The 225,704-nt window shown below is 41.2% G+C and overlaps 16 protein-coding genes across 33 annotated transcripts; 8 read left to right on the top strand and 8 right to left on the bottom strand.

Annotated features, from left to right (window-relative positions):
• Positions 1 to 18,688: 18,688 nt before the first annotated feature.
• On the bottom strand, positions 18,689 to 72,463 carry LOC125765313 (5-hydroxytryptamine receptor 1-like). Of its 4 annotated transcripts, none has more exons than XM_049430316.1 (4): positions 72,103 to 72,463; positions 70,834 to 70,951; positions 51,630 to 51,656; positions 18,689 to 23,784 (listed from the first exon to the last, which is right to left on the bottom strand). In XM_049430316.1, the coding sequence occupies exon 4, from the start codon at positions 22,812 to 22,814 to the stop codon at positions 21,189 to 21,191; it is 1,626 nt and encodes a 541-aa protein (XP_049286273.1). In that variant the 5' UTR covers positions 22,815 to 23,784; positions 51,630 to 51,656; positions 70,834 to 70,951; positions 72,103 to 72,463; the 3' UTR covers positions 18,689 to 21,188. The 4 variants fall into 4 exon arrangements, with proteins under 4 accessions (XP_049286273.1, XP_049286274.1, XP_049286271.1 ...); XM_049430317.1 differs by having other exon boundaries at positions 72,140 to 72,463; XM_049430314.1 differs by having other exon boundaries at positions 70,834 to 71,087; positions 72,103 to 72,462.
• LOC125765312 (uncharacterized) lies at positions 26,772 to 30,741 on the bottom strand. Its single transcript, XM_049430313.1, has 2 exons — positions 27,641 to 30,741; positions 26,772 to 27,583 (listed from the first exon to the last, which is right to left on the bottom strand). The coding sequence occupies exons 1-2, from the start codon at positions 28,879 to 28,881 to the stop codon at positions 27,190 to 27,192; spliced, it is 1,635 nt and encodes a 544-aa protein (XP_049286270.1). The 5' UTR covers positions 28,882 to 30,741; the 3' UTR covers positions 26,772 to 27,189.
• A 13,099-nt stretch (positions 72,464 to 85,562) lies between the features above and the next one.
• Positions 85,563 to 90,014, bottom strand: LOC125765316 (sodium channel and clathrin linker 1-like). 3 transcript variants are annotated; one of them, XM_049430325.1, is made up of 5 exons: positions 89,628 to 90,014; positions 89,214 to 89,484; positions 88,328 to 88,863; positions 87,934 to 87,998; positions 85,563 to 86,488 (listed from the first exon to the last, which is right to left on the bottom strand). In XM_049430325.1, the coding sequence occupies exons 1-5, from the start codon at positions 89,898 to 89,900 to the stop codon at positions 86,209 to 86,211; spliced, it is 1,425 nt and encodes a 474-aa protein (XP_049286282.1). In that variant the 5' UTR covers positions 89,901 to 90,014; the 3' UTR covers positions 85,563 to 86,208. The 3 variants fall into 3 exon arrangements, with proteins under 3 accessions (XP_049286282.1, XP_049286283.1, XP_049286284.1); XM_049430326.1 differs by having other exon boundaries at positions 88,451 to 88,863; XM_049430327.1 differs by lacking the exon at positions 85,563 to 86,488 and adding an exon at positions 87,501 to 87,764.
• Positions 90,015 to 90,173: 159 nt separating this feature from the next.
• On the top strand, positions 90,174 to 90,758 carry LOC125765352 (protein chibby homolog 1). The gene is made up of 2 exons (XM_049430376.1): positions 90,174 to 90,276; positions 90,337 to 90,758. Exon 2 carries the CDS (start codon positions 90,391 to 90,393, stop codon positions 90,739 to 90,741), a length of 351 nt encoding a protein of 116 aa, XP_049286333.1. The 5' UTR covers positions 90,174 to 90,276; positions 90,337 to 90,390; the 3' UTR covers positions 90,742 to 90,758.
• Positions 90,759 to 96,619: 5,861 nt separating this feature from the next.
• Positions 96,620 to 108,508, top strand: LOC125765330 (fibroblast growth factor receptor-like 1). Its single transcript, XM_049430349.1, has 6 exons — positions 96,620 to 96,762; positions 96,862 to 97,396; positions 106,976 to 107,209; positions 107,287 to 107,396; positions 107,474 to 107,705; positions 107,786 to 108,508. The coding sequence occupies exons 3-6, from the start codon at positions 107,086 to 107,088 to the stop codon at positions 108,421 to 108,423; spliced, it is 1,104 nt and encodes a 367-aa protein (XP_049286306.1). The 5' UTR covers positions 96,620 to 96,762; positions 96,862 to 97,396; positions 106,976 to 107,085; the 3' UTR covers positions 108,424 to 108,508.
• A 240-nt stretch (positions 108,509 to 108,748) lies between these two features.
• On the top strand, positions 108,749 to 113,238 carry LOC125765288 (uncharacterized). The gene is made up of 4 exons (XM_049430243.1): positions 108,749 to 109,349; positions 109,417 to 112,577; positions 112,676 to 112,891; positions 112,977 to 113,238. Exons 1-4 carry the CDS (start codon positions 109,094 to 109,096, stop codon positions 113,055 to 113,057), a joined length of 3,714 nt encoding a protein of 1,237 aa, XP_049286200.1. The 5' UTR covers positions 108,749 to 109,093; the 3' UTR covers positions 113,058 to 113,238.
• A 241-nt stretch (positions 113,239 to 113,479) lies between these two features.
• Positions 113,480 to 131,097, bottom strand: LOC125765282 (ankyrin repeat domain-containing protein 50). Of its 2 annotated transcripts, none has more exons than XM_049430230.1 (8): positions 130,282 to 131,097; positions 119,345 to 123,961; positions 117,912 to 119,265; positions 117,533 to 117,838; positions 117,139 to 117,446; positions 116,846 to 117,047; positions 116,460 to 116,775; positions 113,480 to 116,398 (listed from the first exon to the last, which is right to left on the bottom strand). In XM_049430230.1, the coding sequence occupies exons 2-8, from the start codon at positions 123,368 to 123,370 to the stop codon at positions 116,209 to 116,211; spliced, it is 6,702 nt and encodes a 2,233-aa protein (XP_049286187.1). In that variant the 5' UTR covers positions 123,371 to 123,961; positions 130,282 to 131,097; the 3' UTR covers positions 113,480 to 116,208. The 2 variants fall into 2 exon arrangements, with proteins under 2 accessions (XP_049286187.1, XP_049286188.1); XM_049430231.1 differs by lacking the exon at positions 130,282 to 131,097 and adding an exon at positions 128,575 to 128,844.
• A 942-nt stretch (positions 131,098 to 132,039) lies between these two features.
• LOC125765359 (nucleolin) lies at positions 132,040 to 136,502 on the top strand. The gene is made up of 4 exons (XM_049430378.1): positions 132,040 to 132,249; positions 132,851 to 133,195; positions 135,693 to 135,773; positions 135,852 to 136,502. Exons 1-4 carry the CDS (start codon positions 132,211 to 132,213, stop codon positions 136,188 to 136,190), a joined length of 804 nt encoding a protein of 267 aa, XP_049286335.1. The 5' UTR covers positions 132,040 to 132,210; the 3' UTR covers positions 136,191 to 136,502.
• Positions 136,503 to 137,240: 738 nt separating this feature from the next.
• On the top strand, positions 137,241 to 146,673 carry LOC125765286 (protein RRP5 homolog). Of its 5 annotated transcripts, none has more exons than XM_049430242.1 (5): positions 137,241 to 137,455; positions 137,522 to 139,758; positions 139,835 to 140,822; positions 145,190 to 146,072; positions 146,168 to 146,673. In XM_049430242.1, exons 1-5 carry the CDS (start codon positions 137,363 to 137,365, stop codon positions 146,506 to 146,508), a joined length of 4,542 nt encoding a protein of 1,513 aa, XP_049286199.1. In that variant the 5' UTR covers positions 137,241 to 137,362; the 3' UTR covers positions 146,509 to 146,673. The 5 variants fall into 5 exon arrangements, with proteins under 5 accessions (XP_049286199.1, XP_049286198.1, XP_049286197.1 ...); XM_049430241.1 differs by lacking the exon at positions 139,835 to 140,822 and adding an exon at positions 142,678 to 144,116 and having other exon boundaries at positions 137,242 to 137,455; positions 137,522 to 138,319; positions 144,193 to 146,072; XM_049430240.1 differs by lacking the exons at positions 137,522 to 139,758; positions 139,835 to 140,822 and adding an exon at positions 141,880 to 144,116 and having other exon boundaries at positions 137,242 to 137,455; positions 144,193 to 146,072.
• Positions 146,674 to 147,507: 834 nt separating this feature from the next.
• On the top strand, positions 147,508 to 156,627 carry LOC125765304 (uncharacterized). 7 transcript variants are annotated; one of them, XM_049430286.1, is made up of 5 exons: positions 147,508 to 147,690; positions 153,310 to 153,558; positions 153,648 to 153,801; positions 153,881 to 154,973; positions 155,059 to 156,627. In XM_049430286.1, exons 2-5 carry the CDS (start codon positions 153,437 to 153,439, stop codon positions 155,625 to 155,627), a joined length of 1,938 nt encoding a protein of 645 aa, XP_049286243.1. In that variant the 5' UTR covers positions 147,508 to 147,690; positions 153,310 to 153,436; the 3' UTR covers positions 155,628 to 156,627. The 7 variants fall into 7 exon arrangements, with proteins under 7 accessions (XP_049286243.1, XP_049286239.1, XP_049286242.1 ...); XM_049430282.1 differs by lacking the exon at positions 147,508 to 147,690 and adding an exon at positions 149,703 to 150,016; XM_049430285.1 differs by lacking the exon at positions 147,508 to 147,690 and adding an exon at positions 149,703 to 150,055.
• A 93-nt stretch (positions 156,628 to 156,720) lies between these two features.
• LOC125765296 (eukaryotic translation initiation factor 2 subunit 3-like) lies at positions 156,721 to 163,475 on the bottom strand. 2 transcript variants are annotated; one of them, XM_049430265.1, is made up of 4 exons: positions 163,259 to 163,460; positions 162,662 to 162,836; positions 157,339 to 158,449; positions 156,721 to 157,259 (listed from the first exon to the last, which is right to left on the bottom strand). In XM_049430265.1, exons 1-4 carry the CDS (start codon positions 163,334 to 163,336, stop codon positions 157,199 to 157,201), a joined length of 1,425 nt encoding a protein of 474 aa, XP_049286222.1. In that variant the 5' UTR covers positions 163,337 to 163,460; the 3' UTR covers positions 156,721 to 157,198. The 2 variants fall into 2 exon arrangements, with proteins under 2 accessions (XP_049286222.1, XP_049286221.1); XM_049430264.1 differs by lacking the exons at positions 156,721 to 157,259; positions 157,339 to 158,449 and adding an exon at positions 158,794 to 161,688 and having other exon boundaries at positions 163,259 to 163,475.
• Positions 163,476 to 163,605: 130 nt separating this feature from the next.
• LOC125765345 (protein SET) lies at positions 163,606 to 165,389 on the top strand. Its single transcript, XM_049430368.1, has 2 exons — positions 163,606 to 164,522; positions 164,596 to 165,389. Exons 1-2 carry the CDS (start codon positions 164,105 to 164,107, stop codon positions 164,928 to 164,930), a joined length of 753 nt encoding a protein of 250 aa, XP_049286325.1. The 5' UTR covers positions 163,606 to 164,104; the 3' UTR covers positions 164,931 to 165,389.
• Positions 165,390 to 165,669: 280 nt separating this feature from the next.
• LOC125765341 (ATP synthase subunit O, mitochondrial) lies at positions 165,670 to 166,851 on the bottom strand. The gene is made up of 3 exons (XM_049430364.1): positions 166,717 to 166,851; positions 166,086 to 166,532; positions 165,670 to 166,019 (listed from the first exon to the last, which is right to left on the bottom strand). Exons 1-3 carry the CDS (start codon positions 166,744 to 166,746, stop codon positions 165,864 to 165,866), a joined length of 633 nt encoding a protein of 210 aa, XP_049286321.1. The 5' UTR covers positions 166,747 to 166,851; the 3' UTR covers positions 165,670 to 165,863.
• A 775-nt stretch (positions 166,852 to 167,626) lies between these two features.
• Positions 167,627 to 188,821, bottom strand: LOC125765332 (elongation of very long chain fatty acids protein). Its single transcript, XM_049430353.1, has 8 exons — positions 188,157 to 188,821; positions 174,538 to 174,709; positions 170,977 to 171,084; positions 170,741 to 170,821; positions 170,484 to 170,646; positions 169,341 to 169,477; positions 168,798 to 168,956; positions 167,627 to 168,715 (listed from the first exon to the last, which is right to left on the bottom strand). Exons 2-8 carry the CDS (start codon positions 174,676 to 174,678, stop codon positions 168,518 to 168,520), a joined length of 987 nt encoding a protein of 328 aa, XP_049286310.1. The 5' UTR covers positions 174,679 to 174,709; positions 188,157 to 188,821; the 3' UTR covers positions 167,627 to 168,517.
• Positions 188,822 to 195,923: 7,102 nt separating this feature from the next.
• On the top strand, positions 195,924 to 199,582 carry LOC125765291 (integrator complex subunit 5). Its single transcript, XM_049430252.1, has 5 exons — positions 195,924 to 196,082; positions 196,238 to 196,449; positions 196,514 to 197,126; positions 197,191 to 199,022; positions 199,100 to 199,582. Exons 2-5 carry the CDS (start codon positions 196,240 to 196,242, stop codon positions 199,460 to 199,462), a joined length of 3,018 nt encoding a protein of 1,005 aa, XP_049286209.1. The 5' UTR covers positions 195,924 to 196,082; positions 196,238 to 196,239; the 3' UTR covers positions 199,463 to 199,582.
• A 1,504-nt stretch (positions 199,583 to 201,086) lies between these two features.
• LOC125765308 (serine/threonine-protein kinase stk11) lies at positions 201,087 to 205,769 on the bottom strand. The gene is made up of 6 exons (XM_049430302.1): positions 204,369 to 205,769; positions 203,814 to 204,176; positions 203,588 to 203,724; positions 203,330 to 203,515; positions 203,098 to 203,255; positions 201,087 to 203,006 (listed from the first exon to the last, which is right to left on the bottom strand). Exons 1-6 carry the CDS (start codon positions 204,852 to 204,854, stop codon positions 202,660 to 202,662), a joined length of 1,677 nt encoding a protein of 558 aa, XP_049286259.1. The 5' UTR covers positions 204,855 to 205,769; the 3' UTR covers positions 201,087 to 202,659.
• Positions 205,770 to 225,704: the final 19,935 nt, after the last annotated feature.

The raw sequence follows: 225,704 nt of genomic DNA, 5'->3' as shown, positions 1-225,704 counted from the left end.
GTTTTGTCTATAACTCGGTCGGTATCCAACGGATCGCCAATCTTTGCCTGTGGTCGATAGATGGCATCAATGGCTACATTTTCTTCTTGGACGGCCATGCCTTCAGATGTCTCTGGCAGGAGTTATTCGAGGAACCAAGTTCCATACCCTGTTTGAGAAAATGTAAAATTTTCCTCATTTTTGCACCAATTTTTGTCTGTAACTCGGTCCCTATCCAACGGATCACCAATCTTTAAACTGTAGTCGATAGATGGCATCAATGGCTACATTTTCTTCTTGGACGCCCATGTCCTCAGATGTCTGTGCCAGAAGTTATTCGTGGACCCAAGTTCCTTATCCTGTTTGAGAGAATGTCAACTTTTCCTCATTTTTGCACCAAGTTTTGTCTATAACTCGGTCCCTATCCAACGGATCGCCAATCTTTGCCTGTGGTCGATAGATGGCATCAATGGCTACATTTTCTTCTTGGACGGCCATGCCCTCAGATGTCTGTGCCAGAAGTTATTCGAGGAACCAAATTCCATGCCATTTTTTGAGTAATTTAGCAAAATGTAAAAAATTGATATATTTTAATGCGAATTAGTTGCAATAAGTTTCTTTTCACTCAAATAATGTTTTAAAAGAAGAAAAGAAAAAAAATTAACAAAAAAATAAAAACAATATTTTCAACTCGAAAATTTCATAAGGGGTACCCCTTGCCATTTTTTTGAGCAAATTAGCAAAATTTAAAAAATTGTTTTATTTTCATGCGAAATTGTTACAATAAGTTTCTTTTCACTCAAATAATGCTTTAAATTAAAAAAAGCATACAAAAAATTAACAAAATAAAAAAAATCTATAAATTTACCAATCTCCAAGGCTCATTTTTGCACCAAGTTTTGTCTATAACTCGGTCGGTATCCAACGGATCGCCAATCTTTGCCTGTGGTCGATAGATGGCATCAATGGCTACATTTTCTTCTTGGACGCCCATGCCCTCAGATGTCTGTGCCAGAAGTTATTCGAGGAACCAAATTCCATGCCATTTTTTGAGTAATTTAGCAAAATGTAAAAAATTGATATATTTTAATGCGAATTAGTTGCAATAAGTTTCTTTTCACTCAAATAATGTTTTAAAAGAAGAAAAGAAAAAAAATTAACAAAAAAATAAAAACAATATTTTCAACTCGAAAATTTCATAAGGGGTACCCCTTGCCATTTTTTTGAGCAAATTAGCAAAATTTAAAAAATTGTTTTATTTTCATGCGAAATTGTTACAATAAGTTTCTTTTCACTCAAATAATGCTTTAAATTAAAAAAAGCATACAAAAAATTAACAAAATAAAAAAAATCTATAAATTTACCAATCTCCAAGGCTCATTTTTGCACCAAGTTTTGTCTATAACTCGGTCGGTATCCAACGGATCGCCAATCTTTGCCTGTGGTCGATAGATGGCATCAATGGCTACATTTTCTTCTTGGACGGCCATGCCTTCAGATGTCTCTGGCAGGAGTTATTCGAGGAACCAAGTTCCATACCCTGTTTGAGAGAATGTCAACTTTTCCTCATTTTTCACCAATGTAGCAAAATTTATAAATGTGATATATTTTAATGCGAATTTGTTGCAATAAGTTTCTTTTCACTCAAATAATACTTTAAATAAAAAAAGAATAAAAAATCAGAAAAAAAATTTAAAACAAATTTCCACTCGAAAATTTCATAAGGCTTACCCCTTACGTTTTTTTGGGAAATTATGCAAAAAAATTAAATTGATTTATTTAAATGCCAATTGGTTGCAATAAGTTTCTTTTCACTCAAATAATGCTTTAAATAAAAAACAGAATAAAAAATTATGAAAAAAATTAAAAAATTATAAAAATTTAAAAATTTCATAAGGCTCATTTTTGCACCAAGTTTTGCCTATAACTCGGCCGGTATCCAACGGATCGCCAACCTTTAACCTGTGGTCGATAGATGGCATCAATGGCTACATTTTCTTCTTGGACGGCCATGCCCTCAGATGTCTCTGGCAGGAGTTATTCGAGGAACCAAGTTCCATACCCTGTTTGTGAAAATGTAAAATTTTCCTCATTTTTGCACCAATTTTTGTCTGTAACTCGGTCCCTATCCAACGGATCACCAATCTTTAACCTGTGGTCAATAGATGGCACCAATGACTACATTTTCTTCTTGGACGGCCATGTCCTCAGATGTCTGTGCCAGAAGTTATTCGTGGACCCAAGTTCCTTATCCTGTTTGAGAGAATGTCAACTTTTCCTCATTTTTGCACCAAGTTTTGTCTATAACTCGGTCGGTATCCAACGGATCGCCAATCTTTGCCTGTGGTCGATAGATGGCATCAATGGCTACATTTTCTTCTTGGACGCCCATGCCCTCAGATGTCTGTGCCAGAAGTTATTCGAGGAACCAAATTCCATGCCATTTTTTGAGTAATTTAGCAAAATGTAAAAAATTGATATATTTTAATGCGAATTAGTTGCAATAAGTTTCTTTTCACTCAAATAATGTTTTAAAAGAAGAAAAGAATAAAAATTAACAAAAAAATAAAAACAATATTTTCAACTCGAAAATTTCATAAGGGGTACCCCTTGCCATTTTTTTGAGCAAATTAGCAAAATTTAAAAAATTGTTTTATTTTCATGCGAAATTGTTACAATAAGTTTCTTTTCACTCAAATAATGCTTTAAATTAAAAAAAGCATACAAAAAATTAACAAAATAAAAAAAAATCTATAAATTTACCAATCTCCAAGGCTCATTTTTGCACCAAGTTTTGTCTATAACTCGGTCGGTATCCAACGGATCGCCAATCTTTGCCTGTGGTCGATAGATGGCATCAATGGCTACATTTTCTTCTTGGACGGCCATGCCTTCAGATGTCTCTGGCAGGAGTTATTCGAGGAACCAAGTTCCATACCCTGTTTGAGAAAATGTAAAATTTTCCTCATTTTTGCACCAATTTTTGTCTGTAACTCGGTCCCTATCCAACGGATCACCAATCTTTAAACTGTAGTCGATAGATGGCATCAATGGCTACATTTTCTTCTTGGACGCCCATGTCCTCAGATGTCTGTGCCAGAAGTTATTCGTGGACCCAAGTTCCTTATCCTGTTTGAGAGAATGTCAACTTTTCCTCATTTTTGCACCAAGTTTTGTCTATAACTCGGTCCCTATCCAACGGATCGCCAATCTTTGCCTGTGGTCGATAGATGGCATCAATGGCTACATTTTCTTCTTGGACGGCCATGCCCTCAGATGTCTGTGCCAGAAGTTATTCGAGGAACCAAATTCCATGCCATTTTTTGAGTAATTTAGCAAAATGTAAAAAATTGATATATTTTAATGCGAATTAGTTGCAATAAGTTTCTTTTCACTCAAATAATGTTTTAAAAGAAGAAAAGAAAAAAAATTAACAAAAAAATAAAAACAATATTTTCAACTCGAAAATTTCATAAGGGGTACCCCTTGCCATTTTTTTGAGCAAATTAGCAAAATTTAAAAAATTGTTTTATTTTCATGCGAAATTGTTACAATAAGTTTCTTTTCACTCAAATAATGCTTTAAATTAAAAAAAGCATACAAAAAATTAACAAAATAAAAAAAATCTATAAATTTACCAATCTCCAAGGCTCATTTTTGCACCAAGTTTTGTCTATAACTCGGTCGGTATCCAACGGATCGCCAATCTTTGCCTGTGGTCGATAGATGGCATCAATGGCTACATTTTCTTCTTGGACGGCCATGCCTTCAGATGTCTCTGGCAGGAGTTATTCGAGGAACCAAGTTCCATACCCTGTTTGAGAAAATGTAAAATTTTCCTCATTTTTGCACCAATTTTTGTCTGTAACTCGGTCCCTATCCAACGGATCACCAATCTTTAAACTGTAGTCGATAGATGGCATCAATGGCTACATTTTCTTCTTGGACGCCCATGCCCTCAGATGTCTGTGCCAGAAGTTATTCGAGGAACCAAATTCCATGCCATTTTTTGAGTAATTTAGCAAAATGTAAAAAATTGATATATTTTAATGCGAATTAGTTGCAATAAGTTTCTTTTCACTCAAATAATGCTTTAAAAGAAGAAAAGAATAAAAATTAACAAAAAAATACAAACAATATTTTCAACTCGAAAATTTCATAAGGGGTACCCCTTGCCATTTTTTTGAGCAAATTAGCAAAATTTAAAAAATTGTTTTATTTTCATGCGAAATTGTTACAATAAGTTTCTTTTTACTCAAATAATGCTTTAAATTAAAAAAAGCATACAAAAAATTAAAAAAATCAAAAAAATCTATAAATTTACCAATCTCCAAGGCTCATTTATGCACCAAGTTTTGTCTATAACTCGGTCGGTATCCAACGGATCGCCAATCTTTAAACTGTGGTCGATAGACGGCACCAATGGCTACATTTTCTTCTTGGACGGCCATGCCCTCAGATGTCTGTGCCAGAAGTTATTCGAGGACCCAAGTTCCTTATCCTGTTTGAGAGAATGTCAACTTTTCCTCATTTTTCACCAATGTAGCAAAATTTATAAATGTGATATTTTTTTTTTTTTTTTAATGCGAATTTGTTGTTATAAGATTCTTTTCACTCAAATAATACTTTAAATAAAAAAAGAATAAAAAATCAGAAAAAATTTTTAAAACAAATTTCCACTCGAAAATTTCATAAGGCTCACCCCTTACGTTTTTTTGAGAAATTTTGCAAAAAAAAATTAAATTGATTTATTTTAATGCCAATTGGTTGCAATAAGTTTCTTTTCACTCAAATATCGCTTTAAATGAAAAAAAGAATAAAAAGTTATAAAAATTATAAAAAATTTAAAATTTTCTAAGGTTATAGCCTTAGCTTTTTTTGAGTAATTTAGCAAAATTTAAAAATTAATGTATTTTAATGCGAATTTGTTAAAATAAGTTTCTTTTCACTCAAATAATGCTTTTTATAAAAAAGAATAAAAAATAATTTAAAAAAATTAAAAAAGCCAATAAATTTGAAAGTTATCTAAGGCTATTACCTTAGCTTTTTTCAGGAAATTTTTAACGAGAAATGTTAACAACGAGAAACGTCGCTTCAGAATCGCAACATTATTTTGGAAAATTAAGCTATTTTTGTCGCGTTCGCAAACGCGACAATTGATAAGCATGGAGGGACTGGCTTCAACAATTGATAGTATTAACAATACTTCAAGTATTTAATTATCTATTTTTATTTAAATTTATTCTTTTTAAGTAAAAATGTACCAATGCATACCAGCAAAAGTATTAGCAAAGAAAACAAATCTAAAGTAATATTGAAAGCTTTACTGTGCTCGTAATATAAAACTAGTTTCTATTTCCAACCTCCTTCTGTATATTGCGTGCTGGTGCTTTGTCCAAGCGAATTGATTAAATCTTACGGTTACGGTGAAAAAGAAAAACTTTTCCCCCGTATTAAACGCCAACGACCTTGACAAATCTGCTGTGTGATTAATGTATACAAGAAACGGCAATGAATTTATTACCTAACAAAAAAAACACACACACACATACTCGCTTCTACATACAAGCCTTCGATACCATTAAGATGTTCTATACATCGGAACGTTTTTCTATGTCAATGGGAAATTTCATCCTGCTTTACCGAACGCTATTGAAACGAACCGGTACGCATGGAACGACGCGGAAATAACGCATGAAAGCATGCATTGTGCTTGTTACGCTGAAATTTTCTACACACTTTTTACGATCGCACAACACACAAACTTCTTCCAGTTCTTCGTCTTTTCCATACACGCCACAGATAATAACGTGCCGGCTGATGCTTGTAATATCATAAGTAAATGGGAAAATAATCGATACCGAGCATACTTTAAGGACGTTCCCGTACGATGTTTTGCAACCCGTTTCCCACCATTAGTACGCTATTACTTGAATCCTCACACTCTCGGCGGTTCAACGACGAGGCCGTCTTCTTATCATAGATTTATCCCGCAAAGTTTTGAACGATGCGTTCTTACGGTATGATTTATGGGTTTCAATTTTCCTACATTACCCATACGCGGAATGCCACTCATATCGGCACGTTCGCCCATTAGACACGCGCCGAGGTGATTGGAAAGGTGCCAAATTTTCCACCCGTTTTCGAAATGACCCGACTTTTCCACGAACACTTTTGCACGCGAACACCCGGGAATGTTTTGCCAGCCCGGACCCCCGGTACGGGGATGAATTGAATTGGACTTCTTAAAGCTTTCCGGCTTCTCCAAACTTTTGACATTAATCTTTCTCACCCAACGGAACCCAAATTTGGAACCGTGTAACTGGATGCCATGCGAAGTGACGCGATACGAAACGCCGACAATAACAAAAAAAAATGGGTTGAACGAAAGGCGTCGAGTTTTAGTGGCGGAGGGAGTTGCGCCGCATGGATAAAGTGGGACGCCCCAAAATACCGAGATTCCTAGCCGAAAAACTCTAAAAACGACGTGTTGTGATTAATGATCAGTGAACCGGAACGAGTCGTACGTGGGCTGGAAGTGGCAATTCGGTTGCGGGAGCTTTCCCTCTTTATGGATTTCCTTTAGCAAACACCGCAGCATTATGCCACATTCGGCATTCGCGTAAGCCCAATGGGGCAGTAAAAATAAAGTTTTCTTGGTTTGTATTTTTTTTCTGGTCGCTGTTTTGCTGCAAATGTGTCGCCATGTGTCGTAAAAGGTTCAATACATCAAGGGAAATGATGGCGTTACATGACAATAGCGTTTACGAACTGTGGAAATGAGTATGGGTACGTGATGGTATCGTTATTAAACACTAACCAGGGAATTTATGCGATTCTTTGATAAATCAACAAATGGACACAAAATAAGAAAACGAATGCACAAAAGATACGCTGATTATCCATAGCCATTTCGCGGTGGCCATTTCGACCGGCTGTCAGATTATCCATGTAACACAGGAAAATCGACAACTCCAAAGGCGATTAGTAAAACCGACGGCGTCAAATAATAATGGCTTCAATTGTGAATGAAAATTTTACTCAAATTCCTTTAATAAAGCCTTTAATAAAGAATAATTATTTTATTCTAAACCTTGTACATGACGTATTGAAAAATCCTCTTCACCCAGGACAAGCAAAACATCCCCAAAAACAAAGCACAAATACAAAAGTTCACCTAAAGAAGCACCTCAACAGTATGCTTGACAACAATCCTCTTAACACTCTTCATCCCAAAAAAAAACCCTTTTTGTGATCTTATAGAAAAGCCTTTTCAAGCACCAAAAAAAAAAAACGACATAAACTTTGTGGTTGTCATGCATTGCAGACAGTGAATTCTTAACCACCTTAAACTCGTACCACAAAAACGTAACCACTCATATTGATGTTTACATGGCCACAGTCAAGTGGTAAAAATTAACGCACATGTTGTGCCGGTAACGCACCCTAAACATAGTGTCTGCCCCGTGTGTCTAACTCACCAAATTGTGTAAGGATAATGTTTACCAGGCACCAGTCGTAAAACAAACAATCACCATGTCCGAAGCATAAGGAAGCGACGCTGTTATTGTTTCTCTCCGGTTCTTACGGGTCTTACGGTGCTTTGAGAGTGGCAAACCGTTCCCGGTTTCGTGCTATTTTATGTTTTAACGAGCTTAACAACAAATCGAAGAGTCCTTCGGTGTTGGTTTGGAGTGGATTTTGAGAACTTGGAAAGGTTCTTACCGTGTCTTTGGAAACGATCAAACGATGCGCACAGAAACGCAATAAGTCGAGATGTGATGTGTATATAGGATTCAATGTTTGAATTCTATTAACTTGTTTTTATTGCATTATTTTGTTTATCTCTCTGTATGTGTTTTACAATGGACTTACGAGCTATGTACATACATTTTACTAGGTAAAAAACAACATAATATTTTTCTTATCAAGCTTGTATTGATTGATTTAAATTTACACATAATTCAATCAACACAAGTCATTAAAGATTATATGGCAGATTTTATGGTTGAGATTTGATAATGCACTGGGACGATAGTTGAGTCGTTCAATCGTCCAGTAAGATGATCGTTGCGATATATCTTGCCAGCTTATTTCGCATATCGCATCCCAACTGATTGCTAATCAACCTTACCAGGAAGCTGCTCGTTATCACTTATCCGCATATAAAGCGAGATCATAATATTGCACGGATGTGGTCTTCTGCCATCTTCCAGGGATGTGGCCACTGCATGCCACCCATCCAAAACGGAGATCTTTACCGCGTTTCCCCATGGAAAGTCTTGGAAATTCATTTGATTGCAACTACATCTTACATCCGCCCGGCTGGACATAATAGACCAACCGAACCACAAACGCCTAACAGTGAGCCCTAAGAAGGGCCGTGGCAGCCGTGGCTTACATTTTGCTTACAAAGTGCAAAGTGTAGCGTCCTACACACAGACAACATTTGCGCAAGAAGCTTAACCAACAATGTGCTGCCGGTCCAAGCGTTCGGGTGTCAGGAAACGGATACAAAACTGGTAACACTTCCGACCGGCAAAGCTATAACAAAGGCCCCAAAAAGGTTGTGGAGGATGTTGCTGATCGAGAAGGGTGAGATAAATTATTTGTACGTGCGGGGAATTACTATTTGTCAAACCATCATCCTAAACGTACTAAGCGGTTGAACGAGCAAACTATAGCATAAGCAATATTTCTACGGGCCAAAATTTGCCCACACAAGCACACACATATACACACACACACCAGTACCATTATCGGCCGGAGGTAGATTAGCGGCGCTATTGTTATTCAGTGCATCCCCGATAGCATAATGGGTTGCCGGGGGGGAAAACGCCCGATATGAAACCTATCATTTTCGCTCTTTCCGGTCAGCATCGTTTAGGAGTGCCGCGCTTTTCCCTCCTCTCCTCTCCCCTCAAGGTAGCGGTGAAATGGTTCCCAGGGAACAGTGAAATGGTTCTTGATAGCGTTATCAATTTGTACTCTAGCGAGAAAAGTGTACCAAAACTACACGTCACGCACGATCAACCTTCCGGTGGATGATGGTGCAATATTTAGCTTCCGGTTGGAACGGTCTTTCGATATAAATGTATTTTTTCTCTCATTCTCTCGCTCTCACTCTCTCAAAACGTGACGAAAAGTAGAGAAAATAAAACCATGAAGGCAATTATGGTAATGATATGGTGGTGAAGTGATTGCCAACATTCGCCAGCAGATGGTATTAGGTTAGCGTTTAGGTGGCCATCGGGTTAGGTATGATGATAAGTCGAACGATAACAAATACGTTTACAAAATTGATTTTAAGTAGATAATTGCAAACAATCAGTGCTAATCGTTTTGTTATCACATTTAAAGTGTTTTGTTTTGTTTTGTTGCTTGTGTTGCAACTTTTAAAGTGTTTTCGTTCTCAACTTCTTCACAGGCACTTAAGTACTCGAACGTTGCAGTAAACTTTCAAGCCTTAAAAACCCCTTGAAGTGTAAAAGGGAATGTCGAGCACACTTGCAGCAGTGTATTGGATAGTTCAAGGGATACGATCTGGTAGTGTCCTTTACGAACCGAAATGACCCATGTACACCCTGCCTGTCAACGAACGTTTCACCAGGCTTATCAGCTTCAGTCAACCGATGTTGCGTTAACATCGATAACGGGTAGGCTTAGGTCCATGTGCATGTATCACCAGTGAGGAGACATAAAGTTTATCCAATACCCTCTACCGCCAGTACAGACATGGGGCCCCATATTGGCTTGTTCGTCCTGATGGTACACATCGGCCACAACCCCCATCCTTGGGGGACTTTTTGCTAAGCCACCTCAGGAATGCAAGACATCGTAATGCTCTTTTGCGCCAGTACGGGAAATGATAGTGCTGTGTGTATGTTTGTGCTGCGTTATACATACTCGACGGAATGGAGTTTTCGCCACACATACGTAGTCTGTTTACATCCTCACACTTCGTAACCGGATCGGTACGTGCGCAAGTGCCGGTAAACATTATCAGAAACACTGCAATTAGGTTGTCCAACCAGTGTCAGCGTCCCCCAAAAACCGGCACGATTATCTTCGAGCGTACGAGTGCAAGGCAATACAAACACCATCATCAAACCACCACGGACAGATTGGCTGACCTTTTTGGCCCAGAGTGGGAAAGTGGGCACTAACGTTTTGTGCGATGAGCACCGGTGAAGTGTTGAAGGTAAATTTGAGAAGTGTTGATGGAGTGGAAATTTCGTCCAAAAACCGTACCATCAACCTCTGTTGCGTGGTGCAAGCAAGACTACTGCGAATTGCTGGTCGATTGGTGTGGTGTTTTGTGGAGAAAAGCTCAGAAACCTTTTGCCAGAAGAAGAAGCTACGTGCAGGAAGGTAAGGAGTAGAAGTGCTATTGATTCCTTTCTGGAAATGATGACCTCATGATGGTGATGCAGTACATGCTAACCAATATACAGATCAAAAGATATTTCATTATTGGATGATTGGTTCGATGAACTTTACACAAAATGCAACAACAAAATAATCATTTTTGGGTAATTATTTGAACATGAAAATCGATATGTTTATTTTTTGCAAGGGTTGTTAATGATCATTCACATCATTCAGACAACTTTTCCGAACCAACTCAATCTTCATCAGTCATCGTTCAAGTGCCTGTAGTTTTAGCAGAAATTATTATGCACAAAGACCTTTTCTTTTATAGATGGAATTTTATTTAAGTTTTTTTGTCTTCTCGTTTAGGAGAGATTGAATCTGATTAGTTCTAAAGAAGTACTAATGCCATCAGAGAACAATGAACTCTGTCGTACAATGGAAGTCTTTTTTTATTAATTCTTATTCAATGCATATCGTTTACTAACAACTGTATGAAGTCTCCTTTATGGTTCTTTTGTTATCAATCAATTTTGTAGATAATCAGAAAAGTTATTTATCGAGTATGCGCGAGATAAAGCAAAAATATAATAGGGAAATTACTTGTGATTGTTCAAAATATCGTTTCATGACAAAATTTAAAATATATTTAAAAGTATATAAAATATCATTTACAAATTTTATCCATATATGAATGCAATGCCACACGCGCTTTTTATATCAAACTTCAAAAGCAAATCACTCACTTTTCATCTGATTTTTTTTTACTGTTGCTATATAGTCGAAATAATCTTATTCGCCCGATACACTTACAGCATTCACTTTTATTCAATATGTTTGTTTCAATCAAAAGAACATCATCGTTTCAAACCAAAGCCCTTTCCATAAAGGGAGTAAACATAAATTCCTCTATTGCCACCGAATCAAATCTAGCTTTCAACTTTTTTTATCGCATCGTGGCACACCAATAAATATACGATCGAACGTTTGTAACGCTGTGCGTTACTGGGTTTTATTCCTCTCCACAATGAATATTTTATTATTCCGTTTCCCGCGAATGTAACTCTATCCGAGTGTATGAACCAACGTTCCCATCAACGGATTCGTTGTTTGCATGCGAAATATAACGCTCACGATGTTTGAGAAAGAAACAAAAACAAAACACAACTTCGCTTGACATCCAGGGTTAAGAGGGTTTAGTGCGTGTAGGAAGCTTTCAAACGAAGTCAAAAGCTTTGATACATTTATTGGTGTTGAAACATAAATCGAACTACCTACCTAAATCTATTTCGCACCTCGCTGAAACATAAAATCATAAGCCATAATAGAAATCATACTTGCTTTTAGTTTAGAAATCAAAATTAAATTCTACACAATCACTCCAATCAACCAGATTGCTAATTATTTAAATTTTCCAACCTAAAACACGGATGCACACTATCGGCCTTACGCCCAAATGTAATCAATGATCGTTTGTTTTCCATAACCCAAAAACCAAAACGCCGGTCGCGCTTACACTCAAAACACAAACAAAAACCCATACTCGCCGTGCGGCCGGTTCGTTCGTTTGCTGAATTCATAACAATTAGCGGATGGATTAGAATGAGCAGCAAAAGCTGCGCCAATTAAACGCTCCTACGCGAAAAGCGGACACTGATTATTCCCCAAACGCCACGCTAACTGTGGCATATTCAATTTACATACAATTGGGATCGTGTGTGCGTGAGTGTGTGTATACTGTTGGGTTCTTGCATCGAATGCACCATCCCCAGTCAGCAAACGGATACGTTCTGTAATTAGCCATTTATATCTGATAATCATTATAATCAATATCAGCTTTCGCCGCTGGCCGTGGCTGTGCTCTGTTACGAGCTGCTGTTGTTTGTTCTCACAAAATCAATCGACTTCCGGTGTACGGGAATCAGTTAGCCAGAAGTGATCGATAATGGTCACACATCATTAGTGCTGGCCGTTCATTCGACCAATCAATTCATCGTGACACCGTGACGTGTGCATCCCACGATGTGTCCATTAAGCGTTATCGCAACGATAGGTTACAGGGCACCCGAGTGGGGGGATTTAGTGCATAATTTTATGAAAGCTGAATATTCCAATGACTCTCCAAAGGCCGGCTTTCTTCGATGCGCAGGAGTTGCTTCTAGTAGGGTGAAGTATTAACTTCCGAAACCTAACTGCACCGAAACGGGAAGGAATTATTTCTCTTCAAAATCAAACATATCGCAGCAACTCGGATGCAACCGAGAATCGATTGATCGATCGCAATAGGCTCACGAGATGAGCTCGGTTAGGCTCGAGTTTTGTACAAAACCACCATGGTTTGCCATTTCCATTAAAATTCATTTACTAGCATTAGCTTTCACTCACGTACCTTTACCCACCATCAACATGGTGGTGGGCGTGCATTATCCCATCACTAACGGTGAGTGCAGTGTTGCACTGGGAAACGTGTGTTTGTGTATCGTCTATTTGCCAGTCACAGCCTGGCAGAAGTGTTAGACCAACAAACGACAAATCGAACGTACGTTATTTGCTAAACATCCCAACCGGGTATCGGAGCACACCCGTGGCGAATGCAAGTGTGGTGCAGCTACCGTACCATGGAGATGTTATCCCGGTTGGGCGATGTTTTATGCATAAGTCGATGTACGCCCAGCACTTATTGTCAGCCCGTTATTTCAGGGCGAGCACTTGACAAATGCTGCGAGTAACGCTGGTTTTTGGCTTCATTGCTCGCCTGAAACGGTGGCACAACTGGGAACAAAATGGATGCAGCCGCGCGTGTGTGTATGTGTGTGTCTATTGGGGAAATAAATGAATGTTTTCCACTAATTCTCACGCCAGGCATCGTAAGCCTGGTCGTTGTGATCCGATTATGCCTATTAAGATTACAAACGCCGTTATTACCAGAAGGCACGTATTTCCGTATGGTTGCAAATCAGCTGAAAAAGGTTTGAACAAGAATATGGGTTATCATTGTTATTGCATTATACATATATTCGAATGTAATTAAGAATTTTCGTTTTCCTTTACTTGAATTTAAAGTTTCAAACGAGAATAAAAAAATAACTTGAATAGAAAAATATTTTTCTGGTTTACTTCAACCCAAAACAACCAACCCAAAACATAAAAACTCATTAGTTGTACTAGACTCGTATTCAAATTCCTTTTCTAGTTATCTTTAATCCCACAGTCCAACAGTAAAATCCACGAAAATATTTTCCTACTAGCAATGTAGGAGAAAATTCCATTCTAGCTGGATTCTTTTCGACCGAAAGGTGCATCACTAAACCAACTCGCTTGGCCACAAACGAACGTGCTGGTAAACATAGTTAAACTAGACAATAGGACTAGCAGTACTGCACATTACCGGGTGGCATAGTAAGAGAAACGCAAACAAATTTTGTGTCAGATTCTTGCAGAACATTCCCTTGTCATTCTGCAATGTACATAACATAACATGTATAATATTTTGTTTTTTTCCTAAAAGAGGAAACTTCAACTTGTTTCGTGGTGAACTTTTCTATCCACAACTTTTTATTAAAACTCTAAAAAGCTTCAATTAATCTTCTTATAACTTGCGTTGAAAAAGACTACACAAAAATTTCGCAAAAATAATAGGGAAAATAAATATAAATGAATGCATTATGACAAAAACAAACAATTTCTAAGCTACTCTATGCTACCGGGTACCTTAACATTGAATCCTCCATTTTTGTCAAAAAGGAATTAGATTTCTTATTAATATGAAGATCATTTCAATTATTGAAAATCAAGAATTAATTATTGTTATTTTCAGTTCAAAAAGCTAATGGACATTATTATGCTCTGTAACCTATCAGGATTCCGATGAAATATATAGTTTATTAAACAATTTGAAAAATGTTTAAGCAGATTAATTTAAATTGAATACCAGCTTACACTGCATAACTATTTTTAAAGAGGTGTTACCCTTACAAAATCAGTCAATTTAACATCAAATTCATATAAACTTATTTTAAAAAATAATGTCAATAAACATACCCATTACACAACCATCAAACACTTTAAATCCTTTTGCTCGAGAAAAGCGGTCTCTCTGATCTTTACATACCTTTCCGTACTAACTGAGTCTCAACCAAACGGTTTCAAGAAAACATCGAAAGTACTCTGTAATATGTCGCCCTTTTCTCGCCCTTTACCATTACGAACCCGCTTCACATAATGCAACGGGCCACGGTAATCCAATTACGGGCACAAAGCAAAATTATCACCATGCATTAACCGTCTGCTCTACGGCATCGCCACTTTGAAGCAGGTAGTCTGAATTGTACATATACCCTCATCGGAAGGACTACGGATAAGGTAACTCCGATAACAAAGGGAAAGGATTCTGTTCGGTTCAATATTCTTGAACATTGAGCTGTGCCCCGTACAGAAGGTAGGGAAACTACTCGCCAACATCGTCACCTTTTGCGCCAAATGTCATTTTCTGCAGTAAAGCAATGAAGGCTCAAAAATCTATTTAATCCATTTCGTTTCAAGCTTTTCACCATTACGCTTTTTACGCCAGGTATTGCTCACACACACAAACAATATCGTTTACGATCGATTCCTTGTTCGGTGGCGTTTCAATCGATAGCTTTCACCGCTGTCCAGTTTAATTGTTCTCGCTTTAAGTATGCTCCCATTTTACGAGTTTCTACCAACGTCACCGGCTGGGTGAAATGTCGATTTGTTGTTCTCGCCCATTGTATAATGCCTGTGTGTCTCACCTCTAGAAGCAAAAAGGAAAAACAGCATTAACAAACGAGCCCAAAATTTTGACGAAGGAAAAACAATCCATCTATTCATTGGATCTTTTGTTGCTGAGACTTCATTACCAAAAAAGGTCCCCAACTGGTTACACACCGGCTACACGTTGCCTTTGCAGCCCATTGCAAAAGGGCACGGTACCCTTTCTGGCACAGCCTTGTACTGTCATTATTTTTGCTACGTAGCGTGTTATCACCCATTGTTTGTTGATAATGCTGGCAGTAAGGCTGGAAATAAAATGACTCGTCTAATCATGCTCAAGACCAACCTACGGCATTTGATAAAAAAAAAATCGCTCGGTAAAAACAAGGCAAATGACGACTTCAAAGTTCATCGCCTAAAACACCGAAAAAGGGAATGTGAGTTAGAAAGTGATGGTAGAAAGAAAACAAACTTCTTACCAAACAAAAAAAACTTCATTAAAAACGGTCCATTTTCATTTTAAAGTCCACCTCTCGTCTATGGCCATAGTCTTGCGAAGTGTTCACTTTCACTTTCTGGTTTGTTTAGGTGCCGTCATATGCTTTTGTTCTTTGTACCACTTTTTTGCCCCTTTTCTGTGGTTCTACTAAATCCCCCCAGTGTATAAAAGATTGTGGTGTCATTCGCTATTGTTTCGAATTTCAACCTTCGTAGAAGAAAAGGTCCGAACAAAATGTCATCCAAAACTGACAATAACAAAAACCCCAAACAGTGCATTTGGATATTGAAGTTATTTTACTAAGTTTTTCCAGAAAACAAGCTCGTTTAGGTTCAAGCCAAATTTATAAGTTTTGTATAAAAAAATAAAAATAAAGACAACTCTTTAAAAAATCTCAAAGCTGAGAATATACTTAACCTAGCTTAAGAAGAACCACACAATTTAATATGCATATGCAAGCTCACTTGTTCTGAGGATTTCTTGAAAAACTCATGTTGTTACTTGCTTCGTGTTTTTTCGGGCATAACTTGGCTCGAGCCTTATTTTCTTTATGGCAAATGGTGATGAATACCTAGAACACACCTAAACCATCTCTCCCTGTTATGATGTGGAAACGGACACATGCAAACAAAAACCTCCAAGGACGCAAACAAAGCTTACAGTTTGTCCCCTGTTGGGCTGTACGATGTAATTGCTTACACAAGCTTACGAAGTGGACGTCATCTTCAGGTGTATAATCTTTCCACGGATGAGAATCATACCGGCGTACATTACACGTGAACCGGGACCGGCAGTAGACAGCTTGCGGGTGTAAATCATGCCCCAACGCATCACCCAAAAACGACACCCAGAAGACCATCAATTCTCCGTCAACGGTACACGGCCGGATTTTGGCGGACTTCAACGAAATCCATCATCAGCCCGAACCTAGCAGGGCATAATCTTGATGAGCAGCCCAAGATGACCCTTGAGCGGGGACAAAATTTATGCGTCCCTTTCCGGCGTACTGTACCGGCCCGGACCGGTCCATTTCCCACTTACGGTTGACGGTCCGTTACAGTTGAACCTGCACCGAATGGTTCTCCATTCATCATAAACGTACGCTTTGGATAGTTAAAAAAGGAACGGTAGCGAATGTTGTATCACCGGTGATTGAGGCAGATTAAAAGCATCTGCGTACAGCCTACAGCATACACTGTCCATACAGTTCCAAAGAGGGAAGAAAAACATTAAATAAGGTTATGAGGTATCAAAAGAGATAAATGTTGCGAGATAATTATCATTGCGAAAAAAATGTTTTTTTATATTCCCACTACAAAGCTGGCACAAGGAAACATAATTACATCATTAAGCTAAATTCAATGCATGGGCAATTTCTCATTTTACTCATTTTCTATTGGATTGTAATACAGGTTTTTTAACGAAAGTGAAGAATGGAACATTGAAACTCATTCATAGGGATTCCAACACAAACATACAATAAATTAAAACATATTTAATTCTTTAGGCAATCAGCAAGAATTAAAACCTTTATAAAAATATTCCAAAATGCATCAAAATAAAAATGTCTACTTCCTTATCAAAAACACCAGGCGTCTCCTTTGTTGAAAATAATTTTTCTATATAACATTATAAATTCATTTAATTACTTTACCAATTAGTTACAATTACCAATAAACAATCAGTTACAATTAATAAGAAGGTTTATATAAGTATTCAAAAAAGAATAAAAACCACCACTTCCGTATCAAAAACACCAGGCGTCCCCTTTGAACAATCAGCTACCATGCGTCGCCTTTCAAGAACAAAGCACCATGCGTCTCCATCGAAATCGAAATTTGTATTACTTAGCGAATTTTAGGTACAAACTCGCTGTTTTCGTAATTTTGTTTTATTATTTAAAAAATGCAATTATCATTCTTATGTTTTATTTGTATTTTAATAAGATGAAAAATGTTTTACATTATCATTGTTTTGCAAATGGTTCCCCAATACGATATAATGTTTTAGTTCTTTTGTATTATAAAATATTTACCACAGCATTAACTTGAGTTTTATGTTACAAAACACCTCAAAACGTAAAATATTGATCCGAGACCGTGTTTGTGCAACGTTCATTAGGTATAATGTGAACTGGATAATCATGGCCATGATTTATGGTGACTCAGTTGACTTTGCACGGTCTTCCTTGCGGTTGAACATCCATAATGGCATGGATCGTCTAACATTACTGTATGCCTGATTCTTTTAGCAAGTAGCACGACCAGCACGACCAGAACCATTTCTTCCGGTAGTGATGATTGATTAGTTGAACCGCGCACCACCTACCTAGTGGTGCTCCTTCCAGTTTTGAAGCTGCCGTAAGAAATAGCACCTGATGCCATACTCGCATTAAAACACGAACCGTGGCTCAACAGTAACGTCTATCGAACCATAATCTATCTCTTTCTTTCTCTATCTCTCTCCCACTTTGTTATGTTTCAAAACGACCACAAAATATACCTACCGATAACGATCACAATCGATGGTTTGGTTGCTTGCCAGGCAAATAGACTACAATTTTTCCCACGCACATGTCTTCCAACGAACTAGCACAAACAGCTTTTTTAAACAACTTTCACTTATCGACCAATACCACTCGAGATCTCAAAATGGCTGGCCGGAACCTAGTATGATATATTAATTTCCATTTAAGCATCCAATTTCATACCATTCTCAAGGGTCGCCCGGTAAGTGTGTATGATGCTGTCTGCACGGAGAGTGCAGCGTATGAAACATTCATACTAGAAGTTCATGCAATATGGATTAGAGTGCTCGGTTTTGTCAGACCGTGTCATCACACTACACTACCAGGTGTGACAAAAATGTGCCTGAAAACGATGAAATGCTAGAAATATCTTACCCACATCCACATACGATTCATTCTTTCATCACCAAAAAACACCAACAACTGAATCTGTTTTTTCAGCTACAATTCTTTTTTTTTTCTTTATTTTAAGCTCCTTCCAGCCGTGCCCATTCGGACAGGAGCATTTTAGCAGTTTGTGTGAAGAATCCATATTTCTTTCTACCTTGCTGTATTTGCTTTAAAGGTAACCATTTAGATATTCCTCTAGTTGATATTTATTTACCACTGCACGTACGCCACATCTTAGCAATAGGAGCAATTATAGATTTCAGTATAAAATCAACCAGACTTTTGTTTCAAATGTACGCGATCTCGGTGATGCGGCATTTCAGAAATAGTGTTTCTATTAGCCCTTTCTTTATCTGCCAAGTCAGTGCACCACGGCCAGATTATATGGTTTTTCTGCTATACGCTTAACACCGCCTAACATCATTCATCCCTACTGAAGCATACATCTATCGAGAGAATTTGATGACATTTGGAGAATGGTTCAGTTATTTCTTTTTTCTGCTTCTTCGTCTTCTTTTGAGCCTCTGGTTTATTTCCCTTCGTAAAAATAGTTTTCCGGTAACATATTCCAAAAAAGCTCAGTTAAAGGTATACGAGTAGCGTTCGAAACGGTTCGCACCACGCATTTTAGTGTAAGTCTACGTCAGATGTTTTGCTATAAATACGTTCTGTAGAAGAGATATTTAATTTATCGATAGAAAACAATAAAAACAGTCGAAAACAACGCAACAACTCATGCCCGCCATGCTTGTAAATAATCGATTTTGCGTGCGTACGCTTACATGCGCGGGGTGTTTTTTTGCCCGCCCAATGCCTTAAAGTGGTAATAGGTAGTAGAGAGCAAAATTTGTAAATAGTACATGCATCGAATGTTTTCCATCATCTTACACAGCTGGTGCAGCATTTGACTTAGTTTCGGGGTTTGTTTTTTTTGTTTTGCTTTCCTTTCCATTGATACACCTGCTTGTTGTTCCTGTAGCTTTACGAGTGTGCTTTACTGCCCATCATTTTACTCTAGTATACACGTTCAAAAACCGAAACAAAAAACACCTACTCCTTTCGGTCTTTCTACACACGGACATCTGCGGCCGAATGCCGCATTCGGTTTTCCTTCTTTCTTTCTTTAGAGCCTACGGAAAATATATGCCTAGCAGTGTAACACTAGACACCTTGCCCTTCTAACACCCTTTCCCAAACATACACGCACACACACACATACAGTTCGATCGTATATCACTTACAACATTACATTTACATACTAAAAGAGTTTTCGTTTTTTTCGTTTTACGAGTAAATTCTTCAAATATGCATCTCACCTTCTCCATTACGGCTCCAGAGCGCTTACGATATTAGTAATTGTTCGCGTTTAAAGTCTTATGTTCTGTTCACTGGTAGTAATACACTTTTGTCTCATAGTGGAACAAGGATACCTAACGTATATTGCTCCGTTTTTTTACGTGATTAGCAAATGAAGAAATATGCCATCATTTCCAGTAGTTTTAAATCGTGATATCTCACGATTAAACGAAGTGTTCTGGATTTATCATGGTGAACTTAGGCGGTAAACAGTTTAATCAATTCTGGACATCTATTGTTACACAACGAAACAAACGAATTCTACTCATTCGATAGAGTCTGAGATCTAGAACAAACTATCCCACTGCTTGGACAGTATCTGTTCCACCTTCATTCTGTAGATAGTCGGCCGAATACGTACATTTGCTACCTTGGAAAAAAAACTAGTCCAATAGTTTACTACGTGCGCTAGTATATGTATACTACTAAACTAAATTTGTGTCTTGCTTTATCTTCAAATGTTTTTGCCTTACAATGAAACGTTCTATCTTTTTTGTGTGTATGTGTGTTTAGTTTTACTTTTTTTTTTTGGTAATGACCAAGCTCACTACTGCTTGTGCCAAACGGTTATATAAATGGATTGGATTGTTGGGTTTACCATACCTTCTAATTAGACAGCGTGATTGTATCGGCTTTTGTTGTGTTTTCTTTTCTCTTCTCTTCGTTTTGTTGTGCATTGTGTTATGTTTGCATTATTTGTAATCATTCTTCCATTTGCTACCATTATGCCTTCCTTTAGACGACCTACATATGTGTGGTGGTGAATAATTATTAATTTAATAATTACTATACAGTTCCACCAATAATTGTCTCATGGAAACCTAACGACATCTGACCCTCTGCCTGACTGACAGGGGCCATCGTTTGATTTGTAAAGTACTACGCTACGCTTACACTGTTTAGCCTTATCTTTTTAAACGTATCGAGTTTTTCGCTTCTCTTACGTACAGCAGCAGCTACAGTTAGGTGCTTGAAAACATTTAATACTACTATGGCTGCTAGAAGCATCCGTACTAAACCAACGCACACACACACCCGCATAATCCACAGCTGCTCAGGAATGGCCCAATGGCGGGATTAGGACAGATACATACACACACACGAAAAAAAAACATACCAAAACTACAACCAGCAAAGGGTGATCCGTACGCAACAGGGGGAAAGCATCTTCAGTTCGTGTGAAAGCACTTTTTGCGAGGAACAATCCTACGTCCTTCGAATGGACAAAACCACAAAACGGGCCGTGCAAAGCTGTTTTTTTTCCTCTCTTCCCATCACGCACCAAACCATTACCGGCCGGTCTGTTGACGTCACCATCCACATACACACGAGTTAGAGAAAGCTTTCCCGTGCCGTGTGCTGGCCTTCATTTTCCAGCACGAACCGCTGCGAACCGGGCTCACCGTACTGGCTGTGGTAGAAATCCTCCCGCATCAGGATGTTTAGGTTCGAGCAGCGGAAGTACAGGATCTCCTGGAACGGTTTCCGGAAGTCACGATTCAGCGTCGCATAAATGATGGGATTGAGCAGCGAGTTGGCGTACCCGAGCCACAGGAAGAACGACGACAGCGTCGGATAATCATCGTCCATGAGCGGTCGCACCAGCGCCAGTATGAAGAACGGCAACCAGCAGATCGTAAACGCGGACATGATGATCCCGAGCGTGGTCGATGCTTTCCGTTCCTTCGCGAGCTGAAAGCGAAGCTTCTTCTGGTGCGGTGATCCACCGCCCACACCTAAGGCCGCACCGGCACCCATCGCCGGTACGATCGAATCGGGCGGCTTCAAGCTCATGGCCGTCGTCGTGGTTGCATTGGTGGTGGCGCTCAGTTTATCCACCGCCAAGCTATTCTCCAACCGTGTCTGGGCACGCTTTTCATCCTTCACTATTCGCCGGGCGGCACGAAAGATTTGATAGTACACGAACAGCATTACGGCGAGCGGAATGTAGAACGAACCGAGCGTCGCATAGATCTGATAACCGACGTCTTCGCACACCGCACAGAACGGTCGCTGATCGGATCCTTCACCGATCGTGTGCTTGTTGCCGAGAATGAGTAACGGCGGCAGAGAGATGCATGCGGCCGCTAACCACACGAGTGCGACACACAGCATCATACGGCGCGGTGTTCGCTTCACACCGTACTCGAGCGGCTTCGTTATCGCCCAGTACCGATCCACGGAGATGGCGCACAGATTGAGGATGGAAGCGGTACACGACAGCACATCGAACGACACCCAGATATCACAGAACACGCGACCAAAGTTCCACTCGCCCAGCACCTCGTACATCAGGGCGGGTGGCATTACCAGGCAGGCAACGCACAGGTCCGACACGGCAAGTGACACCAGCAGATAGTTGCAGGGTCGGCGCAGCTTCCGCACTAGACACACGGCCACACACACCAGTATGTTGCCGACGATCGTGCCGAATATCACAGCTAACAGTACGATGCAGATGATCACCTTGCGGATCGTGTCCAGGTCCAGCTCGTGCTCGGACAGGGTGGCGTTCGCCAGGGTGGAGGACACGATCGTGGCTACCGTCGTACCACCGGTAACGGATACACCGAGCGCACCACCAAACCCGATCGAAGCGGCCGGACCAACGATGGTTTCGCCGCTTCCACTACCGCCTGCTTCACCCACCTCGGTACCACCGCTTCCGGTGTAACCGTGGCCGAAGCCATGGTCACCGGTAGTCTGATTGTGCGCCAGCAACACTGCGAACGGGGTCGGTATGCTGCCCGGCCCAAGACTCGTACCGCCGCTTACCACCGTGGCCAAGAGCGTTGAAGGTGTTGTATACGAAGCCCGACCGTTGGAAGATCGTTCCGTTACGATCGTAGCTGGCAACACTGCCGTGGATGAGTGATCCTCTAGATGCGGTGAGTTGTGCGCTTGCTGTCGAGATACTCCGATATCGTCTACTAGCATGGAAAGAATTAGCCCATCCATACACCTACCAGGAACAGCAGTGTCCGGAATGATGGAATGGTCCGACTTCCGACCGGTTTACATTCACTCACACATATGGCGACAGCATTAAATTCCAACAAGTAGTTACACTTCCGCCTGTCGATTTGACAGTACGATGTAAATGTTCATCTTTCATTCGTTTCATCATTTCCGCTGGTAACAGTTCATGCATGCACACGTTTAACATCGTTAGGGCACGTGCACACAAATGACCTTCGTTTTCAACTTCTTCCCCTTTCTCTTTACCACTCCCTGATATGTATGTTGACTTTTCTTTTGCCTTCTTCAATGCTTGCTTCCCACTCGTTTTCCCTCTTGCGCACTTTTATTTCTCCTCCAAATTCTTGTACACTAAATCTCTAAGCTAATTACTGTCCCAGCCACAAACCACCGGGTACGGGACGATACGGAAAAACCACTCCACCGACCACGGTCACCACTATAGCCACAACTTTGACGCAGGTTCTGTCACCGACAGGCATGGCTGGACATTTATTGCCACCAATCGTTTCAGCTTCAAATCGTGCAAGTCAACCGCTGTGACATGCCCTCCATGTAGCAAGTAGCTTTTTGTGAGCAGCAAATGGCAGGATTTTTTTACGACTTCTGTTTATAAAACTTGATTACCAACAACAAAAAAGGGACGATCTTACATCGGCTCACACACGAACGTTCGCAAGCACACACACACAGTAATGATTTAATCCGTTGCGCTACATACTCGAAACTTCGAATCTGCCGGATTCGGGTACGATGTTCCGGTCACAGGTTTTAAAATGATTGATTGCCACATCAGCTGTAGGTACCGGTGTGGTGTTGGGGTTTTTTGGGTACAGCCCGGACGATGCGTGACCTGACAACTTCAGATTGAAATGGGTCGTTGCGTCCTTGTCGTCCGTGTCCGTCCGATGGTGCTGCTGAGACGTTGCGTTAGATTGATTGGTGCCATCTGAAATGAAATGGAGGAAAAAGCAAAGAAAGAAGAAAAAAAACATGTGTAAGTGAAAGAACTTGGTAAATGCTGACACCTCCTAGACAACGATTACATTCGAACAGGATAAACGTTACCAAAAACATTCAAGCAACACTTTGCTCGTGCATTTTTTTTTTGTACCAAAATCAAACAAAACGGCCTGATAATGTTAAACTATCGATGAATTAACCATTTTACCTTCGGCTTTCAACACATGGCACAACTCGAGAAACTCTAAGTACCCTTCAGTAACGATCGAGCATACTTAAGCACGGAAGGAAAACTTTTACACACCCTCTTTCCACAACCGGCTGAACCGGACACACCCACGTAACAGCGGTAACATACTTAAAAAACTTCACCGGGATCGGATCGGAAGGGTAAACAGCAAAGTTGCCCATCGATACAGGTAATCCGATTCCCATTTATTTCCCACCCCCCCTGGGGTCGCACTTACGGTCAGTCATGGTAACACGGTTAAAGTACGCGTCGAAGTTGCGTGTAAAGATCCTTATTTTCAATCAAAACTCCACATGAAAGTGGAGTCATCTCACACCGGTACACATTAAAGTTTTCGCTTGTTTACCTTTTAATGGCTGTACGGTGTGCAGTAAACATCAAGTTTCTTCAACTTCAATTGCTTCAGTGCAGTGTTTAGATGGTGAAGCGGCAATTGGAAAGCCTTCTCTTTTGAGCCACTCAAACGTCAAGTAATTGAAAGTCGTTTTATCGTGTGGGAAGTAAGTGGAGTTTGAGATAAATCAACTCTCGTACTATTTTTTTACCAATTTGTTTAACAATTGAGGAAAAGATATAGGGTAAGTGCGCCAGTTTTCGGCAGTGTACCTATTTTCGGCAGGTGTGTAATAAAAGCTAAATTATACACAAATGCGTTATAGAATGCGGTCAAACATTATTTTAAAACGTAAATACCAATAGATATTCTCCAAATACGAAGTTTCACTGCATTTAGCCCAGTATTTACCGAGATATCGCAATTTTCATAAAGTGTTAACAAAATTTCGTCCAATTTGCTGTCAGTCGATAACTCGGCAGATACTGGAAATAAGAAACCACTGCATAAAAAAAATGAATGAAGCACTTTTCTGACAGATAAAATGGTTCTAAAATTTATGCAATTTTTTAAAAAATTTTAAAAATTTGATAAATGATTTATTTTTCACTTTAAAGGCTGCCGAAAATGGGTACATGCCGAAAGATGATGTTTGACAGCACAAAACTGTGTGATTTTGTATGCAATGACAGCGTGGTCTACTAGATTAAGCATGAAAACTGCAATATCTGACAGCAAAATTATCGAAACGGGCAGCATAAAATTACATTTTTAACCACTTTGCGGCCACAAAATTAGCAAAATAAGAGTAGAAAATTGTTTAAAATTCAATTTTCTAATGATTTCAATCGTTTAAAACGTTTAACGGTTCTTATTTACGCTGCCGAAAATAGGAACACAGCCTGCCGAAAATAGGAACATTGCTGCCGAAAACAGGAACAAAACCAATGTTTACACTTTCATAAATATTGCACATAAAACGGATTAGAATCACAAAAATGAAAATGCAGAAAGATACTACGAAAGTTTATCAACCGAAATAACATCACTTTCAATCACAAATATTGCAAATAATAGGTGTTTTTTCGTTTTTTGCAAAACAGCTGCACTAACCTGCCGAAAACTGGTGCACTTACCCTAGAACTTTTCTAATAATAAATACAGCCTAAATACTACATTAGATGTTCTAACAGTCTTAGCATTAGCATCACCGAACGGATACAGCTATTAGCAATTTAATTCTACCATTTTGAACCATTTGCTCATACCCGCTGACATGCTAATGATCATAACGGACGCTTTTATCAATATATTTCCACTTGCCTGCCACCAATAGTCATAAATCAGTGGTGGGACCGTTTGCGAAAGCAACCCTTCGCAGCGCATAAATCATCACCGGAATCGGAATGTTAGCTCATTACACTAACGCCTCGCAATCCACGCAATCTTTCACGCACCGATTGATGAGAAGTTGGGTTCCTGTTCGGTTGTCTACGGTTGTAGCTATTACCATAATCGCCAATCAACCGCCCATGAACTGATAACCTACCCGTTTAAAAACGGTTCCAATTTCGACCCACCGAAGTGTCATCAATCAAAATGTTCTGCATTAAAATATGTTAAACAAACAAGAAAGGTGTTTTATTGATGTAGAATAATATCGTTTACAATTATTACAATTTATGCAATTCTACAGAACAATAGTTGTGAGAACAAAAAGAATGAAACGCTGTTATATATCATGCACAGCTTCCAAGCAGAATAATTCTCATAGCCTCACCGGAACTCAGCTACTGCGGAACTCATGCTACAAAAACAAAATGTCCATTGTCTCTCTAGCGCATAAAGCATGGTTTTGGGTTTGTTTTATTTCCACCTTTTTTTGTTATTTCCTTTAGTAATGCTATGAATTTCCTCCAGTTTCGCACCAATCTTTACACTTCCTTCCAACCAACCAACCCCATGAAACTTTCTTCTGGAACATTGCTTTTCCTGTGTCCGGAAACGGAGCAAAAATCCAAAAAGCCCAAACAAACCAGGAAAACAACAAAACTGCTCACCTGGTTCCATTTCCTGCTGGTTTCGTACAAAAATTATTTTTAGCTTCCTTTCGTTCGGTGTTTTGTTTCGCTTGCCCTGTTCCCCGCTGCTAATCATCGAGTTCCTGTTTTTTCGCCGTTGTTTAATTTTCTCACCTTTTCCCAACACGGAAACACTGTGTCTCTGTCGCTCTATCGCTCAGCTGACCGATGGGTAGAGCAAAACTTTTTACCGTACAAAAATGTTTCGCCTTGTAATGCGGAACGATTTTAATTTTTTTTGCCACCCACCATAGCGCTTATTAACAAACCCCTTTTGAATTGATAGCACTCAAGGTAGGGCAGGTGGAAAAAAGGGGAGCAAACAAGTAATGAAATTTATTCACCGATAAAGCTGAATTTTGTAGCAAAACAGAGGGATACTATGAGGCACGCGAACGTGCGAGAAATAAAAGTTGAATTTAACTATGATAAATGGCCGCAACCGAACTATTCCGTAACAGTTCATTTTTGCACACACATCACAATGGTGTAATGTCCGCGCGTGTGTGTGTGTGTATGGGGTACTTTTTTCTCAGTTTCTCTTCAACCCATTACAGCCAGGCATTGGAGCATTGAAAGCAATAAAAACGGTATCCTAAAATCCCTTTGCACTCTGTCTCTGCATGCACCCAGCTGGGTCAAAGTTTTTTGCACCAAAGTACCAAACTTCACCGTTCTACTAGTTCCACTTGAAACTGCACACAACATCAGAAAAAACTGCTGCTACTAAACCAGCAGCGTACGTTCCAGCTCCACCGATTGGCCCAGCTTTTTCATTAGCAAATCCTGGTTTAGCTTCTGCGATACTTCGATGAAAAAAGCAATCCGCTCGTCGGGCAGCCGGCTTTGCACGAGTTTCGCCGCCGACCGTAACAGCACGGCCAGCTGCTCGAGATTATGCTGGGCACATAAGGCTTTGGCGATGGTGAGCTGCCCGATGAGTTGCCACAAGTGGCTACCGCAACCGATCGCTTCGTCGATCATCCGATTACCCATCACCTTCACATCGTCCAGCCAACCGTTCAGCAGATGCTGCCTTGCCATCTGGTAGTCGAGCAGGCAACGCTCGATGGGATACTGTACCCGTTGATAGCGGCGCTCCAGTTCCGCAATCTTGCCCCTGTGGATGGGAAAAGCATGTCAGCCGTCGGCTAGGATCGAAATGTGGAGTACCTACTTGTAGCGTAAGTACTCGTGATCCGGTTCGGTAGGATCGCGGTAAGTGGAAATGTCACCAAACACGGGTACTACAATCTTCGCTTCCTTGGCCGGCGGTACGGCGAACAGCAGCAGCAACCGATGCTCTGGCCGTACATCCATTAGACCCGGTGGAATACGCAACCGATCCAGCACGGTCAAACCGATCAAATTGCACAGTTCGCGCACCAGTTTACCCTTCTCGGGAAGTACCCGGACGGTGGTGGTTTTGTAGAATTCGTGCAAAATATCACCACCGTACCGGAGTAGTTCAGCTGTCTTGCCCTGCGCACGTAACGCGTACATACGATCAAACTGATTGTACACGGCACGGTACGCACGGTAACGGAATTTGAAAAGCTCATCCATTTCGCAAACCTCACGCCGGTGGTTCGATTGTGGTCCGAAGCGACCATGCCGCTGGCTGTACATCGGGAAGCAGGCCTGCGACTGGTGTACCCTTGCCGATACTTTCGTGTAGCATTCGTTCACCAGCCGGTCCATTGCCTGGGAGGTTGGCTTTGTTTGTGGCAATCGAACGACCGAACCGTACCGTCCCGTGGGTAACAAATCTTCGATAAACATCCAATCTTCCCAACCACGTCCGAGATGGATTTGGCCAAGAATTTGCTTGTTTTTCTTGCGCCGCACTTGCTCCCGTAACGGTGGTTCCTTGCGAACCGTCTCCAGCACACTGATCACATCGCACTCGTTTGCCTCGGCCAGCACCTTCCACCGGGGACGATCAGCAGAACGTTTGCGTAGTTCCTGCTGCTCGGCGGCAATTTCCGGAAAGCGATGTCGATACTCGAGCAGTGATGCTCCAGCACGTTCACCCAACGTACAGTCGAATGTGGATAAGCCGAGATCGAGTTCGGTGGTAAAGTCCTGCTGCCGATGTCCGGCTGCGGGCCGTTGACGACGCTGCCCGTTTGCCGATGCGAGCAGATGCCCCTCGAGATCACCGGTTTCGTACAGCGACCGGCAGTGCAGCAAATTTCCGGCATATTTTCGTGCCTTTCGTATCGTTTCCAGTGCTGCATTTGGTACGAGATACTCGAGCTGTGCGTTTGCCTTCAACACCAGCACCGATTCATCGTCTTCACTGAGTCTGGGGGCTGCTTCGGTGAAATTGTCAATAGCGCCGCCCACCTGACCGAACCGTAACCGGTGCACTCCAATGTCCCGGACCACTTGCCACGATAGTTCCGGTGCGGACATTTTTGATCAAATTTACCCTTCACGTCCTGCGCTCACGTTGGGCTTGGCTCGTGCAACGAGTGTACTTGAAACGTAAACGCATGAGTGACATTTCGTGAGCAAAGCCTACTGCTTAACACAATCCAGCGAGTTGATGTCGTACGTACGGTACTATTCCATCCAAGTGCCGACAGTATCGACGGCGGTAAACTTTTCGTTAGTACGACCCACTTTACGAATGGTGCGCCGTGCGGATGCTGAATTTATTCTCCATTTCACCAACCTTTATTCACTTTAAATTCCACCCACACCAAACTAAGGGTAGCTTTAAATTCCTGCCAACGATGTTTTTAACCCGGAAAGCCCAAAGTCAATGGAATGGAAAGCAGCATTCCTTTAGCTGGAACAAACAAAAAAAAGCGATAAACCCGCAAATTGCATTCTCATTCCATTCTTTATGCTACCACTCACAACCTAAGGGCACACAGTTCAACGCATTTCTAGCCCATGTTGCCGACTTCCTCCAGCAAATGGCGTACTGGTTAATGCGTGCCATAAGAAACCAAAAACTTCACATCCCACGTTCACAAAGCGTACCGTCACCGAAAGAGGCGAACGATGCAACTTGTGGTAGTGGAAATTTTTCACCCACCCATTGGCCTTACCTTAAAACAAAACTTTTCCCTCATTTTTCTAAAAAAAAATGAAACAAAGGAACTAAAAATAAAACACTCTTTACCTAAAACAATGCACAAAAGAAAACTTTGGAAGCACATTTCAACGGTCCTGCCGGGTGGGGTAGATTGATTGTTGCTGAATGCAACCGTATCTAACTCGCGGTACGCAAACCGATACAGAAGCATCAGCGTAAAGCAGCATGGAAAATTGCGCTTTCGCGTGCTGCGCTTACTAGCTTGATCAGCGATGATGCCATTAAAATGCGATTGCCAATGATTCGATGATGATCGAACACGTGCATCGCCATATGTCCATGTCTACTAAGGCTAATGGATTGTTTCGATGGGAAAACCATTCAAATAGATTAATGTTTTCCTGCAAAAGTAAGGCAAAAAACACACACAAAATACGCACCGAACAAATTCTGGGAAATGCTTTAAGGGAAGTCAATTCAACCAGTAGGTGGATATACGTTATTAATGATGTTAAAGCTGACTATGATGAGGGGAGAAGAATTATCGATTAACTCCAAATAATATCACTACACCACATCAACCGTACGCTGGGAAGGTTTCAGTTCCATTCGATCCAAAGCCCACCAGCGCCTTCCAATTCAGCTGTGGCACGCACGAGCCTACGCACCGTACGCACTGTGGCAATTAAAAACGAATTACCTGCGGCTGAAACACACCACGCCCAAAACATGTTCTCACCACGGTTTCCTCCCTAGCAACTCACCACAAGCCGGGTAGTAAAAATACATACGACCGAGAAATTAAGTATTTCGATACTATCGCCCACCGGTAGATAATGTGATTATCGACGCCAGGCTTTACCTTTCGGGATAATGGGCCTGCGGGTAGGAGGCAAAACGAATGCTGCTGGTAAGACCTATTCACGTAGCGCATAATGAGCTGATAATCATTTCCCGACAACTCTCGACAATCTTCACGAAGTAATCAATTCTTCGATCAGCCGCAAGAAAACTGAAACCTGAGTCTGCCACTCAGAAAGATTCGTTCGTGCAATGGTGAACTTGGTGGCAATTCGGATGATGAGTGTTACTTAAGGGCTGTACATTGAAACGTTTCTTTTTACGAACAATTTAACAGAAGAGTAATGTAGCTAAAACTACTTGGTAGGATATATTCTTCGCCTTACAAGAAATAATTGTAAATTTACATTGATTTTAGGCAGTTACATCCCTCACATCTTTTGGATTTTTAGAATTTAAGAAGAATAAATTATAAAAAAAATTGTCTCAAAATTATGAGTAATTTAGTGTATTGTACTCTGCTACGAATTTATTATACTACATTTATAATAATGTACAGAAAAAATTGAAGAATAAGTTACCTCAAAGTCATATACAATCCACCATATTGTCTCCTGTTACCAAAATATTCAAATTGAAAGAATCTTCAGCATTTTATAATCTAAAATTGAAGTAATAAATTGGATAAGTATCTTATAAATCTCTCATCTAAAAAGTTGGTAATTTACTCTCACATAAAACAGTTAAATCTTATTTCCTTTCTAAGAAGGAATGTAAAGAGTTTCCTTTTGTTTGTATGAACAAAAAAATTGGGAAAATATTTTGCAAAAGGAAAATATTGCACCGAGTAAAATAATAGAACTGAATAATCAACTAGTTTTGGTGAAAGGTAAGTACATTTTTTATTGCACTGCTTTTACAATCAATCGATTTTTCATAATTCTCCTACAGAAAGCACTCGATCATTTCACAGCACAGCATTTCGTACGTGCAATCAACGTGTCGTGGCCGTTGTTCTTGATTTTTTTTGCACATCTTACCATTTCTTTTCATTTGTAACCTTCTTTACAGTGTGCTGAAAATAGCGTATGATTAGTTTGGTAGCGGCATTATTTTCTTCTGGGTTTTGTTTTTGTTTCATTCAGCGCCATAAAGGTTGTGTTGAAAAACACTCCACTCCACAAATATAAAATATATCGCATGCCTTTGTTATATGCCTGTCGACAACGTCGAGACATGAGTTATTTTGCACCAGGCACGGGCGATTCGAAAATCTCATTCCACACTGGTCGGTTTCGTGGGTTTTTTGGTGTTTTCTTTTTCCTTCTATACCACTTTCCATCGAAATACCTTTCAATACCCGCGTATCTTCACATACATTCTGGAGATTGTTAAAGAAGGGGTAGAAGAGCGACCCAAGCATATAAAAAATCAAAAAACACCAATCGTAAAAGTTTTTGGCACGGATTCTGTTTTCTGCCAAACGGGATCGATACGAAAGAAAAAAAAACCAAAGTGCCTTCCTTCGGTAACGATCGATTCTGGAGTGCAGCAGCAGCAGCAGCAAAAAACAAACCACCTAATCTAGGTCAAGAGCTTTAGTGTGCTTTCTTTCTCTGCTTGCGAATGTAGTCAATTCATTTCCTGTGCTGCGAAATGCCAAGGTTCTCGCGGTCCTTGAAAAGTTGTATGATTATATTCGGCTAAAATAACGGGCATTTTGACGTTGCACCATTTTTCTGCAAGGTCAAACAACTTCACCACGGTGAGGTACAACGAAAGTTTACGATTTAATTTACAGTCCGGTAAGGTATATACTTGTGGAACAAGGAAACTTTCTCCCTGGTGAGATAGTCGGCATGTGATGGTAGTATAAAGTCATTTTATCGTTATTAAATTTAACAATTTTTTTTCACTTTCCCCGGAACAACATCATCACGGCTTAAAACGTTGTTGAAAATATATTAAAAAAATCCACTTCTTCAATGTTGTGGAATAAAAAAAACACGCAGCAAAACAGAAGAAAACTCTGTTTCTCATTATTCTCATGATCCAATCCATCACTCGGCTGATGCTATTATGCGACAATCTTATGCTTCGATTGAAGCCGAAATAAAACTGTCAACTAGGAAAAGCTCACTGAAATGGCATTAATGTTGGCCCCGGTTGGTCATCAATTTAAAGACGAAGCTGAACGAGCTCGTTAGTTTTTTTTGCTCTCTCTCTCTCGTTTGCCTCCTCTAGATAGGAATGTCGGCTGGCCGTTGGTTCAGCTTCGAGAATGAAATTTTACTTAAGCGTTAAGTTTCCTATGTTTTTTTGTCAATAGTAATGCTTTCTCTCTTTTACCCTAGCACAGAACGTGTATGTGGTTTTATATATTTTTTCTTATGCCAGAAACGAAGAAACGATTTTACGCCTGGCAGACATTTCCGTTCATTTCTTCCGGATAATCGGTACCGTTCGGAACCAATTTTTTTTTGTTTTGCTCTCATTTTGTTCAATTCTATTTGAACGAAATTTTGCTTTTGCTCTGTTTCGCATAAACATGCTGCCGGCAGGAAACCCCGGACGAAAGATTTGCTAGTGCGGATGGACAGAAACATTCGACAGAAGTAAATCGTTCCACAGAAGGATACTTGCCTTACTTGCGCAAGAACACAAACAGACAGATGCTTTGATATTGCTACCCTTTCGGTAACAAGAAAAAGGTAAACGAAATTGAATCACGCAAAGAAACAAGACACAGTCGAAATGCATCGAAACGATAACTCTATTTCTTCGGTTTGTTTCCGTGTATTTGTTTTTTTATCTCTCTCTTTTGCACTCCCTTTAGTGAATCGTTAGTGTAGCGATGAAGGGATGTTGCAACGATTTACAATCACCAGAACTTACTACAACTAGCACACATACTATGGTGCTCCATAATGGGACATCAGCAACATCAGTTGTGTAAGAGAAATATATTTCTTTTCTCGTTTTTTTTTTGCACCACCAAAGTGTGGTTCCGGGTATCTTTCGGGTAACATCAATTTGCTATCGTTTGAAGTGCAATCGTTCGTACTTGAGAAATAAACGAGCACTCTTGAAAGGCTATTATATTAGCATAAAACGTTAAGACTCTTTTTTCCGGCTTTGGCATGAAATATAAAAATAATTGTTTAAAGTTGTTTTAAACCCCTGATACAACGAAACATTTGCATCCATTTAAAATTTTATTCAATTTTTTTTATCTTGACGTTTATCCTACCACACATAAAATTTGGTTCGATTTTGAAAGATAACCGAAACAAAATGGTAACTTCGCCCTAAACCGATTGTTCTGGTCCGTTTCGCTGCTACTCTCCCCCTCCGTGTGCGCGAAGGTGAAACGCTTTCATCCCCGTGGCCAAGAAAGGTAATCGACAAAACCGAAAATTGACATGTTGGCTAAGACGACTTTTCCGCTTGACGACCGACCAAACGACGACCGAAATTCTGTTCCGTAACGTTTTTTTTTCTCTCTCTCCGAGTTTCCGTTTCTAGTCAACCTGCGCTACCTGACTCCAACCTGGGCACATTCCCCCGCCCACAGTCGCTCACGTCGAAAGTGGCCAGATTGGCTGGAAAATCTCCAGACCGAACATGGGTTCTACAGCGAGCAGAATACACGACGGTGTTTTGATCGAAGCAGATGGATTGTGAGCGGTACGAAAGAAAATACAATTATCTTCGCTGACGTACGGGCTCCGGCGAAGCGGCATCGAAAATCAATTGATTTTCTATTTTTACTTCCAATCTTTGGCCTCTTGCATTGCTGCCGCCCTTTTTGTCCCATTGCCTAACGATGGTTTTAGCCCGTAACGCACCGCCCCGACCGATGATTGGAAAGCGGTGAAGCGCCGTGGTTCTGTGAGAAGCGAGAGTCAAAATGCGCATTATCCACTTACACCGGACCCACTGTGGACCAGTTTTATTGGCCGAGTTATATATACGGTTGACGGTTGTGGCTTTGGTTTTCCGTGTTGAACCAGAATGATTTGATATCGGGGTGGAAATAAGTAGAAAAGAACACACACACACTTGCTTTCTAACGCATCGGGACCATCAACGGGGCTTTTTCTATGGAAGCAAATCGCTCTATTTTCTTTATTATAGCGGTTTTCCGGTACATCACTTTCTACTGGGGACGGGGGTAGAGAAATATCAAACCTACACTTTATTGTCTGCACTGGACATATACCTTCCTCTCAGTGCACGTCACACAACGTTTAAATGCTTCCGGTATATCGTGCTGACAGTTGAAAGGTAACAGGATGGACGAACAATGGCTCAACGACGAACTTTTATGTGGACGATTTTGAACGTTTATATGCTTCGATCGATGTACACGACAAAATCAATTAATCGTTCGTGTATGAAAAAAAACACTTCCAAAACCGAATTCAAAACTTATTGTAAAAGTTTATGTATGTAACAATTGCCACAAAATGCAATAGAATAAAATTAATTTTAAGTAACACTTGGATTTCGCTCGCCGATATCATCGATCACCAGGCAGATCATGCAGATTCAATCCAGAAAATGTCGTTATGATTATTATCCTTATCATCCATCTACCACACATCACAATCATCGACCATCTCGATTGGCCATTTGATCAACAGCAACCGGCAACGATAAGGCGACGAATCTTTTGTCCCGCACTATTGACATGTTGTCGCATGATACAGCGATGACCAACAAACCGGACCGTCCAGTATATGTCGTCCATGTCGTCCAGGGTAACCAGATGAACGAGACGCATTTTTGACGTCCATTCAACCATTGAAAGGTTCTTTCCCGGTAAGTTCATTACGAAGCCTGCTGATGTGTGAAATTCGTCCATTGTGAAGAATGTGTAGTATATGTCCGAAGCGACAAAACCACTTTCTCTCCCGGGACCGCCCCTCTTAAGGCAAGGACACTTTGCACACACATTCACCCACAGTTACGCTTAGTTGCCATAGACATCGTAAGCTGAACCACCATGCACTCCTTTAAAGACACTCTGAAGTTATCCGTAGAACTTTTACGGCTTTGCAAAGGCACTTTTCCGAGTGTGGAATCGTGAAAAACCCCAAATCTCCTGCCAACTTGTTTAGGAAGAACTTTCTTTTGCCCTTTTTCGGTACAAGAACCGTACCTTTGACGTTGAATAAAAACTGCAAGCTTCACACATCGTGAAGCGTACGTGAGTGTTGACCCGAATACAGCACACAGTTCTTTTTATTCCAGTTGGGAATCTCTTTTCCCAATTAACTAATCGGAATGCTCATTCCTTTTTGGGGTTAAGCAAAGGCGCTGGTGTACACATTTGTATTAGGAGAGAAATTAAGTTTAAGGATATTTAAAATTCTGCAAGTAAAGTAGTTCCTTGTACTTTATTTTCCGAATTCTCGAGCTTCAAAATGTTAAACTCTGCATATTTCAAACATTCCTTTTGTTGGAAGTATTCAAGTCTTAGCTTTAAAGTCGGTGTATGGAGAGTCGACATTCCGTCGTTAATCCCACGATTTGTGTGGGTCCAAGTCTCCAAGGATTTCAGCAATTGTGGTATACACTTGCGTTATTGGGCATTGGCAATATCATTTCTTTTGTATTATTCGTTGATCTAGTATCTCTCGTCTAAGATCCGTATTGATCACATCATGCGATCAGGGTTATCCAAGAGAATAGAAGATCCTTGTACTTCCTTGTTATGAGGTTAGATATCACATATATCAGTTCCAAAGTTTTTGCTTGATCGCTCTCATTCTTTTTGATTTTGAAGATGTCCCTTCAATTCTGATACGTTAGATTTAAACAAAAGTTATATCCGTTGAGAATAATTTAATCTACTCTTGTCTCATTTCCGTAACCTTCTCCAGAATTCCGAAATTTGGCTTCCCCTCCTTTGTTGTGTTAGGATTATCAAAATCAAACTTAAGTTATGTTGGATTTTCAACATCATTTCGTAAATACAACAAGTGGTATAGTTTGTAAAAATAATCATAATGATAAAATCGGCCAAAAATCAATTATCAAATGCAATAGTCCAGAAAATTGAAACATAAAAATATTGTCACCCCACTAACCATCCCGCCAAATCAATATTTTGCATGCTTTTGCCAAAAATGACATCATCATTATCATTGTCATTAGCATCATCGACGAGTACGTCGATTGCGCCCGACGATTAGCAAACCTTGCACCGGAGCCAAAACAGTCTGGAGCCTGAAGCCCTTCCTTCAGCTGACTGGCGCTGATTAATTACGCGCAACGACCTCCCAAAACGATGGGTCATTAATTTTTCACTTTGCACAAACCAACCAAAATGACAGTGTTTCGCTAGCGAACGGAACCGTCAACCCAGTGGCTGTGGAGAAAACTACTACCGCCACTACAGGCGTAACGTGAAAAATGCCCTTCGGATTTTACCGAAATTCATCGTAGCGTGAAATATGTCTTAACTTGTAAACATGAGCTGCCGGCAGCTGCCATAAGATACATCATGGGAGAGAAACCATGCTTACACTGCAAGCAAATAGCCGCGCCAAATTCTGCACCGAGACGTGTGCAGTCCAGTCCTTCTTGCCGGTGTAATTCTCACGGACAAACACACAGCTACACATGTGAACAGAGACATATGAATGAGGACATGTGTAGGTTTACAAATATATCGTCACCTTTCCCGTCTGTACCCACAGGGTACCGTGCAACAGGAAAATTCATTTCGGTTCGACCAATTAAACTGACATAATTTAATTAAAAGAGATTATGAATAAATTAAAATAAATTCCATCCGTCGTCAAGGCATCCGGCAACCCGTCGTGTACCGGTGAACAGCAGCATGGCAAGGAATGCGTAACATCTTGGAAGGACGTACCCGGTTTGCGTGTCAATCTTCAATCGTTAGCAGAAATTCAACTCGCCGACACATAAACAGGAGCGTGCACGCACACAACACTTGTCCTCCGTCTAGGTACAGTGTCTGATTAATGCAAATGCTCATTACTTGCGTGCTGAAAATGAATGCTAGCTGGGTATGATTTTGGTAAAAGATTTGTTTTCCCTTTCCTTCATCCCCTATCTTACTTTTAAATCGCACTTGGCACATTAGCATGCCAAATAAGCGTCATCGGATTTACGGTGACATTAATCAGCCTGATAGTAGTAGAAGTAGTAGTGTACTAACACAGCCCAACTGACTGATATACACTAGAGTGTATTTAAATTAGTACGAAATTAATCAGCAGCAAAATGACGCGATGCAAAAAGCTAAACTTATACGATTTGTTATGTTTTCGTCCGAAACCATCCAAATATATTTCCCCCAGCCCAGTGAAGGTTATGTTACACACCATAGTAAAAACATGGTATAAAAATATTCATCAAAATGTTTATATGAATAGAAAACGTAACACTCAACCATTGGTGTCCACCTGCTCGGTATCGGTGCTAGTTTGCATAAAGTTGACGTAAAATAGCAATCGATCATAATAAACAAAAAAAAGACGCGCGCACACACACAGTATTCATCTCTCTTTCTCTCTCCCTACCGTCCACAGGGAAGATATCATTTGACAGCATCAGGACAGCATGATGGCGGCGAAATATTGATGCTTCTGAGACTGAGGGAAATTTTTGTCTGGTTTCCCTTGAGATATGACCCTCGCTCGCACGGCAACCATCCGAAAGCCCATGTCCCTATCCGGCGACGGCGACGACGACAACGGGTGCCATTGAAATATTAATGCACTTCTAAAAATACTCCAACGTCACTATTCTCTGGGTTTGCTTTCGTTCTCGCTGCAAACGGGGGTGAAAAAAAATCCAAACGCGAAAGAAAACACTAAACTGCAGTTGGCAGTTTGCAACGCATCATGCACCCGTCACGCGGGACTTGAAGATTGATAAGTCTGGGTAATAGGAAATCCCAATTCTCTATGATTTTTGGCATGGGACCGGGTAGGATGAACGTCTCACTTTTATAATGGATGCATCAATTAAAAAAAAGTTATACCGTCCTGTTGGATTATACTTCGCATCGGTGTTCTCTTTCGCCTGATGATGATTGATCATCCAAAGTTGCTAACTAACAAGAGAAAAAAAAATCCATTTTATATTAAAGTGAATATTTTAAAAATAAACTTATAAACCATTACATCTACCACACTTCAACGGATTGCAAGATCGACTCTTTGAAAATAAACTTCCGCTTTATTACCTTTACCCGCCGGGGGTCCCCAGGTCGGATCGCACCAACAGGAAATAGACATGATGCTACTGCACACAAAATAAACAGGAACTACAAGAAATCGAACAACGTCCGCAAAATCTGTTTATGAGAAACAGCTGCCCAACGTAATGCAAATGCCAACTGTTACTGTTACATTTTAATTAAATTGTACCACAAAATCCACGTTCAACGCAATGCAAAATTCCATAAGTCATCGTGAACGGGTTCATGCAGTTCTTCATTTTGCATTCAGTTGGGCCACTTGTCTTTAAATAGCTGGTTCTATTTAATGAATGCACGCTAAATAAATAGCTACTTTTCCCCGCCCCGAACAAACGGCTGCGAAATCCTACGTCCTGCATATGAAAAAGGCCACCAAGATCGTAGATGTTTGCATCCGCAAGTGCTCTAATTTTAACACACGCAAGCTAAACATACCGAGTGGCCTTTAACATTACTTTTTTTCGCTCATGTTCTTGATGGTGCAACAAAAAAATCGATAGAACGATACACACCGCTACAGCATCCATCTTGTTGCTTACTATTTTCACCGTTCACACAAAATTGTAATGAACTTGTTTCGTCACTTGGTGTGACGATGTGTTAGGGGAAAAAAATGCAGGAACAACTTGCATTGGGGTGCATTTTGATGCTTCGGTGCAATGACCTTTGACGTACCATTTATATGATAAACGTACCGACCGCTTAACTGCTGGAAGCTACTCAACTGCGCTTCGTTGACGATACAAATAAATCTTTGCAAAATCCTAAGTGCATCGTACCTTCGTTTGCTAGTTCACTATTTGTGCACCCATGGTACCGTGTTCAGCAGAAACGGCAACCGATGCATTCAGGTGTGCAAATTTAATTAGTCACAAATTGGTACTTTCAGCAAATCCAAGCCATCCGCCGGGTGGGTTGTAATGGATGAAAGTCCTGTACATTGCGGGTACATCGTCCCTGTGTGCTAAAGCATTTCCCACACACCGACACAAGTCACCTATTTTAATGGACTGCAAATGGACTGTAAACTTATTAATCGTCACCACAAAATTTACCCACCGCGTGTATATGAAACCATTACGTTATTTCACGCCTGTGGAATGGTATACTTTCTTACTGAGATGGCATATGTACAAGAGTTTACTCTCAGCAGGACAAACCATGAAAATAGAAAAATCATTTAATTTGTAATTATTGGAAATCCTCAAAAAGCGCAGTCATCTACAAACATTGATTTTTTGCTTTTTGAAGTACAGTCCTTTTATTTTTTCTTATAATTTCTTTTGGTATACAAATTCATACAATTATCTACTCCCATAATTTCTTAAATCCTCAGTTTTTAGAGTAACTAATTACGTGGGTATACAGTCATAATAACTTTTGTTTTATTCTCATGGGAAATGTGTCCTTAATATATCTCTACATTTCATTTTACATAGAAATTAAATTTATTTATGATTTTAAAACATATGAAATGGAGAAATGGTTTTCTCCAAGTTTCCTCAAGAAGAATTTCTTAACAACGCTCTTATTTCATAAGAAAAATATTTAATAATTAGATGTATCTCGGTAACGTTAATATATAAAAAGAAAGAAGTTTGAACAAAATTATTAATATTTTTCAGATTAAAAATAGTTAAATCTGCTAGTTTAAGCTCATCAATACAATGACCTTATCTTTCACTAACGTAGACTTGTCATACAATGATACTTCGGTTTTTTTCCACTTCCTACAGAGTAGGGCAATTGAATTTTTCATTTTTAATTCATTTCTTTTTAAACATTTGTTTTCATCATACTATTAACTAGAAAATTTCCTTTCTTTTAATCGGAAAAAATATGAGGCCAATTTTACATATCTTCTTTTGTGTCTTCTTTATGGCCGTAATAGACGGATTTAATTATTTCTCATTATTTCTTATCATGCTTAGAGAATGATGGAAATTATTCATTCCATACTTTGTATCCTTTTCCGAATTGGAAATGGTATTAAAATGTCACAGATTGATTATACTGTTTTGTTTAAATTTGGAGCACTCTACAACAGCTTCAAAACGTATACATATTCATAGCTCTAAAAAAATACTCTACAGACGAGGAAGACGTTCAAGAAAAACACACAAACAACTTTTGTGGAAGGAAATAATATGCCCAATAAGCCGACACACCTGGACCGACTTTTAACGGAAAAACAAAGCATAATGTAATTTGTACCGGTAGCTTCCGTTTCCAAACGCGAAATCAAAGCACCTTTTTACTAACCTTTTTGCAAATGGTGTGAGTTTTCGTGTATTTTTTTGCATGTTTTTGTTTGCGCTTTTCACTGTTTTCCACCATCAGCTGTAAAAGTCATTATCAAAAAGCAATCCATCGTTCGGATCCCATTCATTGCCGGCCGCAGGTAATTTAGGAAAAGTTAAGTAATGAACCAAATTGGCAATAACAAAAAGCACCTAGACACGACCGACGGTGATAACGGTGCGATTCGAGCGGGATCCAAAGCAAAAAGAGAGAAAAGGAAAAACAGACAAGTGGTTCGTGGTCGTCTTTTCGGAAGGAAAACTTTTCGTCACGCATTTACAAACACGCTTCGGCTATAGTTTTATTTCGTGTTTTGAAAGTCATCAAACCGTGTTTTTCAGCCCGGAAATGGAGCCGGGAATGCGTTTCGTACACCAGGGAAAGCCACACCGAAACCGATCCCGCCAACATTCCGCGGCCTGGCCAGTGCAATTGTCCAGCAGGTCCAAATGGTTTCGAAATGAAGCGAAGAACGACCGGTCTCTGTTGGTGAAAATGTAATTTATCGCTCGGGAAAACGATTTCGAGCGAAATTGTAAATTTACGAAGCGGATCGATAAGACAGTCCTTTTGCTGATGATTTGATTTCTTTTTTGTCAAGAAAGGTGTACTGATTAATGATATCTTATCGGACTATTTTCGGTCTATCCTGTTTGAATATAACCGTAACCATAAACGAAGCAGTAACTAAAAATATCTTTATGCGATTAGGAAGAATTTCATCAATTGAGAATTTTTAATCAATTTTGTTTATTTTATGTTTTATGAATGTATATACATATGTAAATACATTATATTATAAATGAGAGGAATACACAAATTTTGTCGTGTAAACAAGCAAACAATTCTAAAATCCATTTTAGCTTTGTAGTAAATTGTTCAGTATGTACATTATTCCGAATATTAAATCTCATTTTCAACCAATTTGCTCCCTATATCAACACAATCTTGTCTGTTGAAAGTACTTGGCACAACAATGATTGATGTCTGTATTACTTTTGTGATGCGGCCATTATTATGGCATTTATTTTCTCCATTGCATCATCGCTCATCGTACTTCAAGCAATTTTTCCAATGACTTGTATGAACATCAAAATTGAGTTTAAATACCAATTTATAATGCTTCTTCTTATCATGTCCACAAAGTCGTTCAAAACAGGAGAATGCTTACAGGGGTTTTTTTTTGTCAAAATTTTTATCCATCCCTGTTAGGTCAAGTGGCGGAAGCAATTTAAACATCTAGACGGAAAAGTAGCAACCCGAACGAACCGTTCGTGGGACACCGAAACAAAAATCAATCATTTTCAATTTTCATTTCAATAAATTCTCTACCATAATGTGCGGTATCGAAAGCCACCTTGAGGCCTGTTCTTCGTAACGATGCTTGTTTAATGTGTTCGTACAGCTTCAGTGTATGTACGTGGGATGTCGTGAAATGCGGTTTATCATTGCACTCACTCTCTTTGTATGCCGTGTGGGTTTCTGTGACATCAGGTCGATCGGGTTTTCGGTTATCAAATGGAATGCATCAAAGACAACACCTTCAGGGTAGCAAAACTCTGCCCAACATCGATACTGGTGAAATTAAATATTCAACCCTCGAGCGCAGGTTTTTGGTCAGTTTTGGTCAAAATCAAAGTAAAACTATAGCCCTTACAATGGAAGACATTCGTCGATGTTTTGTGCTCCATTTTCAGTGGAACATAAATTGCTCTTCAAATTCTATCAGAGGATGAAAATAGACTGTAGTTAAAAAATTCAAAAATACCACCTAGATTTTTTACCATCCTTACCACTTTCATTGTTAATGTCAGCATATGTTCCTTTCACATGAGAAGTTCGAGCAAATTCATTCCATCATGGTTACGATACAATCGTAGATTTTTAATCAAAATACATAAGCGATAATCCTTATTTCTTTATCAAAAAAAATTCTAGCAAAACAAAAAATAAAAGAAGATGTAAAAAAAGGCATTTTTCGCAAGCGATTTCTCATTTAATATCCTCAACAAAAAACATATGATAACCATTTGTATGCTAATCTTTGCTTCAAATGCATTCTTAGCCATAAATCTTTCCATCTAACTGTTATTGGGTGTGGAAAAATAAACCAACCAGTTATCAGGTTTAGCAAAACCAAAGCATCGCTAGCGTTCATTTACTAACCACCACAACAGAAAAGTTCCATTTTTCCCAGAAAACTTTCTCGTTAAAGATAACCATCACGAAGAAAAAAAACCTCCCATCCTTTGCCGTCCGCCATCACTTTTGCCCATCAACAAATGCTCCGCTGGCAGCAAACAGCAATCAGTGAATGAAATTCTCTGAACATAATTATGCTAGGCAACCGGCAAAAAATCCAAATACTATTGCCGCCCGTTACGTACACACCTACCATCGTAGTACACACTAATGGAATAATCAACAGTGGATTAAGCGAGTTTTCTGTACACTCGCCATATTCGCACTCGTCGCAATGAGAAACGAGTTCCCGTGTCCGTTAAAGAAGCTAACCGACACTAGCGTTATACTTCAACCACCCGCCACGTCCACGGATAGTCCAACACCGACCGGGTAAAATGAAGAATACAACCGTTAGCAATTGCGTTTAACCTAGGGAATTTAACGATAATCTTTGTGCAGGACATCACGCCGTCGGTTTGATAAGCAACGGCAAAAAGTGGGTAGCGTGTAGCTTTTTGCCCAGACCTCTTGGACAGTCGTTAATAACTTGTAATGAATTTTCTTACGAAATTAATTAAGAGCGCAAAACGAAGAAACCTGGCCCAGCCTGTCGATGGCATCGGCAAGCGAAACCAATCTAAGCTACCTCGGCTGTGTGTGTGTGTGTGCTGAAGTAAAAGCTGGAAAATCTCAGTGACCACCAGTTCATCATACTCTAAACGATCCGCACTCTCCGTTGCTTTTCCATCTTGAGCGATAATGAAGCAATTGCTCCATGCCTTTGGAAGAAATTCTAACCCGCATTGGACTGGGAAAGAACTAAGCAAACGCCATTTAACCATTCATAAGGGACTACTTAATTGGGTGTGGTTTTAAATGGTATTCAAATATTGAGAACGTTATCGTGAAGCAACTATCGCTTCGCTTTACTTTAAGCAGAGTTTCTCATGCCAAGGGACTATGGTAGCTTTGTTTTTTCTTATGTTAGTCCTTTTTGTTCCTTGCAATTACCGTATTAAGCACTCTCTTAGTGAGATAGTTTCTTCTTTCTGAAAAAAATCAATTCTATATCTTTAGTGTGCTGACGATATGGACCAGTCAGTACATCGTTTGCTACAGATAGCACAGATATTCCACCAGCTGATCAAGTAGATAAGGTTCAACCCAACAATTTAAGAAGCAAAAAAACAAGAACTTGGCCTTACAAAAAAAAACAATAGTAATAACAATTTCAAGCACTAAAAACAATCTTTTACAAAAGCCAATCCATTTGTAAAAGAGCTTTCACATGTTTACGTACATCTTCACATGCATTAAGAATCTTTATTTTTTAGACATTTTTTTTACCACTCTCGAATAGCTTTTAACATCTTAAAATAATGGACACCACTTACGAAAAACACCATTTTCCCACGCCAACCATCCGTAGCTATCTACGCTGTGGCAAATGCTGCTAAACTGGCGATTATGCGATCAGCTCCAAACGCGATGTTGTGCCGGAATGGGCGAATTGCAAACAAACCCGGCCCGTGCCTAGAATTCTTTGTTAATTACTTCGCACTTCAAAAACGAAACGTTGACCATCCCATTCAAACCGGAATGGCGTGCTGACCTTTCGTTGTTTTGCTGCCAACTACCCTTTAACCGTTTTCGGGGCCGCGTTTAGCCGTTGATATGCTTTTGCGCTAAATTGAACCGGTGCTGACCTTTATAGAGGAAAATGGAATGAGGAAGAGAGAAAAAAACCGTAACCCTTCACCCCGCTATTAGCATTAATTATGCCGGTCGAGTAATATGGGTTTTTCAATAACAATTTCTACGCCCAATTTTATCGTTCCAGTAAATGGGGTAGAGGTTTTTTTTATCAATTTTTCCATACTTTTTCCTAGAATAACGTGTGTGATTTTAAAACTCTTTTTTGCCATTATTTATTTATTTTTTAAACAGTGTAATTTTATCACCGTAAACGTGTGTAGATGATGGAATGAAAATCAAACATCAACATTACATTCAAAACAGAACACAGAAGCTAATGTGTCTTGCCACAAATTAAGCTCCATTTATACTGCGTCCCATTCCTCTCCATCCCCTTAGGCCCCTCGCCCAGGAGAAGCACTAAAATAATATATCCACAATTAGACTACCCATAAGTTTGGCAGTAACTGCCCAGTAAGGTTCGACCTCCACGGATTCCCGCCACGCGAATCGCAACCATTTACGTAATACCGGCCCAACGTATTCAACGGTAGGGGACGAAACCTGACCTAACCACCCCGACCACAACACGCGATTCGGTGAACTAGCGAACCGTGTTGACCGGACCGGGCGAGTGGTTGACCCGATTTGGCCAGGAGATGGAAAGTTACTACATCTAATCTAATTCACCCTACCGCTCGATCACATCGTCCAACCTTCCGCCCGCTGTGTATCGTTGCACCGACCGGCTTTCCAATTCAATCGTCCGGACGGTTGCAAAATGCAATTGTAAATTTGCTAGCATGCAACGTGCATTGGGCTAACGATTTGCATACACTTCACCCCGTTGCAATCGGAACGGTTCTAACACGCCGCCGCGAATGAAAGCGAACGCCAACACACGCGAAGGTTGCCCGGCCTCCAGGCATCGCGGGTTTTGTAGTTGAGGTTGAGTCATTTCGCCGGTTCGTTCCGGTGCACTGATTTCATTAACCGACGGCGAACAGCACTGCATCTTAATTTGCCACGGGCCAATTTATAGGTGAATAATTAGTTTTCTTCCACTTTTCCATTTCCTTTCCTGTGTTCTATTCTGCTTTTTTTCTTCCCCGTCCCCGTTTTTTTATTGCGTTTCATCCACATTTCTAAAGTGGCCTAGTTACCGGCGCTGGTTTGGTTTTTTTATTTCTTTTGTGTGTAAAACTTTAAAGATAGAACGCACCATTCTTTAGTACGAATGTTATGCACTGTTTAATCGATAATGGATCCACTGAACAGGTATACGAAGACACATCCCGAAACGAAGGCAGTTGGTGTCTTTTTTTTTCTTTATCTCTCTCTCTCTCTCTCTCTCTCTCTCTCTCTATCTTTTCTTTACTTTCCGGTAAGCAAATTCTTACTCGTGTGTTGAGTTGTTACGATCGTTGCGTGTGATAATGCAAGTTCTTTGTACTGTTTTGCTTCAGTCACACGCGCTGGCTAGAGGGAACGCACGGAATGGAAAGCGGAACCCATCGCATGCCATGTTTTGCATTCCTTTAAGGAAACATTGTCCCGAAGCTTGGATGAGATTGAAAAACGACAAGGCATTGCGATGCTTGAACGAACGCTTGCCAGCATGTCATACTGATGGGAGCTGAAGAAATCAGATGAATTGTACACATTTTTAACATTGTTGAGATATGCGATGGTAATACGTAGTAGACCAATCTGAACAAAGTTAGGTGACTTTAAATGATTCCTTAAATTTCATAATCTTATCTCCAGTTGAATCTTACAAGAAATATCCTTAGAATTCATTGAATTGAATTAAACCATCCTTTTACAACGTAATAGCAAAATTTGAATTGGCCATCTAATCACACCACATATAACTAATTTCACTCAGTCGTACTGGAAAACTCCTTCCTGTTTGGTTTTCTTTACTTTGCTGCCTGAGTTTATTTAACGCTGTGCTATAAAAAAATAGCCTCACAAAAATTTTCATCGTATGACAAAAATAGAAAAAATTGCTTTTTTAATCAATAAGTTATCGAGGGTTGTGAGGAACAATTTGGACTTAGATTAAAAGAAACGAGAATGTGGCAGTAATTTTGTAATGGAAACTGTTTAAAGTTCTAACTGTTAAACAATATTAAAAAATAATAAAAATAATAAAAGTCTGTGGAAGCGATTTTGATTCGAAAGTTATTAAATCGAAGAACGGATTTAAACAGGTTTTTATCATATAACTAAGTACACTAAATAAATGATTTCTAAATAAAATATGTTAACTATGAAAGCCAAATATTGTACAGATTATCAAATAGAACCGTATATTAAAAGGTTTAGAGTGATGAAAAACTACAAGATGAAAGTCCTAAAGAATAAAAAAATTATACTCAATACTGACGAGATAATTAAGCGAATGTTTGTTTAAACTTTGAATGAAATTTGCAATAATACACCTTAACAAATATTTCAACTAATTGATCTACATATTACTACATCTATTTCAGCTTATTCATCGATTTGGATCTCTTTTTAGGAAGTATTCAAGCAACACCCTTATAATTTTGGTTCTTTCGAATAATTATTTAAACCGTTTTCATGGAATGCAAACAATTATAAAAATATTTACAAAAATCCTTACCCTTAACAGAGACCCAGGTAAGAAAAACCTAGATGAAGCTATTGTTTTGTATCACAGTGTAGTAGCAGCTAAAATTAGACCATCGTTCTCAACGACGGACTAACATATCGCACAACTCGACTGGCACATATCCTTTCGTTTTTCTCCACCTACCTCACATTGACCCAATTCCCTCATGCTCGACCGATTACCTGCTCTCCAATGCGCTAGGGTTGTTTTATCAAACTTTCATCACCCGCTGCAATGTACGGAGCGGTAAGCAATTTCACCACAAATCTACTCAACTTTTTCGTTTTTTTTACTTTCCACTTTCAAACTGCTTCCCTAGTCCCGAATGCCATTGCCTGCAGCGGACCCGCAGCACGAAAGTGCCACCAAACGAAAGCATCGGAAACAGAATTAAATAAATAATCTGACACACGAAATCACACTACACCGCGCACCATCGCGCACACGTCCGTCGCGTTAAAGCACAGGTCGCGGGATATGTACTCGTGCTCTCGTGTTTATTTATCGATTTTATTGCTCCCTTCGGCGGGAATTGTACAGCGTCCCTGCACCACCACCACTTGCAGTGACAGCTTACATGCGAAATCCGGATCCGATCCGACTATATTGAGCGGTCGGTTTGACTAATGTTTTCATTGGCCAGCGATTATTGGCGGATTCCAGTGCACGAATGGAAAAAAGAAGAGGAGAAAAATTCAACAAAGCCCAGCTACAATCTCTTCTAGTGCAATGATTTCGTAGCTATGATCCCATACCTACCGCATCGCAACAATATGTCACGTGGGTTGAGAGCGTTGGCGATAGGCAGGCGGCCCCCAATACTGGTGCGAAGTTTACATTACTGATGTTTGTTTACAATGGAGTGAATGTGCTCGGATACGAAGCATCACTGACTAAAACAATGAACTAAAGGTATATAGCGAAACATGAGGAATGGTTTGTAGCAATGCTTGGTGTTGAGTTATTTTGGTTTCATTGATTTAGTATGTAGTTTGCTGATGCTGAAAGCCGTCTTTTTGTGAGTTATTTAGTTGCTGATGTTGGATCCAAAGCAGGGAAAAATAGTAAAACGATTTTTTACAAGAATAAATTATGTTTAGCTGAAGACCTTAAGGCTTAATGGGGAAAAATTACCCGGAAAAAATAGACATCGTGATGTCAAAAGTGTCATTCTACGCAGACCATATGTGAGCTTTCATCGCCACCTAGAAAATGAGACTGAAGGCTAAGGTTAATGCATGATGAGACTTCCTTCACAGTAAGTCTGGAGGCCGACAGATCTGGAGGCCGAATACTTCACCTGATTTGGTACCAAGGCGTCTTTCACACCATGCTGCTGGAAAAGTCTGTTCAGTTTTTATCGAAAAGCAAATGTGTTTACGTTCAGAACTAACGAAGTTTATGACCGCTGGTACTTCAAAACCGATGGCTGCCTTTGATTTTAGTATTACTCGAAGAAGTACATAATCGTTGAGGTTGACTTCAACTCCCCCCTTAAACTAAGAGATCATTGCAGATGTTGCGTTGGTTAAAGACAACATCATTAAATTTAAAACACAAGTTAAAGGTTAAAGACAAGTTCTGCCAATATCCCTCAACAAGAACTTTTTACACACACCCCAAAGTGACGGGCTTCTTCAAATGTTTAGAATCTTAAATTAAATAGGCTGATTCCCAACAATTCTTCGTAAAAACGGCATCAGATGCTAAAATAAGAGTGTTTATTGGCCTTTGCTAACTGTCCAAAATGTTGACGCAAAACTGGGCCACAGGGAATGGATGTATGTTTCAGGCAGACTTAATAATTGAGGGATGTAAAGAAATTTCGTTTCATTCAATTATCTTTCACTTAGTTTTGTTTTCATCGCCATCCAAAATTGGTTCTTTTTTTTCGATACAAATGCTTGTAAAATCCTTTCTACCCTCTTAACGAGATGATGTTTTTTTATAGCATAGGGTTCCGAATAATAAATGTAATAGAAGTTCAATCAAATTTTTACACAAAAAACACAGACAAAACTTCCCCCCGGTCACGCAATAGCGAAAGAACAAAATGCTCGATTGCTACCGACAGATTTGCCGATCATCATAATTCATCAATCCATCATCGATGCCCGATCGGCAAACATCATAAGCCGTTTATCTCAATTACTTCCTCATCACCGTCCCAACATTGGAACCCAACGTACCCAATCATAATGATCACGTTCGACGATCAACCCGTAGGCTGCGTCCACGCGGCAACCGATACTAATTGAATTTATCACCAGTCTGTTTCATCTGTTTGATGATAAAAACAAAATACACTCGTGCGCACTGTTCATCATTCATGTTACGCTTCCGTGCCCCAAATGGTGGATTATCGCGCATCGTGCAGTTTGTTTTCGTGCTTTCACCTTTTTCCCACTCCAGCACGCATTTATTCTATTGCGTCCCAGGATCCTCCCAATCCGTTGGAAAATCGGTGCGCATGTTTGGGACATAATTTATGCGAATTCAATTACTGACACAGCGACACATCCGAACGCTGCACCCGTTTCAATGTTTCCGGTGGAAAGAAGACACTTTTGCAAACGGTTCGAACGATAGATGAACGATGTTTTCAATCGATAAGTACGTTATTACCATCCGAAAGAACCGATTTGTCACTTAACTCCCGACATTTTCGATTTGGCACTGCAAAACGGACAGCAAACGAAACCGGGTAAGGGAAATGTTTTTCACCGATCCATCATCGATCAATCATCAGTTGCGGATGAGCTGTAAGAAATACGGAAAACCATGGTCCAATTGTTCACGATCGTTCCATCCTTTCCTGGAAGAACCAAACCATTTTTCTTTCGCGCTGTTGAGCGAGCTTTCCTTTCATCACAGTAATTCTTTACATGTTGATGGATGCGGCAAGCAAGGTCGGTGAGAACGATGTACGAATACAACCCGAAATCGTAACTCGAACTCGAATCACGACAGCATGAAAAGTATGCCGCTTTTGTTTGGGAGGCCGCCACAAAAGAAAAATTCAATTATGAACTTGTTTTCATGATGTTTTCAGAATACTTTTGCCATGTTTTTTTTTCGTTTTGCATCCTCAAACCAAACACACTCACAATGAGGAAGCGACCATGTTTGGTCGCTCAACCGTTTCACCAAAACGCCCAGGCCCCGTAAGCCCTTAAATGTGGGACGCCATAAACGCGTTATGCAAATGTACATCGTTCAATGCCTGGTCGTAGAAAGCGAATGGAACGGTACATAACTTAAGCTGCTGAGGAGTGGTACAGTGCCCCATCAACGAGTTGCACAATTCGAGCGGAAGAATTTTGTTATAATTAAAGTAATTCAAATGTTCATTTATGTTTGTAAATAAGAGTGAAAAGTATTTTTGGGAATTTTGAAAGCATCCTTTTCCAATTTTTCCATAAATATTTGAAACTTTTTTTAATAAATACTCAAAAACTCCAAATTGTGCTAAACTTCACGCAGTACAACTTTTGCTAACCTCGTTAAAAACATACTTTTTCGACTAATTTCTCACCCAATTTGTACGGCACTGTTCTCGAGATGTCTTTTTGTTGCGAAATACGCCTAGTAGCGGTGCGTGTACCAGATACAGAGCAGTCGATGAATAGGCAATTTGTTGGTTTATGAGAATTTTACCACCTTGTAATGTCATGCAAATCAGAGTTTGAATACATTAGCCGGTGCCAATGGCAATAGGCACACCCCCCCCGGTCGGTGCTATTTTATTCCACGGAGCTGTTTGGAAAATATGAACACGACTCCAAAACTCTGGCCGGGACCGTCCCAGGTGGCGTGATATTTTCTAACGTACACGGCAACACTGATTGTGATCGGGTTGCCAACGCTGGCAGACGGAACCCTTTTGCCGCTGATTCGATGATGTATGCGACCGCATCGGTACGAAAGGCTTTTATGAGGCTCAACAGTGAAGTTATGTTTTCCACCAGTACGACCCGTTCCGTTTCAAGCTTTTTTCCTTAAAGTTCAATACATCCTGTGAACGGAACGTACCGGAATACGGTGGCAAGAAAGCAGACAGGTAGCTGCATATATTTTACTGGTGGAGACATTCGAACTGAAGGTGATAGAAGTTGTTGATGTTTTGCCTCTAACAATCCTTTTCCGTTGTGTAAGGTTACGACATGCTACCGAGCATTTGAATTGATCGGAAAATCATATTTCTCTTCATGGAACTGGTAAAAAACTCTTTTAAAATTTAAACAAACACTTACATGGAATGGAGTAATTTGAAGAATATTCTGCAAAAATAGAAAAAATAACTATTAAATTGATTAAATAGTAGATAATATTTAACAAGACATATTATATTACATTTCAAAAATGCTAATAATGCGAATTAATAAAAAATATATGAGAAAAACCGTTTGCAAGCTTCTTTATAGTTTATAAAGGAATCGATCATAAATGTCTTCCTTGCGGTTATTGCTTGTAGTTCATCACTTTCTACCCTCTATAATGTTCCGTTGAGGGCTCATAAACTATCACTAGTTCATTGGACATCACCTACACATCTTTCCATTTCATTTACCACCTCTGTCTTAGCACCTCGTTATAACCGGCCATCGTAAGCGCTACGAAACCTCACCCAACATTGTACATTTTTATTGCTCATAATGTCTCACCCTGCCAACCGTAATGCATCGTAAAACTTTTCACAACAAATTTACAGCATCGTTCACTTTCAATCGGTCTCATTAAAATTAAATCAAAGCCAATCCGTTTCGAGCCAGATTAATAACCGACGTAATAAGGAAAAATTGCAGCTTCTCCACCATCCCTACGGAACTCCGCACACGAAAAGGGACTGGAGATATTAATACTGTAAAACTGCCCGTTAGAGTGTTATTAAAAGCGGGAGAGTTTTTAAATACCTACAAAAACGAAAGAGAGAAAAAATTCTTACCATACCGCAGTCATAAAGTTATGCTTGGTATTGCCTACTGTCTGAGCCCTGGACTTTATTTTTTCCCCCTTTGGAAAATGGCTAGAAAATGTGTCAACAGTGAATTCATCACCATATCATCGGCATCCCTACCAGTCTGTGTGCAATTTCGTCCCCCACAAAAAAAAACACACGTAACTTACTGACATCGAAACAGCCGAAAGAAAATGGGGAAACGGTACAGACTTTGCAGCGAACCTGCGATAGCAAAAAAAGAAATAATGTACTTCAACCCACGCCAATACCACAATACCTTCCAGCCGGTGTTGATGTTGAGCACGATTATAAAAATTAATAATCGGAGTAAGCTCACAAGCGATAACAAAACAAAAAATGTGAGAAAAAAATGTAAACCAGAAAGCTTCGTTAGGAACTCGATCCAGTGTCATAAGAATGAGAACATCGTAAAAGTATGAAATAGACACGAGTTAACGATGGTGCAAAAAAAATCAAACGAACCACGACACAAAAAAACGAAACATCCAAACGGTGGTACTGTAAAGAATGGGATGGGAGACAAACACGAAAAGCTCAAGGTATGCCTTCCGGTAATAAATTGAAAAACTTTGTCCCCCACCGTAGCGACTTCCTGCGGTAAGAGCAAGTACGTGCAGTGAAAGCTAATCTCTTTTTTTCTCTCTTCCCACCCGTTGGTGGCATTCCAGCACTAGAGCGTTGAAAAGTAAAATGGAGGCCTATACACCTGGTCAGTCAAGGCCAAAGTAGAACCACACCGTGAAAGAACGACCCCGTCAAAAGCGTGCTCTCCAATGTGGTATCGTTGCGCGTTCGGTGAATGACCACTTTTGCTTCCTCCGGTCTTACAAACACCCAAAGGGTTATATATGTATATCGAATGGCATCCTTGTACCGGGGACTAAAGAAATTGACAACGGCACCAGTGTCTTCATAAATACGCTACATAGGTGATGAATATTTATGACACTCGTCTGAAGACTACATGCACATCTAGTTAGGAGGATGTTCTTTCGTGTTGATTGATCTATGTTTATACAGTTTTAATTATTTTTTATCAAACAAAATACTTTTATGCGAAGTATGAGATTCTTGTAAAAAATTTAAATTAAATATTAAAATTTAAAAAAAATTACCAGCGCCTGACGCGAGGTATGGTAAAGTATAAGAAAAAATATATTTTAAAAATGAAAATAGATTATTAATTAAAAGCTCAATAAACACCTGTGTGGATACTCAAATATAGGTATGTAAAAGAAAAAAAAAACCTGCTTAAATATATATCTAGAATCCATAGCAAATCCTCGCCAGTTGTTATCATCAAAATAAATAACATGATGAAGATGAATAACAATTGAATTCCATTTATCAGCATTGATATGCATAATCAATCAAATTTTATTAAAACATTTTATCCTTAGTAGTTTTAGAGTTCAGTAAGTTTTGTAGCCGATTGTTTAAGTATACACGTTATAAGAAATATATGGCTTACACTAAAGTCATTTCTAGGCATACGTCCTTGTTAAAAAGTTCCGTCAGGATAAGAATATAAATATTATAAAATATTATACAACAACTCAATATAAAGGATGAATACATTTGCTTAATTTGTTCATTGCATTTTTTCATTTATAATCAAACACGGTGTTTAGATTAAATATCTAAAAACGTCCTTCTGCTGATGATGAACAGCTTACGTGAGACCGTTTATAGTTGGCCTTACATTTTGCTTCGACTCCTTGTATTAATGTGCCTCTGTCATTTGTCAAAATATCCATCATCGTTAATTCAAATTTACACTCCTAACAACCCAGTTGAGCAAAAAAACCGCTCGATTATGGAAGAAATAAAATTTTATTCGCTCTTCGCTACTTCACAATCAAGCTCTTCGCACTCGTCAATCAAATGTGCGGCCACATGAATTCTGCGGACGGGGCTTTTACCACGCTTGTAAAATTGTGCAAATGAGTATACCGAAGATACGATGACAGCTGCACCGGATACTCCTTCCCCTTCCGGATCCAAACGCAAACCCAGTAAAGATATACAAACATTAAAAAGTTTTTTTTTCTTTTTTCTTTTAGGGTCGAAAATACCAACCCATCCGAAAGGATAATCCACAACCGAAAGCAGTCAACTGAGACGATATCATAAACCCGTCGGTGGCTTATGATGGAAGGTATGGCAGACGAATGACAAACAAAAAGGATTCAAAACGAACGCAACACGCAAGTTCAACCTGTTTTTCTTTTCGTACACACGAAATTTATTCGTCAGTTTAAATCTAAACGCGAAAGTAAGGCGAAAAAAAACATAAAAAAATGATGAATAACAAAACAAGGAACCAGGCAGAACGCATACTTAGCAGAAATGCCGAAAGTGAATAAACGGAACAAAGGATAATGCAATAATTTTTAATCATTCACCGAATATGGATAATGGAAAATAAAGCCCTAGCCATGGCGACCCATTTTTGTGCTAAAGTACACGAAATAGCACAACGAAAAATGCCAAATCCGACAGGGCAACGGGGCTGTCATAATGCACAAAATAAATGACATCCGTGTGTTAGCGCTGGATGGAAACTGGGGGGGTGGGGGGGTGCGAAAAACGTTTACCGTAAAAGTTCACCGGCGACCGAACGAAATTCACCGGCGAAACCGGACATTGCTCGAATTAATCGTGAAAGCTATTAATTTCGCCATGTGGCTCGTTTTGCTTCTGGACGAAATTTATTCTTTATATTGTTTATAGACAGAAGAAAACAACAATTTATTTTATCCCTTTTCCCTTTTGGAAGAACACAAATCGGGGGGTTAAAAAAAGTTTAATGTCTGGAAGGAAAAGAAAAGATAAATGGATAGAACTGAAAACTGGAAAACGAATATTTAAATGAAGTTGATGAAAACCGTCTCATTTATAATTAATAACAATAGTGACCTATTTATAAAAAGGACAGGTTTTTTGTGAACTAAAAAAGGATGTTTTTGTTTTCATTTAGCTTACTTCAAATACAAATTTTAAATTATTTTCCACCAGTTCTAACAATCTGAGAAAAGTTTGTATATTTAATTAATTTCAGGATTTGTTCTTCAAAAAGTATTCAATCGGCCTAATGTAACATTCCACATTTTTCATGATGAACCAGGACAAGATTATAATTTTCTTTCAATGGAGACGTAATAGAATGCAAAAAAGAAGAAATTCTTCTTATCTTCGTCGACGAGTTTTCATGAATGGCATTTTGTTACTCCTGTTGACAAATTGTGTGCCGTCCTTTATCGGTACGAAACTGGAAAGCACATCCACCTTTCTTCCCCTTTCTATTTCTTCCTTTTTTGTGAAATTCCAATTTCATTCCATCGCTATCCTTCCAATAGTCATTATAAGTAGCAAAGCATTTCACCTTCAAAGCAATCATTTGCAAAGAGCTTCAGTGTGTCTGGAAGAAAATTATACTACCATGGTACCACGCACACTACCTTTTTGCTAGCCTACCGAAGCCCTTTTTTTTTCGCCCAGTCCAGCCTTCATCGAAATGACAAAGAGACAAGAAAAAACGATAACCCGGCAAGCAAAAGTCTACTTTATTCACTTTCGATCCCTTCTTTTTCGCTTATCGACCTCAATACTACGGCACCGCTTCAATTGGCCGCCGTAAGCTCGGATGGAGACGAATAAAAAAAAACAAACCCATCCCAGCTTACGACTCCAACACAGAAAGCGATTGATGGTGGCAACTTCCACTTTTCATATTTTCACTAACAAATGCCCCGAATACCATCGATCCCTGTCACCGAATCCCTCGATGCAGTGAGGAGATAAAAATTGAAAAACGAAAACTTTCGTACGCCTCGGGTCGCAAAACCGTTACATGATCGTTTCCCCGCTTTCCGGTATCCGGACGAATTGTAACATAAGAAAGGAGGAGTTTTAAAAAAACAGGGTAAAGGATTTTAGACTTTTATTCGATGGAATTCCGTTCTGTTAGGTTCAATTCGCTAGAGTATTTCCGTATAGAAGAGTTTTTTTTCTACTTTCTTGTGGCACATTTTGCTTCATTGAGCATCACTTTGGTTATCCCTTTTTTTCTTCTTCTTCGGGTCTTCGTTACAAGTTCAGCTGGAAGAGATAACGAAAAATGAAGTAACATTGGTGAGGAAAAAAATATCTTCCCTTATCATCACATGCTTCACCGAGTATCATAAACAACGAAATTATTTTTTTTATTTTTTTATTTTATTACATGATTACGGCTTTTGCCGTATTGTCAGCCACACACGGCTGAGGTAATTACAATTTTCGCAAGGCATTTCCTCCTTGTAATTTGCCTTATCCCGGGCATACTCGGTTAAACAACGAAATTAAATATCACGAGCTTGGAGTAGCTAAAGCTTCTCCAAAATATTGATAAAAAGTGCGGTCTAGCACGGCTTCCTAAATTAATACCAATAAACACAGATGTAGACAAATTTAAAACTATAAAAGTTCAGTATATTATGGACATTTCGATCCAAACAGCAATGAAAAAATAGATCTTACTTGGAGATCCGGAGCTTTTGAAAGTGCCTGTACTAAATAGAAGAAACATCAGTTAAAATCACAGACAGTCATTCAAATCTTTGCCAGCGGTGAAAATATCTGTTTTTTTTCATCATTATAAAAAAAAACGTACTAAAAATTCTAAAGTAAAGAACATTTCCCAGATAAATCAAAAGTCTCGCTTTCAAGAATATTATTTAAAGACGTCACAACTTTATCCCACATAAAAAAGTTTAATCATTAAATTCACTTCAGGTTTCATGCAAACTTTTTCCTTTAAAAAAATCTTAAAGAATCATCAATCGAATTCATTCCACTGTTTGCCTCATCCACATCCAACGAACAACACTAACTAGTTCCTTCCCTGCAACTCTTTTCACTCAGCCCCGATACGAGTTGATGAGTTTACTAAAGTGCAGCATATCGTTATTGAAAACTTTTCCCTACCATCATAAGAACTCTATCCATCCGGTCCGATACTAATTGCAATTTTTCGAAACGCTCGATCATAATCATGCACATCCGTACGCTTCTTCTCTCCATACATTAAGTGCCGTTTGGACGATGGTACTGGAGTGAACATTTCCAAGCTAACGCCACTGGAAAGTAATAGCCGAAAACTACGCCTAGGAAACGTGATAATGCACATCCTACCACACTTAACAAACGGTGATCCGATAGTGTACCGAACGTTACGAGCAAACGCACACACCACTGGTGCCGTCCATGTTTGCCAGGTAAGGTCCCCCTTGATACTAACGATAGATAAAAACTTTTCAAACCATCGGACGCATACGATGGCACTTTAATGCATCCTTAATTGCATCGTGCACCAACCTGCACTCCAACGTGGAACGCGTACGTGGATGATGCCAATCCACCTCGAATCCTCCTTCCAGGGTATTTTTGCCTACCCGGAAAACACTCAGCGCGTGACCCAATTCGGTGGAAAGTTTGCGGTTCCTGCAAATTACCGAATATGTGTGTTGGCTAGTATTTCAAACAACCATCAAACACTGCATCATTTCGGCTTGGTCGTTGAACCTTCTGCGCTAGTGGGCCTGGGTACGGTATGGTTTCCCGGATCTTTACACCGGAAAGGATGCACCCTACGGAAGATTATACGGCCGTACGCTTCCCAATGGTAACAATGGCCCAACGAAACGGTGTGTTTTCAAACAATAACACCCTAACCATAGCCACACTAGCCATGAGACTATCAACAACAACAAAAACACCAATGACCAGCATGTGGGACAAAATGGAAACATTTTACCTTCGGTCGAAAGCTAACAATGGTGGTGTGACAGCCTGATCGGCACCACATCGACATAACGACACAAGAGCGATACACGGTACCATGTTCAACAGAACAACAACCCGAGATCGAGACCAAAATTACACATTCCCCTTTTGCGTGAGAAGTTTCAATAAAACGTAACGAAAACGGCGGTACCTCGGCTGCATAGCCAGACGTGCAGTTTAGTGCAGTTACATGCACTAGGAAAACAACAGCACATCGAGCAGTTGACCAATAGTGTGGTGCAATTCGTAGGCATGATCACCCATCCCAACGGAACGAGCAGGCCGGTTCGGGAAAATGATGGAGCTAAATTGAAAGTAAATTGTAGCTTCATGAGAAGGAAACACATTTCACTTCGTGTGTTTTTTTTCTTTTCTAATGATTCGATATGAACCTCAACGTAACCAGAAGCTCATTACGGTTGATTTCTATTAGTTTTGTTGAATGACTTTAAAAAGATTTTTTTTTGTTATATGATGATAATAATGATGATAATTTTAACTATTTATCATAGTTTAGATTTGAAAAAGACGATTAAATAATCTATAAAATATGAATTAAAAAAAAGTTAACAAGACTCCAATTGACTGCTACTAGAGTCCTCTAAACCTCTTTCAGTTGAGCATCGCCGTCTGTCGGCCTTTCTAGCGCATCAACTCCATTACACGGTCTCCATTCGATACCCCTTCTGTCCATGTGGAGAGCCTAATAGAACTTAACATGCCGGGACGTCCGGTGTCATACGAATGACAACATACATCCCACCATAGTAGACCTCCTCCATAGACCATCTACACATATAAAACCAAATATCCTTCTGAACATCTTACTCCCGAATGTGGCCAACGGGGTTTCGTCAGTCTTAGGAAAAGCCCATGTCGCAGAGGCTTCTATGAGTACTGACACTATGTAGGTCATATATATTCTCAGTTTCGATCGTCGCGACAGGTATTTTCAGTGGAGAAGTTATCTCAGATTGTAGAAGGAAGTGGCAGCCAGCACCCTAGCGCGTATCTCAACATCATTGCTGTTAACAGAGCTAACCTTTGACCCAAAATAAGTGATGTTTTTAACGACTTCAAAAATGCGGTTACCTTTCTGAACGCAAACTAGTGACTTGTACAGTTTCTCTTGGCATCTTGTTATGGGATTGAATTTCCCAGAAAAAAAGAATCTCTACTACCGTCTGCATGTAATGTGAAATGATTGACTCTTTACTCAACATTCGAGTTAGATATCGATGTATAATTGAGCTTCGTACTATATTTCTCTCTAGAATAATTGCTAGGAATCCCAATAAAATTTCTCTTTATTCTTTTCTCTTTTCTCATTTTTTCGTTTCTTCAAACCAAAGAGTCTCCTTACCTTGACCTGTGAAGAATCTCCGTCTTATTCCTCTTATAAAAATAGAAAGTTCACTAAGAAATTCAGATCTATATTTAACTTGTTTTTTAATATCTACACTTTTACTCCTTTCTATGAGATTATTTTTACGATTTTTCCAATTTTACCAAATAATATCTTCTTTGCCATTTATACTGAAATATTACTTCTAAGAAACCGCTTTCAATTTTATGTTGATTATGGTTCAGTTGGATATACTTTTGTTGCATAGATTGAATGTTGAGATTGAACAAAATTGAATATTTTCTATCAGTTTTAGCCATTAGTCATTGCAATAACAAAGCAATTTTATTACCTCTAATGTCTATTTTACAATGTCCACCAATCAAACAGAAACTAACCTACCCCATTAAACGTGTTTAACTTTAAATTTCAACAATACTACAGTCCGGGTTTTCGAAAGCGATTCCATGATAAAGCAATAAAAACCACCCAAGGTTCGCATGGAATGTCCAATGCAATTGGCGTGCAGGTGTCGTGTGCAATCGCTATGCAATTAAACCTTCCAACCTTGCCCATGAATGGCATCTCGGTAGACTATTTACTCAACGAGTTGGGTCCCACATACATGGCTAGCAGTGAAAATAACTAGTTTAAAGTGAGAAAAGCAAAACAAACGAAACAGCTCGTTGTTGCTCTCTGCTTTTCTTATCAAAACGCATCCGTTCGGGGATTCCGGTTACAGCTAATCGCTTTAAACATGATTGCTTTTGATCTGGCTGCAGTGTTGCCACTTCCTGCAATGTCATCGTTCACGTGATCAGTTCGCTTCATTCTGGGTGTAGTGCATTAAGTTGCATGATCGAGTAATTGGTGGTTTTTGCAAGGTTTCATAGATCGTAATCGTTTAATCATACAGGCGAAACAGTTCGTGATCATGTTCTAAACAGCCCACTGCAATTGTGACGATGATGGACAGGGTGATGTACATCATTCTGAACTATTATCTGTTTACCTCATCATCCAATTGCTATCCAATATCTATTGCATCTGGAATGGATAAACCAAAGAACTTTATGTAATTGTTCTATCGGTTTGTTTTAAGCTTTCGGATTGAAGCAATTCTCTTTAGATTTATTTCTTTCTTAATTTTGATTTACATTACTATTTCGCTTTTTTGTTGCGGCAGATTTTAGGTAAATATACAATTTTCCATTTCTGTTTTTATCCGTTCTTTTTAAGTATAAGATGAAAACATTTTCTTACATAATTCTGTTTGGTATAAGAGCTATAAGAAAAATGTTTTACTGATGAGTTTTTTTTATGAAAATATAGTTAAAAATAATGAAAACTACAATAGTAAAAAAAAACAAAAGAAATGTAATCATCATGCATTAACAAGAAACATAAACAAACTCAACCTAATCAATGCATTCGTAGTGAATAACGAATCACGTTAAACAGAACGGTCTTACGTCTATAATATAACAAAAAACAGTTGTAAAATGTGAAATACCACAGCAGAACCCACCACACTGGAAAGATTATTTGCATTTATAAACCAATAAAGCTAAGAAAATCACTAGCAGTAAGAGAATAAATCGTTTCCTTCTCGGCTGTTTACCCAACCGTGTCACTACTTTGATTGATCCACTTCCCATCCGCTGCAGTGCTGCCCGCATCCATCAAACGCCGTGCGCAAAACCTTCACACACAATGGCACATTAATTCAATGGAAATCAAACCGTACGGTTGCATTCGGATGCATTTTGTTTGCCGTTTTGCATACCTGGCACCGAATGGCAATCCCATCTTCCTTCCCATGCACCGCTCTATTGTTCCGAGTGTGTTTCCTCCCCGAGATGACCGAGGCACAGTGGCACACTAGCACAGTTCCATCAGCCCCATGAAAATACCATTTCACCTATCATCATGGTTGTGTTAGTTGAAAGCTAGTGATGGCCATACGTGCATACGCGCATTCTCGTGGTGCTCTTGAAGTGCCATTCTATTTTTTTGCTCATCGCCATTTCACAACTGGCCCCGACGAAACATATAGAACCCACCCGTAGCAGATACCGGAAAAGGTTCGAACCGTTGTACGTACGCTTTGCTAGTGTCAGCCCAATTGTCCTACTTTTCCAATTCAATTATTATCTGTCGGTTAACGTTGTGGAAACAGTTTTTTTTTGCGTATCAACAACCGCATAGGCAGCAGTACATTCAGCTTGGTTTCCGAAAAATTTTATTCAACATTCCCCTGTAGACTGTTTGCGGGAATTATAAGTGCGAAGTGGACTATTTGGATGGGAAATTTTGTATGGAAAAATGAACATACCAAACCATAAATGGATGCCGCAGCAGAATGTGATGATTGGAATGTTTTAGTTTTTTAATGTATGAATGATTAGTTTATTGAAGTGATATCTTTAAACAATTTTATTCGTGCTTCTTATGCATCACTTTTTTATTCCGTGGAAAACCGTCAGGGCCGTATGTCTAACTCTCCTTTAGCATTTCATTGTATTTCGCATTTCTGCCCATCAAGACTACTCCATTGCGCAAGAATTAGTACTTGGAACAGTCTTAAGTTCTGGCCATACTGTTGGCCACACATGATCAAATAATAAATGAAAATAAATAAATCTCTTATATGCACCAATGTTTTTTTACCAATAAAAATAAATTCAAATGAATGAATTTTTTTATGAAATTTGACTACAGTTGAATAACACATTTTAATATGAATTTATATTTTTTATTTTTTCTTCGGAAGAATCAACAAAAAAAATCATATTTAAATATGTATTCAACTATGATCAAATTTAAATATCAAATCAAATAAAAAAGATACAAATTCTTTCCATTTTATATCAAATGGCAGGGAAAGCGATTGTACTATTTATTTTAAAACAAAATGAACAAAAAAGATTATATATTAAAACTTAAATATAAAAAAGATGTATCACTTTGCATTCCAGCATTCACACAACATTTGACGTACGTATTGTTTTGTTTCCACATAAAAATACTATATTTTGAGTTTGATTTTTTGTTTAAAAAGCATGAACCAACAAGCACCACTGCAAAGCATAAATTAATACGTTCCACAAAAAACAATTATTATGAATTTTGAGCAGATGTCGTTCGGAGAACTAACAATTTTCGCTCTCATCGTTTTTTTTGTATTTTAATCAACATAAAATCAATATTCCCATAAGCAACAAATGTACCACAGTACACCAAACAACACGACAGTGCAATGATTCATATCAGCCGTTTAAAAGCAAACAAAACAAAAAACAAGGTAAAGAATTAATATACACGAACACGCACTTCTATTAGTGGCTTTATTCCGCTTCAATCCCGGTTTGCTGCTGAGCAAAACGACACGTACCGGGCTGCAATTAAGTGTTTGCAAGTGTAAATCCGTACACCGAAGCAGTGCAAATAATGTATAACCTCCATCGAGTGAAGTGCAAAATATTGGACCATTTGCAAGGGGGATTCATATTTTCAAATAAACCGATATCGATAAATCTCTCCGTACCGGGAGAGTGATTATGAAAGGTTTTCTATTTTTTTATTTATATTTATGCGACACGTTGTGTACATTCCATCAAAAGCATCGTTGCCAGATTGTATCATAATAAAAAGAAAAGTGATACATATTAATGCAGTACGGCATTCGATATAATGTTGATAACTATTCATCCGTTCTTTCCAATATTGTTTGTCGTAAAAAATATTTCCCTTTTGCGGATATGAAAAACATTTATCACGATTGATGTAAATTTACACCTTCTTGTTGCTGTTTAACAATTCTTCCATTAAGACTTTAAATGTATCCAAATGCGTCCCAGCGTTCTAATATTTTTTGCTGGAGCCAAACAAATGAACAGCTTACTGGCAGCGAGTTTTCAATCAATAAAGTGTAGCACGTTAAGCACTACAGTCGCACGGTGCGAGTAACACCCCCCCGTGGGTGGGGACCGCAAATCAATTTCCAATCAACCGAAGGTTCCCTGCTAGGATGTGGCCACCACCCTGTGACGGCAACCATCAACCACTTCGCTAGCCACTAGCCAGCAGTGAAAGTGACACCTGCCTGACAAAAGGCAAATTATTCTCGTACCACCTATCGAGTCTTTGGGCTAAAGCCCACATTAAGTGGATGAGTGGTCGGACGTACTAGTAGTAGTTACAAAAAGGTGATGCGAAACCGAACGCTGCTGCGTGGGCAGCAATCGAACCAATCGAAGACACAAAGCTAGGCGCATAAGCAATATTGCTGGACGAAACAAACAAACAAACAAAAAGGAAAACCACCCAACAAAAGTATCCTTGCCACTCAAGCTGTGCGTAACGGCAGCGATATGAAATCGGTCTCGGTACACCCAATTCCAATTTCATCGATTCCGGGAACATTCAATTCATCGTTAATTCAATTTAAGGATCTGCGGCTGCGTCGAAACAGAGTTTTTGACTGCCAGCGAACGCTGTTTGTTGTTAGTCGTTTGCCGTCGAGTGTTTCTTTCTTTGCCACAGCCCTGTATCGCTTAGAGTTATTATTTTTTCCTTGTTTTGTTTTAGGCCTTTTTTCTGTTGCCAATTCGTTGAAATCTATTCGTAGACCCTATTTGTAAGGATTATTTTTAATTTCTAAACATCACGCAGTCCGTTGACCGAGACGGGGATCAAATTTATTGCATGAATATTCCTTCTCTTTTTTTGCACAGCATGTAATCGATACGTGTTTGTACCTTTCTATGGTAATGTCAATCATATTTTTTGTAACCAAAAGCATGACAGGAATGTATAATACTGTTTCACTTAGCTTGCACGTTGTTCACGTTGTTTTCGGATTGAATGATTCCAGAAAATCTCCCTCACCTCATGGCTTTACGACCTCTAAGGTCATGCCATCCATTTATGGCTTAAAAGACTTATTTTTACCACGTAGCCGGATAGTACGGGGAGGACACTTCGGACGAGAAGTTGCTCAATCCAGAAAGTATTTTATTTGAATTTATTTGAATGCGAATTACAAATTATTTTCTAATATCGAATTTTCCCCCCCAAAAAAAACAAAGAAGCCGATATAGATAAGATTTAAGATTTTGATAACTGATAAATGCTAAAGAATTTACTCATCATTCAACTCCATTCCCTTAATAAAGCTATAAAATGTGATTGCGCATCAATGTACTTCGCTACGCAGGGGTTCCTTCCACGAACGGTCCCGTACCGTACTACAGCTTCCATGGAAAAGCACAAGTTTGTCTAGCGAAACCAAAGCAGCCGGTTATCGTTCGATGGAGATTTGATAATTCCATCTCGGAGGAAGATTAATTATTTAAATCCGCATCCATTCCACCGAAAAACGTGAAAGTGCTGAATGCTGATGAGGTTAAATCGATTATCACCGGCAACCGGTGCGGAACGGAATAAGCCCATGCGTCCAGGGAAACGGAATATGAAATGATAATGAAGTCGGATCTAAATATAGACAGGTTTTTGCCGAGATAATGGATTGAAATAATATGTAACAATGGTGTGTATTAAGGCGACCAGCAATAACGGTACCTTTAAATGTATATCCGAAGCAAGGAAATTTGCATCTTGCTTTACTTTCCGTTGAGCTTTTATTGGATGTTCTTTTTTCTTCTTTGGAAAACATTGGAATAGGCAGTGAGGATGAACAGATTTCTCAACACTGCTTAAACTTTTGAGATGGCAACATTCAATTGATTTAAAGAAAAAAGTATCTTCACCGAAAGATTCAAACTAGCTTTCTTTTGTGAACAGTCATCCTTAACAATCCTCAGTATGGAGTCATTCAAATTGAGAGACAACTCTCGACAGATTCGTTAATCTGTGAAGATAATTTAGGTAAAAATTCATGTTTTTTCTTAGCGTAATTTAATTTGCAGATTGATATGAATTGAAAAAGGAAATACTAAAAAAACTTATCAGTATTTCCGATTTATGCTATGTTTTAAAAAGGTGCAGAGATTGCTGAATTTTGAATTGCTAGAATTTGATGATTCTCGAATGTTCATACCTGTGACACAGAGCCATCAACACAAATTGTTTCACACAGACTAATGAAGCTCTATCAACTTTATCCAACACTAATACAATCCATTATTTATAGAATAGTGACCATTATTCGTGACAATAGCTCTAGCATCATGTGTGGACATTTCAGCGAACCGCAAATGGTGTCATTATATGGCTGCTGTTGATTTTTACCACTGATAGTACATAACGCATCTTAACCAGCGTTACCCATTAACCGCATGATCGTCACTTACGGCTGTTAGCCACAAAATCACTGTCCCGTGCAGGCTAGATAGTGAAACAAAACCAAAAAAGAAATCCACCACAAGATTATCGTTTTCACAGTTCATTTGGAAACAATTTGTAATCTTAGTATCTGATTGTCACCAAAACGTCAGAAAGTGTGTTTAATCACCCGGCATTGCTGTACAAAAAAAAACACACAGAACATCATTCGCAAAGGCAAAACTTTCGGCCAAGACAAAATTTATCATCCACACCGAATGCTCGAAAGGACATTTATTTTACTTATTCATTTCATTACTTTTCCGATCCGTAGAACAGCGAGAAAACGAAAAGAAAAAAATGTGAGCTACACTCCTTAGTCAATCCGGCAAAACCATTAGCACTGCATTCTCTGTCGCTTTGTTTCAGATTTTCGAGTTGCTCCACGGTAAGAAAGACACTTCCGGAGGCATGGGACACACTCGGCCCATCAGGGGTCAGCCAGTTAATGGACAGTAACGCGACGATAATTACACCCATTAGCGAAAGCTCGCGCAATTTTCCGCCAACAAAAAAAAGGAAGCGAGCTTTTCGAATGAGTTTCAAGCAAAACCCGGATTTCCTCCAGTTCGTAAAACTAGTCACAAAGAACATGCACCGACCAAAAACCAAACCGAGTCCCTGTTTGCCATTTATCAACCACGACCGATCTGCTGCCCCAAAAACTGGTGAGATCTACTTCACTGCTTCACCCAATGCTGCGGCGGTGACAAATCACGTCCGGCGATAAAATGGCTCCGAACTGTGGCCACGGTTTTGTAAAGTGTTGCTCCATTTTTGCATTTATACTACCCTGCTTACCGCTGCTTTAACATTCCAGGCAAACACCATTTGGTGTGTGGCGTTTAGTGTGGCTCGGTGGAAAAATATGATTCTTTCCGTTTTGTGCGACCGAGTGATTATTCACTTGCCGGTTCACTTCGATCAAACCTGGCCCCGAAAACTGTCAACGGTCGGACGGGGAAAATCCCAAACACTGACGGCAGATGATGAAGCGCTGAGACTTCAAAAACCCACATCATGACAGCTGCCGTAGTAGCCGGTTGGACGTTTCGAGCAATCACCATTATCCCAACACCCGACGCCTCTCCCATTGCTTACACGCCCATGGTTAATGGGTTCGTTCGCTTATCATAATCCGTGCTTTCATCATCATTATCTTTGTGCTGAAATCTCTTCCAGCGCCAGGCTCTTTGCTATTTCTAATCTCTACACCCTTTGCTCTACACCTTATTATGCGCCACGGTCATGTAGAATGAGTCCAGTTCCTTTATATGATTTTAATATCAATTTATTTTGCGATTTTTATTTTGCAGTTGTTGCGAAATTCTTATTTTACAATAAATAAGATTAGAATATTTCAAAAATCACACAACTTCAACAATAAAATGTTTTAATAATATTTTAATATTAAAATATAAAAATAATCCATAATAAAAAGAAATCCATATTTTTGATACACATCAATACCTTAGCTATGTTTATCTAAAGAAATTAACATTGAAAAATAAAGTATCCTGAAAATTAACTCTAGAACTATCGGACCAGTCATTTTAAATGGAACGCTTAATTTTCATCACATTATTTTTTGGGGTTAAATAATCCTAAGGTAAGTGAAACATGAGTTTTACATACTTATAGTACGATCTCCAACCCTTCCAACTCTTCGAAATTGTTTAAAAATTAACCACGAACGTAAAGCGCATAAAGCGCTTGATAGTTCTAGTGTTAATGTGAAAAAAATATGTAAAAACATTTTTATAAAAATATTTATCTCATTTGGTAAGCTTTAGTTATCAACATATTTATGACGCAACACCGGATAGACATTTCAAATTTTCACAGAATTCAAATTTAATACACAACTCAGGACATGATGTTAATTTAAATTACCATCCTCCAAATTCTACATAACTATAATCTGGTCAACAAAAAACGGCCTGTTGGTTATGGTTGAAATTGAAAAATAAAATATCCCAAAGAGAAATCAAAATCTATCATCCATTATTCATGAAATTTAGCAAAAACAGAAATCATTGACCTACGCACACATTTATAATTAGCCGAATCATAACTGTGCGTCGCATCCATGCCCACATTGCACGTGGATGACACGCTTCCGCATTATGGTGATATGCATTTCCAATTCCACAACAAGAAAAAAAACCATATGCACAAACCGCACCCATGTCCACACGTTCCGGGCCGAACATACCTATTAACAACTTCATTATTAATCCACATGAATCGTGGCATTCAGCGTGGAAGTGCATCTATCCCAGGCTCGGCTGCAAACTGGCCAGTGTGACAACATAATTACAGACTCCCCTCCTGTGCAATCATCGTACGGACGGTCAACGGACGGACTTTTCCACACCACTGCCCGTTGGAATGATGTGACTGTGTATGTGTGAGTGTTGGAAAATCGATCATGCGGGCAGGCATACTGTCTGTCGGGTCGATTGGAAAAGTATGTCACACCCGAAATGCGGAACTTATTCCCCGATAGCCCGCTCGTCGCTTTTCCAACCAATATTCAGTCGCTTAATCAACGCACCCGACTTCATCCCGGTGTGCAACCACACATGTGTGTGTGCGTTCGGTGAATATTAATTATAATGAAATTCGATCATTTATTTATCAACCATTTCACAAAACGGGCTTTGCTGGCCGGTTCCCGGGGATGATCTAGAATCCCGGCAAACACCGGCAGAACACATGCGCACTTGTAGGAAAATCGATTCGCCTGTACTCCAGGCCGTTTGTCATGTGCACGGAATCCGGAAAAGCTTCCGGAAAGCTGAGCTCCCGAAAATCATTCCTTTGCCGGAAGTGCGACCAACCTGTTCCATGCCAACGGTACATGTGGTGGTGGTAGTTGCAGTTCCAACATGAAACGATAACACGCGACAGTACGCAAATGTTTTTGTTTTCTTTCCCTTCAATCCGGCATGCCTGGTCGCATTTAATTATCGTTCCACATCTGGAGTCCTATGGTCCTAGGTGAAAAGAATTAACACCGCTTTAATAATCACCATGTAATCATGATATTTCCTTCCTTTTGATCAGTGATTAAACATAACTTACCGAAACATAACTGTTACGTGATTTTTTTGGTATGGTAAAAAAAAAATTTAATTAAAAATATTTTAAAGCTATCGCTTTAACTTAAAATTCTCATAGCCCCGTCCACATACAATCACATTTTTGTTGAAACAAACAACTTTTCTTGCACATTTTTTCCTGTGCTGAATGCAATAAACTGGCACTGGGAAGGAATGGAAAAGTTTTCCTTTCCTTGAGTGTGTTCCGAACATGTTCGAGAACAATCAAGAGTACGCCTCAAAGTCGACAATCAACGTTTGGTACGTTGCATTCGTACAACTTTCCAATGCATGTTCTTCGTAGTGCTGACAGTATCACGAGTACTGACGCATCTTAACTTAAGTGTAGTGTAAAATTTTTGCTAAAACTTCCATTAGAGAACATTCGAAAGTTTACGAGCCCAGACGTCGACACAGTTTTTGGGGTTCGGAATGGAATGGTTTCCGAAACGTCATTGCTGTGATGCACAATTTCGCTAACTATGCTGTATCTGAATACTTGTCTATTTCTTGTACACTTTCTGATACTGGAAAACAAATAAGTTCCAAATATTATTCGGGATTGTATATTTTTTCTCTCTTAACTTTTGATGAGTTATTTCCATCCATGAATTTATCCTTTAAAATATTATTATCTTAAGCATCTTCAATTTATCTATTAAAAAATAGATTAATTGCATTAATTATCTTTAAAGTATTAAAGAGGTGCAAACCACTTATAAGGTTATGTGTGTGTTCTTAAAAGTGTTCATTCTTGTGTGTTTGAGAGGCTACAGTTGAAATACTGAAGTGGCAATAAAATATTCATCTGGCAAGATAAAAAGAACACACAAATATTCCAAACAGTGGAGAAAAATCTGTTCTTACGGCAGTCTACAAGCTTTAAGGCTGCATATACAGCTTCAAGACTGAACGGAAATCGAAAAGGAAGTCGAAATCGATTTGGATAATTTAAGTGAGCATTTAGATGGATCGATTCGATCCGAATCGTATATTAATATAATTATATTATTATTAAGCTATATTAATTTAGTTCAATCGATTCGATCAATTGTATATTAATGTCCCTAATTCCTAATCAACGTTACAAGTAAAAAAATAACACAACTACATTCACTTCCCAGTCGTAACGAGCAGCCATGCTGGGTAAACAATCTCAAGTAATTTATATGATTTATGGGTTTTACCTCAGCAAACAAGAAAGATCTCTAGAATTTCCGAGAATTCCCCGTGCCAACATAAATAACTTACCGAACTGCACATGCTTCCACCAGTACGCTTCACAATTATTTGTGCTACAACACCCCGCCGTGGGTTAGCGTGCAATGTCATTTCAGGATGATGTATTATTTTTTGTACTCGCTTTTGTGCCTGGGGCCCGGGTCTTACACCAAGCCTTGTGTCGTTCAAATCACCGACCTGCATCTGCCGCACAAACATGCTGAATAATGTCTGCACGTATCGGTCGTTCGGTTCGGTTGAACATGGATACGAAAATGGATGCAATTTATAAGCGGCGATCGTGACACAAACTATTATCCCGCCTACCAACAGAAGGGTTTTTGGGAAACCGTGCCGCTAAGCATGAGAACTAACGGGTGTTTAGTATGGTAAAAGTGGCGTACACGTTGTAGTAATACGCGTGGTACTACCTCCGTCCATCTATAACCCTATGATTACGAAATGTCGCAAGGTTACAGTCGCACCGGGAGACCATTATCTGGACATTAGTGGGTAGAAAAAGTAGTTAACCAGGAAGCATTGTAAATGTTTTACTCATTTTGTGTTAATCGGGAACATTATCAATCGGCTTTTTGGTTTATTTTTAAATAATAAATTAAAGAAATTTTTCTTACCTGGCTTATGGTAGCAGCATAAACTCACAATCCTTCGATTAATTACACCTCCATTATATTAACACCACTAAATGGTTGGCTTTTTTTCAATAAGCATACTCTCTCACTGTCTTTACGTCTGCAATAAAAGAAATCTTTCCCATTCACTCTCACCGAACGGGACACAATACTGAATTTCCCGCTTAAAGGCAAGTTCCCAACGGATTTGCCTATTAATTTATACACCTCCCGGCGATGATTTCAGCTGTAGCAGCCTACAAGCAGAAAAAACAGAAATGGTAAACCAAAATACAAAAAAAAATAACACAATAACCTCAATACACCGGCCACCGGTCAGCGAATGTTAACGCTAAGCGAAAATGGAAATGTTCCTCTTGGGCGCGATTTCACGCTCGAAACAATTTGAAAAATTCCGAACCAACCAACCCATCCTCCTTCCTCTCCCTACACGCCCCCGAGCCAACAACAAAAAAATCGTCCTAACCAGCCAGGAATTCTGGTGGTATCTTTCCAGCCCGTTTTCAATCAATACTATTTGTGCTTCGTACTTTTCCCAACTTTTCCATCCTTCAGTATACTGTTCACACGGCCAATGTGGTCGACAACGGGTTTTTGCATACCCGGGAAGAATGGAGAAAGGAAAAGCATTTAAGGAAATCTCCGCAAACACCGCTAAATGCTCACTGTGGTGAGCTGGCGGTTTTTTTCTTCAGCTCACCCACCATTCGCCCACCGTACGCGGTTTAAACCTTTTTTTTTGCACACCTTTTTGCTCTCACTCGAAGCAAAAATATAGTAAATAGCGTAAAACCACTGAAAAGAAATTCACACTACTTTCCACTCGCACTTAATCCCATCTAGCGCTGATTTCGATCCTGCTCGCCCTGCCATGCAGTGTGCAGTGTATTTCACACTAAGGGCTTTTCTCACGGATTTTTTTTGCTTGCTTGCTTGCTATTGCTTTGGCTTCTCATACCATATCCACAAAAACCCATTCGTCATTCACTCACACACACACACACTCACATAGGTTTTGCTTCACATTGGTTCACATATGGCACATCCTTTGATGGTTTGCACTTTCGCTAAATTGCTTCGCAATACTCGCATTCACACCTTGGGCTGGCCACTGTTACGGCATGTGTGTGTTTGGCTTGAAATTTTCACTGCACTACAGCTATCAAACGCATGCTGCACTTGTCGAAGGCGAAAGGTTTGTCCCTTTCAATTCAACCCCTTTGACGCGCACCCCTACCGTTGCAAACCTACCATTTTGTTTTTTTTTCTTCAATTTAAATTCTCTTACACCGAAAAAAGCGGTACGCTCTAGTCGAGATCACGCACGCACGTACCTGCTGCGAGGGAAGCGACTTTCGTCTAGCAACGAGAGCAAACGATAACTGAGATGAAAACGCGGTGGAAAAACTCGGTTCGCCACGAGACAGACACGGAAAGCTTGTTTCCGCAATCGCAGCGATGGGTTCACTTCTCTTCCGAAGGTAAAATAAAAACACACAGTCACACGCACACACAGCAGCAGTAGTAGTAGTGGTCACTCAATACGCACGATGAACGCGCTTGTGAGAGCCACCGTTAGTGAGAAAACATATCGACACACTAGGAACAATCTCACTCGCTACTCATTTTCTCACCAGCCTGAGAAAGAGAGTGTGGTGCGTGTGAAAATGAGTGTGAGAAAAATATTCTGAGTAAAACGACACCTGAGCGCTTCTCACTATGCACGGTAAATAGTGTGAGAAAAATCCAAAAAAGGTTTAAATTGTGTCAAGTAAAAGGGTTTATTTTTCTTATCTTGAAATACCCCTAAAATGAAGCATATTTAATTTCCTAATATTTATACGCAATAGATCATTCTTGTCTAAATTTTCCGCACTGCTTCAAGGTACATTAATTCCTTTCAGAAGCAAAACAAACCTTAACCCTGGTTATGATACAATCGTTTATCGTTTATAAATGTATCGATTCCATTATCTTTCAGAAAGCGGTACGCATATATTTTCTTTAGATTTATTGTTAACCTAGGTCCGTGAAGAACTACACCAGCGTTCTGTGCGCACGCACGAGGTCAAACGATCCATTCGATTCTATTGCTACTAAACCACTTCTTCTGCTGGTGAGCAGCCAGTATAGTACGGAATCCTTTTTACAAAAACCAGATGCTGCTTGAAACTCGTGCTCGTGCTCTTAAGCAAAAGCAGCTCAGGCCGAAAAACCAACCATGGTACGTGGTTCTCGAGTGCCAAACCCTTACCAAACACCGTTTTTGCCGTGCTTCCCGGTGCACCTTTTACCGGCCGCACCATCCATCTTTATGCCGACACCGACATAACCAACGCAAGACATCCATCGATCTTTGCGGTGGTTCACCCAAGCAACAACCAAAGACCCCGAGTACGCCCTCGGTGTCGGGGGGAGAGGGTTTTTTGCACAACGTTTCCTTAAGGTACTAAGGAAAATAAACGGGTGAGCTGAGAAAGTATCTTATGCAGCATTGTTTTCCCGCCAGTTCTGGGTAACCTGCCTGTATGCCACCGGTTCGGTTGGAGCAGTACCCACCATCACCACCACCACCACACAACGATTTATCTCCTTCATTTGAATCCCTTCTTTCGCGTCTACTCGATGTTTCCATTCACCCCCTTTCTGAGGCAAATTCTTCTCGAATCAAACCGTATTGGAATATTTCTTCATTTTCTCTGTGGTTTCTTTTCTATCTGCTGCGCGTTGAATGAAACACTTTCTCGCTCCATGGATGGTGCACTGCATAAAGCTGGACAGCCTAACCTAAACACTCGATAGTAACATACGTGGTCGGCTTCAAAGTGAAACATTAATGTGCCTAGACGTATCGGAGAGCACACCGGCTACCTACGGTAGACCATAATTCGTTTTAATGGGAAAGAAGGTTGAAGAGGTTATTTTTACCCCGAAAATCCATCTCGTGCACGGTGGGAATGGAAATGGTTGTGATGCGATAAGTTACACTGGTGGTTTGCATGAATTTTCCTTCTTTTTTTGAATCCTAATACAACACAGTTGTCTATTTTACCTTCTCATTTTTTTTCCAACGAGAACATGAACAAAACTTTGCTGCTGAAGATGGTAATGCTCGCCTACATACATTTATTCGATACCGGTAAAACATTTAAAGCACATAAAACATTCAACTTTAACATTGCGTTGGTACGATGGCACAACAAATACGCCGTGAATACGTTCGCTTTCGCTATTATTTGTTTATTGATTCGCTCGAAGAACAATTTGTCAGCTCATGTTCGATCTCTTAACGATCTGTCTTTGCCGTACAGATTGTGGTCTGTCAATTTGTCGCCTGTTGCCAATTTTTCTTCACCATCTATTTGCGCTTTCGGCCGGTTTTTTTGGTGCTCACGGTGGTGCCCTAACTTCCGGTAGTTGCCGAGGAAGGCGAACCGAACCGATCGATAAACATCAGGTCGAGTGTTGTCTGCTGTCCATCACGAACCATGTTAGCCAATTTGTGTGTTTGGCAATGTTGAAGTTGGTTTAATTATTGGTCCACTTACCTATCCAACTTCCAGCCGGCTGCTTGCCACACATTTCCTTGAGCGATTCGAGATTTTCGATGTACTACACCAATCTACCTTGTCAATTTTAATGAACTTTCGATTTAATCGTTCAGTTGGTACTGTTTGTTTATGCTACTATCTACTACCAGCTCATTACTTCGTCGACTGTTGCGCTTTTCTTTGTTTTCGATAGTTCCTTTTAACTACTTTTTTGTGTACTACAAATGGAATTATTTCTCCTTCTTTGCTATTAGCATTTGTTCAGTGTTTTCCAAACATACGATTTAATAAGTTTTTTGTCACTCTCGTCAGTTGGCGCGAAGCTCTCAATAAAATCTCGCTAAGCCGATTACTGGCACCTCAATGTGTCGTAATAATGTGCATCATAAAGATTGAGAAAAATATTGCAATTATGATGAAATAAAGCCACAGCACACACACACACACATAAAAAACTCGTCAAACTCACATTTTGGGATGCGTAAAGTTTTCTCATTTCATAAAACTACGGAAAAGAAACACAAACAAATGCATGAGAGCGCCATGCTGAGATGAGAAGATGCGGAAGTTGAAGGTGAATGTTGTATTGGCGTGAAGTACTTTATTTGTTGTTTATTTTGTTGTTTACTTTTCTTTTCTTCTGTTTTTTTATTTATTATACCATTTACACCTTTTCCTCGTTCGTCAGCTGTATGTTTTATGTTAAAAGTCTAATTACTAGTTTAAGTTACTGAATAAGTTTTTAAGATAATTTTAAAAAATCACTGCTCAATTACCTTCCAAACTGTGATTTTGAAATTAAAATGAATTTAAAAATTATAATCTAAATTCTAATACTTAAATTAAGTAATTAAAATGAAGCGAATGAATTAGGTTCTGAAAGGTTTACCTAAGTTTAATAATGAATTAAACTAAATTAAATCCTGCAATCTTCATAAGTATGCAAATCGTTAGCTTTCTCTTTTTTAGTCATTATTCTAAAAAGTCATTATAATTCAATATTATGTCCTCTGTCTGTCGGAGCTTTGAGCTCTTTCATAATATTCTGTTCACTAGAGAAATAAAACAGGAAAACGTGTAATAAGCAGTGCTACAACTACCTTAGAAATGCCAGAAAAAATATAAACAACACTTATTACTGCAACACCCTTAACTATCATAGAACCTTCTTGTGGAAGCGATGTCCACCACACAAAACAAACTACCAATGCTTGGTGCACTTTTGTACGCTTCAATTTTTCTTGCAAATCATGTCACACATGCTGCGGCATCGAGTCTGTGGTTCTAATAATCTAATTTTCACCGCTCACCCATGATAAATGGTCGTGATAAATGCTGCTTAACCCGAACGAAGTGGTCGAACTATGTAGACGTATGTCAGCGAAAAACACATACACACGCAAATAATCATCCCCAACATACGCCCAGACAATGATATGAAAGGGATGATATGGTGAAGGGTGTAAGATGAAAGACGGAACACGCATACACACACACAGAAAAAAACACACACAATCTCATCAATAATGCATTTAATCTCTTCGCGGTCTAATGTGAAGCCTGGCAGCTTGTTCGGTTCCCTCTGTTGCTCCGTCAACTGATTGCTTTCATATTTTATTACGTTTTTTTCTGGTTTACTTGCTTACTGGAGAAGTGGTGACCGGGGAAGGAGGGAAGGAGATGGTGGATTCAAACCGAAATGGCTCCCGAAGATGTTTTGTGTACGACGGTGACGATGACGTCGTACACTTCTGTCCCCACCTTCAATACACTGGCGCAGCATCCAAAACCCACATTCTGTTTCGGTCGCACAAACAACCAAACGCTCTGGGCGCAGTACACATTGTTATCGTTTGATAGCATCGGTTGATTATGATTGATGGATGGATCACTTTCGCTGCCATTGACGTGCGTTGTTTCATTTTTTATCACCTCCTTTTCATCCTTTTTTTTTTGGGGATGGGACTCTTTAACCCCACAAAATCTAAAGGTCCTTTAAGGCGACGTTCTTATTTATAGGCTCTTAAGGCGTTGCCAGCAAATGAACACCCCAAAAAAAAATGGAACCATGTGCCAGGACAGAATTTACAATCTGCTACAGAGAGGGTCTTGATGTTTTTGTTTACATTTGGTGAAAATAATATCACGACAAGCCATTTTTAGCCGCACCGCCAAAGTCTGTTTCGCAAGCTCATCGTGAGAAAATGTTTACGCCTAAATGTATGCAATGCTTAAAAGTGGGTGCGGATGTGGAAACCTTTGCGCGGGAAATATTATCGAAGCGGAAATTTATTTTACAAACCTACAAAATGGAGCATCCTAACCATAGATTACGATTACATAAAGGGCGATTTAATCGAAAAAAAATACAAAGTAATTAAAACATTTCTTTAAGTAAATCTATTTGGAAAAGTTTGAAACAAAATTCATGTCTCAGAATCATCCATGTGAATATTGGAACTATATTCAACGCAGAATATTTTGCCACAAATTTTGTTATAAGCAGGTAACTAAATTAATAAATAATAAACAAAAAACAATAAATTAATTTTTCCTTAATACCCTAATAAGCTTTAACGTGGAGTGCACCATGTAAAACAAAAATCCTTCGTAAATATTTCAATCATAATTCCATTCCAGAATGCATCTCTCCAGCAACACAATGGTGCATCCTGCTACCAAAAACTACCATTCATTACATCACTTTGGAAGGTAAAAAGATTTGCTACTTACAAAACAATGCGTTCTGCAAAACACGTTCCTCCATCATCATTACCAATCTGCAGTGGTAAAGGTACCTTTCTGTTACGTTCTGCTGATGCTTGAAATATTCTCCACCCGTAGCACGAACACTAACGCTTGGTTGTACTTTTACACAACTTAGTACTTGTTCGCCATTTTCTGTTCGCCTAACTATAAAACATCATTCATCGTGCTGCAACGTAGTAGTACTGCCGGGTGTTGTGATTCTTACCAAAAACTATTCTTCCTTTTCGGAGTGAAATGAAGAGAGAGAGAGAGACAAAAAAACTACATCACTATTCGAACGTAACGCATGGTTACAAAAAGTTTATCAATTTCGCGGTATTTGCGCTTCTTGTACGGGCGCAGACCCCCAGGTGGGTTCCATTTTGCCATCTTCCATCTCTGCCCGACGACGTTTTGTGTCGTTTATCAAAAGCGTCTGGAGGTAGAAGTGGTGGTGCACTTGCACTTTTTTAAAATTCATGAAAGAATATTCTTTTTTCGGGGTACCATACTGGTTGCACTTTGCGGGATGCATTTCGCGTGCAGAGAAACTGTGGCCCGTACAACGTTTCTATGAAAGAGTGTGTTTTTGCATGTGTTTGAGCTGATCGTACGTAGGTAGCATTATAAATTGCATACCAGTTGTTACATTGCTTTTAATGGGATTTACAACCATGTTATGATTTGGATACTTGCAGCAGAAAAAAATGGAATCTTTTCTTTCCACTGCAAAACAAATGACAGCCACTTTAAAGAGCCACTTGTTGCCACATCACAACAGTACGAAAACTGATGGGAAAATTTATCAACCAACAAATTCCCCTGCTGTACAATGTTTGCACATAATATCAGTCTTATAATGGGCGCAGAGCAATAGCTGAGTATACCTCTGCCCATCCAATATCCGGACATCCATTCTATCAAAGCGACCGTTTCCAATTAAAACGTACCTAGAAGTAATTTGATTCGAAACTCTATATCACCCTTTCGATCGGACCTCGAACACACTCCCGACCACGCTCGGTACCATCATTACAATTTAATAGCCAATTTAGCACACATACATACCGATCGGTTACTTTTCAAGTTGTGCAGAATGGCTATAGACTGATCGACCCAGTGCTGCGGTGCGGTGCCACTATTCCCAGGTCGAACGGTCAAGCTCTAGGAAGAAGAGATTTAGTAAAAACTTTCCTCCGTATCACCTCATATTGTTTGCAACCACCGTGTGCCATCAAATAGTCGGTTGAACTACTGATATAATATATTGGAACTTACCACTTTTTTCCTTCTTCTTTCCTTAGGTTTGGATCCATTTTTTGTATGTTGTCCTATACCCTCAGGTTCGCTTTCAAAACGTCGTCCAATGATTGTTAATTCAATGCACATAATCTGTAAACTTTCCATCCCATTCGCCTTCCCGGCAAGGGTGGAAAGTAATAGTTACCACACACACCCCGGTCGGAAAAACGCCCTCTCATGGTCAGCCTCGCGTTGAACGAGGTAAAGGGTTCTATTTCTCCCAACACGACCTGATTGTAGATTCAGCGAAGCCCGCTCGTACGAAAGTTTGCGACTTACGGAGAATGTTTTCTCCCGGCACCGGAAACTTGGATCACTTACTCACCAACCCTGCCGACAATTGGGTTACCCGGTTGGATCACACGTCCACCCGATAGATACAGTGCCGTGGAAGCACTGATGGGGAGCCTTTTTAGATACCAGTTGATTCCCTTTACGTAACGTTAGCCCCGAGCGGGAAGGACGCTCATATCCTGCGTTCTGTTTCTTCCACATCCTTACGTGATAGGGGCCTTATGTGTATGTGTAACATTACACTGAAACTTTTGCGAACTTTCGAACTAACGGATACGGATGGAAGCCAACAAGTGAGCTCACCGCACAGACGGCGATGCAGGAAGTGGATCGATGGGTGCAGGTGGAACCAGAAGCCAGAAGCCCAAACAAACATAGATTTCCTTCGAGTGCAATTCATTTTACTTTCGCTCCCACAAGACTTCCGGCCCAGTGTGCACCCTGGGTGGAATATTTCTACCGACCGAAGATGTGGTGCACGAATGCACCAAGAAGATGGCAATTTGGTCTACTATCAGTACGTACGTTCACTGCCGACCCTACCACTCTGGTCGGGTTGATAGCAAAAGGCCCATGCGAAGGTACAGCATGAGCTAAGAATTCCCAATGCCCCGAAGGATCTTCAGACGGATGCGCTGCTGAGAAGGGACGAAGCGATTGCATTTCATCGATGCATCATCAATCCGCACTTTGGAAACTGGTGTATGCACCACCGACCCAACATCCCGGTTAGGCGTTGGAAAGAGCGTTGGTACCATCAAACTTATTTTTAAACATAGCGCCAACAAACGGGGGTTTGAGCAAGTTTCAATGGAATTTGGATCAAATGTACGATGTTTGCAGTTTTGCATCGCATTGATCTTTACCGCTGTGATCGTTGATTGACAAAATTGAGCAAAAATTGAGAAAGCATGAGAAATGTTTTTATGTTACCAACTCAAACGCTGGTGCATCTCAGCGTTTTAACAATTGGAACATCCATTAGTGTATTTTGATGTCTCTCAAGTGTTTTTTGAGACATATCAGTAAGATGAATATGTTAACCACGGAAGCGGAATGGACTTTTATCGAGAATAGACAAAAATCCTCGGTGAAATATTATTCGATGCAACACTTACTTTTTAGGCATTACCTTGAAGAAATATCTATAAAGCGGAAATAGAACTCTTGGACTAATGTGTATGATGATAAAGGAATTTGACGATCCCATGTTCTAAGAACCCCGAAAAACTCCAGTATACATAGGCTAATTTTAGCTTAGAACTGCTAAGCAAGCGCTATATGCTTAGTAATTGTCGCGTTTGCGAACGCGACAAAAGTAGCTCAATTTTCCAAAATAATTTTGCGATTCTGGTGCGACTTCAAGGCTGTCAAAATTAGAAAATTTTCAAATTTAAAGATTTTTTTTATTTTTTTTTAATTAAAGCAGTACATGAGTGAAAAGAAACTTATTTCAACAAACTCGCATTAAAATACATCAATTTTTAAATTTTGTTACATTTCCCAGAAAAAGCTAAGGCAACAGCCTTAGGAGATTTTAAAAATTTATAGAATTGTTTTTATCTTTTTATTATTTTTTATTCTTTATTTTATTTAAAGCATTATTTGAGGGAAAAGAAACTTATTTCAACAAATTCACATTAAAATAAATCAATTTATAAAATTTTGCAAAATTGCTCAAAAAAAAGCTAAGTCTATAGCCTTGGGAAATTTTCAAATTTTTAGATTTTTTTTAATTTTTTGGTTAGTTTTTATTCTTTTTTTTATTTAAAGCATTAATTGAGTGAAACGAAACTCATTCAATCTATTCGCATTGTAATAAATTAATTAATAAAATTTTTCTAAAATTTTCCAAAAAAAAGCTAAGGCTATAGCCTTAGGAAATTTTCCAATTTTAAGAATTTTTTTAATTTTTTTATTAGTTTTTAAGAGATTGGCAAATTTATAGAATTTTATGGGAAATGTCCGCGAGGTGAGATTTTCTCCGAATTTAAAACCACTTTCTGTTTTAAAAATAGTTTCTACATTCACAATAATTATATACAACACGTACGTGCTTTTGAAAATAAAAAGGCACTGGATTATTTTAAAATTTTGAATATTTAATGACACTTAACATTTCTCATTTTTGAATTTGTATTTGTTTGCCTTGTTATTCCCAGCAAAATCGAGCTAACCTGGCCGCCATTACAGAAAACTGTCATAGCGTCAAGTCTCGCTTCAAATAGCGATTTTTCGCTGAAAATACACATGTAGCGACTTTTCGCAATTTTTTTATATGGAGTTTTGCAAAAATTTTCTGCATTGCGTTCGCAAACGCGACAATTGCTAAGCGTTTAGTAATGGGGTTAGACTAGGAATTACACGTGGTACCTATGAGTGTAATGGTTAGATTCAACGGAATGATATTATTTAACCATATTAGAATTCAACAATACTAAACAAAACTTCTAAGCGATTTTTATTTGATAAAAACACGAAAATATTCTTCTCATAGTAAATCGTGATAAGAAGATCAAATAAACAGAAATTTAAACCTTTTACAAAAACTGTTACAAAGACATTGTCTTTCTCGCTCCCTTACTTTACTTTACATTCTCAAGATACTACTGTCCCACAACTGTCTCTAACACCATTACCTGCTACTGATTCCTTTGCTTTGCTCCGGTTCCGTACGATGCATCCACACCGATAGAACGTACCTTCCGTCGACGACCAATGGTGAAAAGAAAAACTATTGGAAACATAAAACACAAAGATCGAGAAAAATAATAGCAACAACAACAACAACAAAAAAGCACCAGATCGAATTTATGGAACCACGGGGCGTGCATTAAAAGTGCACTAGACAGAAATTTATCGACCGCAATTTTGTTCGTTCCATTGCTTCTGTTACCAGCAGGATACTCGGCATGATTGTAAGGAATATTGTTCCTTCCATTTTCGTTCCTTTTGCCTCCCACATCGGTTGCAGCTTCTTTGTGAAGCATCCTATCGAACGAACGTATAAACCCGCATACAGCCAAACATTCGCTTCCTCATGCTGAATCTTGAACGCGCGTGAAAAACGCATCAATGCAGTGTCCCCGGTGACACGAACGACAACGGTGTAGCACTTTGTGAAGCACTTTTCCCTTAGAAAGCGTTGTTGGTGGAAAACTTCTTCGTTTTGCAGCACTTCTGGTTGGGAGCCTTCTGCCGTCCTGATCACAGTTGCGTCTATTTAGGGGGGAGATGAATGTTTTCCATACACCAATGTCGGGAAAACTTTCCCAGCTGCATAACGTATCAGCTTAACCCATCCTCTTGCGTCGTCGTCGTCGTCGTGATACATTTTGTACCAGCAGGCTTACTGGAATTGCTGTCCCGTCGGTACGCCAGATGCTGCTAGCACCCGGTAAAATCGATTGCCACCAAAAATCTTCTGCACCAAAACAACCCCAACACAGCTCAACTGTATAATCTAACCAACCACCTCGGTGAAAACCTTTTCCCATCTATCAAGGCTACTCGTTCTCCCATGCCTGGGACGCCTGGTCAAATTGTCCAATGACACGTCCGTCAGTGTGAGCAACACGCTGTCTTAAGTTTTAATTAGTTTCGAGCTACTGTTTATGACTTTTGGAAGTTGTAAACCAGAGACTTGCTTCCACCAAACAAGTGAGGGGAGAAACACTCCGTGGTATATGATTGATCTTTAGCGATAGAACTTACGCCCGGTGATAAATAGCAAGAAAAGTTCGTTTTTATTAGCATGAAATTGGAATTTCGGATCCTGATGCACCGTTCAGCCTTCATCGATTAATATGCATAAGTTTAGTCAACCACTAAATATAGTAAAAGATTCTTCTATATCACTTCTTTGAAAGTAATTAAATTTCTTCGTTTTCCCAAAACTCAACCCACCAATTTTAATCATATTAAAATAATATTAAGCAACATATTTCGTGTGCAGATAATGTAGAAGAAAATAAGACTAATAGTAAAACTATTTCCAAGCTGCATAGAGGTTGAGTTGGACAGTCAGCCTTTGTGCTACGGGGGGACGATCGGAATGGGAATTGATATACAGGGATCAATTCCCATTCCGATCGTCCCCCCGTAGCACAAAGGCTGACTATCTCACTAAACGGGTAAATAAGGTCAAGGAAAATTAGAAATGGCAGGACAAGACCTCTCTTGAGGGTGTCATACAACAAAAGAAGAAGAAGAAGACTTTCCAAAACGACAAATTACTACAAATTTGTTTCATTTAATCTTAATTCCCGCACACGTTTGTAATGAAACACATTTACAATCGTACCATTTTACCGAAACCTCCATACGAGTTCGATTTCTTCTTGCTTTATTTTTCACCATTCACAACTAACCTGTCATGCCCTTGAAGTGGCCAGGCAAGTAGCGAAAAAACAAAGGAAGAAGAAATAAAAACCGCGACCCGTTTTGCTAAAGTATTGTCCGGTGCTAGTGTACGTGACATTCGTTATCCGTTCCAGAAAAGGTTTTACGATGTGATGACACTTTTCTTTACCAATTTCCTTTCCTCTCTCTCTCTCTCTCTCTGTGTCTCCTTTCTCGCTATATTTATCTATCTATCTGCCAAACAAAAAACCATCTTCTGATTACCAAAAGCAAGAAAAGAACGAACCGGTTTACCTGGCCACCCGAATGGTATCTTTTATTTTCCCCTTAAGCATTGTTTTACAGCGACTATTTCAAACCTGCTTTTGTTCGATTGTTGTGTTGAGCTGTTTTTTTTTGGGTAGAGGAAAAAAAAACTTTGCACTTTTTAGAAAATGCTCACAACACAAAACACGTACGTACTGATTCGTTGCTGTATGGCACGTAAAGACATGAAGACATGAGGCCCTGGCGTAACACAATTTTTGGTTAAAAATGGTACAAAGCCCGGTGTCATGTTGCACCATTCCATTCGAGAGAACACTTCACTCGTTTCGCTGCAAGGATGTTTAAGTGTTTTGCAGGAAGTTAAAACTGTGCACAAGTGCAAATTGACACTGAAAAGTGGTCGAAAATAAAAAGATATTCTACTCATTCGAAATATACTATTCAATTTGTTGTTTTAAAGGGCAATCCAATTCCAATTTTACAAGGTTTTCCAAATAGGACAATTACTATCATTTTTATTATTATCATGTTATGTTTCTACCGTACATTGTTCTGTATACAAATTTCGTCTATATCTTCACCACGTACAGCACAACAATGCAATTAACAACAACGTTCACTTCCAATTGGAACTTGCGCGACTCCGTGCCGAAGGATGCACTTTATCAAACACCAAAAAGTTGCATCTAAACGATAAAGCTACCACCAGCGTCATAGGAACCGCTTGAACGATGGCAAGATTACAAATACGATTATACTCAACCAACTCCCAAAGCCCGCATTTCAGCACAAAACGTGCAGACAGCAGCCTTTCGTAAACTAACTTCCCGTGTGTCACCGACCGTCCCCAAAAGCACACGCACATACAGACCACCCAAACAGCTCACGGTCGCACACGTCTTGGAAACAATTAAATTGACTGCCTGCCTAGCTAACTGACGGCAGTTACTGTGTAAGTTTCGAAACTGGCTGCTCCGGACGCAATAGGATACGTCTTAAGCCGCGTCTGCTACCGTCTCGTAAGGAATGTGACGCCAAAGTCAAACAGGTCCCATCGTTCTGGTGCCACCAAAAACGGCACACCGTAAGGAAAGTTTCCATGAGTCTTTTGCTGCACGATGCACCGACTGCATTCCACATAATCTCCAGTGTGGTTGATACTGGTGGCGTAAAACTTTCTTTGCAGCAAAGACATTATTATTCATTCCCCTAACTGGCGGTAAAATCGGTTAAGATTAAACGATCTCATAAATTCTATCCCCCGTGCAGTGATGGTAGAAGTTTGTTTTTTTCTTTTTTTGGGGAAAGAAATTAATGTACCATAGAAAAACTGTTGGCGCAAAACCAGTAGTTAAACGCGTAATGCTGTTTTCGCGCAAATGTTTCCAACGGTGGAAAGTTTTACATTTATAATTCAAATAGTTTACTTCAAGAAATTTATCTTGTTTTTAAGAGTTTTAAAGCGGGTTTTAATTGTTTTCCAATGGCAAAATATATCAAAAGAAAGATTTTAATATTTTTTTTCAGAAAGGTGTGTTTATGATAAACCCATCTACATAGGGGCTCACGAGGATATCTTGGCGGGTACTGAGTTCCTCTAAGTTTTGACTGACTTATCCTACGTGACTGAGGTTCCATTTCTGGATGATACGATGCGATCCTACAATTAAACCACCGGGATATTAACTGATATACTAACATTAAATGAATACTAAGTCGATTTACTATTAGACTAGAAATATCATTCGCTCTGAAATGGATGGCGTTACTACCACCAAATTCTGTGCCAATGGCGATTCCATGCTAACCTCAATAGGGCTTCATCGCAGTATAAACAAACGACTTGAGCGCCATCCATTTTAAGGGTGAGAAATTCGTCGTTCGAAACATGTAAAAAAACTACATAATGCACATAAAATTTCTTCAACATTTTTATTCTCATATTCTATACCGATTGAACTTGTTTTAGGTAATATTCTAGAAAAAAAAACATAATTTTAGTTGCAATTTATGAATTTTGTACAAAAATGTCATCCCTCTTACATTAAGTCACCTGGTGATATTTACATTTCCGAAACTTAATTCGTAATATAATTTATTGTAGGTTTATGAAGTCTCCTTTATTCAGAACCAATCACCAATGAAACTAATAGAATATGAAAACGATCAATTTCATAGAAAAAAAACTTTATCCAAAAAGTTTAACTTTATTACACGTTTCATTTAATACATCTTTTTAGTACTAAGAGAAATGTTTCCAAAAATTATCATCCCATAAACGGTAAGTTTTCTCCATTCGGGAAGAGAAAACCTCATTACTGCTCTGATTACGCCTAATTACGACCATACGAGATTCAATAAAAGATACAGATAGGGTTCAATATCACTGACATAGATACGGGAAAACTTTTTCCTCCCAAAATAAAGCATACTCCCCCCCTCCCCGCCACCTTTCCAGCTCGCTATTGATGATGGAAAGCGTCCCATAGACACACGGTAAGTAAGTATCACCCTTTCGGCCAGAAACCGGGACCGTACAATGGTACGCTGTGCATCAATTACGTGTTTGTTGATCAATTGTGTTTACGAATAGAACGTAACCTCCTTCAGTAAACTTGACATCATTACAACTCCCGCGAGGTTTTGTTTGTCCTAGATGCGTGCGTATCCATCCTGATAATAGAAACCAGCCAGCCCCTCTCACGCTAATGGAATTCATCCTTCTCAGCTCAGTTGAAGGACTTTACTTTCCGGACGGTGGACGGAAGCTACACCGCAAAAGCCGTATCCCACCAATTATACCGCTCTCTGTCTCTCTATTACTAAGTATCTCTCAGGGCCGACCGTTCGTCGTTGGTCCAGTACTAGCGATGATCACTGACTGGGCGCCTCCATCCAAACGACTGGGCGCCTCCATCGGTGACGATGCCATTAATAGCTGATCCTTTAATTGATTGTTTTCCGCTGTCAGCTTGCAATTCTCTCGCTGCATCGTTTCTATCTTACGCCGCAGCTCGTCAGTTACCGAAAGCATCTCGCGCTTCCAGCGCTCCTTCAGCTGTTCACTGTTCGCCAGCAGACGCTGCAGGTCTTCCTCTCGGGCACTGCACGCTCTAGAGTGTTTTTTTTTTGCCGCACCGGGGACGGGAAGTGATAATTAGAAATGGAACAAAAAAAAACAAGATAAGAAGAATTTGTAACGATCAAGGCCAAGTGCAGTGGGTTTGTAAGCTTCTACAACGCATCGAGCATCGAGGACGTTAAGGGTTTTGCGTTGCGGATGCATCGTCCCACACTTCCTGCCCAACGTTCACGCAAGGGTCTTCAAGAATGGACGACGATAGATGTAGTGGATGGAACAAAAATGGATAGGGGAACAAAAAACAAGTAAACAATATAAAGTAAGAGATATGTATGCTGCATGCTTCTACGATCGAAACCCGTATCGGACACAGTGAAAAACGAACGCTTACACATACGCCGAGATGCACTCGGTCAGTTCCACATTTAGCACAGACGGGAGTATCTCTTCCCGTACGACACAATGCAAAAGGATGTGTGCCGTTCAGCAAGCGTTACCACAGGACCGTACAATCTCAACAATTGTCGGGAAGATCGCTTTTCGTTTCGATAATTTATATGTGCCTTCCTTATCGGACTTTATTGGCCTTTGCGGAAAGGAAATGGTACTAGAGGCAGGAGTTATGGCAAACTTCGTTTCTTGCAAACAACTGTATTTGCTTTTAATTATCATTCGTACTGTTTTATGGGTAATAATTCGAACGTGTAATAAATACATGATTGTTTCTGTGCATTACATCGAGGGCGAACGATGTAATTGAATGAGGTTTTTTTTCAATCATATTTTATTACCATTTGAACTTGAGGAGTTATTTGATCCAGGGGAGCTATATCAACACAAGATAGAAAGTGTAAAAATAAAGTTTTAAATTGCTTTGAAATTTGTTTTAATATTAAAATTACTAAACCAGTCATTAGTAACGATCGAATTAATATGCAAAATCAAACACGTAATAAAACTTTTGATTTTTTATTCTAATAATAATTTCTTAAATTACTTGATTCTAGAGTTTAAAGAGCATTTAACTTAATGAAACCAGTGTATTAAAAATGATAATTAGCAAAATAAATAAATTTTATACAAATTATTAATAAAAAACTATTTACAAAACATTCAACTACTGATCAAAGTTCTGCATCGCTTCGCGTAAAGATTCGCTTCTTCCATATTGACGATAATTTAGTTTCCTTTCCCTCCTCAAACCATCGTGAGCATCGTACTGCTTCGAGAACCAATCGGAACTAACCACAAATCAGTGCTTGGTAGCGAAAAATTCCACATTCCATTTCGAGCACACTCCATTCACTCTAGATTTGCTCATTAATAAACGATAATGGAAAATATGAGGTAACGGTACCAAAAGCAGGAACGACAATTCCATCCTCCAACACAAACCTCGCTGGTTCGTGTGTTTGCGATGGAAAATCGAGCAAAAAAATGCAGCGAACACCAATTTCCTCTTCCACTTCCACTTACCGATTTGTTTCCTTCTCTTTGGCCATCGTTTTTTGAAGTGCTTCCAGCTTGAGTTCCATTTCGATCTGCAAAATAAAATCGAGATGTAGTTGCGTTTTTTTCTTTTTTAATAAAAATAAAACTCCCTACAAATTCAACGACACCCCCACCGGTGTGTCGGTAGTCTAGAATTGCTTTCCGTTATTACGGTACCATAAGCATTTGGGAAGATGCATAAGCTCTACTCAGCATTATCGCACCGATCTGCATATCGGTGGTATTGCCCGATATTGCTTACTGGTGGAGGTGAACAGAAGACGAAAAAAAAACCGGGAAATTCCACTCACAAATGCTAGAGGAAATGCGACACAATAACGGTCAGCCTTGAATATATCTACCAGAAGCTTTCTCTTACAATCATCTTTGAAGCTGCCCGCAGATCGGTGTCGAGATTTTGGTTCGTTTTTAGCAACGTACGGAACTTTTCCTCCACGGTACGGGCCCTTGTTTCGGCCTGGCCGGTCCGTTGTGTCTGTACCTCCAGTGCGTTCCGGGTTTGATCAAGCGTTTGCTCCAGTTCGCTTATTCGCCGCTCGTACCCGCTCCGTAGTCCACCGAGCTCGTGTTCCACCTTGCGTGCCGCTTCCTCCATTACCTGGCCGATGGTCGAGGCCAGAAAGTCACATTCTTCGCGAGCATCCTGCTCACGCCGTACGATACAATTTTTCTCCTCGATCGCACTGTCCGCCAGCTGGAGTGCTTCCTGGACCTTGGCGAGGGCAAGATTTTCACGGCTCATGTGCTGCCGGGCCAGTGCGGCAGCCGTATCGAGCAGCGTCTCCAGCTCGGACTTATCCCGCATCGTACGGTCGAGATTGGTGCGCAGCTGACACTCGCTTGTCCGCAGCTCGTCGATTGCCTTCGTTAGCGCTTCCGTTTCTCGCTGTTGCGCTGCACGCCAAGGGGTGTGAAAATTCCGCATCCAGTGTGATTTGAATAAACACACAAACGCCAACAATACCAAGAGAGAGAGAGAGAGAGAGAGAGAGAAAGAGAGAGATAGAGAGGAAATCACCATTCCCCAAAAAAACAGTGGAAAAGAAGGAAAAATGAAAAGTGACGTTAGCGGTGAACAAGAACAGTTTACGGTGCAAATCCCCGGGAATGACAGCAGCTCTTACGGCTTGTGTCATGCCGTAACCGGATCGCAAACTCTAATCCCCGTCCCGCGATGGTTGCCGTCGCACATCATTTACATACGGATCCCACTCCCCCATTTTCCTCCCCTTCAACATACCTACCTTGCACGTCTTCCTGCAAAACCTTCACCCGTTCCGTTGCCGCCTGCTGTTCACGCTGCAGGTGTCGGTTTTCGGCAATTTTTTCATCCAAAGCCGCCCGAACGCCCGTCAGATTTTGTTCCAGCAGCTGTACGGCTGCCGCGTACTGTTGCCGTGCGTCAAGCACACCTTTAGGCTGCTTCAGCTGCCTTCGGTACTCGTGAATTTCGAGCTCCAATATACGGATGGTACGCTGAGAGCTTTGCCACAGCTTCTCGAATGTTTCTTTTTCCTGTTTTTGCATTGATAGCGATTGCGAGCAGAGGGTGAAAAAAAAGAGCCATGAACCAATCCCGAATGTTTATGTTGAACAGTACGGGTATATGCATTTATATTGATACCGGAGCACCACGTAAAGCCACCAAGGAAACGAACCTCTTTGATCAGCTGTATTTGATTCTGCTGGTTCCGGATCACTTCATCGCTGACACGTTTGTAATCCGGTTCGGTAACCGGTTCCGTGTCGTGGCCGTACACCGGACCTAATGCTTCAAGCTGCTTCTGCAGATCCGTACGGATCCGTTCGTGTTCGTGACGATGGGAACGTACCTCCTGTTCGATGCTGCGATAAAGTTCGTTAAATTGTGTCAGTAAATCACATTTTTCACCACTTCTTTTTGTGTGTGGTGCGGGAATCGCAACCGACATTACAGAACAAAAGACACCCAATCGGTGGTATGATAATATTGGTATTTTTTTTATTTAAGTTTTAATTTATTAATGAAATATTTCTTTAAAAAAAGCACCACCATCACGGAATATCAAACTTGCACTGAGAGCATCGTATGCTCAATTTCGCTTTTTTTGTTTGTGTTTCTACAAACGTCACCATGGCAACGGAAGCATGTTCGTTTAGCGACGGTTGCTAAGCGCCGTGCTACAAACAGTTTCGCTACTACGCGTTTGACAGCAGGTAAAAGCCAACCCTTTTTCGTTCATATAACGTCAAACCGATAGCCCTATTGACAGCTGGCAAAAGCGTACGCGTCCAACAGATTATAGCGACAGAGGATTAACACCACAGGTAACTTCACACGCACCTTCTGCAAAACAACAATCCTTCAGTACCTTTTTTTCGTCGTAGACCATTTTGCGGGCCATCTATCTACCTTACGCGGACGTACGGAACAACACAACGATGCCTATTTTTCAAAAGAAATTTGCACCGAAAGTTGCACCACCACGCAGCCAGCGCCTAAACATTGGCTGTCCACCGCCGGCCGAAGATTTGGACGATTTCCGTACCATTACGCTGAATCTGGTCGATAAGCAGCTCTGCTTCATCGATGGCGTCTGGCTGAATGGGTTGAAGCCGGGCGGCTCAACATCGTCCGGGCCTGGCGTCAACCTGACGGACGATTTGCTGCGCATGAAGCGGCGTATGAAAACGCTCGAACAGGAGAACAACATGCTGCAGGTGAAGCTCGACGTCCTGGTCGATCTGCTGACGGAGAATGTGATCGAGCTGAATGAGATTAAAACCCACTGAGTGGAACGATACGATGAGTGATGCGTTTTTTTTTTAATTGATGGACACGTTTTTTAACGCTACGCGTGAAATCCTTTTTTCGAATTAATTTGGAATAGGTTTGTGCCTACATTTTTTTAAAAGCATATTATTTTTTTTCAATAATGCAATATATGGTAGTTTAATAAAACGAAAAATATCCTTTACATACATATTTTTAAACTGGAAATTAAGTACTATTTTCGTCTAGCCTTAACAACCTTAGCGATCATGATTTGATTCCCGGTGCTGTCGTGTGGAATAGACGCCGTTTATCACATATACCACCGGGCGCCTCCACTAGGTACTAATAATTAATTTATAAGAATTTTCTTACGTTGATTATCCGCATGGTGAAAGGGAACTTTTCGCGTACTTTCTTACCAGGAGCTGGTTAAACGGAATCGTTTTAACAAGACCATGAGTTAACATGAACAAAACTCAGGCTATGGATATTGGGCACATCACGCAGTGCAATAAAATATGTGTTTCTTGGTGGTAAATTTTTTTTTCGTTTTTTTTTTTTTGACGCACTGCCCGCACTTGTTGAAGCAAACTTACTGGCAACACCTGTCGAAAACCCCAACAAAACATAAACAAAAACTAAACCAACCCGTATATTCACAAACTTTTACGATGGCATTCATCCATTGCACCGAATAAAATAAAATAAAAATTCATTGTGAGAAATCTTTTTCTAAAAATCTAAAAATTCTAGTAAATCGGACAATAACGAGAAATAATGTATAAACACACCAATATAACGGAAATATTATAAGCAAAGCTTAAACGTTGTACGAAGCTGAAAAAATTTTGAAATATACACTTAACTACGCATCACATTTCATTATCCCAAAAACAGTAAATCGTTTGCTGAACAATGAATAAAATGCTAATCGCTCCGTTAGCCTTCAAAACCATTCAAAATCGGTTGATTAACAAACCATAAAAATGATCGGAACTTTGGAATTGGTTTGCTTTTACCAAAACGGTACGTTTGTAATTCGCTTTCCGTGAAGCTTTCATGCCTGCATTGTACAGCAGGGTGTCCATTACATTCTACCTCCGTGTTTTTTCAGCTTGTTCCTTGCTCACTTTCACTTCACTAAATAAAAAAAAGTAGCAAATGGCAGAACCGTTCTGGCCATCATTCCCATCCAGCTTCATGCTACCATTGCAAACAGCCACAAAATGGAGGCTGTATGTTAATATAAAAAAAGACAACCAACACAAACATCTCACCATACGACTACGAAAAATGAATCTCAAGCAAATACCAAAACAAAAAAACTAACAACCTACCGGAATGAAGCTTCCGGTGGTAGAAAGAATGGCATTTTAGCAAAAATGTTCCCACAACACCGTATACATTGTAACGAGTGGTCACAAAAACAAGGAACGAAAAACAAAATCAGACGTAAACCATGGTCGAAAAAATTTACATTACAGGTCAGAACCACATCAGCCTACGTTTCCCTACGAGACAATCGCGCGTAGGTAAACGAGACCTGCACCGGATTCGCAAATTCGCTACCAGTACGGTCAGTTCTCATGGCGAACTTTCCTTCCGTCTGTTTCGGTTTTGGGGAGGCGGGAGGTTTGTTGTGTGTACCTTTTAGTATTCAACAGCTTCGAAAACGTTTCGCGAATGAAAGCAATCCCACACCCACAGTCCGACCGGGTTTCGTTGATTTCCGAAGAAAACTATTAGCGTTTTACAAAAAAAAGGATACAACCCAATAGGGATATGGGAAAGACCACACGTAGCTTTTGCCACAATGAGTTCTTGTTCATATGTGTTTGGAATGATGGGTTTCGTTTAAATGTTTTTACATATCTTTTTGACTGGACTTTTACTGTAACAATAAGTACTTTTTTGTATATTTTCATTCACTTTCTCGCTTTGGTTAAAATAAAAAGGAATCCAAATAAATATACTTCTTCCACAATAAACAGTTACCAACTAAACAGAACAGACAAGGCAGACACTACCCCCCTACACACATATTCTATCCGATAACCAACTGATGATGATGATGATGATGATGATGATGTAATTCTGACCGGCCACCCAGTCCAGCTAAAGCTTTCCCCTTTTTGCACCAGCACCGTATACGGTCCGATGGGAATGATTTTATTAGCCGGCCAACTACTAAAAGATTTCTAATGCTCCCGGCATTTTGCTTGGGTACGATCGATTCGATCGTTCCCAATTCAACCGCTACGCTACGCACACGGTAAGGATATTGGGAAGATTTGTTCGATTTCCCACCCGATAAATTGCAATTTCCAAAGCCACAGGTTCATTTTCGTTAGCGTTTGCTGTACGTATGTACCTACGCAAAACTCAATTCCACCGTGGCAGGAAAAGATGCTACCGGGAAAGCAATTATGTATGAGACGAGATGACTGCTTTTGCTGGGCATCATACTTGTGCGGTGGGTAAAGCTTCCTTTAAATTAAGCATCGTTCTTTAACGGAAGCTAGTGAGTGGATTGGAACTAGCGTGCTATTCTAGCATAAAATATTGGGTTGGGGAAATAAAAGATATTTCCAATTTTCTATCGGTTTAGTAATCAATATGTTGAACCAATAGTGATACCTTTAACCGTGAATGGCTTCATTTTATGAATACTATATCGATAATGTCGTATTTTTTATATTCAATATATGGAGCACTGACAATGGACTTCAATAATAATATGATTTATCATTGTTCAATTCGTCTCATTAAGTATCATGTATCTCTGTTAAATAATAAGACACTTTGGATTGGAGATGAGCAATCGAAATCGCAAACGAAATCCAAAACTAACGGGAAAACATGCAAGCATGATTTGTGCATTTGGTGGGACTGGAAAGAAATCGTTTATCATGAGTTACTTTCATAAGATCGGTCATTAAATGCGAATTCATTCTGCAATTAGGTATGCCGTTTTAAGCTAGTCAGCGACCAAACACGGTGAGGTTTGATTAAAAAGTGTTTTAACAGGACAATACATTGTACAATGTAGACCTCTGTAGGAATTCTCCAAAACGGCGCGAACTTGGTTGAAATATAATACAAACATTTCTTCATTGCGAAACTTACTTTTACAGCTCCTCTAAAACGCATTAGTGTTAACACATAAAAAAATTGTGGAAAATCGATCTAAATTCTAAATCGAATCTAAATAACTAAAGTTTCGAACTTTATCCAAAACTGTTGGATTTTTTCTATCAACCTAATAGGTTGCATAAGGTGCAGTTAAATCTTTCGTATAGCTTTGAGTATAACCCAGGCCAATCGCACCAAATTTTACGGTTGTTTGGGAATCTGTTTAGCGTTTTTTTTTTTTTTTGACGATTGAATCGCAATTTCACGCTCCTGACATTGATGTCATCTAAATTGATCTTCAAACAACGTAAAAGACAACTGACTTCCCGGGGATTCGAACCATGTTCGATGTTTGATTTCGTAATCTTCATCCTTCTGATTAATGAGGGTCCTTTTCTCGGTTGACTTGTCGGGCACTGATTGGAAAAGGTTTTTTTATTTGAGTATCTTAAACATTTAAAAAGATCAACATTCAATTTAAATCAATTGTCTATTATTATGCACTGTAAAAAATTTAAACTTTTTTTGTGTTTAAGATGCCTCCAAATTATTTCTCCCTGACCTTACACAAAATGTGTTTCCAACTCACCAATAATTTACAAAATAATGGATGCAATTAAACCAGTTAGAATGATTCGAAAGTCACACAACAAAGTTATCAGAAGTAGAAAGTACGCTCTCGCCATTATTACCTCTCAACGATGGCAGTGAATAGTGCCTTGAGGTTTTCTAATGAAACATCCGACCGGTTTTGCTTGGAGGACTAATTCCACGAACGGTTGTCGCCAAGCGCATACAAAGGACACTGACAGAGCTACCACACCGTTCGAGGATCTTCTTCAAACTGGCGGCAGACATGATGCCGGACCACATCCAACCCACCAGTACAACACTCCCTTCCTTCCCTCCCCCGGCCAAAAAATGCCATCGGTCATCGGACATTTCACCAAAAACCCGTAATCATGCCGATTGTGTGGCGCCGTTGGATCCTCAAGCGAGGGGGGGAAGGCACGCTAAGCTCTTCTATCTTAACCCCATATCAACCTCCCCATGCAATCCGAAAGCGTCCGATAATCAGGGCCACATTCCTTTATCTACCGATGAGCGGTCGTGATAGACAGCGTTGGACGGTTTTTTGTCCCATTCACGGTTCACGGTCGCATCATTCTTGTTGCGTGGTTCTGCCACACCGCTTCCCACTATCCAGTGTACGCGTACCATTTAAAGATAACGATACCCCGTGCTTAAGTATTAATCTTTTTATTGTACGCCATTCGGGTGAGAATTATTGTCTGACGGCAGCCGGACTTTTTTTCTGCTGTCAGGCACAGGTTTATGCACCACCACCACCACGACCAGGGAACCGTCCGGATGTGAACAGTCAACCGAAATACATTGCTGGGTTATGGGAAATGACGTTTTATGATTCATTTTGGAATGTTTACGACCTTTCAAGAATGGCACGCGGAACAGCGGAAATGTGTACTATCGAATGGCAATAAGATAAATATGGTTTGTAACGTACAGAACTCAAAAAGGGATAAATAGTACAGCTGGTTAAATGCACAAAACTACAATAAGCACCCTAGAGCTAGGGGTTCTTCTTCTTCTTGGCTTTAACGACCTTACAGGTCACGCCGGCCATTTCTGGCTTACTAGACTTATTTTTACCACGTAGCCGGATAGTCAGTCCTTGCTACGGGGAGACGGTCCGGATGGGATGGGAGAGCTAGGGGTTAAAGCTTTTGTTGACCTTTACTGATTTAATTAATAAGGAAATAATTTAAGATCATCAAGACCGATCGATAAAAGGATAAAACGAAGTTATTGTGGTATTTTTTTTCTAATTTTTTGAAAAAGAAAATCAATATTTTTTTATCAAATTTAAACTTTCATTAACTCAAACAACAATTTACTAACTTTTTTTACCACACGTACAAACACCGAATCTTCTCCATGAAATACTGAAGCATCACCCAAGCGAATCATAACAATTCGTATGAAAAGCAAATAATTTACTAATTTTGTTTATGCAACAAAGCAAAATATAAGCTTCATCTTCACGTGTTTTTTCCCCCCCCAGAACCACACAGAAGAAGAAAAAAAAACATTCCAATCATATCCCAATTTCATCCCCACAAACAAACATTCTTGACCTAAGCGCGTACCACCTACACAACACGGCCGCCATAACATTTACGCGCGAAAAACAACCACAAGGAAAAAACACACAAGCATACAGCCCTACATCCAAATAGAACCGTGAACATTGTGTGACCGTTGTGTATCGTACAGCGAAACCTTGAGCTAAGGTGTAGGAAAGAAGTAAGCAAACGTCCCGTGTACATGTGCGCGATCGCACGTTGTTTACGTTTTCCACCGTGTAAAGATGACGCGCATTCCATCCCTTTGCACTTTCTTTCGCCGTATGCGTATGCGTGCCATGTCTGCAGTTGCTCTCGTCTTCCCCCATACCCTCACCCCAACACCCCATCGGCCAACCCCTCCCTTGATTAAGGTTTATTATTTATCTGAACCATACCCCGAAAAAAAAAGAACCCCTAAACCCCCTTTATACCCATCGGTGCCGAGAAGCCGCGCCATATCGGACAGCTTTTACATCGTACGCCCTGCTACAGGTGGGTGAATTTACGTTTCACCAATACCACAATGACCCCACGGTAGGTGGCAGGGCGTGGCAGTAAAGGGGACGGAACGCGGGTGGTTTCCCAGTCAATAACAATAAAGTGCGCGATACGGTGTGTTTACACATTTTCCAGTCTAATTTTAACCGCCGATCCGTACGGACGATGGACACTATCGCTACAGTGCAGAGCGCGCACACTTGCCTTACGCTTCGTGGATCGGTTTATTGAACCTTATTAACGATCGATGCCAGTGCTAGAGTGCGTACTGGAGTGTTTCACACCACAATCAAGTGTATAGTTTGATGCATTTTGACTTCTTTTCCTTTATTGGTTTTGTATCTAATCGCTTAGCACTAGCCCGAGCTACTAGTGTACGAAGGAATAGTAGATAAAATGGCTCACCAATAGTTGCAAAATGGCCGATGGAGGATGTGTCTGTGTGTAACTTAAATCGACCGTTTTATTCTTAAGTGCCACCAGTGGAAGTGACATTGTGACGGGAGAAGCACAAATAGCTTTTTTCCATTTATCAACCGACTAGCAAAAAAAAAACCTAAAAAGTTTGACAACTCGATCACCGATAACAGGCAGACAGGAATGATCGACAATCAAACGGAAGCCCTGTACAATTGCAATCACAGATGTAGGTCGGAAGCGTTGCCAAACCCTTAAATAAGCGAGCAACAGTACAATTCCGTGTAGCAATTACCACGAACAGAAAAAGTATCTTCATTCGATCTGTTTGTATCACAGTGGAGAAAAAACGGGCCATCGCTTCCATAACAAAACTCGCACTCTTATCGCACATTGGTAAGGGTTTCAGCCTTAGAACACACGCAAAAACATCCCCCTGAGCGTGACTGCATAGTTCCGAACAGCATGGGCGAAGAAGGTAAGTTATAATATCGGGGTGGTGTACAGGCTGTGTGTTGATTTTTTGATACGAGCTAGTTTTCGAACATGCTTATCAGTACCGTGCGTGCGTACGTGTGTTTGTGTGTCTTTGTCGCGCTCTTCTTATCAAACAACCGGGAACGCACACAAAAACCGAACCCTTCACGGTGGTCGATATATCACAATAATGGTTTTAGCTTTCGTCCACAAAACGCCGGTCGCGCTAAGCTGGGCGCAATAAAATTTAATGAACCATTGCAATAAGCCTTCCCCCGGGGGTTTGTTACATTACCAACTGTACCGATTGAACGATCCTCCACCGGTTGTACAGCGGGTTTGGATTGATTTGCTTTCTTTATTACCCATAAGCCGATCGATAACCGATGGATGGCAAATCATATTAACCCTGGCGGCTTTAATCGCGCTTTAAAGGGTGTGTGTGTGTGTGTGTGGGGAGGGGGGGGTTTATTTAAGGGGTTGGAAAGGGAACGAAAGCTATGATTGAAGGTAATTTTGATTAGATTATTTGTACAATAGGCTGAGCAGGAAGTGCTTTTAAATTGAAGAACTAAATGTTCATTATGATTATGCGGAAAATTTTCACTCATTTTCCTAATGAGCTCTATCCAAATCATGTCTGTTTTCATCTACTAAGTTATACAGATCGGGCAATTTTTTTGAGTAGTGGCTTACTGGAATATACAGCTTAATAGCCTGAGTAAACATTACAACTTAAAGATACATGCAAGGTTATAAGGACCTTCGAAGACCTGGTTACATTGTCCTTAGATTAAGAAATACTTAACCAAAAGGAACTCTTAGTATACCTGGAACTCATTTTAACATACGCAAAACAGTAGAACGAGAATTGACATTCCAGCAATACCGGAAGTGATGGGTTACATCTTTGTAGAGCACTTAGACTCGCTAGCTTATCACTTTGGTGTCTGTCGAAACATGAAGATCATGCGTTCTAAGTCATGTAGTTATAGCCCAGATTCTTACAAGATCATCCTCCGAGTTCTGAGGATACCAAGACGGTTTCAAGATCATCTTGCGTACACAAAGTGACAGTGTCCGAAGCGAAAGTTCAGTTAATTAGAACTCTTTAAGGTGATCAGCTACCTTAAGTCTGGTATATAATAACTTCAAAAAGAGTCACGTTAAGCCGGCCGAACTAATTAATCAGACTTCCTCAGTAATAAGACATCTTTCCTTTTACTTGAAAAGTTATGCCTCAGTTGATGTTCTTAGCTCGTTGACCAAAGCTGGTAATTTGGCAATATTTTCGAAAGATCCATGTTGAGATAACAGTTTTTAAAGTAAATTAAAACTAATATTTTTCCACCAAAAGATTTGGAATATTTAATTCCATTATATTATTTTATTATTTCAAGGGATTCAATGATTATTTCAAGGGAAACACAAATCAATTGATTTATCAAGAACTTTAAGTAACAACTACCTACCATTTAACAATCCCGTTTGCATGTACTTAAACGATAAATTACCACAAACGCTTCTGTAACACATGAAATGGGAATAAAAAGCTCTTTCTTAGAATTTTTGCTCTACCAAGGAACTATTTTCCCCCACACACACACACACAACAGCATTAGATCAAACTAAGACAGCAAAAACTACGTCCGACTTCTGATGCCGGTTTTGCACGAAACTTAAGTTTCCAGTTGCACTCCAGCACCATAAGATACGCCCCAGCCACAGAACACATAGCGAGCGAGTAAGGTTTCTGTCGGGAAGTGTGATGGAAAACGAAGAATTACAAGCACGAATGTCTGATCCAGATTGGCACAAGGGATAGCTGCTGCTGCTGCTGCTGACAACACTTAACCTACCATTGTCTACGGTTGTTACAACTGACTGCCGGTTTTACCATTGCCAGCAGCAAATGCGCACAATAAATGTACATAATTAAATAAATTAAAGTTTGAGCAACGCTTGCAAAAGCCGCTGCTGCTGCAGCAGCAGAAGAAGAGAGAGAGAGTGCAGGAATAAAGTGCAAAAAATGGCATAATTCTACAAGAAAGGATCCCCACTACACATCACCATTGGCCATTGGGAAGAAGAAAAAAAAACGTTGTATCATTCTTTACCCAAAACGATTCCGATGCATTGCAATCTGTGCCACTGCACAAATGCATTCCATCGAAACAGTCACTTTCTTCGGAATGCAAACGGTATGCAACTTGCCTGATTCTGCAATGCAATGAAAATGTTTCTACTGGAGGGAAAGTAACTTTAGCAACAAAAAAAAACACCCTTTCACACACACACACTCACGGAAAGAAAAACGACAAAGTAAAGTAAAGGGCCTGTGGGTGAGAAAAATATTAGCAACTATTTAACTTCCTCCATTATGCAGCTGACATTTGAAACCGGGCTTGGGCACCACTTGATGGCAGCTCGCTCTTGCCGTGCATCCGCCAGTGCAGTACTGCATGCGGAAAGTTTCTTAATATCAATTATTAATTACTTCTTCTCCATTCTCTTCTTGGCCCGGGGGTGACTGAAAGGTGGGCTGAAATTGCCGACGTTATTACAATGTGTAAACTTCATACTTCATCCCTGCCAGGGTAAACGGGTAAACAATGAAATGGGAATGAGCATGGCTTTGTGACTTTCAGGCGTTTTGTTTGCGTTTGTAAAGTGTTCCATTTTAGTTATGGAATGTTACATTTTCGTTCCATTCACCATCACCCACCACGCAGGCCAAATGCAGTGAAGCGGTTTAGCTATAAAACCATTAAATCTGTTATCCCTTGCTGGTTGTGGAACACTTTTAAACGCTTTATTGTTTGCTGTGGCAAAAAAAAATGTATACAAATTTAATTCAGGATTATTACACCCTTTTTTTTTTTTTGCTCGGTTAGAACGGCCTGGCCGTATCAAGACTTATTTTACCACGTAGCAGGATAGTCAGTCCATGCTACGGGGAGACGGTCCGGATGGGATTTGAACCCGGTCCCTGCCGTGTGGACAGGCGCCGTTTTTCACATGCACCACCGGGCCGCCTCAGGATTATTACACCTGATGGATTTAAATATTGTATGAGTATTCTATCCATACCTTGGTGTTATGCTATCTTAATTTAACGATTAATTAGCGATCTTTAAATTTTTAGTTATATTTGACCCAGGGACATCTAGTACATTTCGACTATCTTGGTACTGAGTTGTGGTGATCGAGTGACGAATAAATTAAGAATTTTCTTAGAGTTGAAAATTGGGACTCAATGATGTCTGGATGACTTCCTAAATCCGATCTTGGAGCTCGAAGATCGACTCCATCTTTAGTTCCAACTTTGAACTGCATATAATTAGCGGATCATAGTTTCTAGAGATCACATGATATTCTTGATTTGAAAGAAGATCTTAAGATGATTGATCTTGATATTAGGCTCCTCTAGACGAAAATTTAGAGATTTTTTTTCAAACTTTAATCATTATCAGTATTCCACTGATTTTTGTCTATAAACTTGAAAGTCGACTAAACGACTAAACTGCTCAACAAATACAAAAAGCTTTTATTCTAGATAAAAATTCTGTTTAAACTCCGCTAGACAAGTGCTTCAGATTAACTGAAGAATCCTACTTCTATTTTAGCTTCTATTTATTCTATTATTAGCTTCTATTTTACGATATCATTGTATTCCAAAGTTGGACAACTACTTTGCCAATGGTAACCCACACCGTGTACCACTGACCACTGACCTCGTTAGCAAAAATATAAAAGTATACATAGCACATTTGTTCTGGTTCTATTTTTATACACACAAAGTACCATTTCCGCCTAAGACAGCCCTAGCAAATATAAATAGCACTTCCATTTATCGTAACGGAAGCTTTGTACGGTGAAATTGCTAATCTAACACTACCGTCTAATAGCCGGGTCTGGGTTCACTTCGTCTAAACCACCATTCCCAGCAACCCATCCATACCAGCCATCTCCACGATAATTCTTGACCCCGCCGGCTATGGTCGGTTTTAGCTCATTCATACCGAGAATGCAACCGCTAAATCTTGCCCACCGGCCGATAGATAAGCAGCTTACGATGAACTCTCGTGCTACGAGCGCTTTAATGCGCCCCGAAAGCACCATGGAAAGCAACATCGGCAATCAAAATGTCCTTACTCACGGAGCCCCGAGCAGTATAGAGCAACAGATTAGAAATCTTACAAATTTGTTCACCATGGTTGTTGGTTGGACAGGAAAGCTCAAAAGAAGGCATTATTTAGAAGCGAAATATTCAAATTCCATTGCCCTAAAGTAGTGATCATCGAAGACGAATACATTTCGTGGTGCGGAAAAGCATGATTTTACTGTTCTTTTTTCCTTCACTGCTTTTTTGGTCCGAAATGTTGCTTGTCCTGCGCTGCCAGAAAATTTCCATTCTAACCCAATGTTTATACAACTGCCCTCCATCCACAAAATGCCATTTGTTTTGATACCATTTGATCGTTCAGTTAAATTAGCTAATTCAAATCCAACAAAATTCACTGAACCACAACCAAAGTTACGGCAGGCAAAAGTCGCATAAAGCTCACTAACAAAGGTCTTGATTTTCCAGAAAAAGTTTATTGCTCGTACCGAATGAACGAACTTTAGAGTTTTCAACTCACACAACAACAAAAAACCACTCTCAGCGCCACACTTCATAAGGCAATGAATCAATGAAAGTGCTGCTACTCAGCAATAACCTTTACAAAGCTTGATTTGAATGTTTCGCCTTGATTTGAACCCTTCTTGATTTGAGTTCTGGATGGATGCTTCTTCTTAAACATTGCACGATTCTAACCTTAGACAAAAGTTCTTTCCTCTCGCTATCCCCGATGCCCCCTGCTCGTTGGATGCAGTTTTACAGAAGCAAAACATTTCAAGTAAAACAAAAACCATCTCTAAACAATCTCAAAACTATATAGCACACACAAATACAGTAGGAAAGCATTTACATGCTTGTGTCCGTACCAAAAAAAAGGGGGGCGAAATCCAGCTGTTTCCCGTCAATTGAAACGTCGAAGTTACTGATTTATGGGTGCGCTTTGTGAGTCATACGATAACTCAAAGTATGGCAAAACTCCTGACGCAGTTTTCTCATCCTCAGCCCTGTATCGAACACAGCCACCGTACAATGGGTGGACAATGGGGCAAGGAAACATAACATCAAACGTTATTCTTAAGGGGCAGAAAGAAATATGCTGTGCAAGTGTGCTGCTATATGCTAGGATGAATAGTTTAGGTTGCAATAAATTTTCTTCTCCTCCACCCCGGGAGTGTGTTTTGTCCGAAGCCCAGAAGTCCGAAATGAGTGAGCAAAAAAAAGGAAAGGTTTTGTTTCTTATCGCTGGCAAAGATTTGTTGAGTGTTTTATGAAGAAGCGTTCTGGAAGCTGTTTCCTTGTACTTCTGCGTACTAACAAGCATTCGACGCAAGCTGAGATACGAGCAAGGTCTTAGAAACGGGCAAATGGGAAACATGGTACGATATATTTGGATTGTGTTTTAGGAAAAAATAATAAGAGATTTAATTTTAATACAGCTGCAATGGAAACATAAATATTGTTCGATATTGAAATAACTTGGCAAACGGATGATGTGAGCGAATATGCTGGAGATCGTGGATCGAGTTTTGTCTCGACCGATCCTTCAACAATGTGGTATTTTTTATGTGGTATAAATAAAAGTCTAATAAGCTACTATACATAAATATTCAATTGATCATCAGTTATCAATCTTCTATAAACTAATGCAAATACGCTTATGACATTGTCCTTTGTTGAGGACGTTTATCAAAGGATCGATCAACCGACGGAATAACTCGGGTTGCAACGAGGCAAAACCAGCGGGCCCTGCTAATAAATCGTAACTTAAGTAGGGGTTATGTTAGGGTAGATGATCATATTTTTGAAGATTTCAAAACTCAGTTGCTATCTGAGGAATCTTCTTCACTCAAAACATCTGTTGTGATGATCGAGGCTGGAATTATAGTTCCAGTAGTTACATATCCTTCTGAAACATGGGCTTTGTCTAAAACTGACCAAATTCCTTTAAGCGAGAATAATATGCTCAGAAGAATGTTTATTCCCGTGTGTGTGTGTGTGGAAGGGCAATGGAGTTGCATCTGGTCATTCGAAAGACATCGGATGACCCAGGTCGTAATGTCCTCTTAGGTCGAATTTAGACATCGTGATTAGTGTTGGGTCAAGTAGCTCTTTAGCAAGAGCGGAGCGCACCGCTCTCGCTCTCTAAAATGTGCGGTGAGCTTGAGGTAGCTCCACACGGAGCGCTGTACACAGGAGCGATTGTGCGATGCGCTCCCAGGAGCGAAATTTAGCACCACAAGGAACGCGCACAATAAGAAGGACCGGAGCGATTGAAATACCTCTTTCGCTCTTGACCCACTAGCTATAGCCTTAGAAATTTTTTTTTCAATTTTTTAGAATGTTTTTGTTTTTTTTTTAATTTTTTATTCTTTTTTTAATTTAAAGCATTATTTGAGTGAAAAGAAATTAATTTCAAACAATTCACATTAAAATAAGTCAATTTATAAAATTATGCTAAATTTCCCAAAAATAAGCTAAGGCTATAGCTAGTGTTGGGTCAAGTAGCTCTTTTGCAAGAGCGGAGCGCACCGTTCTCGCTCTCTAAAATGTGCGATGCGCTTGAGGGAGCTCCACAAGGAGCGCTGCACGCAGGAGCGATTTTCTACCTCTTTTTCCCGTGGGCTGTGCAGGAGCGCGCACAATAAGATGAGCGGAGCGATTGAGGTCGCTCTTTCGCTCTTGACCCAACACTAGTTGTAGCGCCTGATAAGTAAGTAAGTAGATCATCAGTAATCATTTCGAAATAATAATAAAAGTAAGATTTACTTCTAATTGGCAAGAATCCACAGGTGTCTTGGAACTAGTTCCAATACGAAATTATCCCCCACAACAAAAAGCCACATAATTGGCAGAAATAAGGAGTTCTTAGTCCAAGAAGAAGAGTTACAATAAACTCCATAGTTTTTAATCACAAAGTCGTTTTAAAACAACAGGTATATAATTATAGAATTGAAGATTACATTTAGGATCTTCGGCATTATGCTATTTATGCTTTTAAATTTCCTAAAGCTTCAATTCAAAGTTTCAAAGTTTTGTCAAAAACGGCATTATCAAACAAAAAATTCTCATCAAAACAATTGTCCTAACAAATCGTGAAATTGTATGTAAGATTCAATGTTTAAGCTATTCAAAAACCTACGTCCCTTTTCTTTTCAAATTACCAAACTGTTTTCCAAGCTATTCATTCATCCCACAACTTCATTCCACACCGAAAGGAATCGCTACAATACGAAGTGAAGTTATGAAATATACTTCAAAAATCCAACCACTTTATGCTTAAGCGTTCACTGCACCTGAACCCCGGGTAAGACTTTCTGCTTCCCAAAAGTACCCCATCACCACTGTACTGTGCTTTAAATTTATGCGACGACCAACTTCTTCAGAACTCACCACCGGTCACCCAACCCAACCACGTGGCGCATGCTACTTTCACCCAGTGCCAGAGTATTAGTATTCTAAGTAGTAGAAGTTGAAGGAACGAAAACAACTAGCAAAACGGGAAGATAATGTGCACGAAAGTAGTTCCTGTTCGCATCTTCATCATAATGTCCCAACTCGTTTCCCCTTGTCCAATGGTGCGACCAAGCTTTTCCACGCGGCTGACCTTGCGTAGACTGCGTCTTCGACGATGGTTAAAGCGTGGCAACAAATCCTGTCCAACGCGCGAAAAGCTTGCGCGAATCGCGCATATAAATAATGATTTGCCGATGGAGCTTTCCGCCTGGGGCGTGCGGTAATGGCCGGAACGGTGTACCAAGCAAACAAGTGTTTGATTTATGGACCAACAGTCCCAACTAGTTCAAGTGCAAGCAAAATAACCCCTTCTTGACGGTGTTTTTTTTTTTTTGTTTTTGGTGGCCGTTTTTCTCCAGCTGGTTCCGGAAGCCAGGATGCGAAGAGAAGGATGCGAAACGTAACACCCAAGAACACTTCTTCGTTCATCTTCTATGCTGGCACAACGGTTGGCAGATACTAAATCCCCTGGTCCGCGGACTGGTTTGGTGCACCTTGTCCCTTGGTTGGGTAGTACGGCTAGGCACTGGCAAACCGGAAAATGTCGTTTCAAATGAATTTACTCGCATTATTTGAATGAGAAATAATGGTGCTTATAGAGCTGTTTGGATTACTTTACCCACCTTCTACTTCGCTTCGTGGACGGGAAACGTCTTAAGGAATGATTTCCTTTAGAGTCCAGACTTGTGACCGGGTTGTGTCTTGAGTTTTTATTTTTTCATCTGTGTGTGTGTGTGTTTTTATTTATTTTTCGCTACTGTCGCGCCATTCTGGATCGTTTCGTTAACGGAAGCTTCGCTCTCGAAAATATTAATAATGTTTATCTGCTTTGCTGTTTTTTTATGAAGTATGCTGCTAAACTTGGTTTAAAGGTTTTTTTTTTGTTTTTTGTTTATGAATTTTTGTCCATACTAATGAGGGTCGTTTATTTCGAAATTAATTCATTTTATTAAATTACAGAGTAATATGTTTCACACGCATGTAGCTTTAGTAAGCAATTTATTGTCAATGTATTTTACTGTATTTATTTATTTATTGTAAGCGCATTATTGTCTCTAGGGCAGTTAAACAAAACAGTAGATAAAATTTCTCTGTCTCTCTTGTGTATTTTACAATCTTACAAAGTTACATTTCTAGAAACAAAATTAAGAATCCAAATTTCTCTTCTTTTCTCAACCAACTTCAAAACTCATAAACCCCGACCAAATATCCATTTCTCTGTCTCTGTTGAGTATGGCGAAATATATCTGTACCATTCTTGGCTTGGATAAGATGCTCTCGGGAAAGGATCCAGGAGATCCTTATCAAATTATGAAGCGAATTATTTGCGAAGCAAAATTTATTCCAAATAACCCGTTTCTTGGATATTAACGGCAACATTTGGGATTTAAATGGATTGATCACGTCACAAGAATGACATTGAACAACCTATCGCGAAAAAATTCTTTTAGACCCTTCACAAGGACAAAGCAAACGTTTCTACACGCAGATCGATGTTGTGTTGTGGTGGTTAAGAAAACTACGCACAACCACCTGAAAGCGAGAAACGGAGATTACCTTCTACATGACTTGAGAATGAAATTTTAAGAACCGTGGAGTGTTGAAAAAATAATTCCAAAATAGTATGTTTACTCTTCCCAACCAAACGACGATTGAGTGATAAATGTTTCTCACATATTTTGATTACTCAGCAGGTGCTGAATGGTTGCGAAAAGGGGTAAAACAAATTCACACAATAAAACTGAAACCCATTTCCACGAGCGAAACAAAACATTCCTTCGCGCTTGGGGCACGTACAGTGACGGACAGTTTTTGTACCACGCACGGATGAAACGGCGATAGTTGAATGATCCATACATAGGATGAAGTTTTACTCTGGCTACTTTGGTTGCTTGGATTTCCGGATTTGGTTTTATTTACTATCTTGCTATCTTCTTTGCTTAGCGTTACAGTGAACCACAGCTTCCAGTTAAGCCGGTAACGTTCTATACCGGAGAATTTCCACGCTGAAAGATGTATAACCTGCGAATGGAAACGTTTCATCGAGTGCGGTCATGAAGTGGATGCCCACGTACGCCAAGCTGCATCCCAGTGCAGTGTTTTTCGTGCTACTACTACTGACCTGCACGCTACACCATTCGTTTACCGTCGATAGCCGACCGTCGGCCGATGTTGAAAGTAGGTAATGGAAAATCAATACAATAGTCTTCTTCTACTAAACATGGTTCTTGTACGTTTGTCTTGCCATTTTCCAGTACCCAAGCTGCAACAATGTTCGGCCGGAGCGGACACACGGCTTAGGTGCGGTATTAAGGAGCACCATGCGGATCATATGAATTCCTCCGACGTGCAGTGGTACTTTAAGGTTGGTTACTTATTCTTTTTTTTTAGCATGCTTTAAAATAATCTATTTTGGTGGTCAATTTTTCTCACACCCTTTAGCCGTGTGGTGGTGGCTTTCAACACATGACATGCAGTAACCGTGCCATCCTGGACACGCTCGAGTGGCATCCGCTGGAGTGCGATAATAAACCATGCAGGGTCACGCTGGCGATACACAACGTTTCGGAAACGGATGCCGGACTTTACCGGTGCACGATACATCCCTACCGGACGGACAACCATACGCAGCTAGACATACAGCTCGTGCGAACGTTCGAACTAGTGGTGACAAGTAGGTTTGCAAGCATAAAATCTCAACAAATGCCTGATCGGGAATCGTGGCCAAATAATACCTTTCTTCCTATTCCGCAGAATGGCCGCTCGATGAGTCAATACCGGCACCGGAACTGTTGGACAATCTGCCCGCCAACACGACGGCTATTATTGACACGCAAATCGTACTACAGTGTCGGGTACACAGCAAGGTGCCACCCACCATTAAGTGGTTCCGGCGTATCAACAAACCGCTCGGGGAGCACAACTTCAATCAGAACAAATCGATCCGCTATTTGGAGAACTCATACGAGCTGCTACCGTCCGCCGGTGAAAAGCTTCTGTCGTACGATATCTATCTGAGCAAGTTGATCCTGTACAATGCGTCCGAGCGCGACATCGGCATATACGTGTGCGTCGGCATTAATTATGTCGGTGTCAGCATGGCCGATGCGTACGTCAATCTTGTGCATCCCAACGGGACGCCAGTACAGGAGACAGGCGGTGGATACGTCGGGCTTATGGTTTTGTTTCTAATACCAATTGCATTGGCGATTGTTCCACTGCTAGGCTGGGTAATGTTGAATGTATTACGTGCAAGGCATCAATCCGAGGCAAAGTCACTGGTGCAGCTTCCCGCTGCCGCTCACGTTTGCGAACCAAACCTGCAACGGAATTATGGAAGGAAATGTATGGACCCACATGAGCATTTGTATGAGAAGGTTGATATGCTGTGAATCGCTGTTAGCCTACGATATGTACATAATTAATATTAGCGATTTAAATATTTGTACACAATTGATTAGGATTTCTGTTATTTTGAGAAGCTCACTCATACACTCATACAGCAATAAATAAGTATATGTATTTAAAGCAAAAAAAATAATAATTTTTATATTATTTGCTTCGTATCGTTCTTAAAATATGTTAATAGTAACGGAACATTTAATTTTTTGTTTTGTTAACTATAGTACATCTATTTAGTTCACAGAGGGCGCTACAGTTACTTGAACATTACCCCTGTTCGTATGCAATCGTAACAGTGGGAGAAACTTTACACCTCAACTGCCCAAAAATTCTGTTCCGTGCTTAATTTTGTCAAAATTTGTCCGTAATTCCAATGTTCTAACCCAATGTGCATAACGATTAGCTGTCAAATTTCATTCAAACGTCACTAACAACTAGACGCCGATCCGTGCGAGCGTTCGTGCTGCGTAATTTTTTACAATTTATAAAGAATTTACAATTTATTTTTGATAGTTTTATTTTTACGTGTTTACATAAGTGAACGGTTCCATTTGACCAGCAGTGGAGTGTGTTTTAGCCGCAGGGTTTGCGGGTTTTCTTACGATAAATTGAGTGCGCTTCCCCGAAGCGTTGTTTTGTAGCGGATGTGCGTGTGTGGATATGCGGTCCACGGACAACAAAAACTTTAAAATGCCGTCAACCGTTGCAAACATCTTCACCGTGGACAGTGATAGTTCGTCAAGTGTTATTACCACTGCGCGGCGTTCTGCACGTAGATCTCGGAAGGATATTAACGGAAAAAAAGATGTGGAAAACTGCAACAAACCAACCGATGTACGTCGTAATTTAATGGACTGCCAAATACTGCTATCAGATATATTTTCGCCAGGCTCACAATTTCTACATCTTATGAAAGGTTTGAAACTATTTCTAAGGTTGCTGTTGAATTGCTCTCTACTATGATATATTTTTTCTTCTTTCAGAAGGCACCAATGCCAGCCAAATCCAGAATGTTGCAAAAAACGACATCATCGATAAACATACCTCATCCGAACGGAATAATCTTACATCAACAGAAACGAACAGCTATGTAACTCGTCGAACTATTCCACGGCGAACTACGAGCACTAGGAAACATGAATCCTTGGTTGGGAATCGAAGCAGCAACAAAAATATTGTTCCTGATGATCCTCATTCGATCATACATCTAGACGAGTCCAGTATCGGAACGAAAAGTATAGCAGAAATAGTGGATTTAACAAAAACATGCCCCAGTAATGATGTCATCATGCAGGCGTCTGAAGCTGCTGCAGTTTCAAAGCCACGTCGCACATCTAGACACATTTCGATGAAATTGACCGATAGTCATGAAAATTCCAATAATCTCCGGACAGCATCGAAACGAAAATCGGATAATGCTATTGCCGCACAAGACATGGGTGTTTCGCCACCCAAACAAGCATTAAACGCAGCTCTGGAACATTCGGCACCAGTAGCAGATTCTTCACAAACTTCCCCTGCCAGTGGAGCAGTCACCTTACCGACAACCGTACGACGTAGTATCAATACGGGAACTTTATCTACCAATCACTCATTGGACAAGTTGGACAACGATGCCTTTAAGGTTTTGATTGTTTCTATCAAACGTGTAGCTTTGCCATTGACAGAGACTCAATTAAAAAGTCTCAAGTATGAAGATACGACGCAGAACAACAGACTTTCACTTCGTCCTTCAAGCAGAATCAAGCGGCATCCAAACAATGGCATCAAGGTGGAAAGAGACACACTAAACAGAGCAAGGTCAACTATGGCAAAACCCAAAATTGTTATCTCATCCCCAATCGTTGAAGTTCCGGAATCACCTCCCGCCGTGGCCGAACGAAAGCGTCTGTCCCATTCTTATCTTAGCGTTTCGAACACTGCTAGAGCTCAATTAGATCAGTTTAAAAAACCAAATCCTACGACACATCTACCATTGCCACAGCTAATTGAGGACGAGCACGAAGACAACGATGATGTGTATGAATTTCTATCGTCCTCCCAAAACGGTGACGCTACCGAAACGAAGAAAACCACACGAAAACCCAAAGAGAAAAAGGTTCGGAAAGCGGCTGCACCATCGGTGCAAAACAAGCGCCAACCTTCTGCTTCCAAACGCCAACCAAAGCCCGTTCGTCCGAAACAAGTCAATCCATTTGGGTGTAACAACAAAGCGTTGCTTAGCGGTATTAAAAAGCTAGGAGGCGGACCCGTGAAACAACCAGCGACGGTGAATTATAAGATCAACTTGGAAATTCCCAAAACACCGCCCGTTGCTTCTACACCTGTACCAGCTGAGGCAGAGCTACCTTATGATGATCCTCCCGCTTCCGTAGAAGTCGCTCGTATTTCTCACCCTACGACGGACAGTATTAAAACAACAAAACCATCCTTTCCTCTCACATCTACTCCATCCCACAGAATTGGCATGGTGGGTGGTTTCAACGCAATATCTATACAGAAGCCTGCATCACCGTGGCGTTTACAGGACGATATCATACTTCCCCGAACCAGTCACACTTATCGCACGAACGAAATGCTTCCATCGTACGAAAGTTTTGCCACCGAAAATAATAACATTGGAACATTCGTTACGGAACGCCGTAAATCGCCAAACGAAGGAACTAAATCGATCGTACCAGCACAAGAAGGCGCACCCGAATCAACCATGACCGAACAGTCCAGCGAAGGTATTGTGAGCGATAAGGACTTGCGTGAGATCGAGCAGATGTACACGGAGCTGAAGGCTACAAGTGACATGAGTCAAAAGCTGATCAAAGCTATGCGTATGAGCAAAAAGAATCCGACATCGGCGCAACAGAACCACACCATGCGGTTGGCCTGCCTGAAGCTGAAGAAATGGCACGATCGGTCGATGAAATCGTTCAACCGATCGATGCGCATTATTAGCAACATACAGCGGACGACAGAACGGTCTGCCTTCCGCCCGATGGCTTGTCCTTCGCCGCTATCACTCGAACAGCAGCGTACTTTAAACAATTTCAATAGTAGCACGGATCATTTCCGTTCCATGATCGACCAGCTACAGTTGGCTATAAATGATTCCGACGTAGAAAATCGTCCACCGCTAACGGGGCCATTAGAGTCGGCCGATACAGAGCTGCAGGGTAATGGGAAAGGTCCTGTGACGGTACTGAATGAAGTGACCAAATCCAAAACTTCGAAAGATGTCATAATTTTGCCCGACCGGGGTGCTAAAGGCAAACGGAATCCTCTGATGCCTTTGAATGTGGTGCCACTGCCACAGCGTGATAGTCCGTTAATGTCTCCGCTGGCTAAAAATCCGACAACCGGCCCGAACAACATCCGCCGGGATTCGAAGAAAGATGCGACAATCGGCAAGAACAACACCCGCCGCGAGCTGCAGTATGACAAGGAGAATGGATTTATGAATGTCACCGATGTCCCCGATGTCACCGATAAACCGGCGCAAAAGGACATTGCCGATGTGTCGGCAATCACACCGGAACTACCGGAACCGCCCATTGACAGTGTGGTAGAAATTTACGACGAAACTACGCGACATGATTGCGACCAGAACGATGAAAATGCACACAACAGCACGAAAGGTAGTACGGAAAGTATACAGAATAGTCGGAATTATTTTGGGTTTGATGCCGGCGATAGTGTGAACGAAAGATCGGAAGCACAAGTTACACTTCCGATGCCACTTAACATCTCGCACGAAACGCTTCAGCGCAGATTACAAAACATGAAGCAACTGCTTCCCAAGCGGCCCATTTTCCGCAAACAACCCAAACAGCAGAACCGATCCAGCGGTCCCACACGGTTCCCCGTAACGAAGCTCCGCGTGTTCGGCAGTCCATCAAAGCGACCGAATACTTTGCGCGAATTCGTAGCTTCTACACCACGCCCTGCTGGTGGACGATCATCGGCAGAACCAGCGACAGCACCGTCCAAATCTTTGCTAACGATGGATGTTGAAGTACCGGATGTGTCAGCGATCGAACCGTTAGTTGAACCAGCGGCAGTGGGGCAAAATGATCATGATGCACAAACAAATAATGAACCGGAAGTAGTGCTGTTTGATACACCGGATCGGCCGGCGTGGCTAAATAATTCCGTAAGTGTTGGCGCGTAAACACAAGCACAAACAACCTCATCTCAACCGAATTTAACGTTGCTTCTAAAATCTCTTTATTCTATATATTATATTTGAAGGCCCATCAACGAACTTATGCACGCGTACCGAGGCGCAAGAAGAAAAACATTTACCTAGCGAATCTGGGACTGGATGACGATAGTGAGGATGATGAGAACGTTTCGGATGGGGATCCGCAGGAGATGAGTTCGGACTCGGAAGCGGACGAGGCGAAGCGAAAGAAAAAGGCCAATAAACGTAAAGCACGCCGCCGACAACCGGTCCGTGTAGAGCAGGTAATGCTTATGAGCAAAAAATTTGTTTCATCTTGTCGTTCATTTATTTTATTTCTTTTTTAATTTTTACATTTCGTTCCAACAGACAGAAGCCTTCAAGGAGTTTGTTGACAACTTTAATAGCATGTGTGAAGAAGTGGAACGTTACGAGCTGATTGTCGAATAAATCATTCTGCAAGACAACCCGCTCTACGCTAACGAACGACGAGGACTCTTCACCGTTACGGATGGTTCATGATGTTGGTAGCAGTTTGCATACCCCGCTGAGCGAATGTATTTGCTATTGCCCTGTATCATATGTTTTATCTATAGCAGTAATATATTTTTATATCGTGTTTTACTAGTTACTTGAAAAATGTTCAATTTCCTTTTCTTTCACCAGTTATCCTAGAAGGATATATTTATACTGTGCATTTTGATGTAATTTTTTGCGATTTGAAAAAGGAGTTGTTTTTTTTAATAAAAGTGATAAAAACAAATATTTACAGGAGTTTGTAACATTTACTTACCACCTTATTTCGTCCTTTACTTTCGATGTGTAGTATTATTTTATTTTCGGATTTCGGCCCACAATTGTAAAACGGTGGCTTTCAGTTTTGACATGCCTTAAGCAATTTCTACTTTAATTTTGTTTTATTTCTTTTGCACTACGCGTTCTCTCTTTTTTGTTTTCGAGGGTCACTGTCAATTATATTGAAATTAAGAAGGAAATATTCGCAGTTTTTCTAACCGCACACCGGTCTTGCCTCTTCATGTATTGTGTCTGTTTTCGATAGCTAATTTAACCGAATTCACCCACAGAAAAATACATAAGAAACTAATAAATAATACATGCTAGTTACGGGCGAACATGGAAAACACTATCAATCAATATGTATATGAGGTGGAAATTAGCTTACTCGTTATGTATATAAAAAAAAAATCAATACAAAATCACACATTTCATTCATCATTGTTAAATGGGATCCGTTCGATCACATCTACAATGGTACAAAGAGAGGGAAAAGGAAGGGGCTTCATCACTTTATACTTTATATCTGAACTCATTCCAATCCGTTTGTCTCTTCGCTTCGTGAGTGTTCGAAATTACCAAAACGGCAGTGAAACAAGCGTTACATATGGCATCCGATACAAATCATTTTGCCATTGGCAGCCGGCCGCGTAAAACTAAAAATCGACTAGAATCAGTAAGTGTTATGAGCGCGCCGTTATGCGCAGAATAAACGGGCCACCAGTTTTCCACCATTTTCCTCACCGCTTTGTTTGAGCTCTTATAGTGGTGAGGTATTACAATCCATCGCAACGTCCGCGATCATCTATTCATCTATTTCAAGGATTTACCACAAATCACACGCAAATCGATCATGCCTAGTTTATCCCTGCCTTTCTTCTATCTATTATAATGGCCCTTTCTTCCTGTGTGCGCAGCACAAACCGTAGAGAGGGGGGAGAGAGAGATAGATTATAAAAGATCATTTAAAACAAACGGAACTCAAACCGGCTGGAGTGTGTCTTTAAATATTTCGCTGACAATATTGGCTGTTTTGTGGAATATACGCATTGTAATCTTACGTCTTGAAAATAACCACATTCCATTGTTTTCTTTTGTGTTTCATCATCTTACAGTCTAAGTTAGAGGTGAGTGCTGTTTTTATCAACTGGTTTGAGTGGTTCAGGTTATGTGTTTGATTCGTGTGACCCTATTAATCCGTCCTTAACACACTCTATCTATCCCCTTGAGGACAAATTCCTACTTCTTCACGAATGTAAAGATCAATACTTGACGATATAATCTTACCACAATGCTGTAACTTTAGTTATTTGCTTGATTTATATCTCTTTTTTGTTTTTTTCTATTCCCATCAATTCTGCTCCTTTTTCCATTATAATTCATCGTACGTTTGCTTAACAAGTGTGCTGCTCTTTTGTGACATATTTCTTCATTCATTGTGAAAAGTAAATAAATTCCTGTTATGCAAATAAAACCAAATTAAGGTGAGCAAGGTCGCTAGGAAAAGCTTCAAAAATAATTCCACCCTATCGGACTGTGTTAAAAAGGCCATTCATGTGATCTCCCTGCACGTGTAGCAATATGAAATGAGAATGAAAGTTTGATAGAAAAAAAAAGTTCAAATAGCTAAACACAACCCCCTACATTAGATTGTGAACATTTTAAGGTACAAACATAGATTGTCATGGCATCAAAATAATGTCTAATTGTATAGGCTAAGCTAAAGCTGACGTACAAGCGCGACATAAAATATTTACGACAAACAAACAAAATACTACCGCGTTTACACATTTGTCGCTACATAAATATGATCAGTCACAATAAGCCGCCTGTACTATGGTTGCGATTTGGAGAAAATAAGTTGTTTGATCGTGTTGTTTCAAATACAAATATCAAACGATAATTTGCTTAACTAAACCACTACGAAAATAGGTACCATCTTAAGAAAAGTACAAAAGTTGGGTAGCAAAATAGAGATAAAACGCTCATGTGAAAACAGCACCCCATTAAACATGTTTAACGGATGTAAAATGTGTTCAGCCGCGTCATAATAGTACGTCGACAATATGCTTCACTAGTCGAGCAGGAGAGTTCACACACATCTGGGTTATTACGGTTAAATAAAACCGATTAGTTACAAAATTCGTCCATACATGTGTTCGAATCGCTCTGTGTTCCTATTACACTGTGTCGGTCTGTTTCCCTGTTTCAACACTACAACCGGTGATAAACTCTTATATTTAAAAAGGACTGTTCGCCAGGCTACTACTACTGTGGTGTGGTGTGCACGGTTCACACGCTTTGTAGAATAATAAATGCCACACTATCATCACATACTGATCCAACACGTCTTGCACCACTCTATTGAACATTCATTGGATACGGTTCTATTCTTATGTCATGATCTGCCAGAGTATCATGATCGTAACGGTTCATGTACCGCGCTTAAAGTTTGTTGTGTTTTTTTTCAAAATTTTTACTGAAAAAATGGGTGCACGCTTAAATATGCTACTACGTGCCAAAAGGGAAAGAGTAATATGTATAAACTTTCCAACACCACACACGCACACACAAACCTCCGTACACTACCGATCTCGCATTCCATTTCATTATTCTATCCCATATTAACACATTGCTTTGTTTTAATTCACATTACCACATACCGGTGTGGCATGCATGCTTTCCTTGCCACACGCGTTTGTTGACTGAGAAAATGTATACACACACACACAGACACAATTCCCTGTTTTAATGTCCCAATCAATCGTGTGTGTGTGTGCAAGTACATCAAATGATGAGCAGGTAATTACATCTGGCTTTCCTTGCGCCATTGGAAGGTGCCCGATTTTACACCAATGCTAGACGAACCCTGGTTATTACCACCGCTGGAAAGTATGTTGTTCGTACGTCGGATAAGCTGTGCCGCAGAATCGATACGGTTGCGTATCAAACGCATCGCTGGATTCGTTGCAATACCGCTGCGTTTCGATGATTTACTGTCGAAAGGATCAAACATCGATCATTAAGAAGAAATCCACCAATATGCTTAATACATACCCTCCGGCACCGGCACCACTACTGGCTCCCTGTAGTTGTCCACCGCCTTCCTTTTGATTGTTACCGAGAATGATGCGCATATGCGTATCCCGGGCAAAATGATTATCGTGCGGATTCATAATCGTACTGTTGTTCGAAAGGCTAATGTTCATCTCCTCGAACTGTTTGCCAAGCAGGGCCAACGAGGACGGTGGTTGATTCTGTCCCGGTGAGCTTATTTCACTGCTCGGCGAATGTGGTGGCGTAGCGTACAGTGGCGACATACAGCCCAGATCGAACAGATCAGCATCGTTTGGGTTGATGCGTATGTTGGATGCTGTGTTGAAAAAGAACGATATCTTGTTGAGATAGGAACAGGCGTAACACTCGCAACAACATTTGCTTACCTATATTTGCTTGGTACTCCTCAACATTCGGCAGTACCTGGGAATGTTTTTTGTTTCCAAACTTGGCAACCGATGACGATGCAGACGTTTGCTGGTGTTGCTGATGATGCGGCTGATGCTGCTGCTGCACGATGTGATGCGATTTGGAGTTATGGTGGCGTGAATGTTTTTGAAGTTGCTGCGTAAATGACATCGGTGCTTGCTGCAACACAATTGAGAATGAAGCAGATGATTAAAACCCCAAATATACTCGAAACTTTCTTAAAGCTTCGTTTCGAAACCGTCGTACTAACCTCATTACTGCTACCGGTTGATTGACTAGAGATGACACTTTTACGCTTCTGCAGGCTGCTCGTGTCGGAGTGCATCGTGTTTTCGTAAAAATTGTTATTTTGCGTTGTAGAGCTAGTTGTGTTTGAGTTTGTTGATGATGCATTCAGCATTGCCGAGCCACCACCACCACCGGCTGGCATTAGCAGACTCGGATTGTTCGGATAACCCGACGATGGTGATGGATTGTGTATGGAGCTGCACGGCGGCAACTCGTCCGGAGATTTTAAGTTCAGATGAGGATGCATCATCTTACCACAATCCAAATCATCTAAAAGAGCAGAAACACCAACAAAAAAGAGGTTTAAAAATTGCAATTAAAAAACTATAAACTTTAATGGATATGATATGACTTACTTTTAGTGAAGCTTTCCAGAATACGAAGCACATTGTTGCGGTTCGATTTGGCAGCAAGCTTGATCGGTGTTCGTCCGCAGTGATCCGACTTGTACGGGTTGGCACCGTACTTCAGCAAATAGCTAACACACTTCTCGTGCCCTTCTTGTGCGGAAATCCCCAAAGCGGTGGCTCCTTGCTTACAAGCATGATCCGGAATTGCACCGTAGTACAGCAAAAGCTGCATCACCTCGTGATTACCCTGCCAGGCACAGGAATGCAACGGTGTTCTTGATTCCAGATCCATCGCATTGACATCCGCGTTACCTAAAACATATGCAAAAAAGTAGTGAGTATCCTGCAAATCCTGTTACGATTGGGCTGTCTTCCTTCTACATACCAAGCGTGATCAACAGCTTCACCATCTCTGCATGTCCCTGCCAGGCGGCCACATGAAGCGCCGTCCTGCCCTCACTATCCGGAATGTTCACGTCAGCGTTCGAGAATTCGAGCAAAAACTTTACCGCCTTCAGCTTATTCTCCAACGCCAAAATGTACAGCGTCGTGCGCGAATCAGCATCCTTCGAGTTGATATCGCAACCGAACTTTAGCAGCGTTTGAATGCACTCGAAATGTTCCTCCAAGCAGGCCAACCGGAATGCCGTCTTGCCGTCGTGCGCACGCTGATCGATGCACGGTCGATGTATGTTCAGGATCGCTTCCATCACCGCATTATGGCCCTCCTGGGCTGCCAAGTGCAGTGCTGCCTTGCCCTCATTATCGCACTCATCGATTTTGGCGCCCGATTCGAGCAGCTGTACACAGATATCAGCGTACCCTTCGAATGCGGCGTAGTGCAACGGTGTCCAGCCCGCATTGTCGCGATGCGTTTCATCCAATCCACGATCCAGCAGCTGTCGCACGGTTTCCAGATTACCTTGGGCAGCCGCTACGCTCAGTACCGTGCGTCCTTCCGAATCCATACAATCAATTCCACAGCCCCAAAAGAGCAACAGCTTCACAACATTTGCATGGCCGGATGTGCAAGCCGCCCACAGCGGTGTCCTGCCCATGTTGTCCGCCATATCCGGATCCGCACCATTTTCCAACAGCAGCTCACAGATCTCCGCATTGCCTTCGAACGAACTCACCAACAGCGGGGACATTCCTTCATTATCAGTCTGATCCGTATTGGCACCGTACTCGAGCAGCGTGGAAATTACCCGACTATATCCGGAGCTTCCGCACAGGGCCGCTACACACAGTGCATTCCTTCCATCCAGATCCGTATGATTAACGTCCGCACCGTTCTCCAGCAGTATTTCGACGATATCGTAATGGCCCATGTACGATGCGGCAATCAGCGAGGTGCGTCCTTGCTTATCGATCGAGTTCACGTTTGCTCCCGCTTCGATCAGTATCTTCACAATGTCCTCATTGCCGCTCCAGGCCGCCGCACGCAGCGCCGTTCGTCCCTCCTTGTCAGCACGATCGATTGCACATACGCCCGTTTCGATCAGCAGCTTCACCACCTCAGTATGACCGCCCCAGGAAGCCGACCGTAACGGGGTCCAACCGTCACGATCCGCATGGTTTACGTCGATCATTCGATACCGGCCTGTTCCATCGCGCAGTGGTTGTTTGTACGTAAGCAGCAGCTTTACTATCTCCTGATGGCCATTTCGTGCCGCTATGTTTAGTGCCGTCTGTCCATTAAGATCCTCTATTTCCAGATCTATTGGATCCTTGCATGCCTGTCGTAAAGGAAAGAAGCAAATGCGAATTAACATAAAACATTTAGTTTAATATGACAATCCAGCAGCATTTACATACATTTAACGCTCGTTCCAGCAGCGTATGGTTTCCCTCGTTGGCCAGAATGTGTATCAGCGCTTTGCCCTTGTGCATCTCACCCTCAAACATGTCACACTGCACACCACTACCGACCCGATCGTTCTGTATATCCGATTTTGAATCACCCAACGCACTGCTACCACCATCGCCACCGGTAATCGATGGTCCGGCACTATACCGATGCCGACCAATTCCAGACGAAAGACCAACGCTAGTACCGTCCCTAGCCGCCATGGAACCATCAATCAGAACACCTCCAGCAGCAGCACCACCACCACCACAATCTAGCAGCTCCAGATTGATGGACTTTTGGAGCTCCTGCTGGCAGCTTTTTTCACTCGAGATCAACAATTCTGCCAGCTCCGAGTCAATGTTTTGCGACCGATCTGACAGTACGGGTGAGTTAATGGCGGACGACTCACAGGACAATGCCGTGTCCGCATTGTTAATGCCCGTTTCGATCAGCAGCTTCAACACCTTGCAATCCGTCGGTAAGTTCGGTTTGAAGAAATCGTTCAAAAAGATCATAAAATCATCGTTCAGCAAACCGTTCAGAAACCGGTCCAGCATATACTTTGTGCGGGCGGACAGATTGATATCATTTCGACACTCATCCTCACACATCGCACAGCAGTTGAGCAGGTTCGTGTAGAAACAGTCGCTTAGGTTCGATTTGGTTTCCAGCAAAATCAACAGCAGATCGAGATCGACATTTTTGCTCGTCAAATATTCGCCGGTCTTGATCAGATGGTAAAGATACAGGCGCAGCTTGTTCGGGCAGATCTCATCGGCCACAACCGTGTAGTACATGGAAACCATTACGTGACCCTCGTTCAGATCGCACAGAAACTTTTTGGTGCTAAACTTCACATCGATCAACCAGTCGCAGAACGAGTTGTGAAAGATACGCACGGCACCCGGATTCAGCGGGCTGTACTCCACGATATTGCGCATCAGTTCCAGCCGCCGCTCAAAGTCCTCCATCTCGAGCGTGTAGTTGTGCGTGCGGAGACAGTTGTAGATGAAGTACTTGTCCACGTAGCTGTTGCACACGAGCAGCACGTTCAGTATCGGGCGTATCTTGCTGTATTGCTTCTTGTTGAAGGACTTCTGGCATATGTACAGGTACAGACCGTTCAGTGTGCACGGTATTAGCTTGATCTCGCGGAAGGTGAAAAAGTTCTCCCTTATCCCGTTCAACACTTTGTACAGATACAGCAAACAACCGTTCGATTTGATGTACAGCTGGTTCAGACTCTCGATGATGTCTTTGGTAAGGTTAATGCCCCGGAAATCCGTATTAAGCCGATTGATGATATACTGCTGCACGTCCTTTACTACGTGCGATTTGCGCAGATCGTCCAGCGTAAGCTTCTTGAACCCGGTGAACAGTTTGGTGATGTTCTTGTTCTGCTTCTTGGCCGTGCACACCATAAACAACCATTTCGGCATCAGGTGAATGTGGTTCGAGAGCAGTTCCGCAATGTTGCGACTCTTCGTCACCTGTTTGCCTTTCAGCGTCGAGATGAGATTACCATCCTGGATGTAGTTCTCGTCGATCGAATCGATCAACAGTAGCAGCGCATTCTTCGGCGGGCACAACTCCAACAGTGGGAACAGTATCGCCTTCTTAAAGCAATCGTCCGGATTCTTCTCAATGCTGTCCACCGTCAGTGATTCGAAAATGTCCGGATTGCTGAGCAGCATCTCGTAATACCCGTCCGCAATTACCTGGCGACAATTTTTCGACTTTGGCAACGGTGGTGGAATGCTCGTTTCCATCGGTTTTGTCGATCGTAGCTGAGGATATGGCTTGTCCTCAGTCGGTGATACTTGCTGTGCACTGGTTGCCTCTACCCGATTCTTAGCCTCTACGCACTCATCGGCTTTTACGTTCATTTCTTCATCCTCCATTAACTTTATATCGCTGACATCGCCTTCGGCGATCGCTTCACCACCACCTTCAAGAATAACGTCCTCGTCCCGCAGTTTCGGTCCGGAATCGTCTTCTTGTTGTTGCTCTTGCTTACCAGTACTGCAGCTGCTACTATCTTCCTTCGTTGGTGACAGCTTTTTAGGGCTTCTTATCGTACTGCCGATGGCGATCGGGATCTTGGAAACTTTCGCCGGCCTGCCCGGACTCATCGTGGCTTTGTCCTGCTTGTCATCTTCATCCGGTTCTAGCGTCGTACCCGCATTACCTGGCCCTGTTTTCGTTATTGGTGGTGGATGCGTTTTATACGGATAGGTAGGTTGCTCCCGATCACGGCTCAAACTTTCGACTGGTTCCGATTGCTGGCGGGACACTTTCTTTCGACTCGAACAAAATTCGGCCACCCGTTCGTTTATCTTCATCTCTGTTCGAATCGCATCTTCCAACTCCTTATCGACCGTTTCGTTGGAATCATTTGCCCGTTCCGTAACCGTCACTGGTTGCTCATGGCCGGTGGGAGTTGGAGAATGGTTTATAGCCGATTCGCCCTTCAACTGTTGCTGATCTGCCTCCGGCAAACAATCGTTACTAGTATTCACGGGCTGTTCGTTCGCTTCGATGGATGTTTCCGATAGGTTTATAATCTCTTGACCTGCAATACCACTTCCAGCAGTACTGTTTACGTAGCTCGAGTGACTTAAAATCTGCAATATAACGCTCCGTATGAACATACTCAAGCTGTGGCATTCCGGATTCTGGGAGTTGACAAAATAGCATGCCAGAAGTCTTCGATTGAGCATACCCTTAGTACCGGACGTTCCCTCGATGATGTCGTTACAGATTGACGTTTTCCCAGAACCATTAGAACCCAGCACAAGGTACCCCAGGGAAGGTAATCCATTTTCGCCGCCCCCCCTGTGTACCCCCTCTGCTGGTGGTGGTATGCCGCTGCTCACTGCAGATTGACCACCCCGTGCGAAATATCCACCAGCTCCACCACCAGCCGGTACGGATGCAGAGGAAGGTGTGGCACATTGGTCATTCGATTGACCAACTCCCGTCACGGTTGTTGGTACCGGTGGTACCGGTTTCTTCGAGACCCGCTGCTCTAAGCACATGGCAATCTTTTTCAACACCCACTCCCGATTCAGGTGTGCATTTATAATTGGTTCGCTTCCACCTGCACTACTGCCGATATTCGGATTGGCCAAATTGTTTCCACCACCTTTTGATCCTCGTGCCGTACTTAGCGCGGATAGTGGTGGTGCCGATGGTTTCGGTACGAGCACATCAGCCTCTCGCTCCGCCTCCAAAGCCGCCGGTTCCAGCAGATCCGCCTGCTCATTATCTTCCTGCGATTGCTGCTCCGTCGTATTGCTCGATCGTACACGATTCAGCTTAGCCAGCATCTCGAGCTTTTCATTGCAACGTGCCTCCAGCTCGTTCAACGATTCGTTAATGCCCAGATCTAAGTTTTTGTCCTCTTCCTCCCCTGCCTGTGTTTTGTAACCACCGCCTACCGCAAATGATGCAGAATCCGTTTCATCTCCACCAACCGACGCCCCGTTGCTGTTCACATTACGCTGTACCAAATCAGCAAAGTGTTCCTTGCGCGCTAGGTACGAAAAGTTCGAACTTTGGTACGTTTTGTGAAGCTCGATTTTCTTATGCATTTGCGACGTATCCTTCAGGAAGTCACGTATTCGCCGATCTTCCAATTCGGCATTTATGATCTTCGTATCACGTTCAGCTTCACCACTGAAGACGCCAGAGTTGGATTGCGTCCGCGTTCCCGGTCCTCCATTTCCGTTCTGCATCGCGGGCGCGCTACTGTTGAGCACCTTTACTGGGCGTTCCGATTTCTTCAACGGTGTCGCATACAACATGTCCTTGCTGTTAAGGGCAAGATTATTCTGCAATTTGCCTTCACCGCACTCGGCAATATTACGACCTTCTTCTCCTCCCTCTAGCACAGATGAGGCACGATTTCCGGTACTTGCCATTCCGTTACCGTTCCGCAATGCTTCATCCGTGTGACAGGGTAGATTTTCGTATATATCATCAGAGTTCATTTTCTGATCACTTTCCGCCCCGCGCTGCGACGAGTCCTTTCGCTGTCCCGTTTTTTTTCTTTCACTATATCCTTCTTACGCTATACCAAGACAGACCACTTGCAGTCGTACATGATCTCTCTTCGCGCACTGGTTTTTGCAGCATTCCTGCATTGGAGACCAGTCTTCAAAATAGTGTGTATGATTTTAGGGGTCGAAAAACATTAAGTCTACGATCGTCGTTTTGTAGTCAATTCCACCTACGAGCTCCTTCTCGCTGCATTCTACATCTTATCGCTTGTCAACTATATAAAAATATACATGTATGTAACCGATGGTTTTCGTTTTAATCCGCGTGTCACAGGGCACGATCGATACGATCGCACCGTATTACATAAACACGGTACTAGTATCCCAATTATTGCAGCAATGTTGGCGCGTTTGACACGATGAACCGTGCGCTTATTGGGCTGGTTTTTGCCTATGCGGTCTTGCCTCGGTTTGACGCGTCGAACACGATGCGACGACGACGATGACACGGTTTGGCGATGCGTTCGTACGCGATGATCCCAAGCAAATCTCGAATGGCGGTTAGGGGGGGGTGGACACTGTCTAAAAATAGAAGGAAAACAGAACAGTCACCAACGAAATTAGTAGCGGTTCTAACTTGGCGTTTGCATCGTTTTAAGTAACACTAAAGGAGGACACCCCATACTACACCAGACACATAGGGTGCCACTAATGTACACTTACACACTCACACACACACACACCGGTATGTTACTGCTAGTGCATCATCATGTGGAAAATTTATGTTTTCTATCGTTCTACCTTAATGTACCATATACCGGGGCAAGTGCCGCAACCCTAACAGGAGGATTGACGATCCCTCCCCCCAATATCATACTCTCCGGCCCGGTCACCATCTTCCGTTCCACCCACGACGAATCGATGCAATCATATTTCACATAGGAAATTGCGGAAAGCTCAACACCGCACCAATAACAACATTACGCCACGCCGAGAAAATAGAAACCTTCCTAAACCCACACTCGTAATCACATTCCCACTAGACCGCAATCGATACTAGTGCGCTGTTTGGGAATTGGGACGAACATGCAAACGAAAGGGAAATGGGGAGGGCGGGGGAAAGAGGCGAATACTTCTCCTTCATCGATCTAAACGTATTTCAATTTCGGGGCTGGTAAAGCCATATTTTGTTTTATTTTAAAATCCATGCCGGTTCTGATAGCAAAAAAAAACACCAAACCAACTTTGCACCATAAATTCTACGCACGGCCTACTCTTTCTCTATCTGAGGAGATAATCCCTTCGCAGCGTGTGTAAACGATTACTTAGATTGTACGGTTGGAGGATTTTTGTTGTTGTTGGCAAATCACTTTCTCCAAACTCTAAAGGGATTTTCTGGGATGGTGAGATCATCTTTCGGTCTAGTTGCGGATTGGAGAGATAATTCAATTGAACCGCTTTTGGAAATGACGACACACAAACGACACCCTGCGTACAGAAATTGTTTTAGTGTATTTCCTATTCGGCAGACATCAACTAATAGGGTGGAAACCATGGAAACAAACAAATAAAGACGATCTTTGCGAATCTTCTATTTCCGTTGAAGGGATTGTAAGTGTATTCGAAACACATGATCAAACTTTAGTTTTGAAGTAATGGCTGGAATTTACTAAAGGTATAGGCTCACGAATAATCCGAATATTCGACGACTCTACCCAAAAACGATCATTCCGCATATAACATTGCAAAAGATAACTTCCCACAATGAACATATTGATCAATATGGTATACATTGTTGTTATATTTGTTCTTTATGAGCGACTCCCACCAGCAATCGATAGTTTCCATGCGTTTAGTGTGGTAATAATCAAAACGCCACTAACCTAAATTTTGTAACAGCACCCAAAAACAACTAACGTTTCGTAGTACGTACGGAACTTGCGTATGCGGTTCTGGTTACCCCACTGCCGGCAATAATCAACTCATTACGAAACATAAGCAAAGGGAGAAAGAATTATTATTAACGCGCTCGTTGAAAACCATTCCCCAATTCCGCATATGTGTGGCGCTCTTGTCACGGCAAGAGCATAACCCCATACAACCAAAACAAACCAGAAAGAAACCGCGTGCTGGTGGTGTGTGGCCGATCCGATGGTAGTTCTTGCGTCGTTCTTGTTGGGGAGGCAGGGATGGGCGACTTGAGATGATGCTGGTACACTATGGCTCGCGATGTCGCCCGCCAGCTGGAAAATAAATTTAGACATCGAGTTCTAACAGGAACCCATCCGATTGGCCGGTGTAAGATCGTGAGACTGTCGAAAAGGGTTGTCAGTAGTCCAGCTTTCGCACAGTTCAGCATAGTTTTAAGGCAAATTCAACATTAAAGCAGGAACCATATGGCAGAAGATTCTATTTTCAAATACAGGACAGTACCGATAATGTCATCCTTAATCCCATGGATGGTCTCAACGACACGAAATCTTTTTTTTTTTACTGTTGAAAGCAAAGTATGCCATAGCATTGGGAGATGTTAAATCTCCAACCAAACAACATTTGTCCAGCTGTCACATGTTCCCCCACACATCACTACCATCCTACTACGATTGTTACGATTGTTTAACTTTTCGTAACGCCAATACGGTGCTATGGTTTATTCGTTGTTTTGACGATTTCTTGGTGGCCGCATTGCTGTGTTGCGGGAAGATTTCCTGGCAAATCGTAAAAAAAACATCTAGTAGAACAAATTAATAATCACCCGCACATTTTTTTATCAGCCCTGTGGCTCAGCTTGACCAAAGTCTCGGCCACCCAAACATTCTCCCTTTTTGGCTTGTGAATATCTTTCTCGCTCCGTCATTTAACACCGCAAAGAGTTTGAACACACAGCACTAAATGTAGTTATAAGCAACAAATACAATGTTTATTTATTTACTGTATCTTCGAATACAGGACGGTTGTTATCTTCTTCTATTTGCTGCTTCTTCAAGGGAGCAAGTTAAATAAACGCATGGAACAAGTCAATTGGGTGTGGATTTTCCCGCTGCGCTAGGGAACTTGCTGATTGGCGCCAAACGATGCCAACAGCATCAATAAGCAAGACATCGTGCTTTATATACATTGCTCATCTTGGTGCTTCGATACGCGCCTACTTTCCGGTGCATCTAATTTGACCCAATTTTCAAACCAGAACACGTTTTCTATTGATGAACAGGCATGGAGATCATTCATGGGCAGTGTTTTACATCGTTCGAGTGGGGAAAAAAAAATAGCCACTCAACGAGTCCCTTTCTGTAGCGTGGTGCTGTTAAATGTAATTGTTTGGATCCGTTCTCATTTAATAATCGCATCTTCGTTCTAAGCGCGATGAAGGCATCTAATGAAAAGTGTTCTTTTTTTTGCCCTTTGGTTAACAAAAATTCCACCAGCAAAGCAATTGAGCGATGTCAAACATGTCAAGAGACATTAGTTTTTGTCTAACTCACACAGAGATTCAACATTCGCATGATCTCATTTCATCTACTATCAGTATTGTCTATTTTTTGAGGTAATTAATTCCAATCAGGTTCTATACTTGGGTTTCGCATCGAGAAAAAAATAGAACCTAGCTTACGCTTCTTAAATGACGTAAAAACGTTGATACGGTACTACGCCCTGTTTTTCGCGCCGCAACAATTCCCGTACCGCGAAGGTTAGCAGACATTTTGATTAGAAGGTTTTAGCTCTTATCCTGCCAGAATGTACTAAAAAGTATCGCTTGTAAGGGAAAGTCGGAAAAAAAACCCATCAAACGCTATTAAAGGATGTAATTTTGTCAGCTGTGTGTGAAAACGGGGCAAATAAGAGGAAGAAAAAAGATAATTATGCATCCGATGTATAACAAAAATACATATGTCTGTATGTTCAAACATTTTCATTCTATCGAAATAGCTGGAATATTCCGGGCCCGCAAACCTGTGAAGCACGAACCATCATTTCACCGATACGGTCAGGTTCATGGCTTCAGGTAATGTACACTTGTTTCACCATATTTTTTTTTGCCCAGCGTAGTGTCGTAACAGCCGCGTGTAAAAGTGTGATGAGCACGAGATTCCTCACTTGTTCCACTTTCTGCATTCCGCCCATCACCCACCAACGGTCATATGGAGGGACGTTACATTATTACATTTGGGTAGCTGGGAGCTGATTTACGGTTACGTACGCATTTGACGACCGAGACCCAGTCCCTTACCAGCAGACGGGCACAAAACCAGTTCAATTAGTAGCACTTTGCACCACGCGTGCACCATCAATGTTGTTGTTGCTGACCGTCTTATGCTTTTACCTCCCAAAAAGGGTACATGAAGAACGTATCGAGAAGGGCCCAACATGGGAGGCACGACAATACGAATGCTTCCTGAGGCAGAAGTGGCAAAAATGAATTATTTCACACTACAGAAACATTCTATACAACTCGTTGTATGATGTTGCAATTGAACTGCAAATAAAATGACACTTTTTCTTTTCGTTTAACTTGCAGGGTGTACACGGTGTACTAATGACCTCAAAACTAACTCAAACCCAACCGCGGACTCATCGAAATACGACGTGAAATATTAACGTATCACATTTCTACCCGGTTTTGCTCAGTTGGCCATGATCAGTTTCCATGTCAGATAGGATGACATCAGCTGCTGCTGTTAGTAACAAGAACAGAGGAGTTAGTACTTGCATTATATTTCGGCACACGGGCAAACCAAAATCGATTCGCACCACTTTTGGATGATACACACGGGCACAGCCTGCTACGGATGCAGCAATATGATATTACAAAATCTGCATGAAGGTTTTATTCACCAAAAAACAATCCATGCTTGGTCTGACAAACGGTAACAAACAATAAAAAACACCTCATGACAACCTACTCACTGTTCTTTTATGGTACACTTTTTTTTTGCAACATTCTGTACCTTCTTCAGCCCAATGCTCTTCACTGTAAGGAAAGCCCACACAACACACCACGCTTTACGCATCTCAGGGTTAAAAAGGCGTGACGCTTTTGAGATTTTGTTTCCCTATTACCACTCCGTATAATACGATTGCTGTTTGTTAAGGAAAACACACATGCTTTCGAAGATGATCATAGTGCCATACCTCTATCACGCAAAATGTTGGAAAAATCGATTGGTTCGCGAAAAGAAAAAAAAACACACACTCACACGGAAAGCCACTAAACCGGACGTGGACTTTGGCGAAGAGAATCGCACACTGACTGGTGCTCGCGGCAGGGATGATGAACTTCCGTGGCAAAACGGTGTGAACTTCAACCTTTTCCCCATGTGCGGAACGACTGCTGTGTGGGCTAGAACAATCTCTCACACGCAGAAGGTACTGAAATCAGGGATCAGCAGAGATTCGTTTTTTCGCGGGTACTGGTGGATGTTTTGTTCCTATACTACTACCACCGTCTCACGCCAGACCCGCCTAGGCGAAAGTATCAAAACCAAAAGCACCTCAAGATATTCGCCCACGGATTTTCCACAATTTTTCCCCAAAAACGGATCTTCTATACGGGAGAAACAAACAAAGCATTAAAGGGCGAAATTCGGAGCGTGAGATAGTGATGAAGGGAGAGCATAACGAAACATTGAGAGCAGCTTCTAGAGTAGCAGTATAGAGAGAGATTTTGATGCACATGTTTTAATTGGAGGAGATTACTTCGCGACAAGTGCGTGTATTGCACCGCTGAAGAAGGACGAAGGACCGTCATTGAAATTAAGAGTGAAAGAGAGATCGGTCTAGCGGTGTTGAGCAGAACGGGCTGAAAGGAAAAGTTCTCCCGGCAAACATCGAGATGTTTCGGTTCAGTCCGTATACTATATTTCGCTTATATCCTGCTACAGCTAGCTGCTGCTTGCCTGCACGGATGATGACGCGCTGTCCTGTCATCTTCACATCCCTTCGTAGCAATCTTCCAACGCAGACTGTTTTCGTACAACACGAACGGTTAAACTTCCGCCGGATTCTGAAGCACACTTGATTATGTCGGCCTTTCAAACAAGCTGCCCGTATCTCGTTTAGTGTGAAGCATGCGACAGAAACATGCATATTCATTCGCTGCACTTCCTTTGTAGTGCTTACACGTGGGAGGTTTATTGCGAGGGAAAAGAAATAACAACAACAGTGCCAAGTTGAATCATTTTTCCTTGCTTCTTTTTTTTTCTTCCATCAGCTTTGACCGCTGACCTGACGATAAAACTTGATGTTCAAGCGGTCCCTTAAAACTCTCCGTTCGATTAACCCTTTCAATTGATCTAATTCCTGTTCGTCTCTCATCGCTCTTGGATGGAATGTTGGATGCATCACCATGGTTACACTTATGTCTTGTGCAAACGGATTCTTCGATCAAAATGACATCGGAATTGAACGGTGAAGATTATGATTATTTGTGGCTGGTCCGACTCTTTTTGCAGATACAGATTGAAATCTGGTTCCCTCGAGCTTTACTTCGTTCGATGCTCGTATACCACAGCCACATTGCAATGTGACCATGGTGCTTCCGGTAGTACTGCAATCGTTACCAGTGCAAACCTACGTCACAGTCGTCTGTCGTCTTCGACCAATTCCTAAAAGTTCAATCCCTCCGTTCTTTTTTTTGCGGCAAAGATGAACGCCGCACATAACCCTCGTGGAATAAATATTGAAATAAAAAAAATGCACACCCCAGTGCGCAAGTGGTTAACGGACAGGAAGAACCGTTTCTGCATGTAGCGCCTTCTGTGCATCGGATCAGAACCAGGAGAAGTAATGATTGGTACGGGTCGCTCTCGTTCAACCCCTCGCTAGCGCACGCTTCACCTCCTCATATGCCGGATTGTTTTTTAAAAAAAAAGGTGTTACAAATTTGCATTCGCATATCAATTTACCCCTTGCAGTGTAGCTGGAAGTATTTTTTTGTTTCGTTTTCCTTTACTTTCTGCTGAGCGCGTGTGCACGTCCTTCTATTGTAAATGGGCCCCTTTTACATTCCGCTTCACGGCCACAATCGGATGTAGTTTTCGTTGCAGTCGCGTTCGCCGAAAGTTCGGAACACGCACCAAGTTTGCCGTCGAGAATTCAAATGACACCTTCCTTTCCTTATCGAGTGCACCGTTGCATTTCACATACTTCGCGAACGCACAGATTTCATTCACTCTTAGTTTGGGTCGATTTGTCGACTTCAATTCTTAATCACACACTGCTGCTAAGACCTTTTCCATTCGCTTCAGTATTGCAGCCAATATCGATCAAATTGCTACAGTACAAAAAAAGCACGCTGCATAAATTGCACTTCTGGGAAGTAATACATTTTTGCTTCAATCCTGAATAAAGCAATTATCGGACGAAACAGACCTTAAGGAACACATCCCCGCACGATTACTGCCACAGCCGTACACACAAAAACAACACAGGCCAACCTGCTTGAGAACAACACTTGCACTCGAAATCAACTACTTTGTGAACTGAACGCCTTTGCCGAAGACGAAACGTTTAAACCGCGGACCGTATGTGCACCGCCGAAAAAAGAGTAAACCTTTCCGGGAGACCGACTCCCGAAATGGTCTTCTTTGCTTTATCCTACGTTTAATTACGGCACCATGATGGCCTGACGGCTACTGCGGTGACACATTCTGGGCTGGCACTTCACTTTTTCTCGCGTTCCCAAACGCCAAATGCTGGAAGAAAACAAATCTTCCTCGGCAGCGAACGGATCGCTTTCACGCACACTTGTGCAACATGTGTACGACGCACGCGCATTAAGGGTGCGAGAATGTGATGTGTGTGTGTGTGTGCGGCACAATACACTTCTGCCGGTTTGGCTACACTGTCGAAAGGAAATTTTATTGACAGATGAAGCGATTTGATGACACGCTTAACAAACGCTTCATGTTAAACAAACGGTCATATTTTAAACAACGCGTTATGATTAATAATAAAAATTGTCGTCAAACGCTTTTTATGATCAACAATTTCAAGGGGAAAAAAGGCATATTTATGGCGTATGTAAAATGTACAAAAAATCGTCACATGTTACATAAGGCGCCAAAATATGCCTATTTTGTTCCACAAACGTACAAATGTAACTAGCAAATATGAAATGATTGGCAAAAAATATTTGAGCTGATCGGTTGGTCATTTTACTTATTAGATATAGGTAATTTTATTTTGTATGATCATATTAAAAAAAAAACACTTCACAATAAACGCGTACCTCGAGCTCCAGCCGTACGTTATTAGGCGCGAGTATTAATGGAAGCAGAGCAGTGTTTGTATGTGTGTGTTCGCGCGAGCGAACGGACGCAAATGTACACTTCCTCTTGTGTGAGTATTAGTGAAACGCCGGTCAGTTCGTTCTTGCTTTCCGCTCGCTTCTCATTATCGTTAACAGCTTCTTGTCTGGCGTGGGTATCTCCGTCGTTTTTCATCGCGTATTCTGTGTTTAACTTTGATTCCATCGTCCCTCGTGTGTACCGCCAAAAATTTGTGCTACGAAAAGCTTTCCCATTTCCCAGCAAAAGGTAAGCCATGTTTGGGGGATAGAAATTTCTGAAAACTGCTGAAGAAAATTTCCAGTTTTCCACGGGTGTGGCGTATGGCTTGTTTCTCCATTTTATTTTCATCTGAACGCGTTTTGACATGGATTAATTTTATAATAGCTTGTGTATGGGCCGTCATTCTACCCCGTAGATGGTGAAAAATGGTCGAAAATGTGTGACTAGTTTGTGTTTTCTCGCAATACGGCTTGGCGTCGTCGTGATGGCATTATTTTATGCAGAATTTTTCTATATTAGGCGTGTACGGTGATACAAACCATAATGGCGGTAAATCGTAGCGTCCCTAGCGACGAGCGACTGGTTGGTAAACGAATTTATGCCCGGTGAAACATTTTGCATACCTACTAGATGGTGTTTAAAAGTGATTTTGATCTGAAATGGTGCAAAAAATCAATATTTTTTATATCCCTCCAACGTGAAATTTGCTAGAAAATTCGATAACAACTTTATGTCAACATTTCTTTAATGTTGGATTATACTACCGTCGGTAGCTTGTTAGTCTAATGGTTATGTTAGTACATTTTGTGACGCTGAAAAATGGGACAAAAATCGTCATTTAAGGCAGCGTTCTTTTGCAGAGAGTGAATTTACAGCACAACCTCACTAATTGACAAACGATTGCCTATCAAGTATCCGTAGGCATCATCATCTAGATGAAATGTTTGACAGATATCGGAAGTCAATGGCAAAGGTTTTCATTCCGATCTCGGCGATCTATTGGTGTCGTCTGATTATGCAAAAGAAAAGCGTTTTAAAATAAATATGGTCCCCTTTCCCTGTTTCTAAAACATAAATCATGCTTCCATCGGACGCAGTCTCCATATGCACACTGCAATTTTTAATTCTATTAAAGTTAACCCAGTTTGTGTTCTACATTTTCAACCGTTTCTTTCCGTTTTAGATTGCCAACGCATCAATTGACAAAATGACTGAAGAAAGCGTACCGGTAAAAAAGGGACGTGGACGCCCCAAAAAGTCGCTAACACCCGCTAAACCGACCAGCGAGGAAAAGGAAACGGTGGAGCTTCCACCAGAGTCGGTAGATGATACAACCGAAAGCGAGGAGGATGCACCACAGACTCCACCGCCTGCTAAAAAAAAGCGTGCAGCCGCCGAATCCCAGGCAGAGAATGGCAAAAATGAACCACCACCGAAACGAGGCCGTGGTCGACCACGTAAGGCAAACAAGGGCAAACAACCGGTAAATGGTGCCCCCCGTGGTCGGGGACGTCCGCGGAAGAATCCTTAAGCTTTATCTTGACAACGGACTGTAGCTCTGGTTGATCGCATGCAGCAGAAGAACAGAAAACAGAAACAAACAAACAAATAAACATAACTATCTGTTATGATCATTCAAGATAATCAGGGACAGGCCAGGCAGCAGCAGCACCGCGAAGAAGAGAAACGTTTTATATCCCTAATTATGATTACAAGCGTCGCGTACAAGTAGTTTGAATACAGACAGTTTTCCCCTGTTTCGATCCTTTGCCATCGATTCACCACCAGTTGCCTCTTCGATAAATGTTACATTTTCTCGCTTCCGGTTTTCAAGGAAGAATTAGTAGAAAAATGCACTACTTATTATCGATCCACAGCTAACAACCAACCCCAACACTGGTTGACGATCATTTTCGAATCATCATCATTACTATTAAACATGGTGCAGAAGATTTAACAAAAACAGACACACACACAAAACTACAATAAAAAATAAGAACATAGAATTGTATCTTTACTGAATTACAATGTTTTTATGTGTGACGCAAAAATACAAAATTGTAGGGTTTGCGGGAAGAGAATCATTCACACTTGACGACAGACAGGAGGTAGCAATGTTTGCAAAAAAGTAGCTTAGTAGTATTTGCCTCGAGTGTTTCGTTAGGGTTCGTAGGGAAAGGAATGTGTTTTCGTAAAAAGGACTAGCGACGCCACTTATGTTTGTCATTTCTGCGCCATATGTTTCACAACGTCTCTCACACTAAACTTAATTACTTCGCATCTAGCCCATTCTGGTAATTGACTTGTGAAATGTACAAATTGTAATGAAAAAAACCGTAAAAATAAATCGATGTATTCGGGACAAATTATTATTATTTATTGAGTATTACGGTCTGTTGATTCACATTTCTTTACATGTGTGTAATGCTGTAGCACGATTCTATTTAATATTAGGTAAAACAAAGCTGATATGTAATCGAAACGCGTATTGGGTGCGTAATCTGTTCTAGCTGTACTCGAGAGGGTGATGGTTAGAAGGACATTTGGCCCCGTATGTGTAGAAGGACAATGGAGCAGCCGCTAGCATGAAACGTTCTAGGAACTGTGCGATAACCGCACGATCATACAGCGAAATAGACTGGCGCCAGGCTCCAGGTTGGGGTTGAGATCGGGTGGTAAAGGTCCTTTTAGGTCGTCCACATGGACAGAGGAGACATGGTAAACTCAAACTGAGATGAAGCGAACGAGTTGATGTGTCTGCCAGAATCGCCGGGATGCTGTATTGCCGGACGACAACGTCACTCGATCATCAGCGGCTTAGAGAACTTCTCCACAAAGCATTCTCCTGTAGAATGTAAAATAGAACTTTCCAACAAAAAGGCAGATCATAAATGTTATGCACAATAGTTAGTATTAAAATCCCTTCTAAATGGATACGAACAACCAATACGGTTTCATGTCCAGCATGATGAAACCCTTGGTAACAAATCGTTAACTGGTCGCTAAGACACATGAAGCATTATCCTTAGTGTTTTATATATTTTTATTAAAATATTGGAACGCTTTACAACAACGGCAATGTTAAACAATTGCTCAAATCCGTCGATGCTCAGTTTGCCCAAATCGCCGGAAATGGGTTCACCTCTACTACTACGAATAAGGCTGCATAATGTTCAAAATGCGCGCGCCCACACACATTCATAAACGCTTTCCTTTCTATTCCACGCTAAGGATACTAGATGTACCGGCAAAGGATACTACAACACTAGTGCGTGTAGTTCGCTGTATGAGTGTAAGCGTGTATATGTGTTGGTATTGAAGGAAAATGATGATGTGCGTGTACCGATGCGTATACAGGCGTATTGTTGTTTTCAGTGGAAGTCGAACTTGACCGCGTGAAAAGCGGTGCGTGCGTATTTATTTCTGACCCTCCCACCCCCTAGGTGAAAATTATTTTCACTTACCGTGTGTGTGTGTGAGGGATTGTCGAAGTGCGCCAAAGTTAGTAGAGTGACGGAGAGTGAATTAAATTGTCCTTTGAACACGGGTAGTGGAAAAAAAGCGCAGGTAGACTGGTTTAAAATCGATGACGACTAGATGGTGGAATATTTTCATTTTAGTACACGGTTTGCGTTTCGTTTGGGATGCTTTTGGCAGGGTTTTTTGGGGTTGAACTTGTCCCCGGAAGTTCGTTCGTGTACGTTTGGCTGTGTGTGCGCGCGCAAATGGGGTTTCCAGTGGGTGAAAAGTAGCAGCTTTTCACAAGGGTTTTTCGGTGAGCGCCTGGCGGATGCTGCTGAGTGGGTGGAAAATGTATCCAAATTTGTTGTCTTGCTCTTAGCCTCTCGGTGCCAGTTTTGTTGTACCATTTGCGAGAAAAGGAAGAGGAAGGAAAAAAAAACAAAATAGTAAAGTTAGAGAGTAGATAAGGTGGTGTATTTTTCTAATAAAGTTAATATTTTTCCTTACATCAGTAATTAAATCGGTAAGCGTGTCAGTGCGTGTGACTGCTTTGGTGAAAACAGCTCAGGAAACCAATCGCAATGTCTGATGCAGAGGTCGTTGAACCGAAGAAGGGTCGTGGACGCCCACCAAATCCGGACAAGGTAAGCGTAAGGGTTGTGGAGAACATTCGACTTTTTCAAATATGCCGTAACTAACTGTAAGCTTTACTACACCTTTAGAACAGTGTCGCACCGAAAAAGCGAGCCCGCGCACTCTCACCGAAGGAGTCAAAGGTGATGGCGGAGGAACGCGAAAAGGAGAAAACGATTGTGTCGGATGATGGTGAGGAACCGTCGCCGAAGCGTGGCCGCGGCAGACCGAAGGGCAGCACCAAGAAGTCGGCCAAATCGGCCAAGAAACCACCGGTAGCACCGGTCGGCAGAGGTCGAGGACGTGGCCGAAAGAAACCAGCGAAGGAGGAATCCTCCGAGGAGGAAGAAGTCGAGGACGATGACGAGGATGACGAGCCGGAGGATAGCGAAGGCAATGAGGAAAATTATGAGGAATCCGATTCGTAAATGCGTAACAATCCGAACAAGCATTCCACTGCCGTACATTTGTTTTCCGTTTTTCACACCATTACCGTACACTATTCGCGTGCGAGAGATGGGGTTCGTTCTCACAAACAAATATTGCTCGACCAAATGAGTTGCTGCGAGTATATTAGGAGAAAACTAAATTAAATGTATCGATCCTTTCCTAATCAATCACAACAACGGTGTGTTCGAACATACAGTGGATGAACAATATTACATCATTTTACGAATCGCATTCAAATGCACTATAATAAATCGAACAACAACACCTGCCTGTTTTATCGAAGGGAAAAACTTTATTATATTTTATTGGAACAGTGTTAACGAGTCTGTAGAAACTGGCATAGGTTTTAATATTAACTACTATATTACGTTTTACGCTCAACCTACCTTATGCACTTATTTATATTTATTTTTCTACAACGCGTTGTTATTGAACCACATTATCTGCAGCTGGTGGCTGTGTATACCTGCGGCTATACGCTACATTTGTCTTTTTTTAACACCAACATGTATTTGTTCTTGCATAGAACGAATGTTCCATGATTGATGAAGATTTGTTCAACTTCTAAAGCTATCTGCTTTAGGAAACTTTCCTTTCGAAAATTCATTTATTTGAGGGTTTGATTAATATAAAAAAACCTTTAAAAACACTCCTCTCTTTAATTGTTTTTAACTCACATTCCATTCTAGAATCCCATCCAAATGACCGGTTATATTGAAAAAGAATTCTTTTGTCGATCTTGAAATTCGATTTTTTTTTCACGTTGGGAAAGATTCCATGTATCATGTTTTAATATTCCATACAATCGAAGATTCCCTCATAAAATGTACGGTTCACATTTGGGTTAAATTTTCAATTTGTCTGTCACGTGGAATATCAGTTTGACAATATTTCTTTCATTCAAATTTGAAGTTCATAAGGGCTGCCCGGGTAGCAATATCAACATACCTTCTCGTTCTGTCTTATGAACAATCAAACATGCCAAAGCGAGAAAGCATGTTGGTTTGGCTGGTTGGCTGTTTAGAACAGATTACTGGCAGCACTGCTTCTAGCTGTCAGATATCGTACAGAAACCACGCGGTTTTTGTGTATGGTATAGAATTGTTCATCTAGTTCGTCGTTCCTGCTGTTGCGAGAAATTAAATTAAAAATGGTTAAAGCTGAGCCTGTGGAACGTGATGGAACAGAGGAATCTACGTACGGTCTAAAGAACCGTATCATGAAACCGATAACTTCGGTTAAGGTAAGTGCAGACTGTGGAGTCTCGTTGTGGAATCGTTCCCCGTGTTAATGATTGCTTTATGTTTAGAATGGTGGCGCTACGAATGTTGTTCCTCATCGCACCGAAGAGCTCCGCCAAGAACAGTTGAGTGAAGAGAGAATCGACGAAACTGGGGCAAAGCAACTAGAAGCGACTCGCTCGTGTTTTGGGTTCAGATACTTCAAGATAGGCATGCTTGTGCTGGGCTGTGTTGAAGAAATTTATGAAAAAAAAATTAAGTTGATCTTACCTGGACGTATTACTGGATTGGTTTACTGGTCAAAAATTTCTCAAGCGTACACCAATCGACTGCAGAACGCTAAATCCACCAATTGCCCATCATTGAGTGATCTGTACAGTTGTGGAGATCTGGTGTACGTGAAAGTGTTAAGCTCACGTTCACCCACTGCACCCCGCATGTCCTTATCGCTAAGACCAAATGATCTACATAGCGCATTTCATCGCAGGCAACTCATCCCTGGTTTGGTGCTTGCGGCAACAATTGTCGAAAAGGAGGATAATGGGTACTTCATGGACGTCGGTGTAGCCAACGTGCGCGCATTTCTACCGGAAGAAAATCTTGGCCAAAATAAAGATGACGTAGGACGCAATCTTATGTGCTCGATAGCATCGGCGTCACAGCTTGCTTTGGAAACCACGATCATTCTCAAGGCTTTTGATCCGGATGCTCCTCGGGTGCTGAATGTTGAGGAGGCCAACTTGATGACGATAGTACCAGGATGTAAACTAATGTTCACCGTTGGCGAACCGGTAAAGGACGGTCTACGGGGTATGTTGTTTGAGGACATGGTTCCCGCATGCGTAAAAAATACCATGCTCACCAAGGTAACGAGCACTCCGGAGAAGTACAGCAAGTTCAAGAAGATACCGGCTACTCTGCTGTACTTTATGCCCGGGGCGACAGTAGCATTTGTTTCCTTGAGACCGTACCCCAAGAATCGCATCGAGAATAATCCGACATATAGACGCGGTATGATAATTGAGGAAGCTTGCGTTAAAGCCGTTGGTCAAAATGGAGTTTGGTTTCAGTTCCAGAAGAAGTATCGAGCTGTTATTGATCGACCTGAGCTATTGAACCTATCGAAGAGTATGGGTAATGTTGACTTGAGTGTCATAATAGACACTTTTCAAATCGGAACTACTCATAAGGTGGTTGTAATTTCCTATGATAAATTTGAGGACACGTACATAGTCTCCAATGATCCCTCAAAGCTCCATGAAAAGATACGGAATCTAGACGACATCATTATCGGCAATACGTACGAAGCTCACGTAATTAAAATGAATGAAGCGGGGGCAATCGTGAAGGTTGGCTTTGTAAAAGGGGTATTGTATTACGGAAATTATGATCACCAACACCCGGTTAAGGTTGATGATATCATTCTAGTTCGGGCAGTTGGCCGTGAATCTGATACGACAATGGTAAAGTTTACCAATAATCCGGCGTTCATGGATGAAAAGGATAACATTTTGTATGATTGGGATCAACTGGATGAAACACAGCATCAACAGAGTTTCCTCGGATTGATTTACAAAGTAACATTAGACAGTGTTTACGTTAGCTTCTTCAATGGTATCACCGGCGTACTGGATAAATATGTAAACAATGATATCAAAGTGAATCAGCTTCGTAAGAACACCGTTGAAAAATTCACCGTGACTGAGTTCGATACGGCAACTAAATGTATCTTACTCGCATTAACGGCTGCTAACGAAAATATTCAATCGGCTGTCGTCGTTAATGCCACGGTTAAACGTGTACATGCCACCGGTGTTGATGTGCGGACGGAGACTGGCGAGACTGGTACCATCCCTTCAGAATGTTTTTCCGAATTTGGTGAGCATAACTCGCTTTACATGAATCTTCTTCTGAAAGGAAGGACGCTCACAGTGGTCAAGACAAACCCCGGTACATACAGCTACCGATTGGTACCGTATTTCAAGAAGCAGCCCATGCACATCGAATCCGTAGAAGAAGGAGCGTTGTTGAAGGGGAGCTGCATCACCGTGGACGGCGTACTGTATGTAACACCGTTGCTTAGCAACTTCTCGCAACGATACGAGGTAAAGACGAAGGAGAATTATCGTAAAGTAAAGGATGGTTCCATCATAAATCTGCGTGTGTTAGATGTCAACAAATCTTCTGCGAAAGGTTACGAGCTGAACGTGAGCACAGGTCTGCATAATGTGTGCGAAAATGGTATCTTCTCCGTTTATGAGTTCATGTCTCACTATTTGACGGATGTTCAAAATTTGATTCAAAGGTTTGTACACGCGAGATCAGTGTTGATGACGAACAATGGTGTCAACTATAATAATTTTACTTTTCTAATCTTACAGATACCAAGAAGAAAAAATGGCCTTTGCAAGCTACGACCTTGGTCAGCTCGTTGAGTGTGTAATCGAGAACATCGATCCAACATCCAATACAATAGCTGTTGAGGTGTGTGCGATTGATAAAGAATCAAATTATCCCGCAAAAGGCATTGCCACCATTATCGTACCGCGTTGGAACGCCTCATCGTACAAAGTCGGCCAAAAGGTGCCTGGTCGTGTCGTGTGGATCGATGTGGAGCGAATGGTGGTGCATGTCTGTTTGGAACGATTGCTGATTGAGCGTTTTGTACCGATCGGTAGTCATGGGATTTCACAAAACCAGTGTTGGGTATTATTTGTGAACAATTACGTACAAGTGTGTTGCCTTAAATCGGGTTCACCAAAACCATTGTTGATTGTACCGGCAAAGCATCATTACAATGACTTTACGCACGGTGCAAATGAAGGTACCAATTCGATCAACGTACGTTTGATAAAACCAATACGTCAGATGATGTTCGCTATGGTACCAAAACAGTACTCCATTTATGACATGTTCCGCTACCAAATCGGTGCTACGACAGGCAGCATCGCAACCAAGCAGCCTATTCGTCTGAAGCAGCAGTTGATTCGTTGTCTACCGGCCCCCGAAATGTTCGATGACTCGTACATGGATGAGGAGGACGAGTCCGAAAATGAAAACCATGGTGACGAAGAGAACGGAGGAAATACAACAGCAATTGCAGAAGAGGAGAGTTTCGCGATAGAAACTGAGGTCAGTGCTAAAAGAATGGATAATGATGAGGAGGACGATTACAATAATGACGAATCAAGCGCCCCAACATCAAAAATACGGGCCACTAGCAAAGGTATGCAACAAAAGAAAGGTCCATCTTCTAAAAATGGAAAAATTAAACGCAAGAACGCTGAAGTAGAAGAAAGCGAATCGTTACCGTTGAAGAAAAAGAAGAAGAAAGTTTCTTCTATCGAACCTGTAAAAAAGGTGAAAAAGGTGAAAAAGTCTATTCTTATAACCGGCAAACAAGAGAAGGCAAAAAAGTTATCATTGAAAAAGAAAAAATCCACGCTTTTAATCGACCAGCTGGATGGAGCGAATGATTTCTCCCTGTAATAGTTGAAGTAGTACAAAGCGGGTTGCAACTAGACACTTGTTGGAACTGGTAACTAGATATTAAGCTAAATTGCCATGAGTGCATCTGGAAGTACTTTGGGACTTCAACGAAGGGCCAACCTTTCTTCCTCAAATTATCAGATGATTACGAGATTTAGACGTTACAAGGAGTGTTAATACTTCTGCAGCACATCAAAACCAAGAACGCAGAGAAGTTGTGAGCTCTAATAAGTAAATATGAGTATACATAAAGTGTCGAAAAAAACTGATGGGTTTAATTTACAAATACATACGAAACAGTCATCAATCACGTAGGAAAATCAAATTCTATATTCGTATTAGCAAAAAGAACCAGAATATGTATATCTTTTCTCCATTTCCATCTTGAATCCTCCGGTTTTTTACCTAGAGATTTCTTCTTTTTGGTAAGCATTTCAATATTCCAGAATGCCATTTTCTCCACGTTAGGAAAGAAAACAAATGTCTGTAGTTGTTTTCCATGTTTCAAGTTTTAATATTCCATACAATCGAAGATTCCCTCATAAAATTTACGGTACACATTTAGGATAAATTTTCGATTTGTCTATCATGTGGAATATCAGTTTTACAATATTTCTTTCATTCAAATTTGAAGTTCATAAAGGCTGTTTAGAGCAGATTACTGGCAGCACTGCTTCTAGCTGTCAGATATCGTACAGAAACCACGCGGTTTTTGTGTATGGTATAGAATTGTTCATCTAGTTCGTCGTTCCTGCTGTTGCGAGAAATTAAATTAAAAATGGTTAAAGCTGAGCCTGTGGAACGTGATGGAACAGAGGAATCTACGTACGGTCTAAAGAACCGTATCATGAAACCGATAACTTCGGTTAAGGTAAGTGCAGACTGTGGAGTCTCGTTGTGGAATCGTTCCCCGTGTTAATGATTGCTTTATGTTTAGAATGGTGGCGCTACGAATGTTGTTCCTCATCGCACCGAAGAGCTCCGCCAAGAACAGTTGAGTGAAGAGAGAATCGACGAAACTGAGGCAAAGCAACTAGAAGTGACTCGCTCGTATTTTGCGTTCAGAGGCTGCAAGAAACGCATGCTTGTGCTGGGCTGTGTGGAAGAAATTTATGAAAACAAAATTAAGTTGATCTTACCTGGACGTATTACTGGATTGGTGTACTGGTCAAAAATTTCTCAAGCGTACACCAATCGACTGAAGAACGCTAAATCCACCAATTGCCCATCATTGAGTGATCTGTACAGTTGTGGAGATCTGGTGTACGTGAAAGTGTTAAGCTCACGTTCACCCATTGCACCTCACTGGTCCTTATCGCTAAGACCAAATGATCTACATAGCGAATTTCAACGCAGGCAACTCATGCCTGGTTTGGTGCTTGCGGCAACAATTGTCGAAAAGGAGGATAATGGGTACTTCATGGATGTCGGTGTAGCCAACGTGCGCGCATTTCTACCGGAAGAAAATCTTGGCCAAAATAAGGATGACGTAGGACGCAATCTTATTTGCTCGATAGCATCGGCGTCACAGCTTGATTTGGAAACCACGATCATTCTCAAGGCTTTTGATCCGGATGCTCCTCGGGTGCTGAATGTTGAGGAGGCCAACTTGATGACGATAGTACCAGGATGTAAACTAATGTTCACCGTTGGCGAACCGGTAAAGGACGGTCTACAGGGTATGTTGTTTGAGGATATGGTTCCCGCATGCGTAAAAAATACCATGCTCACCAAGGTAACGAGCACTCCGGAGAAGTACAGCAAGTTCAAGAAGATACCGGCTACACTGCTGTACTTTATACCCTGGGCGAGAGTAGCATTTGTTTCCTTGAGACCGTACCCCAAAAATCGCATCGAAAATAATCCGACATATAGACCCGGTATGATAATTGAGGAAGCTTGCGTTAAAGCCGTTGGTCAAAATGGAGTTTGGTTTCAGTTCCAGAAGAAGTATCGAGCTGTTATTGATCGACCTGAGCTATTGAACATATCGAAGAGTATGGGTAATGTTGACTTGAGTGTCATAATAGACACTTTTCAAATCGGAACTACTCATAAGGTGGTTGTAATTTCCTATGATAAATTTGAGGACACGTACATAGTCTCCAATGATCCCTCAAAGCTCCATGAAAAGATACGGAATCTAGACGACATCATTATCGGCAATACGTACGAAGCTCACGTAATTAAAATGAGAGAAGAGGGGGCAATCGTGAAGGTTGGCTTTGTAAAAGGGGTATTGTATTACGGAAATTATGATCAACAACACCCGGTTAAGGTTGATGATATCATTCTAGTTCGGGCAGTTGGCCGTGAATCTGATACGACAATGGTAAAGTTTACCAATAATCCGGCGTTCATGGATGAAAAGGATAACATTTTGTATGATTGGGATCAACTGGATGAAACACAGCATCAACAGAGTTTCCTCGGATTGATTTACAAAGTAACATTAGACAGTGTTTACGTTAGCTTCTTCAATGGTATCACCGGCGTACTGGATAAATATGTAAACAATGATATCAAAGTGAATCAGCTTCGTAAGAACACCGTTGAAAAATTCACCGTGACTGAGTTCGATACGGCAACTAAATGTATCTTACTCGCATTAACGGCTGCTAACGAAAATATTCAATCGGCTGTCGTCGTTAATGCCACGGTTAAACGTGTACATGCCACCGGTGTTGATGTGCGGACGGAGACTGGCGAGACTGGTACCATCCCTTCAGAATGTTTTTCCGAATTTGGTGAGCATAACTCGCTTTACATGAATCTTCTTCTGAAAGGAAGGACGCTCACAGTGGTCAAGACAAACCCCGGTACATACAGCTACCGATTGGTACCGTATTTCAAGAAGCAGCCCATGCTCATCGAATCCGTAGAAAGAGGAGCGTTGTTGAAGGGGAGCTGCATCACCGTGGACGGCGTACTGTATGTAACTCCGTTGCTTAGCAACTTCTCGCAACGATACGAGGTAAAGACGAAGGAAAATTATCGTAAAGTAAAGGATGGTTCCATCATAAATCTGCGTGTGTTAGATGTCAACAAATCTTCTGCGAAAGGTTACGAGCTGAACGTGAGCACAGGTCTGCATAATGTGTGCGAAAATGGTATTTTCTCCGTTTATGAGTTCATGTCTCATTATTTGACGGATGTTCAAAATTTGATTCAAAGGTTTGTACACGCGAGATCAGTGTTGATGGCGAGCAATGATGTCAACTATAATAATTTTACTTTTCTAATCTTACAGATACCAAGAAGAAAAAATGGCCTTTGCAAGCTACGACCTTGGTCAGCTCGTTGAGTGTGTAATTGAGAACATCGATCCAACATCCAATACAATAGCTGTTGAGGTGTGTGCGATTGATAAAGAATCAAATTATCCCGCAAAAGGCATTGCCACCATTATCGTACCGCGTTGGAACGCCTCATCGTACAAAGTCGGCCAAAAGGTGCCTGGTCGTGTCGTGTGGATCGATGTGGAGCGAATGGTGGTGCATGTCTGTTTGGAACAAATGCTGATTGAGCGTTTTGTACCAAACGGTAGTCATAGGATTTCACAAAACCAGTGTTGGGTATTATTTGTGAACAATTACGTACAAGTGTGTTGCCTTAAATCGGGTTCACCAAAACCATTGTTGATTGTACCGGCAAAGCATCATTACAATGACTTTACGCACGGTGCAAATGAAGGCACCAATTCGATTTACGTACGTTTGATAAAACCAATACGTCAGATGATGTTCGCTATGGTACCAAAACAGTACTCCATTTATGACATGTTCCGCTACCAAATCGGTGCTACGACAGGCAGCATCGCAACCAAGCAGCCTATGCGTCTGAAGCAGCAGTTGATTCGTTGTCGACCGGCGCCTGAAATGTTCGATGACTCGTACATGGATGAGGAGGACGAGTCCGAAAATGAAAACCATGGTGACGAAGAGAACGGAGGAAATACAACAGCAATTGCAGAAGAGGAGAGTTTCGCGATAGAAACTGAGGTCAGTGCTAAAAGAATGGATAATGATGAGGAGGACGATTACAATAATGACGAATCAAGCGCCCCAACATCAAAAATACGGGCCACTAGCAAAGGTAAGCAACAAAAGAAAGGTTCATCTTCTAAAAATGGAAAAATTAAACGCAAGAACGCTGAAGTAGAAGAAAGCGAATCGTTACCGTTGAAGAAAAAGAAGAAGAAAGTTTCTTCTATCGAACCTGTGAAAAAGGTGAAAAAGGTGAAAAAGTCTATTCTTATAACCGGCAAACAAGAGAAGGCAAAAAAGATATCATTGAAAAAGAAAAAATCCACGCTTTTAATCGACCAGCTGGATGGAGCGAATGATATCTACCTGCAACAGCTGGATGGTGCGGAAGATAGCCATATCATACCGAGCGATAGTAAGATAGGATCTAAAAAGCGGAAACGCACTACTGAAGGGCTTCCAGGTGCGTCCAACTTTTGGGATAGTACCCCCGTTTACAAACGCGCCGTATCCGATTCGAGCGACGACGAGGCACACGGCACCGACGACGAACAGGGTGAAACCGCCAGTAAAAAACGAAGCACTGGTAAGGAACGGTTCGAGGCGATGAAGCAGGAGGAAGAGCGATTGCGCAGAATCGAGGACGAGCTGGCGAACCCATCGGACGATCCGCATACACCCGATCAGTTCGAACGGTTGGTGTTGGCCCAGCCAAACAATAGCATGATGTGGATACGTTACATGGCGTTTCACATGGAATCGGCTGAGCTCGACAAGGCACGTGCAGTCGGCCGAAAGGCATTGAAATCGATCCACTTTCGGGAGGAAACTGATCGTCTGAATGTATGGATGGCGCTGTTGAATTTGGAAATCCGGTACGAGACAGTCGATAGCTTCAAGGAGGTGCTGCAGGAAGCGGTCCAGTATAATGATGCCTTTCAGGTGTATACGCGCGCGGTTGACATACTAATCGACTGCCAGAAGCATTCCGAGGTGCAGACGTTGCTGGAGCTGCTGCTGAAGAAGTTTCGCAAACAGAACAACATGTGGTTTCTGGTGGCTGACGCATGGTACCGTATAGGGCAAGGTGGTAAAGTAAAGCCATTGCTTAGCCAAGCACTAAAATCATTGCCCGCCAGAGAACGTAAGTATTTATCTCGGACGGAAGAGGTGAAAGAACGGTGCCGGATTTTTAATTTGTATTGCGCTTTCTTGCGATTTTGTATGCCTCATCCACAGACATTCCGGTGATTGTAAAGTTCGCTTTTCTGCACAACCGTAACGAGAATCGCGACGAGGCCCATCTACTGTTCGAGCAGATTCTAACTTCCTACCCGAAGCGTACCGACATCTGGTCGCAGTACATTGACATGCTGGTGAAGGACAATTTGGTTGTGAACGCGCGTCAAATTTTAGAGCGTGCGATCATGCAGCGGCTACCGATGAAGAACATGAAGACGCTTTACACCAAGTACGTGAATTTCGAGGAAAAGCATGGCGATCGCGAAAGCGTACGGCGTGTGAAACATATGGCGGCCGAATATGTGCAAGCACAGCTGAACAATGCTGGCATCAAATAGAACAAACAGAAGTAGCACATACTTTTGGTTACATATTTTTTTTTTCATTGTTTCTTATGCGTTTGATGTTATCCTTATTGCTTATAAAGGTTCTTACATGCATATTACATTGTAGATGTAATGGAAAAAAATACAACCGGCAATCAATCAATTCCTCATTTACTACATTATTCGTTTATTATCTATAATACTTATTTATTTGGTGCATGTGATAAACGGCGCTAGTCCACACGGCCGGACCGGGCTCAAATCCCATCCGGACCGTCCCCCCGTAGCAAGGGCTGACTATCCGGCTACGTGGTAAAATAAGTCTAGTAAACCAGAAATGGCCGGCGTGACCTGTAAGGTCGTTAAAGCCAAGAAGAGACTTATTTATTCGTCTTTCAGGAATACTAATACCGTTCTGGGGGTGTAAAATATCATGAGAACAGCTCTGCTAAGCGTTAATTTAAGTAGCAACAGTTTTGTAAAGCCAAAGAAAAAAAAAGTAAAATCGTTAAACCCCATTTAGACCAGATTTGCATTGCCTCGAACAGCCTGCGTTTTTCGGTCAGCTCAGGTTTGTGATCGATTGCTCTCCCCCCCCGCAATCTCGATCGATACGATCAAGTGTTGCTGTGTATATTCGCACAACGCTTAACATAGTATGCCGTGACGCGCATCTCTCTGGAGAGAAGACTGAACCCCGTTCCCCACACCACAGTAAACCACGTGGGGTTTATGTGTAATTCTAATGGGAAACGGTTCGGCCTACCATGGCACCGGGTTGTTGACGCCGTATGTTTGCCAATTTGCATACCAAACCGTAGAACAGCACATGCTAAGGTTAATCAACTTCGGCAACTATATTTATAGAAACCGTTTGCAATCCTAAGCATGGTTCACACAGTGTACCTACGCATATGGTTAACGGGTTTTGGCGTACGAAAAAGAGGAAAAAACAGCCAAAAAAAGGGAGTAGGGAAAGGGGGCGGGGAGGCAGTCATCCCCAGCAAAGGTCTGAAAGCAGATCGTGAATTGTGTACGGTTTTACCACGGAAATGGCCGTACGGCTCTCTGCGCTTGAATTTAATGTAATCGCCAGTGGACCGGATGGGTTTAGAAGTGGACAAAAGTGTGTTTTAAACATGTTTTTTTTTTAGTGTAGTTAAAAGTTTGCGAAATTTTGTTTGCCTCTTGAGGGTAAGAAATATTGAGCTTCCGAACCATCTAGCTTCATCGAAGTTGGCGGTATGGCGAGGTTAAGTGTCAAGAAAATACTGCTTAGAATATTTATATACCTAGCTGCATGTTGATTATTATTATACAATTAACTTAATTAACAGTATTAAACAGTTTTTTTGTTTGGCAAATTAATTTCGTGTAAATGAACAAAATGTCCATTCGGCAGCACTGAACACACTCCCAATGTTACAGGGAAACACACATGATAAGCTGCGGAGAGCCCACTTTTGGAAATCGCGCAAGCGAATATGAAAGTGCGGAAGGTTGATACGGAAACACCCAATATGTTAGCAAATCGCCCAATATAGATACGAAATCGCGTGCAATTGATATAAAATGTCAGATTGGCGAGGCGGATTGAATGCTGGGTATATACTTGTCGGTTCGAGAGTTGAAAAATGTAAACAAATATTTTTTAAATAATTTTCAATTAAATTAAGTAGTTGGTGCATTCGAAAATCGTATCAAAATTATTGTTTAATAATATAATTATAATATTATCTCGCTCAAACTGAAATTGCGAACTATAACTGTAAACTGTATTTCAAAAACATGCTAAAATTCAAATTGGAGATTTAAATCAGTGCCTATATACACCCGTGTTCAAAACTGTTCTGTTGAGGAGGCTAAAATTCGTTGGGATATAGAAAATATTTCATATTGGTCTACAAGCGAAGCGTCTACAGTTTTACGGATTAATCTTTGGCAAATTTTGTGTGCTTTGTGGATATTAACAAAATAGCATAACGTACGTTAGTTTTTGGTGTATACAATCATGCCCCTGAAGGTATGTATACGTTTAAAATAGTTCAATAGTTCATTTAAAATAGTGTAAAAGTTTAAATTTTCCGTGCCTTTTCATGTCTTGCAGGCGCTTGAGTACGAAAGGAGTAATTTCTTTGCCGATGAATTTTTGCTTCAAGAACGTACCGTGTAAGAGTAAAGTAGGCTACAATCGAGCAAAGTACTGAGACAAACTAACTTAACTAAAATCGGCAATTTTTCATTTATATAAGCAAACATGAGCTCTAGCCAAAGCTCTGAACTAGCTCAAAGTGCGAACGGGGCAGTGCAAGCACTTCGACGTCGAAAGACTACGAGCATCGAAGATAGAGCGCGTGGTAACAACGTATGAAAATGGAGCAACTCATGCTGCCATTAGCCAAATGCTGAATATAAAACTAACGACAGTTTACGGTATTGTCAAAAAATACCAAACAGCATTTCAGGTCGAAGCCAAGAAACGTGGTGGCAATGGGCAGAAAATATTATCGCAGCAAGCCATAAGCGATATTCAATGCTGGATCAATGACGATTGTACGATGACGCTAAAATCACTCGCACAAAAATTGTTGCAGGAACACGGTGTGCGAGTTTCCACTACCACCCTAGCGAGGGAAATAAAAGGCTTGAACTACCCCTTGAAGATGGTGAAGCTAATACCGGAGCGGCGTAACGCACCGACGACCATCGAGGATCGGAAAATGTACGCCACACAATTTTATGGCGTGGCGCGCGATGTTGGATTTAATGTCAGCATGCGCACGCTTAAAGAACGATCTCGGAAAGGTACGCCGGTCACCGCCACCGTACCACAAACTACGTAATATAATTAAAAAATATTTTTAAAATGTTTGTTTACATTTTTCAACTCTCGAACCGACAAGTATATACCCAGCATTCAAACCGCCTCGCCAATCTGACATTTTATATCAATTGCACGCGATTTCGTATCTATATTGGGCGATTTGCTAACATATTGGGTGTTTCCGTATCAACCTTCCGCACTTTCATATTCGCTTGCGCGATTTCCAAAAGTGGGCTCTCCGCAGCTTATCATGTGTGTTTCCCTGTAACGTGCACGTGTTTCGCTCACCAGTTTCGCGGCGCTCTCTAATGTAATTCTCTCATCATCATACTCTCTCCCACGGTACGATTCTTCCCGCCTTCCCCGGTGGTTGTTTTGGGGCGTTTGGGGGGTTGTTTTTTTTTCTTTTTTGGCACGCGAGTTCGCAACGTTCTACGCACTCCCGCGGTCTCCGGCAGTGTATAAGCATGGCCACAGCACATCCACAGTAGATGCGACCGTGCCGTATATGAGCCAACCGACGGCAATCGTTGGTGGCGTATTTGCGAACAGTGAGCAAAGGTTTTACGAATGGTTTTTTTTTTCGTGGAAACTGGAGAAAATCTTCCATCAATCGATTTTTCTTAAATGCGAATGTATCAAACAGTGGTTGGTAGTGTTTCGTAAATAGTGTAAATCATAAAGTAAAACGAAAAGGTATGCCAACAAAAAAAAGGTGGAAATTAGCACAATTGTGTACGTGTATTACATTTGAGTGTTCAAAAAAATGGCTGCATACTGTAAACACACAAAAAATAAGAAGTTTTTTTTGCAAAATTTATAAAACCTTTTATTCAGTGACAAAACAAAAGTGTCTGGTTCAATACTTACATGTTTCAATCTCAAAACATTAAAGTGCATAGTGTGTGAAGTAGAAAAAATGGCCAGGTTAACAAAAAAAAAAAAACAAAACAAACCAACTTATCTCAAAATTGTTGCAAATTAGTTTGACGCATGCATTCGTTTTCATTACTGAGCATCCTTCCCCATCTAGGAGGCACCTGTTTGAGGGCCCGTCCCTCTACATCCTTATGTAATGTTTGGCACAGCGCTGGTTACTAGGAACATAAATACAACCCCTAATCATAGCAATCGTGACAGCACCACACCGACACTGGCAATGCCATTCGGTGGTTGAAAAGGATATCGATTTTCGCTACCATCTAGTCCTTACGAAACGCTGGCAGCAAACGAACAGGTAGTCGAAGCGCAGGCAGCTGTGTAATAGTGCCGGTTTAAAGGATTCTAGTGTCGGTGTTACTCATCTTTCGTATCTTTGCTGGCATATTAAAAGGGAACGAACTAAGTACAGGCAGTATGGTAAGAACAAAAAGGACCCCCTTCCGAGGGTTTTAATGATAAAGAAGGACTCGTTGTTTTCGCCAGCGTTCGTTACACAAAGGGTAGGAAGAACCATCATCTTTACCATCCTGTGGTTAGCCTTGCATCGTTGAAATTGAAGTGTTCTGCATACAGCCGATCGCAGTTTTGTGGGGAGGTTTTTTTTGTTCGTGTCATTACTGTGTGTGTGTACGGTGTGGGCAACGTGCCATGCCATGCGAAAATAGTGTAGCAAGCAAAAACCGGTAAACATCATCACCATCAGCTGGTATATAGAGATTGGTGTGCCGGATATTCGGAAGCAACAAATTGGCACCTCTGCGTTGCAGCAATGAAGAAGTCCACACTATCGGACGTAGAAGTAAAGGTTTTTTTTCTGTGTTTTGTGATAATTATGCCCACCTTGAGTGTTGAATAGTATTCGGCTTGGGGAAAAAACACCAACCAGCATAACCTAGCAAAATACGGTTATTTTTTTTATCCGTATCATATTAAACCCGTATGGTAAATTTGTTTATGTTATTCATACGCGCCACCGTTTCCACAATGCTTAGTTTGCCCTTTTTTTAAACTCTCCTATTTAACTTTTAAGTTCTACCTGATAAGCTATCACAAACATTTTCAGTAACAACTTAAACGTACATTACGATATTAACATGCTAGTTGCTCAAAACAAGCAAAAATAAAAATCGCCGCCATCACAACGATTGGTTACCTCCTCCCCTCCCCACCCTTTTCTCCCCAAAAAGACAACAAACGAAAAGCGCTGATAGCAAAACAGTAACCTCTATCGTGACCGAGAGATCACGATCGCAATTTGATGATATTAAATGGCAGCTACAAAACAATCAAACAAAACCACAATTCAGCGTATACGATAAAAGAGGCGTCACCAGTGCAGACGGCAGGCACAGGGAGGGTGATCGAATTGTGCAAATGACGCACGCTGCGAACAAGCGAACGCATCTGATCGGGTGTAGCATGTGATCGGGAGCAATTTCAAGCGAACGCTCTATCCTAGCCATGAGCAACCAGGGGACCTCGAGGTGATTTTATACGGTCTGCAAATCTAGTTTGAAAGTTTCAAGAAAATAGCTCCTTTTATGTCACATGTTATTGGGAATTAAATGTGCAAATTACCCGGTTAATACAACACTCAAAAATAAGATTTAAAAAGTTTTTAAATCCTAATTCACTTTTCAAGAATCCAGCTAATGCGTCTAATTCGAAACAGACCGAATAAAAGAAACTTTACTAAGTGTACTATAATATCAAAGCATTCGGCATTGTGGCCCGAAGCGCTAAAAGGTTGCTCATCCCTGCTCTGCACTGTACGGCCACTGCCGGATGATGATAAAGCATTGGCCATGAACGATATCATTCGGGGAATCGTTTCGCATGCAAACTAGCTTTCTACGGTCGCAGTTCCTATCAGCAAAAAAGAAATACTATGAAGAATCGTACCGGTTTCACGATCGTGGATTCGTATGAAATGATGTTGGCGTCAGTTGCTTTCAACGGAGTATGCTTGACTACTCTCTGTGTGTAGAATCTATTATGTGAGCCCCGATCGTACTCTAAAGAAATGATCCAACAGCAACAGCACCCAGGTGTATTCAGGGACAGTATCGTCAACTTTGGAATAAGACACGAATACACCAAGACCGATCGAGTAAGCAGATAAGAAATCTTTACTGAGATGGAAACTTTGCTGAGAAGAACAAACATGACACGTGTGAGATCGGTGTGTTGAAATTGCGATTAAGAACGATCTTGCGGTAGCATTACTGTTAGCGTCTCCTTCCTTTATCGGTCACACAATATTGGGAAGGTTTTGGCTAATTTTATTAGCTACTGGTAGCTAAACTATCTGTTCCACGTACTTGCTCAAAAGTAAACGATCGCTCTCTTAGACAAATCATGATCGAGTTGCTTATGGTGTCGATCTTCGGCAAGCAATTGATATTAGCAAGAGAGGGTTCAACAACTGAACAGACTGTACTGTGCCTTGAGAATTTCCACAACACTACAATCGAATTTTGTATGTGAAGGCGCACAGAGTCACGTTCCCGAGAAACATACTATTCATTAATTATACCCTAATTGCATTTGTGCTTGTTATTGCCTGGTGATTCTGATATAGCATGATTTCGATTCTATGCATGATTCATTCCAACTACTACTCGGCAAACTGCAGAACTTACTCACAAACTACAAATTACTGCCCTTTTTTCGACTGTCGCTGCTTGGGATGTACATTGTCAAGCGCAGCTACACCAGCGAGATAAAACTTCTCCGAAAGCAAACATACGTTTTTCAACAGCTGGTCTCGATTGGAAAGGCCACGTGGTAAAATAGTTGAGAATTTTTGTTGAAGCTTCTACGCATTTGTTATCATTGGTAAACAGTCTCAGGGCACAGTTGAAATCAGTACCATGTGTGAATTTTCGTTGATTCGTTGTAGTTTTTTTTCTTCAAAAAAACAACGAAAAATGAGCAACAATCGGTGGCACGGGACAATCGTTTTGAGATTGTTGAGAAAAACGTTCTTTAGAATTACAGAGTTGACACGGAACAACACTAACAAGGTTTATGTTTCAATTTTCTAGAAATATGCTGAACGATCCACGTGTATATGAAACGCGATTGGAAAGAATACTTCGTTGAACGAAGTTTACCGGTGGCTTTAGAGATTCGAACGCACGAAACGGACGCGCCCCGGTACTACGTTGCATCATGTATCAGTGTCGCAAGTTTACCCGGCGAAATTTGCTCTTTCTGCTGTCGATCGGTGTCGTTTATTTGCTTCTCGATCATTACTTCAATGGCGACGACTATGGAGATAACAGGGAAAAGCTGTAAGTAATCCGAGTCCGTTGAGGACAACGGAACAGAAACCAGAAATTCGACAGTAACTTAACATCACCTTTGCTTTGCTTTTGTGCAGAGTGTTGATTGAGGAATCGATTAAATCACTTGCCAACCAGGGTGCTTGCAAGATGCCAAGCTTACCGGTGGATTCGCCGGAAATGTTGAGCTTTCTCAAAGACGAACCACCCATCGAATGTGGAAGCGAACTCCAGGACTGGGTGGAATGTGAGGTTTGTGTGTTGGAAGCTGTCACAAATGAATTCTTGTCTTTTTGCGATATTGATTTTATCCATATTTCTCGTTGTACAGAAAGCTGTATGTAATATAAAGCCTGAAGTTATCAAGGAAAAAGGTAAGATTACCTGTGACTATGCCGACATCTTACGCCAAAGCGACTTTAAAATGTCCTTCGGAGAAACGACACGAACATCCGGCAGCTACACACTGCAGGCCAGTGACTTTGTGCGTGCCAAGTGTTGGACGGACAGTCGCACGGAACGGTGGCAGGGGTTGCTGGTCGGTATCCGGCAGGATGAGCAGCTACGGGCACGGTCCAGCTGGAACAAGGAATCCGCCCTGAACGTGCTGATGCTTGGGTTCGATTCGCTCAGCCGCAACGCGTTCCAGCGCAAGCTACCGAAGGCGTACAAATACCTCACCAAGTATCTCGGGGCGGATGTACTGCAGGGGTACAACATCGTTGGCGATGGGACACCGCAGGCACTGATCCCGCTGCTGACCGGGTTTACCGAGCTGGAACTGCCCGACACACGGCGGCGGATGAAAAACACCGAGTACGTTAACGTGTATCCGCTGATCTGGAAGGAGTACGAGAAGTATGGTTACGTGACCGCGTTCAATGAAGACGTACCGAACATCGGCACATTTTCCTATCGGTTGAACGGGTTCGATGAGCAGCCGACTGATCACTACATGCGGACGTACTATCTAGCGATCGAAGCGTACCTTAGCTACTACAAGCGTTTGTGCATTGGGGCGAAACCGCGCCATAAGGTGATGCTAGACTACACGCGCGACTTCATGACGAACTATCGCCCCAGTACGCCCCGCTTCGTGTTCAGCTTTCACGGCGAGCTGTCGCACGATTCGATCAATTTGGTCGGTGTAGCGGACACCGATCTTACCAACTGGCTAGTGGAGCTGAAGAAGTCCGGTGTCTTGAATAATACGATTTTGGTGCTAATGTCTGACCATGGGAACCGTTTCGCCGAGGTGCGCAACACACTGCAGGGCAAGCAGGAAGAGCGTTTGCCGTTCTTCAGTTTCACCTTTCCCGACTGGTTCAAAACGCACTACAAGGAGCAGTATGAAAACTTTCGCCAGAATCTCGATCGACTCGTAACACCATTTGATGTGCACGAAACGCTACAGGATATCTTAAGTAAGTAAATGGTTAACACTGGTAGCAATTATCCTGGCAATCAAAATTAATCGCTTGCTTCTATCTCCAATCCATCTCCCTGCAGCTCTTCAAACGCTTAAGGCAAAACAAAAACCTGCCGTATCGCGTGCCATCTCGCTGTTCGATGCCATACCTCAGAATCGGTCCTGTGCGGATGCCTATATCGAGCCACACTGGTGTGCCTGTTTGAACTGGCAACCAATTAACGATACGACCTCATCGGAGGAAGTGTTCCGGTCAGCTAAAACGATCGTCGATACGATCAATCACCACACTGAGCGACATCGGGGCATCTGTGCAATGCTTACGCTGGACGAAATCCGCTGGGCGGCACGTTTGCAACCGCACGAAGGATTGGTACGGTTCAAGCAGAACCGCGATACGGACGGGTTTCTGGGTGATTTTTCGTCCGACACGATACGCGTACCGCACGACATGTACCAGGTGAAGCTCGTTACCAATCCGAGCAAAGCGATCTACGAAGCAAGCGTGCTGCATGACCGTGTGAACAATCGGTTCCGCGTGAAGCTGGGCGATATTTCGCGCATTAACAAGTACGGCGAGCAGGCAAACTGCATCTACGAGCGGGACCCGGAGATGCGTAAATTTTGCTACTGCAAGGACGACCATTGATGCTTTCGTGCTGTATATCGGTGCGTTTTGTTGTATAGTTGTTGTGCTGTGTCCCTTGTGAATGTTGCTACCCAGTCTTACCTCCCATTCGAATGGACAGGATGCTGTACTACCGTTGTCCTACTGACTGAACAGTACGGGGTGGGTTCGGCGCTGTTGCTGCAACATCACCGAAACTCACCCTCAAGAAACCTCAGCCGCCTTCGCACTAGCTACGCTTCATTTTGGGTACACGGCGAAGGCTTCCTTTGTAAATACATTTTACTACATGTCCAGAGGAACGTGTGACAGCATTACGGGCGGTATTAAAATACTATTCACACTAGTGTTTTTTGATATATTTAAATCTTATTCGTGGATCGAATAAATCGATTCTCTGCAAACAACCGGCGCCGACGACCGTCGATTTGCAGATGTTTAGGGATGTTTAGGAAACTTCACCAAGTACGCTAACGTATTAGGGAACGCCCGGTACGCCGGAGTGTGCTACGGTACGTGATAGATGGACAGACTGTTCAGCACACACTACTCCACTTTATCGGTGTGCCCGTATAGCAGCTTCAAGTATGAATCTCATCCTTGTTGGTTTATTAGAATATGGTTTAAAGCAAGCACAAAACACAGAGTGTTCGTAAGAACGTAACGAAGTGTCATTGAGATGAATCTCCTTTTCTACAAAAAGGTTTAGTTATTTATTTACTCAAGTTTTGAACAAATGAAAAATGTACTGAGGGAAAATTTCTCGAACTTACGCAAAAAAAAAGTTAGGTAAAACGTTAATTTCATCTCGAGATGTAAGAAACGTTGTAAAAATTATGTTTAGTGCGTTAAACGCACTATTTTCGGTATGAATTTGGCATTGGAAGATGCTACATGAAAAGTTAAACATATTTGCTTAGTTTTGCATTCAACTGGAGCTTGATAAAGATATTGCATGGGTTAAGATGGATTGAGAACATGAAAAATCGAATGAATTAAATGCAAAGCGTTCTTCTACAAATGTGTGTTACCCCGATGTGTCGATGCGCTTTTGATGAAATATCCGAATTTCTTTCAAATGAATGTAGCACAAAAGTTTGCCAAAAAGGTGTGATTTGATTTTCTGAGAGTATATGTATTTTCTTACGATTCTTTCCATAGACATTTTCGCCCATTCCGTGTACCATTCCCAACCGATCCAAATAACATAGTCCTGCTGCGTTCGTGGTAAACCACCTGGTAATGTCCTTGTCATCGAACTGGCAGCTGCGATTCGTGAATGTCTGCACATTCGGTAGTGAAGTGATTCATAGCTGCTGATGTTTGCTGCATCAACTGTACGAACCGTTGCTGATGTTGGTCGATCACTTCCGTTGGTGTGAATGTCGGCGGTGGCAATGGTAATACAGTGCATTGTTCTTCCAGAGTTTGTTTTCGGGTAGAACCGAGTGCGGCTGACTTCGTCTAATACAAAAAGATAACACTATCCTAACCTGACCCAATAACTCTGTCTGTTGCTGCGATTTTCAGTGAGTTTCTGCTGTTGATATTGGATTACGATTTGAAATGTAATGTATGCAGAACGCAATAAATTAATTTTCCTTCAGTGGCTCGATGACGGTACCGCCGCGAATCTGTCCCCATCCAATTAAACTAAAGTAGAAAAAAGAGAACATTAGAATTCGGCTGCACGCAAATAATAATGAAGATGGATTATGCACTGTAAACTTACCGCCAATGATTCTCCACACGTCGGCTGAGCGCAATCTTTTCGTTCTTTTCCGTGCAGACAGGATTCGTGAGAGCGATCTTGGCCAAATCGGCACGTGTGGCCACCACGCGACCGCCCGTGCTAAGCGAACCGATGTTGACGAGTAACATTTCGTGCCGTACGAGCTTCTGCACCTTGGCGCCCTTCTTATCGCCTTCCGTACGGACACCGAGCAAGCGCTTCAGCAGATAGTACGACACTTCCAGTTCGATGAAGATGTTGGGCAATGCACCGACAGCACCCAGCACCTGACCGACCAAACGATCAGCACGACAAAGCGTCGGTTCGATCTTGGTACCGACACCGATCAATCCACCGGGCACTGCAAACTGCAGCTCGTTTTGCTCCGTGTACAGCGAGACAATCTTGGAGAAGATCGGCTTACACGTCAACCGGCCCTCCGCATCCTTGCTCACCAGCCCCGGGCGAACCTCAATCTCCTGGCCGACCTTCAGCACACCGCGCAGGATCGAACCACCGGCAACGCCACCCTTCAGATCGTTCACCTCGCAACCGGGCTTGTTCACGTCGAACGAACGGATCACGATCAGCCGCGGTGCATCGATGAAGTTACGCGGCGGAATGGGAATCTTCTTCGTGATGTACTCGCACAGTACCTCAATGTTGTACTTGAGCTGGGCGGAAATCGGAATGATCGGTGCACCTTCCGCCACCGTGCCCTGCACGAACTTTACGATCTGATCGTACTGCTCCTTTGCCTGCGTGTCCTTTACCAGATCGATCTTGTTCTGCAGTATGATGATGTGCTTCAGCTTCATGATCTCAATGGCGGCCAAATGCTCGGACGTTTGGGGCTGCGGGCAGGATTCGTTGCCAGCAATTAGCAACAGGGCGGCGTCCATGACAGCGGCACCGTTCAACATGGTGGCCATAAGAATGTCGTGACCGGGGCAATCGACGAAGCTGACGTGGCGCACCAACTGGAAGCGACCGGTACAGGCCGGCCGGTAGCATGGGAAGCTATCGTCCTTGCTCGAACCGCCGGACGTGAAGCACGTCGGTCGGAGACATTTTGGATTGTCACACTTGTAGATCTTCGCATTAGCATAACCTGTACGATGTTACAAAAAACAAAAGGAAAATACAATTAATGATACAATTCTTTTCAAACTAATGATATACTGATAAACACATCGTTCACTTCCAGTTTGAGCTTATCATCAGTTTGGTTTCAATTTTATTACAATACACTAGTTTTACATAAAATAATACACTAAGGTGATGATTGCTAATTGTTTAATGAATGAATTAAATGAATAAATAAGAATGTTATATACAACAACGCGAAACCAAACGGAACAATAATTATAAAATTTATAACGAATTACATTGGTTTCCCATTTTAAGTATGATTTCTTTCCATTTAATACGGTGAAAATCCGTCATAATCAAAAGGAAATTAATACTTAAAGTTTACGTACATCCAAATTCCTTCAAAACGATATGTAACGATATTTGTATTGGGCCTACAAGTTTCCAGTTGTGTTGATGCCAGCGAATAAATTTCCATTTCGAGTTGGCGACATTCTGTTATTCCGGTCAATTTTCGTTTCGATCGATGAAAAGCTTTATTCGAGCTTTATTTTCGCCGAGAGAATCATGTAGCGCTCGTTTCATTCGTGTGCTCAAAAGACGAGAATTTGATTTAGTTTTTAATGCATAATTTGCCAAAAAGTGTATGTAGTTTTTTATGTTTCGTGTATGCATGATGACGTGTAGTTTCTGATAAACAATCTTTTGAATAATACCTATGGTGTACAGTTTTTCACAATAAGGACCTATATTTTTTGGGCAGAAATAACGCTGAAATTCTACTCGAACACTCAACAATATAATGATTTTTTTGAATGGCATCTGTTCATTGATATGCAGATAGTGTATACATTCACGAAAATCATTTTGTCGTGACAAACAACAAAGCAAAACGCAAACTATATTTACTATATTTTACACTAACGCTTTAAGTTACTACAACATTACACCCAAAACGTACGACGCGTTCTGTAGATACACCAAACAAAAAAGAAAAGTGTTAGTAATAAAAAGAGCATTATTTCCATTTATTAAAATCTATTTCATAACATACGTAATGCTGGTACAATTTTACAGCAATACTTCCAAACATTTAGAAGATGAATTTTCTACAGTTGGCACTTCCACACCGGCACTCAGTAACGCCTTTGGTATTGTTCCGCACACTATCGTTGATGGTGCTAGTGCTTCCGGAGTCATCCGCATCGGTATCATCCATGTTCTCCGTTCCGTTCTTAGCGCCTAGAGACACACTGCTGGTCGTGAGCTGTGCGTGATAGTTGAACGTAAGCTCTTCACCGATTTCAATGCGCCGCAGGGCGAAAAATGCCAACCGCGGCAGATACGGATCGAGACAATCGATCCACACCGACCATATGCCACAGTTCGGATCGCATGAGTGGTTGAAGAAGCGCGTCACATTACCGTACCGGGCGGCATCCAGCGTGTAGGGATTGTCAGTGTCGTTGAAATCTAAATCGAACAGGTACGTCCTTCCAACGGCATCGTACTCTCTGCCACGTTTTTCCGCCTCATCGTACGATATCACCTCGCCGCAATACTCCGAAATGTATTGGCCCTCGTGTATGACAGCATTCGTCCGAACGCCCCAACCACGCCCGTTGGACGTTTTGAACAGTGTTAGATTGCATATGCCCCCGTTTTGTACCACCCGGTTCAGGCAGTCCGGACCGCAGCTGCACTTTTTGTTGCACTCAAAGATGGGTGCACCGGGCTGCAGTAGCAGCCGCTTTCGGACGCTGTAAGCAAACCGACCCTCCGACAGTTTGCCACAGCAGTTACTTCGCCCGCTGCAGGGATTGCATTCGCAACCGACCGGAGGATCGTTCGGTATGGAGATCCCTTCGGCGGCTATGTTCGTCCGCAGGTAGGTGAAGTTATTTGGCGGTGCATCGAGATCTTGCTCGTTTTCCACCACGATACGAACCGTCGGTTCATACTCGTTGATCTGCTGTTCGAACCGTCGCAGCTGGTCTAGCTGATCGCGTCGCTTTACGAAAGATAATTCTCGTATCATGTGCTTAGTGATGCGGTCCCACACAACTCCGTTGCGTTTGCAGCGGTTACTGGCCAACTTGGCCCATAGGATCAGATCGGTCCGTAACTCATCCCTGTCGTACTGCTTATGATCTAGCAGTATTTCATGGAACGATATGCTATTGTTGGCATGTTTGTCCACCATATCCAAATATTCTTTGCTATTTTTTACCTCATCCTGTACTGTCTCTACCCAGTAGCGCCAGTCCGAGAGTTGATCGGTCAGAAAGCTATCCAGCAACGAACAGGCGCTGACGTTGCTGAGCGGTTCCCAAGTGTTTTGTTTGCTCGAATACCCAAGCCATTTGACTAAGAATAACGGTGTACTTCCTAGTCGTTGGATATCTTCGATGGCTTCCACAGTATATTCCTTGCTTTGCGATCTGCTAGACTTTTTGCTGCTGCCACCGCTCACACCGTTAAGAGACTTGTTGTGCGGAGTAGTCCTTTTGGCAGGTTTTGCTCCGGTTGCTTTGCGTTCACCAATAGATGGCATTTGGGAAATTTGAATTCTGTTAGTTTCTGTTGTCGTCGGTGTGGTGTAGCTTTCTGTACACGGTTCTTGTTTAATTTCCCTATCCGATGGTGAATCAAACGAAGTTTTAATCACCTTTGTTGTGCTCAATTTTGCGCTAGTGCTGCCGCCGTTCGATGAAGGCGTGAGGGACCTTTTTGCTGAAGGTTCCTTTTTAATTTTCATTATCTCGGTAGTAGTAGTGGAATCAACTTGGTTGCCGGCGGAAAACAGTTTGAACGCACCTACGTTACTGCTAGAGTTTTCGATCTTGTCTACCGGCGGCTCTTTTCTAATGTGATCGAGAGGTTGTGATAAGCGCTTCGTCATACCGTTCGTGGTACGGGTCAACGTAGGTGTGTGCTGGTCCGCAGTACAGGATTTTCTACGCATTCTGGTGATACGCATTGGGGGTGAAGAGTTTTCCGGTGGTGACATTTGAAAAAAGTCAACTATCTTTGCCTGCTTCATGCGCTGCGATTCGCCGGAACACGTTGGACCTTCGTCTACTCCGTTCGCGATACTCGAGAACTTTCGTTTTCTGCTTACGTTGGGTGTAATACTATTGCTATCGCTTGTACTGTGCTTGTACGGTGAATTGTACTGCTTATGTATCTTTTCCACGTAACCTTCCATTTCTTTTGCATCATTGACCAATGTATTGATTAAACTCATCGGCAAAGGTTCTGGTACGCGACGTCAACCGCCGAAGGAACACAGTGCGCAAAGGGTGCAGTGATGCATATGTGTGGCGCGAGGCGAGATGAAGAGAAAGAGAGAGAGAGAGAGAATACGGAATATTATAGATAAAATGCTTGTTTAAATAGAATTTTTGGGAAATTGCTATAACTAGCTCGATGGTACTAATTAGCAGACATTTTAAATTAAGTCACATACTTAAGCAAGAAATACTGTTCAACTAGTAATTATGTTATCTCTGTCTGTCTTTTCTCTTGCTTTCTCTCACCTCACCTCGGGTGCACACACACGACATTTACACGAAATTCTTATTGTTCTACAGATATTCAAGATTAACAAAACATGTTTCCAGATGATGATTTTAATGATAACCCCGTGATTAAAACCTTGCTTGTATGTGCCAATTTGCCGATTTGGTTAACATGCTGCTTGGCAGATAGCGGTACGACTCAACCCCAGTGCAGGTATATTTGAACCAGGGTTGAAATGTGTTAAATTAAATAGTACGAACTGATGAAAGCAAGACAGAAAGCAAACAGAAAATAAAGACTAATTGGAAAGACATATAGGTACACATATTTTAATGCAGCAAAGCCAGGCTGATGATTGATATTGAACAAAATCCAAACATTTGGTTCTCTATATATCGGGTTTGGAAGTTCGTGAACCGAACGTCTTTGGTAATCATATAGATATACTCATTGTTACATGTGTAACAATCCAATTAATAGAAAATACTCTACTTCAACAAGACTGTTCGTCATCGTACATAAAATGGAATAGTAAGAACAGCCGTAACGAAATCATTCCCAAATCTACTGTTACAATTTAAAACAGAGCTTCTAAGCATTACAAACAATCGTATATAAACCGCAAGAATCGTCAGAGCGAAACAAGTGAAATGACCAACATACTTAGTGGTACTGACATTTGGTATGTTAACTTTGCTGCTGCACTTACCCAGTTTAATTGTAATGTTGCGCTCCAGCTCGTTCTTAAAACGAACAGTCTGCACGCCCGAGATGGCCTTTACGACTGTTGATTTGCCGTGTGCTACATGACCGATGGTACCGATGTTAATTGTAGCCTGTCGAGATATAACTTCCGGCGAGAGCGGTGTCAGTTTCGTAATGTCCTAAAAGTACAACCCGATACAATAGTGTTAATGGCTAAGGCTTTTTAAAGCAATAAAATACACTACGGAAGAATGTGTAAAACTATTCGTTGTTCCTTTAATTGGCATGCTTCGGTACAGAATTCCTGTCAATGAACACCGGACTGATGAAACATAACCTCGAAATAGACGATTAAAGTACCCATTGCATCAGCACGGGCAATGGTTATTATTATTCGAAATACAATAACCATGGTTCATTCGGTTGATCGAATTGTACGGTCGCGATGCTTCTGCGAGCGGATGGTACCATATTATTTCATAAAAATCACACCAAATGCTCGTAAAACGAAACCGTCTTGTTGGCATCTTTTGAGGCGCTGGTAGTCAGCCAAGCCATGCATTCCCGTTGGTAAGCAAAAGACACTTTTTTCAACACTTACCAACTTCGAAAGATCCTGTTGCTGTAGATGCGGTTGCCCTGTAGTGGCGGTGGACGTTTGTTGATCACCGGAGGACATTATATTCGGATAGTTTCAAGCGTTTCTTTGCCGAATTATCGAAATCCAGAGCGCAGCTTACAAACCGAAAATCTTAGCACACTCTGATGATTTGACTGACATTAGTTCGCGAAGATGTGTGTTTATGCGTGCGTGAGTGTGTGCGTTAGTACTAAAAAATTGAAACCTGTCAAATGAGTTACAAAGGTAAATTCGATTGATCTTTTTGGAACATTAAAAATATTGTAAAGTTGCATTCAATGCCATGTTTGAAACTATTATCATTGCAGAGAATCACGCAAAGGAAAAATGTTGTTCAAGTTCACATCGCCCACAGCTCTAATTAAATTGTTGGAAGCAACACAACTTGTTATTAGTACAGACGCTTACAGTAATCAAAAGCGCCATATAAACACGTACATCAATAATTGTACCGGTTTTTCTCAGCATGCCAAACGAGCTGCAAACCAAACGTCACATCGTGAAAAAGCATAATTGTTGAAAAGTATAGGCAACAAAAATTATCCGGCAACAAGGCTTATCTCTTATAAAGAGTAAATCAAACAATTGCGGTAGATTAGGTGCATCAAAGGAAATCGATCTAGGCAGATTCCGCGTAGCCGATTAGCAAGCGTACTTGCGCTTTGGTGAAACGCCGGTGGCTGCACTTGTTGTGTTTGTGTGTGTGAGCGCGCGGAAAATTGCTTGGCGCTATATGTTGTGCTAGAGGGTAGAAGGTGAACCAAGGTTCTGGACTATAAAATAGCCTACTGGTGTACTGTGTTCCAAATGGCTTCGACGGTTAAGAAGGCGAAGAAATCGGCCGAAGCTTTGGTCGATGAGTCGGAGGCACTGGAATTGGTGGACGGTTGCCAGAATGCGATCGATGCATTGAATGAGCAGGCAAGCGAGGAAATTCTGAAGGTGGAACAGAAGTACAATGAGCTGCGGAAGCCGCACTATCAGCGGCGCAATGAGTACATCAAGCGTGTTTCCAATTTTTGGATCGTGGCTATTATGAATCATCCACAAATATCCTGCATTTTGGAGCAGGAGGAAGAGGATTGCCTTCAGTACCTCGAGAAGCTAGAGGTGGATGAGTTCGAAGATATCAAGAGTGGGTATCGAATTCTGTTCCATTTTGAAGAAAATCCATTCTTCGACAATACTGTTCTGACGAAGGAGTTTAAGCTGGGCTCGAATGGAGGTACGAATACGATAGAAATAACGTAAACAAATAGCATTATTCAAGTGAGTGTCTCTTTTGTTGGTTTTTGCAGAAAGTCCATCTTCGACGAGCACTACGATCAAATGGAAACCGGATCACGATCTTACCAAAATGCTGCCAAAGAAGATGGATAGCAACCGACGAAAGCGCGGGCTGGAGAATCGAACCTTTTTCGATTGGTTCACAGATAATAATGATCCCATCAATGACGACATTGCCGAACTGATCAAGGACGATCTGTGGCCGAATCCGTTGCAATATTATCTGGTACCGGATATCGAAGTTGAACCGGAAGACGACGAAGATGGTGAAGGGGGCGAAGAGTTCGGCGAAGAGGGTGACGAGGAAGAGGTCGACGAGGTGGAAGAAGAGGAGGAAAAGGCCTAGACACATTGGCAACAAGTCTGATGCAAGATGTTACAATTTTTTATTTAAGAGCAGCAAGACATAATTCCTGATATCGCTGGAAACAAATCAAATCATTTTATTATACACACTGTTCTTTTATGTACGAAGCAAGTTTAGTAATTAGTGGATGTGGCAGGACAGAAACAACTTCAAATTGAAATTCCATAACCCTACTAGAGTAACATTATTTATGCTCAGTATTTTAAGCAGACAGTAAGCATCTGGACGCTATGGTCAGTATAATGCAGACGTTCCATTGTTTCTCTTTGTTGTGCTGTCGATCTGCACCTCTAGTTGGGTCAGTGGTGTTCTAGAATTAAACCGTACAAGACAAGAAAATAATTGTAGCATTCTTTGTACTTGGGAATGGTCCTTTCCTTAGTGATTTCCCTTATCACGTGCTAAATATATTGTCTTTGATGGAATCAAAAAAGAAAACATGTTTCGCAACGACTAACTCAGTACGTGGTAAAGAACTCACCAGCTTTGTGGATTACAAAATGACTAGAAATGAAATGATTACTAAATTTTCTACAAACAATACAAGTTTTTTCTCTTTAACCGTTGGAGCATAGAGTGTCAGTTGGATTACGCACAACAGAATTATGCACGTATTACTTGCTTCAAAATTAAAAAAAATACCTTATACTTCAAGTAGAGCTAAATGCGAACATTATTTTTAGCTTCGAATATAAACAGAAATGGCTCTGCAATAATGTATCCTTTAAGGAGAAATTGTTTTTATTTTTTCGGCTGTACTGAAGTTCATATTTCTATATGGCCAGTATATTCGCAACGACATTCGCCGATTAGCAACATTGCAAAACACACTAACCGCACGCTAGGACGTAACCGCGCAGAGTCTCCCGTAATTCACGCTGCCGGACAGCATGGGTCGATTTTAATTCGCTTTTAAACGGGCGACGTAATGATGTCGGTGTACTTCTTGATTTTGCTGGCAACGCTCATATCGACGTACTTATCACCGATCGACACCACCATACCGCCAATCAGCGCCGGGTCAACCTGAGAAGTCAGCTGGATCGTTTGGTTCGGCTTCAGGAATGCCTAAAATAGCAAGCGAATCGAATTAGTCGCACAGCCCCCCGGGTTCACTATTACCATCAAACGCACCTTAAGAGCATTTTCCAGCTGCTTGCGCTGGCCATCATCCAGTGGTTTCGCGGTCTTCACCTCACACACCACCTCACCACGTTCGGCAGCCATGATCAAACTGAATGCATTGATGATACCATCCAGGCGGCCGAGACGTCCGTTTTCTGCCAGAACAGTCAACAGATTACCGGTGGCAGCGTTGAACTTAACCTTCGCGGCAACATCCTTCAAAGCGGCAGCCTTGACGTTGCGCTTTGTGGTCGGATCCCGCAGCAGATCGCGCACCTTCGGATCCGTGCGCATCTGGTTCTGCAGTCCCTTCAGGTCCTTCTCGACCGCATCGAGTGCCTTCGTCTTCGAGGCAGCCGAGTAAAGGGCACAGGCATAGCGACCCTCCAGGCCAAATACCTGTACCGGTGGTTTGACCAGCTGAGCGGCGACCGAGCTAGTGCTCAGTTGACGGGCCTGTAAATGTTTTTACCACAGTTAAAATTACATAACCCACGTATTGTACGCCTGTTTGGCCATCACATAACCTACACACTGGTCCAGCGAGTATGGAGCGATTCGTACATTGGGGGAAAGTGGGAACTCAGCACCATTGCAAATCGCGGACCATCGTAGATCGGGAGGGTGGGAAAGTACTTACCAGCACTGTGAATTTTCCGGATGCTGCCATTTTTCCTGTGTCGATGCGGATGGATAAGACAATTTCAAGACGATTGTTTTTGTCAAACTGGATGGAAAAGAGGCTGCACAATGGGTTATTCCATATCTGACGTACTGTCATTTTTGATGACAGTTGGTTGTAACACAAACCAGATTGAAACAGCAATAACAGAAAGATGTATTTTTTAACGTTCATTTACTTTCAGTTTATTAAATTTGCAACAAGTAATCATTCAAAATTATTTTACATCATATGAAAATCTTTGTTCAAGCAAAATCAACCATTTTCACGTAACCAAAACGTAAATTATCTGAACGAAAGTAAATGCCAAAGTTTGCAAAGCTGCTTGATTTAACGAAAAAGCTCTCCGAACGTGTGCTTCAATCCCGCGCGAAAACATTGCCGAAATGCAACGCAACATGAAGGGATTTTAAAATTTCAGCAAATACGATTTCAATTATTTTTAAGCGGTTTAATGTTTTATTTTAAGAATACATCTTGTAAATATCTCCCCAATCTCGATTGGCAAACGTATTCCGGAATGAGAAAATAATAAAGATACTGGAAAAGTTAAATGCTCATAAAGGATCAACGTTTGTACAGCTATTGGGATCACCGTAGAGAGATAATTGATATTTTCTTGTACAAAATTTGCAAGGAAAATAGTAATTAAAACAGTTAATAGGTCGACTGTTTCAAGCGCTGTTGGCAAATCAATTATGTAAGTTTTTGCCAGTTACAAATTACTTCTAATTCGATGCGAGCTCAAAATACCATACAAAAAAATAGAATCCGCACGCAGTTTCAATAATCGAAAGATCACTAATTGAAGCTTACATTTGATGGAGACCAGCAAAAAAAAAGAAGAAAAAAACAGTAGACGATCGAGTGTATTATTAATTTTGTTTTATTATAAATGTACAGTACCAGTTTTTTTGCATACATTTTTCACCAATACCAGTTTTGTACGAGCAAAACGAATCGCCTCGCTCTGGAATTATCGCTGATTTGCTTAACGATTCGTTACATACTAATGAAAGAAATGATTCCGTACGAGTATCGAAAGCTATCGCTGAGAGTGCAACCGTTGGCGTATCATTTCACGATCATGTGGCAAACAAATTCAGTTAAGTACGATCCTTTCTGGTTGCAATTGCTTAGTGCTTAATAATTTACAGCTGACTAAAGACAAAAACAATTACACGCAACACATATCCTTGACCACCCTGTGCGCCTGATCGCATGTGTATGAGTGAATGAGCTTTAATTGATGCGTCCTTACAATATAGTACAAGAAATCTTTGAACATCCACCGGAACGATTCACAATCACGCACGGTTTGATATGATCTAACTGGCTTATTAACACTATTTAATGCTATGCTTGAGTCTTATCAGCTATGGACGTTCGCTCTAAACTCGCTAGCGATTTGCTCTTACTGTGCAAAATGGTTCACCTTAAGTAGTAGAAGAAATTTAAAGCAAGTAAAATCCGTCGCTAATGCTATTGCCAAGCCGAAACGGCCACGCTTCCTTTCTTCAAATCTGCTTAATTTTGTTCAAACAGGCATTTTTTCACTGGCAGCGTCCAGGCAGTAATCAGCGATGAGCTTTCCCCTCGGGAGGGAAGATTCCCGTTGGCTTGATGGCGATGGAAGCTAATGATGGCTCCTGGCTCCGAGGTTCATCCACTGCCAGAGCAACAAGCCCACGCTGGAAAGCTCAGTGCCGATCACAGTAAAAGGGCACCGGTTTGTTAGCACCGTTCCCGTCGTGAGCATCTAATTACTACCGAACCCGACGAACGCACGATGCCGCGTGGTCGAGTAGCTGTCCTCCATTGTTTTGTCGATGGTCTGGTAGAAGTCGGGTTTGCCATTGCTGTGCGTGGTCGTATGCCCGTTCGAGATGTTCTTGTTCGGCACAGACTCGAGGTTACCGTTGGTGAGTGCCATCTGTTCAGCCTTTTCCTTCTTTGCCTGATGAAAATTGGGGGAAAAATCCAGGCGTTGAGTTATAAGGATCAAAAGACAAAAAAAGGTAGGAATTACAATCACTTACCTGTTTTCGCACGGTGTACGCCTGTTTGTAGAAGTTCGAAAACAGGAAGTAGAACATAACGGCATGAGCTCCAATAAAGTAGGCAAACGCGATCGGATAGTTGCACTCGTTCCAGATCAGCAGCTGGAAGGCATGTCCCATCACCAGAATGAACTGGACCTGTGAAAAGAGGCAAATGAAATTTGAAAATTGTTGGAAAATGGCTGCGTGATTGTTGGTTGTACAGTTCAATTTTTCAAAAATAAAACAAAAAAGTTCAAGAGATAGATAAAAGGATGTTCTATGAAGTAAAAATGATGAAAAGAATAAAAATTGAAATCGTAATAAGAGTAAAAGATAACGTAAATAAAAGAGGATAAAAAGACGTAATAAATACAAACGGATTTGAACGAGAATCAACGGTTACGATCGGTTGTTTTGTTTACTTCTGTAACTATTCAAAGAAATAAGAAAAGGTCTGCATTTTTTTTTCATTTTATAAACTTCATACAACATCTTAATTATGTTACGCACTGTACGTTAGAACAACAAGCTTCAACTTACCATTTGGAAAACTGTTAGATACTTCTTCCACCACAGGTACTTCTGTACCTTCGGTCCCATCGCGGCCAACATGTAGTACGTGTACATGACTATATGCACGAGGGTATTCAACAGACCGAAGAAAGAACTGTGTCCACCTGGAAGCAAAAACGGTAACAACAAAAAAGTTTGATTTACGAAAAAAATATCTATTTTAAGTTTTTATAAAACATTTAATCGTGATCTAAAGTTTTACTAAGTGAAGTAAATAATTTTAAAATTGAAATCATTTTCTTTCTGTTTAGTCAAAATCGTGTTACATTACGCTATAATTGATTTTATAGCAAACGATAAGTTAAATGATTGAAAGCATTCCTAAGCAGGATAAAAATCAATTAATCGCCTTGAACGTATTTTTTTTCTTCTCTTTTTTGCGTCTATTTACCATTCCATGCAAATCAGCATGATGCTGCATCATTTCTCCAGAATAGCAATTCAATTAGCTGGCTAAAAACCTAAAGCCTTACGAAGGTCAGAAGCATCAAATAATTTGTCTAGTCCGTTTCGTATGAACCTTCGGTTCGGAATTTCGTCAATTGGCAGCAGGTTAGAGAGTGGAATGATGAAAATACATATCCCCTGCTACCATTTCTTGACAAAAGGCCAAGTACGGTAGCCGCACTGTGACACGGGTGAGCGAACTGACTGGGCTGAAGTGACACATTAAATCTTGTGAGCGTAAATGAGGCATTACTGAGGTGACCCTATTGGGAGTGGATGCCCTAACGAAACACAGCAGCATTGTAATGATAAATGTGTGTATTTTTTCATGTTGACACTAGGCGTTGGGCCCTGTCTATTTCATCCACGAAAAAAAAAATGGTTTCTTCAGCGCTCCCCAAAATGTAAGGCGTGATTGTGTAAGGTCTGAGAAACACCTGGTAGTCTGCTGCTGCTGTTGTAGTAATCAATACGTCGCAGAAGCGTGAAAAAAGAAACACCCGGCACTAAGGTTGCGTTGGGGTCGCAAAAGGTCCTCCTCTGACTTTGCTTGCTGATGTTGGGCAAATAAAAGTCCGAAAGTGCAAAAATGTCCCAAAAAAGGTTTTCACGTTTCACTATTCATTCGTTGGGTTGGGTTGAAGGTTTGGTCTAAATACTAACCTGGCGTAAACTTAACTCCCCACCAAACCGAAGCCGGCATGATGCCGTGATGGATAACGTGTAGGGTCGACACCTGATCGTACCGTTTTCGCATCACGAAGAAAATCGTATCGAAGAACTCGGTAAACTTGGAGAAATAGTACCACCAGCAACCGGATGCCATCTGGAAGAAGATAATGGAATAGATAACCGGAATGTATAAATAAATCGAACCGAAGGAAAAACCCAAACCCCCCCCCCCCCCAGTCATGACTTACTCTCATGGCCATTGGTGAGCGGGAGTAATCAACCGGCTGACAGCGCAGACTGTACCCGGCGAGCCATCCGGAAATGCATGCCTGTGGGATAGCGGAACAAGAACGAATCAGCATAATGATTTGCGTTGGTTTTTAAAAAGTGAAAGGCATCCTAGTGTCCGTCACGTTACGGGTTCAATGAAACTGAAGCCAACCTTCCCGGGTGTAACGGATCGTGTTGGGCGGAAGGTTCTTACCTCGTAAAACAGCCACGTACTGAACAACACCTGCAAGAAGTTGTACACGATCAGCACCTTCCGCAGCTCGAAGGGTTTCCTGTTTTCCATCAGCTTGGGACCAAGAACCTGCGGGAAACAGCGAAAAAAGGTTGAATCGGAACGTTAGTAATGGTGCAAATCCTTGAAGAAGGAACGGATTCTAGCGTATCGTTGTCTACGGCCTGGTTCGTTGCCCTGCAGTGCAATTAAGCATGATTCTAGCAAAACGAGTCAATTGTATTGGATGGTGATTCGTTCGGATCAGGTTAACGAACCTGATGGTGGGTGAATGGCTGAGAAAACGATCCGTATCTGATGCATGTTGATGGTTGATGTTTTGTACAGAGTCATAAAATGCATGTACGGTGAGACTACGTTGCAGAGGATAGTCCATTGCAAGGTCACTAAGAGATCTTTGTTCTCTTCCATTTGTTCAAACCTCAAGAATCGGGTTTCTGACCTGGCTGATTAAAAATAGTTTTTGTGTGAAGTATTTTATCTTCTTTTGATGGTTATGTACTTAAGCTGAGTAGTTGGATAGGTTTCTTAATCTTAAATAAACCTTACTTTAAGTTTTTTTTTAAACAGATAAACACTTCTGCTATTTCAAATTTATTTGTAAAGGTCTTTATTCTCAAGTTTGATTAGAAGTTCTTTTGCGATTTGCTTTTGTAAATATTAGCATTTTAATTGAACTTGTTCCATTAGGTCGCGAGTTAAATTATTATACTTTTTTTAATCCGTAGGATCAAAGATAAACCAGTTCTTCTGGTGTTACCTAGTCGTAATGTGTAGAATTTATGAAGATTTTTGTTTGCTTTTAACTAGATAGCCCGGTAAAAGAGTCTGAGGTGGTCACTTTGGTTTCAGGTATCGAGTTAGAGGTATGAATAGTGGTACCTAATAGACAAGATAGTTTAATATCAACTACGTTACTAGAACCAGATAAAAAGTAAAAAAAAATATATTAAAATTGAAAAGACAAACAAAGTGATATGAAGTAATATAGAAATAAATACTACACTTTTTTGATTTGAATATTTTAAAATACGAAAACATTAACAATTACAAAAATATAAAAAAACTGCTTGAGAAATAGATTTATAATATGTAATGTGTCTTAAAAATACTTCGTTTTTCTTCAAAATTAAAAAAAAAATATACCTATAAGAAAATACGTAGCTTTTTTATTTTTTTAAGGTCACACAATAACATTTTTATCTAACATTTTGAACTTGTTTTTTATTCTCAAAAAGCTAATGATCGTAAAGTTACGTTACGCACTATTAAATGATGATGATAAACTTATTTTTTTGTTGCTTGATTTCATTCATCCTTGAGGTTGAAAGTTTTAAGCAAGAGTTTTCATTTCAAATTCAGCAGCTGAAATCAATAGTAGCTGCTTGCAAATCTTACGTTACGGCGTTATATACACTAAGCTCAACCGTTTAAACCGTTACAAAAAAAGAAGCCCCCGTTATGATTCGTTGACTGTAACATCCGTCGGAAATGTAAGCAAACGTGCCGTTTTTGGTTGAAAAAGTTTTAGGAATTGATAAGGAGGATTTGAGTTGCCCCGAATCCAAAGACGAACGTTTCAAAGGGCGAAAATTTCTCACACACCACATCAAGCGCATCCATGTTGCAACGCTGTCCACCGGTTACATATGGCCATCGTCGGATGGCCTTGAACTTGGCACGCCGTACGGTGGTTTCTTTTCTTTCGATTTAGCTTATGAAAGTCAAAATGTTGTCACGTTTCAATTTACACATCCTTTTCGGCATGTGACTTCGAGATGGGAGGTGTCTTAGTTTGCACCGAAAACGGTACGGCGAATATGCAATCGTTGAAGGTTAATGTGATAAATTCATCTTAGCTGGTGAGGTAAATGAAACGAACGGTAATGTAAAAAAAATCCACTTTACAAAATCCGTTGCTGCGATTGGTGGCCGGATGTTTCACGAACCGAGTGCACATTCACTTGTTTTGAGTTTTGTTGTTTGCTGTTCTGCAAGGTCAGTGGAGTATTATCGGTGAAGGGTGTAGGGTATTTCGGTTACCGCTAAAATTCCCACCATCCATCACCGACCTTCCGCCACCTTCAGTTGAATCTTTCGATGAAGCCCTATCAGATTTGGCAGTTGCTTTTTGCAAAAAAGTAAATGCATCAGGGCAATGCATCTTGCAGGCTGAAGGACGCTTGGTTTACTCCATTATTCTACTATTCGGCGTGAAGATTTTTTTTTAATTTTTGGTAAAAAGGAAAGTAATGTTTCGCTTTTCGTAGGTAGTAGAAGAGATGTAGAACCTGTTATTGCTGAATGGTAATAGTGGGATACATTTTTGTGTGAACTAAATGTCATTACGCATTATGAAATATTGGGAAAATAAATTTCCTTAAATTTTATCGAACAGAGTAGATTGAATACTATATTTCATACAATTTTCTTTGAAGTTTTGTCTTGATATTTTGAAAAATAAATAACTTAAGTTTTATGTTCACATTTACAGACTATGCTCGTATTAAAAACTTGCAAAAACATTGAAAAATAAAAAAAGTAATTTGAAGATACAACGTTTAAAGCAACATTAATTTACTCACAAAAGAATAAAAAAATAATAATAAAAAATATTAAAAAAATTTCTATAAATTTGAAAATCTCCTAAGGTTATAGTCTTAGCTTTTTCGGAAATTTAGCAAAATTTGTTAATTGATGTATTTTAATGCGAATTTGTAGCAATAAGTTTTTTTTCACTCAAATAATGCTTTAAATAAATTCTTTATGAATAAAAAAAAAAAAAAAAAATGCTTTAAATAAAAAAAAGAATAAAAAATAAAAAAAAATAAAAAAAATCTAAAAATTTTAAAATTTCCTTAGGCTATAGCCTTAGCTTTTTTTGAGTAATTTTGCATAATTTTATAAATTGGTTTATTTTAATGTCAATTGGTTGAAAAAAGTTTCTTTTTACTCAAATATTGCTTTAAATAAAAAAGAAATAAAAAATAATAACAAATTTAAAAAATTCTTTTAATTTGCCAACCTCCTACGGCTATAGTCTTAGCCTTTTTTGCGTAATTTAGCAAAATTTTTAAATTTATATATTTTAATGCTGCTTTAAAGTGACTTGGATTTAATTTACTCCGTAATTCGTAACTTAATTGTAATTTAATTGTAATTTAATCGTAATTTAATTGTAACAAGTAAGATACATTTAGAAGTGTTTTTAGTTCTAGTTGTATGGTACCAACGACATTTGTTTTAAGAACAATAAATTGCTACAAGGTGCGATTGTCAGTTTGACCAGAAATATAATTACAATTGTAATACTTAAGGTCCAATAACTTTAATTACCGTACAGTTTTATACAAAACTGGAGTGAGCATTTGGAATATTTTTAAAATTATTTACTTGGCTTTGGGCTTATTGGGTTGGAACAAATTGTTGTTCAAAGAGGACAAACATAAAAATTCCATTTTAAGTCATTTGGATTTCAACGGAAACTGTAAAAACAAAATGCCTCGAATTTATTTTACCTACCTTTACGAAGTAAGCATAGCACAGACTGATTCCGATGGTGGGAAAGGGCGAACTCATCAGGGGCCAATCGCGCGTCCTTGGATCCGATAGTTCGTCCATCAGATACCGCCAGCCCTGGTGTACGTTTGTGATAAGCTCCATTCTAATAGGTTATGATATCTTTTGAGTATTGCTGTAAAGAAGAAAAAAAAACGGAAAGAAAACATGTTCATTAGTAAAACAGAAACCAGACAGACAAAGTGAAAGGACAGTTCTAGAAGATGCCATTAAACTAGAAAGTGTTTTGTCGCTTCCATTATAAGCACCAAACGCACGCAATGATCACTCTCACTTGTGCAAATGTCCAGTTTACTGCAATGACGTCAAACGTACTGGTCGAACCCCCGGGGACACTTCCGGAATGGGAGTAACTGAACAAGATGGTCGATGTGTTTTTTTTCCATTCCACTTCTCTTTTCTTCAAACACTCTACACCGTTTTGAGTGGGATTTTGTTGTATGTGCGAAACATTTATAGTGTTTGATAATTGTTCACTTCGTTATCGGTACGTCAGTAGGTGCAAAATGCGAAATTCGATGGAAAGTTCATGCAGCAAGGAAATGTGTTTCGTTTATTGTAAATATCGAATGTCATTTCTCCTTCCATGATGCGGCATGCATTTGGCAAAGCGTTTGACATTGATGCAAGATTAAAATCTTCTAGCGTGTTCTATCATATACGATAGGAACTTCTCTTTTTGCCATTGAGGATCATTTTGGGGGGTCAAAAAATCCACAAACTTGTTTTATTGTTCTAACAAACCATCGACCGGACACCGGAAAGTGGCGATGATCGACTTCGAAACGTAAAATAAAATCCTTCAAAAAGCTACCCTCACACGGTATGGGTAATAAATAGTATGATAGAGCTCTTCGACTGTAAAAGCTGCTGTGACTTCCGCTGGTGCGAATGCAAAGCGTATTTTTTCCTGCATATTGTTTCAAAAACAGCTGGCCATTGTAGCTCATGGATTGATGAAGTTGCACTAGAAAACAAAAAAGTAAAAGACAAAAACGTAAACTTGTCACAAGATCGTGAATCTGTAGTCGATTTCCTGTTCTTTTAAAACATTCGCAACAAAGCAATAAAAATACGACCCCGGCATGATGATCCAACTGGTTTTTTTACGTTTACATAGTTGGTTAGATCAAGATCGTATGGTTCTCTCTCTCTCTCTGAGTGTGTGCGTGTTTGAATGAGGCCAGTTTTAGTGATCGTAAAGGAAGAATGAATATTTATTCCAGACCTGAAATAGAATGTTGCATATGGAACAAGTCGTCCTTCTGGTGTTGAATACAACTTCGCAAATAACTGAAAATAAGGGCAAGGATGCTTATTTGGACAATATTTCCACAGGACTTGCAATTAGGTCTTCTATATTAGGTAAGGTTTTTTTAATGTAAACGAAAATGGTACGAAGACGAAGAAAATAATGAGAGTATTGACTTATATTGTCAGGGATGAGTAAGTTTTGAAAGCTTCGAGTCACATTCAAAACCAAAAACCGGTTGGTGGGCCACATTGCCCGATGCTTTGATATAATATTAAACGTAGTAAAGCTCCTTTTATCCGGTTTGATTCGGATTAGACCTATTGCTGGATTCTTGAAAAGTGAATTGGGACTTGAAAACCTTTTTTTCTTATTTTTCAGTGTTGCATTAACATTTTTAATCCTTCATAACATTTGATATAATGAAGCTGTTAGCTTCGTAACTTTGAAACTAGATTCGCGGGCCGCCGGTAAAACCACCTCGGGGGTGATGGGTGATGCATTTATGAAGCTTTATTCAATCTAAAAATTTGTAAGGATTTTATCTAATTCTTGATTCATTAAATCCGAAGTTATGCGCGTCCAACGTTCCAAATTTGCTTTCGTTTTTTTTTTGTTTAGCATTCAGACATTCAAATTCAAACGATGATCGCAAGCAGCAACGAATTTAGAGATAAACCATAATACGAGTTTTGCATCCATTTGTACTAACAATTTAATTTATTTTAGCAAAAACAAAAGTAATGAGAAAAGTTTAAAGCTATGAGCCAGTAGTTATACATATTTCAGCAATAATTTTTTAAAAAATTTACAAACATTTTCCCCCTATTCGTTTAAAACCTCGCAAGCAAATTCCCTGAAAAATGGGTGTGAAATTAATAGCGAAACTTATAAATTCTAAATAAATAAATTCGAAAAATAAATTCTAAAGTAATAAATTCTTAGAAATAAATTCTAAATAAATTCTTAGAATAAATAATAAATAAATAAAGGATTTTGTTTTATCAGTAAATTGTAAAATAGCAACACCACAGCATTATAAATTGTTGTAAAGAAGCGATTGCACAAAGATGCAATAAAATGGTATAAAATAATGCACCGTTGTGCACAAAGGATTACATTTGCTTGTGTACACGGATTACGGTCACCGCTTCTAAGATGTCCTACATCAAAAACCCCCTCTGGCAGAACCATCGTTGTTTCGCCATACAGCTGCTGCCTAGCTACTCTGCCAGATCTGCGACAAAAAAGCTAAAGCAAATGTAAAGGCGTAAAGGTCAGCGAAGGAGCCGTAAGCGATCGTTTTATTATCCACCTTCCTCGGCCGATGTACCGATTGCTAACGGATGGGTCACCAAAACCTAGGTTTGTTGAACTTTCGTTAGCTTCTCTATGTGGATGGCAATGTCGTGTGTACGTGTGTGTACGTGTGTGTGTGTAATTGTTGTGCCATCGCCCATAATGAGGTGGTCAGTAATGGTGCCCATATAAGCAGGTGCACTCGCACTGTACAGCGGGACCTTCAGAGGTCGTTTTGTTTTATTTCGTCTTCTAATCGTACTGACCCCATATCCACGCTTCTCCATTGCTGGATGGAGCTTGCGGGGGGAGGTAAGCGGAAGATCGGTGGGACATAGATTCATTACAAATGAACGTCTTTAGCGCCACCTCCCCGCTGGGTGGGCGATGAGTTCGCACAATGCAAAAGAAGGTCAAACCAAACTCCGAGCGTTAGTTGGAATGGATGGTGAAAATGGGGGGTTCGTCGCTTATGAATCGTCATTAGAATCTTTCGTAACTGTACGGCCGGGCTACGTTACCGGGCCTCACCCAACCGTCTGGCACTTTGGCGCGTCAGTCTCGCATTCTGATTGTCCGTCAGCTGGGCGTATCGAGGCACCGTGCTTGCATGCTGAGCACGCAACCCAGGACGCAGACGACACTTTAGCGGATAAATTTGTTTAGCCATCGATACACAAATCCGATGCTGGGCACGGTGTGAAACATCGTTACACCGATGTCACACCGTGGAGTTTCATTCGTTCCACCTCCGTGCGCGTTTAAGCATGCATGGGAGAACATCCCCCTTTTTATTGCGGTATGCTGGCTGCTAACAGTAAGCTGGCCACACTTTTAATGCTTCTAATAAAAACCCCTTCCCTATACTAGCTGGCGGATAGGATACAGTTTATGGTTATGAAAATGATGCAATTTATATGCACTCCAACGAACGGGGAAGTAGCAAGGTCATGCCAAGTGGCGTGTCCAGACGCGCCCTTTTTAACGGACGCTCCTTTGCGAATTAGAAACTCGGAACCGCCGTAAGCCATAAGGCACTTCGGTCCGGTTTGCGCACAAAACCGCTTGAGAGCAATTTGCCGGAACGGGTTCGGAAGGTTGTTTGGTATACGTATGGTTTTCGCAAAGATCGATTAGTCTTGTGGCATCGATCGAAAGATATAGAGGCTTTATGGGGAAAAACTTGCCGACAAACTAAAAACGAAAATGATCATTTAATAAGATTTGTTCATGCAAAACCAACCAAATCTAGGACGTTGCTCGTGACCATCGTACCATGGCAAACCCTTTTCTGCTGCGAACGTTTCATTAGCTTGGTTGACCTCCGGCGGAGATGGGTAATAAAAATAAAATCCTTCCCAAAAAAAAAACCGCGCGCTAGAACGAACGATTAAATGGTGAAAACAATTCGTTAGTTCTGCCTCACTCACGATCGAACGCAATCGATTAGATCCGTGTCGATGTAATGTTGATTTATGGCCTGGTGCCGCACAAGATCGAGGTTTCTATTTGTGCGGATCACTGCCCAGCGTTCGATTGCGCACTAGTAATTCGGGTACGTGATGTCATTGGGTTTCTTTATATTTTTTCCCATCATGCACTATCCACCCACCACCATTCAGATCGATCGACCATTGCCGTGATCGTTTTATTAGTGTTTGGCAAAATTTTTGGCATGCTGTCATAATTAACGATGACAGCCACACCAGCGAAAACATAACGTAACTCGGGTGGCGGCAGATGGTACTGTTTAATTGAAGCACCGTAGCAATTGCCACCAATGACGTTGATGAGCGCATTCCGGTATCTGGTCTTGCGACAGATTGTAGCCAAAAAATAGGGTCAATGACAAATGGGTCATTATTGAATGTTTCGTACGCAGCGAACTTTGGCACTGCAGCGAGTGCCAAGATGGGATTGCCATCCTCGCAGAAATGTCAAACCCAGCAACACCCGGGAATTACCCCGCGCGCGAAGACTTGCAACTGGTGTTTTGTAACTAAATGTGCAATTAAAAACTGTATCGTTGATGCAACGGAAAGTAACTTAAGCTTTGTATGATCAGGTGATCTAACCCGGGGGGTTTATTAGTAGATAAATAAAGCTGCAGAAAGCCTGCAAAAAAAAAAAAATGCATACGAATGGTAAGATTAAAGGCAGTATAAAACCAATACTGGCGTGAATAATTAATATACATAGTCTCTTACAGAGCTTGTTTTGCTTATTAAAATATTGTGCCACTTTTTGTGTGTATATATTTGGAGTTTTGCTTCTCATTTTCGGTTTTGCGAAATGGCTTTGGCATTGATTAGCGATAGGATGAATATTATGCACAACGTTGTCCACCGTTCCAAACTAGTTTAGGACGAGCCACTAGGTAAGCAGGTAGTAGGCTAAAATGTCAAGGAACTGGAAAACTGTTTAAAAATTCCTGCTGGAAATAAAATGCCTCAACAACAATAGCAACACACTAAAGAACACTCCCTTCTATTTCGAACAGGTTGCGATTGCGTGCGCATCCACTTGTTAGTAGGAGCAACAACAGTGCCAGGATTAATGGAATGGAATTTAATTATAATCAATTAATTTCCATCCTACTGTATGTGGCACAGCGACAAAAAAAATATCAACAACCACAAATCGTAATGAATATGGAACAGTGCGTGTGATGCTGTGTGACACAAAGACGATACGACCGCTGTCGCCCTGGCGTTGCAGCGTCAATGTGAAAAGGTTGGTGCAGGTTCTGGAACTGAGAAGACAATCCCCAGCTGACGGTGGGGCAAAACATTTCAACATGTACAGGCTTGTTGACAGTTAGTACACCCGATAGAGGGCGCTATTCTAGAACTCTCGATGTCTGGCCGTTCAACAGCACTTGATGACGTGACGGGTGTTATTACGCGACGCGTAAGCCAGGTACTCTGGTTAGCTGGTTTGGGTAGTGCAGGGGAGGACAGTGATCAATAACCGTTAGTAAACAACGGGCTAGACAGTTGGACAGGTTTTTTTTTGCACCGTCTACTTGAGACCGCCCGCCTGTCAGTTGGTTTGGAGATGTTGTATGACGTTTTATTGTCTTCCTTTACATTTCATTTCACTCCATGTGAGATCATTCTCAAGACAAAACACACGCAAATGCAGGTCTGAACTTCAACTTGATCTTGCTCATTGAGTGACTGGTGATCGTGAGCGCGCGGGGAGTTGGTAGCATTTGTTGCAGGGTGTAATTAACACCACATGCAGTTACCATTCCTCCCGATCGACACCTGCCCGGTTGACAAAGTGAAGGAAATTTCCTGCAATCCATACGGTCGGCCAAGCCCGGTGGTGACGCACGGCGAGATAACTGTTTTTGTGTTTTATCGTTTCCATAACGTTCAGTCTACCGTTGCATAAGTTGTCGTTGTTTTTTTCAAAGCGATCCTCCACAGGATGGAATGTTTAGCGAACGGACAGCATAACGCGCTTACCGGGCGTTGGATGTCCCATCGAATGCAAAGCTGTTTTCCATCTATTTTGTTTCCTTTTTCTTTTTATAACGTGCATAAATATTATTACCATTTTAACCCCATTTTGCTACGGTTCATTTGAAACGATCGAGTCGACAGATTAATCCATCAAGAGGTGTTTGCGAGGCGTTGTTTGTGTTTGTTCAATTTCGGATGCTTAGTATTTAAAACTGGCCAACCGTTTGCCGATCATCATGTCATTGTGATTTTTTTCTTTCGCTTCATGCTTGATTGAAAGTGCGAAGATTCACACCGTGCAAGGGTACGGTATGTTGATTTCGGATGGCTTTTTTCCGGATTGTTTTAGCTTATGGTGGAGGTTTACCACTTTTTTTTACTACCATAGCCATCAATGCCATGTTGTGTGTGTGTGTGTCTTTGGATGCTGCACAAATTCTACCGATTTGACCCGATTCCGGCATTAACCATCGGTATCGAGTTTGTTAGACAAATGAAAAAGACCGTCACCTGAACCGTGCCACGGATGATGATATGCAAACATGTGAGAAGACTCAATGCTGAATCACATACAAACATACGCTCGCGCACATCAATGGCACCCAGGTGAGGAACAACGAAACGCACTTTAAGCACACGGGCACGTACGGAGTTACATCCGTGAGTGGTGCGGTGTTGTGGTCCGGTGTCTACTTTCGTAGATAGATGGCGAAATGTGTTTGAGACCATGCTCCAATCCCTAATGGGCAACACTTTGTATGCTGTCCGGATAGGCAGCGTCTTTCGGGTCTCGCACAACATTGAAGTGAATCAGTTGTATTAACACGGTACATCAGTTGGTCTAATCTTATTGTTGAATTGAAGGTTTACATGAACCTTTTAGCTGTATCACTGTGTTTTGATTCTATTTAAATATATTGGACTCAATTTTTACTGCAAAATCTCTCTCTTCTTGGCTTTTAACGACCTTACAGGTCACGCCGGCCATTTCTGGCTTACTAGACTTATTTTTACCACGTAGCCGGATAGTCAGTCCTTGCTACGGGGGGACGGTCCGGATGGGATTTGAACCCGGTCCGGCCGTGTGGACTGGCGCCGTTTATCACATGCACCATCGGGCCGCCCCAACTGCAAAATATGAAAATAATAAACATACAGATAAAACCTCAGCAATTTTATTTCAAACTCTTCAAAATATGAGATGCCTGAGGTATCTGGTAAGAAATTCAAATATATGAGAAAGAACAAATTTATAGTCGATTCAATAAATTCATTCTGATTTCAAGTCTTATCACAAAAAAAAGTTTAGCAAATTGATCTCCAAGATCTATGAACATATTGACTAGAATTTCGGGAATCAAGTGTTCTTTACACACTATTCCACTACTAGATGGGAGTTGTTGGTTATAAATTAATTTATTTTGTATTATACAAAAACTTCTTTTAAAAATCAATCAAAAAATGGTTCTTTAACATCAAGCGTTTGTCATTTTATCAAAAAAAATCTACATTTTCTGAATTCCGGCTTATAAAGTACAACTTGAAGATATCTTCCCTTAGAATATTTTAAGTCTTCTATGATTTCTGACGATATGCTAGTGGATATCAAAAATACTACTGCCTTTACTACTACTAGTGCCTTTACTTTATCCCATTACAGCATTATCAAAATTACCTTTTTTCTCTCGCAATTTCACCTGTTTTTCTTTACTTATAAAATCATTTTTTCTATTTTCTACCTCTAACTTGCGTTAGGCTCAGGCAGCAACTAAAATATCGTAACAAAGCTTGTAATTTAAATCACAACCAGGAAGAGATTTTTTCCCCGGAACTTTAAATTCTCCCTCACATCAAACACGTGCCCCAAGCTTTAATGTGCCCTTTGTGGAAAAAAGACCAGCCCAACCGCTTCGCCATAAATTCCACTACAAAAAGATATCACCACCGTGGGTGGTACGATCGCAAGGCTAATAGGATCGTTTGCATGCACAACCGAAAAGGATCAAACGTGCTGTATCGTTCCCCGAAAAATTGCGCCTCGCTGCTTCCATCAACGTCACAGCGTTACAACCATCGAAACTAATCTTCAATTGAAGAGTGGCCAAATATGCAAGCTTAGACCGTGTCGCATGGTCGGTGAGAACTGCAGGTGCCCGAGAACTTGTGGACGACCTTCGGGTGGCCGGTCGGCCCTTTACAACTGCCGGGTATGTAGATGGGCATGTTGTTTACATTGGCCTCGCTTACGCGATTCGCAACCGTGCGTTACGTACATGGTGCATCGGTATGCGCGTATGTTGCATTGCAGAAGAAGCGGTCAACGGCGGATGGCCCATGTGACACGTTTATGCTTTAACGTCACACTGGTGCGGCTGAGCGGCCTTGAGCTTCGGTTTAACATCGGCGAAACTGCGAAATCGCTATCGATGGCTGTGACCGGTCTGACCTAGGGTAAGACAGTGTCCGGTTGGTTTGGTTAGCAAAACGTTCCTGCACATACACACACACACACACACACACACACAGCGGAGTGGTACCCCCCAAAGCGCCGTACGCAGTATTACATCATGTAATGGTAGGCATCGAAATGGAACCAACGCCTGGAATTGGCGCTCGAAAAGAGGCCACCGTTGTACGGTGGTTGCAGCATCCGATCGGGCGTCTCGAAGTGGTGGCCCCGTCTACGATTTGAATGCGCCATCGTTATGTGGCGAGCGAATATGAGTAAAGCGTAAGACGCGAAAGCGCAAAAGCGGGACGAGAGTGAAAAGCAGTAAACGAGCAACATACAAACGAAAAGAAAAGCAAACCAAAAAAAAAACAACAACAACCGAGATGCATTATTCATCGCATCGAGGTTTTGCACGTCTTGCACGCAAGCAAGGGAGACGCTTGGTGGGCAAGATGAGATGCAAATCAAGCGAAGCGAAAGAAGCGACACAACACTTGGCACATTGGGACTCTCCAATATCTGGCGACGCGTAATGATCGTCGTCACAGGCAATCACTGCCGAATCGATCGATCGGTGCGCGAAACGGGCACTGGGATTAGGTCATGCCGTTGCTCTCTTTTTGGGACAACCAACAAAAAGAAAATCGACAAATGAATCACTATTCGGAACCATTTCATGCAAAATGGGCCACTAGTGTGAAAATTAAAAGCCAGAAGCTCAAAATGGAGATCAACCCACACACGCGAAAAACTAGCAATGACACAAAATTAACGCAGCAAAACGTGTGTGAAAGGTCATTAAAAGGTGCCGTTTTGCTTGTCCCCCGGTTGGAACGTCAAAGCATGATGCAGAGGTACAATTTTATTACATGACTTACAACTACCTCGAGTCCGGTTTTGCCGTACGCTCCGTGCCTTATGGGTCAGCATCTTCAGATATTCATCGATCAGGCAAAAACCCAAACAAAAAACAAAAATCATAGACCAAAGCAAAAATTCAAATAAAATAAAATGCTGCTTCATATGCTAGCGAATTGATCGGTATGATGTAACGTTGCGCATTAACGCATACACTTCATGGGTTGGAAGCTGAAAGTTTAAAGCCGTCTTGACCGGTGGAGCAAAAAAAAAAAAGCACAACTCCCAACAACTGCTTCGTATCGCACATTCGTGTGAATGTGGCCGTGTGGTTTTGGCGGGCTTATAGGAAATATTGTTCAAACCCCGGGTGGGTACGTGAATCGACCCCAAAAACCGATGGTTTTGGCTGCGGAATTAAATAATATGCGTAGTTTGAAGGAAGATTTTTTGTTGTTGCTTGTTTCTTCTTAGTGTCCATTCTAAGTTTTGCAGTTTTTTTTTGTTGTGGCAGTACATGACATCAACCCGAGTCGAAAGCTTCGTACTTCCATTTAGTCACTGTCACTTTTGGGGTGTGTGATGATATTAAGTTCTTCAAATAAACGCGCATCAATTTATCACTTGAAGAAAACCCCGTCTCCGGTAGAGCCATCTCTTTGACATGTCTTGATATATGACACTTGTCTCAAACAAGGAAATAACCACCATTATGTTGCGGTTACTTATGAGGGGTTTTGTGTCTGTTACTCTATTTCTTAGAATTTATTTGTATTCGAGCAAAACCAAGCGAATTCTTCAAAACGGAACTCTTTTTAAATGCTTTAAAGTTCCACGTCATCTAGCAATTTGATGAAGCATATGATGATGACTTTATGTGACGTAGTTAATGTGGGGAAGGTGTTTTTTTTTTCAAATTAAAGAAATGACACCTTCAAAATGGCACTTTCCGGCAGATGATTTTGAGGCCTTTTGAGGTCGTTTTCAATTTTCGGTCCCACTAATGAGACTCCGAAAAGCTCCGGTTGCGGCAAGGTACCAGAAGCTTGGCGATAAGTTAAGTCTCGTCACCTAATTATTATCCACCCAAGACGAAACCATTTTACGAATCGTTCGACCGTATCGGAACACCACAATACCACGCGTTCCTAACCTCCCTTTTTCGGGGAGGATCTTCTGCGTTGAGCACCATTTGGCACCGGACCTTGACAGCATTTTCACGATCAAACACCCAAAGCGTCCCATCGCCATTGGGCTTGATGCAAGATTCGTTCCGTGCCGCTACCGATTGTTAATCGATGCAGCATGATTTTCATTTTCACTCACCCAATTTCCTTCTCGCAAACAAACCCAAAAAAAACAAAGAAACAAAGACGAAAAGTCCTTCATTCAGAAGAAGCGTTCCGTTCGATGACCTGGCACGGGGGTTTTTTTTGGGTGTTTTGGCCGCCATGAGAGTTATCTCACCTTCCGGTGGGCTGTTCACGCAAGTTAGTATACTATCTCACGATCTGTTTTGATTGATTTGTCGGATGTGAAGTCAATGGCGAAGTGGCAGACACGTGGCAGCGCGTGCAGAGTGCTAAGGAGAGGTCACGCACGTTCCGCACTGCTTTGCTTTCACTAGTTAGCCGCAGGAAGGTTAGTGAGCGTTATGATGGTGTTACATTAGTAACGCTTTGCGATCGAAAGGAAAGCAACCTCCGGGTGTCAACTTTTGGTCGCACAGACTCACTGTCGTTAGGGAGTTGCTTAGTGGCAAGTGTTTACATTTCGCGTACATTGCACGGCGGAATGCAAAATAATATTTGTTCACACTCGTTAGAGCGTTTGCTGGATGTTATCTAACATTTGCAAGAACAAAAAAAAAGGTTCGAAAAATAGCACTCGGTAAATATTTATATTGTTTAAAACAAAGACAAGAACGGTAGAAACTAATGAAAATTTACATGAAACGCTGTTTGTAGTTTTGTAAATAAAATACTTAAGCTAATACTAATAAGCATTAAGTGATATGGCACTACATTGCTACATAACAGGAATAAATAAAGATAAGTTGCTAGTGCAATATAAACACTAATGGCTCTAAAATACTTCAATTATTGCCTAAAGAGCAAAAGTTCAATCTTACAGCAACCAGCACAACAGTCTGGTTAATTTTGGTAGCTAATCAGTTTAAGTAGTTTAGTTCAAATGTAGTTGCACTCTAACTTTTTTTTATATATTTTGTAATAAAAAAAATACTTAAGAGTTTTTCTAACCAATTTTTGTCTCTTTCTCGAAAACAATTCAATCCACCGATATAAACATTATAGGATTAAATTAAAAAAAGTTTAAACTTTCACGTTTTTGCACTTCATGATGCCCTTGTACTTGATGCAATAAACGAAAAAAAGGGTATTGCAAAAAAAAGAAAATTATAAAAATAATACGTCAATATGAAAATAAAAAGTCGTTACAGAATGAGTCGAATACTTGCATCAAACTAATTGAAGCTCCCTGCAGCATGTGTTTTATTTAGTAATAATAAATAAAGTGACAAATAATTTTATTTATTTGTAAAAAAAAAACAAACATTTAAACACAATAAAAAAAACCGTTTAAAAACATTTTTGTTTTAATTTCACCTTTCATAACAATGCCACAACTTCGCAGTTTCACAACCTGCGATCGGGCGGCGAGTTGAAATTTCGCTAGTTTTCTAACACCTTCTCCAGTTTTGGACATATTTTTCTGCACACTTGCACTTGTGTCCCCATCGCAGGTGAGACACGGTCCGCAAAACATTCCGCCACCGGCCCTGGGCGGTAGAATGAAAAATGCGAACACGCAGCATTTATATGTGCTTTTGTGTTTGTGTGTTTCCCGGTGCGAATTATATGTAAACCCCACGGTATAAGCGCCAATCCTGATCGATCCATATTGGTATCAGTTAACACCGTCATCGGGGTTGTTTATTTTTACCACTGTCGATAGGGGCTGTTTAGTGCGGCGCGTTTCTTTCTTATTTTTTTTTTTGGTTTAGTTGGAGGAAATTCTTCTTGGTGTTGGGTCCCGGTGTCCGGTTTATTTTTTCTTCGCTCGAACTGTTTACGTTGTAGCTTGGTTCGATTTTCTCGGTGAGCACCGTACCGGTGCTGACCTTTGGAGCCCCTTTTCGCCCCAACATTCATCTGTGTGCGGGGATCGTACTGTGGATCGTACCAATTTAACCACACTTTGCACATTCAAAAACCTTGATATCGAGCACATTTTGTTTTCACTTTTCTCAACCGTTCGTCACGGTCACAACGTGAGTGAGGAAGGCGATGATAGGATCAATCCCACACCCATGTGGCATTGCGATTTCAACCATTCGGGTGGGTTTTGATGCAATCATGTATGGAGATATCATTTCCTTAAATTCGTGCCACCACGATAAGGTTGCCTCGAAAATTGAAATAAATTAACCAACACGATGACACACCATTGGGACCGCACCTAGGCAAACCGGGCAAAAGTGGCTAGCGATCGCCAAACGATCACTACCATTGGTAAGACAGGTCTGGTAAATGATGCTGCATATCACATCACCAAGGGCGGTATCGTAGTGGGACGCCAATCCTCCGGTGAGTCCAGTGACTGGCACCGTTCGGCACGATCCCGAATGCCGGGTTTTGACCGAATTTCGCTTACATAAGTCACACCGTACGATCGGTACGATTGAAATTGGGGAACCTCCGCGTAACCGGTGGACTTCTTCGCGTGTTTCGTTTGCGTTCGGCACGTTTCAGCCGGAACACATGGGCAACAATCTTGGTTTCGGGTGCCCCAAGGCGATAGCAAAATGTCCCACCCGGGCACTACCAAAAATGTGAGATTCCGGGCGCCCGAAACCGGTTCGGTGATCGGTCGAATTAAACACCTTCGTTTTTTTTGTTGTTGTCCCGGTGTCTATTCCAATCAATCACGAACCAATGACCACCGGTCATGCAATTATTAATAGAGGAAGGAAAAAAAAGCGTTTTTTTCTAGCATAAAACACGAAGTTGTGTGCGAAGAAAGTGATCAAAAAATGATAGAAATAGTGACGCATTTTTTTTAGTAAAATAAAATTTCCCATACAAAGCATACCATGATTGCGGATGTAATCAAAAACTGTCTAGTTCCACCGTTAAACTCACAAAGATATGGATCCACACACTCGCACAACGCGTATGCTAATGATAGTCCTAAAAAGTGGGAGACTTACCTTTCTAATAAATTAAAAGCTCCCAAACTGAGCGGCCACAGTTTCCCTCGAACGGGGCGCCGAGCGAAAATGTGCAGTCGCAGATGGTTAACAACAGAAAACACACACACACACACAAGCACGCACTTGGTGCTGCACTTCGCTAACGATGCTGACCGGTACAGTCAGATATCCAGTAAAATGTTGAAGCCCTTCAATTTGGCTAAAACGTCAGCAGTGTTAAAAATTCAGCCACACGACACCAAAAATGTATATCACTAGGTGCTGATTCAGCAGCCGACTGGGTGGACGGGTGCTAATGGGCACGTTACAAAACCAGCCGCCAAACACTGGGAAATCGTCTCTCGCCCTGAGGGAGAACGCTTTGGTTGAAGATCGATATGGTACTTTACAGCCGCCGTTATTCAAGACACTGCAAAAAAATGGGAACACACCATCCACTGGAAGCGAATTGCAATTGTCCTTGAAGGGGAAGTCCCAGAGACACTAGCACAAACACTCACGTATCCACATACACACAGACGCACAAATACACGTAGACTAAATAGCAGGATCTAGCCCTGAGAGTGGAGAGCCAAATATATCCTAGGTCCTACAGGGCCACTACCTGCCGCAACCGATCCGTTCGTCGTGAATCAAGCGACTGTTGCGAGCGAAATGACTTTTCGGCGATCGCGACATCGTTGTTTTATATATCGACCCCACTCCGCAACGATCTCTTACCCATCGCTTCAGCTCGCTTCAGCGTCCCAGTGTTTTCCCTCCACCAGCCGGCTGACGCCCGGGTTGCGTACGATCGCATGAAGGTAGTTGGCGATCGCACACGATCGCGGGTGTGTTTCGAAGCCTGGATAGCTCGGCAAGTGCTTCCAATGGGCGAATCACGGGACGCGCTGTGGAATGGACACCCATACAGCAAATGTGTTCACTACTACTATTACTAATGTTACTACTACTGTCCCTACTCCCTACTAGTAATGGGAATGCTTACTGATTACTCTCGTTCCTGCGCGTCCACCCGGGGGTGAACAAGAACGCTCGGGAGTCTCGGGAGAATACGAAGCGGAAGCGAACGGCTGTAAAGCCGGTTCCGAACCTAGGGGATCGCGATATAAAGCGTTCGCAAAACCTCATTTTCGTGCTGATGCGCCTATTGTCGCTTGGGACGACGGAAATTCCAACAGCTCGTTACAAATTATCACCGATGGCCGTATCCTCCACGCTGGTGAGCATGTCTCCACGCTGTCTTGTGGCAGGAAGTTTTGTAAAAACCGTGACACTAGTTTTCGCAACACTGATGGTTGGAAGTTTCGAGATGCTTTTGAGATATGAATGATGGTCGTGATGATGATGATGATGAGACTAAGAACACTGCAACCACTGCATGTGAGGTTTTGCTGATCGTGGCAATGATTATGCAGCTAGTAGAGGCTAACCATTGTTGATGCTGTCATCGGACTCAGTACGGTCCGATGTCAGTAGCTTCGGCGGGCTCCAAGAAGCGGTCTGGTGGTCAAGTGCATAGGACCACGACTCACCCAACCAGTTTTTCCCAGGGGCGATGCTGCACCAAAGATGCATCCATTGGTCTCTTGCATCTTCTTTTTTCATCCTTATATCTCTCTCTCTCTCGCTTTCTCTTTCTTTTTCTCGATCGTAGCTTTAGTAGTGTACCGGTTACAACTCACAAAATGGCAAAACGTACGAACCCATCGAGACCGAAGCAGTTCGCAAACGGTGATTACCGTTGCGTTGAAGTCTCCCTAGTATGTGCATCGTTGGCAGCGCAGTCGCAAAATGTATCTTGTTAAACTTGGCCCATTTGGAAGCAGGATTTTCTCTGTCACCCAAGCTCTTGGTGCTTGGTCCCCTTGTTTGTGCCTGTTCGCAATCGTATCGGTGCCCTTCAACTGGAGCTGCTGCTAGTCGCGACAGGGTGATAAATTCGGAGAAGTATGCAAAAAAAACGGTGCAAGTGCCGAGCAACAAACTTTCGGTATGGTTTAAATCTGTTGGCTAATCTGACCGGCATTGGAGCGAAGGTAATAGGGGCATGTGCACCGTTGTGCACCCGACAAAAGATCTCAAAACAAAGGGCATGCAGACACAGCTAAACAAAGAAATTTATACTGATCTTTTGTTGCTGATGCCAATGGAGGAGGATGGAATTGTTAGTGTGGAAAGAAAATTAATTTTGACAGAAAATGAAGCTACAAGGTGTATTAATTAGCGCAAAGAGCTCACTATGGCTCTCGGTGGTGTTGATTGGAGGATGAAATAGTTGCTGATACTAGTGACCTTAAGAGAAATCTTGAAGAAGAATTAATGTACTCTCTGGGCAACAAATCTCCGTTGATATATCGTTACCTATTTCATTGCGTATCGGAGCATTTGTCGGACGTCTTCTAAGTGCTGAAGAAAATAGCTCCAAAATCAAAACCGAATAGAATGCCCTTAATGTCCCTCCACCTGGCAGGGGTTTTGTGAAAAATCCCACCTGTCCTAGAAGAGATGGGCAGATGGGAAGGAATGAGATGGCAAGGGATCACTGTGCCATGATTAGCATATTCTCTGCCAAGGGGGTGTTTTCTGCCAGATCCGGTAGGGAACAGTCGAAATCGATCAGGTGTGTCAACGTACTTGGTGCGAATAGAAAGAAACATCTCTGGAAGATGTGTTTTCAACCATGGTATAGTTGACGATACCTTGGCATAAGCTTTAAATTTTGAAACACTGCCCAGTGGATCTTCTTACGATCGTGATCAATGATTCAGGTAATGAAAGGGTGCTCGACCTGCCCAGGCTCCACCAAGGCGAACAACAATGGTGGAAAAATTTTGCGACTACCACTTCAAGGTGAAATAACCGTAAACTGATCGTGATCGAGAACTCGCGCTCATGCAAGAAGATCGTCTTTTCGTCTAAACACATCGGCAACGCCTTTGACCGATGTATGGGGTTGTATCGGGTGGGTGATAGCAGCATTCATTAGCATCCGGAACCAGATATTTTATTAAAGTGTGCCTGCGTCACAAGAAAGTATTCCGCGCGAACAGGCAGATGGCTGTTTCGTTTCGCCCAAAACGGTATTGAAATGCTGGAGACCGGTTTGCTTGTTGCTTTTGGTGTCTTTTTATTTTCCCCTCCTGGTATATCTGGAGTGGTGGAGCAAGCGAAATTGGAAGGTTTCTTGTCACTCCAATGATATCTAATGCATATGCGTATTAATGGAGGAAAAAAAACGCTTGGCAAATAAACATTAGGGCCCGGATTTCTCTTTCCACGCATGTAAAGTGTTACGATTAAAATTCTATCCTAACCGTGTGGGGTTTTGCGTGTGTAATTTACAAAACCGATATTAGAAATCCCGTGGGGAAATTTTGCTGGATCGCTACAGTACAAAGAGCTACCGTATCATGATGAGATGGCACGATTCCGATGCTTTGTTCAGGTTATTATCCCATCGAAACGCATCCCAATTGAAGCGTCATCGAGATGCACCATGGTAGAATGGCTGATTCTATCTGTGTATGTACTGGCAGTTTCTGTATGTACTGGCCAGATTAGAGTAACGAGCATTTACAAGGACAGTCACTTACGGTAGCAATAGAATCCGTTTCTTTCCTTTAGCTGTAAAGATTTTTTTGTTTACAACCCTAACCTTCCGCTTTCCCAGCCACTGCCCTTGGTCGACGACGATGTCTTCGTGCGCGTACTGCTGAATGGGGTGGAAAATTTCAACCTACTCACCATTGGGCGTTGTCTCTCACGCCCTGGGTCACAGTTGAGTATTTTTCCACCCTACCCCCCGCTTCGGGGTGAATCACGGCACGGATCGTGAGCGCTATCCGTTGATGGGGTATTTAATTATTTCGATAATGCTCGACGTAGGGCATTACTATTACTTTCTTGCACGATTCGAGCGAATCGATTAGCACACATGCGGGATGTTGCGCAAAAGCGCAACATTTGATTCGTCTTTTTTTTTCATTGTTGTTGTATACACTCGCGTAGGTGTCAACTCTTCGTCACAATGAGTATTTTAAGTTTCATTCATGAATGGGTTTTCTATTGAAATGGCATCATCTGTTGAAAATCTAACGGAAAAGAAAAGTAATACTCTCATTGACGTAAATTAGTAAGGTGGTTATTTGCTTTCAAATATTGCAAATATCCTAACATTATTTATTAAATTTATTCTTATGATGTAATTTAGCAAACAATCTAAACATCATCAGGATGTAACACATTTTGGCGAATGCAGGAAATTTTGCACTCGCACGTGAATATCCTAACCTCTATCATGGACACGATCGATAAATATCCTTATACACATCAAACGCATGTCCCTGTGCATTAGATAGTGAGGCCACAACCTTGGCCATGGTTGTCCGTCACGGTTATGGTAGTGTTGACACCGCCAGCCTCGGATGCTGCCTGCCGCTCGATTTTGGTTAGTAGTTTAGTAGGTTTTTTGTTGCTGCTCCCTGTTGTCTTTGGTGAGCGTTCGTTACCGCGCTCCAGCAGCTAATTGATGCCATGTGGTTTGTTTGGTGTTAATGTTAGTAGCAGCACTTGATTAGCGCCAACACGAGCTTCGTTTTGATCGATTGACTGGCGGGTAGCGAGGGTTGTATGCGATGTGTTACACGACCAAATGGCCAACTGTACTCACCTTTAGGCGGTATGCTGATCTGCTGACCTTGACATAAAGTTTATGCTCAGAAGTTTAAGAAAAAAAAGTATAACCTAGAAAGAGAAGTTATTTTAGGAGGCATAGTCATCTGCAAAGCACTTCATGATCAGGATACAATAACGGATTTATCGATGAAAGATCTTGCTGGAAGATTTACTATTCTTTAGTAGAGCTGAAGTATCGAATTCCCTCTGGTAGACTGGATGATGATACACTAGGTATATACTAAAGATATACTGAATCTGAATGAATGAATTTGCTTCTATAGTAATGATTTTTATATACGAGAACAAACGGTAAAATGAAGTTTAACCATTTTTTTTGGTTTTGTCCACAAGAAAAAAAAACTTACACATCTTTGTTTAGAATGATCTAGATGCGGCAAACCACACCAAAAGCGTCATGCGTGGCGATCAACTCTTTTTGCCATTCCGTACTGTTTAACTGTTTATTCAACATGTTCGAATATTTACAAAACACATTGCCCCAACGTGGACGCTCGTTAACCCCTTCATCCCGGCGACCTACAGTGTGTCCCTGCTCCAGTCTGTTGTACGTCACCAAATAGTGGCTGCACGATCTCATTACCATCCATGAGTACACAATAATCCACACGAACTCTCATCCATCATATCAAATCGCACTATTTATTATTCTTTCTACCGAGACGCGCAGACATACGCGTGCGGGTCATTTTTGGGCAGACAAAAGTTAAGTGCCGAGGGGAAGAAAAAAAAAGCTCACCTCACCACTAAAAGCTGCATTCTCATCGGTGGGGATTGGATCTTTCTGCAGCACAATGCTAAAAGCTAATCTTCAGCACAAAGTACTAGGAAGAAATTCGTACGCACTTGAGAGGGGAACCGAGTTGGACACTGGGACGGGCACGACGAATACAGGAAGACGAGCATGTTTTCAGACTGAAGAAGCGTCATCAAAGCAGTTGATCCTGTTTTTATCTCCCCAAGCGTTTGACCACAAGGAAGAAACAAAGGCAATGGTTTGCAAAAGCGTTTTTAAAAGCAGCCACTTTATAAGGTGGGCCCCGGAGCCCTTGATGATCGAAACCGAAATGGAGTGGTGCGTGTACGATTGACATGTAGGAACTTCCCGTTTGTACGTACGTTGGATGACCTTAGTGTACCGGTGTCCTACAACGATGGGATTCGATTTATTGATACAAAGCATTACGTCGATAAACTTCCCTCCGGGCGATTGTACTTATTGTTCCAGATATCACGATGATCATCTGGTCGAAATGTTGGAAGATATCAACAGCAGGGCCGAGAGTACGGATACAATTCATACGCGCCAGAGCATTCATTAGCGTCCGTAGTTCAAGTGGCTGACCGGTACAATAACGCCCAAAATCAAGTTTGTTTCGAGACGTACAATTATGCCGCATTGGTGTGTTATGCTAAGCTACGGATGTGGCGAGAGTTGGATGATGGTGGCTGTAGGTTTGGATGTTTGATTTTGCAACAAATCTTCGTCCAATGTACCCGTCCAGCTGTGGCTATTGCCCTCAACGCCAAAGGCATTTTTGTCTTCGATGAAGCGAAGATATGAAATGACAACGTACGACCAACATGTCTATTTAGCCTTAGTGCTTAGATCCCGCAACCTGTGCCCAACAGTGACGTCCTAGTTCACGTGACCACTAAGTACACCCTACAGATGCGGACTGTATCGCTGCCAGGTTGACGGACTGAACTAAGTTGGTTCGTTGTACCATTGCTGGTTGCTTGTGACCCCTAGTTGCTGCGATCCGTAGCCAATGGTAGACGGATTCATTCAATGAGGGAGTTGCAATTGGTGCCAAATGGTGTCAAGCTTCCCGTAAGCGTGTTCAGGGAAAGAAGTAAAAGTTTGAGTAATTTGATGAAATGAAAGGAAACTCAAAATTTACCAATTAAGTAGGTTAAGATCGAGTGTGAACCGTGAGCGAATTTGAAATGGTGTGCAGTTCGTCTGGGTGTAAGGATCATTTTAGATTAATCTTTAACACATTAGAATAGTCATTGCATACGCACGTCTCTTCCTCGCAATGAACTTTGAACGGGTATCATCGTATGTTTGATTGACAAAATTTCACCACATCATTGTGTCTGCACGTCACGGAAAGACGGATCTCTTCCAAGCACCTAGGACGTCAGCATCAATGTAGACTTGTCGTCGAACCATTTGCAGGCTGATGTCAACTACCATATGAACTTTGGACCGATCGAGATCATCCTTCATCGTTTGGAAGAAGATCAAACGATCAAACCGGTCTCGATTGACTCGAATGTTCTTCTTGCTATGCTACCAGCGATCGTCTACTACCGAAAATGAGAGTACAAACAATGGACGCGAAAGAACCAGAACTCCTAATCCGGATGCAACAGGTATAATTAACATTTGCGCTTCGCCTTATGCAACCGGATCAACGGTGTGCCTTCGCTCGGTGATAGCCATGCTCGATAACAATAAATATTTACACAAATCGGTCTGCTCGGGGAAGGGCCGTACGCAATGTCGCGCGGATGGTATGGCTGGATAAACCGGTTGCCTGCGATATTGAATTCTGTGCGACGCTGTGAACGCATTCGCCGGACATTGATAAGTATACTAACGCACGTTCATGATTAATTCGACAATGATAATTAGAATACGATCGAAGCCTTAAACGGGATCGGTCAGCATTGGGACAGTGCGTGTGGGAATATTTTACAGAATTTATCGCTTTGTATATTGCATAAACTTCGTTACAAATATGCAATTCCAGTTTATTACGGTTAGAATTAAAGTGTGTTTTAGAATCAGGAATGTATGTGGTGTGTAGGTGCTTCCATCGTTTCATGCTTTTGCTTATTACCCATAGCGATTCGTTGGCTCATGATGTTATACAGCAAATAGGTTATAAAGCAAACCATTCTACTCAAAATAATGATAAATAATTAAGGTTTTGTTAACTATCAATGATATTTGAGGACGAATCAACTTCAACAACAAAAACCGTCATTCTGAATTTTCAAAATATAATGTCCAACTCCATGCTCACTGTGCACATTGACGTGCTGTTGTTGTGACTTTTCTTGCCAACAATAGCTTGACAGTTACCACACTGAAAAATAAACATTTCCTCTTTGATAAACATTTATGCTGAGGGACGCACAATTTTTTAGGTGGCAAAACAGGTGTTTTCTTTAAGTTTATGATAATTTAACGCTTCTGCACGAACAAAATAGGTGGGTAAATTTGTCGCCTTAAATATATCGCTAAAAGGTGTAGTTAATTATACATCGACTTACCTTTGTTCGTTGGACGTGTTGTAAACACAACCCGGCGTCTACGGTGAAAAGCTTCTGCTATCTAATACCAAATGTATCATTTTTACCACTAGCCATGATAAAACAACCAGTCCTAGCTGAGCTACAGTACTTTGTTAAAAGCGTGTCCCTCCTGTACAAGGGAGTACCGCTGCAAGATACAGGCGCGCTGGTTAAAAGTGCACTACACCTATTGGAAGATCTTCCATCGACAAGAGATGCGGTGTTCGACTATTTTACGCTCGTTTTCAATAATGCTGTCAAAGTGTACATGCTCAGTGCCGAGGTAAGTTGAAGCGTGATCAAATCGAAATTCTTCAATCGAATATATGCATTTAATTGTCGCTCAGAAAAACTTACCCGATCCTTCGGTGGACGATGAAGCCGTGCAGGAAATACACGAAGCACTAGAACGTTTGGTAACCGTCGGTCCTGCCGCTTGGTGTCCTCTGATATCATCGTGGTGCCTGAAGCTGCTTGGAGAAGTGTGCAAAAAGCATTCTCGCCGCAGACCCCCACCAGACATCCGGAGTGCATGCAATCTTTGGCTTGGGTGCAATGCTATTCGCTATCTGTTAAGCCTTAGTGCACTGTGTTTCGAAAAGCTGAACGATAGAGAAATGGACGAATGCATCACGGAACTGCTTGCCATCTACGGCACGCACACACCATTCTTTGACTGGGTTGTAGCACGACTGGGTGGATGTTTTCCGCTAAAAGTAATCTCGAGCATGCTGGCAATGGGAGTAAACCGTTTCAACGGGGAGTTCGATCAACCGTCCGAGTCCGAGGTGGAAGTGCTAAGCTATCTCGGATTGGCCCACGAAAACGATTTACGCAGCGCGCTCAAATCAACGCTGGAAAAAGAGAATACATCCAAACAGGCGATACCGTACTTGCTGTTGTTAGCAAAAGCTTCCGATACGATATCTCAGGCACTGGTGGCCGTATTTCTAAACCTTCGTAAGTAGCACAATGTATTCATACTGCCAGTCGCTTTTTTAAATATTCTGTTTGATAATTTTAGATGACGAAAACCGGTTACAGACGCTTAAAGTACAGCCAAAGAATTGGCCAACAAATATCAGTCTTCCGTACGTGCTGCATACGGTGGCTGCACTGTTGCTAAAGATAAAGAAGCACGCCATACAGGTGACACTAATTCTGGCCAAACTGGCCACCCAGCACAGCTGGTGCCAGGAGCTGCTAGAAATCATGTTTGTCGAACTGGAAACGCTCGTGCTCGATAAACATTCCGTACCATTGCTTGAGGACATCATACGTGATGGTGCGCGGGAAACCTTGTGGAGTAGCTGCACTGCAGACGTTCCGTACGTGCAACAGGTCGCGGTACGGTTAGTGTTACTAGCCAGCTTCAAATCAAACTCCGTCTTTCACCAGTCAATCGTGTACCTTTTGTCGGTGGACGATTTGGGCTTGAGTTCCGCTACAAAACCACACCTTAATGCGCTCATCCGTATACTTGGTGGGCCACACGGGACGTCTGATGTTCCTAAGGTACGACCCGCATTTGAAACTGCCTTCGAGAAAATTCTGATCGCTCCCAACAAGCGTACCGATTGTTGGAACATTTTGCACAATTTGGTGGAGCTGTTAAGGATGGAACGCACCACAATTCTTGGCACCACGCTGCGAAAGGTAAACTGTATGGGCATTGTGCACGAGTTGCTGGATCGAGTGTTGAAAATATGGGAAAATTTTATGAACCATGAAAGGCACGACACACCAGGGCATACGGGCCGATCCGAGTTAGACGATGACAAAGGCAGCCTAACGAAGGAATCTTGCAAACGCAGAAAAAACGAACGCTCCTCTCCCGAATCGATGGACACGGGCGAGGAAACGTCGAATGAGGTGAGAGTGGGAACAGATTGTAGAACGGTTACTTACAAGGATCTTATCCACGAAACTGTAAGGCTGATCGAATGCTTAGATCTTGGCAAATGCGTCACAATCGGTACCGGTCAAACGCTGAAACTTTCCCAGCTGTTGGTGAAATACTTTTTCTACTGCCTTCGGTTGTCCTCCGATGGTACTAGTGTACCGATGGGGAAAACGCCGGAATCGCTCGATGAGTCTCTGAACCGTGTGTACGCCTTGCTGGCGAAACACTGTGCCCATCGGAAGGCTGCCCGTACTGCGGCCTTGCGCGAGCTGCTGGAAGGTGCACTGTTCCTGTATGGCAATCTGTTCGGTTCGCAATCGGAATCGCAGGCGTACAGCTTCGATAAGCCGGATGATTTGTTGATCGGATTGAACCAGAAGCAAGGTATAGCGCTGAACGCTTCCAGGGCAACCGTGCTGCATGCGGGCATCATTGGGCAGGGCCCGAAAATTCCCACCAAGAAGGCGATTGGGCCGGCGTCCGAAATGCAAAACCACCTGTTGAATGCAATCGTAGCGTGTTGTCAGGATGTGAACGATCATCAGGCGACGATCGACGGTTTTAGCTACGTGTCATTGCTGCTGGTGGAGATGATTTCACCGGATGTGATGTACAATGGGTTACCGTGGCCGGAAGAGGACTTTATAAAGGTGACGATGGAGCGTGACCTGCAGATCCAGCGTACCTTCCGCCATTCGCCGATTCTTTGGTCAATTCTTGGGCTTGTTGCATGCTATCGCCCGTCGCTATGCTACTGTTCGGTGTTGCTGCGTGCACTTTGTGCTTCCGCTTTGCATCAGTGGCGCTCCAAGACGGCTGAAACGTTGAACGGTCAGAAAACGGACTTAATGTACATGACGACAAAGCTGCTAGAGCTGATGGCGTTGGCCCAACTGCTGCCACCACCACTGAGCTACCTGCATATCGTGTTGGAATATTTTGATGGACCTGAGGTAGAATATAATGAATTACTACAAGGCTGCTAAGTCTGGCTAATAATATTTCCTTGTTTTTTTTTCAACTGTTTTAGATCGCTTACGTGTTAAAAGAATGTGTGTGGAATTATATGAAAGATCACGTCCCATCGCCGGTACTGTTTGTGTGTGATCCGACCGGGTTTCATTGGCGTGATCCACTCACATCGAGACCTCCGGTACAGTACACGAACCCGTTGCGCAACACCATGCAGAAAAAGCTCACCAAGGTTGGGCATCTGTATTATCAGATGTTCGTGGGACCGGAGCTACGCAATCCTACCAGCGCTCAACAACAGCTACAGCAACCGGCCCCACAGAGTGTCATCGGGGGAATCGGTGATCAGGGATTAAAGGCTGGACCAAGCGGTGTACCCTTTGGTACAATTCCCTTAGGAGCAGGACAAGAACAATTGTAAACAAATTATGTAGCAATCTTATTTTTACTTCTAAAAAAACACCCGCTGGCTCATCTGGCAAACCACAAAACAATGTAAAATAATATAATTTAAAAGAATGGGAAAAATTCGTAATTCATAGATATCTTGGTGCACGATCTTGTTCTTTTGCTGCCCCCTGGCCACATGATTGACTATCCAGTATCATCTGCAATAGCAGCAGTGCCTTACTTTCTTTGGTAATTTTTTTCACAATGGGTTGTTGCGCTTTCAGATGTGATTGCATCATGGTTTGCATCTGGCCAAGCGTCTGCTGCGCACTGTACAAGTTTGCGTGCAGTTCTCTGATGCGCTGCTCACGGTAACCGAGTTCGACCAAAAGTTCCTGTACTTGACGCTCTAGCCTATCAATGGTTTGCTGTTTGTATTCCGCCTCCAGTTGAGCCTCACTTATGGTAGGGACAGTTTGCAACTGTTCCGTTGGTGGTTCCACGATTTCGACCAACATTGGTTCTTGCACCACGGAGGAAGATGCTGATGCATTTCTTAGCTTCTGTTTCTGCAAATACTTTGGAATGGTACCGAGGGGATGAATTTTTGTTAAACTGCTGCTGCCAATTGGCAGTTCTGTCGAATGTTTGAAACTACGCGCCATTGATACACTGCTTGGACGGGATGCGGTTGATTTCTTTCCTGTCCTATCTCTTGTTACTCGCTGCAATAGAGAAGAAAGTAGATTAATTGCAATGGTAAAATACGATTTTACTGTGTACTACGAAACATACGGTGATGGTGGATAGATTTCGGCTCCGTAAATCCATGGTTTTCGTTACTAAAGGGAAGCTTATGTGTTCAACTGCCGATACGTTCTGAGAGGCTGAGTAAATGAAACAAAATGGCCTCAACTGCAACCGATGGTTACTTAGATTTATCTGCCTAGTTTTGCTATTACAGGACGTTCACAACGATCTAGTGTGCATGCAGAAAAGAAGCGAACTTGCTACTAACGAATCGATCTCAGAGAGCCACACATGAAATTAAGATAAGATCGTTTCAAATCGCTCCTTAAATGTTAGAATCGCTTGCTCTAGCCGTTGATGTTTCTCCTCCAGCGATCGTTTCTTTTCGATCAGTAGCTGCAGCTGGCGCAGTATTGTTAGCTCTTCCGTTTCTCCGTCGGCATGCTGGTCCATTCCTTCACCCGTTGGTTCCACATGATCCTTCATCATTTCCAACATTTTCTCGTGCAGGTGTTTAATGGTATTCAGTTTTTCTTCACAGAAACGTTCATGATTGGCTAGTTCGGTACATAGGTCCTTCAGGTTCTTTAGTTCGGTACCAAAGCTAAACTCTTTCATAGGACGCATTTTATTCGCCTCGTTAAGGTCCATCGTAAGCGTGGTAAAATGCTGAAAGATAGAAAAAAAAGGTTTTAATATTGCTTACGAAACTAATGGTAAAAGCGAGAACACACTTACCTGCGAAGAAGATGCTCGTTAAAATGGTTTGCTTGTAAACTGAATATGCCTGCTATGGAGGAGTTTCGAAATTAATTCTTTATATTTGCGCATACTTGTACATTTTTTTAAGTGTGATAAAACCGGCAAACCTGATCGTGTATACAGCCAAAACGAAAGTTTTGAACTTGTTGTTTTTAAATTTATTTATTCAACGCATGTTTTTTTTTTGTTGTTGTTTATTTCCTTCGTGATAAATTACAAAATTATATCTTCCAATACCAGCAATATGGTTCTCCTCTTTTGTGTGTTCTCTTAAACTATACTTTCGCTTAACCAGCCTGTCTTCTGCCGTCTAATTAACATTTCTTAATGTATCGCTTCCGATCACACATTACTCTTTCTGTCTTTCAATTCTTTAGCGAACTAAATTAAGAATGTGTGGCTTTTGCAGTAAGCGTTACGTTTTCTGTGTCTCTTTACAAAGTTATATCTTGTCTTCTCTCTAAACCAGTGAACAGTTGCTGTTTGCATGAGTCGAGTTTTGTTTTATTTTGCAGTTTTAAAGCCTCATCGTACTCCGCGGCGTACTAGCGCGAGTAGTTGGTGCGGCGAAGATCACCCGTCCGTGTGTGCTTTCTACGATATTTGTTTTTTTTTCTCTCTCTATATGGCAAGGAAGACTGTTTGATGCAATGCGCGCTGTGGCGGTGCTACTAATGCGCGCGCCACTGTGTTTAAACGATTTCTTTTTGTTTTGTTTTGTTACTTTTTTTGTCAATCGAAATCGAAATGATGCTGGTAAATTTAACCACGAAATGATTACATGTGACTAGGAAACTTGTAACGTGTCATATTCTTCTTTTTTTCATGCATTTTTTTGCTGATCGCCCTAGCTATTGCTCTTGATGTAAACTTTACTACGCTCAAGCATCGATCGCCGCGAATCGGAAATTGACTGCCCACACAACTCTATATACAAAACAAAAAACCACGCGTAAAAGTAACATCCTCGTTATGTACAGAATGGGTTTGCCTTTTTGGTGTGTTTTTGTTCAAACGACGCCCGGCGAATTGGCGAGTGTCTCATTTTAAAACTAATTACTGAAACACGGTTGAGTGTACCGCTTTGGTTATGCTTTCGTACCAGAACAGAACAAAAACCCTTAGTGGAGTTTAACGCCCATTTTTTGTGTCATACATAAAAACACAAATATGCGTACGCAATGGTACGGAATCATGCGGGGACGAGCAAATATACCGGGACCAAACATAATGCACATTTATATCAACCGCGATGGGTTTTTGTTAAATCGAATAAAACTGTACGAATTGTAAGGTATTTTGTTTCATAAAAACAGGTTCGACAAAGCACGAATTTCTCTGTGTGTGTGTGTATATAAACTAAACTACTGTACAGAGCTGGAAGAGTAAAATAAAACGCTTCATTTTGAAGAGATTTGTTTGACAGCAACAAAAAACCAAACTATACCAACTGCAAGAGATTTACGCTACTAAACAACCAATTAAACCATAAAAAACGGGCACTGTAACACTTTCGCTGGTAGAATCATCCCGATTCGGCTTACGAAACCTGAGTAAATAATTCCTTCCTTGCATTGAACGGGGTATCTCGGGGTTCCCATTAGCTAAATTCTCTCCCTTTCTCTGAGGTGCGTCGTCGCTGTAATAGTACTAATTACGAGGGGGAAAAATCTTCAAACGAAGCAAACCCGGTACGCCTCCACGCCCGCGATCTCTTCAAGACTGGCGGCAGTGGGGCCACTTGCGCCACGATATACAGGAGACGGTTTTGCGCGAGCGTCGTTTGCTGCTGTTGCCCGTCGTTGCCGGACAGCTGCTACCGATCATGTGCTTTATGCTCGGTTTCGGTGACAGCGAGAAGCTTCGCGACGGTCGTTTCTCTACGGTGGAACGGCCACTGCCACTGTTCTGCTGTTGATGATGGTAGGCACGTCTCGTCGTTCCCGTTTCACTGCCGGGATCGTCCGAATGGAACGATAATGATTCCATCGTTGGTGCTACCAGGTAGGTGCGATCGTACAGTCCATCATCCGTGTAATGATCGTGCTGTTGGCGAGCCATTTCTAACCAGAACAAGAAGGAACCGTAGGGGAAAAAGAGCACGATCGATCAGTAAACGAATCAAACGTAAATAATGACGATTTCCAGCCATACCATTTACATCGTGCTCCGTGTAGTACGGCATGTCACGATCTTTCTCATAGTGGTGAGCTATCAGGTAAGGCAACACGGTGGAACATCTATTCCAATCGCCTTTTAACGGTGGTATCGGTACGAGCGGGCTCGTTGCATCCGGTGCAAACTGGAACCATCTGCCAAAAATAAAAAAGAGAAGTTGATAAATCAATGCTGCCCTATTGCACGTCCGAAATGGCAATACACTTACTCATGGTGCCGTATCTGTTGCAGGGTGAACCGTTTTCGTGGATCCGCCTGCAGTATGTTTACGAGCAAATCGGCCAGCCGGGGCTCTAACCATTCCGGCGGATTCCATTCACATTTACCTATGTTTTCTAACAGTTTATAAATATTATCACCTTCGAACGGATACAATCCGGTAGTTATATTGTACCTGTGGGGAGGAAAAAACCAGAATCGATAATTAATAGTGCCGTTTCTCTCCCCCCGCTGTCCGTTTACTCACAGTGTAACGCCCGTGCTCCAGATATCAACTTTAAAACCTGAGAATACCTCATGTCCATTCGCAATTTCCGGCGGCTGGAAGGCTGGTGACCCTTGGCCAGTCGTACATTCATCCGTAGGGGCGAAAGAGTCAAGTGCCTGCACATGGAAGGATAGTGAAACATTACACAAAACCATGTATATCGTTTGCAATCGGTTCCCTGGTTCGACACCGGTAAGATGCTTACTTCCGCTACACCAAAGTCCGATATTTTCAGTGTATGATCCAGCGTAAGCAGCAGATTGCCCGGCTTGATGTCCTTGTGTATGACGCCACGACCGTGCAGGTACTCCAGCCCGTCCAGCAGCTGGACGAAGTAGTCGTGCGCCTGGTGTATCGGTAGCCGCTTTTCCGGCACCGAGTCCAGCATTTCCTGTAGCCCACCGACGCAATACTCCATGATGAGATACATCTTCTGCTTCTGCTCATTGTACAGCACATCCAGCAGCTCGATCACGTTGCGGTGCTGCAACTTGCGCAGCAGCTTTATTTCGCTCCGCACATTCTGCTCGCCATTTGGAATGCGTCGTAGTTTGCGTTTGGTTAGAATCTGTGCATAGGAGGAGTGAAGAAAACAACACACGAAAAATCACATTAGCAGCTGGTTCATGGCCGACAGCGACCTTGAGCGAAGACATCGCGGATCGAGATCGATCGAGCGTTCGTGTCATCGTTTCGCTCCGATGATGTGCGAAAGTAAACAACATTAGGAAATCGATTTGTGATGCGATTCGTCTCCTACCTTTACTGCGCGCCGATTAAGCGTTTCCGAATCAAGCACCTCCTTCACCTTTCCGTAACTGCCTTCACCGAGCACGTCGCCCATTACGTACTTGCCGACCAGTTTACATTTCTTTTTCTTCTCCTGGTAAATGATGTCGGAGCTATCCACCCGGTTGAAAACGGTACCGGTCGGGTCAAGGGTTTCGATTGGCAGATCCAACCGTTCCAGCTCGTCATCATCGTTGATCCATTCGACGGCCGACTGGCTGTTGCACGTTTTGTACACATCTTCCAGATCGTCCTCTAAGCTGTCGGAAGGATGCAACCGCGTATCGGACGGTGGATCATCACAGGCAAAGGCAAACCGGTCCTGACTGTGGGCGTCCGTGTTACCATCGTGCGCATTAACGCAGGACCCGTTGTTATTGTGAGATGCGTTCGTCGGTTTGCTACGGTGGTCACCATCGTTCGAGTACGGTATTTCCGTGGAAAGGCTGGTGTTCATTGCTTTCACGCGAGTTTAGTGTTGGCGACGGCTGTGAGATGAAGTATGGCCAGCAACCAAGGGAAGGGTTCCAATGTGTAATGTGTTATTACTGTGGAGGTGTTTGTCTGTTCTGTTGTTGTTGTGAAGGATGTACAGAGAGGAAGGATGTTAGAAACGATTGCCCAACCAGTCACATCCAATGCACGCGAAGCCAACCGAACAGGGATCGGCCGTGCAATGGGGCGCGCAATCGATGCGGCAAACCGTTGAGTAAATCATCCAGAACGATAAGCCTTGGCTGGCCCTGGCAGCACGCCTTTCGGCAGAAACGATACACAAATGGTGCGAATCTTCTACGCCCTGCCCGAATGTGGTGTAACAACCGCTTCGTAAGGAATGTCCTTGCCGCGATGCTGGGTCACCAACAAATGCACTTGCTTGCTGCTAGCCACTCATATTCGTCCACAGTCCCCGGGTGCGGGTTCTCGTTCCGGTGTGCGTACTGAACGGCACCGACGGTAAGCACTAGCAGATTATCAGCTACACCAGGTTCTGGATGCTACCAGCTAACGGAGGACCAGTAAAACGTGCAAATTTAGGAAGTCTTTTGTTATTTTGTTTCCTAAAAAAAACTAATCGTAAACTAATTGACATACGATCTTTTTTTGTTGTGCTTGACAGCTGAAGTGGTAAAACAACATACACAAACAGCTGGGAAAAGGTAGCGAGCTTTTGTCATGCTGAGAAATAAGACAGACGGTTGTAAACGGACTTTTGAATTGTACGTTTCCCCTTCAGGAACGGTTACAGACGTTGGAATTGTTCCGTGTAAATGTTACAAATATTTTTATTGTTTATTGTCTAGTTAATTTTGCAATTGTGTTTTTTTTAATATTTGTTTCGCGAATTCAATTATTGGACAGGATCTTAGTATGATTGGTAATCGTATTTATTCCACTAATCTATTCATCAGACTTTGCTAAGTAAGTAATAAAATGTTAAGTAATTTGTCTTAGATGTGAAGTAATAGCTGAACGTCATTAACTAATTCATTCTTTTAACTAAAGATTAATCAATTACATGCCTTAGAAACAATATACCCAAACTCATATCCTGTATCGTATGTACCCAATTAGTATCATACATCAATTTTGCAGTCAAGCAAAAGACACTTGTTAAACGAACTAGACGGGCAATGTGCCACAACATGGCAAAGAAGCATATGCTGACATAGTTACAACGTGATGGATATTTTTAATTAAATGTTTGCGATAGGTGTAGCGCATTGCACTACGCCATCGAAGATAATGCAATAGCTAGCTTTACAGCATAACACACCTTCGACTAAAGCTGTCGTATTTGCGACATTTGCTCACTCTACTCTTGAGACCTCATTTCGGCAGAAAAGCTTGTGTACCATTGGATTGAAAGCTTTTTGTTGTGAGGAGTTTAAATTTTAATCGCTTGCCGCTCGGTTCTACACCGTCAGGACAAATTAAAAATAAATAAAAGCCTAGCTTAAGCGAACAATTCTACTTAGACTTCCAAGGGTACACTCGGCGGGGCTGCAGCTTCAAATGGCAGGCAAATATATTTAATTTACTTTTTATGCACCCTTCTTGACCTGGTCGCACCCATTGCTCTTACCCCATCCAACCGAAATCAAATAGAAAAATGATACCATCCGTGTGCGAAGGCTAGAGGAGCCGCTGCCGCGTTTCTGCCGGTACGCAACAAAAATAGAAATAAACTACTCCAAACATGAAACGCCAAAGAAACCTCCAGTTTTTGTAAAAGAAAACTTTACAGCCATTCATTTTCATTAACCATTAGCGTGGTTATTGTCGGACGGATCGGTAAACGGTCCTTCCGGTTCCATTTTCGGTGCTGCAACAAGGGAACCACGGCTACTAAACACATCGAAATCGCCGCCATCATCAAGAGTGCTGAAAATGACGCGAGGGTAAAGCACAAGAAGCACATTTAAAATTAGATTTACAACAGTTTAAGTACTCATAACAGGAGTGGAAGATTGAATTCTTGGTTCAGCTTTGCTTTACCATTACATTTTTGTCGTTGTGTGTATTTGGACAAACCTTGAGCCGCAATACGACGTTGATTTTGGTGGTTGAATGTGTTTCTAGTATTTTCTACCCTAATTTTGAGATTGCACATTAGTGCGAATGATTTTTAAGATTTTGCTTTATATTCTTAAGCCTTTTTGTGTGATGTGTGGAACGTTTTTATTTCGAGCTTAGCTTATTAATAATATTTTTAAATAATAGTGTATTGTTACAGCAATTTTAAATGCGATACGAAATATGTGTCAATAAAATAAAATCCAAAAAATAATTAAGCATGTTTTGCTATACAGCTTGCCTACCAACAGGCGCATTCTACCCTCTGCAACATACAGTGGACCGCCGATTATCCGGGTACCTTTTATCCGGCTGTCCCATTATGCGTGCAGCTCGGAAATGACAGTTCCAAAGGTGAATTGACATAATTTAACTGCAAACCGGTGATGGCAAGAAATAAAGGCCTCAATAGCAAATGATACAATTGCCTCAAGTTGGACCAAATAGAACAGATTTATTTTGTAAGGTGCAAATAAGAAAATTAACATCTTTTTTCAAAAGAAAAAAGTGCACCCATTACACACTAAACACTAATATTTATCAACAAAAAGAGTTGTGCTTATTATCCGTGATTTTCGCTTATCCGGCAGAGTCCGAGTCCCTATAAGCACAGATAATCGGGGTTTCACTGTACTTCACCTAGACATAAACTAATATCTACCATATATGAATATTTTAACATAGTTTAAAAATTTCATTCGTTGAAGCGTGATGTTTTAACGGCTATATTAGATTAGCAGTAAGATGCCATCTCATTGACTAAATCCCCAACATAAAGCATAACTTTTTTATGCGCAAAAGTACACACAGACTGCGTGTGTGGCTTAATGGTGGTTCGCTCTTCCAAGAATTTGCGCGAATGCGCTCATGAATTAGTAATTAATCGTCATGCAACGAACGTTTACCGTGAAGCAGTAGCAGTACATTCGATGCAGAACAACAACTTTCGTGGGTTGTATCGAGTGGTTTTGATTTGAATTTATAGCAAACCCATACAATGGACCATCTAGATACCGGAAACGGGTAAGGTAAAGTTACATACATTCGGACTAGTTCGGACAGTTTGGGTTGGGGTGGGTGCAAAAGATTACAATTTCTAATGTGACTTCCAGTGTTTCACGCATACATACACATGCATGTTAAAAGGGTGGGTGGGTGATGCATTATTGTAATGCCGAGTTTACCGGTGGAAAGTTTGTGTCCGGCCGAAGGGAAGAATGCAATCCCATGCATGGTTTGGAATGTTTGGGCAAAGATTTTCGGGGAACCGTATTCTAAAGTCATTAGATGGAATGTGTTCCATGGTCGTGTTGTGTTTAAGCCGAAAATAATGTAAAACTCTAGATTGTGTTCCATTTTGTCCTGGGGAATTGGAGCGAGATTTCCCCTGCTTGTTTTAAAACCCGATTAGAGAGTAATCCCAACCTTCAATAAAATCATACACAAAAAGGAAAAGGAACAAAAGGTTTCGTTGAAATGTTTCTTAAAAAAAAACCTAATCATGCTAGGGGAAAAATCGAATGCAGTGCAGTGAAACCGATGAAATGGTGGATTTATTAGCTATTGTCCTTTGCGAGTTATGTTTTTATCATCCTTTTTTATTGCTGCATCCCGCTGAGAGTTGACGTAGCACAAGGGATTAACAGTTTGAAATAGATATCTGGCGGGGTATTATGGTTTGCTAAAGATTTTTAATATTCAACCCTAACCGATGCACGAGTTCTTAAACAACTGTAATATAATCGAAAAACTCCGAAATATGACTCATTTTTGGAAAACATCTTCACGCGAAGCAAAGCGTCACTGCAAAATAATACATTTTATACAGCTTCGTGTGTTAAATGATAAAAGAAACGTTATTTTAACGCTTCCACGTTTATGAACGATGCAGCGAAAATTGCAAAAACTTTGTCTGGTGACTTTTTGCCACTTCGAAACAGGCACCTTCAGTACTCCGGTGTGTGTCATAAATTATGCACCATTGTGCAACGATGTCACAAGGCGTTTGTGACGCTAGCCCTATATGCCGCGGTGCATGTTGCACCGAGATGGATTGTCCACCGTGTCAGCCACTTAAAATGACACACGAGCGAGATGATGTATGCTTTGTTAATCACAGGCAGGTATTATAATGTCTTGTGGCTGTTACACTACGGTAGTGGATGCTTGAAATGTATCCATCAGTTCCCAGTTGCAGTAAATAGGAGGGGAGAGATAGAGCGACAGACAGAAAGTACGTTAAATGTGGTTAACGGTAGAGCATTTCTGTCAATTAGTTGTTTAACTATATTATTTGTTAATTTATTTTAATTCTTTGTACTTTTTCTTTAGCTTTTAAGGATATTAACTTCATTTTAATGCTAACTACTAAATGTAGTTATTATTCATTCACATCTCGCTCATCTCAGTGGTGTCAAATAAATATTATTTTGGTTGCAGATTATTGCTAAAAAGAAAGCTATAATTTTCAATGTATACAACTTTTTTCTAGAATGTTAGTAAAAGTTTTTTAATGTTTTTTAAAAAATTCAATGGCGTAGTTATAGCCACCAATCAAGGCAATTTTACGGTATCCTTCAATAGATATTATCACATTTGATTACATATTAATTTAGGATGTTTTGTTGCTTTGTTGCTTTTAGTTGTTTTGGTGTATTGTTGAGATTTTATTGGTTTTATAATGATTATTTATTTATATAAAAAAAACTGATTTTGACTTCTACAAAATATTTTTTTTTATTCATGAAGAACGGCCTGGCCGTACTGCTTTACAAAATAGTTATAATATTAAAACGTTCAGTTTAAGGGCGCATATTTATTGTAGATTAGTAATGCAACTTTTGGAACTTCAGGGAATTTATACTTAACATAAGATCTTAGAAATAATAAATTAGGATCATGTTACTATTTTATACGAATGAAAAAAACAAATATAATGAGTAAAACACACAGTTTTGAGTATTAAAAGAAGCAACAAAAGTGTTAGTACATGGAATAATATCGATAAACAATTAATGAATGTGTACTGTGTGTAATTGGTAGTGAAAAAATCATTTTTTTTTCAAACAATTGTAGCAAACCAGTTGTTAGAAATTTAATTACATGTTTGTGCTAGTTTTTGTTTTCTTCATAGCGCCATCAAATGCATAACAAATCACCTGAACATAATGCTGTTGAACTGTTGCCTTCCCTCTCCACACCGATGTTCACACTAGCACCTAGCGATACAATGCAGAGTATATAATCGTTAAGCAACATGATTAACTTTCGATTGCAATGGTTTGATAGTGTTGTATAATTTATTCACTGCATCTGCGCGCTCCCTGACAAAGGTTGAAATATTGCAAAAATAGTAAACTGGATTATGTATGGGTGAGGAAAGGGTTTTTTTTTTGGGGGGAAGCGTGGTAGTAAAATCGGGTTTAAAAATGTAGTACCTTTCATTCGTGGACACCACCATACCACTATAATTGTTTCGTGCGATCATTCATCATTGTAGCTGGAACTATAAAACTCTCCTTGCGAACCATTGTCGAATCAATCGGGTCCAATGAGTGCAACAACTTGAGGATTCGTGATTTTGCTGACGATGGTACAGGCTGGTGGTAAAGGTAAAAACAAATGTAGTAACATTTCCAGCAAGTTTCAGTTTCCGATTCTTCGAACCAAAATGCTCGTTCGCTCGAACGGTCGATAAGCATCCAATCGTGCATGATTCGTTTGGCACACGGTGTGTATCAAGCATGAAATCGCTGTCGAAATATTATCCCTTCATTCAAAGATAACAATTTGATAGGACCGTTCGATGGCGCTACTGTAGCATGCAACCTGATGGTGAGCACAAGGGCGCACAAGGGCGCACAAATGGCTGAAGCGTACCGAAGATATGAAAGATAAACATTCGCTGCATAACAATTTTCGATTCGAGCTTTTCTTTAGGCGTCGGAGGAATTGGGAACCTCGGAGGGAGTAAGATGATAGACGTAGCAGACGTACGATGGGTGTGCACATCGTGCTAACCACAACTATCGAATTGCATGGAGATGGGAATGATATTGAGAGATTGAACCTCCCGTACAGGCCCGGTGGTATGATGGTATTAATAATCTATCTTCTAGCTAGTCAACTGGGAAACCTGGTTTAAAGGGAATCCCGAATGCGATTAGTCTTCCACATGCAAACCTGTTTGTCTGTAAGAAAATATCATAACCGATGTGATGAATGTTTTCTATTTGTTACAATAAGTTATACACAACCGATACGGCAGCCATTCGGTATAGGGACGTTATTCTTATTTATTTATTAGCGTAGGGACGGCCAGTCCATAGGGATGTTATTCGTAATGATAGCATTTGAAGGTTTAAAATAAATTGTGGAATATTTTTATTTAGCCGTTACTTAAATCAAAATACCTTCACGAGCTATTTTCAATGCGTACAATCACATTTATGAATTTATAAACCATTTTGAATAACGAAAAAACACTGTTTTCATCGAAGGCTTTTTGAGCAACTAAAAGGTGGATGACACAACCTAAAGATAAAAATAGCTTGAATTGATAAATTGATACCATTTAAAAAAGAAGCAACAAACAAGCATATAAACCCCCATTACGTACCTACATCTATTTATCGGAAAAGAATATTAATTATTAAGAATGCAAATGATTGAAAAAAAACGGTACCATGAACTAGAGTTGTTCTCGATGTTAACATGTCTCTTCAAAATGCATCACTTTTCGACGAACTTATGGAAATCACCGATACGAAACTAATGTCACAGTTAAAAGTGAAGCTTTCATCTCGTGAAAGTGTTCGTTAGGTTTACAGCAAGTTACCTTGTCTATGTGTGTGTGTGTATGTGTGTGTGTGGAGGAGGAATTTGACATACCAACAGACAGTGACACGTGTTCTACATGCAAGAAATCAATCCATTTGTACGAAGAAAAGCTCAGCAAGATTTTTAAAAAATGTAACGGAAAATCTATGGGCAAGTTACGCGGAAAAGATAATGCATGTAGTGGAATTAAGAATGAATTTGAATCTATATTTACCATTTGTATGTAATTTATTGTATAAGAAGAAATGCCCTCTTGTCTGCGATAAATTCAAAACAGCAGTTTTCGAACAGACAAAGCTTCGAAATTGTCTGTGGAATTTCGTATTTGTGTCATAATTTCGACGAAACAAATCGATGGCAAAAATGAAGTAAAATATTTTAAATATTTTCCCCCGAAATGTAAATGGGTCGAATGGTTTGAAAAAGATTTCATAGTTCAACTCCCGAACCAACGTTCGCTTCCTCATCACGAACTCATCCTTAATCGGCACAGATACACGCTTTCGATCATCTCGTACCCGTACGGTTGGTTCGATGTTCGTTTCCTCCGCAGCATTCGGACGGTTCGATTTCCGGTTTAATTTCAGCTCGTTTTGCACGCAGACTCAATCCTTCAACTTTGCCGCGGCCAAATCCCAAACGGAAGTGAAACAGATAAAGCAAAATTTAATTAAACGGATACAACAAAAAACCATCGAAGCAGTTACTACCGGTCGGCATTCATCTCTGGTGCGGATGTGTTTTTGATGTGGAGGTTTATTTTATATTCACAGTTTTTTTTACCCAGTGTGGTGAAGCGTCGGGGTCAGAGTGGCTGGCCAGTGGCTGCAGTGTGCTCCATTGGTGCATGTTCGGCGGACCAGGCAGACCGGGTGGCATTTTGGTGGAATTTTTTTCGGTTTTTTTTATTTTACATTGGGCGAATATTTTCCACCACTGGGAATATCAACCCCCAGTGACAGATAACTACCCAGTCTTTCTAGAGAGATTTCATGCTTGTGTGTGTGTGTGTTGCTGGACGGCAAAATACTCCGAGGAATCATGAAAATGAAACCTTAAGTAAATACACATTGGCATACGAAATGAGTTTTTGGGCTTCGGTGAACTCTGACATTGAGGTTTATGGTGTGCTAATATGCGGCAGCATAATAATTTTAGTGTTCAAATAAATGTTACACTTTTAGCATCATAATGAGTGATGGGTGGTGTTTCTTTTATACACATTATTTTTATTTGCTGTAATTCGTCATTTACAAACATATTAATGGAGACGCCTGGTAGTTTGTTATTTATTTGGCAACAATTTTTAACTACATCTATATTTTGTGTAGTTTTTTATTTGCATTGTATAGATATTCAGAAAACAAAAAGTTAAAACATAAGTCATGACGCATTTCAAACAGGTTGAAATTGATATCACCCATTTAAATGAGTGTGCTTTGTATTCTTCCAACCTAAATGGAGGCGCCTGGTCAGTCACGTGCTAATCAAAATCCATCGTAGTAAGTTTTTATTGATTTTCTACTCAATTTATTTCTTGACTATTCCCTTTTCCTCCGACCAAAAAAAAAGGAACAAATAAATAATGCTTAATCTTTACCGTCGGTTCAAAACAGCTTAATACCGGCTCATAAACAGCTTGAGGAACGGTCCGAACGTGTAGTAATCGACACAATAAGAAGACGAAAAAAAGCACACGCACAGTTTGAAAAACAACCATTCGTGGTACTGCCTGAATGATGGGACAAAAATGTAATTAAGTGACGCATGCCAGTACCATTAATAATGGTGTTTTGATTTTGCTGTACACAGCAACACTGTACCCGAGCTTTCTGTACTCCATTCTTTTAGTGTGATGTTTTGTTCTTTTAATATAGCTTTTTTTTTTGGCGGGAAAGAAGATTTTTTTTCCCATCGCACTGTCTCTTCCAAAGAACCAACCAACATGAAGCATTCAATCAAGATGCAGCATCATACCCAAAATATCAAGATCAACCAGTAGTGTAGTGGTAAAGTTTTGTTTCGAGCTTACCGAGGGAAGTTTTGTCGAAGGAAGGCCAACAAGCTGCATATGACAGTGTAACGTACCCGCTTCAGCAAAACCATCTTGCTTGGAACACCGTAGCCGTAAGTTTATGCCCGCATTCCGCTGCCACATCGATAGTGATTTATTATTATTGGTTTTCTCTCTTTGGAGGACGGTGGCAGCCAAACGTCTCTTCCGCGCGTATTTCTGTATGTGTGTGTGTGTGCTTAGGGTGACGGGTACGTATGTACGTGTGTGAAGATACTAACAGTACCGACATTCCATCTTATCGTTGTTCGATTTGTCAAAATCTTACGTCAGCAGCATCGTTACACTACCGCCAGGTCCTTTACCATCCCTACCCTCCAACACACCACCGATTTGCACGATTTGGCCGAGAAATATTTACCTTTTCTTTACGCTTTTCCTTTTCCCATCATTCCAGCAAGGGATGGGTAAAGGAAACGTGGGTTTTGCGCTTGGATCATCTCGCTTCGATCATGTTGCTTCGGGCACTGTTGGCCATCTGTTTGGATAGAGATAATTTATCAGGTACGGATCAATAATAACGGGAACCCCGTCTCAGGGGTTTGAGCCTCCCTCTCCCTTCCTACATCCCTCCCTCCCTCCCAGGAAACGGTCCCGATCACGGCTTCGAATCGACACTAACAAGCACCTGTCACCGTTGGTTACCTGACGCGTTCTGGGTCGTTGCCGAAAAAGCAAAACATACTGTGCAGTGTACCGAATCTCATAAGACTTCCAAGAAAAAGGTTCCAAGCTACCGGAAAGGTATGTGATAAAACATCCAATAAAAATGACAACACGCAACCGAATCGGAAAAGTCTTCTAGTGAGTTTTGAAGGATTGAAGGACGCACGCGTTGCCTAATGTACGTGGAAAATGTGCCATCCGGCAGAATGGCTACGGTCGAACGTTTGCTTGATTTGGTTGCTACTGCTTTGTTTTTGTTTTACGCTGGTTTTCATGCTACATCCCGACTTGTTGCTTGAAGCCGGAACGGCAGATTGAGAGAAAATTTGTCATTTGGGTTGGTCATTGTTGAACGGTGAAAAATTAATTCCATCGATTGAGAGTACATTAATCGTTTACGGTGTTTTCCCTTCTAGCCGGGAGGGAGATTATTTTGATTGATTTCCATTCAGCGTTGTGCTTTAGTAGGGATTGAAAAAAAATGTATACACCGGAAAAACACACATCAGAGAAAAAGGACATTCGGTGTGGTATGTACGGGAAAACGAATGCTAGGTGAGTGCTATTGATTTTTCGGTGTGACACAGTTCCATTCAATTAACGAAGGTACCGGCCATAGATGGAACGTGCTTCAGCAAGCGCTGCAAATGAAGTGCATCCGAAAAGCTGGGGAAACATTTACGGGACATTCAAAAGAAATAAAGTTGAAAAGCAAAGCTCCATTGATAATATCCTGTCCAGACCGGAAGTGAAATGGTTGGATGCATATTCAGTATGGATTTAAAGCCGATCAGTAGTTCATTGATGCGGGAAACGATTTAAAATAATGGCGCCGCATTCATAGCAATACTATTATCGATTAAATTATTTTTTTATTTCTTTTCAAGTGCTAAGGGTGTGGCACAATGCGTACTCCATTCGCTTTGGTCGATATGTTACGCTTTCGATTTAAATTCAATTTATAAAGACGTTTTAAATTCTGGTGACTATTAGAGGTTTCTTTTTCCTACATTGAAGAGAGATCGATTGGGTTTTGTTTTTGCTACAGCGCGGTACATAAATATATAACTTAATTGTTCTGTTAGGTTACTTCCAGGCTAAAGTGACCATTTCAAAAGTTCGGAAAACAGACACATCTCTCAGCGAATGTGATTTTTTACACTAGAATTAAGTGACAAAAATTATATATAAAAAGGTCGTTCTATACCAATAAAAATTAAACTCAAAAAAGAGAGGAAGAGACGCTTGTCAACAATAGGCATAAGAAATTTTATATACTGAAGCTTGGTAAAAATGCCACTATAAAAGTGTTTCAGTACTAATTTAACAATGAATAAAAAATGCGTTTTTATAGAAGTTTGGATAAAAATTATTTTATAAAAAAAACTTTATTTTGGTTTGCATTTTTATACAAATATTTTTACAATCTATTAGGTGGTGTTTGTACTTTTGATCGCATTTTAAAATGATACTACGAGAATAAAAATTGCAAATAGTTTATAGTTATGTTACATGATCTGGCAATAATATGCAAATAATTATGGAAAAACTTTTTTTTATTCGCCTTTAACGAATCTTGGTAGCTTGACAAACCTCTTAACAACTCTCTTAACCTTCTGCTTTTCTTTAAAAAAAAAACAGTGATCGTATAGTTATGGTAAGGACTGTATATAATAACAAAGTTAGCCATTGGTGAAAAACAGCCTCGTACAGTTTGTATGTAAACTACAGTTTGTATGTAAACTAATTAATGTTAAAATACTTACTAAAAGAAAAAAAGCACACACATTTTCCCCTGAATTAATGTTCCATAGAATATGTAGTTTTCAATCATTGCATTTAAAACAGTAGATTTAGCTTAAATATTAATAAAGTTATCTGTGCTTTACATTCGCATTTCTTTACCACCAATTGAAAGAAAAAATTTTTGCTACCGCCTTTCCCGAACGAATCAACACACCATAAGAAGCAAAACGCATCCATCTCTACCGAGGAAGTTTTAATAAAGAATCTAGCAATTTATCATTGTGCGATAAACGGGAAGAGTTTATTGTGTCATAAATTTACAAAACCCGGGGCTCGGGTTTTCATAGGCCAGCCACTTGTTTGCCATTGTCTGTGCAAAAGTAATACATTTAAAGTACGGTTTTTGTTATTTGCCGAGACGTAAACAGGCTCATTTGCGACAATTCCGTCTCTGTGTGTGTGGGGCGCGTGGATAGGAAAGCTGGCGCCCGAACAGCATGGAAAAACACTGAACGGTGGCCAGAAATTCCTAGGATGCTTTAGCTACATCAAAGGTTCCGTCTTGGCCAGCACTGTCTGCGTATAACTGGTAGCGGTAATGTTCGGTAATAAAACTAACCATAAACACAGCTAATCGGTAAATGCGTTCGCACTTTACCTCGGCACAAGCCGGGGGTGCGAGCGTGTAGAATTAGCCTTGTGCCACACCTCACTTTGCCTTGGGGAGGGGGCGCATTACTCTTTACGAAGATTTCATGTTGCAAATTTTGCAACCATAACCCAACGAGTTTCCTTATTCTTCAACACAAAAAAGGCCTTGCGCAAACGGGTCACTGTTCGGGCAGGCATCAACCCCCTTCCCCCCTCCTCCTTGGAAGTATCATCATTAGAAAGTGTAAAATTGGGACTGTGAAAGAGTGTCATAAATCTCAATTTTATGTGACATGTACCACTCAAATCCCTGTCCAATGTTGAAAACCCACCCCTGAAAGGAGTGTTTCTGGTTGAAAAGCAAAGAAATAAAAACAAAACAGTATGTACGTCAAAATATGAAGCAAGTTTGCTGTACTTGATCCCGCAGATATTAACCTTAACTGGTACAGTTTTTGCAGAGGGATGAAGTTGATGCGTCCCGTAAAATCCGGATTCCTTCATCAATTGAGTGACGACAAAAGGAAGCTTTCCCCTGAACACATCGTTTTGGGAGCATAATTTTCTTCGGATGGATGCTGTTATTGTAATGGATCATCGGCAAGGGTGAAGAACGTGTAATGGAACGTTCGCCTTCTACCGATCGTTTGCAGTGGGCGCGAGTGTTCTGTGTGGTACACACCTCGTAATACACACCGTAAAGCAACGTTGTACATTCATACCGTGAACGCTTCACCCATCGCACCCTTCACCGTGCCGCAATGGGCGTGTGTTGGTGAAAGTTATCAGTAGAGCTATTTTCCCCAAAACGGTTGGCCCGAATGGTTGGCTTTCTCGTGAGAGATACCACTGCTGTCTTTGTTCACATGGCTCGTGGCGTTAACCTTTTGCAAAATGGCGATTTCGTGGAAAGTAAGCACCGAGAGATGATCCATTAACTGGTGATAAAATAATCGTTTCTCTGTTTCATGTGTCTCCCGGTCTTATGGCAGCAAAGGGATAAAGGGAAAGCTCATCACGTCAGCAACCAAGTGGAACACCTACATACACATAGACACACATGGTAGTAACAGTTGGAATAATAGAAGAATGTGAATGTTGTGCCAAAAACACCGGGATATGACGAGCTCTGTATATCGCCGTTGTGGCTTTTGTTTGATATTTTTTTTTATTTCTTTATAATAACTTAAAAGCCGACTCGAAGCATGAAATATTGTAAAATGACGTGTTCCGAACAAATAACAAAAAAAAAAAAATACCATTGTCATAAATATGTCGTTGATTACTGACAACGTACAATAAGTTAATCGCGCTTATCCCTCGAATTGTCCATTAGCTGCTAATGAGATGTACCCACCGCGGACGCCGGGGACCCAATGCGGATACAATGATCCAACCATGTTTTATTATGCTCGTGGAGAAGTTTAATCCCGTCTGTTAATTATGTGTTACATATCGCAGCTTTTTTTCACAACAGCAACATTCGTCCGCATTGATGAAGGTTCATTACGGGCGACACAAATGTAATCGTGCAGAAATCAATTTTAATGTTCATTTACTGCTGGCACATAATTACCAGTTTAAAATACCAAACTGGGGCAATAAGGTAATGTAATTGAATTAGTAAAAATTATGCTACTGTTTGTTATTTTTAAATAACATAATTTTAATTTAAGAATACATTGTTTTGTTTTGATTTTTTTTTAATTATGAAAATTGGCCTGGCCATAATGCTATAGTTTAGATTAGAAAATAAAGACTAATCTTAACAAAATCAAATCCTTGACAAAGTACTGTCAGCGTTACGATTTGTTTGAGTATTAAGCTTTGTATTTCATAACACAAAAATTGTCTCAAAAAATAAAAAAAAGCTCTTTTTGCTTACAAAATCTGATGAACAATGTTGCCAACGTCCAATATCCAAATTGTTTTAAATATTTGTAATTATTCTTAATTTATATTACTCTCATAGCTTATATAGTTTTCATCTTCTTCTTGGCTTTAACGATCTTACAGGTCACGCCGGCCATTTCTGGCTTACTAGACTTATTTTTACCACGTAGCCGGATAGTCAGTCCTTGCTACGGGGGGACGGTCCGGATGGGGTTTGAACCCGGTCCAGCCGTGTGGACTGGCGCCGTTTATTACATGCACCACCGGCCCGTCCCAGTTTAGTTTCACCGTTCATAGTTTTCATCATTTTACATATAAATATTTTATTTTATTTATTTATTTATTTATAATTCGGCCGTATTGTCAGCCTCTGAAGCTGAAGAAGTACATTTTTAATACTTTATAATAAGGAAATTTTAAAAGTTTAAACTGTAATGTATCTCTCATCGAATTTCTTTTTCTTATTTCATGTCGATTTTTCATTAATTATAAAATCATTTATAGCATTGCGCATATGGAAGGGCTCGTAATAAAATTTTAGAAAGTAATATATTTTACACTAAAAAAAAGCCATCAAACCGCACATTTTTTATACGCTCAATTCCAGGGTAATATAGAGCAAAATGTTTATCGAAACCTAAAAATTGCACCACACATAAATACTGGTTTAATGCCTTTCCCCTCTCCCCAGTCACTGTCACATCGCCTGGCGCATTAAAAACTCATCATTTAACGTTATACGCTCGTATGCAAGCGACATAAAATATGCTAATTTCACCATCATCACCGCCCGCAATTCGATCGAAGCTGTCAACAAATCGATCGGAGTAGCGGCGCATAAACAGTTTTTGACACCCACCGGTAAAATGAGATCAGATTTAACACTCAGCACAGCTAGGACGTTTGAGGATGCCGACTGCAAACAAAACCGGAACGTCTTTATTTAACGATAATAGGCCCGTGGGGCCCTTTTCGTGGAAAAGTCTCCTGCTACTACAGCAAGGACATGGAATGGTACATACACGAACAAGCCAACCAGACATCTGTTGTCTTAGCGCACATGCACATGCAGGATGCGATCCATCAAACACCGAAAACCGGCTACGGGGGGTGTACATACATACATAAGCAATTACCGTACCGGTCGGTAGCAATTAATGGGGTTAAGCCGTGAAAGATATACGATGCCATTGTCGCCGGTGCCGCTTGTCGTGGACGTCTTCGTCTTCCCGAACATGGTTTGGGCGCGTCTGGCTTGTATGTTGCTTGTGTCCTGGTCACCCTTGTAATTTGCCGCACACTCTAACACTCACACTGCTGCATTGACACCCGGTTAGAATCAATCAAACAACGCTTGTAGCTTCTGTCCTAGATTCCCAGTGTACTGCTTCGATGCGTGTCCTGGTTTCCATATGATCGATCGATCAGGTACGTGTATTTGCATGTGTTCTCTGGTGAGAGGTGTCTTGGATGGGCAACCTCCCCCCGGTAGCCCAATCATGACCGGTAGCCCTCATCAGTTTGGAAAATTAATAACATGCTTTGACAGCCAGAACATGCAAACAATGCAGTTGAGGCATTACAAACCGACAGCCTAAACCCCGACAGCAAAACTGTTGATCAACGGTGACACTTTTGAAGCATCTGGCAGCAAGTGCAGACATCTTCGTCTGCATTGTTGCCTAAATGGAAACCTACGGCGAGGGCGGTAATTCACTCCAAAGCTCGTTATCGTTATCTCGGGATAATTGAAACCATTAGAAAATGCCACCGGCTCTGACGCTGGATTGTGTAACCGATATGGTGTCTCTTATTTTACGAGCTTTTGTCCATCATTAGGGATTTTACTGAACCGTTTCACACCGTAAGATGAAGTATTTCCTGGAGCAGTTCTAGGTGGTAAACTTTCCAATCCAATACCCAGTACTCCGTTTTGTTGGACGCTTTACTGGGCGATGCCCTATTTCCTCGTCAATATGATCATTGTTGTACCCATGGGCCCATGGGTAAAGTGATGCGTTTTCGAACAGAACCGGAGAACGTGTCCGCTGAAAGGAAGTTCATCACAGCTGGAACGAAAGGTCATCCTCCGTTCGAATGTGTCAGCCTGTTCAGCCTGTTTGGGTCAGTAGCCATTTTGACCCCGTGCGTCCTATGTGCGTTTTGTTGCCTGCCAGGAACACCGAATCCCTATTGTGCCTATTGTGCACGCTCTGTATGATGAGATTGACACAAAGGGGTCGCTAGACTCGCAAATACAGGGCCAATATTTTCAATGCCACCGTGGCTGGACCCGAGGCACGGTGCGCGGTGATCTGGTTACGTTATCGTCGACTAAGCAACAGCGCGCCAGTGTGTCATTGTTGTGAAGAGTGGAGTGGCCCATCCGCTCGTAAAGTGCTCTCGCCGGGTATTATTTACGATTGAATTAATATCGCAACCCTGCTCACCGGTATCGTAACTGGCACGTTTTCGGTGCATTTACCGTGGAGGAAAATTATGGAAAATATTGTACGGTATCCATGGTGCGGAAAATTGCATTACCGATTAGTATCGATTTGAATTTATGTGTGCATGTAAGCGGATTTTATTCGAAGCCCACTTTTGTTGCGAGGCGAGAAATTTTATACCACATTGATTGCGAAAAGATACAATTTCATCGATATTAATTGCAATTAAATGTTTGTGTTTTTGTATGCTTCTTTTTGTACACATAAATCATTTCATAACAGAAGTAAACTTTGTTTTATTTAAGTAATATATGTTTTTATATTGAAAAAGGTTAAAAAGTTAAATATAAAAAGATTTTTAATTATAATTCTATAATTATATTCCTATAATTATAATTCCTATAATCTTATTATATCTTGTTAAATACTAGATTGTAGATACTAGATGAAATTTATTGCTTAAGTGTGGATGTATGAATTGTTCGATTTTGTGTCATACAAATGTGTTCTTTTAAACAACGCCCAGTAAAAAGTTCCTAAAGCTAAACATTATAATGATAAATTAATCACAAGAATTAAATGTCCCAATGCTCTAAATTTTGTTAAATTGAACTATTTAACTGTCTACCGTATTTGTTCAAAACTACAAGAAATGAGGTAGAAATGCCTTATTTATTTTACAATTGTCGTTACTACCATGTTTGTCAGTAGTCATAATTTTGACAAACTTTATGTAAATATGCAAACTAAATCATATGGTTATCTAAAATTGTGGCGCAGCTTCAACAAGCTGGTAATGAAATCATTTCCTTTGATGATAGATGTTAAATGCGAGCATTAGATGAATCCTTACCGGTGTATGCTGTAACATTGGAAAATTATTCTCCCGGGACCTGTTGCCAGTAACAGATTTTAATCAAGGCTTTATAGTAATAGGACCCGACTGGATATGCTCTCTGCTCTCTCTCTTCTTTTCTCTCTCTCCTTCTCTATTTCCTGCTTTCTTACTCCCCTTTATTATTAGGCCGTTGAATACACACAGTAAGAAGGTTTGCATATCGTGAAGAGGTATCTAGTTCGTATCCGTTGCCATATTCCCTATCCCTAACAGAGCTCTTAGTAGGACGTTGTCCAAACGAATCAGCTGATCACCCAGAACTACAAATGAACCAATGTTTCGTGACAAACTTCCGGTGCAACCGGAGGGCATGGGGACATGCGCAGTGCGACATCCTGGAAATGGCAAGCTCAATGTCTATTCAACATTTCGCTCTACTTCCTTTAGACTTCCTTTAAGAAGGGTACTTTGAAGTGGTGCATCAACCCCCCACCCCCCGTGTGTGACTGATTCCCTGGCCACTTAGCCAAATCGAACGATGTTGACTTGTTTGCGTGCAGAGGACCCGTGCATGTTTGCAGGCACTGCGCTCGCGCTCGTATGTGTGTGTTTAGCAGCTGCATCCAAAGTTAACATCCAAACGTCTTCAATGTTACCCATCGTGCCAAGGTCTACTGGCATGGCTTTCTGGGTGGAAAATTGCATGCACATGTGTGTACCATGAGGATTCGCTTCAAATCGCCGCATCGAAACGGGTTTTGCACGGGAACTGCAGTACTGTCCTGTCATCACTACAGTACAATGCTTTTGGGGGGAAGGGAATAAGTGACTTTTGTAGCTAGTGTGAGAAACGCCAACATTTGCCACTTCACACTTTACCGTCCGAGTTGTCTGTAGTACAGCTGCACCCATAATTGGATCTCGGAAGGGAGGAAAAACGTCCAATTCGCCTCTTTACGAGTTTCAGCAAGCATCAAAAAACTTTTCACCCGGTGCTGTGATGGGTTTTGATGAGTAAAATTTAAGTTGGAAAACTAAATAGATTTTTATGTTTTTTCCAACTGCAAATGGGGGACATTCGTACAGTTGTGGTTGTGGTTGGTTTGTTACAAACTAACGAACCCATGTTTAACACTAGGCGTGATGGTAATCTGTACAGTGGACTGCTAGTGAAGAGGGATAAAATTTTTCTGGGGTTGACCATCTATTTAATTTGCGCCACTATTTTGTATTTTAGAGATTTCAATCAAAACACTGCCAAAGACACATTTTATGTGAAACAGATTTTTACATGAACGATAGAAATTACTTTGGTTTAGAAGAAAGTTTTATGTCGTCGAATTATGGAGAAATTTTAGATGAATAACAAGAGATAGAGTTAGATGGATAAACTAATTAGAATTGAAAAAGAATTAAGTTAAATATTTTTATTCATTCCCATGCTCGAGCCGACGTGCTTGTCACAAAGTTTGAAACTTAAATCTAGCTTCTGTTTAACCTTTTTTTACGTCAGAAGTCCAACCGACTTTTTTATGGTCTTTTGTTGTTAGTATTCAATAGTTACTGGCAACAGAGGACATTAATCTAAACCTTTCCTGAAAAGGGTTTTATGAAATTACAAATATAACTAACAAAATCAAAGTTTTATGTACATCATAATTAACTTGTAGTAATCATTCTTGTGGCAGTATTCTGAGAACAATATTTTAATATATTTAACCATTTTTTTATAAATTTGTGTGAATTCATGATGTCATTATAAATTCAGATATACTGTTTAGGTTTTCCTAGACGAAATCACACAAATTGCAAAATAAAAATGTAACATTCGCAAAAGGACGTAGCAATCAAAATGCGACGTTAAATATGATAAAATAATACATGCCACGAAATGTGGTAGAAAGATGGATGATTTTAGGTCAACCACAGCGTCATTGTGAAGCTGATTTGTGGAGAAACTATTCACTATATGCAGCCTTTAAACTACGCTCTTATATGTACCTGTCAGACTCTCCTGTGGGTGACTCCTGCCGAAAAGGGGGCTGAAATTCACAAAAGTAAAAGTTAAAGTGAATGATGTTTAGGTGGTAGTATAATTTATAAACGACCCTACTTCATCAACGTGTCGGAAAAGTGTAACCGTCTCATTCGCCAACGGTACGTCAGTAAAGCACGGATGTCAGAGTTTTATGTGTCTGGCAAGCCAAAGTAACAAGTGACAGGGCAACGAAAGAAGGCGTACTTAAATGAAGAAACTTTTTCTGGTAGGTGATGGATATAAATATATACCTTTTTTTAATGTTTATTCTTTCGTGAGTAGCGCAGGATGTGATTCCTGGAGTGGGTACGTGAAGAAGCGAAATAAAATCACAACATGGCACCGTTGAAAAAACTCCGTTATGGTAGTCCTCGGTATCCGGCGCCCTTCCGAAGGACAACGATTCGATGGCTAAACTCTAACATTACGAAGGTAGTCGTCTGTGCGGGATTGGCACGGAAAAGAAAATTGCACCTGCATCTACCTATCGATATGCTGCACCGAATTGTGTTGCATCGCTGAAGTTGGCTGCACTTGAGTGCGCTTCAACCTTCAAGTGCGCTCCTTTGGCAAGCTGCTCGGTGGCAACTTTTTCGCTCGATGACACTTGAAAAGTTCCCGATAAAATTAATATCAACGCTGCTACGAGTCGTTCACGGTTTTGTGCTTGGGAAGCTTGGGAAATATGGAAGGAACAACAATTGCGTACCTTGAGCGACTGGTACCCAGCAGTGGCGTATGGCTTTGGTTCATTACTTCCTTACGAAGCAGTTAAGCTATGCGTGACTTCCTGCGAAAACCCGTCATTGAGTTATGGTCGTTTTACTCGACTAACCGTTGCGAGCCTAGTTTGCGGTTGAATCGGAATAAACCCGTAAGGCATTAAGCACTGTACCGACCACTACTAAATGTTTTATTTCATCCCGACGTGGTGGGTGGTGGAAAAAAAACGTAATATGAGTTAATATCTGCATTTGACCAGTGGTAGTTTACAACTTTAAAACCACTCCATCAGTCGCTGGGTTGTACCTAATACGGGGAGGTTATTTTTCAATGTTTTGTTATGTCTGAAACGAGGTAAAAAATAAGAAATGGATAAAAAAAATGAAACAGAAAGCATTGAAGCTTTAATATGGAGAACAATTTAATAATTTTAATTTATTTTAGTACAAAAGTACTAAAAAAACAAATTTAGCTGGAAGTTCAACCTTCCGTAATTATAAAGCATTCATGCTTATCGTAGCTATATTTCGGATTTTCATTAATGGATATCATTATTAAAAAAACTGTTAAATATCAATAGTGTAAATAGTTTTTAAAATTCAATGTTAGTAGACCATTTTTTGAAATACCCTATCATGTTCGATGCTGTCAGAAACGGTTCACATACTATTAAATTTTCGATTTTCTTCAAAATTTAACATCAAAAATAGTTTTTATTACAGCGAGTTAAACCCACACTTGTAATTTCGAACCAAAGCCCTTCATAGGGCGTTTGCAATAAAATCCTCTTTCGCTCTGATCCCGATTAACTA

This window comes from Anopheles funestus, chromosome 2RL, assembly GCF_943734845.2.
Source record: "Anopheles funestus chromosome 2RL, idAnoFuneDA-416_04, whole genome shotgun sequence".
NCBI classification, from domain to species: domain Eukaryota; kingdom Metazoa; phylum Arthropoda; class Insecta; order Diptera; family Culicidae; genus Anopheles; species Anopheles funestus.
Note: the sequence above shows the minus strand (reverse complement) of the source record. Positions and strands in the feature narration are given on the sequence as shown.

Excerpts from the sequence above, each read along its gene's own strand:
- LOC125765313 (XM_049430316.1), bottom strand. The coding sequence starts at position 22,814 with ATGGATGGGCTAATTCTTTCCATGCTAGTAGACGATATCGGAGTATCT.
- LOC125765312 (XM_049430313.1), bottom strand. The coding sequence starts at position 28,881 with ATGTCCGCACCGGAACTATCGTGGCAAGTGGTCCGGGACATTGGAGTG. Across the intron at positions 27,584-27,640 it reads CACGAGTACTTACGCTACAA|GGGCAAGATTGCGGAACTGG; the intron begins GTAGGTACTCCA and ends TCCCATCCACAG.
- LOC125765316 (XM_049430325.1), bottom strand. The coding sequence starts at position 89,900 with ATGTCGGTTGCGATTCCCGCACCACACACAAAAAGAAGTGGTGAAAAA. Across the intron at positions 89,485-89,627 it reads AAATACAGCTGATCAAAGAG|GAAAAAGAAACATTCGAGAA; the intron begins GTTCGTTTCCTT and ends ATGCAAAAACAG. Across the intron at positions 87,999-88,327 it reads GGGCAGCTTCAAAGATGATT|ATCGAAATGGAACTCAAGCT; the intron begins GTAAGAGAAAGC and ends TTTATTTTGCAG.
- LOC125765352 (XM_049430376.1), top strand. The coding sequence starts at position 90,391 with ATGCCTATTTTTCAAAAGAAATTTGCACCGAAAGTTGCACCACCACGC.
- LOC125765330 (XM_049430349.1), top strand. The coding sequence starts at position 107,086 with ATGAAGTGGATGCCCACGTACGCCAAGCTGCATCCCAGTGCAGTGTTT. Across the intron at positions 107,210-107,286 it reads ACCGTCGGCCGATGTTGAAA|TACCCAAGCTGCAACAATGT; the intron begins GTAGGTAATGGA and ends GCCATTTTCCAG. Across the intron at positions 107,706-107,785 it reads GTTCGAACTAGTGGTGACAA|AATGGCCGCTCGATGAGTCA; the intron begins GTAGGTTTGCAA and ends CCTATTCCGCAG.
- LOC125765288 (XM_049430243.1), top strand. The coding sequence starts at position 109,094 with ATGCGGTCCACGGACAACAAAAACTTTAAAATGCCGTCAACCGTTGCA. Across the intron at positions 109,350-109,416 it reads ATTTCTACATCTTATGAAAG|AAGGCACCAATGCCAGCCAA; the intron begins GTTTGAAACTAT and ends TTCTTCTTTCAG. Across the intron at positions 112,578-112,675 it reads CGGCGTGGCTAAATAATTCC|GCCCATCAACGAACTTATGC; the intron begins GTAAGTGTTGGC and ends TTATATTTGAAG.
- LOC125765282 (XM_049430230.1), bottom strand. The coding sequence starts at position 123,370 with ATGAACTCTGATGATATATACGAAAATCTACCCTGTCACACGGATGAA. Across the intron at positions 117,447-117,532 it reads TCTGGAAAGCTTCACTAAAA|ATGATTTGGATTGTGGTAAG; the intron begins GTAAGTCATATC and ends CTGCTCTTTTAG. Across the intron at positions 117,048-117,138 it reads CAACCGGTAGCAGTAATGAG|CAAGCACCGATGTCATTTAC; the intron begins GTTAGTACGACG and ends ATTGTGTTGCAG.
- LOC125765359 (XM_049430378.1), top strand. The coding sequence starts at position 132,211 with ATGGCGGTAAATCGTAGCGTCCCTAGCGACGAGCGACTG. Across the intron at positions 132,250-132,850 it reads TCCCTAGCGACGAGCGACTG|ATTGCCAACGCATCAATTGA; the intron begins GTTGGTAAACGA and ends TTTCCGTTTTAG. Across the intron at positions 135,774-135,851 it reads GCCCACCAAATCCGGACAAG|AACAGTGTCGCACCGAAAAA; the intron begins GTAAGCGTAAGG and ends CTACACCTTTAG.
- LOC125765286 (XM_049430240.1), top strand. The coding sequence starts at position 137,363 with ATGGTTAAAGCTGAGCCTGTGGAACGTGATGGAACAGAGGAATCTACG. Across the intron at positions 137,456-141,879 it reads AACCGATAACTTCGGTTAAG|AATGGTGGCGCTACGAATGT; the intron begins GTAAGTGCAGAC and ends CTTTATGTTTAG. Across the intron at positions 146,073-146,167 it reads ATCATTGCCCGCCAGAGAAC|ACATTCCGGTGATTGTAAAG; the intron begins GTAAGTATTTAT and ends CCTCATCCACAG.
- LOC125765304 (XM_049430286.1), top strand. The coding sequence starts at position 153,437 with ATGTATCAGTGTCGCAAGTTTACCCGGCGAAATTTGCTCTTTCTGCTG. Across the intron at positions 153,802-153,880 it reads AGGACTGGGTGGAATGTGAG|AAAGCTGTATGTAATATAAA; the intron begins GTTTGTGTGTTG and ends CTCGTTGTACAG. Across the intron at positions 154,974-155,058 it reads AACGCTACAGGATATCTTAA|CTCTTCAAACGCTTAAGGCA; the intron begins GTAAGTAAATGG and ends ATCTCCCTGCAG.
- LOC125765296 (XM_049430264.1), bottom strand. The coding sequence starts at position 163,336 with ATGTCCTCCGGTGATCAACAAACGTCCACCGCCACTACAGGGCAACCG. Across the intron at positions 162,837-163,258 it reads AACAGGATCTTTCGAAGTTG|GACATTACGAAACTGACACC; the intron begins GTAAGTGTTGAA and ends TTGTACTTTTAG. Across the intron at positions 161,689-162,661 it reads CAACATTACAATTAAACTGG|AACCTTTGCCGATGAGTTTA; the intron begins GTAAGTGCAGCA and ends GTCGCGTACCAG.
- LOC125765345 (XM_049430368.1), top strand. The coding sequence starts at position 164,105 with ATGGCTTCGACGGTTAAGAAGGCGAAGAAATCGGCCGAAGCTTTGGTC. Across the intron at positions 164,523-164,595 it reads TAAGCTGGGCTCGAATGGAG|AAAGTCCATCTTCGACGAGC; the intron begins GTACGAATACGA and ends TGGTTTTTGCAG.
- LOC125765341 (XM_049430364.1), bottom strand. The coding sequence starts at position 166,746 with ATGGCAGCATCCGGAAAATTCACAGTGCTG. Across the intron at positions 166,533-166,716 it reads CCGGAAAATTCACAGTGCTG|GCCCGTCAACTGAGCACTAG; the intron begins GTAAGTACTTTC and ends AAACATTTACAG. Across the intron at positions 166,020-166,085 it reads AGCTGGAAAATGCTCTTAAG|GCATTCCTGAAGCCGAACCA; the intron begins GTGCGTTTGATG and ends TTGCTATTTTAG.
- LOC125765332 (XM_049430353.1), bottom strand. The coding sequence starts at position 174,678 with ATGGAGCTTATCACAAACGTACACCAGGGCTGGCGGTATCTGATGGAC. Across the intron at positions 168,957-169,340 it reads ATCTAACAGTTTTCCAAATG|GTCCAGTTCATTCTGGTGAT; the intron begins GTAAGTTGAAGC and ends CTCTTTTCACAG. Across the intron at positions 168,716-168,797 it reads CGTACACCGTGCGAAAACAG|GCAAAGAAGGAAAAGGCTGA; the intron begins GTAAGTGATTGT and ends AATTTTCATCAG.
- LOC125765291 (XM_049430252.1), top strand. The coding sequence starts at position 196,240 with ATGATAAAACAACCAGTCCTAGCTGAGCTACAGTACTTTGTTAAAAGC. Across the intron at positions 197,127-197,190 it reads GGCCGTATTTCTAAACCTTC|ATGACGAAAACCGGTTACAG; the intron begins GTAAGTAGCACA and ends TGATAATTTTAG. Across the intron at positions 199,023-199,099 it reads AATATTTTGATGGACCTGAG|ATCGCTTACGTGTTAAAAGA; the intron begins GTAGAATATAAT and ends CAACTGTTTTAG.
- LOC125765308 (XM_049430302.1), bottom strand. The coding sequence starts at position 204,854 with ATGAACACCAGCCTTTCCACGGAAATACCGTACTCGAACGATGGTGAC. Across the intron at positions 203,725-203,813 it reads CGGACTTTGGTGTAGCGGAA|GCACTTGACTCTTTCGCCCC; the intron begins GTAAGCATCTTA and ends TTCCATGTGCAG. Across the intron at positions 203,007-203,097 it reads CACGGAGCACGATGTAAATG|AAATGGCTCGCCAACAGCAC; the intron begins GTATGGCTGGAA and ends TGTTCTGGTTAG.